Source organism: Amia ocellicauda, chromosome 2, assembly GCF_036373705.1.
Source record: "Amia ocellicauda isolate fAmiCal2 chromosome 2, fAmiCal2.hap1, whole genome shotgun sequence".
NCBI lineage: Eukaryota > Metazoa > Chordata > Actinopteri > Amiiformes > Amiidae > Amia > Amia ocellicauda.
The window spans coordinates 35881808-36167538 of record NC_089851.1 but is presented as its reverse complement, the minus strand read 5'-3'; the positions used below and the strand labels follow the sequence as shown (position 1 = coordinate 36167538).

The 285731-nt window shown below is 39.0% G+C and overlaps 5 protein-coding genes across 8 annotated transcripts; 3 read left to right on the top strand and 2 right to left on the bottom strand.

Annotated features, from left to right (window-relative positions):
- Positions 1-12217: 12217 nt before the first annotated feature.
- Positions 12218-22368, bottom strand: LOC136770206 (zinc finger protein 211). 3 transcript variants are annotated; one of them, XM_066723378.1, is made up of 2 exons: positions 22246-22368; positions 12218-13608 (listed from the first exon to the last, which is right to left on the bottom strand). In XM_066723378.1, the coding sequence occupies exon 2, from the start codon at positions 13375-13377 to the stop codon at positions 12328-12330; it is 1050 nt and encodes a 349-aa protein (XP_066579475.1). In that variant the 5' UTR covers positions 13378-13608; positions 22246-22368; the 3' UTR covers positions 12218-12327. The 3 variants fall into 3 exon arrangements, with proteins under 3 accessions (XP_066579475.1, XP_066579472.1, XP_066579473.1); XM_066723375.1 differs by lacking the exon at positions 22246-22368 and adding an exon at positions 22072-22238; XM_066723376.1 differs by lacking the exon at positions 22246-22368 and adding an exon at positions 21756-22061.
- A 56230-nt stretch (positions 22369-78598) lies between these two features.
- Positions 78599-209902, top strand: hecw1b (HECT, C2 and WW domain containing E3 ubiquitin protein ligase 1b). Its single transcript, XM_066723374.1, has 29 exons — positions 78599-78763; positions 110115-110172; positions 118851-119175; positions 120284-120391; positions 127854-127948; positions 139244-139319; positions 145786-145955; positions 162396-162538; positions 163509-163609; positions 164312-165682; positions 168673-168774; positions 174664-174814; positions 179553-179671; positions 179970-180091; positions 180304-180489; positions 182013-182147; positions 182797-182902; positions 184489-184585; positions 185081-185164; positions 186811-186920; positions 188549-188669; positions 190705-190818; positions 191446-191598; positions 196005-196103; positions 196801-196930; positions 197872-198018; positions 198775-198889; positions 201438-201636; positions 205818-209902. The coding sequence occupies exons 2-29, from the start codon at positions 110146-110148 to the stop codon at positions 205927-205929; spliced, it is 4818 nt and encodes a 1605-aa protein (XP_066579471.1). The 5' UTR covers positions 78599-78763; positions 110115-110145; the 3' UTR covers positions 205930-209902.
- Positions 209903-212955: 3053 nt separating this feature from the next.
- stk17a (serine/threonine kinase 17a) lies at positions 212956-249071 on the top strand. The gene is made up of 7 exons (XM_066723370.1): positions 212956-213341; positions 231373-231585; positions 242708-242852; positions 243951-244077; positions 244261-244309; positions 245849-246028; positions 246462-249071. Exons 1-7 carry the CDS (start codon positions 213181-213183, stop codon positions 246799-246801), a joined length of 1215 nt encoding a protein of 404 aa, XP_066579467.1. The 5' UTR covers positions 212956-213180; the 3' UTR covers positions 246802-249071.
- Positions 249072-249548: 477 nt separating this feature from the next.
- coa1 (cytochrome C oxidase assembly factor 1) lies at positions 249549-257720 on the bottom strand. 2 transcript variants are annotated; one of them, XM_066723373.1, is made up of 6 exons: positions 257697-257720; positions 255736-255782; positions 252810-252913; positions 252051-252202; positions 251525-251601; positions 249549-250154 (listed from the first exon to the last, which is right to left on the bottom strand). In XM_066723373.1, exons 3-6 carry the CDS (start codon positions 252901-252903, stop codon positions 250019-250021), a joined length of 459 nt encoding a protein of 152 aa, XP_066579470.1. In that variant the 5' UTR covers positions 252904-252913; positions 255736-255782; positions 257697-257720; the 3' UTR covers positions 249549-250018. The 2 variants fall into 2 exon arrangements, with proteins under 2 accessions (XP_066579470.1, XP_066579469.1); XM_066723372.1 differs by lacking the exon at positions 257697-257720 and adding an exon at positions 257242-257461.
- Positions 257487-278985, top strand: blvra (biliverdin reductase A). Its single transcript, XM_066723371.1, has 7 exons — positions 257487-257601; positions 265926-266050; positions 266602-266721; positions 267810-267907; positions 269217-269324; positions 273985-274153; positions 275127-278985. The coding sequence occupies exons 1-7, from the start codon at positions 257545-257547 to the stop codon at positions 275383-275385; spliced, it is 936 nt and encodes a 311-aa protein (XP_066579468.1). The 5' UTR covers positions 257487-257544; the 3' UTR covers positions 275386-278985.
- Positions 278986-285731: the final 6746 nt, after the last annotated feature.

Genomic DNA, 285731 nt, shown 5'->3' with positions numbered 1-285731 from the left:
TATCAGTTTCATTGTTAAAAGACCAACTCGGCTCCGTTATTGAGCACGCAGTCAAAACTACCATAGAGATAAAATAACCACAATGGTAATGCTTTGTAGGAAGCAAATTTGGTTGCAATCTGTACTATATTAACTTATTTTGTTAAACTGCAAAATGTAAGAAGTTGTACTTAAGCTGCTGTTTTTTCTTGTGAGTAAAAGTAAAGTATAACAATCATAGAACTCGACTGTTTCAAGTTAATAGGATTTATTGAGAATTATCGTATGATATTTCTATATTTGGATTTACAAAGTTCTTATTTAAACTTTAGATTAAGATTATTATATTTGTTTTACTTTAGATTACACAAGTCACCAGTAGGTCCTAATGTAGAATATTTTATTTGAGTTCAAACACTATGTCTACACTTAACCACCCAGCCAGGGACCCAACATTTACACAGAAGAGGCTATGCTGCAAAAGCTTTGAATCAAATAAAAACTATTAGTACTATTTCTTGTCTGTTTTATTCTTTCTTCATTGGCAGATGCTTTTGTTAATCCCAGTCCAAACTCCAGCTGGACAGTTTTTATAGAGAAGTGCGGTTGTGACCCAGACCCTCTAAGCCACACAAGCTTTGCTTCTAATGTTAACCCCCCCCCAAAAAAAAAAACAACAACGAATAGAACAAAACGATTATTCAGCAAGATCATGTGTGTCACCTTATGAATACAGACTATATATTCTAACACGTTTCTGATGGTTAACTTAAGTACATTTCTCAAAGCACAATTACAACATATTGAAATTGACTGTGCTGAAGCTGTACAGTTTAATAGTAAACAAAATTGTCCAGATTTGAAGAATTAAAACTAAAGATCAGTTGAAGAGCGCTTGTGATAACGAGTGCAAAACTATTTTAAAAACCCAGGTGGAAACTGAAATTGTGCACAATCTTAAAAGCAGAATACTGCATTCGGGAAGATAATCAGGACTGAAATACATGACTAAAGCTTAATTAATGGCAATGTGGATGCTCATGTTGTGGATAAATGGGAACTGGTGTGTGGAGATGCGGGGGACAAACTGGGACTTGTAGTGCACGACTATGACACCTACTGTTATGTGTGAATTTAGGGTTCCCACACAACTGAGAGAAGCCACTTATGTGTTAATATAAAATCAGTTTATTATAAAAGCACACTAAATTAAGGTCCAAGAGAATAGGCAGTCATTAAAAGTAATGCAGGTGAATTCAACAATGCAAAGTTGCATACATATCACACTTGTTTTTAAAATACACAATGGGATATCAATAAAGAAATGTACTAATGTAAATCAAATCTGTCAGTGATTATACAAAACCATTCTATATATCGAAACACCCCACATTTACTTAACACTAGATAGTACAGAACTATATAAAAAACAAGTTGGTTGTAATACTTTACGAAATATAATAAACTAAACAAATAATTCCTCTCTTCTATTTTTTTCACTCTCAAAATCACTATTTTGCATCACATTTTCATTGAAGTTCATACAATAAGTGTAAACTGAGCAGCACTCTTTACATTTTAAAGTCTTTATTCATTTTTACAAAGTTTGGACTACATGCAGGTTAATAAATTGGATTAATTGGAGCATGCCTTCTCTTGCATACAGGGAAGTTTATTCAATGTTGACCAATAACAAGTATTAAGCAGGTCTCAGGAATATACAATACATATATCAATGTGTGTTGTACGGACCTTGAAGAAGAAACCTTGGAGAAGGACTTAGGCATGATGTTCATTACTCATTGCCTTCTGTAAGAGCCTAAACAATGGATAAGTCATTTTAAAAAGGCTAGCAGCATGTTTGGATATAAAGTGAAACATGTAAACTATAAACATAGTGAAGAAGTCTTAAAATCATACACTATGCACTATTAAGACCTATGACCTATGACGACTTTATGTGTAATTTCGTTTTGTTGTGGTGCGATTATAAAACTCTTGAGAGACGTTGAGGCTTCAGTCAATGATTGCCTTTCTCTACATACAGTGAGAGTTTGAAGCTAAAGAAGGGGCAGGTAGGCAGAGCAGCTTAACCAACAATTAGTTAATGAAGTTAATGCTGGACGCTTAGTGTTATCTTGTTAGTCGAGGCGATTGTTAGCTCATCAAGCAGGCTCCGTTCTCTAGTCCAAGTATGGCAGGGGGCCCTTTTCATGCGTACAATTCATACCTCTTTATACAAGTGTGAGCGGTGGCACCTGTGGTAACAACCACTTATGACCCATCCTAACATGCAGCACATTTGTTCAGTTATAGCTCAGCGATTTCATGGATTTTATTCGCTCCATCTCTTCATCAAACCCAGTCCTTCAGGGCCACATGGCCTTCTAGATCGAACTCCTCTTGAGAAATTAGTCACTGAAACTAGTTACACAACTGAAATGACAGAACGCTCTTCCCAGGTCTAGAGGTGGTAGAGATTTAACTAGAGCTACTGTACAGTTGAGCTATATATTGCTTGCACTGCAATTACCTCCTAGCACCATCTAGTGGCGTTTGTGTCTCATGGCACTCTACTTTGCATCTCCTCTCGCCTTCTCTGCGCTACTTCCATTAGTCAGTCAGTCATACCTCAGGTGTCCAGCTGCCCAGGCTTGTTCCTCCTCTGCCACCTAGTGCAGGAATGCATTTCGAGGACTGAACATCATGTGGTACCGAGAACCACATTAGCACTGAACAGTGTCTTACTACCTTTCAATTCCTCCCTTGGGCACATCTGTTTACACCTGGAGCCCATGGGCTGATCTTCGACCTTAATGACCTCAACCATAGTAATGTTCAGTACATTATAGGTTAGTGTGTAAAAACACATACAACACCTTTCAAAAAGGCTTATACTGAATAATAAAATCCATCCATCCATCCATCTTCAAAACCACTTATCAAGGGTCACGGGGAAGCCGGAGCTGATACCGGCAGGCATAGGGCACGAAGCAGTAATACACCCAGGACGGGACGCTAGTCCATAGCTGGGCAACACACGCACACACGCACAGGGCAATTTAGAGAGACCAATCAACCTAACCCGCATGTCTTTGGACAGTGGGAGGAAACCGGAGTGCCCGGAGAAAACCCAATGCGGACACGAGGAAAACATGCAAACTCCACACAGACAGGCCCCCCGAGCAGGGACTCGAACCCAGGACGGATGATAAAATCAATAATAAAAATATGTATATTAATAAGTTGAATCATATAATATTATTTAAAAAACAACACTGACTTTCACGGCATTGATTTCAATTTATTACACATTGTAAAATAATGTGTTCTCATTCAGTCTCGGACAAATGTGTTCCCTGTCTGCTCTCTCTTATCTCTGAAAACTATTCTATTGGGTTGCTTCTGGTTATATAATGAAATAAGCTTCTAAAACCTATAACAGAACCTGTCTCAATAAAAATGTTTGCCAGTCTAGCCCTTATATTTGTATTAATCATATTATTAAACACCCTGCTCTGGCCTTCAGCATCACTGCTGACCTATAGCAAAAGGTTTAAAGCTTTTGTTTCTCATCTCATTACAAAGTGTGCTATGAGATCTTAGTCTTAATATTAATTGAATGTGTCTGCCACAGCTGACTGCAGAACAAAAACAATGAATACACAACACCACTGTGTATGTCCTTCCTTTCTACCATAGATAAAATGTATGGACAAACTGTCCACCCCAGACTGCATTACTTAGATGGACAGTTTGCCTTCAGTCTAAATCTCTGAGCTGCAGTCACTGTAACCCTGTCTTCTGTAGGGTTAACTGAAGTTGCCATTGATACCATTTGCTGGCTGTTTTGTACAACTCCCAGCTGGGTTCTTGATTGCTAGCTTCCTGCTGAAAGCCGAGTGTTAGATTAGTTTTACTGAACTCCCGTTTAATTACTGCTTTGATTAGTAGTTGTTATTAACTGAATTTAGTTAATAGGGTCCTGTGCACTCATTGCGATGTGTGTGTTTTTGGTAAAGAGAAAGACACACAATGCTTTCTGCGTTTGCTCTTTTACCTCTTCATGATCAGCTTCGGTGGAGGGTCTAGCTGGCTAACATGACTGGGCTGTTACTTTTAGCACAGATGAGTGCTGCTTGGGTGGCTGGAGTACACTGTGCCCTTGGATATCCTTTGGTGCTCTGGCACTTGGCTATCCAGCACATAAGACCCATTGGCACTCAGGAGCTTGTCACTTGGCACGTTATGCAGATACACCTTATGCACTGGGGCATTTAGAGCCCCAGTTCGAGTATCGCTGTAGAGCTGACGTTTCTGTGAATGAAGACGGCTTTTTTGGCTCTAGGTTCGGGAAAACACATTAGTGAGATGCATGCACTGTTGGTGCACCCCTCTTGCACTATCCTTGCTGGGGGCGACTCCAGAGCCCTCCTAAGACTGAAATCTATCCAGGGGGATATCGCCCTCCAGTGAATCAATCTGTCCAAATTACGGTCTTTCACCCCCCTGCTTTCTTCTCTGAAAAGAAGCGGAGACATATGCTTTCCCCATATGTGCACTGTGTAATTACACAACCGGACTACAGGTAGGCTATCTGCCACTTTGACCAGCTTTGTGTGTCATGAACACAGGGTAAAGACCTGTGCAACCAGCCTCCATGCCACTGAATTATCAACACGATATCTTTGGTTTACAAGCTTCTTACCAGAATTATTCTTACTAGGCTCCTTATACTGGAGGTGTGGCAACATCCTGGGGCTGGTTGCACTAAATAGGTCTTACCTTAACTTTTAGCCTTAGTCTAAGCCCTGTCAAATTGGACTTACTTAAGGCTTTGTGATAAGACTGTTGTACAAAACAAAACCTTGCAGGTCCTATTTCAGACATGTCTTAAGTATTGTTTCTATGCAACACATTTTGGTGTATGAAGAACTGTGTGTAAAGTTAAAAAATATACATATTTTACTGAAGATGAAAAACTTGCCATAGTTGAGCAGTTAACCATAAGAAAGCAGGTAATTTGGGGGAAGTTAGGGGTTTGACCTAAAAAAATGCCAACAAAAAAGCCATGGATGAAATCACAGATAATGTGAATGCCTTCAACCCTGCCACTGCACGAACTGTACCTCAAATAACAAAACATTAAAAAAAACAAATCCCGTGTGAGGCAAAGAATAGTTTTCGAAAAGGTGGTCCGAAAGAGGTGAGCCATTTCAAAACCTTTTTACCTTGTTTCTTTTTCAGACGTTCCAGCACTTCAATTCTAGATCACACGCTGACATTTAAAATACTACCTTATGGTAAGTCATCAACCCTGTGCTGCTACTAACAAAATGAATGCATATCAAAGCCAGTCTTTGTCTTTGATTCGCAATTCAGCTGAATATTGTTACGAGAACCTGTCTGCACTAGAATTATTTCAGTAAAGTCTGAGACGGATCTACACTTTCATCATCTGCTGATTGAATCCTGCAGTTCACTGGTCATCCCTTCAGTCACTCCAGCACTGTTCAATGGCAGCGGTTCCCAAACTTTCTGGCTGGCGCCCCTCTACATATCTGGGTCACAAAGTCGTTTCACAGAGAAACTAGACAGTATTTATGACTATGATAAATATATTTTTAAATTGAAAACCTACACTCTAAACATTTTCATTTAATTATCACTTACCTACAATATGCTCATTATGTGCGCCTGTGCATGATCGATTTGCCTTGCAAGCGTGCACTGATTCATCTCTCCAGCAGGAAACTCTTCTCCTCCGCGTCCACTGCACTGACGATGCAGAACTGCGCAGCCGGGGCTTAACCAGCGAGCGCTGGCGGCAACAATCGCTCTCACTCAGACAGAGATACACAACTTTTTACGTTACAAAACAGATATTATCTAGATGATGGTTTCCATATTCAAAACACAACACAAAGCACCACTACTAAGCCTTGGCCAGTCTCAGGTCAAGCAATATGTATGCTGAGCCATTTATAGGCATAAGCGATATAAGCAGCCACTTAGGGCCCCTGGCCGCTAGAGGGACCCCTAGCAAAAAATATTAATACATAAATTGAATATATGTTCAATGTTTTTTTTATAATTGACTTTTGTAAATGATCACAGTGATCAGTTTTTATGGAATTTACAGATTTTGCTGATGAGCGAGAATCATGAAACATCATAATTTATGGGCTGGAAACTTGTAATCGATCAGTGGGAATAGTGTATGTGTCCTAACAGTTTGGGTGTGACAGAAAAGATAACAAAATATATTTTAGGATTGCGAAGCAACCAAATTATAATATCAGAAAAAAGACCAAGAGCACACCAATCTGGCACTAAAACTTGTAAAAATGAAAAAAATCTGAAGAAGATTTAAAACCACAAAAGAAAGGTATTGTAATATTATTTGGCTAAAGTAACTAATGACGATGATGATATTAAATGTGTAGCTAAACCAGCTTACTGTCTGGCTGTGTGGGTTTTTTCTCGTTACTTTAACTGGACAGTTACCTTACCTGCCACCAAATAGCATTTTAATATATCAGGGTGGCTGTGTATTTGCATGTGTAGCAAGTTTTACCTTAAATATGAACTGCAAGAGCTTTGTTCAACACTCTCACCTAGTTCTGCAGCACCAATGATCAAGTTCACTAATTAGCTGGTAAGATAAAATCAGCAAATGAGATTTGGCAATTGTAGCTTGTTCTAGATAGAGCTATTTAAACCTGCAAAGTGTGTAATAAATATTAGTCAGGACCTTTGCTGACTGATGGACTTCAGACTACACATGACAGGGTGCTGCTGACTAGGACTAAGCCAGGGGCAAAAATGTTCAGGAAATGAAGGGCTACTTTATTATTTCACAAAATAATTGATTAATTTAGGCCAATGAACAGCGAGATTATTAGTCATGTGAGAACTACAGATACACCTAGTATGCAACCAACTGTGTTTGATACATCATAGGTGAAAAGCATTTCTAATTCACAACACGCTGTGTCCATGATGCTCTGCCTGTTCTTGTAGGTTATCATTGTTTGCACTTTGCACCTGCCTGATTTAAAGGCCATTTCCCTTAAATCAGGCAGGTGCTTTAACTTCATTGCTCAGTGGAAGTTCAAAGTTACAATCCATATTAAAAGTGCGTGCAGCACCCGCTCCTTTTTATTCTACCACTGCATCACTGGAGGTGAAACTGTAATTGCACGAAAGTAAAGCCCGTTGTTGTGGCATAATGATAATAAAGAAAAAAAAGAAAAGAAAAGAAAAAAACAGCTTTTCGCATTATTATTAACATTACATTATTAATTATTAACATTGCTAACAATGAAATGACCATCAGCAACTTACTTTACCTTGAAATGCAATTCTATAATGTGGTCATTTAAGAATATACAAGATTAATACTGTTTATATTTGGAATGGGCATGCTTTTTCGTTTTTTCTTCACCACATAACTGATGCCAAATGTGCCCTGTTTTAACTTCACAGTTAAAACCCCTGCATGTCAACTGCCCCTGTGATGCTCCTCGCAGCAGCTACTGCCTAATAAAGCAGAGCGGCTTGTGTTTTTGAAATGCAATGTACAACTAGTAGCCTAAACTACATGTAAGTAGTAAAGTGATTAGTAATAGTGGTATTGGATACATGTGAAGAACTTAAGAAACCATGTGGAATTGTAACGTTTGCATTAGAACAATACATTCAAAATGTCTGAAGACTCAAGCAATTATAGTTTGAAAAGTGAAATAATAGTAATACAAGTACTCCATTACATTTCATTTTAGGACTATGAGCTGATGCTTTTACAGCTCTATTTCACATTTACAGCATTTAAATACAAGTTGTTAATTAAAAAACTGTAGCAAACTGATTTTACAGTAATAATGGCAAATGCAAAATGCTGTTCAACCTACAACTAAAAACACTACATACGCATCTGCATCCGCATTCGACGGATTTAATGCTTTAAAATCCACATTCTGATATAAAGACTGGTGTAGGAATCACATGAACTGTGAGAGTTTTCAGAGCTGCTGTTCTCAGTGCTGCTCTCCTGTGTTGTCTCTCCCCCAGGAGCTGTAGTGGCCAGCGCTCTCCCTGACTCCCACTGAGCAGCAGCACCAGCTGTGAATACTTATGTACATGTGCTTTTTTGTTTTTTATTTTTAATACATTTGCAAAGATTTCAAACAAACTTCTTTCACATTGTCATGATAGGGTATTGTTTGTAGAATTTTGAGGAAAATAATGAATTTAATCCATTTTGGAATAAGGCTGTAACATAACAAAATGTGGAAAAAGTGAAACGCTGTGAATACTTTCCGGATGCACCGTATCCAAGCTGTATTCTATAGAAGTTGGGTTCAAGTGCTACTCGTCGAGAGCTTCCTTTCAGTCTATGAGCCCTATTCATCAAAGTATCGCTGTTTAGAACTGTTTAAGGATTGTTCCTTATTTACACCTTTTCCTGAAATCAGGAGCGATTCATTCATTCAAACTTGCAGTTGGAAAAAGCGACAGTTCTACAGCCATTTCTGTCGGAATTTCATGCATTAATTAAAATGGGGAGACTGGGTGAAACAGATATATAAACTCAATGATATGAATATACAAACTGAACCAACACCAAATCAAACCTGGCAGATGGTTGAGGAGGAGCTGGTTTCTTTATCTAATGATCAGGTTACGCTCTGCACTGAAAATGTTGGTGACCACAAAACACTGAAAGTTTATTGGCTGTGGTTGTATTTATTATTTTCATAGGAAGACAAGAAGTACAAACCTTGAAATATTAGTCAGAGAGTAAGACTGAATCAAATCAAAAACCTAAATATCCAGACAGCCCCGATTTACAACTGAAATACTGTGAAACACTCAGGCAATACAAAAACACTCAGACATAAAAAAACAAGCACACATCAAGAAACAACTCCGGGAAATTACGGAGTCAATAAATCTAAATACATTTTTAGATTAATAACCTGGAGCAACCTAAACTTAACAAAGAAGAACTGGCTATCCAAAATGGAAACCGGAAAAAACTTTTTAAACCCAGATTTTCGTGTGCTAAAAATGTATACAAATAGAATCCTGTATTAAAGACAATCAGAACCCCCTAGACACCCCGATCACAGCAGAGGAGCTGAACGGCAAACTCAAGGCCCTCAAATCAAAGAAAGACAGACAGCATCACCGCAGAGATGCTGAAACACAGCAGCTCTGACCTGCTCAATCTCATACCGAGAGCCAGGTATTTCCCCGAGACCTGGAACCAAAGGATTATAACACTCATATATAAGAGTGCAGGCAAATTCCACCCCAATAACTACCAGGGCGTCTGTGTGAGCAGTCTGTGTAAGTAGCAACCTGGAGAAGGTGTTCTGCAGTATCATTAATGCCCGAACACTGGCACATCTGATCATATTTACACCCTACACACCCTTCCTGATAGGTTGTTGAAGAAAAAGGACGAGCAAGACAAATCCTGGACATTTTCAGATATTTTAAAAATCAGTCAGGACAGAGATTGAAGGCCCTAAAAAGAGGACATGTCTGGTAAAAACTGGATGTATGGTGACCCTAAGCTAGTGTACCTTAGCTATCACCATTAATCAAATTAAAATCAGTACAGCAAGAGCATTTAAACGATTGATTTACCATAAACTGTCTTGTCTTGAAACTACCGTGCAGTCTGGCTGTGGCTGTGGAGAACTGCTCTCTCCTGGATTCTGGCCAGGTGGTATACACACAAAAAGGACAACTTTGGTAAAATAAATGAACGTACCCCATTGTCCACAATACAGACATAGTAAACTGACAATTAATATAATACGAAAATGTAGGAGTGGGGGGAAGCACTCAGGGCCCAATCAGATTTCTGCAGGGCAGTTTCCCCCATGGCCCACGCCCTGGCTCCACACCTGCCCCCAGGAGGTTACTTGTATATACACTCACCTAAAGGATTATTAGGAACACCATACTAATACTGTGTTTGACCCCCTTTCGCCTTCAGAACTGCCTTAATTCTACGTGGCATTGATTCAACAAGGTGCTGAAAGCATTCTTTAGAAATGTTGGCCCATATTGATAGGATAGCATCTTGCAGTTGATGGAGATTTGTGGGATGCACATCCAGGGCACGAAGCTCCTGTTCCACCACATCCCAAAGATGCTCTATTGGGTTGAGATCTGGTGACTGTGGGGGCCAGTTTAGTACAGTGAACTCATTGTCATGTTCAAGAAACCAATTTGAAATGATTCGACCTTTGTGACATGGTGCATTATCCTGCTGGAAGTAGCCATCAGAGGATGGGTACATGGTGGTCATAAAGGGATGGACATGGTCAGAAACAATGCTCAGGTAGGCCGTAGCATTTAAACGATGCCCAATTGGCACTAAGGGGCCTAAAGTGTGCCAAGAAAACATCCCCCACACCATTACACCACCACCACCAGCCTGCACAGTGGTAACAAGGCATGATGGATCCATGTTCTCATTCTGTTTACGCCAAATTCTGACTCTACCATCTGAATGTCTCAACAGAAATCGAGACTCATCAGACCAGGCAACATTTTTCCAGTCTTCAACTGTCCAATTTTGGTGAGCTTGTGCAAATTGTAGCCTCTTTTTCCTATTTGTAGTGGAGATGAGTGGTACCCGGTGGGGTCTTCTGCTGTTGTAGCCCATCCGCCTCAAGGTTGTACGTGTTGTGGCTTCACAAATGCTTTGCTGCATACCTCGGTTGTAACGAGTGGTTATTTCAGTCAAAGTTGCTCTTCTATCAGCTTGAATCAGTCGGCCCATTCTCCTCTGACCTCTAGCATCAACAAGGCATTTTCGCCCACAGGACTGCCGCATACTGGATGTTTTTCCCAATTTCACACCATTCTTTGTAAACCCTAGAAATGGTTGTGCGTGAAAATCCCAGTAACTGAGCAGATTGTGAAATACTCAGACCGGCCCGTCTGGCACCAACAACCATGCCACGCTCAAAATTGCTTAAATCACCTTTCTTTCCCATTCAGACATTCAGTTTGGAGTTCAGGAGATTGTCTTGACCAGGACCACACCCCTAAATGCATTGAAGCAACTGTCATGTGATTGGTTGGTTAGATAATTGCATTAATGAGAAATTGAACAGGTGTTCCTAATAATCCTTTAGGTGAGTGTATATATATATATATATATATATGTGAATTCCATGTAAGTCTATGTAATTCCTCCCTCCAATTAGAATAACAGCAACAGGGTCTTTGGGAAATGTAGTGAAGTAAAAAATACATTTTATTTATAATTGTAGTGGGGTAAAAGTAAAACTGTGAGTAGACATATTATCCACCATTTCCCAAAAGGTCCCATAATAAGGAGACTTATTAAGGTTACATTTGTGCAAGAAAACAAAGGATTTTCTCTGGTCTACAAATTATTCTGTGATTTGTGGGTATTTCAAATGCCTTAGAAGTCGCGATGGGGTTTACCAAGAAACGCAGATTTAAAACTCAGTCTGTATCCACTATAGTCTGTACAGAATTAACACAACAACAGAACCGCCTGGCAAAGAGAGACAGACAGACAGACTCTTCGGACTATGCGCTGCAGCTGGCAAGAACAAGCCACGTACAAGCAAGGCACTTCATCATCTGGATATCACTGAAATTTCTATTCATTAATTTGTATTTATAACTGTAATTATATGTGAGACAACGCAATTTAAATTAATTCTGTCCGTCACCTTGGGTACATTGTAATAATAACACATACCAATGATTTCAATCTCAAATGCTCACTGTATAGTTTCAGCTGAAGAACAAGGACACAGCAACAGTGCATGACAAACAGGCAAAGTAGCGACTTGTTTCTTCTGCCCCACTGCCCAGTCCTCTTCCCAGTCCTGTCCCGACTCCAAAACAGACGAGAGTCACTGGATGAGGACTGTGTCCATCTCGGCATTCTCTCTCAACAGAATGTGAGGGCAGCAAATTAAACTGGTTAGTGTCAGGTTTGTTTATAGTTTTTTAACTTTATAACATGTAAATACCAATATAATGAAATATGATTTAGTAGGAGTTATTTGGCAAAACGCTGATATGCTGTGTGTCCTTTGTTTACTTGACACAATCACTCATTGTGTGACTGTACGGTATGAAACTGAAGATTCTTATTCTTCCAAGAACCACCAAAACCAAATATTAAACTATAAGTTAATATTGAACTTGTGATTAAATTAAACAGCCAAAACTGTTTTAAAATGTATTTATAATAACAAAAATAACAATAATAACAGTAACAATAATGCCCATCCAAGACTGTGAAACTCAGTGAGGGTGTAGCTGTTCCCACACAAGTCTCTATCTTGAATGAGTGCGCTGGTGTGTGTTGAGGTGATTTGTCCGAGAGAAACTCTTCCCACACTGGGCACAGCAGTATGGTCTCTCTCCTGTGTGAATGCGCTGGTGTGTGTTGAGGTTATTTGCCCGAGAGAAACACTTCCCACACTGGGCACAGCAGTATGGTCTCTCCCCTGTGTGAATGCGCTGGTGTGCTTCGAGGGTATCTGCCCGAGAGAAGCTCTTCCCACACTGAGCACAGCAGTATGGTCTCTCTCCTGTGTGAGTGTGCTGGTGTGCGTTGAGACTACTTGACTGAGAGAATCTCTTCCCACACTGGGCACAGCCATACGGTCTGTCTCCTGTGTGAATGCGCTGGTGTGTGTTGTGACTACTTGCGTGAGAGAATCTCTTCCCACACTGGGCACAGCAGTATGGTCTCTCTCCTGTGTGAATGCGCTGGTGTTTCTTGAGGTTTGATGCAATAGAGAAGCACTTCCCACACTGGGCACAGGAATATGGTCTCTCTCCTGTGTGAATGCGCTGGTGGGTCTTTAGGTTTGATGCCTTAGGGAAGCTCTTCCCACACTGGGCACAGCAGTACGGTCGCTCTCCTGTGTGAATGCGCTGGTGTCTGTTAAGGCTAGCTGCCTGAGCGAAGCCCTTCCCACACTGGGCACAGGAGTACGGTCTCTCTCCCCTCACTGCAGTTTCACTCCCCCCACTGAACCCAGTCCTCAAGGCAGCAGACTGTGGGTCACACTGTCCAGCTACAGGGAGCTCAGGCCACAGGTCCCAGGCGCTGTCTGTAATATTGTCAATTTTGAGATGACTGAGTGCGTCTCTGAAGGGAGTCTGTGTTCTCGGCTCCACTGTGTAAACACACTCCAGTGTGTCGTCCTCTGTTTTGATGTGATCAGACAGCAGACTGGGTCCACACTGTGTTCTGGGAGAGCCCGGCTCTGCACCAGCCACACTGGGTCCACACTCAGATCCCAGAGACTGGATCCTGCAGAGATCCGCAGTGTGGGTGCAGTCCAGCTCAGGGTCGCTCTTTATGACCTTTGCCATGACCTTTGACCTGCGGTGTCAGATCCCAGTGCCCCAAGACCCTGTGTTGACCCCTCAGTGTATGGCTCCTCCTCACTCTGTCTGCTCCTGGGCTGCTCACTCAGCTGGTTGTCTTCAGTAGCTGTGGGCTATGTGTCCTGCCTCAGACTGGAGCCCCACCCTGCTCCCAGTGCTGCTGCTCAGTGGGAGCGCTTTCCCCAGAGTCAGGGAGAGCGCTGGCATCTACAGCTCCTGGGGGAGAGACAACACAGGAGAGCAGCACTGAGAACAGCAGCTCTGAAAATTCTCACAGTTCATGCAAATCCTACATGAATCAAAATATCATTCAGAAGTGCTAATAAGGTGTCCAGTCAGCATGGGAGCATGTATGAAGTCAGACAGAGAGAGCACAGCCTGGCGCTCGTATATGGAAAGCCACATTATGGAGAAGGCTAAAGCTACAGTAATGGACGGATTCTGATGTTGGTGTTTTTATGGCAAAGACTCTGGTTCCCCTCACCCGTCCCTCTCTCAGAGATGATTAACTCACCCTCTCCACTGCATAATAAGACGGCTGCGGCTGTCTCCGCACATATCTTTATCAATAGCTTTTGATGTAAGACTGGTAGTCAGAGTGTCTCCTCATTAACCTTTTGTTATGCTATTGATACTCAGCCAACTGTGTCCACTCTCTGTGAATCAACACACCACTCAAGAGCACTGAGGCAGAACTGACTTGTCCCAAACTGTGGCATATTACCAGGGTGGATTTTACCCAGTTTCAGACTGTTATATTCATAGCCAGATTACCACACAGGCAAGTGGGGCAACTGCCCAGGGGCGTCTGACTGCCAGAGGCCCCACGACCACACTGTTATAATGAATTTGTGCTGCGCAGCAATAAATTATGAGAAACTCAAGCGTCCAATGTTTAGGTATTCACTGGAATATCAACATGGTAGCTGTTAAAAAGCAAAAGCAATGGATAGATGGAGCGGATACAAGCAAAAATAAAAAAGAAGAAAGAGGCGAGAGGCAGCTCTTCTCCAAAGTGTACTCTGGTTATTTAATTTTTTAAAGGGGGTCACTAGCTGTTCGTCCGATGAGGCACCTGTTGCTAGTGCCGGCTTTGGTGCGTCTGCTAACGTTAGCCTTAGTTAAGAAAGTGATTATGTTGTGATTTTAGTTGTTCTTGTGATCATCACTCTGCATCCTGGAGGGTGTTGTGTTGTTCTGGCGCGTTGTCGTCTCTGCAGTTGTTCAGTGCTAATGTACTCTACAGTGCTGTTCTTTTTGCATCGGCTGCTGTAGACTATAGACCAGGGGTGCACAATTAGAATTTAAAGAGGTCCATTGACTCAAATGTTCTCCCCCCAAAGGTCCAAACCATTAAAATGTCTAACTTGCACTGTGATTCAGGGGCATATGTAGTTCTTGTATATGTATACATTTCAATAACATATCAACAATATTTATTGCACATTTGCAATGCAGACACATTAAACAGAGGTTTGCAGGGACTGCATCTTCACAAACAAATAACAAAAAAACTGCATGTTTCTGAAAAAAGTGCTTTGATTTTTTAACAAATAAGAAAACACAGGTTTAATATTTATCTCGCCTCCTCTCTCCCACTTCACTTCTCCATCTCTCTTCTTTAGGGAGAGAAATGGCTTTTGCTTGCCCTGCCAGGAACTTGAACCTGGGCTGGAAATATATCCTCTGTTAGCATTTCACTCTTTCTTGCTGTTGCTGTACGTGACATTGGAATTTGCTTGATCTTTTCACACAGCTCGTCTTTTTGTTCCGTTCTGTCAAGTAAAGTTTCAGCAACAGCATTCATGCACCCCATCACCACTCCCCGGTCAGTAAATGTATTTTGCTGTTGACCCAACATCCAAGCTAGTCTTAGTGAACATTTGTTTGCATGTTGTTGGGCAGTGAATGCATGGGAGAGGACTCTGGTGGACCGAGCATAATGGGTTTTGAGTTTATTTTGCATGCCCTCACCTCAACTGCTATACTGGATATGTTTGCTCAAAATATCTGTGTTTTGTCTCGTTGTGGCTCGTCACATTGGCACTTTTTATTAGAGCCACGGTCTCTGAACATATCGGACAGAGTGGTTTGGCACTGGCTGCGGGAAGGATAAAGGCATATTTGTCTGTCCACTCCTCTTTGAAAGCTTGATTTTCTGCATCATCTTTGCTGACTTTTGTGCATGCCATTCTATAATTTCTCCTCGCTGTCTCTCTCTCTCTAACAACATCAGTCTCCTAACATCCATTGTAAACATTCGCTTTGATTGGCTGAGTTTCGTGAAGTGATTTAAATAACGCATGTAATTGGACAACACACAGTAGTATGGGGTGCTGTCTGGGACCTTCCCAGCTGCACTGAGCCAGCGCAGAATGTGTACATTGAAAAAAAATCATCACTTTATCAATATTTAACAATTATTCATGAGAAATGTGTCGAGGTCCAGATAGAACCTTAACTCGGTCCGTACCCACACCGAGGTCCGCCAATTGTGCATCTGTGCTATAGGCAATCATTTTAATTTGATATATAGTTGCTTTAACTTATGTATAGCGGATCATTTATTTTAGGATGATGTGTACAGCAATGCGATTTGTTAGTATATGCTACATACATTTATTTTGCTTGTATATTTTACGTAAAGTGAGAGCCATAGTTAGTTTTTAATATATAAGCCTTGGGGGGTTTTCCCGTCAGTTGTAGAGGGACAGAGCCACGATCGCGAAGCAGTGGAAAGTAGGGCTGTCAAATTAAAATTCGAATTTCGAATATTTGTCATATAAAAAAAAAAAACTGCACATTAAAATGCAAAAACCTGGCATTCAAATTGTAGGTGCGTCAGGAGGCGTGCGAGACATGATGACGACGTAGCTGACATGGTTTGTTTTAGTTAGCCTATCCAGTTCAACCCATTAGATGCAGCACGGCTGCGTTGTTAATTTGAAAAATGGCAAAACCAATGTTATTTGTAAGTTGTGTAAGAAACCACTGCTATATCACTCCACATCATCTAACTTGAGAAGACACATGCAGTCTTCTCATCCCGAAGAGTTTTCTCGAGAATGTCATGACGAGGGGCCAGCATTAAAACAGTCCAGAGTAACCGTTTTAACCACGAATACCACACAGCCGCTACCTGCTGCAAAACAGGAAGAAATCACTCAAAAACTGACCAAATTCATTTGCAAAGATATGCTCCCGATAAGTATTGTGGATGGCGAAGGCTTTCAAAACTTTGTTCGAGCACTAAACCCACGGTATAATTTCCCTTCCCGGGGTACAGCCAGGGTAGCAATCGCATTGCTAAGCTTTATGATGACACTGCCAAGAGTGTGAAAGTCTCACTGAACAATCGATCTGTGGCCTTGACAACAGATGGATGGACTTCTCTACACACTGATGGCATATGTCACAGTTTATATCAGATGACTGGGAAATCAAAAACTATGTGCTGAAAACAGAAGAGCTGAGAGAAAGTCATACTGCCCAAAATGTGAGTGAATGCATTGTGCAGATACTTGGAAACTGGAGCCTGTGACATCAGTGACTACGGATAATGCGGGGAATTACGTGAAGGCATTTGAGAGCCATATGAGACGAGTGAACATTCCATGTTTGGCGCACACATTAAATCTGGCTGTATGTAAGGGGCTTTGTGGTGTTCGAGCAATCGAAATGGCGATTAGTAAACTAAAGTTGACCACTGCCCATTTCAGCAAGTCAGCTGTTGACAGCTACCTGCTCGAGAAGAAACAAAAACTACTCAAAGTGAAATCGGACAAGCTTATCAATGACTGCGCGACCCGATGGAACAGCACATAGGACATGATCGCTCGAGCCCTGGAGCAGCACCTGTGGCCGCTGTAATCTTTGAAAAGAAGCTGTGTCATCTGGAGTTGACTACAAGTGAATGGCTTCTGATGGAAATGGTAAGAATCAATGTTATTTTAGTATCACTGAGATACTATTTTATTTTTTTTAAATTTTACTGATATTTTGAATTATTTTTTATTTTTCATGCCCTGTTTTCATTTTAATTTTAGTTATAGTAATTTTGTTGTGTTTTTGTAATTTTTATTAGTTTTTGTTTTTACAAATTGTGTATATAGTTCTAGTTTTTTCAGTTTTAGTTAGTTTTTTTTATAACAAAGTTAAACTAAATGAAAATGATTAATTTTGCCATGGCAAGTAGGTGAAATAAAGTAATGTTTTTTAGTATTTTATTTTGGTTTACCTTCATTTTATTGCAAGTAAAAATAAAGTTGTTTATGTTTTTAGTTTTTAAATATAATAAACCTGGTAAGAATGAACATTAAGACAAGAATGTTAATGAAATAAGTAGTGGGTAATCAGACTGTATTTACAGGTTAAGAATCTTTCAAGATCACAAGAGGCGTTTTCAACAGATAAATACCCGACTGCGTCTGCTGTCATTCCTTTGCAACACATTCTTGTAAGGCAGCTCCAAACAAATGTTAATGACAGCCCGGCAGTGAAAGAAATGAAAACGAAAATCACAGCTGATCTCCAGAGCCGTTACTCTCATGAAAAGCAGGCCTTCATGCTACTTAACACAACAAGCTATTTAGACCTACGATTCCACCATCTAAACCATTTGTCAGAGGAACACAAAGCACAAGTATGGGCGAAAATATTGTCACAGTTGACGACTACAACGGAGGAGTCAAAAGCTGAGCGCGCTGATCTGATAAAACAACCAGACGCAAGAAAAAAGACTGCGCTGTCTGCCATGGGCAACCTGTTCGTCAGCGTGTACAGTCAGACCCAGAGCAGTGCAGAAGAAGGCATCTGGGCTTTGGAGCATGAGATGGATATGTATGAACGAGAAGCTACGCTACCCGCTGACGAAAACCCTCTCAGGTGGTGGCAAAAATCGTGTAGTATGTATCCACATATTGCGCAGCTGGCCAAGACATACTTGAGCATACGTGGCACATCGGTCAGAGCTGAGCGTGTGTTTTTATCAGCTGGAGACATTGTCAACAAAAAAAGCTCAGTGCTTGCTGCAGATCAAGTTGACCGTCTGGTGTTTTTGACAAACAATATTTAGATGTATGAGTGAGTGGATAGTTTCGGAATGACAATTTGCCATTTTGTGTTAACATAATACATTACACTGTCTGTTGAAGTGTGTTTTCTCATATTACTGACACACTTCCACTTATATGCACTTTTGTTACCTCAATTTCCTTGCGTGCACATTTAGGAAATTATATTTGATTTATGCATGATTGATTAAAACGTTATGCACTTTAAACAAAGTCATGTCCTTTAATTTCAATAAACAATGCGATGCTTGATTTGGTTTATATTTGCTCATTGTGCTCGCTTGCGCCCTTTTGTGGGCTTAGGAGACAATACAGTACTTTTTTGCTCTAACATAAAGTAATGTCTTTAGAATTCAAATATAATTTGAATTTTACTTAGATTTAAGTAAGAAATTTGAATTTAGTTTTGAATTGAGCTAAACTGAGTTATGTTGATTCACAGTTCTTTATTCATCACCCATGCTTACACACACCAGACCAAGTCAAATACCATTAGGCCTACATATTTGTATTTCTGTATTTTAATTACATCAAATACCATTTCAAATTTTGTATTTGAAAAATTACAAACTGTATCCTGTGACAACTATTCATTTACTGCAATTGAAAAAAGTCATATTGATATGCATTTGCAAATACTTTAATTATATATTTTCACTAGTATTTTATATTCTCCATTTTCAATCATTTGTATCTGAATCAATACATTGAAAATATAATATGATTTGTACATCACAACAACATAAATGTAGCACATCATAGGGCTGCACAATATTGGAAAAACTGACATTGCGATATTGTTTTTCTGCAATATATATTGCGATATGAAAAAATACAGGATGACTTCACCAGATGACTTGAATAGCTCTATTTGAGAAGAATTAATTATTCTAGGATGATTGGGGTGATCGAATCCGATCGAAACTGAGTGGTCTGTCTGAATGAGACCCCCCTCCCGGAGCAGAGTGTGCGTTTACCCCCCGGGCTCTGAATGACGGCGGGCGATACAAAAACTGTAAATTGGATGTGTTTGAGAATGAAACGCACTGGTAGCCAAGAGAAAAAGCTTTCAAACGATGTGCGCATTGTAGGAACACAGTGTAACTTCTATGCACAGGAGCTGCGCGTAACACTGCCAGATAATGCTTAAGAGGGTGTAGTAACACAGTATATAACTCTGAAATGTACATTATTTTTCAGTTTTTGTTAACCTAAACTTTTTTTTTTAACCTCTGGCAGTTTACTGCTTACCTTTGTACCATTTCAGGTTATTCACTGGACTTGAACTGCTTACATTTCAATAAAAACTGGAAAAATGGGGGTGTTCTAAAACTTTTGACCGGTAGTGTATATATATTTTTTGCAACAATCTGCAAGGTTAAATGCTGACGGTCACTGAACCACAAATATTATAGATATACGTTATTACTATATCCGTGTCTTTGAATAAGGTTTAAATGATTAATTTAAATTGGATGTTATTTCATCCCCGGTTTCTTGTTAAATTGGTGTGATATTTCATGAAGAAAAAAAAAAACCACTGGAATAACAAACATTTGTTTCCCGTTTGAAACTCTGGTGTACAGGTGTATACAGTAGTGGTCTCAACAAGTATGCACACACTATTTTCCAAAAGTAATTTACCATTTTATGAAGTGTAAGTTGTTCTCTGTTCAACTATACATGACAGTAACATGTCTTTTAAGTGTGTTGAACACTATTTTCCTAACATTGTTGCAAATAGAGCAGCGGTGGCCAACTGGCGGCTCTTTAATCCACCACATGTGGCTCTCCTGAAGAGGCATAATAGAACTTCACACAGAGAGGCGTCACAATCTGGAACAAACACCCCAGGGATGTGGTAGAAGCTGAAACTTTGGGCACATTTAAAGTCAAACTGGACAGGATCCTTGGATCACTTAGTTATTAATGGACACCAAACGAGCATGATGGGTCGAATGGCCTCCTCTGGTTTGTAAACTTTCTTATGTTCTTCTTTCTAACATACTGGGTCACGTTCTGGTATCATAAATACAATTCTGTACAGAATTTGCAATTGCACTGTATTATTGCACTTTGTATTGCTCTTATATTTTGTAAGTTGCCCCGGACAAGGGTGTCTGCTAAGAAAGAAATAATAATAATAAATCACTGTATTTGTGCAGATTCTAAACAGAATTACGCAAATTTGTGTAACAGAAAGTCACCCTTATCAGTGTCCTTTCTTTATCTAACGCAGTTATGCTAAAACCACACCTGGTTTCTACAAGGGCTGTGTGCTAGCCTAATAAACCCACACACTGGTCAACATCCTGAGAGCGCTGATTAGACTCGGGTGTGAGCCTGAGACTCACAGCACCGGGACTTGATCAGGGATTTTACTACAGTCCCCAGGGTGTGTGGTTAACCCTTCTGCTCTGGCAGAGCTGCAATTCCATCATTTATGAATGATGTGGATGGTGATAGTGTTCGCCTATGTCAAGCTTTTTTTGAACAACAGTCAGGATGGTTTTACTTTTATTTCATCGGGACATTAACAATTCCCCACATAAAAGTGGTGTGAGTGTGAGTGAGAAGGTGGGAAAGATGCGATTGTGGAGGGGAATCTTTAATGCACTGGATGATGTTTTACTTAATTTGGGGGTTGGACTTTTCTTCCGATGAAGAAAATTATTGAGCTCCCCAAAATCATCTTAGTCCTTTAGGTACTGTGCTGGGGAGCAATTTTTAGAACTGTACACATACACCCAAAATTGTTTACAATATTTGTCCATTTGGTTGATTAATAAGTCTTGTTAGCGTTGAGCTTCATGAGAACCTTCTCATCTAGTTTGTGGCCAGGGGGGTCCTCTGCATACTTGCATGGGTGTGTTACTTGAAACTACCTGGTAGATGTAGAGGCAGATGACCCCCAATGCAATTTAAGACACAAATTTAACTATTGTAGCATTATTGTACCTTAGTGCTACTATTACTTTTACTGTTCAGTTTAACAAACTGTAGAAAATATGTACTTTGTATTTATTGTTAATATGATTAAAGTTAATTACTAATCGGCTGGCTTTCTTTGTGATGCCCTATGTGTGACAGGATCTGAACACACCGACAAGCCAACCCTCCCGCTAGAAGTGCCGCAGCGCGGTGTAAACCAGATGTAAACCGGTGTCGTCTTCACATGTGCAGTCACACACACACACACAGATGCACTCACACGGTGTCTTCATCACATGTGCAGTCACACACACACACACACACAGATGCACTCACACACACACACACAGATGCACTCACACGGTGTGTCTTCATCACATGTGCAGTCACACACACACACACACACACAGATGCACTCACACGGTGTGTCTTCATCACATGTGCAGTGTCACACACACACACACACACACAGATGCACTCACACGGTGTGTCTTCATCACATGTGCAGTCACACACACACACACACACACACACACACACACACACACACACAGATGCACTCACACGGTGTGTCTTCATCACATGTGCAGTCACACACACACACACACACAGATGCACTCACACGGTGTCTTCATCACATGTGCAGTCACACACACACACACACAGATGCACTCACACGGTGTGTCTTCATCACATGTGCAGTCAGCCGCAGCTCAGCCTCTCCATATCAGAACCGGACTGTCCCGTCTGCTCTGAACCCGGAGTTTGTGCCACTCAACACACACATATAGGCGCTGTGCTACACACTCTGCTGTCCCTCCGCAATCATACCGACTCATAAGGTTCCTACCTAGACCTAGATCATTGTAGGCGACTTTTCTTTTGCTTGAGTGTTTTCTACTGTTGTGATAGGAAGTGTGTGTTTCCGCGAGTGCGACCAGCAGACTTCAGTCATTCTGCACCGACTCAGCGGAAAGTCTGCGCACTCGTTGTCTAAATGGTCATGTTCCGCGCAGATCCGTGCGGCGCAGGCCGAGTGGTGCATTCTGGGCATTGTAGTTTTCTGTAGCAAGTTACTTACAGACATGTAGCCGCAGTTATGGATAAAAAGCGGCGAGATTAAGAAGTTAAAAACGGACTACAGGTGCCGTGGGTCACTGTGGGATTTAATCAAAGGCTGTTCTGGAATCGTTGTAGGACATTAAGTATTGGACTTAAATGGAGAGAGACGGTAAGTGACCGGGTTTTATTTATGTAGCTACTGAATACTGTAGCAACCTGTTCTTATGATAGCTTAATAGCTCTATTGGGGTTTTATTTATGTCATTTGTAAGTTAATATGTACTTTATCTGTTATTTAGGTTTTATTATAGCGCTATTTATTTTTTATGCAACTTACTTTGTTTGTAAGTCGTCCTGGATAAAGGCGTCTGCTAAGAAACGCATTAAATAATAATAATAATAATAATAATAATAATAATAATAATAATAATAGATTGTCAGTGCTTAACAAATATAATGTACATATATGCTGCACAATAAAGCTGTAACTTAAATGATTGGCAATTCCAATTGTTTTAATAAAAACTGTAGAATAATATAAAAAATAGAATGCTAAAGTTCCTGGAGAAACTTTGTCTGCATGTGAAAGTATGTTCTGAGGATAGTAAGCAGTATGTTTCACTGTACATGATGCACTATTGTAGTAAGTACAAGATACTACAGTGTACTATAGTATAAAAGTGTAATACGGTATAAAACAGTGTATTACTATTTGTTGTACCGTAGTAATAACGGCAATACATCACAAGATAATACAGTATACTATAGTATACAACACTGTACTACAGTATTTGTTGTCTGTAACTGTAGTACTGCAGTACATTACAAGGTACAGTATTCAATAGTGTACTATAGTATTTCAAATGTTACTTACAGTATACTATAGTGTTAAAGTGTAACAGTATATCACAAGCTACTGCAGTATACAGTAGTATAATATTATGGTATAATAAAGTGCAACTTGTTGCAATTTGTTGTACTACTGTAGTAGGAACTGTATTGCATCAAAAGGGTATACAGTATACTGTAGAGAAAGTTATAGGGAATTAATTAAGGTATCTAGGTTGTAGTAGTGAATCATGGAAGAATAATAATAATAATAATAATAATAATAATAATCGGTACTAAAGCTCTGTATATACAATTTCAATGTACTGTAATTACGATTAGTAGTAGAAGTAGGATTGTATTGTATATACTACAGTATTAAATTCATATACTATACTATAATTATTATTAGCATAAGTGGAATAAGTTGTATTTTATACAGTAATATGCAAATTGAATGTAGTATAATTGTTATTAAACGGTATTAAACTAATGTAATGTAGTATAAATATTATAAGTAGTATAAGTGAAATAAGTATATGTAGGCTATATAATACAGTATTAAACAAATGTAATGTAGTATAATTATTATTAGTGGTAGATGCGGTATGAGTATTAGTATAATACAGTATCGTATGTTGATATCATATGGTAAAAGCTTCTTAAAAGCAAGATAAAATCATCAAAAAATTGCTATATTATAGGGAATTAACTGAGGTATACACCGATCAGCCATAGCATTATGACCACCTGCCTAATACTGTGTAGGTCCCCCTTTTGCCGCCAAAACAGCCCTGACCCGTCGAGGCATGGACTCCACTAGACCTCTGAAGGTGTGCTGTGGTATCTGGCACCAAGACGTCAGCAGCAGATCCTTTAAGTCCTGTAAGTTGTGAGGTGGGGCCTCCATGGATTGGACTTGTTTGTCCAGCACATCCCACAGATGCTCGATTGGATTGACCACTTTTGATAGGTACTGACCACTGCAGACCAGGAACAGCCCACAAGAGCTGCAGTTTTGGAGATGCTGTGACCCAGTGGTCTAGCCATCATAATTTGGCCCTTGTCAAAGTCGCTCAGATCCTTACACTTGCCCATTTTTGCTGCTTCTAACACAGGGGTGTCAAACTCAATTTTACCACGGGCCATATGATCATTTCAAGTTTCATTCGAGGGCCGCATAAATATTTGCTCATCCCTATTTATAATTCACTGTCAATTGAAAAAAAAATACTTAAAAAAAAAAGTATACTTTTTTAACATTTACTATTATTCAAATCACACATCTGACCTAATTGCTGCTCTGAGGGGGTTCATTTGTTCAAGAGACCGGACACCTTTTTCGTGAAGCTAGCTTGTCAATGTCCCGTGTAATGTGTTGTGCTGAAGCGATCTTCAGTATGGAGTGGAGATGCCAGTCGTGATGTTTGGGTGTATTTACGGAGCTTCATCAGTGACACAGCTGTTGGCAGAGGTCTGCACTTCAAACACTGAGCACTGGTGCAGTGTGCAGGCGCTCTGTGATACCGCCATTGGTAATAAGGGCTAAAACTTAGCCTTCAGTGTGTCATTGATGCAGGATTTGTACATAACTGTTTTTTTTTAAACAAGGATTATGTTGCATAATACAGCTTCAGAATTTATAGAAATGTGGCCAATGTAAAATAACCTTTAATCTATGAAATTAACCATAGTGATACATTTATATCGAGAAAATAATGTGGCGATTTCGAGCCTGGCTAAGAGGCCGGGGCCTTCAGTGACACGGGAGACCGGGGCCCGAACCTCTGGGTCATTACAATAACTTGGATGATTTTAATTAAACACGTTCACACCATTAGTTACATGTATTAAATATAATACGATTTTCTATGTCATTGCATGTATTACTGTACTTTATTAATCAAAAGGGAGGCAGGGTAGGGTGCGTTCATTTTAGATGTACAATTCATTTTTATGGCTACAGACAGGCATGTGTAAAGTATGGGTAGATTCTGTAATTTATTAATATTAAAGATCACACTTTATGCGCGTACATTCATATTTGCACTGACAAAACCTCAACAAATATCACACTTTTACACATCATACACACATCACATATAACTTTAAATTAGAGTATAAAACAACAAACCCGTTACATAAATAATCTAACATCAATGTGTATTGGTTTTACAAATACCAATAGTATAATATCTTATTTAATAATCACCATACACCATACCGTTGGGACATAATTATTCTACTTTAAAACAATAAGCGCAGTTTCCTTCCATTTGTATGCCGGGAGTTTTCGAGGACAATGCGCAGTGGCCGCTGGGAAATGCAGTTTGTTCAGATGAGTTTTCGTGTTTAAAAATGCGCATGTGCAACACTGTGTCGCACTCTCAGAGACGGAGCCGGAAAGGGAGGCGGGGAGGTTTGTTTGTCCGATAACAACCTGCCATCACCTCCACGGATTCTGACACGAAAATGGCGGCCATTACATGTACGAGTAGGTGGGTTGCACACGCATTTTCGATGCTTGTTTTGGGTCGGAAAACATTATAATGCCTCACAAAATCGGCGAATCTCTCAAGAAAATCCCTCGCAAATGGAGGTGAGTTGACTCGCTTTTTGCGATGCGAACCCCGACAAAATGTCCGCGGCGCCTATTTCCTGGCAAATCTTTTATTTTATTTTTAATTTAAGATCCCATAACTGGTGACATAAGATTTTGAAAGCGCTGTGTGCCTCTAGGTTGGTTTTATTTATTTATAGGTGGGGTACTTCATACACAAACACGGCACAGATCACAGTACTTAGGGGTGGGGGGTCGATTCTTAGATGCGTCGATTCACAAATGTCAAAAATCGATTTTCTAAATGTTAATTGATAACGATAGTGTTGACTGAACAAAAAAAGCCGACCTCGGGAGACGCACGATGCTGAGCGAGAAGTCGCTCCGTTTTCCTCTGCATTAAAGCTGCAGCATATCGAAGCACGTTGGGAAAATGACCTGGACAAGAGCCACACTATATGCAAGTTGTGTCAAACTAAACTAAAATATTTTGGAAACATGAGAAACCATTATACGTCTCCACCCGGAGGAGGAAGAAAAACTCCCGGTTGTAGTTAGGGCTGTGTGGTATGGCGATATATATCGTGTGACGATAGAAAAACGTCTATCGTTTCATATTATACTGTTTCTTTCATATCGTGGTGTCGCAAATCCCACTCTTTACGGCAGTATTTTCCGTCATTAGGACGTTTTACGTTCTTCCCGGTTCTTCCACACGTGTCGGATGCGGCAAGAAATGAGCATCAGAAACGCAGACAGACAAAAGATTTTAATGCGCAAGCGCACACGGTCCGCCCCGCTGTCGTCGCCGGGCTGAACTCGATCTGCAGGCACCCCCACCCCCACTAATTTAGACTGATAACATTTGCATAAAATGAATAATAACGTTTGTTTGCATTTTAATAAACTGGAAAGCAATGCAAACAGATGCAGAAAGTCTCGTTTTCTTTTTATTAAGATGGTGAAGTAGTACAACGGTTTTTATATTAATAATAATAATATTATTATCTATTTTGTATTAACAAGTGCTGTACAGGTAAGCAGAATCGAAACGCGACAGAGGAGAAATGTATGTCTAGCAGATCTTAATGCGCCACTATAAACCCAGATGTGGTGAATCTCCCTGAATCTGTACTTTTTACAGCGCATGTGTTGCGTGATTACTATTACTGGTGTTATTGTTGTTATGCGACAGTAAATCATACTGTGTGTATGTGTGTGTGTGTATATATCCCATAACAACATAACACACGTAATAGTGATCACACAACACTTACGCACACTTATTTGTTAGTTTTGCATATTTAATGATTAACGAAATACTTGTCTTTTGAATGTCTTTGGTCTTATTTTGTAGCTTGATTGGATAAAAACAAGAAATATCGATATATATTGTGTATCGCACAAACTTAGAAAAATATCGAGATATTATTTTTAAGTCATATCGCCCAGCCCTAGTTGTAGTTGCTGCCAACCAGAGGACCATCAAGCAAGCGCTGTCAAAGTTTCCACCCAACTCGGAAAGGGCGAAGCGAAGTACAAACTCTGGCAACTTTTATTGCCAAGGATTTGCGTCTGTATTCAATCGTTGAGAACCAGGGCTTTCGTGCTGTGTTGCGCACTTTGGAGCCGATACAACGTCCCATCTCGATATGTCTGACACAGCGACCCCCACACTATTTTTTGTGTGTGTGTGAGGGATTCTGTGCTCAGGATTGAGAAGTGAGAAGTCTTGGACTTTATTATTTATTTGTGAATAAGGGCAGCTTTTTATGTTGTTTTTCAGAATATGCTGAAGTCTACAAGCAATATTTTTGTATGAAAGCTGTGATTTTGGTACAGCAATTTGTTTTTTGTATGAAAGATTATATTGCTCATTGCACATAGCAGGATGATGTTGCTTAGAAATATATTATTTTATGCAGTATGTTAGTGATTCAGAATAGTTTTGTTAATAAAAGATATTGGAAGTAAATTCATTATGGATCATTACAAATTTTGTGTCTTTAAAAGTAACTAGTAGTCATACATTGAGAGAAAATAAATTCTGTTTAGAAAAAATAGATGCATCGATAATCGTTTTATAATCGCATCGCAGCCCTCTGAATCTTAATCGAATCGTGAGGTGCCTAGAGATTCCCACCCCTAGTACTTACCGATGTAAGGTGTCCGGTCTCTTGAACAAATGAACCCCATCAGAGCAGCAATTAGGTCAGATGTGTGATTTGAATAATAGTAAATGTTAAAAAAGTATACTTTTTTTTTTTTAAGTATTTTGTTTTTCAATTGACAGTGAATTATAAATAGGGATGAGCAAATATTTATGCGGCCCTCGAATGAAACTTGAAATGATCATATGGCCCGTGGTAAAATTGAGTTTGACACCCCTGTGTTAGAAGCAGCAAAGATGGACAAGTGTAAGGATCTGAGCGACTTTGACAAGGGCCAAATTGTGATGGCTAGGGTCACAGCATCTCCAAAACTGCAGCTATTGTGGGCTGTTCCTGGTCTGCAGTGGTCAGTACCTATCAAAAGTGGTCAATCCAATCGAGCATCTATGGGATGTGCTGGACAAACAAGTCCGATCCATGGAGGCCCCACCTTGCAACTTGCAGGACTTAAAGGATCTGCTGCTAACGTCTTGGTGCCAGATACCACAACACACCTTCAGAGGTCTAGTGGAGTCCATGCCTCGACGGGTCAAAGCTGTTTTGGCGGCAAAAGGGGGACCTACACAATATTAGGCAGGTGGTCATAATGTTATGGCTGATCGGTGTATATAATAGTATAGCCTTGTATTTATTCATATGCTTTTGTGCTTCTCTGCAGCTTCCTTATCAGTGGTTTCCCTGTTCTCATAATTTATGAGGAATCATGATGACCTGATATCAAATGTATACTGCAGCCTTATAATCCGTAGAGTCTTGGATAAACAGTGCTTAAAAGCAGCTGAATGATAAAGGTTCTTCTGAAATGCTTCTTTTCTGTATGTCTTAGAATTAAATTGAGTGAGCAGAGTGTTTTGAATGCTATGCATTGGATTGACTGAACTGGAAAGATACTTCTCAATTTCCATTCAGAGAGCAGGAAATCAAAGGGCAGTCAGTTAGAATTTAAACAATTTTTTAAATAATTTTTCAAGCTACCATCTTCAGTAGGAAATCTACCTTCCCCAGTCTTATGTATTTGAATTCTTGGACTTAATTCCTTTGAGAATAAACATTGTTTTTCCAGTAGTTGTCTGTAAAAGAAAGCATGTCTTAAAAATACTGGATTGTAACTTTCAGCAGTGGGGTGAATCAATTTTTCACTTTGTTCAGAGCCTTGAAGTGACAGTCTAATTCTGCACATCCACAAACTTCCTTTGAAATGCTCTGTGCACATGGAAGTACATGGACACCAAACGAGCGTGATGGGTCGAATGGCCTCCTTGCTTTTGTAAACTTGCTTATATATGTGATGAATGTTAACAATGTATGCAGCTAATCACAGGTCTTGTGAAAGGAAAAACTAAATTATGTGTGCAAAAGTACTCTAGTGGTTGCATTTATGAGTAGAAGGCAGTGTCTGATTTAAAAAAAAAAAAAAAAAAAAGGTCTGCCACATCAGTCAGTGTTTTGTCATAATTTGGCTCAGTGTTTGATTCCCTGAATCTGATCCAACTTCTGTTTTTATTCTACAAGTATAGATCACAGTAGAACCATGTCACTGTTGTCACTATTTGTCAAGGCTGTTTAGATGCAAGGCTCCACATTGTTTGTGAGGTGTTGCTGCTGACTTGGTGCCCTGTCTTCTCTGCCATGCATTGACCCAGGTACGGAGGCAACTCGATGGCTGAGTACAGAGAGAATCTCAATACATATTTCATCCAGCTGAAAAAGACACTTCTCCCAGAGTGTCTTGTCATATGGATCACGGCCATGCCTCTGGAGGAAGATTACTGGTGGCGTCCTTGTACTTGAGGTAGGTTGCCCCACAGCTGTCACACACAGCTTCCTAGTATTATGCTAAGCTAGGTCAGTGATGTGTAGGGCCCCCAACCCCTCCCTTCTGCTTCAATATACACTTTTCCAATGTATACGTAAGCAACTTGAAAGTCCCCTAGATCTGACAGACTCCAATACATGCAAATATCGGAACCACCTACAGTTTTGTTAAAGCTTTGATCAATGTGTCATAGTGTCAGGAACTGTCTGTAACTGATTGCACCACTTTACTTGGACACATTTGTAAACTGTTCCAGAAAATAACTTCTACACTGTGAGGTAACCTTTAAATGCTGTCTTTTTATTCAATATACTGTTTGAATAACAGGACATTAAATGCATAATGAGTGTTTTATTCTGAGGTTATGTAACTAATTAAATGTTTTGAAGAGCCGTGTGTCTGCAGTATGATAATAGATGCGTGCATTAAACGTGGTAGCGTATGATACCATTGCTTTTTAAAAGCTGATGTAATTTCTGGTTTGACAATAAGAAAGTAATTACTTAAAATTTCTGTTATTTCTGGTTAGGAAAAATTGCACACGTATAATACGCAGGATTAAAAAAAGTTTACGATCCTTGAATTGCTAAAGGAGGCATTTGAATCGATTACTGAAAATAACCCTGCTGTTGAAATTATGTTGCCAGTATGAATATTAACTTCCAAAAAGTATTTCTGCCTGACAAAAACAGAATATAAAGCACAAGGCATGGAAAGCTATTGCAAATATATTTTCTACCTTACCAGACTTCAAATACACCTACAATTGAATGTGCCAGGACTATCCAGGTTTTAATTAGAGTTTCTGGTATGTCAGTGTATTGCATAGGTTTTAAGTTACTTTACTTTACATTATGCATACATAATACAATAGATAAGCAGAAAACTACAGGAATTCAGTTTCTTTGTTTTGTTATCCTAGGTTCAAAATGTCAGCCGAATTAAGTACTACATAAGTCAAAACCAGCTGCGCAAGGACCTTATAGAAGCCAATTTCTCGTCACGGTTTTGATGTGCTAGACCTACACTACTACTTCCACTTCAGCCTACAGCACCGCGTGAAGGATGGTATACAATGGGACAGCGTGGCCCACCGGTGTGTCAGCTTCTTGCTGCTGGAGCACACTGCCGAGGCTTGGGGCGTGGTACTGCCCGACAGCCTCCTCCCCAACAGTGATCATGGGAAGGAGTCCAGGAGTAACAATGGTATCTTTGCAACTACTCCCCTCCAAAATATTTGTAATTCCTTCAATACACCATTGCAAGGAGTATCTTGTTAATGAATATGTTGCCAATAATGGCTCTTTGCTTGCTGCTTTGCTTGACTTGTCAGTAAGCTGCTAACCAGGGCTCCTGACTAACATTTGGCACTGGTGCCACTTACTTTTTTAGTTGGTGGCAGCTGCACCTGATTTTACCAAAAAACCTGAAAACACTGGATAAACATGCCCATGTCCGCCTGTAAACCTGCATTTAATGTGCAAATTCTACAGAGATAGTGGTATATCTAAATGACCACATTATAAAAGAGGAAGACTTAGAATTGTCATCACCTGACTTAGATTAAGGCCTAATGAGTATATTAAGTTCTGAAATCTTACAAAAATCAATATCAATAGTGCAGTCAATTTTCTAAATCAAAAATACTAAGGAACAAAGATATTAAATGCGTGTAATGTGTGTAGCGGGGGGAGGGGGGCGGCGGTGTTGGAGGTGTTCAGAGGACTGAAATGTTAACAATCTATATCGTGTTTATGAAAGAAATTGGATCATTTTTGCTTAAGGCATACATTTTAACCTTTTCTTTTTCCTCCAGTATTCACTCCAGTTTCTAGCCCGGAGAAGTGGTGCCAAAGGAACATGGAAAAGGAATTTACTGGCAGTAATTAAATATATTTTAGCCAGAGGGGGAGGAGCTGCCGTCCCCGTCCCCAGGGCCTCCCACAGCTGACCGGGAGGAGCTGGAGGTCCAACCCCCTGAAATTGTTGGGGGGGGGGTGAGGGACAGGTGTGTGCCCAGTTGCCCCGGCTGGAACCGTCTGAGTCCCCAGCGACAGGGGGACGTCCTGCTGCTGCTGCCTCTGGGAGGGTGCACCTAGAGCGGTCATTTTCAACCTTTCTTTGATTTTCCAGGGCCGCCTGGTCACTTAGCAGGAAATCTTCAGAAACAGTTTTTTAACATGGGAGTCTATGGGCGAAAATCTAAAAATCAAGGCCTCAGCAGGCAACCCCAACCCTAAATCTAACCCCCCCCCCCCCCCCCCCCCATACAACCTACTTACCCAAATCTTAATCCTATCCCTATTTTACAAACCCTTACTTACTCCCCGGACCTCAGCCTTCAATACTAACGGACCCTTCATCGCAACCCTAACCCTAAACTAACTTAGGCCCCAAAACCCTCATCCTCAATCCATAATTTTCAGACCCTAGAATTAAACTCCCTAGAAGAAAAATGAACCACAGGATCACAAGCAAAACACACAAACCAATCCTATTGTACACTCAGCTCTCTCTCTTTATTTATTACATCATTCATGGACAACCCCCAAACTCCAACCAATAGACAAAGATCAATAAAATATATATATATATTTATTTATTCAATCATTTTTACTATTTATTAGGTTTAAGTATTTTACATTTTACATAAATAAAAACAATTCAATTTTTTTAATACTTATGATTAAAATCTTTAAAATCAATCCTTAAAATCACTTAAAATTTTTTAAAATCTGTGATTTTAACAAAAACAAAAACAATTAACTTTAAAATAAACGTGCCCAAAACAACAAAACAAACGTGATAAAAGCAAAAGCTGCTCACCAACAAAAGGGTCAGATACATTGAAAATAACTGAAAATGCATTGAACAAAATAAAGAAACAATTAAAAAGGAAAAAAGAAAAAACAAACAAAAAAGGTCCAATGCATTTTAAATTAAACCCAAAACGGTCAATGTATTTGACAACAAAGTATAACAAAACTATGCCAAAAACCCTAAACAATGTGATTTAAAAGCAACTAAATCTTTAAAAACAATTAAGATTCGTTTTTAAAATCTTTTTAAAAACAATCATCCGTAAAATCTTTAAAGGATCTTGGACTCGGGCTCCAGCAGGGGGAACTGACCGTCCCCGGAGGTGGGTCCCATCATGGGATCCTGAGCTCCCCCAGATCTTGTATACGCCAGTTCTTGTAGGCTTCCTCCTTGCCCCTCTGATGGACCTCCAGATTGACATAGTCTCTTACAAACACCATGCCCCTCCGCGCGATGACGATCGGGTCCAGCTCCTGCTTGTTGAACAAACAGATGTTCCGTCCCTCCCACAGTGCCTGCTTCACTGCGCAGACGACACGCCACCAGCACCTCAGGGTGGATGTTGATATTCCCCTGGCCGGACCGTACAGGATCTGCTGGGCGGTCGCCCGCGCAGGAACGGCAAACCTGTGGAGGAACGGAGAAAACAGGAGCCAGACCCTGTGGGCGGAGGGGCACTCACTAAAGATGTGAGCCTCCGTCTCCTTCCCCAGGCAACCCTTATAGGGGCAGGTGTCATAAGGAGCTATGCCTCTTCTGTGCATGAACACTCGGGTGGGGAGACACCGACTCACAGCCATCCAGGAGACATCTTTCTGCGTGTTCGTGAGGCAAACGTGCGTAGCGTTAGCCCAGATAAACCGGCAGGTTTCGGGAGGGAAATCTTCTATCCGGCTGGTCTCCTGGGTAGATCTCATCTGACTACATATGGTCTTGTAATCCCAGGAGGCCAGCAGACTTTATGGAGGCCTACTTCGAGCGCAAAGGCTCGGAGCGCCCTGTAGAACGGCGGGGGATCCCACGAGTGCGGCCTGGTGTTATCCATGGCGCAGAGGCCGAATGGTCTCAGGCTGCTGGCAAAATAAAAGCGGTTCATAAAACTCACTTTCTTGCCAGCAGCCTGGATGTTCTTTACCACATAGGCCAGCCCCTGCGCCTTTATCAGCCGCACAACGTTCGGGACCCCCCTGCCTCCATCCAGGGTACCCTTCACCATCTGCACTCTTTTCAGCCTCTCCATTTTGCTCCCCCAGACAAACCGAAATATAATTCGGGTCACTAGTTTTGCGATGACCTTGTCTGGGGGGAAGATCATTCCTACGTAGAGGAGTATCGGGAAGAGGATGGCCTTTACGACCAGCACCTTACCAGCCATCGTCAAGGTCCTTGTGCTCCAGCCGTGGATCTTCCTTTGGACCTTCGCTATGGCCTCCTCCCAGCTCCGGGTGCCCGTGTTGGTCCCATCGATCGTGATCCCCAGAACCTTGATAGACGGCTTCACAGGGAACACGGTCGGCGGGCCCCGGCCGACAGGCCATGCCCTGGAGAGGTAGACCTCGCTCTTGGCCTTGTTCACAGCGGCCCCCGTCGCCCTGCAGAAGCCGTCCAGCAGTTCCTCGACCCTGGCCACGGACGGAGCGTCCGTGCAGACCACGGCCACGTCGTCCATATAGGCCAGGGCCTTCAGTTGCTCTCCGCCGGAACCCGGGAGATGGAAACCTGTCACCCGGACGTCCCGGCGGATCGCCTGCATGAACGGCTCCAAGCAGAGGACGTACAGCAGGGCCGACAGGGGACAACCCTGCCGGACCCCCGACCTGACCGGAAATGGTTCGGTCAGGTGGCGGTTCACAAGGACCCTGCTGCTTAGGCCGCTGTAGATGATCTTGACCCACTTCCTCAGGCCAAGAGCGAGACCCATCCTCTCCATGACAAGCTGCAGGTATTCGTGGCCCACTCTGTCGAAGGCTTTCTCCTGGTCCAAGCTGATTAGGACCAGGGGAAGCCCTCTCTCGTTCGAGTAGGCCACGACATCCCTGAGCAGCATGGCGTTGTCGGCCGCCGATCTCCCCCGGGCACCACAGACCTGGTCGGGACCCACGACTTGAGGGAGTGGCCGCTGCAGCCGGAGCGTCAGTGCTTTGGCCAGTATCTTGTAGTCGGTGCACAGGAGGCTGACTGGCCGCCAGTTCCTCAGATCTTTTGGGTCTCCCTTCTTGTGAAGAAGGGAGAGGATACTCTTCTTCATCGAAGGGGCCAATCTGCCCTCTCTGTACATCGACCCCAAGACCTGGCCCAGATCTTCCTTAAGCACCTCCCAAAAGATCTTATAGAACTCAGCAGGGATCCCGTCGGGACCCGGTGTCCTTCCAGAGTTAAGACTCTTTATCACCCGGGAGAGTTCAGTGGTGGTGATCTCTGGATCCTCCTCCTCCTCCTCGTCCCCCTCATTGCGGGACTCCAACAGGGACAGAAAGTGATGGATCAGATTTTGATCCACCACCTTCTGGTCGTACAACTCCCTGTAGAAATCCCGCACCACTGTCTCAACAGCCTCTCTGCCCTCCACCTCTTGCCCCGAGGAGTCGATCATGGAGGACATTGCAGGCCGCCTCTCCTTCGTTTTCTTGAAGAAGAAGCGGCTGCATTTCTCATCGTCCTCCATGATGCGGACCCTGGAAAGGACCTTGATCTTCTCTTGCTCTTCCCGATAGAGGGCGGAGAGACTCAGTTTGACCCGGGCCACCTCCTCAGCTAGGTCGAAGCCTCTGAGCTGTAAAAGACTCAGGCGCTGGAGGCGGGCGTTTAGATGGGAATATCTCGCCTGCCTCTCGCGAGCTTTCCGTTTCCCCAGCTGAATGAAGTAGCCCTTGGTTCTTTTCTTCACCATCTCCCACCACTCTATGGGAGAATCAAAAAGGTCCTTCAGGGTCCTCCACTCCTCGAGGCGTCTGCTAAAGGTCTTAATCACACGAGGGTCATCGAGCAGAGAGGTGTTGAGCTTCCAGACCCCAGGCCCCGACTCCCGTGTGCTTGGAATGAGCACCTCTGTCGTCAGGAGCCTGTGGTCTGAAAAGAAGACCGCCTCCGAGGACATGGCGGTCCTCTCCAGTGGCTTACTGAGGAGGACGAGATCTATCCTGGAGAAGGAGGAGCCAGAAGAACTCACCCAGGTGAACAAGGGGACCAGGTCCCGACCTGCGTCGCAGAGTTCAAAGTCCTCCACGAACGCAGCGAGGTCCCTGCTGGATCTATCGTTGCGGGGCTTACTCCGGTCTACATCCCTCAGAGCACAGTTGAAATCACCTGAAATGATAACTGGCAAGGTGCCGATCAGGAGCGGGCGTAGCTGAGGGAGAAAGAGGACTCTCTCTCTCTGGCTGGTGGGGGCATAGACATTGACCAGCCTCAATACAGCCCCCTTGTATTTAAAATCGAGGCTGGCCAGTCCGCCCGCCTCTATAACCTTAAATGTTTTTGCTATTATGAAGGGGTTTTTCAGGAGTACGGCAATCCCGTCCGCTCGGGACACATTGGACCCCGACCAGAAGGATTCTCCTAGGGTCCAAGTGTCCCGGAGATCTTTATATTCTTTTTGGAACGGGATGCCGCACTCCTGCAAACAAATAATATCTGCCTTCATTCCAGCCAGAGAGTTTAAAACATCGGTCCTCTTTTTCACCTCAGCAATGCTCCTCACATTTATTGAAATGATAGTTAATGCCATAATGGCTGTGAGGGCAATTACCCGCTCCGTAACAATCATGTAAAGAAACCTTTCTCTTCCCCACTCCTCTCTTCTCCCTCACCTAGCTTAGCGCTAGCACCCATCATTTCAATCATTTGCCTCACCGCTTGATCCTCTAGGAAGACTATGGGGGGGGCTCGGCTCCCGCCACCCGGTAAGGCTGGCAAAACTCCACTGGGCTCAGGGCCCGTGGTGCTGGAGGTTCTCCCTGGTTCCTTTGAGGCCGAGGCCCGACGAACAGATGGCAGGGCAGAGGCTTTATGTACAACTGGGGAGAAAACTGTGTAGACCCCGCTAGTTGTTCTTTTAACTAATGGTGGGGGAGGGGGTGGTCTCTCCCTTCCCGGCTGTCTGCTGCCGCAGGCCTCCTCCCCCAGCGCCAGTGACCTTACCATCACGTCCCTGATGTCTTTCTGGGAAAGGACACTGGCGCCAACTCTCATCTCCTGAGGACCTGCGGCTCTCCCACTACTGCCGGGAGGGCATACCTGACCCCTCCCCTGGGAGAGTCTCAGTTGTGGGGCAGGAGGAATGTTATTTCTAGGGGGCCTCTCATCCACCAGGCTGCCCACTCGGGGCAGTGGAGAAGGCCCACTACTTTCCTCTCCGGAGTCAGAGTTGGGCGTATAGAAATTAGAGGGAGAGGACTCTGCAGCGGGGGAGGAGCCGGCAGGGGGGGGAGAATCTGCAGAATGGATCCTTTTTTTCATCATACCCCCCCTACCCATGCTCCTCTTCTCTGCCCTCCTTCTCTTCCCCGCTACCACTGTCCACTCCCCCTCTGCCTCCACTTCTGACCCAGAGTCTTGGGGTATCACCTTTGGAGGAGCCTCCGCTTGATTTTCTCTCTCTCCACCACCCCCGAGGGCCCGTGCCCTATTTGCATAGGAGGAGGGACAATTCCTAAAGAGATGCCCTCCCCCACCGCACAGGTTGCAGGCCCTCTCCTGCTTGCAGGCCTTGGTCTGATGTTCTCCGCCGCAGACCTTGCACTTGACAACAGTACAGGCTGCGGCTAAATGACCCAGGGCCCCGCAGTTCCTACATAATTTGGGCATGCCATGGTAGAAGACAAGCCCCCTATTTGCTCCTAATACCACAGTGCTCGGCAGATGGCGTACTCCGCCGATGGCGGCCACTTCCACCTGCAGGCGCACCTGCCACCGCCTAGCACCGGTCCAGACCCCATCCTCATCATTAACTCTCCTGCTTTCAGACAGGATCTCACAGTGTCTCCTCAGCCATACTTCTACATCGTACTCTGCCACTGCTTCATTATAGAACTGGATAGTTACTATTTTAATCTCTCTATCTGTCAGGGCGTCGACCACAAAGTCACTCAGGGGCATACTGTCTTTTTTTTCCCTATACAAAATCCAAAAACTCTCCAGCACTTGAGGGTTCTTAAAGCTCACCTCAAACACGTCCCTAGGTCCAGGCAGTTTAACCACACAGTTCAGCTCAGAAGGGGCAAAGCCCAGGCCCCTCTGCAGCATGGACCTGCTGAACTCCAGCCGGGTGAGGGCCGCGGTCTCGGCTCCAGCCTCACGGCTGAAGCGCACCGCATTATGGCGCCTCACACCGGCGGTTCGCTGGGCCATGCTGCGCTTTCCTACCTGGGAGAAGGGTCGGGAGGCTCTCAATCCGGAGGTCGGGGCAAGTCCACCTGGCTGGGGAGCAGCTTCCACCTCCGGGGCTCTTGCAGGGAGCGGGCCTTGCGGGGAGAAGTCCGGGCCCTGGCTACAGGAGGCCTCCCTCAGGGACGTTGCCGATCGGCCTGGTCGGTCCCTGGAATCCGAGGCCTCTCCTGGATCCTGGCTGGTGACGTCAGCGGGGAGCAGTCCTGGTCAGGCCGGGCTCCGGGTAGATGGTCGGCCGGGCTTCTAGGTGGGACCCACTCCGTGAGGAGTCCTCCGACTCCTCTGGCTAGGTCCCCTGTCGCTCCCGGTCCGTCCCAATCTCCACTCGCCTCGGCCTCCGGACCGCTCCAAGGACCCAGGACTCTGCAGCTCTGTCAACCGGCACCTCCCCGTCTCGTCTGGTCTGGCCTGATGGATCAGCTCCCTGCAAGGAAAAAAGAAAGACTGTCAAATACAGCTCAAAAAGCCCCCTGCTGGACAAAGGTTTCTCTCACTATTGGAGGGAAACCCGAGTCCAATCATTTTATTAAAACAATTATTTATTTTTAAGGTTTTATTATACAAGGATGTATATCTTCAAAGGGACACAAGCATAGCCTCATGACCTGCCATTGCACTTAGGGGGGGAAATCGGAGGGATCAAATTTGATTAACACCAAAATCTTTCACTTAAACCTAACCAGCCAATGCCACAGGGTCAGGCTATATGATAAACCCACAATGTAAAAACTAATGAATATTTAAAGAATTGTATTAAAGAATATTTATGGACTATGTAAATGCAAAAATATCATTGTATACGGTTTACTTCTCAGATTTTAGTCAGACCAGAAGGTGCACTATACAAAAAAATTATAAAGAAAACTAAAGCATTATGGGTATGCCAATTATCAACTAAATGAGTGAATCCCATAATGCACTGTGAAGAAAGAATTCAAAAGGATTACAATTGATTCCATCAACAAAATGGGAATTACCAAACCGCACTTGAAAAAGCCTAAAAATAGGCGAAACGTAGTGTTTTTTTTTTTTTTTTTTTTTTTTGAAAATCTGAAAATGTAGATCAACGTCAACCCCGGATTTAGATCAGTGGCTGAAGCACTACAGCCACCAACCCAACAGTAACATTATTTTCTACGAAATCTACAACAGAAAGGAAGAGACCGCACCGAAGCTACACAATGAGACTACAAGGGTAGGACTTTGACACTCTCTCTGCACTGAATTACAGACCTGTTTTCACCCAGTGTAATGTGTAATGTTCTGATATATTTTGTATGATTTGTATTTTATTTGATTTTACTTATGGATTCCTTTCTCTAGAAAACACTGGTATTTTAGTCATTGAAATAGTCTGTTAAGATTGTCTTGATTTTAAATTGTTCTTTTCAACTAATGTTTTTAGGATTTTTCAAAACTATCCAAGTAAAATAGTCGTATCACAAACTGCCTCATTACACCTAAAATACTAATGGATAGAACACAAATTGTAAAAATAATTCTACAAAATTATACAAATCACTCACCACTTAGCAATCACAAATGATGCCATTTACCAAAAGAACGTACCTATAGGTTTTCAAAGATGGACCAAAGCACTGGGACAATTTTAAACCAGCCATTCCTACACTAAACACATTGGAACTGTTAACAGCAAATCCAATAAACTGGATGCACACAAACTTACAAACACTACGAAAGCACACTAAACACATTACAAGACGTTTTACAACATAAAGGAACAAACTGGAGGGATAAATTGGACCAGGCTATTTATATGGTTAAAACAAAATGTATGTATGGTTTCTTCTTTTAATCTATTTCCATAACACCAAACACCAACTTGAAACAGCCAACCAAACGCAAGCTACAATAACAGACACCCAAAACACAAACACATTACAAGGAAACTGATATTCCCTTCTAGCCACCCCTAAACCTAATCAACATACACAAATAGCCCAAACAACCACATTTTATAGCAATGTGGTAGTCCCAACTTCACAATGAATCCATTCATCCCAAGTAGAAGAGAACCTTACCCCCCAAAAGATTACCACATTCTAGTCCCCTACCTCCCTGAATTACACCTAAACCAAAACAAACCATAGTGACAGTTCAGATACACCAACTCGCAACAAACGGAACAACCCTAACTAACATCCCCACATCAGACTCGAGCAATTTAGACTCGGACGATGAAAACGCAGATGGAACAGACTCTCGGTTTGGAAATAATGACAGTCTCAACACAACACCAGTAGATGTAACCAGACAATTCAGTTCAAAGACACCCGAACACGGAAAGGAAATTAACACCTCATCCTCTCATTCGGGATCAACAATAGGGATCAAAAAGTTAAGGAAACTGCAATTAAATCACTTCAAAATTCACATCTCCATGATACATTTTTCAAGTCACCTCAAAGCTGACATTCATACATATCACCGCAGACTCAAACTACCCAACTTTTTCAAAGACGCATAACATTCACCCACACCCTCCATTCCCAAAACTATATGGGATCCCAAGAATAACCAATTGGACCCACACGTTATACAATTAATAGCAACACACAAAAAATATCTTTATAACCTACAATCCACCCAGGATGACAACAACACAACTTACCAAACACTGAAAGAAAAGCCCTACAACAGTTACAGAAAATCAAAAACAATTATTAAACCAGCAGACAAAGGGGGCAAAATAGTTATAATGGACAAAACACAATATTTAACAGAAGCACATAGACAATTACAAGAACCAATTTAATTACAAATCTAAATTTACATACGAGATATTTTACAGACACTCAGACAAACAGTACATTAACATCCAGCAAATGCAATATCTACTGGGCAGCAACGCACCCAGACCCACACAATTTTACTTATTTCCAAAAATCCACAAAAACCCAATGACATGGACAGTCCCACATGAAATCCCCATAGGCAGACCCATTGTTTCAGACTGCAACAGCGAAACATATCAAATAGCAAAATATATAGACAATTTTCTCAATCCCATTTCTCAGTAACACCTCAGCTGCATCAAGGACATGATTTCATCAACAAATTAAGAAACATAACGCTACCACGAGATGCCTGGCTTTTCACTCTGGACGTCACCAATCTTTATTCCAACATAGATACCACAACAGAACTACAAAGTTTCAAAATGGTTTAAAAAAACATCTGGACGACCAAATTATACAACTTACAGATTAGTTTAGAACACAATGACTGAATTTAATAGCGAACACTACCTTCAAATAAAAGGCACAGCAATGGGCAAGCGGTTTGCACTAGCCTATGTGAACATCTACATGGCTGATTGGGAACAAACCATTATAGAAAAATGTACTCTATTACCCACACATTACTACAGATATCTTAATGACATATGGGGAATCTGGACCCATACATCAGCTGAATTGAATACATTCATTCTCAAACTTAATCATCATCACCCTAACATTAAAATAACGAGCACTATTCACGAGACCCAAATTAATTTTTCAGACACCTACACCTATAAAGGCCCACAGTTCTTGAGCACCAACACAATAGACCCAGACACTCATGCAATATTACACAAACAGTTTACATCCCAAGCACACGTTCAGAGGTCTCATTAAATCACAGTTAAGATTACTTTGCATCTGCACTGAAAATATAGCATTAGAAAAAGCCACGACTACACTATTCAAGGCACTAACCCAGAGAGGCTACAACAGAACCTTTCTGAAGAACATCAAAAAAGCACAAAACCTAAAGGCAATAAAATCATTCCTCTGATCACCACTTACTCACAATACACAGTCAAAATCAATCACTCCATGAAAATAAATTTCCTAAAACAACAAACGGAAAACCAGATACTTCCAAATTACAAAATAATATCTGAATACCATAAGATTACAAGCTTACATAACTTACTAATACACAGCAAATGCCACAATAAGAAACAAACCCAAGCCCTAACCCACCTACCTCTACCAGCTGGCCTTCATCGCCAATACCATCAACAAAAATACATATAATATTCAGCCAGGCATCTCTCGCACAACTCAAAATGTCATATATCTCATCCAATGTAAAACCTGCAGCCAGATTTACATTGGAGAAACGAAAAACCAAATCACTACCAGAATCTCCCAACATATATGTAATATCAGAAATCAAAAGGACACACAGTCCAACACTTTATACAACACCACATACAACACATGACCGTCACGGGTCTAGAAACCAATCGTAATGGGAACACCACACAACATAAAACGAGAGACACTGGATCCACAAACTCAATACAATCTATCTGCAGAGCCTGAATGAAAGATTTAAAAAAACACTCCCATCATCTATCCCGAACACATTTAGTCTACACAATTCCAACCCCAAAGCCAAAGCCTTGGATCGGACTTCAACTCCAAATTTAATCCCAATACCTAGGCCCTATCCAACTCACTTACCCAAATTTTAATCCTACACGCTATTTCACTAACCCCAAGCAATCCCTGCATCCAAACCTTCAACTCGACCCTAAAACTTGACCCAAACCTTTCTAATCCAACATATTCCCTCACTCCAACTCCAATCCTAAACTCTTGCTTACGAACTCCAACCCCCAATTTAGGCCTCTCAATATCCCCTATTCCCAAATTTACTGTAGAAACCCAAACCTCCTAAAAAATCAAGGCCTCAGCAGGCAATCCTAAACTTACCCCCCCCCCAAAAAAAACTCAAACCCCATACAACCTGTTTACAAAAATATTATCCCTAACCCTATTTCACAAACTTTAACAGACTCCCTTTAACCAAACCCTTGCCTTACCCTTCAAAATGAACAGACCCCTTTATTTTAATACTAATCCTAAATTTTATTACACCCAAAAACCTTCAACCCCAATCCCCAATTATATTGGAGAACCCCCCCCCCCCCCAAAAAAGAAACCAAGGCTGTCTAATGGGTAACCCCAAACCTAACCTTAAAAACCCAGGCCCCAAACAACCTACTCACCCAAATGTTACCCTCACCAATAAATATTTATTTTTCAATAATGGAGATTTAGCATTTAATGATTTATTTAAAAAAATCAAAATATTTATAAATGTGGAAAAAAACACAAGATTTAAGTTAAATGTGTGAAAAAAGACATCGGAAAAAAAGTGTGCCGTTTTACATTTGGCACCCCATATTTATTACACTTAAAAACACTAATAATCACAACTAATTAAAAATAGGTAATAACCCTTTCATTTCCATCCTAAATTGCAATAGTATGTGTCATGGGCGGGGCGGGGCGGGGCGTGACGTGACGGGCCTTAAATCATTGCACTGGATTCTAGAGGCAGCAGCAGGGATTTTGAGGTTCATTGCAATTGAGATTTTGGTTGGGATTAAATAAAATTTAGCACAGCTCTCCCTATTTGAATTCCGCCAGCACAACATGAAACCCGTCTTTTCAACAAGGTTAACAGAAATGTAAATATGACATGTTTAATAAAATGTCAAGACAATACCTAGTGGAGTTAAAGTCTCTGCACTGAATCAGAGTCAATAACATTGGCCTGAAGCCCACCTGAGCGGGTTTGAATTGAAGGCTCTGGGTCCTGATCTGATTGGCTGCAGAGAGTTCAGGAGGTGTGGCCAATTCAAGTTGAATATATTGATTACCTACATTTAATAAATATATATGTATGTCACGGAAGTGAGGAGGCTATTGTAACCCTCGGTCACAAATGGCGTTTAGTTTTTGTTGTCTTCCTCCTTCATTAAGTTTCCTTTCATGTCGAGTGATGTTTTCGGGACTTGATTGCAGTTATTGTATAAGGGGTCGTGTAGAGGAGCCTGTCAATCATAATGAGAATAGAGTTTTCTGCTTCGCTCCCGATGGCTCAGTGAATTAAACACTGCTGTGAAATGGGATGTTATTGATGATGTTGGGTACACCTGGCAGATGAGAGAAGGTGAGGGAGGAGATTGTGTTCCTGGGATGTGGGAGGATAGGGAGAACTGGAGCAGCAAGTGAGGAGAAAGTCCCTACAGCCAGGACTTAGATGTGCTTCTCCTCCGTTAGTACTACAGCTTTTATTCTTCCCTGCAGTTTATATCAAGAGTAAAGTGCTTATTAAAGTAGTGGTTAATGACAGGAAGAGACTGTGCATGAGTGATGGCGCTATACTTTAATAAACAGATTGGGAAGGACTCTAAGGACCTGAAGAGGACTCGGGCTCTGTTTCCTCACTTATGGATTTACACAACCAAGTCCCGGGAGGGTTTCTGTCCCTGAGGATAAAGTGCCCAAATGGACCTCGCCTGCCCTGTCTCCTCTTCTGCTCTGGGATGCGTGAGTGGAAGAGCAGCTGCAAAACCAGCTTTGTGGCTACAGTTTGTGCACCACAGCTCTAGCATGCCAACGTTTAAGGACTCTCTCTTCATATTTCTTGTGTGTGTTTTCTGATTATATTATTGTCCTGTTTTAAGTCTTTACTTCGCCTGTAGTTTATATCGGGCTTTCATTTGTTCCCTCTTTATTTTTGCAAAGAGAAATAAGAATAATTTGAGTAATAAAATACATTGTGTTTTCACATGCTACTTTTGGATGAGCTTTTTTTTTTTTTTTTTTTTTAGAAGTGTTTGTTTTATTTACTTGTTACTAAATGTTTAGTGTACTGTATTGCTTTGTAGTAGTAACATGCTGCAGTATATTCCTGAATGTAAGTAGTGGAACCTGGGCTTTCTTATTTGTCTCAGTAGGATCTGACCTGTATGTTTGATTTAGGTGCATATTGAGTGGGGGCACATACACTCACCTAAAGGATTATTAGGAACACCTGTTCAATTTCTCATGAATGCAATTATCTAACCAACCAATCACATGGCAGTTGCTTCAATGCATTTAGGGGTGTGGTCCTGGTCAAGACAATCTCCTGAACTCCAAACTGAATGTCTGAATGGGAAAGAAAGGTGATTTAAGCAATTTTGAGCGTGGCATGGTTGTTGGTGCCAGACGGGCCGGTCTGAGTATTTCACAATCTGCTCAGTTACTGGGATTTTCATGCACAACCATTTCTAGGGTTTGCAAAGAATGGTGTGAAAAGGGAAAAACATCCAGTATGCGGCAGTCCTGTGGGCGAAAATGCCTTGTTGATGCTAGAGGTCAGAGGAGAATGGGCCGACTGATTCAAGCTGATAGAAGAGCAACTTTGACTGAAATAAGCACTCGTTACAACCGAGGTATGCAGCAAAGCATTTGTGAAGCCACAACACGTACAACCTTGAGGCGGATGGGCTACAATAGCAGAAGACCCCACCGGGTACCACTCATCTCCACTACAAATAGGAAAAAGAGGCTACAATTTGCACAAGCTCACCACAATTGGACAGTTGAAGACTGGAAAAATGTTGCCTGTCTGATGAGTCTCGATTTCTGTTGAGACATTCAGATGGTAGAGTCAGAATTTGGCGTAAACCGAATGAGAACATGGATCCATCATGCCTTGTTACCACTGTGCAGGCTGGTGGTGTTGGTGTAATGGTGTGGGGGATGTTTTCTTGGCACACTTTAGGCCCCTTAGTGCCAATTGGGCATCGTTTAAATGCCACGGCCTACCTGAGCATTGTTTCTGACCATGTCCATCCCTTTATGACCACCATGTACCCATCCTCTGATGGCTACTTCCAGCAGGATAATGCACCATGTCACAAAGGTCGAATCATTTCAAATTGGTTTCTTGTTGAATCAATGTTGTTGAATTGAGCTCAGGTGCATCCTGTTTCCACTGATCATCCTTGAGATGTTTCTACAACTTAATTGGAGTCCACCTGTGGTAAATTCAGTTGATTGGACATGATTTGGAAAGGCACACACCTGTCTATATAAGGTCCCACAGTTAACAGTGCATGTCAGAGCACAAACCAAGCCATGAAGTCCAAGGAATTGTCTGTAGACCTCCAAGACAGGATTGTATCGAGGCACAGATCTGTGGAAGGGTACAGAAAAATGTCTGCAGTATTTAAGGTCCCAATGAGCACAGTGGCCTCCATCATCCGTAAATGGAAGAAGTTTGGAGCCACCAGGACTCTTCCTAGAGCTGGCCGCCCGGCCAAACTGAGTGATCAGGGGAGAAGGGCCTTAGTCAGGGAGGTGACCGAGAACCCGATGGTCACTGTGACAGAGCTCCAGCCTGTCTCTGTGGAGAGAGGAGAATCTTCCAGAAGAACAACCATCTCTGCAGCACTCCACCAATCAGGCCTGTATGGTAGAGTGGCCAGACGGAAGCCACTCCTCAGTAAAAGGCACCTGAAGGACTCTCAGACCATGAGAAACAAAGATTGAACTCTTTGGCCTGAATGGCAAGCGTCATGTCTGGAGGAAACCAGGCACCGCTCATCACCTGGCCAATACCATCCCTATAGTGAAGCTGGTGGTGGCAGCATCATGCTGTGGGGATGTTTTTCAGCAGCAGGAACCGGGAGACTACTCAGGATCGAGGGAAAGATGAATGCAGCAATGTAGAGAGACATCCTTGATGAAAACCTGTTCCAGAGCGCTCTGGACCTCAGACTGGGGCGAAGGTTCATCTTCCAACAGGACAACGACCCTAAGCACACAGCCAAGATAACAAAGGAGTGGCTACAGGACAACTCTGTGAATGTCCTTGAGCGGCCCAGCCAGAGCCCAGACTTGAACCCAATTGAACATCTCTGGAGAGAGAAGTGCACCGACGCTCCCCATCCAACCTGATAGAGCTTGAGAGGTCCTGCAAAGAAGAATGGGAGAAACTGCCCAGAAATAGGTGTGCCAAGCTTGTAGCATCATACTCGAAAAGACTTGAGGCTGTAATTGGTGCCAAAGGTGCTTCAACAAAGTATTAAGCAAAGGCTGTGAATACTTATGTGCATGTGCTTTTTTTTTGTTTTTTATTTTTAATAAGTTTGCAAAGATTTCAAACAAACTTCTTTCATGTTGTCATTATGGGGTATTGTTTATAGAATTTTGAGGGAAATAATGAATTTAATCAATTTTGGAATAAGGCTGTAACATACACAAAAGTGAAGCCCTGTGAATACTTTCCGGATGCACTGTACGCTGAATCCGACCCTTCCTCACAAACTACTCGACTCAGCTGCTCGTCCAGTCACTGGTCCTCTCCCACCTGGACTACTGCAACTCCCTCCTGGACAGACTGCCTGCAACTACTACCCACCTGCTCCAGCTCATCCAGAACTCCCCTGGCCCCTAAGGGACCTTCCCACTGAAGTCCTTGACCTCCTTTCGGCGCTTACTCATCTTTTTAGACAGTACTTGTAATATTAGTCCTTTACTCTCCTATAAGATGGCACTTTATAACGCTTCATCATACTTCTTGTTTTACTAATACTTCCCCTAATAATTTCCCCTTTGCTCCCTTTCCCGTAGCCCTTGACTGTGACCTAACATCTTGACTGCACTTAGCTTTTACTTTCCAGGATGTAAGACCTCATTTATTGTATTCACTTGTGTAAACTGGAATTTGTACAATGTATTATGCTTTGAATTGCATAAGGTACACTTATAAATTTCAGTTAAAGAAGTGAATTTAAGTATCACCTTATCAAGAATCCTACAATCTTATAGAACTCAATCTGCAATAATTGGACACAGACACCAATTCCAAATTCTCAAATTTATTAAAAACAAAGATAAAATGTAGCACTACACTAGTCATACAAAAAGGGAAAAACTTATTAAAATTCACTCAAGATCAACAAATCAAAGACCATGGAATCGCATATGATGACACACTAAACTTGATTACTGTTCCATGATTAAGGATAGGGCCACCTTAAATCTAGTGTCTATTAACGTGTGTCAATTTCAGACTTAACAGTTAAACAGGAATGAGAAGATATTTCTCGGCGTTGACAGATTTTATTTCCAGAATTGTCAAACAAAACAGTTTAATGCACCGCACATTTATATTTAAGAAAATACTAAATGATATTACACATTCTAAAGTTTATGACTCACAGAAGAACATTTCTAATTGATTTCTCAAATGTCATGAATAATAAACTCCAAACTGTTAAACTTATCTGAACTTCGTCGCAGAGAGGCATCAGATAAAAACAAATGGCACGAGGTCCGTGTGGTTTGAAACAAAGGCAGTCCGGTTCGGCTTTGTCCAATAACTTCCACTCAGTCGATGCACCTGGAAGTTGGGGTTTCGTGAAACAGAGTCTTTTCCAAACAGATTTTCCACTGGTTTGAAGGCTCCAAGGTTGTGCACAAAATCTTCTTTGCAAGCAGGGTTTTTCCACTGTAGTTACTTGAAGACAAAGACTTTGAGGAAAGCAGGGCCCTGTTCGTTTCCAAGGGTCAAGTTTCTTAAGACTCAATAGCTATTTAAATGACTGAACACATTCATATTGCAGTCGACTTAGTCAATTGTCCAGCTGTAAAACTCCACTGATCAGGTGGGCACAGGCGGGCAGCGCAGTCTGTAAAGTTCTTTATTTAATAAAGTCCTTTAAAAGAATTCTTCGTACGGCTCAATCTCCTTCTCCCAGTTTAACTCTTCTGTTGCCGGCAATGACTTAGTTGGTTTCCGGTTTCGGTTCTGGCAACAGAGCTACAGGTTGAGCTGTGGCAGCGGGTTACTGGTTTGGGTGAGAAAAAGGAAAAGTGATGCCGCGCACTAGGTTTTATGCCCGTTAGATCAATAGACGATTGGTTCTTGTGTTTGTGAGATTGGATTTCAGTTTCAGCCCCCAGTGTCCTATTGGAGGAGGCTCGATCTATGACTGATGTCAATCCATGCCATCTTTTGGAAATGCCGGTTGGCCTGGGTTCGTAGCTCTGTTTCGGGATTTCAGCTCTCGTCCACTTCAAAGAGTTTTATGACCTCCACGCCATATTCCCCAGACATTTTCACAGCAGGGATTCCAAGCCATTTGGCCCATTCTCGGTGCCATCCTCCCAAGACTGCCACTTTGACGTAGAACAGTTCATGGGCCGATGAGCTCAGGAATTCTGTTAACTTTGGGGGAGAAGTCTTCTTTAGATCAGAGCTTCAGCTCAAAACTAGAATGCTCTATCAAAATACACAAGAAGTATTTAGAAGTTGCCACAGAGAGACACAGGAGAGTACAGGTGAGAGGCAGCCATCTTATTGTTTGACTAGTTTCAGACCAGTCTTAGCATTGCTCATTTTGTTTTAAGTTTGCCCTAATTTAAGTTAGCATTGTCTGTAGTTTGCTTAAATTTAAATAAAATCAGTTCAGCTGCTGAGTGGGTGAAAGTAAATAGACTGTAGAAAGGAGATTTAGTGAAGGACAAGCAGGAATTCTTTTGCAGGTGGGGCCAGTTAGGTGTGAATTGGGGCAGGTAGACAAAGGCTACTTAAAGCAACTGTTGAGAGAGCTGTGCTCTTTCTCAGACACAAAAGTTAAGCAGTTGACTAGGCAACAGGAATCAAGAGACTTAAAATAAATAAATAAATAAATCATTTAGAAGCATGTGGCCACTATAGTGTCAGGTTTGCCGAATGATTGCCTTCCTGGATTAACTCATCCAAGGTTTCATTTGTGAACGTTGTTGGCAGGTTGAAATCCTAGAGATCAAGGTTCATGATCTTGAGGCTCAGCTTGTCGATCTGCGCTGTATTAGGGATATAGAAGAATTGGTCAATCAGCCCATGAGAGAGATGGTGTGCAGCCAAAACCTATGAGAGTTGAGACCTTAGAGCAGAACAGCGTAGAGAACTGCTGAGTTACAGCAGGTTGTAACCGCAGAAAAGGGCGCGCACAACCCCTAGAGACACCCCAAGAGCTAGAATTGCCTTACGGGTTCCTACTGCTGGACACCGAGTTGGACAGTGACAGCTCAGAGGGTGATGGGAGGGCAGCTGAGTACCAGAGCACCATGGGGCCCACTCCCCCCCAGAACAGGGAGGTAGTTATAGTAGGAGATTCAATCCTTAGCGGTGTAGATCACACAGTGTGTTCTAGTGATCAGGAGACCTGCATGGTATCTTGCCTGCCTGGTGCTCAGGTTGCAGATCTCCCTAAACTATTAGACGGACTACTGGCCAAACCTGGGGGGAATCCACTGAGAGACAGGGACTACCAGAATTAAAAACAAACAAATCACCTGGGCCAGATGGTATATTCCCAACAGTACTTAAAGAAATAAGAAATTATTTATAGGCCACTAACTCAAATATTCCAAAAGATACTTAGAACAGGGGATGTGCCAACTGACTGGAAGACAGCAAATGTCATACCAATCCACAAGAAAGGGGACAAAACTGAGCCAGGAAATTACAGACCAATCAGTCTTGCCTGCATTACTTGTGAAATTTTGGAAAAAACGATTAGACAGAAAATAGAGGAGCATCTTAATGAAAGCCATATTCTTGGAGATAGTCAACATGGGTTTAGATGAGGCAGATCATGTCTTACTAATTTATTAGAATTTCTTGAACACGCAACTGCAGCTGTAGATCAGGTGAAAGCATATGATATGATGGTGTCAATTAGAAGAGTTCCTTCTAACTGGAGTGAGGTTGTGAGTGGAGTTCCACAGGGATCAGTACTAGGGCCTTTGCTTTTTCTAATCTATATTAATGATCTGGACTCTGGGATAGTTAGCAAACTTGTCAAATTTGCAGATGATATTAAAATAGGTGGCTCAGCAGATACAATCTCGACAGCACAGGCAGATGAAATTCAATGTGGACAAGTACAAGGTATTACATACAGGTAACAGAAATGTCCACTATAATTACACTATGGGAGGAAAGAACTAGATGAAGTAACGCCTGAGAAAGACCTAGGAGTCTACATGGACTCCTCACTTTCTCCATCCAAACAATGTGGGGAAGCAATAAAAAAGGCAAACAGAATGTTAGGGTATATTGTCAAAAGTGTAGAATTGAGAACAAGGGCAGTAATGTTCAGACTGTACAATGCACTAGTTAGAGCTCATCTGGATACTGTGTACAGTCCTGGGCTCCACACTTCAAGAAGGATATCGCTGCTCTAGAGGCAGTTCAGAGGAGAGCAACCAGACTTATTCCAGGTCTGAAGGGAATGTCCTACTGAGAGACTGAGGAACTGAACCTTTTCACCCTGGAACAGAGGAGACTACCTGGGGACTTGATTCAAGTCTTCAAAATCATGAAGGGCATAGACCACATCAAACCAGAGGAGCTTTTCCAGATCAGCAGGAGAGAGTAGTCACAATCTGAACAAACTCCCCTGCGATGTGGTTGAAGCTGAAAATTTGCCAACATTTAAAATCAGACTGGATAGGATCCTTGGATCACTTAGTTACTTATGGACACTAAACGAGCACGATGGGTCGAATGGCCTGTCTTATGTTCTTATGTATGCAGAGCTATTTCTAGGCATAAGCAATATAAGCGGCCAATAGAGGGACCCCTAACAAAAAATATTAATACATAAATTGAATATATGTTCAATGGTTTTCTATAATTTACTTTTGTGAATGATCACAGTGATCAGTTTTTATAGAATTTACAGATTTTGCTGATGAGCGAGTTGTGCATCATGGAATTATGAAACATCATAATTTATGGGCTTGAAACTTGTAATCGATCAGTGGGAATAGTGTATGTGTCCTAACAGTTTGGGTGTGACAGAAAAGAACACAAAATATATTTTAGGATTGCAAAGCAACCAAATTATAATGTCGGAAAAAAGACCAAGAGCACACCAGTGACCAATCTGGCACAAAAACTTGTTAAAATATTTTTTTTTTTGAAGAATAACAACCACAAGAGTATTGTAATATTATTTGGTTATGGTTCATTTTAATTGCTGTACAGTAGCTTGCTTACATACTGGATAAAGTAACTAATGACGATAATGATATTAAATGTGTAGCAAAAACCAGCTTGCTGTCTGGCTGTGTGGGTTTTTTTCTCGTTACTTTAACTGGACAGTCCAAGTTCCTCTTACCTGCCACCAAATAGCATTTTAATATATCAGGGTGGCTGTGTATTTGCATCTGTAGCAAGTTTGACCTTAAATATGACCTGCAAGAGGTTTGTTCAACGTATTTGTTATAACACTCTCACCTAGTTCTGCAGCATCAGTTCACTAATTAGCTAGGAAGATAAAATCAGCAAATGAGATTTGGCAATTGTAGCTTGGTCTAGATAGAGCTATTTAAACCTGCAAAGTGTGTAATAAATATTAGTCAGGACCTTTGTTGACTGATGGACTTCAGACTACACATGACAGGGTGCTGCTGACTAGGACTAAGCCAGGGGCAAAAATGTTCAGGAAATGAAGGGCTACTTTATTATTTCACAAAATAATTGATTAATTTAGGCCAATGAACAGTGAGATTATTAGTCATGTGAGAACTACAGATACACCTAGTATGCAAGCAACTGTGTTTGATACATCATAGGTGAAAAGCATTTCTAATTCACAACACGCTGTGTACATGATGCTCTGATGCCTGTATATCCTCCTCAGGAACACTGTAGAAGTACTTTGGAAAGCATCCTCAGCTCAACCAAGACCACCTGCCTTTTAAGCTGAACAACTCAAGAGAAACACCTTGCGCCACAGGGTAAGAAAAGGAGCTTCCAAAACTCAAAAGTCATGGCTTTCAAAGTTTACTGGAGTAAAATAATGCATTTGACTGAGTTTTTTGCTTCTTGTGCAAAAACAATTTTGAAACAAATGATTCAAAACCAAACCAACATTCATGTCTGCATTTCAGCCCTGGAGACGTGCATTGGGGCTTCATTACATGGCCATGCCCTGTCTCAAGGAAGCAGGACTGCAGTTCGCTTTTAATGCCAGACTAGACACAGGACGTATGAACCCAGGTGCAGAGAGACAAAGAGGAGTCAAAACAGGCGAGGGTCGAGAGCCGGCAAACAGGATCCGTAGGAATAGGCAAGAGTCGTCAAGGTGGACAGGCAGGAGGTCAGGTGATCGTTCAAACAAGGCAGAAGAGGGAATCCAAGAAATGGTAGTCAGGGCAGGCAATACATGATACTGCTGCTACTATTAGCAAAGGCTTTAATCGGTATCAGTAACACATAGACCTCAATCCCAAATTATGTTTTTCCAGTTTTAATTCTGAGACAGCATTTCAAAATTCCCCTGGGTGAGTCCCACAATCTCTGTCATGATGGCATTTAATACTCTGTGACGTCCTGAAGCAGTTAAGTGGCAGATTATCTTTACACTGTCGAATATGGAGTCCTAAGGGAACAAGCCCCTTGATCAGATCCTTCAAGTAAAGATTGCAGAAAGCAGACATAAAAAACATCACCATTGTCTTGGATAACCTGAAGCATTTTCTCCTGCAGATCAGCCTGTGCAAAAGGATTGTGCTTTGCTATGGGTTTATCTCCCTCTGGATCCCTAAAAAGAAGCTGGAGGCATACCTGGAGTGTGTACTTTTGCACAACATGGATGATTTCTTCACCTTTGAGGTAGACAACATACATCTTAAACAAGAGAAACAGTGTGACGGTCCAAACCTGCATGTTTCATTGCTTGTGACAACCTCCAGAGACTGACACTGAGTGCTCTTCCCCTCCAGGATCCTGAAGTCAGGGCGAGCGTCTGCTTCTGTCTGAGCCTCATGGCGCGGGCAGTCCGGGCCGCGGGAGTCACCTTCCCTTTAAAAGGGGAGATGCTTGATGTCATGATGGTCAGTGAGCTTTCCTTGTATACTCTCCTGTAATTCTCCATCTCCTACGAGCATCATAGCACTGCCCCCCTTTAAGATTGTTCTTGAGTAATGAAAGTCACAGCAGGGTGAGGCTGGTTAGAGAATCGCCGCCTGGAAAAGGCATCTTAAAACAGTGTTGTGAGGAATGTATTGTGGCTCAGTTTTCTGAATCATGATTTGAATCAAGACTTAAGCAAATTATAGATCCTGGTTTATGCAGAGTTACTGATCTCCTGAACAGTCGTTATCATGTTATAAAATATATTGTGCAGGAATGTAATCCTTCCACTAAACGTATGATACGTCAATGTGAAACTGGTCCCATGTGGTGTCAACATCCTACACCGCGTCTGATTTTGGTTAATCATTTGTAAACAAGCATCTTGAGCCTTGTTACTGCTTAACGTGATTCTGCAGGTGTGAAATTCAAATGTAGGCTGTTACCCTTTCATATCCTGTCACTCATCATTACTTTTTCCATAGATGGTTGTCTGTACATGTATGTTGTGTCTTCAGTCTTGAATGCTGTGATGTGAGAGTGACAGCCCCCACCCCCCCACCCCCCCCAAACTTTAATTTGAGATCAGCCCTCAGACGGGTCCAGCCCATCCATCTGCCAGCAGGTCCTGCACACCTGCTTCTTCCTCAGGTAAGTCTTCCTTAGAAAGCCACCCTTCATAGCCGCTGTTCGGCTCTCACTGTAGCTGCATGGCTGAGATGTGTTTTAACTCCTGATAGTTCAGTGCCTCTCACCTAAAACGCTGACAAAATGTGTACTGTTGTCAAATAAGCTTTTTAAAATTAATGAGTATAGAAAGGCTTGACCTGGATTTGTGTGGTTCCTCTATTATAACAATCTGATGGGTTGCATCAGCACAATGTTTTGGCTGAAATGATCAATTTAAAGCAACACGGATTGGATTTTTATGCTCTGCTGGGGTTCCTATAACCTGACAATCTCACTCCTGTTTCCCCAGCCAAGTGAGACCTCTGTTTAAGAGAAAGCTGATGGATGTGGCACAGCAGAGTATCTTGGAAGTCCTGACCCTCCCCAGTGTGGACTGCCAAGGGGCTTCACTCCAGGTGTGTATCCTACTGTTTGGACACAAGTTGTGGGTACCTGTGGGACAGTCATCATGAATACTTTATCCTGTGGAATTCCACTCATTCTGTTTCATTTCATAGTTAAACATTTCCAGAGCTGAGAATAACATTTCTGAGTTAAATAATTATTTAAATAATTAAATAATAATGCTAATATTGCTGACTTAACAATACTATGCAATCCTCTGTCCTGCATCTTCTAAGAGATACATTCAGCTAAACTTGGAGACCCGGGACGAGAGACTGGCCACAACACTCAGAGCTGTAACACTATGGTTTACTCACCGTCGTCTAGAAATTAAGACATTGATGTATAACGACATTAAATATGATTACAAGTGTTAAATTTAAGGACCTTCCCTAAACATCCGTAACACGAATACTGTGCCATTGTTGTATCTCATATATTGGGTTTGTCTTGTGTAGGAGCTGTACTCAGGCAATGCAGGGTGTCTCCTCGTCCTGCTGGAAGAGATTCTGTGGCAGGACTGCAGCCCCGACACTCTGCTGGCACTGCAAGAGGTCAGAGCTTTTACCTTGCCTTACAGTAGAGTGACCATCGCATTATAGGCTGATAGAGACTGGACAAGGCTCCATCATTTAGTCTGAACATCTCGCTGCTGTCCTCTATATAGATTACAACTGCAAATCTCAACTGATGCTGAGCAGCTCCCTGTGTGTGTAGGTGCCATTGGTTTGTGAGGGTCGGTGATATAGAAATTAATAGGGACTGCTGTGGATATTCTGATTGCTTCAGAGGGTACCAGTGGCACTGTCGTTTCTCCTGCCTTGTAGCACAGTGTAGACCAGTGTAACATCTCTATATATGTCATGTTTGCATCCCTCTGTTCCTTACAAGTCCTGACATTAACTGAAAGAAAGATGAATCTTGTGAGATTTAAAAATTGCTTATTCAATTCTAGTTCTACTTTGTTAACTTCCTTTCTTTCCCCCACTTGCTCTCTCCATTTCTGGCATCCCTCCCTCCTCAGCCTCTGCAGGCCCTGTGTTACTCTCTGCGGGAGACTCAGGGCCATGACTGTGTTGACCGCTCTCCTGCAGTTCTGCCGGACCCAGGTGAGCCCAGATCCAGGCCTCCCGGCATGGGACGCGAGTCTCACTGAACTGTCGTGAGGAGCTCGTGCTCTTGTCGTTGCACCGGGTGTCACACAGCGCGCAGTGAGGCTCGTGTGCACATGTTGATTTTCACAGGGTGGGCAGGTGTCTTTGAGGGTGGCAATAATGGCGCATGAAACTGGTTTTTGCATTGATCTCTGTGTGGCTGTTCTTCTCTACAGCTGGAGAGAAATGTCCCCGTCGGCCAACTGCTGGCATTCCTTGTCCTGCGCTGCCGTGACCCAGAGGAGGCGGTCATGAAGGAGGCAGTGAAGGGCATCCGAGCCCTTCTGGACTCATGGCTGTGTGGGGAAGGTAATGGATCAACTGTAGACTGTATTTAGTATGCACTTCACATTGCAGACAGCGCAGAGTGTGTGTGTGTGTGTGTGGGTGTGTGTCTGACAGTGTCAAAGCCTGATCTTTTGGTTAACTGTATTTTGTTTTTAAAGATGGTGACTTGGACTGGTGCAAGGAGGTGAAAAGCATGATCCAATGCATCGATGAGCACTCCTCTGTCTCGGCCACCTGCTCTGCTCTCACTAAAGGTAAAGCTTGGGTCCAGAGTTGTGTGCTGAGGGACGTGTGTAACACGCTTGTATTGTTGCTGCAACCCAAGGCTATATTTAGTACTTTTGAGCTGTAGAACCTGATTATTTAACAGTGACTTTAAGAGTGTCTGCGCTCTCTATGACTAAGGGGTGAGTGTGTCTCTGTGTTTCAGGTGGTCACTCAATTCAGAAAACCAAGGTTGCATCTGCAACCCAACGTTATTTGTACATCACAACAGCTTAAATGTAGCACAACATTAACACAACATCAGAAGATTAAAGACATAATGTGAGACTCCTAACTTCTCGGCTACCTGCATTAGCCATGCAGAGATGCTGCAGAATTAACAAAGAAGTTGAGTTTCTCTCCACACCTCATCTTCCACCATCTTCTGACCCTCTTCAGTCCTGAAGACAAAAGCTGGGCTGTGTCCAACTCTCTGTTCAGCATCTTCTGCAGCTGTGGAGCTGCTTCTCAGTCCAGGTGTGCATGTCTTCAGGCCATGTGTAATAAACATTCACATGAAAAAAATCACTGGAGTGAAAATGTTGCTATTTTATCTGAATATTATTCAGACCTATTGTTGTGTAGGTTTGTAATTCAACATTATGGCCATAACATGACAGAGAAGGTAGAGACTTATGCTACTCAACATTTACTTTGAATTGGAGTCTTGTTGTGTTGGTAATTGTAGACCATCTTTGCTGTTGTGCTGAGTTTTTGTGCATTTTCAAATACAACCCATACATTTAAATAAAACTAATTGAAAATGCAGAATATGACGTACTTGTGGAGATACATATTAAGTATTTACAAATTACATGCCAATAAAGTATTTTCAAATTCATTCAACTAGTAATTGTGAAATAATAATAATAATAATAATAATAATAATATAATAATAATAATAATAATAATAATAATAATAATAATAAAGGATACAATAATACATCCATAAACCAAATAATCAATTGACCCTAATGCAGGCCGTCATCAGCCTTGGTGACACTTGTAGAGTTCCTGGTGTGATGGCGGTGCATCGAGGCTGTGCCCTACGCTTCACCAAGAGCGGCTCCCTGAACTCAGATCGATTGATTGGAGTCTGACCTCACCACCATCCTTGTGTGAAATCACTGCTCAGTCTGGGGTCTTTATTATTTCCCCTCCGTTTGCAGGTGTTCTTTAACAGCGCTGGTCAAGATTAACATCATTTTGTTGTTCTGTTAATAAAATAATGAGAACTACATCCTCCTCGTGACTGATTTTTTATATTGTAAGTCATGCGATGTCAGAATGGCACTCGAAAGTGTTCTAGCAAATTAAGCTTATTGAGGTTGTTTCTCTCAGAAATTTTAATCGAAACAAATTATACATTTGGTCAGTTTTTATTCAAATAAAATGTATCGTAATACTCTTAACAAGGTCTCTAACCATTGTTTATAGATTTAAAGCAAAATCTTGCAAAATATTTTTAACATAAATCATAAATCATACTATTTAAGCCAGTAGCTGATCAACTGAATGTTTTGTATTAAAGTTATATAGTTCCTTAATCAGTGACTTAACAATAACCATCATGTGTCAAACCTGGTTGTAATGAAGTCATGAATATTTAGCCACAATCGTAGTGTGTGAGAAATCATCTGGAAGGGCAGTAGTGCTTCCTTCTGAAAAGTGAATACTGTAACCCAAACCCATGTTTTCAACCAGCTGACAACTTTCTGATAGCAGTAAGGACATCCCACCCACATCTAGATGTTGTTTGGGTCTGGAAGCCTGTGATGTAAATCAGACATTGACTAATGCCTATACTGTATGCCAAAGAAAACGACATTGGAATGGCTGACCAATATTGGGATTAAAGCAGAATATTTATTTCTAAGTCTAATGTGAAAACAAAAGGTTAATTCCACCTATGCCGATAGAAGTGTTTCTGCAGATGGCAATGTTTTCACAGAACAAACTGATTGTAGGAAAACTAAATGTTACATATGTTTAAATGTAATTTGCCAAAAATGTTCTAATCTAGAGAAAAGCTTTCAAGACCAAATCAAGCAAAGTGTGTAAATCTCATCAGAATGCATGGCAAAGACCAGTTGTCTAGAAGACACAGGACCAAATTCCCAGAAAGTCAAGGGAAATAATTGGGTTCTCTTTCTGCCCTGTATTGCTACTCACCCCAGATTACAGTACGACACTTGGAATAGTGTTCTGCAGAACAGTGTCACAGTTCCACGCATGGACAGTGGATGCGTGCCAGGGCAGCGAAATCCCCACAGCAAGAGCAAAGAGCTTGCCTGTTACAATTGCTATAAAAAATTGTCTCTGATCCATTACAAAACATTTAAGTTGAACAATGCAGCTTCAGGAAATATTTTGCACCAGACCTCCCTGGGTTAAAAACCTTGATTTGAATGCTGGCTATCAAGAGACCTACCACTACTATAGCCATGGACATTACGGACAGAATGACTGCTTAGTAAATCTCCTGGTTTCTATAATATATTAGTCAGATTCTGTAAATAGCTACATCAACTAGACAATGAAATGATTATAATAACACAGATATAATTGAACCTCATTGTTACAAGGCAACTGTCACTCTTACCCTGAGCAAGGAGAGTTAGTGTCCAGAGGAGAAGTCCCAGTGAAGCCATGTGCTCTGTGCATCTTAGGGTCTTAGTTGTCAGCAGTTTCCGTTTCTACTTGCCTTCAGTCTTGTGCCCCAATGCCTGACTTAGATCCCTCCGTTCCTGTGTAACTACTCCACTCAGTGTCTGCTCTTCCCGGATATAGTAATGCATCCTAGCAGGTGTGTACTACAGCTGGCCCTGCTGTACCTTCATAGTAGTGGCAACAAATGTCTCAAAATTCAAAATTCCTTTTCACGTGTAAGGGGTTGGTGAGAGTATAGTCATTACTTGATGTTTTAAACTTGCTCTATTTTTGGTCTTTTGCTTAAACTGTACTGATCTCCAAGGTGCCAATAAATAAATGTTCCTTTATGCAGGGAGCTGACCTTGGTGCTGTAATGCCATTAGCTTCTGCAGTGTACAAGTATCGCCAGCAGGTGGAGGCAGCGCCTGTCCTTTCTGTCGCTTCTTTCTTTGCAGATACACTTGCTCAGTGAAAACCCACTGGGAGAGAATCGCTGCAGTGGTCCGCCTGTACGATGCTCTCTGAGTGGAAACAGATAGAAGCTGTAAACAGACTTGTTGTTTCAGTTCTACAGAATATCTCTGAACCCACTGAAAGTCAAAACTGAAAGCATGAAAGGAATAATGCATGTGCTTTAGAACAAGAATGAAGGGTGGGGGAGTGGAATACAGTTTTCTGTAACTGAACTTCAGTAAATCATTAAAATAAGGCAATCATTAGGTCTAGGCCGTTAGCCGTGAAGGCCCAGAGATTTATCTTCTCCTATAACAACCTGCCATCTGTAGGAGTTTTTGTTTTCCTCTCGTCTCCGCCTGATGGCTTATTTTAGATGATTTCATGAATTGTTTATGGTTTATTTATTTATTTAGTTTTCTGTTAATCAATCTGTAAAGCACTGTGTGGCTACCCTGTGAAGGGTGCTATGCAAATCAAAATGTATTGATTGATTATATCTCAGTAGTGCTGACAGACAATCAAAATGCTCATCAATCTAATAGTGCTGCTGTAATCTAAGCACTGCTGTTCATATAAAGTGTGGAACTGCTTTGTGTGGAACCATGTCTGACCACAACAGGACGCCATGAGCTGCGAAGCCATTTGAATTCCCATCCCTTTTCTGTGCAGAACTGGGGCATTCCCTGTTTATGAAAAGTCAGTCTGCAGGAGGCATCTGTGATCTCATGTCGTTCGCAGGGCAGTTTTTAATTGCCACCTTTCCTGACATGCTGACTCCTCCTTTCCAGACCCCCCCCCCTCCATTGTGGGCCTGTGAGTTTTTAAAGTACAGAGTCTCGTTCAAGATGTCAGCTTGCATTAGTGCTGGATATGTTTCCTTGATGCTTCTGCCTAGCTGAAACCTCTTCCAGGATTCCCTGCCTTTCTCCAGACTGTGATGTGAAGATAGGTTTGGGTACTTGGCATTTCTCTAGCATCTGTAAACATTTTTGGAGACCTCTTGCATGAATGCAAGTGCACACATGTAAGATTATCGCATTTGTACTTTTAAAACTCAACAGGATATGGCAATGAGAAAATACAATTAAAAAAACACACCAACACAGGTGTATAATCCTAGCATGTCCAGAATTGCACATTCAGCCATTTGTTCAGCAGTGATATCATCTCCAGTCTCATTTCCTCACATTCAGAAGGCAAAAATGCTTGACCTTAGGGCTGTACTTTCCTGAAGCCCAATATGACCCCTATAGTTTTCTCACAATAAGCATGTTTTTCACCCTGTACTTTGGTGACCCCTGCAAAGATTACTTTTTAGCTCCTGACTAGATCTGTCAAACTATTTAAATTGATTTTAAATAGATTAGTGGACTTTATATAGTTGTCCCATTGTTGATTTTATTTACGGATGTATTTGACCTTAAACAGCGTGACTCAGTTCACACAAGGTACACATTTCAAGGCACATAGTATGAGAGTAAGAGCTCATGTGTGCTGCTTTTCACCAAATACATTAAATCAGTCACCATTTCCAGGTATTTTACAACACCACGCTTCCTCCCTTGCACAACTGAACCATAAACATGACACATCATGATAGTAAAGCATTAAGGAGTGCTGAGCTGTGACTAGGTTTTATGGAGAGTTCACAACTATTGCACAATTATGCATATTTATCGAGAATGGTCCATTATGCAGTCTGTTATCAGTCAGGGATGGAGTTTTATGGAATTTTGATGTTACATTTCCAGCAAACTATATTTAAAGAAGATTCCCAGAAGACCTTGCTGCCACGCTTTGTTTTCTTGGAGTAAGTAATGGAGGTGTGGTGAACCTGAAGGCCAAGGCCATAGTACCATCACAACAGCGCTCTGCCCAGTGCTGAAATAATGAATTTGCCAGAAGCTTTTATGTCTGGGGTAGTTTGTGCAGATTCACCAAGAATGGTACAAGCAGATCCAGTCCCTGTATTGCACTTAGCATGAGTGACACCAGAGGCAAGCTATTATGTTCAAAGTTTATTTATTCTCTAAAGGGTATCTTACGTTATTGTATTGCCTGCTTATTTGTATACACATAGGCTTATATCTATACCCATTAACATGAGCAAAATCATCTACACTTGCCCTGCCTGCCCAGAGAAGCCCCCTTGCGCCCTACCAGCCCTGCCCCACTGGTTACACATGTATGTGGGTGTCAATACTATGAGCCTTTGTTATTCAATACTTTCCAGGGTTTTCTACTGTGATTCCACAAAGTAGTACCTTTAATTTAAAGTTAAATCCACATACAGTAATTGTTTTTGTTTGCTTGTTAATATATAGCCTACATAACATGTAAACATGTAAACATGGATGGATATTTATTCAATTTTGTTTTATGAAATATAGGGCCAAACAATATACTCAAATAAAAGTAGGCCTATAATCATCAAATTTTAAAATTTCACAATTACAATGTTATATTTCAACACACAACTACGCTACTTGAAATACTATTTGTGACTATTTCCTCAAAAACACACAAAAAACACACAAAATTGTAAAGACAAATTGAAGGTCAGTTCGTATGACTCTGCACATGACGCTGGCAAACAAAAATGCTAATTAAAACCTTACATATAAAAATCAACTACAACACCGAAAAACAACTTATACTTATATACTTATACTCTAATACTTATACCCACAGACGTATTAGAAAAATCACAAAGGTATTTCCTCAAGTACTGTTAGAAACTATTAATGTACATAAAAAATAAAAAACACAAAGTCTGCCCTATGGCCAGGTTGAGGTGTTTTTTCTATTTAATCACTGATAATAAAAATAACAAAAATAATGTATTCTTAAAAAAACAATCTGCGATGTTCCCAACGTCTTCACGTCACAAAATGGCCTCCAGGGACGTGTGGCAGCAGTGGCATAGGCAGCTTGAGAGTGTGGTGCATCAGAAGCAGAAAGTAGTTCCTTTGTTAATTCTACTTATGTTTATTTTTGTAATGTTTGCTTACATTATATGTGGCACACACACACATATATCTGCATATATATATATATATATATATATATATATATATATATATATATATATATATATATATATATATGTATATATAAACACTCCCGTTCAAAAGTTTGGGGTCACTTAGAAAATGTCCTTGTTTTTGAAAGAAATTCATTAACATCAAATTGATGAGAAAGACATTTTAGAGTTTTACAGTTTAGACATTGTTAATATTTTACATGACTTTTGTAGGTGGAAACGACTGATTTGTAATGGAATATCTACACAGGACAGTACAGAGGCCCATTATCAGAAACCATCAGTCCTGTGTTCCAATGGCACGATGTGTTTGCTAATCCAAGTTTATCATTTTAAAAGGCTAATTGATCATTAGAAAACCCTTTTGTAGAAAGTTATGCTCACTAAAATACACATTGTCTTTGTTTCGAATTCAAGCACTAATAAAAGTCATTCTAATTTTAATTTTGTCATCTCGTTCTGGTATTTTTATTATAATCGACTACGTCACCCAGCCAGGGCATGTCGTTTAATAACGGTCTTGGACACCAAACGAGCACAATGGGTCCAATGGCCTCCTCTCGTTTGTTAACTTTCTTATGCTCTTATGTCTATATAAGAACCCATTTTGCCCCCTAAACTATTTCAGCTTGTATTGGCAAACCACGCAATACTGAACTTTTCTGTGTTTCATTCACAATCCTGCTGTCTGCCTTCTCTGCAGACTCAATCCGGATCACACTGCCACAGGACCTGGTACAGGATAATGACCTGGAAGACGACTACGACTACAAAACATGCCCCCAAACCACCTGGACTTCCACCACGAGATGCCCAATGATCTTGACCCTGAAGCCAGTGCAACTTTTTAGTTTTTTGAAATGCGTCCTATAGGTCCTACAGTTTTGTTTGTGTTGTGGCACTTCCCCTTTGTGATGGTAAATATCTGGTAAATACAGCAAATGGAGGAAGAGTTTTCCTTTCTCTCTTCTAAACTCTATATCCTGGCACTGCTTTATTACTATTGTTATTCATAATATTATTATTAAGAAGATGAATAAGAGAGTCAAACAATGGCCAATAATTCAAGACAGAAAATTAGTCTGTGTTTCCTGCCATGATGTACAGCACCTGCACAGCAGACACCCAGAGCCCCCCCACAGAGCAAACCAGCGGACCCCCCCGAGCGCCCCAAGGCCAGCCAGCAGCCTGCCAGCACAGGGGCCATCCCCCAGCTGGTGGGCTACGCCAGGGCCGTCACAGGGGCAGCACACGGCAGTGGCTCAGAGCTCAGTGACATCGCCCCCTGCTGAGCACCATCTGCTCCAGACTCATGATGGCATGAGGACACAGCGCACAACCCGCACCCTTAACAACAACAACAACAGAAAGCTATTGAAGTCTTTATTTTCACATAAAACAGTATATTTTAAAGAGACAGGTGCTTCCAGTAACAATGATCACATTCATGTAGATACAATCATTACAATACAGAGAAGAGACCAACAATTAAAATAATATTTTCTATACTTACAGTCAGACACAAGTGGAGTGCAGGAGAGAAGAGGAAAATAAATTACTAGCACACTGTACTAAATCCTAATTATCCAATTATCAGTCAATTAAAATGTTTGCTAGTTAGAACAGAATGGGAATGGAGTTCACCTAATGAAATAACATTAAACACAAAAGTGAATAAATATATAACTAAAAAACTGAAACTATGCAAACAAAGAAAAACAACTAATTATAACCCTGTTACACTTGCCTTTGCAATACGGAACGCTCCAGCTCCTCTGGCCAGTGCACTGTCAGGCGTTGCGCTGCCTGGAGAGGAAATCCTCCGTAGATGGGGCCTCCTCTTCAAAGAGCGGGTCAATGATGGCGGGGCTCTCAAAACGAAATACACAGGACACATCAAATGAAACCAGTAGAAAATTACTAATATAAACACTAATGCATATTAAATTAGTTTAGATAACACAGTACATTTGTAGACATGAAGAATACAATAGATTCAAAAAAGGGTTTCAAATAAAATTCTTCACTTAGCCATTTGAGAGGAAATCATATTTAGATATTTCAGCATAACAACAATTTGTTAATATCACATCCTGTTGATATCTTCAGACATTAAATACATTTTAAAGATGCAATAGTATGTTTAGCCTGTAGAAACTGTAATGCCACTGGATTCAATAAATCACATCTATGGCTATTACTTCTGTGTTCACTAATCCTGGTCTTAAGACTCTTTTGGTTTTATCAATGTATGCTAAACCGTAAGGACATTTCATCATGTAAGTTACATTCCGCATAGAGGCACTAATACCCTTTGTCATGATTTTGTTTTATAAAAGAAGCCAACATACTGTGCTGGTTCTTCATGAAATCCATGAACTTCGCCATCTGACCTGTTAGGGCTGAAATGGCATGAGGGAGTCATCCCTGCGTGGACAGGGTTGAAATGCAGAGCAGGAGAAGGAAGACTGTCTGTGCACATGTGGAGAGCAGCCATGGGTGTGAGCTGCAGAGGGAGAGCGCTCAGCGCCAGCAGGGGAGATGCGGGCAGCCAGGGGCAACAGGGGCCCGAACTCCGACACCCGGTCATAGCAGGCCATTGCCCTAGCCCTTTCCAGCTTGTTATGCCGAGACTGCTCCTTAAATGCGCAGATCCTACAGGAGGCAGGGTTAAGTAGAGCCTCCTCTGCATGCACTGGCCCCAAGCATGCCACGCAGAACTCGTGAGGGTCCCACGCAGGCAGCCTGACCAACGTCTCTGAAGACCAACGGTTACGGAAACTGTCAGCGTCGAGGGCCTCCACAGTCTGGGCACTTCCATGATGCTGAGCAGCCATTTGATGAGAAATTTCGAGATTACCCAGATTTGGACTGAGCGCTAAACAAGTTTGGGGCATCTGTGTGGTCACACATCAAACCGTGCTCAAGTCACAGCACACCTACACAGAAACAAAGGCCTGAAAGGAGACCAGTAGAGCCCTACCAGTATATACACGCACTCACTAAATTGTGACCGTAAGAAGTGCACAGGCCACAGGTGAAGTAAAGAATCCAGCCCAACTCTTACGCCACCCAACCGCGGAAAATAATCCAGAGCCTTGAATTCACTTACTGCCGAGCCTGGCCCTGACAAAACAGCCACTTGTGGTAAATTAAAGGTAAGTTAATGAGGTAAATTCACTTAATTTATTTAATATTCCAAAGCCTAAAACAGAATTAAATGTAATTAAAACTGTAAATTAAATGTATGCAGGTTTTAGGTCAATATGACGAAATTAAATATCATGACTAAAATGTGATTAAAACTAATGTCATTCTAGTTGACTAAAACCAATAAATGTTTTAGTACATTTTTAGTAGACTGAAAATAATTAAAAGTACGGGACTAAAATGTGACTATATCTCATAGATATTTTAGTCAACCTGACTAGGGCTACGACTAAATCATAAACTGATGGCTAAATTAACATGTAATAATGACATAATTCCCACTATGCCTGTTTGATTCAAGTGCTCAGAAAATGACTTTCGATTAGGCAGAAGTCATTCTATTTACACTTCTGTAACAATGATGCAATCTTGAAAATCCAGGAGATGGCATTGCAGTACCATGTAGTTTATTTCAAATGAAAATAATGGAAATAAATCAAGTTGTTATATTTAATCCTTCCAACAGAGGGCAGTTTTGCAGCACATTATTTCTTCTATATCCACTTAAAGCTGACAAAGTAATAACAAAGGATTTAATTTAATTTGTGAACATTGAATCTATCAATTTATATTAGTCTTTGTCAATCTGCTGGGTGAAAGCCTCCCTCTACGCTTTTTACTCCAGCAAAGCTTCTAATCTCCTCCTCTCAACTTCTGTGTGGTCTTTTTAGTAGTTGTTTTTTGGGATCCACTCCAGAACTTCTTTATTGCCTAGTGACCCATCTGTGATCCATTCTTTTTACAATGTATCTGGCCCATTGCCATTTTACCATCCTCACAGTTTCAATGATTTCCACATCTTTGTGTTTTCTCAGATGCCCTTGATTTTCAATCTCTTCTGGCTGTTCAAAGTATGAGCATATTCCATGCCTCTTAATGTTGTTTGGAGATTTCGTATCAGTTTGGGATTTAATTACTGGGGTTGGGGGCAAAAGTTGAGTGCTGGTAGTGTGCCAAATGGTCAAATCATTTTCTTCTGAGGCAAACAGACAGACTTCCTTTGAGCAATGTACTGTTTATTCCAAATGAACTGCATCCCATTTTTACTCTGCTTTTGCTTTCTTCTGAAAGATCTCCATCTGTGCTGAAATGTTGGCCAAGACAAACATAACTGTTGCCTTTTTCAATTTTTCAATTAATCTTTTGATCAACTTCAATTTCCTTACAAAGCTGTTGAACATGACTTTGGTTTCCCTTGTTTTAAATTTTAGGCCAGGCGAATTGCTGGTGCGGCACACACATGCCCGATGGCCAGTCCGCCTATGCCCTTGATATCCCTTTATATGGACTTTTGAAATTGTATGTTCCAGCACAGACAGAGGGAGAGGGAAGAGGCTTTTGCTGGCACTTGGTAGCACAGCTAAAGTAGAGAAATGTAAACATAGTAAGAAGGCAGCACAGAACGGCAACTACAAACCATTGACACACTCAGAGATGATATACAAAGGCGCTATGCCACTAGCTGCCCAGTCCAGGAGGCTGCTCGCATCCCTTGCACCTCGGGAATGACAGTTTCCACCACTGCAGCTCCTACAACTGGCACTACAATATTCAGGCATAGACCAAAACTATTTAAGATTCACCATCCATATCCACTTTAATATATCATGACAGAAGACAGTGCCTCTACCATCATACTGACTAATTTATGTATTTCTTTGTCAAATGGGGTTGATTCATGGAGACTTGCATATATCAAAAAGTTTGCCACGTGGTTAGAAAACACCGTTCGATGTTCTCTTTTATGTGTTCCTGGTGTGAATGTTTCTGCCAGCCCTGCCCTCAGCTCTGCAGCTGTAGCTTTGTCTTGTCCTACCTCTAGAGGGAATCCTGACCAGCCTCCACGCTTGTTGTACATCCAGTTCATGTTATTCGTGGACAGAAAATCTCTCTTCAATTCTCTTTGTTTGTAACATCAGGGGCACTGGCTAAACCTCCTGAAACACACAAAGGAGTGTGGTAAATAGATTGATTGTTACATACTCATCTGTAGGTGAAGTACAAGGCTAAGCTACCAGACACAGTATTTGTTTGTATCTGCTGCTGCTGAATGGTGCTTTGTTGCAGTGTATTATTTCTGTGTTAAGACATTATAGGGATACCTACAGTTACTGGAATATGGAAATAGCTGTGGGTTAGCTAGAGTAAAAACAAAAGAGAAACTGTAAACTGTAAGTCCTGCCATGAAATAAATAATAATAATGATGACACTTACAATTAAGGTGTTAATCTAGAAATGTCCCAACCAGGGCTACATAGTTAGCTTCCAGAGGATTCAATGAAGTTTCCCCTTGGATTCAGTAGCTTTTGTGTATAGCTCCTTTATTTCCACACATTACATTAATAAAGTCTCTGTCAGGCCTGTTCATAATCAAATGGACCTGCATATTTCCTTGTTCAGCAGGGGAAATAACAAGCTAAGCAAAAGGCATGACAGGGAATATAAAAGAAAAACAATAATACATCATGTTGGGCATACAGTCAACTGCAAATGTAATTAACTGTTTTTTAATCATTCATTCCAAAGGAACAGACTCAGTTTGGTTAGTAATTACGTAAGACATGTCTGTGTTAAAACATGCTGAGCCTTTCACATTATCGTATTTAGGGCTTCAGTGGCAGGGTTCTCATACTTGTTTGGCCAATTAACAATGGATCTTTATCATAATGTGATCATAGTAATTGTATCACCATGTATAAGATGAACACTTCAGGGGACAGATCATTTTTTATTAGATGTATTCTTTTCCTGGAATGTAGGCCGAAGAGGCCGCTCTCCCTACATTCCAGGAAGGGAACGTTTTGAATTAAAATGTTAAAACACCAGTACTTAGTTTAATTTCATTATTCTCAATATAAATTACATTTGATTAGATTTGTCTTTGTACAAACCCATATGTAATCATGGGTCTTCCTTCATCTGCTGAAAAATACTTGTATTTGTACACTGGCTTGTTCAGTATGCTTGTTTTGTGTTACGTAAATACAGAATTACAGTAAAAAAAGGTAAAGAATTCATCTTACAAAACAGAACACAATAACATGAGCACACAAACAGTAGACACCTACACACATTCAAATGAATCGACATACAATAAGTATCTTGAACTGGTTTATTACAATATGGATGAAATACAGTGTTATATTACTGTTTCAGGAATGGGAATGTTTTAAAGTGTAATGTCTTAAAGTTTTTGTAATTGAGTCAAGCATCTCTGTGCCTTTAGCATTACTTAATGCACATTATATTGTCTTAAATAATTTATTTTTATCCCGGGATGCATCATATATTTATTTTCTCCTATTAGTTTTTTAATAGCAAAGCCTCAGAATATTTTCTTTGGTATGAAATCCCAAAATATCTTTCAAACAAAGGATTTATTTCTGTTTTCTATTGTTTGTTTGTCTGTGTTCTACTGGACTAGATAAAGAATAAAAGTATGTTTTTTTTTTTTTTCTCCAAATCTTCTGTTTAATTATCATTAGGGAAAAGCTATACATTAGCTCCAAAATTTGCTTTAATTACTGTACATGAAGATGAATAGTGCAATACATTTGGCAAAGCATTCAAGAAGGATTTTGCATTATAAACAGAAAAGTGCTGGAGGACACCTGTTCTGTGTTGATTTGGGTTTTGTTCTTATTTTGTTTAATTTCCTTAGTTTCAGTTATGAAAAATCAACCCCACATGTTGTTGTTTTTTGTTTTAATTTGTGTCTTGTCAGTACAAGTCCCACAAATGTAAAGTGTGTCTGTTTTAAAGGGCACAACAACTTCTTTAACATAAATGTAGACTCTTCAGTGTTGATATTAAACAGAAGAAAAGGAGAAACATGCAACATATACAATTTCATTATTTGGACCATAGATAGAAAATTACAATTACCTTGAAAGCATCAGTCAGGGAACTGTGATTGACATCCTTTTCTGCTTCTTTGTGGGAAAAAGCAACCTGGATGACCTTCTGCACAGATTGAATTTATCTCACAAAAAGTCAGCATTGCTGTCTTACTTCTTCAATAGCGACCCAAGCAATTTACTCTGTTTGGGAAAAGGAAGATGCAGGGAGCAGAGAGAAGAAGATCCAATAACTCTTTGCTCTCTCATACTGTTTGTGCTGTCAAACTTTGACCTGCAGTGCAGACATATGAAGAATGTTTAATTAAGGATTACCCAATAAACTAGAAGGTACAATTGCTGAAAACATTCAAGATTGGGTGCCCAGGGATAGGGCACAACACTGTAACCAGCAACCTCATCTCCAGTGTGGACTGGAGCCAAGCTCATCAGGTGTGAATGAGAGACAACCTTCTCGGGGAACCGACTCCCGGGAAGCCCTGTCTTTAATAGAAACATTTCTCTCATTCAGCCATTACCAGCTGCCTCTGCTGAGGCACTGAAAAGTCACTGTCATCGCCCCATGCATGTATTATGAATGAGCAAGTTGTGTGCACAGCCCAGCAGCTCTTAATGAATTGAATTGCCTCCATTGATTACTGTATCAACAAGACTCCAGCTTACATTATTAGGGGAAGATACAGTGGCAATTGTCATTTAAATTCTTTCCTGGTGGATAGCTCTTAAGTGCCGCTGTTCTTCTGCACGCTTGTTGTTTAGATTGCCACCTGCCTTCTCAAATCAATCTTTTATAGCCTGACATGTTAAATTAAATGAAATGTATAAAACTGAACAGCACAGATTTACAGAATTAGATCATAGCCCTCAAAAGTGAAGTTATGACTAGCAGATAAAAGCTTTGTCCTCGAGTCCAATGCTACACTCGATCCAGGGAGTCGTCAGCCCATTATCCAATCGATGGTGAATGTTTTTAATGAAGACTTTGGAAAATTGGGGTGCTCAGAAAAACATTAGAGCCAGCTGCTTAATAATGTAACTAGCAGGGAATCTAAACTGTGCTTCGTGGTGTTGTACTGTAATATGGAGCAGCTACAGGAAATATGGAAATAAATGCGTCACCATGAACTTAATGTGTATTGTAATGTGAAGCCCAAAATTAGAAAGTTAATGTGCTTATCGTTCCAGGAATGCTGGGAAGCGAGGAACTGTCTGAAGCTGGATCACTGTAAGAATATAACTCAAGAAGGGTTATGTTTCATTTCACTGCCTACTCAACACAAACTCATGACAGGGTGAAATAATATTGCAGAACAGAACTGTTTTTTTTTTCTTTCTTCCAATCAGCCAATTCCTGACAAGGAATTTAAGGAACAATGTGAGCGTTTTAACATGCTCTTCGTCATTCGAAATTAAGTTCCACCTACGCACATTTATTCAGGCAGTTAAAAAACAGAAATATTGTATTGGTCTTGCTCCTCAACCAGAGGAAAATGAATTAAACATAGCCGGGCTCTGTGACCTACCCATGCCTTATGTAACGTGTTCTGAGAAGACACAAATTATTCATCATCACAATGGTAGGCTGAATTTGACTTCAGATGCAGATGGTGCTTACATCTCAAAACTACTTTGAAAGAGGATAATAGAGGCCTATTCTATGAAAGTAAAATTACCTGTGTAAGGAGAGCACAGCGCCACTCTTGGAGGGCCACAGGAGGGCCACAGCTTCATGTTTTCCTACCACCTGAGCTCTTAACTTTTTTTTCCATAATTAGTCCCAAAATTCTAGCCCTTATAGTTCTGCTGATTCCAAGAGACTGATAAGATATGATAGTTTGAGGCCTTGAAGGAACACAGTTATGAAACCCTGAACGCTAGTATTGCTGCAGGTTTGAAATTGACATGGGCTGCTTGATCAGAAATGTTACTTATTTCAGAGACTGGCCAATGAAAGTGCTGATGACTCCAACTTAGTGTAGTGTAGACAGTGATCAGAAGGTAAATTAATCTTGCCAATTATGCAGAATTCATCATTTCAGCAACAACATCATCATTGTTCCCATAAAGGTACATTTTGAAATGGAATTTGAGTAGCTAAACGGATCTCCATATAAGCATTTATGAGCTGTATTACGGTGAGCGGGGTAATGTGAGCTTGTTGCTAAAAGCTTTTGCAAAGCACAGGGGGTAGCATCTTTGTAAAGTGGATCATATGCAAAACAAAAACGGCAACAATCTGAACTGTGAAAAGAAGACATCACCTTCACATTTCTGATGATGCATTTGTTCTCAGACCTTCCCTTGGCACTACAAGGGTCATAGTGTTGAACTGACCCGATTGACATTTGGTGACTCCGAAGTGAGAGAATAATATACATATTGGCAGTTCCAATATCTCCAATAAAATGAATTACATAAAGATACACTTAAAAATTCATGGGAAGATGGCAGGATTTCCCCTTCGTTTTCTTATAGGTTTTGAGGAAATAATGCCTCTTATGTGACATCCTGAATTGGCAGACTGTGGAGAGGTGACATTTAATTCTCCACAGTGACAAGTTAATTAGCAGTAAAGAAACAGTCAACCCATTCCTTTATTGTCAACATTAAATTAATGGACCAAGTCATCAAAACAAACTTTACAGTAGCAGATTAAAATCAACAGTTTTATTTTGTTTATATCCCTGTCAATATTGTTATATGTAAATTATTATGACTTTTGGTATTTTAAAAATAATTGTAAAAAAGTAAGAAGAAATCATACACATTTTGCATTGTCTAATGTTATCACACATAATTTACATATTTTATGCAATGTAATGTTTAATATTACAGTGCATACGTTCTAAATATTATTCCATCTCATTGAAACTGAGGTATCTTTGATCAGATACTTTATATATCATGAGAAGAAAAGCAGTCATGCTCTGAATGTGTTCTGTTTAGTCTTACAAACAAAGATATAATGCCAATTCCCCCCTGTTTTCCATCCATATATAAGTTGATGCTGGTTATTCATAATGATGTAATATCCCCAAAAAAGAGACAAAGTAAATCAAATCATTTCCCAACCCACTAATATAAAACTATAAACCTGTACTCAGTGATAATGTCCTTTTTTGCAAGATGCAAGTTTTCCTTTACCTAACAATATAACTACTTTGATGTACAGGCTTATAAATTATGATTGCATGGTTCAAAGTATTGATTAAATCTTGCGAAAATGAAATATATCAGGCACAGCACTAATATGAACCTATTTAAAACAGCTATTTTTAGAGAGAAAATATTAAATAAAAACAATTGAGAGAGCCTGAAAAAATTGCTTTCTTCTGGAAATATCACGTGAGCATTTGTTGAGCAGTTAAATAACAAATATGGATGACTATGTTTAACCCAATATTTACTCTTGAAGACTTAAAGCTGTCCATACACAAGGGACTTATGGATTATGAATAGTGAATGAGTAGATATGGCCTTACTTCCTAAAATAAGCAAATAAAGTTGATTTTAATGGGGGGTTGAGGGGGAGTCTCTTCCTATTTTGTAGTAGGTATTAGGATGTTTTTTTTTAATTATAATTGTCTCTGCTGTGTCTTTGAATATTATTTATTGTATTTTGTAAGTCGCCCTGGATAAGGGTGTCTGCTAATAAATACATAAATAACTACTACTACTAATAATAATAATATCATGATTGACAATTTTGCTGTAATTTTTTTCATTGTTTTTTGTTTATTTCCATTATTCTGCACAAAATAGTTATTTGCAATGATGATAAATGTTGACAGCTATGTGAGGTCATAGTAACATTTCCACTGTGTGTACGGTTTGTAACCTCTATGTAAGCAATGTTTGAAACTGCAGTATTTAAGTAAAAGTCAACAAATCAAGAAAAAATAGACGCATACCCTGAGGCCTTTAGTCTGTAGGATTTCTGCACTGTTCTGCTTTCAGATTTAAACCCTCAAAGCAGAGAAACCACTAAAGAAATCGCTGTGCATATTCTGTCTGATATTAAGCTGCTTTAGGAACAGTCACTTAACACCTCTTGAAGGTGTACCTATCATTACGTTTGGCAAGGGAGACCATTTGTATGATCTTTGCAGTTTATTACATGCAGATCCAATACAATTTAAGTGTGACCAGAACTCCATGGGAGTGTGTTGTAAATATCAGGTATTTAGATTAGTCTCTGCTGGAAACCTACTTTTGCTTTTTAGCTTATTGCATGTGAGGAAATATTCTTCACAATACACAAACAGTGTGCAAATGGTCTTTGATTATCTTTACTCCAGACATTTAGAGCTTTGTAATACCCCAATTGAAGCAACTGGGGTTTCTGTTCACTGTCTGTAGTATATGTGTAATAATTAAATATATGCCTAAGAGTTTAATGTGTAATATATATACACACACATAAACACAGTGGCTATAGGAAGTATTCACCGCCCTTGGACATTTTCACATGTTGTTATGTTATATCCTTATTGTATCTTGATTAATCTCCTTTTGATTTACTCAACAGTTTGGAGAGGCAAGATTTTATTGTGAAACAACAGTTCATGAAAAATACAGAAACTGACATGGTTAGTGAAGTATTCACCCCCCTGAGTCGCTACTTGGTAGAACCACCTTTGGCAGCAATTACAGCTGTGAGCCTTTTGTGGTAGGTCTCTACCAGGTTTGCACATCTGGATTGAGGATTATTTGCCCATTCTTAATGGCAAAATTGTTCAAGCTCTGTAAAGTTGGATTGGGATCATTGGTGGACAGCAATCTTCAAGTCTTGTCACAGATTCTCAATGTGTGGTCTGGTCTTTGACTGGGCCACTCTAGGACATTCACTTTCTTGTTTTGAATCCAATCCAGTGTTGCTTTGGCTGTGTGCCTGGTGTCATTGTCCTGCTAAAAGGTGAATTTCTCAGTCTTATGCACAGTGAAGCAGGTTTTTTCTCAAAGATCATTTGTATTTAGCTCTACCCGTTTTGCACTCTACCCTGATAAGCTTCCCAGTCCCACAAAATCTTTTCCACATCTTTTTGCTAATTTACATGGGCTTTTTTCAGAAAAAGCTGAATTCTTGCCACTATTACATACAGGACAGGTTTGTGGAGTACCTGAGCTATTGTTGACACATGGACAGTTTCTCCCATCTCAGCCATGGAAAGCTGTTGGTCTTTTAGAGTTGATATTGGTCTCTTGGTGGCTTCTCTGACAAATGCTTTTCTTACTCGGCTGCTCAGTTTGGAAGGACTGCCTGCTCTAAGCATATTCTGGGTGGTGCTGTACACCTTGCACTTCTTCATGATTGATTAAACTGTACTCCAAGGGATATTTAGTGCCTTTGAAATCTTTGTATACAGCTACCCTGATCTATGTCTTTCCACAAACTTATCCCAGAGTTGTTTTGAAAGCTTGGTTTTATGGTAATATATTTGCTTTAAATGCATTACAACTGTGGGACACTTTGTATTTAATCTGAAATCATGTACACCGCTTTTATTGTACACAGATAGACTCCATTCATTTATTGTGTGAATTCTGAAGGCAATTGGTTGCACCTGAGCATGTTTAGGAGTGTCAGAAAATGGGGTGAATACTTATGTAATGAAGATTTGTTCAGGTTTTAATTTTATTTAGTTTTAATTTGTTGTTTAATTTGTCTTAAAGTAAAGCATAAGTAAAGGCAGTTCTGTGAGTTGGAGACTGAGAGTTAACCATTGCTGAGACAGTACCCTCCAAGTTGCAGGTGTCAAAATCTGAGGATCTGCACAAGACAATAAATATTCGATTCAGCATAACAAAGAAATAATACTGTGGAAGAACTGATTAAGATTTTGATTTTGAAAATAGCAAATATACACAGAAATACCTGTTAGTTTATAGGTTTTGTTTGGACTACGCTCCCTGAGAGATTTTTGTATAAACTTTCCCACCCTAATTATATCACTAATTGTAAAAATATATTGTTGTTGTCAAGGCTTAGGTTAATTAATCCAAATGCCTATTGTCTATGTATTTGATATAGATAAATATGTGTGTGTGGGTGTGGGTGTGTGTGTTAAATAATGTTTTAGTAACAGATTTGCAAGAAAAGCAGTGCATAATACACCTCAGGATGTAACAGATCTGAACGGAAAACATATTCTCAAATCTAATTTCCTTGGATTTAATACCCAAAATATGTGACCTATAACACTGCTGAATAGTGAAATGCTGAACACTGCAAAGCAATAATGTGGCAGAGAACAGTGTTAGAGTCGGTGTCCTCTTGTTGTCTTTGATTAAATGTGTATTTTACACCAATGGAAAGATTTTAAACACCAGATTTGAATATGGGACGTTTTGCTATATATTTTCATTTTTAAAACAGAGTACTTAACATAGATAGATGAGGTGAGATTATATTACCAACTATTTAATGTATTGATGCTCTATACATTATCCATTAGACCTAAGTAAAGCAGTAAACAAAATTATCTATACAGTTCTTAAATTTGATAGTTAATGTTGTTACATTAAATCTAGTTTACAGCATGGAACAAAAGGAGAAAAGCCAATAAAACCAATAATTGAACCATGATTCAATTTCAGGCTTGATTAACACTTAGGGTACTGAATCTAGTTAACCATTATTTCTGTTAAAACACCAGGATACAATCACCAAGAAAGAAATTCCTTTCCCTGGATATATGTTGAGATATGTAGACTTGGATCATCTTGCAGAGTACAAAGACAACAATTAGATTAAACGAAATGCAAATCAGATTTAGAGATGTTTGGGCTTCAAAGAAATACTAGTCTTTGTTGTTCATTAACCTTGCACTCTTGCTTCAGATTATGTATTATGTGATTTTCCTTTACTGATTTACTAATTCACTTGTTTCATTTACATTTGTTTTGCTCTCTGCAGACTAACACCCCACTAAACATTGCTTTCATTTATTTCTGTCCTTATTTATGCTTCCTTCATCCCATCTTGTCTGCCCGTCATTGTTTTTCCTAGACTAAAGACTGGAACTTGGTTGCAGTTGTGAGGTACTGATAAAGCTCTTCTAGCTTCAGGGCACTGAGAGGAAAATATGATGAATCGAATGTTTCTTTATTTTGCGCTGTCCAAACACACAAATGCATATATTTATTAATTGAGAAAAACCCTTTATAGAGACAGATATACACATCTACTTTATCGTTTTTACTAATTTAAGATTTGCTTAAATAATAATAATAATAATAAATATTTAAAAGTGGTGTTCTCAATGATGATTCCTATAAAATGAAATCCAATATAATGTAATAAACCTATACAAATGTGTGTAAAGCATTTCATAAACATTTAGCCAGACAGGGCTGTGAATGAGCAACAGTCTCTACCTTATTGTATTTCCTTTTTTCTATGAAAATACTTCCATTCGCGAACTCCCAGCGGGAATGGTTGAGAAATCATGTTGACGTTTGTGGACAGTATTGCTGCCATGCTAAGAAATTTCTCTTTTATGTGCAGGGGAAAATGGCTTTTACATCTGCATCAGTAGCAGAGTTACATAACGTGTTGCATGCTGACAGAAGAAAAAAAAGATAAGAAAACTATCACAGGACAACTCTTCTGCTCTAAAACAAATGTTAAAACAACAAGCTAAAATTATTGCATAAGTGGCTTTATGTAAGAGGGATTTAAAAAAAATAATAATACTAGATTCATACTATTAGAACTCTGCACTTTAAGTGGAGGGGTGTCTGAAATTACATCTGTGGCTGTTTCTGCTCACATTTAAAAGATTGTGTTGCAAAAATTACAAACCAAAAAAATGGCAGCACTAGAAACAGTCCAATCAAGGGTAACCAGAATGATGCCAGGGTTGCAAAGCATGCCATATGTTGTTGATAGATTAAAATAACAATCTTAGTTTTGGGCTTGGAATAAAGAAGACTGCTGGCTGCAGGGGGATTTGACCGTGGTGTCCAAATTGTAAGCTAAAAGCTAGATCTTCACTTTACAAATTCAGAGATAAGCATCAGTGGGCATCAACTGAAATGACGTACTGAGCCAAAACAGTTTTGTACACAAAGGATTCTGGGTTTATGAAACAAACCTCCAACTTATGCAGTATATGCTGAGTCACTGGGCAGCTAAAGACTACTGAGACACCTACTTTTATTGCCAGAATGAATTTCATGACATTTAGAGCTCACCACATTGGTATGGATAGGGCACGGTCGATTTACAAGGAACTGAAATAAGGGATTGGTAACAGAAGTCAGTAACTTGACAAAGTAGCAAGTCTCCCCCTCAGTTCCTGTCATTGCCCTAAACTAGATTGCGGATGCTTTCCTAAGTTACAGTAGTATTAACAATCTCATTTGCTGTATCTCAATTTCTCTCACTGTGCCTTACTGGAATCTTTAGAAGCTTTAATAGAATTTGACACATACAAAACAGTGCATATGCATGTGTAACATAATTAGAACACCCCAAACAAATCTTGATTGCTTTACTTTTCTTATTTGCCACTGAGCTTTCTTTCATCATGCATGCTTTTATCATTTGCTTATGCATGGCACACACCTTTATACGCCTCTGCATGCACACTGATGCACAGAAAGGAAAACAGAGAAAAACAACCCGAAAGGTCTTTTGCACAGGTATCTCCTGAGCTCTTAGGAGGGCTGCACAGATCGGAGGGGAGGGGATCGGAGGAGGAAACGTCCCAGTTTCAGTGCGATAGTACAAGAGACGGAGCACGGAGGCGGGACTGCAGGAGTCAATATGCAAAGACGCGGCTCCCCATTGGCTGGAGCCGCCTGGTACCCAGAGAGAGGCAGGAGGACGGGAAGGGGGATGTAGTAGCTGCCGCTGCACGGTCTCACTGTGCGCTGTCTGTGCTGGGATATTCCTGGTGAATATGGGCTTTGTGAAAACCTCACTCCCCCTGGGCAGGAACAGCACGTTTGGGATGTAAGCGTCTTCCTTTGGAGGATGATTCACACACAGGTGATTTTATCCCAGGTAAGCCGTGCCCTGTGCACCCCGAGAGATGAACGTGTTAGTGTGTGTGAGCGCCCGCCGTGCAGTGCGGCACAGCGATGGCATCAGGGAATGCATGTCTGTTGCGGCAAACGGCTTTATTTGCGATTAAAATGAGTACTTGTTTGTGTGAAAAGATCTATGATAGAAACATATTAACAGTCCACGTCCCATGCAGGCAGCTGGCTTGTCAGTAACCCCCCCCCCCCCCCCCCACCCATGACTGGGAAGAGGGTGCCTGCCAGTATTTATTTCTTTGTGTTGGGGTTTTGCGAGAGCTGTAATCCTGTTGCAGAAATGGCCCCCTCCAGTACATGCAATATCGGCAGTGGTCCATATAGAAACTGCACCGGTGATCGGGACTGACAGGGATCAAACCAGTTGTTCCCGACACAATCCACGGGATGAAAAGATGCCTGGAAGCTGCCGCACTGACCGCTGCATCTTACTGGAGCAAGCACGTCGTCTTCTCGGCGCAAAACTGAAAGTTTGACGAGGTCGTTGTGAACGCATGGATGTGATTCTCCGAAGAATCGGGTGCATGTCAGATTGCATGTTTCGGAGCATGCATCTTGTGTTTTTGGATATATAGCGCGTGTTTAGGATATCGGTGGACATGCAGCGCCATACAGACGGCACGACAACTGGATTAACATGACGCTGCAGCATCCAGAGCCTGCATCTTCGTCCGTGTGACAGTGATCCCCTGTGCTGCTCACATCTGCAGCACGCCTATTTTGCTGGCTTCAGCATTGACTGTCCCCACAACGAACAATTGGACTCCCAGCAGCCCAACCCCCCACCCCTTTTCCCCAGGAGCACCTTCTTTTATTGTTCGCCCCTGGTAATTCCCAAAACAAGGATAGGGAGACAATTACCAAGACCTAAATTGCAGCCCCTCAGATGTCCCAGAAGATGCAACCTGGATATGCCATGACAATCCATATGATTGCAGTGCTTACTCTTAAATGTTTCCACTGACACGTTTTTCAAATATATATCAACCAATATATGATATGGCTGAGGTAGGGTTAAGACAGGATAATGTCACTGATTTTTTTTTTATTAATACAGCACTGTTACACTGTATTGCTCTGCACATTGGTATAAGGTGTGGGATATATAACTAGGGCAAGTGTCAGGTTGTGTCTGGTTAATTGAGTGAATTATATGATTAGGCTTCCTATTTTCTATTTTGCTTGAATATGCTGGCTTCATTTAAAAACCCTGAGTCATTGTGCTCTACCAAGAGATGCAGAGAGATGTGATAAAAACACCTTACACTCCATTACGGTTAATACAATGGAACAAACAACAAGTGTGAAACTATAGATGTAAATGTGTATTGGTGTGAGTGAATTTGGTATGATTATTATTATTATTTTTTTGGTACAGAATAGTGTTTAGGCCTGTGGTACATAAATAATGCCACAGGGAAGTAAAGTACTGCTATAGGGGCCAAAAAGGCAATGTTGTGTTTCTATTCAATAAGTAGTAGAACATAGTGCAGCTCTATCTGTCGGCAGCGCAGTCATGTTTGTATTGGGCATCTCTCTGTATGTATCAGTCTGTCTGTGTTCAGTAAACCATTAACAGTTTAGGCACACAGTAACACTGCCTTCCTACTTTAAGTATACAAAGGACTGTAATTCCAATATATGCCATACGTCTCTCATTGTGCTTCTCATGTAGTCCTGCAGTACTCACTCATGCTGTAATTAAATGTCATTTCTGATATCACAAGAACGTCCGTGTAGCTGATTATTGAATGGAATTTGCTTTTTCTTTAGAATTTTCCCATTATAACAAAAGGGGTGGATTGAGTCTTTACGTGCAGCTTCAGATATTTCGACCAGAGTTTATTGTCAGAGAGGATGTGCGCAGGATCAATTGACAACATTGTATTTTTATAGTTTATTCACCCCCCCCCCCCATATTTTATAGATTTAAAAACGAACAAAACCAATGTGCTTTAATAAAGGAATTCCTACTTCAGCTTGTGCCAATTCACTGTGAAAATATTTTTGCATTGTATACGATAATACTTTTCTATACATTGTTTTAAGCTGGTGACTATTTTTACCCCTTACTGCCTTTCCAACAGTTACAATTCAGCAGATCTGGCAGCAGTTACAATTTCAGTGGCTTAATTTATAATTACAGTTTTCTGCCAGTGCCATCAAGTACAATCACAGTTACGATACAGTTACATTTTCATTGTTGTTGAAAGATGGCCCGCATTCATAAGTGTACTTGTGCCATATCATTTAGTAATCGATCAATTGTAATTCAGATGTTTTTGGTTATGATCTGATATGGGTGCCTGCTAAGAAATGCAATAAAGCCAACCTTCTGCGCATTGTGTATATGAGCTTGTCACTGTGATATCTCACCCACAGAGAGCACAAACCCGCTGGGGAGTTGTCTTTCGGTGTAGTAGGTTTGTCAGTCATTTGTGGATCAGGGGCTCAGCTGTGTGACTGGGACAGCCAGCTGAATCTGAAGTCTGACTGCTGACATAGCATCTGCATATCATGACGATTGAACTGAATGACAATTACACCTGCATGGGTATCTCTCCTCAAATCACATCTGATTGCACACAGCAAACAGAAAACAAGGAAACACCTTGATTAGAAGACAGCAGATTCACTATTAATAATAATAAGATACAAGTGCACACCTTACCACGCTTAAACGTTCACCGTTCCAGATTGTGTTTTAGACTGAGCACAACTGATGAGATTAATGTCCATATTTAACATAAGCTGAGATCTTCTTTGGCCATTCCAAAATGTTGTAGACCCACCAGCTCTGTGGCTGCAACATTATTTAATTTTTTTTCATGATTCATTAATCAGATTTCAGTTTTCCACTAGTGGTGTGATTGTTCAGACACGGCTGTTAAATGAGCAGAATCTGTTCTTTAAATGTTGACCTTCTAGACTGATAACATGTCAGCCGCATGCACAGTACAAGTTTGTCTCTTTCCAGAGTGCACTGTTTCAAATTCATCTTCCTCATATAAAGTTGATTTAAAGTAACTTTTCAATTACCTAAAGAGGTTGACTCACAGGAAGACAGAAAATATGACAAACTCAGCAGATTTGATCAATGTTAAAATAGTGCATCTTCGTCTGAGCTCTTTTTTTCTGACCTGAATAATGTATTAAAATGGGAAATGATTGGAAATTTGGTCATGGCCTTGATTATTGATCAAAGTGGCTGGTTATCAGATGATAAAAGGATTATGAAAGACCTAAAAGCATTTGAACTTTCATGTGTTGAGCTGGTTAATCACAGTGGCAGTTAAATTAATTAACTCACATCTCAGTTGGTTCAATGTTTACAGTGAGGTAAAAAAAGAAAAAAAAACAATTACATGAAAATTACATTTTCTTACAAGACTGAGCTTCATTTTGAAAAAGAAAAAAATATTTGTGTTGCTTTTTGCTTTGCAGCCACTTAGTAACAGAAAGGGTAAAAGTGTTGCCTAAAAAAACAGGTTTTACCAGGCACTTATTGAAAGCAATATTTTTTAATACTCTGATGCATCTGAAAATGAATACTTCAAGTCACCGCCACATTGTATTAAACACGGTCATGATCTTCCCCTTAGATGGCCCGTACATAAAATATATAACACTTACAGTGAAAATAGCAGGATTCTGACAGAAATAGCACTATACTTCCCTATGTGTTGCTAATGCAACGTTAATAAAATATGGATAGCATATTCCTTTTCCTAACTTAATATAACAGATTTTCTGGTATATCTTTACCGCTGAAATTCTTTTTTAGAGCAATAATGACCCTTTAAGGTCAAATAGAAAAGAAAACCCAAACAACTTGTTTTTTTAGTATACTTGGAATGGTCAGAGAAAACAAGAAGATATTTTATAAATGCAGTCAAATGAGATAAGTTAAGTATAGAAATTAAAAATATTAGGTATTGTACTGAAACACATCTATCTACTTCCTTTATCGTACTGGTAATGGTGTTTAATGTGATGCAGTTTGTTTAGGTGATCTATAATATTACCCCAGTAGTACCCCAAAGTATGCAGAGAATAAGCACATGTTTTTTCTGCCTATTTTTTAAGTTAGCACATTGGATATGCTGAATATTATGTATAGATGACTGAGGCATTCTGGGACCATATTGCAGAAAGGTCTAAATCAAGGAGTTTAATTTCCATGTGTATTTGAAATCTCCTTGATAAAGTTAGTTCCATTACAATTAAAATGTCCTGGTTCCTGTTTTCTCTTCCATGTGCTCAATGTGTTTTACAAAATAAAACACTCGACCTCATGCAAATGAAGGGGAATGGCAGGGGTTTGATATGCAAATTAGTGGTTTAATGCAGTTCTGTGCTAGAACCCTTCCACATATGTTCCAAAGCTGTCTGGATTCTGAACAGTGCACCTCTGAGCATCCTATGAAAGAGCTCATTAGCATCGTCCCTTGAAATGTGAGTTTCTGTATCAAAGTGGACCATTTTATGCTTTTCTTCTTTTTACATCTCATTTGTTTACATTTCCCCCCCTATCATTTATTCTATCCTTCTCTGTGACTGTTTCATTCTTCTGCTGTTCCTCCTTTATCACACACTTCATCACTCCATGTGTTAATAACCAGCCCAAGGCCAAAACCCACCATTCTTACAGAGTGGCAGAAACTGGCTTGTGTAGAATCAGTGACAAGAAAAAGGGTCTGTCATCACTGACGTCTAACTTGGAGTTAGTCCAGTGTGTGAATTTATACTTCAAGATACATCCTTGTCTTGTGTTAATAGGACAGGTTACTTACTGCAAGAATAATACGTAAATACGGTCTGTAGCTGTAACCTTGGGTCTTCCATTCCGTTGCAGGACTTGCAGTAATCCAATCATTACTTTATGTATTTAATTGGAGCTGCAGCAGAAGACCGCTTTTTTTGTGTGCTGTGGTTAAAGAATAGGAGTATCACATTTGCCTTGGCCTACTACAAATAATTCATTATTTATGTGGAGTACTAAACAGTATACTTAATGTATTGCAAGGAGGGGAATATCTTGAAAGAAGATCTTGCCAAATTATTGATAAAAGTACTGGCTGCAGCTGCTAATAATATCAGCTACCTGTGAAATTATGAAATCTAAAAATCTTGTGCTTAGTTTCCTCAAACCTGTGATGTCTGAAAATCTGCTATACCTATCAGAATTATTCTAGCCATAATTTATAGGGTGTCTCACATTTTTCAAGGGGGACATTCCTGTTCAGAATCCTCAAAGGGGGAGTATAGGACATTCAGGCTACACAACCAATATCTGTCCAATTTGAAAACACAGTAGTGGAGTCCATACAAGCCCGTCTTGGATACTCAGTTTGCATTAAGGATTCTGATTGGCCGGTTGGAAAAGGCAATCCTTCATGGCTCTCCTGTGACAAATATTATTCCCATTCCCATTTATGCTTTACAGCATCCCAGTATCCCATTTTGGCTGTCATCAAATAATTGTATCCAAATGGGAAATATAATAATATATGATATAAGCACTATAATAATAATAATAATAATAATAATAATAATAATAATGTTCATGCTGCAGTGCATGGCAAAGTCATTCTGGTAATATTGTTGTGCAAATTCAGAATGCAAAGCTTGACATTAGAAGGTAAATAAACATTAACATTTACAGCTTTCAACTTTGACTCAAGATTCAAGTGTAATTTCCATTAGAGGCTGATTAATGGTCAGGGTTGTTTTTCCTTTAAGTAGCAAGCCACAATAGGATTCGCCACACTAAAGACTGGCATTTAATTGTGCCTCCTATGGCTAGTAAAGACATGGACATTTTTTGCTTTAACTTGCAGGTAGCTTTTTTTATGAGCATGTCACCAAAATAAATGGCTTCAATTAAATAGGAGCTCTCTTCCAGCTGTCCTTAATTAGAAGGCTGCAGAGATGTCTCCTAGGGAGTGATCGACTGGCTGAGTGACTGATTGATTCATTGACAGTTTGTCTAGGGGTCAGTTTCATAGCAGAGTTCCTCAGCTCACTTTTAGTTTTAGGTTTCAGTTTGAATGCAGTTAAACCATCCTGCACCTTTTCTGTTCAGTTTTATTGATCAGAGTTCTGTTGCTTGAAAGCCACTGTGCTTAATTTGTATGCTGTTTGTATCTCTTTTATTTGTTTTATAGCTGGGTCCATTATTTTTTATTTTTACCATACATTCATCAGCCTGTGGAAAGTTCTGGACTTTCGCTCTCCCTCTGAACTTTCCCTGTCATTTGTACATAGGCTACGTGCAAATGCTATTTTACCATTTTACCATTTCATTTGTAACTATGGCCTGTCCAGTGTGTTTATCAATATTTTATTGTTTAAGGTAATGATACAGATAAGTAAACAGTCGTTGTACCAACTTTCTGTATTCATTTTTTTTCCTGTATGTTTAGAGACCCTTGAATGAGACATTTGCACATCTTACCATTATTTATTATTTATTTCCAATTATTTGTATTTTACTTTTAAGAAGAAACGTTCTCCTACATTTTTATAGGCACACATTCAATTATTATAGTAATAACACAGTATACACCGATCAGCCATAACATCATGACCACCTGCCTAATATTGTGTAGGTCCCCCTTTTGCCACCAAAACAGCCCTGACCCGTCGAGGCATGGACTCCACTAGACCTCTGAAGGTGTGCTGTAGTATCTGGCACCAAGATGTTAGCAGCAGATCCTTTAAGTCCTGTAAGTTGCGAGGTGGGGCCTCCATGGATCGGATTTGTTTGTCCAGCACATCCCACAGATGCTCGATTGGATTGACACCTTGAACTCGTGATTCATCAGACCAGGTCACCTTCTTCCATTGCTCCGTGGTCCAGTTCTGATGCTCACGTGCCCATTGTAGGTGTTTTCGGCAGTGGACAGGGGTCAGCATGGGCACCCTGACTGGTCTGCGGCTACGCAGCCCCATACGCAACAAACTGCGATGCACTGTGTGTTCTGACACCTTTCTATCAGAACCAGCATTCACTTTTTCAGCAATCTGAGCTGAAGTAGCTCGTCTGTTGGATCGGACCACACGGGCCAGCCTTCGCTCCCCACGTGCATCAATGAGCCTTGGCCGCCCATGACCCTGTCGCCGGTTCACCGCTTTTCCTTCCTTGGACCACTTTTGATAGGTAATGACCACTGCAGACCGCGAACACCCCACAAGAGCTGCAGTTTTGGAGATGCTCTGACCCAGTCGTCTAGCCATCACAATTTGGCCCTTGTCAAAGTCACTCAGATCCTTATGCTTGCCCATTTTTCCTGCTTCTAACACATCAACTTTGAGGACAAAATGTTCACTTGCTGAATAAAATATCCCACCCACTGACAGGTACCATGATTATCAGTGTTATTCACTTCACCTGTCAGTGGTCATAATGTTATGTCTGATAGGTGTATGTCATGGATGTTTTCAATTAGGGACAGAGGTATGTGTATGCCACTTACATAGGTTAGGCAAAGTATCTTGATAACAGTTGATGACAGTCACCTGTGAGATCATCATTGATCTGCAAACTAACAGGAGTTATATTGAACGGGTATCAAATCCCACCCATGTTTTATATAGTTTTTGCTGAACAGAAATGCATGTGTTACGCATTTTGCCCCAAAGAGTGTCTAATTTGTGGGAATGGTTTACCAAATTATCTTGAATTTGAAATTAATAATCTGTGCCCAGGAATTTATTTCATAATTCATTTTATTTCCATTGTTGGTCATTTCTGGGGCTCCATACTAACACAATACATTACCAGTCATCAGATAGTATCATGCTAGAGTCAGTTGCTTTCTCATAGCTAGCATATATTCCTGCTGAGCTGTTGTAGAGGCTGTATTAAAAGAGCAGCGATATGTTTTATTGTAAGAGACAGAGGAATTGCTGGATATTTATGCGACTTGATTTAGTTAGTTGAGTTATGTGACTTGATTATGCGCTGAGAGATTAATTTACAAAGTGCTCAATGTTGGCATAATCAAATAGCATTTTATTTCCCAGAGAACACCATCTCAAAGTTGTTGATGAGCATGAGAGCTGGTATTATACTGTATTGCTAACATATAATGAAGGAGCATTACAGAAACATTTGAAATAATTATGTGTTTGAAACAAGAATGTTAAGCATGTCAATAGATGCAGGACTCAAAGCAGTTTCATTGTATTGACATTAGGGAATCATTGAATTCAAGAAAGTCTGTCAGCGCACCACAATTACAAAGTTTTGGGCCAAAATATTCTGATGGGTTATGTACCAAGATCCCGAAAGGCAGATGTATGAGGAAACATGTCCATCAATACTTTTACAAATATACAGGGCAAAGGGAAAATCTTTAAAAGCTTTTATAAAACATGAATGGATCAAAATCCAATATAATACATCTTATCAGTTTCCCGGAAAAGGTTCAATACTTCAGCCTATGAATGACATATCTTTGCTGTCTTGAGAATAATCTCATTGTTACCTTTCTCTGTTATTAGCACCTTCTTTTCTGTAATAGTTTATAGCCCCTCTGATCGACTACTGTTGACTTTCAAACATATTTCTTTTAGTTATACCCTTTCGTAGTAACCCTATTTGAATGCCCTTTCCAGTATCAGAATAAAACGTTCACTTTAAATATTACTTTAAAAATAAATAATGCAAAGATCTATGGATACAAAACACAGAGCAGTTTCACATTTGAAAATAATGAATCAACTCGTTGAAAGAAACCCAAAACATTTCCTTTATTTGAAAGAGGTAGTTACAGGGCAAAAATACATGAAGACCTCGGTGACATAGTGTTCGACACGGTGGGATTAAGCCACCACAGTGCAGTTTACAGAGCTAATTGTCTCCAGTCCAGTACTGCACCGCAAAAGAGCCTTGAGCCACAGACAGACACAGCTCAGTGCCATGAGCCAAGGTTTATGGGGCTAAGTGTTATGAACCGTGGTCAGTAATGGTTAGAGTGGAGGACAGCAACCATCATGTGATCTAACACAATTACAATTGACAATGGATTGACGGCAAAACAGTACTTCAAAACCTCTTGCTCGAAGCGAGAAAGCACAATGTTCACATGTATCTCTTTATGTAATAGTGGAGTCGCAGCCTTTCTGGGACATTAGCAGTATCAGTCAGTCTGTGTTGGGGAAAAATGTATAGTGCTTGTCAATAAATGAACAGTTATAGGTGAAGAATAGCAGGGTTTAAGGGCTGTCTGTCATAGTAACGTACTACTAAATTGAAGGTCATGACACAAGTTAGCAGCAAAACAAAGCTTTAAAATAAAATCTACAGGCATTTAATTTATATACACCTTTACCAACATGTGGCCAGTTTTGTGGCATTTAAATTATGTGTTATCAGTTTTAATATATATGCTTTTCTGTATATGCATTTCTGTATTTTGTTTGGGATTCTACTTGTTGATCTGTAGGATGTGCAGTAGCATAGAGATGTTACTTTAGAAAAATTATTGTATTTTTAAAAGTTTCTGCAGGCTATACAGACTTGTGGTTTCAATGAATAGCCAAGGCTTTGATGTATGTTTCAAGGTATGTGAAATGTAACCTCTGGAATGAATGTGTTATAGGTTTGTACTATTCTTCATTTAGACAGTATTAAAACACATACAAGTAAATTCCACAGGAAAGCCACCTACATTACTAGAGTGAAGCTGTGGATCACTGTTCTTTATTCCCAAAGGCAGCAAGGTTGTAAAAGTGAATACAGTTTTTATTAATATACAAACCAGGAGACATGACATGCTGGGTTAGTGACCCTGTACTGGTTGAAGCGGTTATTGAAAATAGATGAACATTTACTCGAATATAAAATGGTTTCTATAGATTTAGAATTCTGTGTGAGTGTTGGTGTGTGTTTGCGTGTGTGTTGGGGACAATCACATTGGTAGCTGACGACCAATTAACAATTACACAAGAAACAATCAGGACGAAAGAATGCAGATACTCTTGAGATTATGTTTGAAGTTTTGGGAATGTTGCATTATTTATAACTGTGTCCTGCTGAGCCAGGTTTACATTGTTTGCAAAGCTCGCATGTTTTCTCTTCGTCGTGTGTAAGACAGTTCAAGAGCTTGTTGAGAAGTTCACAGTTTTGTCTATAAATAAAAAAGGGCTGAGCATGGCGGTTCTGTTTTTATATTTTGTAACCAATCCAATAATATATTTTACTAAATGAAGTGAGTATGGCATAATATAGAATACGATTGCAAAACATAGTTTCATATAAGTTCAGTAAACCTTAGGTGTATAAGGACATCCAGTATGGTTTTTGTTTAGAATGGGGAGAAAATGCTTAAATAAAATATGTATTTATTTATGAATTGGACGAGTTACAGCTTACACAAGCATTACAAAAGTGCATCAACACAGTACAATATTTTAATTGAGCATACATACAAATGATAATTTATTAGGAATTACAAAAGTGCAGACGTCCAGATAATAAAGAATACAAGACATACATCCTAGATCAAAGAGCTGATGGTGGCCAAATTAATCAATTAATTAAACCCATCCATACAGGTGGTAGATTTCCTGTAAACTGGAAAGAGAACCCTTTGAGAGTTTAAATTCAATAAGCATGAATTGTATGGTATTACACAGATAAATATGTCTGTAAATTAAAACTGGTTTGTCGTCTCCTGGATTTACATTTTGATTTATAGAACTCAAGACTTGGGGGGAAGAACAAGGGGAATTCATAAACTACAACAGACTCTTTCAGGTTTGGCTAATTTCTCACTGTGCTTTTCTGCATCTACCTACATCTCATGGCAGAAGACTGGATTGTATCAGCAACCTGTGTATGCAGTCACAATGTGAGCAGTGAGGTAGAGGAAAGTTTAGACACTTACACTTAAAGAAAAGAAAGAAATCAGTATCTGACATTACCATCCAAATGATAGCCATCATGCATATGTGTTTGATATTGTTTCATAATCTGTCTCCTATCAAGTCTTTCTCTTGAATTTTACAGACAGAATATCAGAAAGTTAAAAGCCATCATGTAAAAACATCAGATCTTGAGATTTGCAATTTGTTGTATTATCACACTTCCCCACACAGTTTAAATAAAATTAAAATTAAATCAGCTTATGTTCCTTCTTTATAAAAATCCTCTTTTCCTATGTCACCTATATAATTTTTCAATTTAATTACAGATTATAGTAAGCGCAGGATTTACATTTGGTTAAATGACACATCCTTCAGCAGTAATTGTACATGTCAGCGTCACAATAAAGCTCACACCTGTAACTCTAACCGAATAGAGGAAGGCGGTCTCTCCCACATTTGTACTGCTTGATGTAGGAATTGCGCCCCACATTCATGTTACAGGTTGCAGTTGGATCTTTTAGCACCATTCATTTGAAACAATGTTATTTGGTGATTAATTTACTAGAATACATATTGTGTATTATCAAACTAAACTCGATTATCAGTTGGCATCTTTTCAGAGTTTGTTGTCACTACTTCCGCTTAGAGAAACCTGAAGAATCCAGTTGATAACACTGATTTGAAACAGGGGTCTCTACATTTGTGACTGCCGCTTCACTGATTAAAAATGTATTCAAGTAACAAAATCACCAACTGAAAGATATTCAAAGGGAGGGTGTGAAAGAAAGCTGTCGACTACACATGTACACGCCAGTGCTGTAAGAAGGCAGGAGAATAAAGATATAAGCTTTAAGCATGTCAGGGCTTGCAAAATTTCAAAATCTCTTGTAGCCCTTTGGGCAGGCACTCTTCAGATTTTGGTAGGCCGAAATGATTTTTTTTTTTTTTTAATGTAGAAAATTGGTTAGGAGTCCAAACATCAATCAGAAACTTTTTCAAAACACAAATATCAACAATCCGATATAAAATAATCAAATTAGAATCATCAATACAAATGTGCATCTGGTTCTAACTGAACTGAAATGTCTATTAATCTCTCATGTAAGTGTCTGCTTGGTGCTGAGTGATTTGCCTTTTGAAAACATGAGGTAAAGGGAATTAATGTGATTTATTTGTATTTCTACTGAACCGTTTATCTAGCACCAACACACCCGTTTTGGTGAAACCCTCTACTTTCCTGCTGTGGTACCATGGGGTCTCCCATGTCAATGTAACTTTTTTCATGGTACCAGTGCAGGGTTAAATTGAGTGGCAGTGTATGGGTCCAATCACAGTTGGTTCACGGAGACTTTTGCCTTAAAGAAGTGGAGTGACCGACATTTTCGGTGCCGCCTGGCGGAACAAATGTCTCCTGCAGCGCAATGCCGGACACATGAGCGTCAGCGCGGCGTGTTTACGTTACCGGTAGAAGGGGCAGAAAAACAAGGGAGAACAAGATAATGTTTGACATGAGGTCTTAACTAGAAGTATTTTACATACATTGGGGATATTGATGTTTGGTCATGTACGATTGATTTAATAGTGAGTTATAATCGTGAGAGACAGTGATATTAACGCTGCACTCGGGTTTGGTCTCCCGTTGAGATCGAATGTTCCGCGCTCAGAGTCGCGACATAAACCCAAGCGCGCAGCTCTGCACAAATATCCATTAAGCATGAATAAAAGCCTGACAACGCTAAATGTGTTCATTTTCTGATGGAATAATTCACATATTAAAGTGTGGCAATAAAGTCAATATAATAATAATAATACCAGAGTTTTGTGAGGCAAGTAAATGGTGCTCTAATTGTGATGCTGTTTATATAGCAGAATATATGGTAGTGTGTGTGTCGCACATGGATTCAGACATTCTGACACGCAAAGTGACGCATTCACGTGAAAGTGGGGCTTCGGTTTTTATTGATCATGTATTTCTCTTAAAACAAGAGCTCCGGCACGGAGATTCAGGACAAATTGCACTGCGTATCCCCCCCCCCGCCGCCGCCGCTCTTACCGGAGAAAACAGCGTCCGCCACCCTCTCCCCCTCTTGCTTTGATGGAGAAATGAATAACGCAGTAGGAACTCTGGGACTTAATCTGTAATACGGGTACTAGATTGCAACCCAGTTATAATGATATATAAATAGTGCTTTTAACATCTTCCCCCACTCCTATGCTCACTCACGCCTTCACTCCTTGACACACACACACACACACATACATGAATTGCCCGGTTTCAGAAATATGTATGTCACTATGGCCAACATACTATTTACCCTTTGAAAATGCATTCAGTTCTGACACCTAGAGGGAACAAGGTAGTTACAATATCTATTCAAAACTATTATACCCCATCCTTTGATCTAAAAATCTTTGCTTGACCTTTCAATTGATGTTTTTTAAATGTCTTGTGGCAACAAACACACCACAAGCAATGAAACTGCAGTGTTAATTCTGTTTGTGTACAGTTCCTTAACTGTAACTGTAACCTGTACACAATACCATTGTTTAATTTAATTGGAGCTGATTGTGGTTGTCATGAACCTAAATTAACCATTTCTAACTGGGAACACCATGTAAGTTATTCATTAATTATACATGTCACTTCCATTCAATTCAGAAATCTAGTTCTTGCAGGCTGAAGTGTATTCAGGTGTTCAGGTGGGTTTGTTGCCAATTATGTCTACATTTCTGAATTTACTAGAACCAGCACAATTGATTTAGAATTCAGTATTTCAAATTATTAATTTATTACTTAACAGTGGCCTATTAAACCTGTTGGATTGGGAATATCATGGGCTAGGGTTGAACTTTCATACACTAGCAGCAACTATTGTGCTTAAATATTCGAGGAACTTCCTTTTCCTTGTTTAATGAACATTTTTTGTTCCCTTGAACTTCTTATCCTTTTACGTATTCAGCAGAAGGGCACGTTTTCAGTTAAATGTCTACATATAGAAGCACCAGTGGATTATAACTTGTTACACTAATTGTGTGTTTCAAAAATCAGTTTCTGTTAGTGTATTAGCATGGAAGCATTGCTAAAAGGCCAGGTGTAATGTTTTTCAAGGTTTCAGGATTGTGTGACTTTTATTTGAATGCGTCTTTATCCTTACCACTCTAGAAGCCAAACAGGACTTCAGAACAGCCTGACTGAAAACAGGTGATTAAAATGTGAAGGACAAAGCAGCTGCACAAAACTGACAGGGCAACAAAACAGGCTGAAAGTTTTATATTCTGACGGCAGCTTTTCTGGATAACATATATTGATGGCATATTTGAACTCCCCACCTTTTGTAGAGTATTTGAGCAGCCATGACAAATATGAGATGTGATCTGTGAGGAACAGGCAGTGCTGATGCTGGAGGCCTGGAAGTGATTTTATTAATATTAAGAGAATGTTTCTTCAGAAGTAGCGGCCTCACAAAGGACTCTACAAGAATGCTTTTACTTATGTTAGTATTGAATTCGATTAAGTAGGATTGCATCAAAACGAGAGAAAACAAGTGCTTTTGTTTTGCCCTTTGTTTTGGTTGTAATCTCACTGTGTTTTTCCCCTTTCCACAGTTATTAAGGACAGGTTTCTTTTCTTGTCCATTCTAGTTCCTCCCGCATGATTTTCAAAACAGTTTATTCCCGTCAACGCAGACAACGTGACTGGCTTGTGTATTTGGCTGGTAAGTTGTCTTTTGTTGTTTTGTTGTTGTCTTGAGTTGTCTGCTTTCTCATCAGGCACATCTGTATTGTATTTGTTCATGGAGGCAATCTAAGATTAATGTGTCAAGCTTGGTACTTTTATCAAACTCTTCTGCTGTACATTTGCTGTGCCCTTTTGTAGCATTACTTCACTCCTTCGAAACCGTGTTCACCCTGAGAAGGAGCTCTGAGCAATACCTACCATCATATAATTGTGCCACGGTGTCAAAAATGAATCCACGTCTTTACCACAGTATTGCCATGGAAACAAGTGTGCCGTACAAACTGCAAAGAAATCCTGAGCAATGCATTATTCATAATGTGAAGTTTCTTCAGAACATCTAATTCTTAGCAAATTACTGGAAATGACATTTGCTGAGTTTTTAATTTTTAATTTGCCTATGATGTCATTAGTCTGGATTATTTAAGCCTTTACATAGAACAGCCAGATTGCTTTGAGAGCATATCACGTTGAAACATCTGAGCGGTATCAGAGTCATGAGTCTGTGATGGAATCTATTTATATTTCTGAAAACATCAGACAATACGAGCTAATGCAAAGCTAACAAGAACATCAGAAAAATATTATGCAACATAACTGGAGCTGCCTCCTTTCAAAGTTTATTTCTGCTGTCACCACCTGCCTTTCAAGCTGTAATTAGCTTTGTTAATCCTTGTTTGCTTCTCAGATAAATCATAGAGACCTCATGACTAATCACACATTTATTAATAACTGATTTCCATTAAAATGGCACGCACGGAATTGCAATGGTAATGCACTTGTTATGAATTATGGACCAGCCAATGTGCCATTGCCTAATTCTTCAAGTGAAATGATGCCTACTTTCAGTGGACATTTTCTAAGTTGAGTTGTTTTTAAAGATATTAAAGTATCTGAAGCGATGAGATTTGCACCCGATTTACCCCACGGCAGGTGCATTATCTCCTGATTGCAATTTAAAGAGTGTCATGTTAGTTTCTCTGCATCATCTCAATACAAATGATTCAGTTCCTTTAATCTGTCTGAGTGTGATGTTCCTTTCACACCTGGAATTAGTGTGGGTGCTCTCCTTTAATCATTGTATGTGCACTAACAGCTTTAGAGATTAGTATTAGTTTAGCAAAGACACCATGAGGGGGTGAGGGACCAGCTGTTTAATGATTGGGTCTAAAATTTGGAGGAACACAGAAAGCTCATTTAAGCTCAATAAGTGATAAGACTTCAAATAGAGATTTCCCCTGGTAGTAGGGATGTGGATATGAATATGAATAGCACTGATCTTGGTCTGGATTTATGAAAGTACTGCCTAATTGCCTGCCACACAAACAATACACAAGTGAAAGGTCAGGCAGAGCCAGTCACGATTCATGTTTTTGGTGGGGTCCGCAGCCTTTATTTGAATTTATTAGAACATCTCATCATTTTGGTAGTTTTTGATTCTGTAGTTTTGGTTGTGCATTAGAAATGAGATCTACTAATCTTTCAGGATTGGCAGTTTCTGTGTCTTGATTTAGCACCAATGTGAACATTATTTCCCACATGCATTAATGCAAATTCGAGAAAAGGAATACATGGCCATGAATGGTAAAATGCATGGACATTTTTATAAATATATCCAACTAAACCTTTCAAGAAAAATAGAATCGATTACATTTAGAGATTCTAAGAAAGTAATTAAAGACAGTTTGTGCTGGTCCACAAGATGTGTCCAGCCTTTTATGTTTCACTGTTATCTGACAAACCTTTGTTTGTTTGTTGTTTGTTTAAATGCTGTTAAAAAGCCATCCAAAGTTCTGGTTTCGAAATATTCCTGAAGAATGTAATTTGTTTCGGAAAGAAATACATTCAGTTGCACACTAATATTACAGTATGTCTTTGAAATGGTTGATTATAATGGTTAGCTTCTGCACTTTCCCTTCTGGACCTGTCAGCACTCATGGAAGCTGTAACCTGAAGATCAAAGGCAGTGTTTTATTACAATGTATCTATAAATTACACCCTCCCTTCAGTCTGAGCAAATGCAAATAGATACAACTGGGAAATGGATGATTATTTAATGTGATCCATCCAGTATGTTTGCCGATGGAGATGTCGACTGGAAACTCTCACCGTTCAGGGCAAATTAGCACCCAGAGGGGAAGAACAACCCAATTTCTGGGGATCGGTAACCAAGACACGCCACCTCAAAATGATGCTTCTCTTCCGTGCGTGCATACTGTTTCATATGGATGGATTTTTTCGCCCCGCTCCTTTTTGTCAACGTAATTGTTATTTCAAAAAAGAGAAGACAGGAATGAAACAAAGGAAATGTTCTTCAGGATGGAAATAAAATGAATGTGAATGAAATTTTGTGAAATATTTGATCATGGATCATGACATTAATACAATTGTTCCATGTATTTTTTAACTCCTACTCAGTATTTGTATTTAGTAGTAACCATATGTGGGCATTACAGCAGATTCAACAAGCGAACACATTAGACCACATAGCAGCGACTGAGTTTTGTGGTCCTGTATAGAAAAAGAAAGATACCGGGCAGACGATGCTGTACTAAATATAATGATCTTGTTGCAGCGAGCAGAGCAGAACTACTCTACCAATTATTTGCTTAGTCATGTAGTTGCAGATATTTTTGAGATGCAAATGCTACATGTTAGCTAATGCTAGCTAAGTCATTTAACAGACTCTTTTAGGGAAAACGATTTACAGAGAGTGAGGGGTTGAGCGATGAATCCACTGCCGCTGTCGCAGAGTCAGATCAGATCTGAAGGACAGAACATGAACACATTAAGTGATTTGCTGCAGGATAACAAGCAGTAATACAGAACTATCAACCCCTGTCCTTCCTCATTTTCCATTTTCTTCTACATGTTTATCAGTAATATTTATTATTTGAAATATTATCACACTGTAAAGACTTTACATGTTTTTTTAAGATATATATGCTCTCTTTATAAACATCTACGGCTCTTGTTTAAAAAAAGAAAGGTAATAGAGTAATATAGTAGGCATATGAGAAAGTATCTCATCAAGGGAATGACAGTTTGTCAATAGGATTTTATGAATGGCCATCCCAGTCTGCAGCACTGCAACTTTTTCCATTTAGAGTTTAGATTCTTATGACATTTAAGGATAACATTAATCTGCCACCTTTACTTATGTTTAAAAATATCAACAATTAACACGAGATCAACAAAAGTGCTTTTTACAACCATTTACACATTTACAACCACTTATTTGTCTTCTTGAGCTCATTCTGCACTCTAAATGTCCATTTAAATCCTTTCTATGGATATCAATAAAATTAAGTAGGTGCATTTTAACCGCTTTAACAGCACATCTTCCAGTTAGCAGGGAAAAACAGCCTAGCTCATTTCTTTGATTGATTTTGCACATAAACTTGTTCTTCAGAGTAGCTTTTGGTGGTTTGACACAATGTTCTGTAGTGTTTTATTTTATGGGAGACAATGGGGAATGTGTGCTTACATCAACTCTGGGATGAGATTTGTCTCTCTCTTCCCCCCATAAACAAGGCTGAATGACAAAGTAATAGTATTGCAATCTTGACTAGCTTTTGTTTTATGGTGAACTGAATCATAAAAAGAGCAAGTAAAAAAACTTGATTAATGGTTGCTTCTGTGGTGGTTGTAAACCTTTTATAATTGTGTATTGTTCCAGAGTCATTGGTGCAGTTTCCATGTATTAAATCTGCTCCAGACATTTCAATTGATTTATGTCACATAACCTACTTTTCTTTCCAACCCTGAGAATGTGCCCACCTGACTTCATGCAAATGAGGAAAAAAGGTTATGGTTCATATGCAACTTAGCCACGTGTACAGTTCTCCTGCTGTTTTTGCAGAAAGCTTACGATATGTTCAGATATTTAATTGAGAGAGTCAAGAAACCATTGCTGGTGGTCATGTTACATGTTTTTTGAGTGAAACTGTTTATAGAGTGGTAATGTATTATAATGTTTTTATTTTTAATCGTCTTGTAGATGTTTGTATAGCAATGCAGGATTTGGACGAGGCACGGGAGCGCAAGTATTGCTTGAGCAGCTACAGCCACAGCTGCCCGGAGATCCCCCAGTCCCTCTCACTTCCTGGCCTTGAGAATCTAATCTAATTGAGAACAATAATGTTGCTGTATAATTCACTCTCACAGTCTTGCTACTACTTGGCCCAGCCACCCCTTTGTCTGTATTGATTAGCCACAGTTTGTTCTCCTGCCATTTCTATATTTGTAGGAGTGGAAAATACATAGCTGTTCATAGTGAATGGGAGGGGAAAGCTCTCATGTTCTTATTTCATTTGGGTTCCTTGTATTTGTTTGTGAAGGATGTGTTCTGCTATTAAAAGCACTTTAGTAGAGGGCTTTGTGATGGATTCCTTGAAATAATTTCCTTGAAAAGACACTGAACTAAAATTATGCTGGCTGATTATATCCACATTGGATATACTTCTTCTATGATTGAGGAGATGAAAAATAGACCTAACTGAATGTTTTTAATCAGCTGAGTTGTTTGACTGACATATCTTCCAATTTTCATATTAATTGATAGATACAAATATAAATACCGATACTGTATTTATCTAAACATTCTATAGGAATTGTTTCTTTGGCTAATATTATTTATATTTTTTACTTACTTCCAGAAATGTCAAATTTTCCTATTAGAATCTGACATTTGTTACCATAGAATAGAACATCAAGAGTGATTTAATGAAGATGGATCTGAAGAACCTGACACACTTTCGTGATAGTACACAACTACAGCCTGTAGGCTAGCAATATAAAACTATATCTGGATTGCTCCAGTAAAAAACATAAAAAAAAAAAAAAAACAGTATAAATGGATAATTGTATGTAAAAATAATGTGATATATTGTGTCTGCTAAGATATTATAAAATTGTTAATTATTTATTAAGCTAATAATACAATAGCTTGAAATCTCCAAAAAATATAACAAAAAAGGCATATATTCCATATATTGAGTTTTATTTACTATTTATTTCTTGGCAGACATCAAGTCATATTGCTGAGTCACATTGTGCCATTTAAGATCATCTTCAGTGTGTTAATGTTTTAAATATTTCAACACTTAACTAAAGAATATACCCCAGGGAGAAAGATAAAATGTTTAATCATATGGCACTGTTAAGCATTTAAAATTATATGAATCAATATTTATATAACAAATTGTATCTACATAAGTTAAAAATATTTTATTTGGATTCATTGGCTTACTACCAAAGCCATAATTATAACTTCCTGAAAGGAATCTGAACAATAATTGCAGTTTAGTGTCTGCGCCATTCGTAAATCTCTACTCCCTCTCCCCTGTCTAGGGGTCTAATTGTAAATGTTAATGTGCTTCTTTGGCATGTGGCATTTAAACATTGTGAAAGGCAATCATAATTACTCCCTGGGAATTCAGGTATGAGAAAACAAATCCAAAAAGGCCTGCTTTGATGTTGATTGCGAAAATACTTCCTGTTTTTGGGAATATATATATAGCCTATATATATAAACACACACACAGTGCCCATAGCAAGTCTACAACCTCCTTACCCTGGGAGACTTTGTTTTTATAAGAAACATTTTGAAAACATTACAAAGTGCAGGGAATACAGTCAGTAATAAAACGATAAATAAAGACCAGAGTGGTGTGGAGGGAGCATAAGAAGAGATGAGTCTGCAGGTAACTGTCTGCTTGAGACAACAGTAGATGAAAACGAAGGTCTTCAACTCATCTAAATGCAGCTTTTTTATTTCTATTTTCTCAATTGGTGCTCAGCTTCCATTATAGATTTCTCAGTCCCAAATACATCTTAAAAAGATGCCTTATGCTGTACACTTCATCTAGCAGTACCATCTACACTGAGCAGTAGAGAAAGAAAATTGCTGAAGCTTCATTCGAGAGTAGGCTGCCAGATTTGTGTTTCAACCAAATAAAGGTACTTGGACAGAAATCAACCGATTTGGAAAAAATGTGAGAAAAGGAGCTTGCTTTGTAATGCAGTTGTTGTTCTTTTAATTATTTTACAGCAGAGCTGTCAGTTTGGCTTTGCATGCTTCGTTTAAAAATTTGGCTTGATTTTGTCCTCATGACTAATAACATGCAAAAAGCAAGATGTTTGTAAAGGACTGTACTGAGATGGAGTAAATGCATAAAACATTTTTCACACTTAATGCTCAGCAGAGGGAATGTACAATCTTGTCTAAAACTGAAGATGTTATATTTGAATGTGCTGCATTTTCTAGTCAGATTGTTTCAGTAAGTGTGCTACTTTATGAGAAATCCTTCAAACTATTTTTATTCCTCTATTGGGTTTCAGGGCTGAGAGGTGGGGGGTGGGCGGGTGAGAGGGGGTTTGTGCATAATTGTAGAGGCTATTCACTGGTGTATTAATATCTATTGCTTTAAAGTGCATCCTAATCCCATTTGCCTTTTTTAACAAGTGGGAATTAGATTACCTACATTTTAAATCATGAATTAGTTGCCAAATTAATTAAAAAACTAATTTGAAAAAATATATAATAAAATCAGATTGTGCCCACGGGTAAGCATTTTAAACTTAACCAATTTAGATTTTTTGCATCATATTGTTAAGACATATAACAATGATGAACATATAGAATAAGCCACATTTTCTATTTAAATGCAATTTACGTGTTAGGGCGGTTTTTTTTTTTGGTCCGTTTTCTCAGACTGTGATCTGGGTTACGGTAGTGAAATATCAGCTCCCAGTGGGATCAGTGTGTTGCAGTAGTAATTTCACCTAATTAGTGTAATGCACTGAAGAGATGAGCTGAACAAATTAAAATATCATGGTCTTTTCCACATTGTTGTGTGCAGCTCTTAAATATTGAATTGACTGATGATGTATTTTTATTTCATTGTATTTTTTGCAGCCAAAGTGATTTTTTTAGGTTTTGTGTCAGATGTTTAGCGTGAACTAGTTCACTTGCCACATTTTTCTAAAGCTTGCTATAAGAAAAACTGTATTCATACCACTAAAGTGAAAAGTGAAAACAAGCCTCTGTAAGCTACCTGAATGTAGGGAAGGATATTTCCTCAAAGCTCGTTCACACTCCGAAAGGGGTCGTTCATTTATCTGCTGTAAATTGAATTTACATGCTGTGCATTCTGTTTCTTGTGTACTGTATAATGTTATTATTGCAGTGTGGATAATTAGCCACTAAACCAGAAGTGTCACTGATAAGACTCTGAGTCGCCTGTGATGTGTGAAGCGAGGAAACTGATATTTCACAGAAACAATAATGGAGAACCGTTTAGATTACACAGAAATGGAGGAAGAAATAATGATGAGTTTCTATTACTGGACACAATTATTGATATGATTTCTGTTGAACAATGACACTCATCCCAGCAAGCACTGCTTCACTACACTTTATAGTCCAATAACATAACTGCAGGTCTTTAAAAGCAATTTCAACATGGAAAAAAGCTTACAGAAAGGATTCATTGTTCCATACAGTAATGTGATGCATTTGTATTGCTTAAGATTATTATTCACAATATATCTTATAGCAGGAGCGAAGTACGATTTTATCTGGACACCCCTGACTTTTGAAGAAAGGAAACAGAAACACAGTCAATGCAAAGCCATTAAGCCTGATTTTCTCAGAAACCTTGTGTAATTGTCTTTAAAAAAAAATCAGTGACAAGCAACATTATGTCGTACAATTAATTGAGTGTAGCTATCAGTTATTTGTCTTCAGTACCTGAGGAACAGGGAACACATTGTTTATAAAGAAAATCATCAGATTTGTTAACCTACTGTGAAATGTATTATATACTGAACAAATTATGAGTTCTCCCCTTTTCCCTGAGGAAGGAGTTAGCGAATTATAATACAAATGACAGATGTGCAAAAATTAATCCTTATCCTTTCTGGAGATATTGTGCATCGAAAGCCAGATATGCAACTTTGTTAATTTGTTTGTTCTACTTACTGAGTGCAGCAGTGTTTTTAGCTAGGAATAATAGAACCATTCACTTTTCCAGGGTAGTACATATTGCCCTAAATGCATTTTAAAGTTTGTATGCGTATGAAATGGTAGCCATTCATCTGGTAGACCTTGCTGGATATAAGAATATAACAATTTATCCAAATATAAGTATAACAAAAAAACATGTATACTTTTGATAGCAGAAGAATGGGCCTAAATTTCCTGAAATATTTGTGGTAAGATAAGGGAATTTTAGGACAGTCTGAAGTTCATTAGCTCTGGCTATAAGTCTGTTTACACAATTGTCATCTTTTTGGCTCTGTACGCCACCACAATGGATTTGAAAGGAAGCAATCAAGATGTGCAGTGTAGACTTTCATCTTTAATTTGAGGGTAGTTACATCCACATTGGATGTAGGAATTACACCCATTTTTATATGTGGTCCCCACAATATTAGAGGCTCAAAAGTATTTGAACAGGCTAACATAATCGTGAATTAAATTGTGTTTCAATACTTGGTTGCAAATCCTTAGCAGTCAATTACTGCCTGAAGTCTGGAACCCATAGACATCAGCAGATGCTGGGTTTCTTCCCTGGTGATGCTCTGCCAGGCCTGCACTGCAGCTGTCTATAGTTCCTGCTTGTTCTTGGGGCGTTTTGCCTTACAAACCAATCAGAGAGATAGCAAAAACGTTAGGTGTGGCCAAATCAACTATTTGGTACATTCTTAAAAAGAAAGAATGCTCTGGTGATCTCAGGAACAGCAAAAGGCCGGGGAGACCATGGAAAACAACTGTGGTGGATGACAGAAGAATTATCTCCCTGGTGAAGAAAAACCCCTTCACAACAATTGGCCAGATCGAGAACACCCTCCAGGAGGTAGGCGTATCTGTGTCAAAGTCAACAATCAAGAGAAGACTTCACCAGGGTTTACCACAAGATGTACACAGGAAACAGGAAGACCAGATTAGTTTGCCAAAAAACATGTAAAGAACCCTGTACAGTTCTGGAACAACATCCTATGGACAGATGAGAAAAGATCAACTTGTACCAGAATGATGGGAAGAGAAGAGTATGGAGAAGGGAAGGAACTGCTCATGATCCGAAGCATACCACCTCATCTGTGATGCATGTTATGGCATGGGCGTGCATGGCTGACAAGGGAACTGGTTCTCTTGTATTTACTGATGATGTGACTGCTGACAAAAGCAGCAGGATAAATTCAGAAGTGTTTAGGGCTATATTATCTGCTCTGATTCAGCCAAATGCTTCACAACTCATTGGACGACACTTCACACTGCAGATGTTCAATGACCCGAAGCGTACTGTGAAAGCAACCCAAGATTTGTGGAATGTTCTGCAATGGCCAAGTCAATCACCTGACCTGAATCCAATTGAGCAGCATTTCACTTGCTGAAAGTCTACACTTAAGGCACATCTTGATTGTTTCCTTTCAAATCCATTGTGGTGGCGTACAGAGCCAATATGATGACAATTGTGTCACTGTCCAAATATTTATGTACCTTACTGTATGTTTCATCTTGTGGAATATGGCTTCCTTTGGGGAATTGATTATTGGATCCCTGTTTTATGTAATGAAGGCTTAGAGCAAACTCCAGTGCTACTCTATGTGCTATGTGCTTCATGTCTAAAATAAAAAAATAAAAAACAGCTGGCAGTTTCAGGGCTTTTCCCCTGCCGAATCCTCCCTACAGTCATCATGAATTCCCACATACACAGGTCCAGTGAATCAAAATGATCAGAGCTATAAATACTCCCTCTGATTAAATCATTAAAACCAAGCCCTGTGGAATATGGTTCATCCTTTTAAAAGACAGAAAATGATGCAAATGTATATAATATATATATATATATATATATATATATATATATATATACTCTGAAATCTCATGTCCTCATCCCTGAAATACTAAAACATATTGGAAATCTGCTTTTCCTACTTTTACTCTGATTAATTAGTTGCGGGCTTGACTGAGAGATAAACTTACAGACTAGTGATGCTGTTCATTTAACAAAAAATAAAAAATGGTAAAGGACTTAAACACATGTACCATTTTTTCTGTTCCCATAGCTGAAGCTTATTGTATAGAAAAGTATACCTGTATAGTGTCAATGCTAATTCTGGTCAGTGAAAGGGTGATTGTAATTGAATCAGGGTTGATGGTATTACATTTTCATTTTTTAAAATATGATTCAAATCTTTTATCTACAGGATAGTACAATGCAGGTTATATTTCATTGCCTTGCAGTGTTAAGTGTTAAGTTTGGAAATGCAATTGCCATTGTTTCAGGCTGTTACATAAACCCCAAAGTAATGTTCATCCTGCCACATCAATTCAGTGCACTGTGGTCCCCATCCAGTCCCCTATTTGAAACAAAGTGGTATCTATCCTCTTTCCTTGGCAGCTCTCGCCAGAGATAACTGCTGACATCTCCTTTCGTTTTATGTGTGCACTGCCTGAGAGATGCATTTTCTTTCCGAAGGGAAAGGCACTCAGTACCAAAGTGTGTCTAATTCCAATGAGATGTGCTTCTCCGAGCCTTTTGCAACATGTGAGCTGGTGGTCTGGCTGGGTACAAAACGGAAGAAAGCATTTTCTTTGATTATGTTCATGGGAGGCAGTGTGGTGGCTGCAATAGATGCTTGATTGTTTTATCGTTTCTAATCCAATTAAATCTATAAATCTATAATTCCTGCTGGTGATGGAATACACCACTCACCAAAAAAGTAGACTGATCAAAAGAGCAAAGGAAAATCTGAGCATGGTTAATCTGGTTTATTTCCTGTTTTATGATATTCATGACTTTCCAGCCAATTAGTTGCACTGGGCCACTCGGAAAGCACAGAAATAGTTGCAAGATGATTTCAACTGTATGGTTTCACAAGTCTCGCTACAACTCTGCTGCAGTAACAGCCAGAGACCTCTGACTTGAATGTTAAACAACAGGCCGAATGTGTTCAGTACAAAGCCTTGTGTTCTGTTGCGCGCCGGGAAATTGAAACGGTTGGTGTGCAGCTTCACTGAACCCTGCACAGTCGTAAAAAAAGAAAGGATTCTTGATTTTTTCCTCTCTTGATGGATGCCCGCTCATGTTTACGACCCAAGTAAGAAGCCACATCAAAGCTTACAAAACAGCTTGGCTCGAACTGCCATTGTTAGCTGTACGTTCAACCAGTCTGATTCATGGGAGCACCTCCAGGACTGAATATAGTTAATTAACTGTGAACATCTCTGAATCCTCTCCAGCATCTGATTACTTTTATTTACTTTTTTATATCTCCCAATCTTATCCCGGCTGGTGATTATGAAGTTTCTGCTGCATTTGTTCAGCCTACTGAGGTTAGCCTTGACGTTCCCTGGTGATTGTGAGATTGCAGTAAAATGCAACATACGATCGAGTGTGTGCACCTCCTTTGTGAAGGCTAAGACCAAATCACAGCTTTGATCTACCCATGCATCGCAAATTATAATTAATTTAAAGTATCATCAGATGCCACTTTGTACTGCTTTTAATACTGATGTGATAGGGTACAGGTTTGTAATTCAGTTCACAGGTAGGGACACATTTTTGGTCGAGGCCATAGTAGTGATGTCAGCACAATATGTTATCACACACTTGGGGTGTTGAAAGAGGGAGTATTTCACCCTTTCTATCACACATGATGTCACACTGTTACAAATACAGTTGCAATCTTATGATACTGAATACTGAATCTATTCTAGGACAGTTAACTGTTAACTATGTTCTTACTATGGGCTTCCACAGTCTGAAAGTGTCTGAAGGTACATAATAATGTTCCCAGGTTGTGATGTACACTTTAGGGGCCTACGTTTCTCAACAGAACTGATAGATACATTGTATGCTCAGCCTCACTGAGGCAAGCATCCCTGTTGAATAATACAGTTGTCATAATTATTAATTACACCTCTGATCAGAAACACTTACTTCCCATTAATGATAATCTTCTGGTCTGGCTGCCTACCCTCATTTATTTGACCAAAAAAGTATTTCACATTTGAAACCTGCCTATTGCATTGTGATAAAGTATGCAGAAAGTTACATTATTAAAGATTGCTCATAGCATTTTTAACTAGTTTATTATTTAAAAAATCTGTTCATTAATCTGTTATTTCATTTTGTTCAAATAGCCTTTGTATTGTCAAAAATAAATAAATTGGCTAAAATTGTTATTCTGCCTAATGCCAGACAATTATACAGCTGCCCTGAGAACAGTGGCTTTTCCTCTACAGGGTTGTGGCTTTTATAATAGCTTTTTGAGTGATTGGATTGCTTCTTAGAAGTTTCTCTTTGATTAACACATGGGTCTCTTCGGCAGCCTATGGATTTAGGCCTGATCACACTGCCCTTGAGCTAGCGGTGTTGTCACATGTAATGAAAACCTTTAATATACAGCTTATGTAATACAATCAACACTACTGTTCCATCACAGACTAAAATGGAAAATAGTTGCTTTTTGATTATTCAATGCGAGGCACAAAAATAAACTTTACTGACTAATGTAAAATACGATGGGAGAACAATCTGATGTAATCAAACAAACAATCTGTGTAAAAGAAACAATAAACACTCCTGTATTATTATTATTATTATTATTATTATTATTTTAAATTCAGCCCATTGAGCATTCCTCAGTCAGAAATATGCGTAATCGAATGTAAATGTATCTTGGCAAAACGCCCCCTTGGAAGGAGTCTTAGAACTCTCAATATAGTTGATTTTATGCACTTGTAAATTATTTATTTTCATGGCGTTGCTTTAGTCTAGGCAAAAGTGTAGCATCTGAACTATTACGTTTAGCCTTAATAATTCAGATTTCAGATAATGTACAATATTTCATGTAGGTGGACAGAAAGAACTGTCCAGGATGAAGGGCAGTTTGAATTTGTAGACATGCAATATTAACAAAAGTAGATGCTGTTTGTCCTGCCTTCAAGTAATCTTGTGGTAATTTGTCCTGTTGGCCCCAATGAACCACAAAATGTTCAGAAACACATTAGGCACATCTTGCAAACAATATATTTTCTCAGAGGCTGCTTGCTTTTAGCGGCCCTTTTGAAGATGGAACGTTACATAAGCTTTGTCAGTTTAAATTAAATGAACATGATTAACTTTAGAAGCATTCATAAATAAAACATTTTATAAATGCTTTCAAGGTTTCTTTGGCAAAGCTAGAGAATGGAAAACAATCCTGTACGGCTGATCGTTTAAGCTATTTTGAAGGTCTGTTTTTAGGTTATTAGATTGTATTAGAGACTGAAGGAAAAATGTTTACTAATTTCTTTTTGGAAATGTGGACTATACTTTTATAGGGTTGTATTAGAGAGGAAGAAAAAAATTAATGTCAAAGTAGTGCCCAGGTTTTGGATCATGTTTTATTGTAATGTATTATTATTATTTATCTTATAATCAATCATTTAGAATAAACACAATGTTACTACCCACAGTATCATAATTCGAATTTTACACTACCTAGGTTTCGGTGGTAGGGTGTAGTGGTCCAATACAAACCCAGCTGCAAATGTATTTAGACCAGAGTATCTGCACAATAAATTAATAATTACATATGAAACTAGTGTTACCATAGTGTGCACATTGTATGTATGACATTCTAACATGGATGTCATGTTATTATCCTTGCACAAGGCTGTAACACTGCTCCATATAACTTGGTGAATGCGTAGGACACCGTATGCCAGTCCTGCTCAGTACCGCACCATTGTTGTGTGAGAAAAGCTTTGGACAGGTGTGAGATATAAGTCTGCCATTTGACAGCTCACTTATCAACGTTTTATCTGGAGTAATCTTTAGAGGCCTAATACAAACAGATTGAGTTTGTTTGCTGGTAAAACAAACGACAGTACTGCGGTGATGCACTTCCTTAAAAATAAGCCAATTTGTTCATGTCGTAGTCTCTGCATACATCTGGTTTTGATGCTTTTCATTTACAGTTGGCTATATATTCAAAGTTCAGAGTTTAATTAGTGAGGTGAAAATCAAAATAATCTTAATCTGAGAGATCCAAGTATTTTTTTGTAGTGGAGATTAGTTTTACAAGCCTAGTATCATTGTGTGCTTCCATGTTTACTTACATATTAAGGCCAGAGATATATGCAGTAGGTGTACATGTCAAAATGTCTTTTCTAGATTAGTTTCAATAGTGGTTGACTAGTATTCATTGGAAAGTGTCTGTTTGAATTGTCAGGTATGTGAGATGTGCGTCTTTCCATTAACAATAAATGAGTGAATAGTGAGTCATATTATAAATACACAATATCACAATAACATTATATCAGTAACGCAGCAGCCAGCTGTATGTACATTTTAACCCCAATTTAGACACAGCACACGTATGTAATGTCTTTGCGTTTATTGAAGCACTTATATTTGCCTCAGTTTGGCAATCTATTATTCTTTCTTTGTTAAAGGTATTGTACATATATTTTCACATTTCATATAAGAATGTTTGTTATTGACGTATTTAGATTTTGTTGGTGGTTCTTGGTGATTTTGTTTTGCTGCATTAGTACCCTCAACCTCCCCCCCAAAAAAAACTACTGGATGTGTTTAGAGTGCAGCTCCTGTTAAAACTTGGCAATTGAATCTACCAACATTCTCAATATTAGCAGTATTTTCAAGTTCTATATGTTTAGATAGTACTTTATAAAATATAACTGTTATATAAAATTGTAAAACCACATTAAAATGCAGGCTAGCAGAAGCCATAGTAAATAATGATTTGATTAATGGAAAACCATGTCAAATGCGTGGTATAAGCCAAACCATGGGGAAACTGCTATGCTATGTTTCCTTTCAGTATGCTCCAAATGAATGTATTGTTTCATTGTGAAAGCAATTTAATATTTGTATAAAGAGAGCTTTGAAAGGCATTTCGAAGGTTAATACATACACCGATCAGCCATAACATTATGACCACTGACAGGTGAAGTGAATAACACTGATAATCTCCTTATCATGGCACCTGTCAGTGGGTGGGATATATTAGGCAGCAAGTGAACATTTTATCCTCAAAGTCCGAAAGTGCCTACAATGGGCACGTGAGCATCAGAACTGGACCACGGAGCAATGGAAGAAGGTGGCCTGGTCTGATGAATCACAAGTTCAAGGTGTTGACTTGGCCTCCAAATTCCCCAGATCTCAATCCAATCGAGCATCTGTGGGATGTGCTGGACAAACAAGTCCGATCCATGGAGTCCCCACCTCGCAACTTACAGGACTTAAAGGATCTGCTGCTAACGTCTTGGTGCCAGATACCACAGCACACCTTCAGAGGTCTAGTGGAGTCCATGCCACAATGGGTCAGGGCTGTTTTGGCAGCAAAAGGGGGACCTACACAATATTAGGCAGGTGGTCATAATGTTATGGCTGATTGGTGTATATATATATATATATATATATATATATATATATATATATATACATTCATACATACATACATAGAAAAATGGTTATCCTCACCCCTTATAATGTGTTAAGCATTGGTATTTAAGATGTTTTTAGTATTGTAAATTATTAATGTTATGTCCTTTCATGTTAGAATTGTAATCATGCAAATCACAATTTCCATACATAAAGCATTCTTGGGGAATTTGTAATTTCATAGACTTGAACCTGAAGTGTCAGATTGAAAACAAGCTGTTCTTTAGCATGCATAAGATGTTAAACCTGATTAGCTTTGAGTCTCATATGCCACTTAATTAAAGTTAACTAATATGTACAGAAAGCAATAAGTGGAGTAGGGATAATGATCTGTGGGTATTCCCATCTCTTTGCCTCACTTTCATTAAGGTTTTAAATTGCTACAGAATAACAACAACAACAAAACTTGTGCCCACATAATGACAAATATACTATTTTAAGACTGTAGCTCATTACTCTTCTTGGGTTACATTTAATATTATCTTAGCTCAGCTAGCTCCAACCAATATATTGAAATACAATATATGCCTTATTTGAATTCAAACTTTTTTACTTTAGCTTCAGCTTTGGACTGTGTTTGGTAAATTAATACTTTTATAAGTGTGCCATGAGCAATGCAGACATTATTTTCTTCCTCCCCCTTTGCCTTTGGGACATGCATTTGTTTCTACCTTTCACTTTATATGTGTCTTTTCCTCGTAATTAGTGTGAGTGACAAAATCTGTGTTTCTATGGTCTAACATTCCTTTCCAGGGTCTTATCTTTTGTGCAAACAATTGTACATTGAATGATGTAAATATAGTGGTTTCCTGTTATTGGGTGTCTTATATATATTGTCTCTCTGTATAACAATACATGCAAAGAAAATGTTACAATAACATTACACTGACAAGAGTTTAATTTAATAATGCATGTAATACCAAAACAGTTTAAACAGCACTTGTTGTTGTCTGCATAGTAGTTTGAACTTTAAAATTAAATGTGTGTGTGTGTGTGTGTGTGTGTGTGTGTGTGTGTGTGTGTGTGTATGTGTGTGTATATATATATATATATATATATATATAGCACACAATAGCCTTAATGGGATTATGTATCAACAATCTGTAATCTATTACATTTTTAACATTGAAGATGCATTTGATGTCCCACACAAAGCTGTAGGACTAGTTACATTGTTTTAAGTAACATTGTGAACACTCTCTCTAAGATCTGTTGGAGTAATTTCATTAACTCTTCCTCAGGAATTGATGTGCTTTCAATTGGCGGGTCATTATGCTGCTGCACCTGTGTAGTGTTAAGGTCAGTGTCCTTCTTCTGAATTCTCCAAGATAAATCACCCATCTCATTCCATTAGAGAGTCATAGTCATTCATGGAATGGAATGAATGATATCGGTCCAGACTTGCCTTTTTTTACGTGACTTTTGTGCAATCTTTACCCTTCTCACAGTGCTTTCAGAAGTCTGCTTGCTCTGCATACTCTGTTCATTGTCATTCATTTTGGGCTTGTTTCCAGTTAACCTTTTGTACCGTGTATTGAACTGAACTACACACATTATAAAAAACAAAAAACACTAAAGGATGTCCAAAAAGTAAGGAAGTGCTCTCTCTCTCTCTCTCTCTCTCTCTCTCTCTCTCTCTCTCTCTCTCTCTTTCTCTCTTTCTATCTCACACACACACACACACACACACACACACACACACACACACACACACACACATTGTCCAATTATTTTCCCCATTTTATTCCCCTTCAGTTTGAAATCAGCAAACTGAGCCAATTTCCCTCCAGAGGAAAGAGACAAAGCCCATGCATTCTGACCCGCTTGCTGTCTAAGCCCACCACTGTTATTTGCACTATAAGCCCAAAATGCCAACTGCCACCTTTCACATCAATCTGGGGATTTGCTGTAGGCAGAAAAGCTTGACACCCCGGACCTGCAGGATCCCAAGAAGCCATGGTAGTTGCTCAACTACTGATGGTCAAGTTGTCCATTAGATGGCTTTCACCCTGTCTTTGTTCGCTGTGTTTGGTCCATTGTGAGCCTCCCTCTGGGAACCCCAGGCCAAATTTGCTCCTTCTCAGCTGTACTGGCATAACATGCACTCCTGGTAAAGGCTTTGACCACTACACTATATGGCATCCCTCATACTTATATATATTAATATATTTTTGCGGGGTGTTTATAAGTTTGTGCAGATGTATATTACCATAAGCTCTCAATACACATATCAAAAGCTTTGTTTCAGACCAGACCATGACTTCACAGTGAAGATAACACAGCTCCACTGAACCATGGTCTAGCTGGCATTGACAGAACACTATTCTCAACATCTTGTGAGGTACTCTGTCTACAAGTGGACTTGAACAATAGACAACATATAAATGCTGCCAATATCCTGTGGTAAAGCAAAATCCCCAGTGTCCGTTACAAGGTCCTCACGAATGACTGCAGTGGTCATCTAATTGATTCACTGCTTACAGTATGTAGGGACTTCTTCATACTGGTTATCTCTTACTGGGAATAGCAGGAATACGCTCAACATCTGTGGAGATTTCCAGTTTCTGTGGAATGCTACACAAGCCTTTGGAACTGAGCCAGTGATAACATGATAGATATGTTTCCTTGTGAAATGCCGAATGTCAATGCATTAAACTTCTCAGCCCGCTGTGTCATTCAGCAAATTATAATGCATGCCTAGTTAATGAATGTTACACAATTTCCTTGTGTATCCAAAAGTCCCTCAACTGAAAAACAGCACATAATTTGACAGTCTATTCTAACAGAAAAGCTGGGACATATTAGGTTATATTTAGTGTGCAAATAGGAAACTCAGACTCTTGTAAATACCTCAACAACTGTCAGAGTTTTCTTTGGGCTCAATGAACATATATTACTGTTTAATATGTATAGTTGAACAATATTCATCTAAACCACGGATTCCCAAAGTTCTAGTGATGCAGGGCCAATTTCCGGAGGTTGCATGGGATGGGGGGCTGCACAAGAAAATATAATACTAATAAAACTGATATATGTCCCAAATCATACCTTTTTTTATATACTGTACAATTTTACATTTGTATTTTTTATGCAATTACAGTCGATCGCTATGTAACACCCTACTAGCTACTATACACTAGTCTATAGTCTTATTCAGACACATTGTACAAAAAAATAATGTAACAAACAATTTTCAACTGTATCCAGGTACTGTTACTACAGTAGTACTATCTTTAACAATATATTAAAGTTGAACACCAAAACTACTGTACAAAGAGCTCTTAAAATAATAAAATCAAATCTACAGCAGATAACGTGCCTGTATATTGAACTGTAAAGTTACTTGAAGTTCTTCTGTTAACTATAGGTACCGTTATTAAGAGCATTAGAAAGACATTGCATTTTGTTCCAGGTAACGTTTTATCAACCCCGAATAAAGCTTTTCTTTCTTTAGAAAGGGATTTACTCTTGTTTTATCACCTACAAAATGTTGTGGAAGCAGTAAAGAGGCTTGTGTAACACAGGATTTAGAAAACAGAAGGATTCAGAATTAGGATGCTTAAACCATCACAGTGAAAAAGGAAATTGAGTTACTGCGAGTAACTGACACTCAATTCTGCATCAACGTCACTATGTTGTTTTCATACCTGCAACATCAAAAACAACAACAGGCACAATTTGAAAGCTCACATATTTCTCTTCAATGCAATTTACTTACCGTTCATCCACAAGTTACATCTCTCCTTTTAGGTTACACTATGGGTGTGAATTTACACTTGTGAGTAAATTAATTAGGAACTCCCCCAGTGTAATGAGCAAATTGAACAAAACTAGATATTAAAGTGGCATACCGAGAGTACACAGTAAGATGCATAGACACATTCTTATCTGTGTAACATGATCCAATCGCTTTTCTTAAAAATTGATGGATTTTATTCTTCAGAGCTCTATGTTGAAAATCATTTCCCTGACATACAGTGATTTAGGTTTTCACCTGAAAGCCTTTCAGTCTGTTGTCTTTAGGGATATACACTCACCTAAAGGATTATTAGGAACACCTGTTCAATTTCTCATTAATGCAATTATCTAACCAACCAATCACATGGCAGTTGCTTCAATGCATTTAGGGGTCTGGTCCTGGTCAAGACAATCTCCTGAACTCCAAACTGAATGTCTGAATGGGAAAGAAAGGTGATTTAAGCAATTTTGAGCGTGGCATGGTTGTTGGTGCCACACAATGCCTTGTTGATGCTAGAGGTCAGAGGAGAATGGGCCGACTGATTCAAGCTGATAGAAGAGCAACTTTGACTGAAATAAGCACTCGTTACAACCGAGGTATGCAGCAAAGCAATTGTGAAGCCACAACATGTACAACCTTGAGGCGGATGGGCTACAACAGCAGAAGACCCCACCGGGTACCACTCATCTCCACTACAAATAGGAAAAAGAGGCTGCAATTTGCACAAGCTCACCAAAATGGGACAGTTGAAGACTGGAAAAATGTTGCCTGGTCTGATGAGTCTCGATTTCTGTTGAGACATTCAGATGGTAGAGTCAGAATTTGGCGTAAACAGAATGAGAACATGGATCCATCATGCCTTGTTACCACTGTGCAGGCTGGTGGTGGTGGTGTAATGGTGTGGGGGATGTTTTCTTGGCACACTTTAGGCCCCTTAGTGCCAATTGGGCATCGTTTAAATGCCACGGCCTACCTGAGCATTGTTTCTGACCATGTCCATCCCTTTATGACCACCATGTACCCATCCTCTGATGGCTACTTCCAGCAGGATAATGCACCATGTCACAAAGGTCGAATCATTTCAAATTGGTTTCTTGAACATGACAATGAGTTCACTGTACTAAACTGGCCCCCACAGTCACCAGATCTCAACCCAATAGAGCATCTTTGGGATGTGGTGGAACGGGAGCTTCGTGCCCTGGATGTGCATCCCAAAAATCTCCATCAACTGCAAGATGCTATCCTATCAATATGGGCCAACATTTCTAAAGAATGCTTTCAGCACCTTGTTGAATCAATGCCACATAGAATTAAGGCAGTTCTGAAGGCGAAAGGGGGTCAAACACAGTATTAGTATGGTGTTCCATAGTATGGAAGTCACCATAGAAACAGTAATATAAACAATAAATCCACTGGGGATGAGATCTTCCCTTGCCATCTATTGTGGCTTTAAATCCAGCTACAAAATACATATAAATACTGAAATCGCACACTACTGCGGACCATAAATCATTAATACAACTACATGTCATTTAGTACAAATAAATATGCATAACAGCATATGTGAATGCAGTTTTCTGTTTTCAGGATAATATAGTTTATAATATAGTCCACTTTGCACTGACACATTTTATAACACAAAATAAAGAAAACTGACTGAATCTCACTGAAATGCACACGTATTAATAATTACACTTCTTGGAAACTACACCTTATTTTTTTAAGAGTTATTGAGGAGGTTTAGCATTTTAGTTAATATTAATATTATGTTTGTTTTGTCTTTTTATGTCATTTCAAATGTCCCAGTATTTTTGCTTGCTTGAAATGCATTCCATAGATTTTGTTTCCCCGTAGTATTTTCACATACATATTAGAGTAAAACATCTCGTCACTTTCTTGATTGTGAGAACTCTGCATGATATCTGTACCAAGTTATTGAGTGTTTTACGTGCACTTCACAAAACATAGGAGAATGTTTGAACCAAAAGTTGTCATTAGTGACTTATTGTGTGTTAACACATTTGAGGTAATGTGCAACATTATTCTGCTGGTGTGCTGAAAAAAATCTCTCATTTGAAGAAAGGGGAGGTGGATAGTTATACAGATAGATTGATTGATAGATAGATACCAGCAGACTGATAGTTAGATAACAGTTTTGTTTTCTAGTAACAAGATTTAGAGACAGGTGTCCAACCTGAGACATCTTAATACAGCACATTTATATTGGCTATGTGTGAGAAAACCTTTTCCCATATTGATACTTTAAAGAACGCTATCCTCAAAGCTAGCAGACCCTTGCATGTAATCCAGTGATTCGAGGCTTTGGTTACCAGAGTGCATGCCATGCATAAGTACAATACATTTTCAATGCACTACGTCCAGTCATGCACCAAATCATGCATAGTTAATCCCTAAGGCAGCTGTCTGAATTAGTCGATACACATACAAATAATGTAAAAATATGCAGATTTATAAAGCCTGCCATATAAAAAGCGATCACCCAAAACATAGCAGATTGCTCCGTCTACAGTTTACACTCTGTACAAGTATAGGCTTCTAGCCTTAGTGTCAGACCATGCCTGAGGCACGAGGCCAGGCTTCCACATCCAGCTGTCCTTGCATATGCTCTGTGTTGTGCTTGGTGTTGTACCACATTTAAATAATCTGTGTCTCTTCGCAGCTCATTTAAATAAGGCACAACTGTATAATTTAAAATTCTGTGGATATATTATACAGCACACAAATGTAGGCGTGTGCCCAGGGCATATGTCCTATACAAACAACTTGTTTTTTTCTTGTTTTCATTCTATGAGTTGCACATTCACAATCCCTGGTGAATTCTTGAATCTGTTGTGCACCTACTCAGAGTGTTGAAAAGACATAAGGCTTTGGTGTAAAGAAAAAAAAATGTTATTTTGCAGCTTGCGATGAAAATACTGTCATCATATTCAATAAAGTGTTGAAGATTTGGAGGGGATTACATAACAGGAATTCAGATTCACTCCACACTTTTTTTAAATACATAAAACCCTTGGATCAGCATTCAGCTAGTGAGAAAGTGAAAATAATTACCAAACTGTCCACGTTTGTACTGGTGAATCACCGCTTGTAACTTTATGTGGCGGAAACATTTATTTTATGCCTTAAGAATGACTTTCCCACACTCTTCGATATTCTTTAAATTATACTACATAAATATAATCCATGTAATATAATGTCTTAACACTGACATTACATTGAGAATGTGAAAGTGAAAAACAGCAATTTTAAAGTAAAATAGTATGTGCAATAAAGTTATTTTGAAACTTTCTGATTGTATTTCCAGTTGGATTGCTGAACTGTAAACCTGTCCCGGTGGATGTATAGCAATGTCAATAAAAGCACCTTTAATGTTATTTGTGGACTTTGACCTTTGGCCCATTGGCATACATTCATTTAGACCAATCAACAGTGACTAAACACGCTTTGTCCCTCTTTGTCAAATCTAAAATAACAATTATAAACAGTAGGTTGAGTACTAAGTGAAACAAAGATATTTACCTTTATGTTTAACTTGACTTTATTATTTTTCAATTTCAAATTGATCCAAACCAGATCAGGATCAAAGCAGACAAAAGTTCAAATTGTAGGTGCTATGCGATTGTCCTTTTGCGATGCTGCAAGTAGCTTTGTGAAGTCAGTGAGGACTAAAAATTGTAGACCGAGTTTATGAGTGATTGTTTAGAATGGGGTTTTGCAGCCAACTTATACACAGACTGGACATTTCCAGAAATCATCTCCTGCGGCAGGACGTGCTTTGCACATCCCATAGAGACATTGGGACAGTCGGGCACCTGTGCTGGCAGTAACTGTCTGAGAGCGAGTGCCTTCATCACTTCATGACACCCGGAGCTGTATATCTCTCATGAAAGAGCGTATCTGCTGACTCTTTATTGCAAAATTCTGTCAAGCGCAGACAGCATTTTTTCCCAGAGAATTTGATTTGTTCTTCTGCAAAAGCAAAGAGCAAACAGAAAATGCGAAGTAGTTCAATTCTAATTTGTTTTTACTGTTTTTCATTTTGTCCCCCCAATGTATCTGGAAGGACTCGGGTCATATTTGTTAGGGAACCCTTGGAAGAATGTGGACAATTAACAATCAGTGAGAGCCCTGTTAAGCCAGAAGATTATGCCAAGCTGTTCAACCCAGTAGGAACTGTGCTGCTGACTTTGCTGATGCTCTGCTCTTGGGAATTAGACCTGAAGCTGGAAGACCAATCATTGCCACACACTTTCTTCCCATCTGAGATATTGAATGCACCAGTGCATGGCTCCCCGTGGGTCCCCAGCCAGCTACTGTTACTTAAGCTGATGTGACTGAGTGAGCCAACAAGCCTCTTAGGATAATGCAAGCCATGCCACCCCAAGCGTTTCCAAAGCTTCTTGAAATAATAACAAAAACATGGTGGTAATTATATTGACAACTTTTCAGGATTAAAACAAAGGACATGCTTTCATTTATTTTGAAAGGCCAGGATTGACAATACGGTCTCCTCAGGTTTATACAGGTAATATTATAGCATACAGAAAGCATGTTAGGTTCAGTTGCACATATCTAGCAGGACCGCTGGATTTCACAGCCAAGTTCTTCAATACATATCAAGAGTTGTTGTCAAAATAATGAACTGATTATATTACAAAGGCCGTTAAGCTCTTATAGACACTAAATAAAACTTTAAATAGCATCACTATCTCATCACTTGTCTTATAAGGTTGTTGTGTGTATTTTAGCATGCATGTATCTGAATATATGTCTAATTTGTTTTCATATCCAGTGTGTTGTTCATTACAGTGTTGAGAGATTTAAGACATTTCAATGTGTTGGTTTTGAAAAACGACATTTCGTGCTGCGACACGAGAGAGACATCTTTAGCACCCTTGAGGTCACTACTTCCGTGTCGTCGCTCCAGAGTGAGGCTGATTTTGGAGATGTTCCATAAATTGATGCAGTCTCTCTGTAGTTATGCCGCTCACAATATTTTGATACATTTCTACCCTTTGGTTAATTATCCCAGAAGACATACTGTGTCTGTTGCTGAGGGAGATTGTGGTCAAGCTTTGAAGCACTGAACAGGCTAGAAGAAAAAGAGTACCGCATCTCCTGTCTACAGTCCACAACCACAATCACCTCTAATGGAAAACAAAACACATTTTATCGATACAGTCACAGATGTGTTGATGCATATGCGTTTCAACCGATACGTCTTCCTGCGAGCAGAAAAATACTCAACTCTCCGGGGCTTAGTGACCTGCTTAGTGGGTGCAGTGAACTTGTATTTAAGAGCATGTCTTATACCCCTTACATCAACCACACACTTCAGAGCTGGATTTCCTTGTGGCTGTGTGGTAAATGTACTTTTAATGCCTTTGTGTAATCATTTTGAATACAGGCGGCCAGGGGCAATACCGCTCGTTTTAAGTGACGTTCATTCCCCTGTATTAATATGTTTAATTGTTTTAATTTAGGCAGATGCGGGGTCTGACAAGCAGTGGCATGTATTACCAATGTTCTGCAGTGCTTATTTGTTCATTTACAGCCATCCTATCCAATTGCCAATTAGGTCCTGCCGAACGACAGATGCTTCAGCAAATTGCTTTGAACGTGGATGAACTTTACAAAGGTTATTTGCTCAAGTTGATCTGAATATTTTAAGTTAAAGGCTGTCTTTCCGCCCCCCTCAAATTAGGTTTATTTCAATGATTTTAGAATGAAAGCAAACACAGAAAATAATAAAGTATGAACATAAATAAAAAGGTCAGAAGTTCAGTAAAGCCCCCCTCATAATACCAAACCTAGGAGCAACATTGAGATGGCAGTAAGCTGGGTTATTATTGTAAAGGTATAGATAGAGACAACTATACATTGGTGCAAATCCATTGCAAAGGAAAACTGTCTGTAAGCCAGGTAGGCGTTATAAAGGAGGTTGGTATCAAGAGGAACAATGGTAATTAGTATATGAATTTCTTTGGCTTCATCACCATATTAACTTGCCAAGAACATTATCCTGTGTATTTCTTTTGTTCTATTCATGGAGACCGCAAGCACTTCATCCTGTAATATCATTGGATGCTACTGCTATTCCCTCTTTATTTCTTGGGTGGTGTGGATGCTCTCCCTCCTAATTGAAGTCATTGCTGCTGATCATCAGAAGTAGGTGGTCGTCTTCTTGTTTGACTTTTTGGTTTCTTCTTGGTTCCAGAACTTGTACCAGAACAGGTTTCTAGGCCTGGCAGCGATGGCCTCCCCATCCCGGAGCTCCCAGAACAGGCGACGATGTAAAGAACCAATGCGCTACAGCTACAACCCGGAGCAGTTCCACAATGTCGACATTCGCAATGGTACTCATGAAGCCATCACCATCCCGAGGTCCAACAGCGACACAGACCTGGTTACCTCTGACAGCCGCTCAACGCTCATGGTCAGCAACTCGTTTTATGCCATCGGGCAGTCTCAGGACTTGGTCATATGCTGGGATATCAAGGAGGAAGTGGATGCTGGGGACTGGATTGGAATGTACCTTATAGGTAAGTAAATGTGGCTCAGTTGCAACGCAGGACAAGAGCTTGGAAACTAATCATATTTTTACAGAATGACTGCAGGAGGGATGACTCATATCTTTCTGCATCTGAAGAGATAAGTGAGCTCTCTTTACAAATGCAATGTACGCACTGCTGAGCTAACTGTCCTAGAAGTGTAATGGCAGCCCAGTGTGTTTGCTTTTTATGAGGAAAAGCTGGGCACTGAGGGATGGTGTGTGTCCCACCTAATAAAGTAACCCAGGGGGCTCGAGTCTGACCTGTCTTGGTTTCTCTGAACAGACTTGAAATTACATTTCCTTTCAATCATCCATGTAGAACACACAAAACAACAAATGTAGTTGATATCTGAATTACACCTGAATGAGGGTCTAGATGCATAGATCGTGTTACTCCCCAATCACTCACCATTCCTCTGATCGCTCTGGGCTCTGAGGTTCAAAAGTGCTTTTAAAGTTTAATGCCGTCAGACATTTCTGTCTTCGTCTCAGCATCACGGTGGTAGAACTGGTGCGGAAATATGTTTAGGAAACGGACATCTTCAGGTTATAAACCACTGTTTATGCACTGTTGTGCATCAGATTTTGATGGTTAATGTTGTGTCAGTGCAGTCTTTTGTACATTTCCCATTACATTATCTAGTGTTCAGTTCTTTGGAAATCTTCTGGTTCTTTATTGGAGTACATCTGAATTATGTGAAATGTTCTGTCAAAAGTTCTGTCATTGTCAGTGTAAAAAGCAGGCAGCTAAAAGAGAAGTCTACTGTCTAGAAGTTTCTAAATTATTTGGGGGTGGTCTAGTTATTTTTATCCGCATGATAAATAGACCTTCCTATCTCTATCCTGGTGGTATTTTGTATATTTTGTACATATCAGCAATTTGGATCAATTCTTGTGTATGTCACTGTTGAAGAAAGTGATTTTTAGGATTTTTTAAATCCTGTGTGTGATAAATTATTTTTACAGTATACAATCACCTCTCCTTTTGTTTACATAGCCATTTCTAAGTGAATCTGGGTTTCTTGATTCAGAACCTTGAGATGATACACCGAAAAAGTGACGTAATATATGTTTTTTTTTTAACATTTTATTTTTAGATGAGGTGCTTTCCGAGAATTTTCTGGACTATAAGAACCGAGGAGTCAACGGATCTCATAAGGGCCAGATTGTGTGGAAAATCGAAGCAAGCTCCTACTTTGTGGAACGTAAGTGCGCCTCTTTAAATATTTACAGCTTCTCTGCAGACACAGAGGAGGATCGCCTGATGAACTGCACAGCAGGCCAGAAAATAATTAGGGCTTCTCTTGCATTTATTTTAAGGCAGCGGGGATGATGCTGTTAACCAATATGTAGACAGTGGTATAGCTAGTATATTGTCCTCTCTACACCGTGCAATATTTATAAGTCACCAAATACCACAAAATCCAGGAAACTATATGTACAGAGAAGAGTTTGTCACTGAAGCAATGCCATGATGAAACTGTGGAAAAAATCCACCTGCCACTGTTCCTGCTGTAATTTGGCTTTGTATGTCTAGGATAAAATTGGCACATCTGACAGAGGGGGAGTATTCATTAGACTTTGTTGTAGTGGACCAGGGGATTTGATATTTCAGTGGCACGTATCTGCCTGCGTTCTGAAGGGACCCGAATGATTCTCAATTAACATCTAGTGATGTGGGTTGTAATTGGTATTAAGTCTAGATTTGCTCTGCTAATCTTGTTGCACTTGATTTAGAGGGCAAATGTTGCTTATTGAAGGCCTCTTAACCAGGGGCTTTCGGTCTTTCTCGCGCTTTAATTACATTACAAATTGAAAACTAATATATTTCATCCATGATAAATCAAGATCCTTGTTGGGTGTTAATTTCCTTTTCATGAATCCCGAATCATTATGTCAGTGTTTATACTTTCGGTAATGGATGGCGACTCTGTCATTTATTAGCTGGTACAGGTCATATTGCTTCATCTCTTTTAATTTGTGTAATTAAGCAGAACAGTGGGGTACACTTTTCTTGGGAGACAGGCCAAACACTCACTATTATTTTATCAATATGTTATTAATTTGCATGAAATGTGTGATAATCTAAACGGTAGGTAAGCAAATCACATCCAATCAACAGAACACTTTGCTCAAGTATTGGAGAGACTTGAATGGCTTCATGGTTCATTTTGGATAGATTTTAAAATACAGACTTCTAATATTATTAATAGAAAAAAGTGCCTTTTCTGAAATGATTTTTGAATCGTTGTGATCATTGGGTTCCCCTTTCTATTGATTCTGGTCTCTTAAACATTTTTAAAATGTCTAAACATTTTACGGCAAAAACTTAATTATGTATTTGTGGAATTCCTTGTCAATGTTTTTAATCTCTCAACACTTTCTAAATCCCATTTAACAATATATCTGTTTAAAAAAGCTTCTAAGTACTATATATTGTTTTGAGGCATTCTCTGTGTAAAGTGCTGAAGAAATATCTATATTATTGTATAATGTCCCTTGATTTATATTATTCAATGCAAGAATGTTTAATTTCAGGAAATCAGCAAGATCTGATCCCACGTAATGTAGAGCATTACAATTCTAATTGGATGAATTTCTAGAGGCATGTCAAATTCAATTTAATTTGATACTTTATAGAAATACAGAAAAACAGAGTCACATCATACACGTTCAGAAATAGTTTTAATCCTCACTGGAGACAAAGGAATAATAAGGATGAGAATAACTTTTGTGCATTCATAATTACATATTCATCTAACTTCCATGCCTTGGGGTGGATTGTTGTTTGATTATTTTATTAAGATGCAAAAATGACTAAATAGATCTCTGCCTTTTGTGAAGTAATTCTCACTGGTAACACACTATTCCCTTCATTTGTTTGTTTTAATAAAAACAATTGTGACGTAAATGTGTACTACCTTCAAAGATTAAACATAATTGACCTCACCTTGCTGTTGCACATGTATTATGAAGTTATTTTATAATTCCCCAGGCATGCCAAATTGTACAATTATTATATGCTCCAACACATCTGCAATGTCCTGAATTAGACTTTTCCGTCAGTGGACTCTCCTCTGTCAGGAAGGCCTGTTACCTACTCATTTACCAGCATATGCCCAGTGTAGCAGCATGGAAGCCCCTTAAGCAAATGGCCTTCCTTTTCTATGGGCTCAGTTGAACAGTATTGTGCACAAGTGCCATCTCTCTGTATGTCTGTTTTTTGTGTGCATCTGTGCTGTAGTGAGATTTATTTTTCCTGCCTGAAGGTTTTAGGTTTCGTATTCAGTTACAAATTCCAGCTGTCTACTGTTCATTTGAGTGAATATGCAACATGCTTTTCACAACATTTGATTTTTTTTAAATGCTTTTTTGTTTGTTTAAATAATCACTACTTTTACATAATTTAACAAATTAGGATTTATTCAAAATTTAGTGTTACACCAAATAAAAAAAATGTTTCTATTTATGGCATCGCAAATGTTTATAGTAGGTAAAAACCTGTTCCCTAATTAAAAAAAATGGAATTTATTGTCAGAAGCCTCTTTAGAATACAGTACAAGTGTGTGATTTACGATTCCCGAGTAGAATATAAAATACATCTTAACATATTTTGTGATAAATATAGGTATAATACAGGTGCACCTGTTTATTTAACTGAAATAGCATTATGTATTGCTTCTTTCTTTATACTTTTCAAAAGGAAATATATTACAGCAGATTTATTTTACTTGTTTGTTGCCTCATTTTCATAATGAAACTGTTACCCCTGGTAACATGCTTAGAAAGCCACAGAAACCTTTTGAAACGTAAACTTCTTGAGACAACACAGCCATGTGATTGACAGACTGGAAGAGGGCACAGGATCAGTGTTTGCTGACAGAATGTAATGATCATATATCATTATATTGACCTTGCAAATGAAGGATATGCTACAAGGGAATTTGCCAGAAATATCAGTCTTGTGCTTAATTCATTATAGTCATCGAAAATAAAATGTACAGAAAAAATGGTAAATATACAAATAAAATAGGGAAATAACAAACAGAGGTGTACATGTTATGGAAACGATGAAAGAGAGTTCAAGTATATGAGCAGAACAGGAGAGCGTCTTAAAATGTTGTTATTGTACCTATTACCTATAATAAAACATGCTGGTCATGGTAATGGTTGAAATTGTTCTGCTGTCATGTAGGAAAAATAGAAGGTCAATTTAAAGAGGAACGACACCATTTCACTCCAGTGTTATAATGTACCCTTTAAAAGCCTACATGTACAACCTTAAACCTACATTTCTAAAATTAACCTCATTAGTAATTATTAGTTTACTAATATATCTAACAGACAACATTTATATCTCTAGTAATTGATTCATGTCTGTTGTATTTCAGCAACATTAAATAGTTACTTATGAATGCATATAATCAGTAATTGTGTTTAAAAATATATAAACAGTTTATCTTGGAAATTGCTAATGAGAAGAAACTCTGTGAACAGTGATGGATGTCTAACTCGGTAACTAGGGAAAAAAACTAATAAGAGCTTTCCGCCAGGAGCTGCTGTGCTTCTTCCTGATCTTTTATTTATATTATGTGTAGAGCCTTTCTGTCTGACAACCAAAGCTGTTGAGCAGTATATAGGACAGAACTAGAACATATTCCAAGAAAATCATTACGACAGTTGCTTTCAACCAAACTGTAGCTCTCTACAGGCAAGACACTGTAGGTTCAGACTGGTACCATAGATGTGTGCTTATTGGATTTTGTGGTCATGTTTGTCAGGATATGACATTAGCAGCTAAGTGCTAATAAGGTCAAACAGGATGTAGGAGGGGCTGGAGAAATAAGATGGTATAGTATGTCTGAGGTCTAGATGCCCTGTGCTCTTGAGTACACTAAATTAATACAAGTTCTTCAAGTTTAAACCCGACTCATCATTGAAAGTCATAAAAGATAACAATATTTTGAGCCAGCTGTTCTTTTGTTGTCAATTGGACAGTGAAGGAACATCCTACGAATGAGTTAAGAACTGTTGTTGGACATTAGATAAGACATGGACCAGGAATTTTGAATGAAGAAAATCCATCCGAAGGTGATCTTCTGGTTGTGCTTGGCTGTGTGCTGATGAGCAGTCCAGTCCAGTCCAGTCCAGACACTAACAAGTAGAGCACGGTGGATACTACTTTATATTCTGTGTCTTCCATTCAGTGATGGATTCACATTGCAACATATACAGAGACAACACAGTATGGGTATTACATCTTCGTTTGACCCTGAGCTGATACTTGTGTAGCAAAGTCACCGAAAGGTTGCTTCACTCCCAGCTGAGACTACGAGACAGATAAGTTTCAGTTTTCACTTTCTTAACAGTTTCTGAATATGCTTTACACCGATCAGCCATAACATTATGACCACCTGCCTAATATTGTGTAGGTCTCTTTTGCCGCCAAAACAGCCCTGACCCATTGAGGCATGGACTCCACTAGACCTCTGAAGGTGAGCTGTGGTATCTGGCACCAAGACGTTAGCAGCAGATCCTTTAAGTCCTGTAAGTTGCGAGGTGGGGCCTCCATGGATCGGACTTGTTTGTCCAGCACATGCCACAGAAACTCGATTGGATTGAGATCTGGGGAATTTGGAGGCCAAGTCAACACCTTGAACTCGTTGTTGTGTTCCTCAAACCATTCCTGAACCATTTTTGCTTTGTGGCAGGGTGCATTATCCTGCTGAAAGAGGGCAATGCCATCAGGGAATACCATTTCTATGAAACTGTGTACATAATCTGGAACAATTCTTAGGTAGGTTGTACGTGTCAATGTAACATCCACATGAATGGCAGGACCCAGGTTTTCCCAGCAGAACATTGCCCAAAGCATCACACTGCCTCTGAGGGCTTGCCTTTTTCCCATAGTGCATCCTGGTCTGCAGCTAAGCGACGCACATGCACCCGGCCATCCATGTGATGTGAAAGAAAACGTGATTCATCAGACCAGGCCACCTTCCTCCATTGCTCCGTGGCCCAGTTCTGATGCTCACGTGCCCATTGTAGGTGCTTTTGGCAGTGGACAGGGGTCAGCATGGGCACCCTGACTGGTCTGTAGCTACGCAGCTCCATACGCAACAAACTGTGATGCACTGTGTGTTCTGACACTATCAGAACCAGCATTAACTTTTTCAGCAATTTTAGCTACGGTAGCTCGTCTGTTGGATCGGACCACACGGGCCAGCCTTCGCTCCCCACATGCATCAATGCCGGTTCACCGCCGGTTCACCGCTTTTCCTTCCTTGGACCACTTTTGATAGGTACTGACCACTGCAGACTGGGAACACCCCACAAGAGCTGCAGTTTTGGAGATGCTCTGACCCAGTCGTCTAGCCATCACAATTTGGCCCTTGTCAAAGTCGCTCAGATCCTTACGCTTGCCCATTTTTCCTGCTTCTAACACATCAACCTTGAGGACAAAATGTTCACTTGCTGCCTAATATATCCCACCCACTGACAGGTGCCATGATAACGAGATTATCAGTGTTATTCACTTCACCTGTCAGTAGTCATAATGTTATGGCTGATCGGTGTATATTACTATCGCCTTGTGATTGTAATAGTTCTTATTACGCTTGTACAACGGGGCAAAGAACTGCCTGCTTCCCTCGCAGACCATCACCTATCTTGCGACAAGATAGGTTCCCCACCTGTCTCCTTGGAGTCTGCCTCGGCCTCCTCTCATGGTGGAGACATCTGCCCAATATTCATATGGGCGAGTCCTGGGTCATCTGTGCTATGAGAGCTGCTCACCACAGATGCCTCCCTTCAAGGTTGGGGCACTCTGTGGGAGAGCTGTCATGCCAGTGGAACATGGGAGTCTTAGGTCTCCAATTTTTCCTTCCTGTACTTTAAGGACGACAAATTAATTAATAATAAAAAAATCCTGTTGTCCTTATTTATAACACTACATTTATGTGGTGTGACCAGGGACATTACAACTGTTTAAGCAAATACTGTGAATGTAAGGACACTATTTTTCAGAGCAAGGCGGTGTCTGCAGTTTGGAAAGGAATCAACAGTACAAATTGCATCTGTCCTCAACTGAAATTTGGGCCCATTAGTTATGTCATTGTATCAGTTGAATATGGCCCAGGTGTGTACTATTCTGAGAGCTGTTAAAAAGAAAAGATTGTGCTATTTCTTTCATCCATAGTTTTGTTCCGGTGTTATTTAATTGCATAGGGAGTGAGGTTTGTTTAGCTTGGTAAATTCACATGGGTTTGTTCTACTGATAATACCAATCTCCTTCTAATTTGGATTTATTCAGTAACCTAGAATGAACACTCTTTGTGTTTTCATCACATTTTATCTTTTGCTTCTGTTTTAACCAGCATAAACAACCTGCATACAAATGAAATATCTGGCATTTTTACAATTAATGTTAGACTATCAGTTTTTTAATTGCGGACACTAGGTGTATGTATCTAAATCTATTTTAAGTGACATGCATGGAGAGATTTCCTTTGTTCAAATAGAAAATTAAAGTAACTTTACACCTTGGCAGTGCTGGTTTTGGTCACAACTTTTAATAGTTTGCATCATGATGGTCCACAAAGTTGTTTTTAGAAACTGACATATTCCATCCAAATGCAAATAGACCAATATTAAGATACAAAAGGGTTTATGTCTGGATAAGGGCATCTGCCAAGAAAATAATAATAATAATAATAATAATAATAATAATAATAATAATAATAATAATAATAATAATTAAAAAAAAAATAGTAATAATAGTACAATAATATTTTGTATTATTTCACTACTAAAGCTTTATATTTTGTATTTGTTTGTTGGTCAAGTTCCTTGGTGCTTTAGTCTCCCCCTGAAGCTTTTCAGATATATGGAATAGGTTTTTGAATTTGCACAAAACTTGTAGTGAGAGAATGCACTTTACCCTTGTTTGTGTATAATGTACAGACACACATGCTATGTGCTTTTCATAATTGTACAATAATTTGTAGTTTCTGTACTGCATATAAACCCTTCTATAATATGACAGCAGTTACTCCCAGCACGTTACTCTTGCTCCACTCCTTTATTTTGTTGCTAGATTAATGTCAAATGGCATATAATAATAATATTTATAAATGACTTATGTTCGTCCTGATCTGGAAATTTTAAAATTTTAAATTAGGTTGATATATTATTAATAAACTAAGGACTAATTTTCAAGCCTGGTTAATTGTAAAAAAAGTGTGTGTGTGTGTGTATGTGTGTGTGTATATGTATATATTATTAATATTATATTATTATGACAATACAAATATTCATTGTCCATTATATTTTTTAATTTCATCCTGCCTTATTAGTAATTAAACAGCAATATCAATTTAGTAAAGGTTTAACACCCCATTTACACATTAATTTAACACATTTTGCAGGGAACTTGGAAGCTATCCTGGCTCCCAGTGTCTTGGGGATTATGAAGTTGGACGCTTTAATTTAGGATGCATAATGTGTCTTTGTGGGAGCCAGCCATTGTTTGCCCAGAAATGTAATTAAGTGCCTTTGCAATGGAGGACAGTAAGTCATATGTCTGTTGTAATTCTACGAGAGACTAGGACTTAACCTTAATTCTTGGTCTCTCTCTGATCTCTCTCTCTGCTCTCTCTCTGTCTCTAGCTGAAACGAAAATCTGCTTTAAGTATTATCATGGAGTAAGCGGAGCTCTACGCGCCACAACCCCCAGCGTCACAGTGAAGAATCCTTCTGCCCCGGTGAGTCAGTCTGCTGTTTGATGTCTAGTGAGCTCATTGGTTACCAAAAAAAAGAGAGAAAACACTATTGCAACTATATAAATTTGTATTGCTTCACAGAGGAAATTATATATATATATATGTAAGAACTGAACACAACTGAAGGACAACGTGCCATATGTGTTAAAAAGGCACTGAAAACTGCACCAAGTTGACTGAATAGCATATTTATCAATTGCAGAGGTTTGACTATATGCACTGAAGGATGATAATAAGCAAGTTCCCACAAGAACCGTTACACAAATTTGTTACACAAATGTGTGTAATACCAAGTTAATTATGTATGAAACACATTATACATGGCTTTTTTCTTGCAGTTTAAGAATTATCAATAAAAGTTGATTGATTTATAAGGTGTTCTTAAGTCTGCAGTCAGTAAAGATTGGGCTTTCATGTCGAGATGCAATCATATTTTGAGAAGACTGATCTTCATTTAAACTTAGATACATTATAAACAAAGCATAAACTGAACTTGTTGGGCAGCTAAAATAACGAAAAGGAATTTCAGAATATCAACTTAAACTCAATTTCCTCTCAAGCTCTGCAGTGAATCCAGGACCGAATGTCAAAGGTGGAAATCAATTACTGGTGCATTAAGGACTGAAACGAGATAGCTCTTATTTACACAGGGAGTTGTGGGTATTGTGGAGAAAAATAACACCAGAACCTATCCAGCAGTGTTTTTGCTGCTGCTGGTTCCCTGGGATCTTTCAAGCATCGCCAGAATGAAGTTGGATCATTAGGTTGCTGGGCTGAAGGATTTAATTTTGCTTCAAGCCTTTCTTTAGTTATGTTAAGTTAAGGCACCACAGCTTCTCATTATTAATACTAATAAAATGTTGAAAAAGGTGTAGGATAGGTTCGGGTCTATTCATGTGTGTTTACCAAGGGAATAGTTGTGCACTGGGCTGTAGGAGAAAAGAGAGGCAATGTAGTCATTAACTGATTTCATGGGGAAGGTACAAAAATAAAAATAGATCCAAGCAATATCGTCCTTTGTAGAGTATGCCAGTGTGAGAACTTGATATCTCTTGTGGGATGTGTGCATTAAATTCACTTGTTTCGGGTGTCTCATAAGCAGACATATTGAATTTACACAGCAGGAACAGGCATGATAATGTGATATGCAGTTCTGGTGAAGTAGCCTACAACATTACAATCTGAGAGGTTACAAATGAGTAAAATTAAATTTCGGCTGTGCTGCTCATTCGGTAGAGCATTGATTCAATCTGAGGCACTCGTAAAGCCAGGCTCTCCTTACTGTGATTTCTATGCATCCCTTGAAATAATCCATCTCTTGTATGTTTTTCTGTGGCATTAGGGCCATATGCACCAGATGCAAAGAACACAAATACGAGGCAACCTTTTTTTCTTTAAAGAGGGTGGTGGCACTTTCTTGTAGTCATGTCAACCAAGCTCTTGAGAGGAGAGGTGAGAGGAAGGAAGAGAGGTAGTATGTTGTTGTTTACCTGCATTTAAATAAATGAGTGTCATTCTTTGCGTTTAAGGAAAGTAATTGTATTAAAAAGGTATAGTTATTATAAATGTATTTTAAAAAGTTTTAATGATTTGCAGTTTGTGTGCATGGCATTATTAGTATTACTAAAACAGGACCGATTTTACAGAAATACAACAAAATTGTGTGGTGCTTCCTGAACTGAACCATCAATTCTGCGTTGGTCTGCAAATTATCTCTTTCTTTTTATTACCTTTGTAACAATCTACATTCAGATCATATAACGTGTATTTATGGGTGTTTATGTGACAGGTGGATAGCCATTGGTCCATTGCAAGAAGTCGCCCGACTGCAGATGAAACCGTTTGAATTCTGTATTCGCTCACTTCATTCTCACTGCTCTCTCACTGGCAGGCTGCATCATGCCATTTAAATCAACCGGTTGAATTATTTTGTATGTGTGTTTGTGTCTGGTGTGCGTGATCCCTTAGTGTTGGTTGAAAGCACTCACACACAGAAAGAACGTGCCTTTTCGATATGTATGTGTAAGTATGTGTTGTAAAACTTCTCAGGAGAAGCCATTAACAAAGAATGAGCTGGACTATGGCACAAGGGCCATAGTAAGTCAATGTTTTTATATGTGTATCCTTATAGCAGAATCTGATCATATTACAAGGGGTTAATTTAAGTGTCAGATTGTCCAACACCTGAAAATATAATTTAAAATAATTGTAATAGCCATATAAATCAATGGAGTAGAAGTCAAAGGTTTATATACCCCAGGCTTGGACCAAAGTAAAGATCTGAGCAAGCTGCTGATTACAAATTAAAAATGCAGTATTTGATGAAGGGTTTGAGTTTGGTAGAAGGGAGTATCTCCAGTCAAACAAAAGGCCTTCATCAAAAATGGCAATTTGTCATTGACTGTGAGCTCAGTGGTTTGATTTGATCTGAATCTAAATATATGATGGAGATGTTAATTGCATACACAGACAGACTGCAAATATATGTCCAAATATTAGAGACCTGTGTTTTTGGAGAATATATTTCAGAGAAGGGAGTATGTTTTGATTAGCTAGTGTTGTATTTTTACTTTTCTCTAAATAATTGCGTTTTATGTTTGGAAAGCCTTAAATTAGTGTTCCTTTTCATTTACTCAATATGGTTTGCATGTAAATATTAGTACATGTTGAATTGTTAAATATGCATATCTTAATTGCTGCTTATTTTTTCTGATTTAATATTAAAATATGCATTTCTATGAAACGTATATTTTATGCATAAATAACATCTGCTCCCGTTTTAGTTTTTAACAATTAATTAGTTTATTAATATTGTATTTTTATTTCGATAATACATTTTATATTACAAAAACACAACTTTAGATTAAAAAGACATGGAATGTCCTTATAAACATGAAACATTATAAAATGGGTCACATTTTATAGCAAATTCACATTTTGCTTGTGTGTGAACAATGTATACGTACAAATCCATATGTGTAAGTGAAACATAATACAGACAGCTTTCCTAGTGAGTTCTAAAGGAACTGTGGCAAGGGTTTGAAAACAAAGGCTTATACGACTAGTCTGTCATCTATTATTCACCCTGCATCTCATACAAAACAGACTGTATTCAAATTTGTATGCAGTTCTGCACAATTTCCCATCTGGCTACTGACTACTTGGCAGCATGGATTTAGGCTCGTAGACAGAGGCAGATTACTTCAGTCCTATTAATAACCTCTCTTAGGCGGTCGCTTGAGGTTCTCATTTAGAATTGTGAAAAATCCTTCTTACCTTAAGTTGCTTTTCATCCAACCTCCTGATATGCACTATCACTAACCTGCTCCTGACTGACACCACCCATCTCTCTCACCTGCCCCCGTGGGTCAGAATGGCGAGAACATTAAAAAGTAAAAGTGACTCTAGATTTTGGCCATGTGTAAGTATCTGTCAGATGAAGGCTGTAGACCATATGGACTGTCTACTGTGGGAGTAACCTCACCAGCTAGAAACAATACAAGATAAAAGCCATGATTAGTCTCCCCACTTAAAACAGAAATGTTCCTCTGTCATGCACGTTATTAATTTTGTATGTTTTGCCGCTAAAATGCAAACCAATCTAGTCCTATAGTCAGAGATGAGTGGCCTTATATTTCATATTTAATGACAAAGTTCTGAATCTTAAATAAAGAAAGAATGTATGTTTAAATTTTCATCACGCTGCTTGAAAACTGAACTCTTGAAGTGAAATCACAAAGAGAACCAGCACCATGAAGTCTTCTTTTCAGTGGTGGACTGGTTTCGGCTAAGAACAACATGCTTTTACGTCTATGACTAATATACTGGTATTTTGTTGTTTTCCATTACTCTAACCAGAGCATACATTTTTTTTATTCTTCAGAACTACATTAATACTCACTTTGGAGAAAACAGTGTAATATGCTGGTAGCTGAGAATTTAAAACAAATAAAGTTTTGCCTAAAGGAATCTAAGGATTTTCCTTTGTCTAGGCTTTACTGTTATGTAGCCAGTGGAGTGTGATGTTCTGGTTCTGATAATATACTGCAAATGTCTTCAGATCACATCCAGGGCCTAATGTTGTGCACTAAATCCAGTGTATGCTGACCTGGGTTGACATTTCTTGACATTGTGAGTCACATCTGCAGCTTTAGCTCCTCATATCAGGGGGTTATAAATGCCCATGCCACATACCTCCTGTTAAAGCAGAAGAAGGCAGATTTAAAGTGAAATTCATAAGTACACAATATACAGACAGGTGACAAATTAAAGGAAAATCCAACATAAAATGTCTCAGTAAGGTGTTGGGCACTACGAGCTCCAATGCTCTTTGCACAGATTCTACGAGTGTCTGAACTCTACTGGAGGGATGGACACCATTCTTCCAAAAGATATTCCCTCATTTGGTGTTTTGATGATGGTGGTGGAGAACTCTGTCTAACATGTCGGTCCAAAATCTCCCATAGGTGTTCAGCTGGGTTGAGATCTGGTGACTGCGAAGGCCATAGCATATGATTCACATAATTTTCATACTCATCACACCATTCAGTGAGCCCCCGTGCCCTGTGGATGGGGGCATTGTCATCCTGGAAAAGACCACTCCCATCAGGATAGAAATGTGTCACCATAGGATAAAGGTAAATCACTCAGAATAACGATCTGCAGTGACCCTTCCCTCTAAGGGGACAAGTGGACCCAAACCATGCCAGGAAAACGTCCCCCACAGCATAACAGAGTATATTCTCCTTGTGTTGTTAGGGGTTTCTTCTGTTCATGGAGTCCAACCCAGTTAGCCAAATGAAAAGCCAATTTTAACATTTCACTTTTGCCTGTTTGGATTATAGAAGTTTCCACTTTTGACAGCAGAGGAATATTGATCTTTGAATGGGCAGCACACATTTGGAAGAATATTACAGCAACACACATTCGGCACTCAAAACTTTTCCATAGTGCTGCTATCAGCCCACATAGGAGAGGAGAAGGACAGCTCTGGGGAAAGAACCATGTATTCCACTGATGTTCTTTCTGGGTTAGTTGAACTAGGAACCAGGGCCGTATTCAAAGTTCTTCTCATGTAGGAATGCAACAGGATACTCGCCAGCATTCATACAGACAGCCATGTGATAAATCGGGCGACAGTGTTGGCGACATCCAACTCGGTATCGATTTGTGAAAAATGCTCCTTGTACATTCGATCACCGCTGATCAACATTTGTCATGCCATTAATTTGAATTTTGTTAGTCAATACTTTTATACTGCCATGCATTATTAAAGCTTAGAGACATACAGCGTGAGTATATTACACATATGGAGCAGATTTGTTTATTGGAATGTTAAACTACAGATGTAGATACAGTAAAGGAAATTAACTGCTTCTACAACTGTTGGTTGTTTAGGGTTTCATAAATAATGCCTTAGAAATGAATGAATACAGCTATTAATTGTGACATATTACAGACAGAGTCAACTAAGCAAGGAAACATCACCTACTACATTAGCACATTAGCAGAAATTGGCTAAAATGGAAATTTCAGCATTAAGCAGCCTTCAATGTTTGGATTTTTTCCAAATCAAATTAATTCAAATGCAAATAGTATTCAACACAACAAGCATTAGAAGACAACAAAAAACTGTTTCAACATAAATGCATATTTTGCCCTGGGATATCAGGAATAATATTTTAGAGATTTTATATATCTCACAAAGAAACAGACTGCCTGTAAAGTCTGGATATGCAGTCTGGGTGTGGAGAGAATATATATATCATGCCACATATATTCATCATGCCACATATACACTCACCTAAAGGATTATTAGGAACACCTGTTCAATTTCTCATTAATGCAATTATCTAACCAAACAATCACATGGCAGTTGCTTCAATGCATTTAGGGGTGTGGTCCTGGTCAAGACAATCTCCTGAACTCCAAACTGAATGTCTGAATGGGAAAGAAAGGTGATTTAAGCAATTTTGAGCGTGGCATGGTTGTTGGTGCCAGACGGGCCGGTCTGAGTATTTCACAATCTGCTCAGTTACTGGGATTTTCACGCACAACCATTTCTAGGGTTTACAAAGAATGGTGTGAAAAGGGAAAAACATCCAGTATGCGGCAGTCCTGTGGGCGGAAATGCCTTGTTGATGCTAGAGGTCAGAGGAGAATGGGCCGACTGATTCAAGCTGATAGAAGAGCAACTTTGACTGAAATAAGCACTCGTTACAACCGAGGTATGCAGCAAAGCATTTGTGAAGCCACAACACGTACAACCTTGAGGCGGATGGGCTACAACAGCAGAAGACCCCACCGGGTACCACTCATCTCCACTACAAATAGGAAAAAGAGGCTACAATTTGCACAAGCTCACCACAATTGGACAGTTGAAGACTGGAAAAATGTTGCCTGGTCTGATGAGTCTCGATTTCTGTTGAGACATTCAGATGGTAGAGTCAGAATTTGGTGTGAACAGAATGAGAACATGGATCCATCATGCCTTGTTATCACTGTGCAGGCTGGTGGTGGTGGTGTAATGGGTTGGGGGATGTTTTCTTGTCACACTTTAGGCCCCTTAGTGCCAATTGGGCATCGTTTAAATGCCACGGCCTACCTGAGCATTGTTTCTGACCATGTCCATCCCTTTATGACCACCATGTACCCATCCTCTGATGGCTACTTCCAGCAGGATAATGCACCATGTCACAAAGGTCGAATCATTTCAAATTGGTTTCTTGAACATGACAATGAGTTCACTGTACTAAACTGGCCCCCACAGTCACCAGATCTCAACCCAATAGAGCATCTTTGGGATGTGGTGGAACGGGAGCTTCGTGCCCTGGATGTGCATCCCACAAATCTCCATCAACTGCAAGATGCTATCCTATCAATATGGGCCAACATTTGTAAAGAATGCTTTCAGCACCTTGTTGAATCAATGCCACGTAGAATTAAGGCAGTTCTGAAGGCGAAAGGGGGTCAAACACAGTATTAGTATGGTGTTCCTAATAATCCTTTAGGTGAGTGTAGATAGATATGTATGATTTTGTATATGTAAACGGTATCTTCAAAACAACACAAGCTAGCCTTTGATATATACTACTTTTGCAAACTGAAGGGGATAATATTTGTAATGTTTCAAAGTATAATAAACAAGTTTAACTGTGTAACTGCTCTCTTCATGGCTGACAACCAAGGACATGTTCTTTAAAGAAAGTCCATGAAAGAATCTGAAGTACAATGCATATTTTCTAGTGTAATGCAATGTTTATTGGTCCACATTTTGTATGTTCCAATAGTTCAGTAATTGTGAATTAGTATCTTTTGCATTGCCAGGCAGGAGGGGATTTTTTTAAGCAATGCCTATTCTGTAGATCATCCCTCATTCGCTGACCTAGTTGAAACACATGCCCAACCTTATTAGAAGTATTAGAATAACTTTTTAAAATTGATAAAACTACATTCCAGAAATAACATTTCAATTGACTTGAAAATTGAAGTGTTGTTTTTTTCCGCATAATAGTAGCCTGAAATACACTGCACACCAAAACCTACTGTACTTACAATATATTTAAATGTAGACTAATAGGTTTTCATATCTGGTGGCCTGACCTTAACCCCAGTGAAGTGAACACTATGGGATGAGCTTGAGAAAAGAATGAGGTAGAATATTGCTCCCAGCATTTGTTCTAGATGATACTGAATGAGCCAAAGCAAGCATTTGCAAGCTTCTAAAGTTGTGCCCAGAAATTATGCAGCTTGGATTGTAAACACACAATATATGTACTTGAGAGTAAGTTGCCAGACTCTCTATAAATTAAGCTTTTACATTTTGTCTGTCATATGGATGGTAATGTCTGCAAGCAAGTAGCAGCACTTATTTTGGTTTAGAGAATGTAAACCCTTCATCTTATTCAAATGATACTGAAATGTGTTGTTAATCTACAAGAATATCACATTGCCACCTATGATGAGGAATAACAATGGATAAGGAGTTGCTCACATATATATATATATATATATATATATATATATATATATATATATATATATATATATATGCATTTTACTTCATTTTATTTTATTACTGTGATGCAGAAAAGGTAAGGGTGACAAATCTTAAGTCAAATAGATACAGGGCTGATATTGTTGATGCTGACTCCACTACTGATAGTATTGGATCCACAAATCTCATCTGTCCATTTCCTGAAGCATGCTAGGGAGTCGACTACATCATAGAGGCTGGATAATTTGATATCCGTGATTAAAAAAAACGTCATGCATGTACGCCTCTTTCAGCCCAGGTACTGATTTGCTACTTATATCTGAGTTTTATTGTGGAGCTTAAAGTAGTTTTTTTGGTTGACTTTGTCAGTACCTTTCAGGATTGTGAATACTTGCATCAAATCCACACATAATCCCCTCTGTTACAGGCTTAATACGTTCAGTTAAACTAACCTGTGTAAGTGTGATAACAAGGAAACAGATGACAGCACTCCAGATAAGCTATGCACTAGGTGTTGTTTCATTTATGTGAAAAGCAGGAATTGGAAATGCTCTTTGCGTCTGTGTAGCTGTTTTGTTTCGCAGACTGACGTCACATATTGTCAGGCTTCTAGTTTTTCTCTCTGTGTCTTCATGGTTAAGTTTGATACTGCATGTGAAAGCTGGATGTCATGTATGTTAAACCAGCATAGCTGTCTTGAAAGGTGTCATTTACAGTAGCACATACGTTTTTCAATAAATATTTTGTATGGTCAAAGGTATAACCTGCACTGTGTGTTTATGGATCGCAAATGTTTTATTGACCGTGTGTTAGTGCTTCTGTAGTTCACTCACCATCCAACTACATTATTTACAGTTACAGTTACGAGTCTGTAATAAATATTTGATTCTGTGTTTGTCGATAGGCTGTATACATAGCTATGAAAGTAATAATTAGCTATGGGCAATGAGTATAACTAATCCAATGTTATTATTGTTGCAGTTTAAGTCAGTGCAGTTAGGTTGCAGTTACCAAATCTCTATCTTTTCCAAATGTGAGAATATAGTATCGCACAGATTATTGGGAACACTATTAGGAAGAAGAATAACTGGTCTGGTCTGACTATTTGTGAGCATGGCTATTGTATCTGATGTTTTCCAATCGGGTGATCCTTTGCAAAACCCTTTAGTCTGTTGGGAGAGCCTAGTTAAAGGTCTGCTAATGTTGTGTGTCTAATTTATTTGAGGCCATCATCTTTTGACAATTTGTTTGTTATTTGCAAACCGACCCTGCGGCGCTGTGTGCTGTAAATAAATGTGCCTCCAGGAACGGTCTCTGGTGATGTGTGAGGGTTTCCTCTCTGGGAGGTGGTTTCTCTGCTGCTGTGTAAGCCTTTCTGACAGCCAGCAGCAGCAGTGAGCATCCGCACTGCAGTCACACACCTTCCTACCATTGCGTGTGAAAGTATTCACACCCTTAATTTGCAGCAGTGCTATTCTGTCAGTCAGAGACATCAGTGGAGTGGCGGTCAAAAGGCGTACAAAGGCCCCTGTCCTGACTGTCCTGTCAGTCAGCCGGGATGTGTGGTTTGTTCGAGGCTGAACCAGTGCTCAACAAACCCTGGAAATGTCATTGATAATTAAGAATAGTAAGAATTGTTAATCATGTTGTTTTTTGTTGGTGTGCTTGTTTGGTTTTTGTGTAGTTGTTGCTGTAGGTGCAAACCATAACTCTCACATTCAGAATCGTTTATTAAACTATTTCTTCTAGCTAACAATTCACCGTATCTCTGAAACGGATATAAACTAAAGGAAGAAAACAACATTAGAAAAGCACTATGCAGGAATATTTTCACCAGTACATGTGTAAAAAAAATGTCAGGTAAAAGTGGTAGTTGCAGTCTCTCCATACAGTACAGTTTAATTATCTGCGTTATGCTTACTTTTACATGGAGCAAAAAAACAACAACAACAACCACAATATTGTTAATATTGTGAAGGTATATATCTATACCATATTGTGTTTTTCTCTATGGATGTGGAATGAGTATGATGCATTATTGATGCCTGGTGTTTTTAGTTTTTAGTAATCAGTGTACATAATGTTTATGAACAGTACACAGAGTATTGATCTGTCACCATAGCTTCTAATGGAACAAGGCCTTTGGACCAAGATGATCCTAAAGTTTAAACATACAAGACTTAATTCTAAGGACGATGTTAGTACGTTATCTGAGCTATTTTGTAAAAAAAGCAGCTGACATTTACAAGGGAATACCTGAGACATTTTTAAATTTACCTAACAAAAATGTAAAATAAATTCATCTTTATCACCCGTGTTTCATAGAGTAGGCACCTCCAATGTACTGCTCACATATTTGTATTGTATGGTATATTAAAATTGTATTATGTGTATAACAGCTTTTCAGAATGGCTGTGCTTTGAAGACTTTGGAAGTAAATGATACATCAGTAGCTTTTGAAAGCAAGGCCCTGTCATTGATTGTTACTCTTATAGCATGCTGAGCTCCAGGAATGCATATCCTCTGCTCTCGTAGAACAAAACCTGACTGGATCTGACAGATAAATGTCTCGAAAGGTGCGTTTTTCATTTTAAATTCAAATCGTTTTATAAACACTCTCCTGAATTCTCTTTCTTGTGATGAAATGTGTCAAGCCTCATATGAGCCAAATAAGAGAATTCCCTGTGGAAACAAATCTATCTGCACAGCCCATTTTAACACTTCACACTTGCCCTGTCCAAAAGAGATGTTCATCTGCCAGCATTCGCTAATGAGATTTCGCTTTCACTGTCTTGTTTCTGCAAAGTCACCCAGAAAGTGGAAATTGGGAGTCGGATCGCTTTTGTAATTTCTCGTCAGGCAAACGACGGGCTCCTCACTTCAGGGACGCTCTCACTGTGCATGACAACACTGTTTGGTTTGATTGGCCTGGGTGACAGAAAGCTCATTTGGTTTCGGAATGGATTCGATACCTCATTCGCCAACTCGAAGCATCGCGATTCTCCGCTGTGTTGCACAGTGTTGGTCACGAGAAGAGCAGATTGAGTTTCCCTTTCTGAGAAAACTGCGGCCTCCCCTCCTGCACCCCCCCGTGGGAATCCTGATCTTCAGCAGGACCATTTCCTGTACGTTCTGATCAATACTGCTCTAATGAACGCCTGCTATTGATTCAGTTGTTTTTCCTGTATGAGCATAATGGGCTAGAAGCGCAGCACTTGTTTGGAAGGAGGTGCGTCTTTGCTGTCTGGGCTGACGTCTCTCCCGGTTGTTTTCCCATGCAGGTGTTCAAGCCGGCCGCCAGTGAAGAAGTCACCCAGAACCAAGGCAGCCGCAGACTGATCAGCTTCTCCCTGTCAGGTGAGCACGCTTAGCCATGTCTAATCTGTGTTAGCATGTCGCTTACTGTTTATTAGAGATGCTTAAGAGATTGTCATGCACAATGTGTCAGAATCCTTTAAGTCTGGAGAGGAGGCCGCCCGTCCGTGCTCCTATCAACAGATCAGACCTGGGCTAGTGGAAGTGGAAGTAGTTTGGAGATTAGGTTCAAATCTATGTGATACAGTTTGTATGCTTCGACAGTTTTGGTTGTACATGTATTGCGGTACTCAAATACATTAATATTTGTTCAGAGTTCAGGATGTTTTGACGTTGTGAACACAAGTAAAGGAAAAATATATATTTAAAACGAAAAATGGTACTTTCGGATTCGTGAATTTAGGATTATGTTGTTGCTTTTATGTTATAATTTGTTAATTTTGTACTATATGAGAATCATTTGAAGGCACTTTCCTTAACATTAATTGTTGGTTTAGGATGGTCTGTGTTTATGGTTAGTTTATTAACCAGATGAATTGTTCATTTTGTGCTTTGAGATGCAAATGAGAAAGCTTTACTTTGTTATTATTATTACTATTATTATTATTATTATTATTATTATTATTATTATTATTATTATTATTTCTAAGCAGATGATTTATCTGACATAAAATACACATATTGCAAGACATATACCACAGTAAGAGCAAGAAATTACAATAAACATCTTCATGGATGTATTTGGAGTACAATATACTTTAGTAGGACTAAAATGAATAACACACCCGTTTAGAAAGGTATGATTATATGTTATGCACAATGGAAAATCTCCCATCTGAGTTTTATAACATTTACACATCAGATGTGCTAGCAAAAATAACTATGAAAGAAGTAAAATCTTAGTAACCATTTTTAGTTTTGTGCCCCAAAACCATTTTTGGTATTAGGCTGTGCATCTTCCTCAAGTTGCTAGGACAACAACAATGATACAAAGACATCAGATATCAGAGGATCAGTTGCAGACCTATAATTCCCTTTACCTCTTCCTGTTGCTGCTAAACAATGCTAGTAGATTGAGTCAGGCCTCTCAAAATGGATCTGTGAAACTTCCCAGATTTCCCCTCTTTCTCAATTTTCAATTTTCTGGCATATCACTGTACTTCACTGTATTTTTGCACTTATGTTATAAGTCGCCCTGGATAAGGGCGTCTGCCAAGGAATAAAAATAATAATAATAATATCTTTTTATTACATATTATGCCAATCAACAATTATTAAGGGCTTTTAAACTGCCATTTCTGATCTGGATCTAATGCATCGGTTCATTTGATCAGTATCAAATGTCAGCAGCCCCAGGGGTCTTCACATGCGCACTAGCATTTAAGTCCAAACTTAATTATATGTTCACATATTAAATTAGTAATTTAGAACAGAGAGCTAATCAAAAACTGTCATTTTATCTCATTACAAATTCTTCTAACAAGTAAAACAAATGCACTTGCATATTTTTTAAATACAAATACAATAATTATTTAGGTTTTTGCTAACATAAAATAACAAACCATTTACTATACAGCTCTGGAAACAATTAAGAGACCACTTAACATTGATTTCTGAACTTGGAGTGGTCTCTTAATTTTTTCCAGAGCTGTATATCTTAATATTATATTTATAAAGTAGGGAAGTGTTCTCTTATCTGCTCCACTGATGTGAAGGCTGTTTGTCTGCCCTGTCTCTAAAACACACACCGCTGCAGTGCATGCCCGAACTTGAGCCGCTCGAGTGTTTATACTGCCAGGATCAAATGCTAAAGAAGCATTTGATCCGGATCTGTACCATCTCCCTGAGAGGAACATTTGATCCGATAACCGAGCGATTACACTGCAATTTCTGAGCAGGATCAAATGCTACCGATGCATTTGATCCAGCTCAGAAATGGCAGTGTAAACACACCTATTGTGTACTGCTGATTGGGCTAGCAAATATTTTACGATGTAGACCATACAGGTACTGTCATGACTTATTTAATGTGTTTGTGCCTGGTTAGTTTTAAATAGACAATTGAATATACAGGTTCAAAGCACAAATTGCTTATATGAACACAGTATTAACCAAAATGCTTGTAACCCAGACTAACCATCTTAAACGGTGTCATAATTCTACCTCTGCTGTCATGACTTTTGACCAACAATGAAAAAAAATTACATAACACAACATCTTAGGATACATTTTTTTAAATCTATACAATTAACTAATCATTTCTGAGGGGTGAACAACACCATTTGTGAGTAAAATATTAAGCATCATTTCATCATTATAAGTAGAATACAGTGTCAGTCCATTAAACACTGTCAGACGTAATCTCCTTGAACCACTGTGTTACACTTTCAGTTTTGAGACATGTTGTTGGCTGTTAAATGGACCTTGAGATTCTGGCAATGCTGGCAGTACACTGTGGCTTGACATGCTGGTGATTTGAGGTGTCTTTTCAAAGGCCCTGCTTAGCAGTTACTTCTGGCTCAGTCCATTGCTGCTAGGGGGAATCTCGTCCCATTACTTTTGACAGCAAGAAAAATAGTACCTACAAATAATGATGTCATATCATAGGTTCAGAAGTGTTAGCACAATTACATTAAACTCAAAGGATAACCATGTATTGATCTAATATAGTACAACAGCTGTAGCATAACATTTTAACCCCTTATTATATGATTGGACCACAAATAGCCAACTCCTATTCAATGTATGTTTTCAAATCTACTGATCAAATACATTTAGACGCCAGCTTTGAAATGCCGGGGGATTTGGCGAGTTAACAATGGGTTGCTTTCTTGGCCATGGTGGTGGGGGTCAGTCACTGAATCTGGAAAACACAGCACCTATCCTCTCACAACAGGCTCACCCTTGGGGGAAGCCTCTCTTGTGTTAGTTTTTTTGATGCATTTAACTGACTCGGTTGCCTAGATCCGTTTTCCCTTGTTTAATGGACTGGAATGCTTAAACGCCACCAACAGAATGATTCCAGTCAGCAATATCTCGCTTTACATGATTGCTCCCTGTTCCCTTCATCACTCCTAATAAGACGCCAACCTTCATGGTGGATGTTATGGTGTGTGCCAGAGCCAACATGCTAGGTTTTTAAGTGCAGCAGTAAAATTCTCCCACACATCACTGAGCTCACTGGGCTAATTTGTCCCCTTCACTGTAACACAGCAGCTCCCGTATGCTGACTGTCAGCGATTTAATGCCCTGTATGCGTGGGGGACATGCTTTAGTCAACCAGGAAGGCAATTCTTCTTACGGTGGCCCTGTCTAATAAACTGAGCAACTCACAAGCTATGGCTGTATTTTATAAGGCTGCATTTAAAATCCCTTTTCATCTCGTGTGTTTAAATTGCCGTGCCGTCACGTGAAGTCGCTTGGACCTTTCAAGATTGACCATTTCATGCCATTAGGTATTTTTGGTTTCAGTTATCTTGCTTTCCTGCTAAATTATAGAATGAATGCCGTTCCTGATTGCTATAGGTAAGCTTGATAGATTTTATGCTTTTGAATCAGGCTAATTCAACCCCATTTAGCATGGTAACTGAGCTGCCACCCCAGAGGCTGAGCAAGGATTGGTTGAGAGTGAAAGCCCTCCCCAGCTCCACCAACACAGACAGCTTCTGCAATATCAAGTTAGTGCAAAATTGTAAACATCTCCAAACTCCATCAGTAATTAATAATGTATAAATGCAGCAAAGAATAAAGAGGCTGTTTCTTGAAACTGGACCATTTTAGTAATCAAGGCCTTCTTTGTGGGATTTGTTGTTGTTGTTATTATTCAGAAAGGTTTTATTTTATTTTCATGTTTTAACTTCATTCCATTTGGGGCACACATGCATTATTTATAACAGATATTCTTCTTCAGAAAACTTTTTTGATAGATACATTTTCTCTTTTGATTCTTCCATTAAGTGTATTTAGTTCACAATAAATGGTCAAATCATTTAATTTATCTGCCCCTATTATTTCAAGCATACATATTATCCTACACCCAGTACCGTACAAAGGATATAGAAAGTACTTTATAGCCAATATGGACCCTCAGAAGGCTTCCTAATGCAGATTTAAATCACTTATTGAATCTTAAATGGCTGCTTTAACGTTATTTCTATAGAAGCTAGAAGATGATTCTTTATGGTGACGTGTTTGTCAGTAATGCATGCATCTGTACACCAATGAGAGAGAAGAGATGAGTGGGAAGGGATGTCAAAGGATTTTCTCTGTACAATCACAGACTGCCTGTTTTCTGTCACTGTGTATTTTACTTGCATCATGAAACAGGTTTCCTGTACTTTCTCTGACTATTCTTATTGTTCTCTTTCAAGAATATTCCATATGGGCAGCTGAATCTGTTGAAGGGGGAAAGTTGGCTTTGCCCATAATGTATACCACATGTTATGTTCTTGTTTTCTAAGAAGTATTTGTAATGAAGTGCAAAGCATACCAGCCATGGAAGAGAAACCTTGACAAAGAAGCAGTAGGCATAAGTAGGAAAACGGCAGATGGTATTTAATGTTACAATCAACAATAACATCTCATGTCTATAACCAGAAATTTTGACTCTACAGCTGTTCGTTCCACATTTCATTTTGAGTTCATAATATTATAAATCTGAACTTTTAAAAAACACAGTGCATATCGTCTTAAAACAAAACATACAAAACCACGACTGAAGTAAAATAAAATCAATTGTAACTTAAAGAGCATGAGGAAAGAGTTCAGCATATTCTCAGCAATCATACTTGTTGTCAGCCTACACACAAACATCCTCACACGTGATATTGCTGCTGCAAACATAAGCTGAATATTAGTATCATAAAGGGCAAAAGACTAATAAAATAATATAGAAATCACAGGACCATATCTGTGTATTGGAGGTGAATGCTTTCAAGTAGTCTAATTTCTAATTTCTGCTACATGAATGTGCAGGTCACTGTCCTCTGACATGTATGTCATTGTTTTTGATAAATGAAGAGTCATCTGTTTCAGCTCTCTCCTTGGCAATTAAATGATACATCTCCCACTACGGTTAAACATTGACACACGATACAAATCAGTGGTGTTTTTAGCATTAAGTATTTTATAAAGGAATACACAATTCTGTTCAGCCGTGGGAGGTTGGCTATTGAAGGAGATAATAGGTTCTTGTGGGATTCGTAGTCTACATTTCACCCTGGGTAGTGGGTACCTCTGTTGCTGCTGGCTTTTTTTAGTAGTTTTTTGCCAATTTGTCAATCTAAACCTGTCTGATAGGAAAATCACCCACCCAGACCTAGAAAACACATCTTCTTACATTTTCTTCTTGTATAATTCTGCATTATAAAACAGCATGAACCCTGTACCAAGTGCTAGGTTCTATAATTTCTTTATCCTCCTGTAGGTGAGCTCTTTTAATGGCCATGTGACTATAATGTAACTATCTGAGCCCATGCACTATTAATCTTGTTTGTTTTTGCTGTGATTGAAGCGTAGCTGACAACTGTACAGAGAACAATAGGAAAACAACCCACCCCGACACTCTTCTTATTTTAACCCAAGGACTGAGTGCTACAAAAAGCTATACATTAAGCTAATTAGAAGACTAGATTAATTCAGGGGCAGGGCTCAGTAACTCCAGTCGATATGTAATTAAGCATGTACTTGGATTGAAAAGCACAAGACCCAGTTGTTTGTGAAACACTGCTGTAGATCTTGCCTGATTTGACTTGCCTTACTTCAGTGGTTCCAACCCTGGACCTAGAGGACCCCCTACCCTGGTGGTTTTTGTTCCATCCGAGCTCTCAATGACTAAATTAAACCCTTAATTTAACAAATATTTTCCTTTTAATTATTTTAAACATTAGGGCTTATTAGTATAAAGTTGTATAAGGAACATACCTTATTAAGGAACTAACTTTGTATCAGTTACACAATTTAAAAAGTCAAATGTAAGCAAATTTGTTAAATAAAGGTTCAATTAAGTAATTTAGAGCTCGGTTGGAACAAAATACAGCAGAGTAGGGGGTCCTCTTTATTTGCCAAATATTAATGTATATTTAAAGTGTAAACATATGTATGTTAAAAAACATATTTATGAAATGGTGAAACAGTTGATTTGATTTGGCATTTTGAAAACATCTATTTACAATCTATATGCATTACTATGATTGAATCTGACTCACATTAAATGTTCTCATAGATTGAAGATTACCAACTGAGTTGTAGTGTTATCTTGTCACAGGCTTCATCTTCTACCCAATCAGCCTGCAGGTACTGTGAAATGTGCAAATGATGGGTTTAAAATCTAGATTTAAACTCATCCTTAGTTTACAGATGCAGAATCCAACATCCTTAATATGATGTTTTGCAAGCATTACTGAGGGTGATATGATCGACCAGTGTGTGTCCAGTTTGTACAGTTCAGCAACCCGAACCCCCTACGTTTCACTACTTGCTACACTCAGCTCCTCTTTGTTTCCTGTAGATTTCCAAGCCGTGGGACTGAAGAAGGGCATGTTCTTCAACCCTGACCCCTACCTGAAGATTGCTATCCAGCCAGGGAAGCACAGCATTTTCCCCGCCTTGCCTCACCACGGCCAGGAGAAGAGGTCTGGTATCGTCTGCAACACCATCAACCCTGTCTGGCAGAGAGAGGTAAATGAGCAGCTGAAATTTATTAATTGAATACATGAATTTAAGAACAATTTTGCTATTGATTTGTTAATTTTCTTTTTACTTTTCTTATGTTAAACATTCAGTCTCAATAGTTTGATCCAAGCAAACTGTTTACTCAGAGTACAACAAAAGCACTTGAACGTAGCAAGCATGGCAACTAAGCAGGTGTTTTGGACCTCAAGGGTTTTATATAATGAACGAATACAGTTGGAAAAGAAAGGGAGCATGGTTTATGTTTATTTTGTGACGTATCTAGACCTACCCTTTAAACTGTTCTGTGCCTAAAACATTAATTTATGAACAGTACTGAAAAAACAAATCCTTCAGCTTCTCTTTGAACCCAACTTTGAAGTTATATTTCTGTTGCTCACTAGACTCCTGTCTGATGCATTCATACTGGAGGCTTAGCTCAAGACTGGAAAAACTTGCCATCTTCAAATCAAATAGCATAAGAAAGGCGGCAAACAACAGGGGGCCGTCTGGGCTGTTGTGGTTGTGCAGATAATAATTAGATCCTTATCGATCCTGCAGTCTCTTTCAAGCTATTTCTTTGCATATTCTAGTCAGCTTCCATTTGCAACATAGCTTTTTTGTCTTTGCTTTTTCCACTGGATTAAAAAAAGGAGTATCTGTAAGCTTACACAACTGTAGTAGCAATCGGGCTAACACTATGTTGAGTTGCTTTTCTACTGTTCAACACGTCAGCATTCAGGGATTCCATTCAGTTTTATTCAGCTGGGCTTTTAACATGTTGATACTCTATACCAGGGCTGGCTAACCCTGGTCCTGTAGAACACACTGTGTATCCTGTTTTTTGTTATATCCAAACCATGAACTACTTAAAATATTATCGTGAATTTAAGGTATTATGTTACTGATGATTAGCTATAAATCCTACAGGTTGTGCATTTTGGCCTTTGGGACATATAATGAGGAACATTGTACTATTCCTTTCCCTGTGCTATTGATATATAAAACTAGAAAGCAGGGAGGTTATTGTTCTACTTCCCTGAGAAACTCCATTTGAGAATGTGGATTCCTATCACATTGCAGAGAAATCTTGCGGATATATTTATATTGACCACTGTAACTGCATCAAAAAAGAAAGTGCTTTACATAAACTATTCTAGACTACATGCAACCCAATTATGTCTTTAGATAGATTTAAATTATACTGCTGTATGGGTACACGTCCTTTACCTTGTAGTACAGCGAGCAGTCTTTACAATGCACTGAGCTTTTGGTATTTTTTTAACTTATGTTTATTAGGTTGCCTTCCCTTCTTCTACTGCAAGATTATCTCAACTTTTTGTCAATGTTAAAGTGCTCTAATTTTATTGTTACTGTTATGAAGAGAGAAGTATCGATTCATTATTAGACACATAAAACTACCTTCAATATTCCAAGGCATACATGTCATTTGGATTAAATCCTATAGCGAAGGGTTTTTAAATAGTTAATAATACATTATATTCCCATGCTAGGCGGTGAAAGCACTCATGCAGACACATTCAAGAGAACTGTTCTAAAAAATGCAGGCATTTACATTACATTTCCTTACAATCTATAGATCAATAATACACCTTCTCATGGCATTACTTTAGTTCTTTATTCATTGTAACCTAATTATAGCCAAAGATGGCTAATAATATATAATATTCTCTGTATTTGTAATATCATTTCTTCTGCACCAAAAATAGAACTCAGCTCCTTCATTAGCAATTATGGCTGTTTCAAAGTGGGGGCAAATACCCCTACATACCAGTGGCTTTCAGCTCTTTTTCTTTGATTGTGTTTTTCTTTTAATGCACAGTAAATTGTATTTCTTCCCACTGAAGGAATGCACTATTCCTTCAGTGGGAAGAAATACAATTTACTGTGCATTAAAAGAAAAACACAAATCCCGGTCCAGGTTTGTTGTGTACTGTAATGGATTTTTGTTCTAATACGTGGAGTTCATTACTGTCCCGAATGCATTATTCAGTGTCTTTGGTGATTTATGTGGACTAGTAGGTAGAAGGGAGCAGTTCTTCCTTTGGGGTTTTAGTAGCACTAGGTCAAACGCTGATGCCTTTAAGTGAGGCTTGGAGTGAGTTTTACAACACATGATTGGAGGAGCATTGGAATTAAAATTAAAATTAATGTCCATGAAATGCATATTTAAAGCAGTCCTGTGGATCCAGCCTCAAAGGTGGGTCCATTAAAACACTGGGCACTTAATTAATTACTGCACATGGTAATCAATGTATACTTGCACTGCATATAGAGGATATAGTCCTTACTCATGGAATCCATTTTGCTTACTATTGTCATGTGATGAATATACATTTTAAAAAGCTTGTTTTTATGTCATTTGTACATTTCCGATTGCTAAAAGACACTTAACAGCTTTATTGCTGAAGATTTCCCATGCAGAGAGCTTCATGTCTGAGGTGTTCAAGTATTGTTGGTGTGTTGGTTTTGATATGTGGTCTAAAGTCTTCTGGGGTTTAAGCTGAGCTACTAACCCACATCTGTCAGATGATCCAAGCTGAATTTGAACTTAGTCCGGCAGTGGGAAAGGCTCAACAACTCTAACAGGTTCTGTCTCTTACAGTATCCTCCCATATAGAAATTATGGGCCTCATATGAGGAAGTGTTAAATGATCTATGTCTTGTCACAGCGACAGTGTCTCTCTTATTAAACGGCCCACAATTCATGCCATGCAGGTGACTGCACTGATGAAAAGGAGACGATAATAGATATAACTGAGAAAATCATTCAGGGCAATTGGGAGCTAATGGATAGAGAGGAAAGAGGGATAATTTCCACTTAATCTTTTTCATGTTGGATCTGTTCTACAGTTTGGGGTGACAGTATATTTTCAGAGGGTGGCTTTTCTGCTGCTTCCTGCCCCCTCAGTTTCATGTTTTCCTGCTGTTGTATTGTTACCAAGCCAGTCTCGCTGTCCGTGGGAGTATCACTGGCATGACAGTGCCACTGCTGCAGACAACAGCTATTTACACTCTGAAACTGTGTTTGCTCGGTTCCACATTCTGAGCTCCATGTGCCCTAAGAAATGGGGCAATGTGTGTCTGCGCCAATCTGAGATGAGTCCCATGGGCCTCTAAGTGTCTATACCCAACCGTATCCTGATAGGGATGGAAATTGACATGCATAGACCATCTTTGCTGATCAAGGCCTGCAGTAGGTGGGACTCTGACTCTCACTAGAGACATAGTCTTCAGTGATGCCCATTCCCTACTGAAATCCAAGGGAGAGAATAAATACATATGGCTCTCCTGCAGCCCATTCTTCAGCCTAGTTAAAGGTTTAATGTATTGCTTTTTGATCATAAATCTTAATTTCAAACAAAAAGTTTGTGTGTAGTCCTTGGCAAAATATAATTAAAAAAAAAAATATATATATATATATATAAATACTTGTTGCATAATCATATACCTACTAAATGTTGTCTATCCAAAACCAGGATACCAACACCAACAGGTTGGCATTAAGCAATTATGCTAACCCATGGTAAAAAATCCATACTGATCGTGATTATTGCTGTCCTTGGGTATGTCAACTTCATATGTATTTCTGCATGAAATATGTAAATGTGATGATTATGTGAGAGGAATCAAATGGTAAATAGGCTACATGTAGACTATACAGTTCATAAAGACAGAGAAAGTTCATACAGTTGAACAACATGTTTCAAGGTTTAAAATATAACATCAGACAGGCACTGATGACTCATTTTTGAAACAATCTCTACATTTGAAATGACAATACTGTGGGCTGTTATTCTGAGCATCGAATGTTACAACGGAGTGATATCAAGTTTCAAATACTTTAAATAATACAATAGTGGCCTATGTGTCTGTACATCACTGTTGCATATGTTTTCTATCTCTCCATATTCATATATCTGTGTGTTATTTTTGTTAGTAACATACTGTAGAAAATGATCAATGTCCCGTGTTAATTAAGGACATGTCTTAATACAAAGGTGACTCAGATCAGATCATGTTTCTCTTCTTGTAAATATTTATGGAGGACTATACAGGTCATGGTTATTACGCAGTTGTAGGTTTCCTGCTGGAGCACCCGGTTTACTGTGAGTCTAAGGCGTAGGACATAATGACGTCAAGAATGAGTACCTTCTTTATTTTATCTACATTAGTAGGGGCTTAAACAAAGCATTGTACAGTACGGTGCAAAAGATTTAGGCGGGTGTGAAAAAATGCTGTAAAGTACGACTGCTTTCAAAAATAGACATGTTAATAGATGATATTTGTCAATTAACTGAATTGCAAAGTGAGTGAACAGAAGAAAAATCCATATTTGGTGTGACCACCCTTTGCCTTCAAAACAGCATCAATTCTTCTAGGTACACTTGCACAAAGTCAGGGATTTTGTAGGCATATAGTCAGGTGTATGATTAAACAATTATACCAAACAGGTGCTAATGATCATCAATTCAATATGTAGGTTGAAACACAATCATTAACTGAAACAGAAACCGCTGTGTAGGAGGAATAAAACTGGGTGAGGAACAGCCAAACTCAGCTAACAAGGTGAGGCTGCTGAAGACAGTTTACTGTCAAAAGTCAAAATGAAAACACAGGAACTGGGGTGCAGAAAAATGTCAACAGGTGCTCTGGACTGATGAGTCAGCAGAAGGCAGTTTGTTCGCCGAAGGGCTGGAGAGCGGTACACGAATGAGTGTCTACAGGCAACAGTGAAGCATGGTGGAGGTTCCTTGCAAGTTTGGGGCTGCATTTCTGCAAATGGAGTTGGGGATTTGGTCAGAATGAATGGTCTCCTCAATGCTGAGAAGTACAGGCAGATACTTATCCATCATGCAATACCATCAGGGAGGCATCTGATTGGCCCCAAATTTATTCTGCAGCATGACAACGACCCCAAACATACAGCGACAGTCATTAAGAACTATATTCAGTGTAAAGAACAAACAAGAATAAACAAAGAGTCCTGGAAGTGATGGTATGGCCCCCACAGAGCCCTGATCTCAACATCACCAAGTCTGTCTGGGATTACATGAAGAGAGAGAAGCAGCTGAGGCTGCCTAAATCCACAGAAGAGCTGTGGTTAGTTCTCCAAGATGTTTGGGCCAACCTACCTGCCGAGTTCCTTCAAAAACTGTGTGCAAGTGAACCTAGAAGAATTGATGCTGTTTTGAAGGCAAAGGGTGGTCACACCAAATATGGATTTGATGTAGATTTTTCTTCTGTTCACTCACTTTGCATTTAGTTATTTGATAAATATAATCTATTAACATGTCTATTTTTGAAAGCATTCTTACTTTACAGCATTGTTTCACACCTGCCTAAAACTTTAACACAGAACTGTATGTGGTATATTAAGATCTATACCTCAGGGTATGTTTCCATATGTAATTCGATATTACAATACAATTTTACCTTTAACGACAGGGATTCCCCTCACCCCCCCCCCCCATGAACTCCTGGCTGCCACCAATATCCAGAAAGGAGAAAGAGCAGAAAGGCATGTTTTGCTCAGTTATTGATTACTTATGTAAGCCACTTCTTCAGTGAATGGAAATCTGGTCTTTGACCACTGAAAGATTTTCAGCCATTTGTTGCAATCAATGCATCAGAATGAACTGCTTCCAGGTTATAAATATGTCGATTATAAATTCATATTAGCTGCTGGATTTTGACTCTCCAGGAGATAGATGACTATAGACATTTCAGTGTGATTATTTATAAAAGTGGTTAAATGCTCAGCAATACGGGTGGCACAAATAACGGTTTTAATTGTAACAGATAACGGTTGAATTGTGCCTGCTGCAAGGAGCAGAGATCTGTGTGTCTGTAGCACAGAATTCTTAATTATTTAAAAGACTGCCTTGATTCTGGAAGACTATCCCACATATTGGAAACTCCAGAGAAAGGGAATAGGCATTCAAGGATTCAGGAAAGGAGTGTTCAATTACAAATATTCATCTCACAGTCTTCCTAAGCAGTTGCTCCATGACTGCATCATCTTCTATTTTTAGTGTCAGCAACATATTTGAATAATACATTTCCCTTTGGGTGTCAGGCTCTCACTGATTTTGCTTTTTCACGGATCCCTTCCTGGCTTATTTGATTTTGCCTTCCTTACAAGCACCTTTGCATTTAAAGCCTACATCTATAAAACTATACAGCACCAGATTGTAGACATGTGTCACATATGCATATAAAGTGGGAATCTCAAATGAAGAAGCATATCAGAAACCCCCCATCTGTGCAGAACATGTCAGAAGGAACACTGAGAGCTTCATGTTGCTCTGCTTGGAGGGGATCTTAATCTTGTGGTTGCCTTGGTAACAGAGCAAATGTTTGCTATGGTGCCATATATATTTTGCTAGTTTATCTTTTCTTTCGAAAGCTACACCAGAGGAGTGTGCACATTGTAATTTATATAGCTGGTGTACGGTTGAGTGCTACAGAGTGCAACAAAGGGGAGAAGTAAAAGTCACTTCCTTTTATTTAATTGAATCATGTTTTTGTATTTTTGGTAAGTATTTTTAACACTACTGTCATCATTATTAAAATCAACCATGGGGTCTTCAGTCAAGAAATTGGTCAAAAATCTTATGTAGGAAAATTGATTGTTCTGGAATACTAGGAGCTCATTGTACAAAACATATATGAGAGACATGATGGTATTAAATAAAGATCTCAACTCAGATCTTTATTCAAGAATCTCAATAACAAGATACTTGTTTTGCTTCATGTCTTGCTTTCGTAATTATTATTATCTCTATGTACACTCACCTAAAGGATTATTAGGAACACCTGTTCAATTTCTCATTAATGCAATTATCTAACCAACCAATCACATGGCAGTTGCTTCAATGCATTTAGGGGTGTGGTCCTGGTCAAGACAATCTCCTGAACTCCAAACTGAATGTCTGAATGGGAAAGAGGTGATTTAAGCAATTTTGAGCGTGGCATGGTTGTTGGTGCCAGACGGGCCGGTCTGAGTATTTCACAATCTGCTCAGTTACTGGGATTTTCACGCACAACCATTTCTAGGGTTTACAAAGAATGGTGTGAAAAGGGAAAAACATCCAGTATGCGGCAGTCCTGTGGGCGAAAATGCCTTGTTGATGCTAGAGGTCAGAGGAGAATGGGCCGACTGATTCAAGCTGATAGAAGAGCAACTTTGACTGAAATAACCACTCGTTACAACCGAGGTATGCAGCAAAGCATTTGTGAAGCCACAACACGTACAACCTTGAGGCGGATGGGCTACAACAGCAGAGGACCCCACCGGGTACCACTCATCTCCACTACAAATAGGAAAAAGAGGCTACAATTTGCACAAGCTCACCAAAATTGGACAGTTGAAGACAGGAAAAATGTTGCCTGGTCTGATGAGTCTCGATTTCTGTTGAGACATTCAGATGGTAGAGTCAGAATTTGGCGTAAACAGAATGAGAACATGGATCCATCATGCCTTGTTACCACTGTGCAGGCTGGTGGTGGTGGTGTAATGGTGTGGGGGATGTTTTCTTGGCACACTTTAGGCCCCTTAGTGCCAATTGGGCATCGTTTAAATGCCACGGCCTACCTGAGCATTGTTTCTGACCATGTCCATCCCTTTATGACCACCATGTACCCATCCTCTGATGGCTACTTCCAGCAGGATAATGCACCATGTCACAAAGGTCGAATCATTTCAAATTGGTTTCTTGAACATGACAATGAGTTCACTGTACTAAACTGGCCCCCACAGTCACCAGATCTCAACCCAATAGAGCATCTTTGGGATGTGGTGGAACGGGAGCTTCGTGCCCTGGATGTGCATCCCACAAATCTCCATCAACTGCAAGATGCTATCCTATCAATATGGGCCAACATTTCTAAAGAATGCTTTCAGCACCTTGTTGAATCAATGCCACGTAGAATTAAGGCAGTTCTGAAGGCAAAAGGGGGTCAAACACAGTATTAGTATGGTGTTCCTAATAATCCTTTAGGTGAGTGTATATGCTTTTTGATTATTTATTGAAATATTTATTTTTAAAACTGAGATGTGCAAGAGATAAGTTTGCACAGAGGTAATTTGTGGATTGTGGAAGGGTACATCACCATAGTGCTAGCCTGTTAGTGCGGAGGAATGGAAATTGGAAGTGCACTGAGCTGTACAAGCTTGAAAATCTGAGGAAACAGAGTGATACCCAGTCATGCTTAAATCCATTTGTGAAATGTCTTTCATTGCAGGTGTTATAATGGCCTGAGTAGTGTCTGCAGCCGCACTTTCACATTTTCCCAGTGGCCTTTGAGCCCCTTTGAGTCAGGAGTGCAATACCACTCGATAGTTGATTGCTGTCATACGGACAGCTTGTGACAACAAAATATGACCTCTTGGATTCTTGTGAGGCCTTCTCTGCAATTTGCAGGAATAATTTGTGTTCCTGCTTGTCAAGCTGTTTAAATACAATGCAAGGTGAGCATAAAGCTGATCCTGTTGTATTGTCTGTATTGTTCAAATGGTGTGTGCTAATATGGGGCTTCGGGAAAGCAAGGTAATGCATCATTAGGTGGTGACTGTATGCCATAAATTGAAATTTAGAGTTAAGATCCTATTCAGCTTAGAGTCTCCACTCCTCCAAGCCCCTAGCTACTTCATGACAAGAAACATTTTATATCCCTGCAAGCTGTGCAGGTTCCATTGGTATATCAGCAGCCAACATTGAACACTCATTTAAGAACTAGTTTTTACGTTTTCTATCAATTCCCTTAAGAAATAGAGGCACTTATATCAGTAGATGGATTGTAATATTCTGTAAAGCTCAGATGTTTCAAGAAAGGATGTAAGTCTTGATGAAATATGCAATTTATAATGACCTTCAGACCTGATGACAAGTGCTGGCTCAAGGACACTTCAGTTTATAGTAATACAAAGTAAAAGATGTGGTGGAAGATACTGTGTAATTCTGACACTTTGTAAGGTCCTGTAATTACATATAGTTAAAGTTTGGTCATAGTTTTTAACTTGAGACTATGAATTTGTTTTGCAACCTGGCAAAGAGATGTTACACCTCTAGTGAAAACAGTAAAGCGGTTAATACTGTGGAATTTTGACAAAATTAAAAATATACGTTCAGCAAATAAATGTTGTCTTGTTTGTTTTCATGCTTTGAGGCTTAACCCCCACTGGAAAAATCCTACATGTTAAGCCTAACACAAAACTGAACTTTTAGTTGAATTTTGATTGCATAACAACCTTCAAAATCTCCAAATCAATTCTCCTTAACTAATATTTGCTGTCTTTTAATACTTTTTTCATAAATTCATCCCCATGATCACTTGATGTGGTTTAAAATGTGAAATGTATTTAAAAAAAATGATAATCTTTGCCTGCAGTCACGATTTTGCCAGAAAACTTCAGATGTGCGGCTACAACAGCCTTTAGAAGTAATCCTCCTCGGCAACATTCAAGTGACTCCTGCACTGTTCATGGAGAACCTCTCCACAGCCATTGCCGCAATGCATTATTCATTGGTAGATTAGAATTGGGAACAGGGGCCGCAGTGTGTAGTAAATCGTTCTTTCCTCCCAGTTGCATCTGTAAGAAGCAATTGTCCTCTATGTTTAAATATGAGAATCAGTAAAAGATGGTGTCTTTGAAAGTAAATATTTTTAACAGTGCTTGAAACACACAAGACTTAGTAATGGGTGCTTCCTCTCTCAACTCTCTCAGATGTTTTTTTAATGGAATCGCAAGACCCGGAGCCCCTAATCCTAGTTCTGGAGATCATTAATCCAGCAGTTTCCCAGCTCTTTTTTATTCACCAACACTCAAGCTAGGAAGTAGTTGCATTCCAAGAGAGTTGTTTGTCTTTTAAAAGCCAACTGAAGCACAGTGGGTTCAGGTATAGTGATGCATAATGTTCCCCACCATTCTTTATCACATTATAATTTGTGGTTGCACCCTATTTCTAACTTCCCACTTTCCCTCCCACTACTTTCTTAGTATCTTTGATCAGTTTCAATGCCTAGTTTCCAAGAACATTGTCGTGCTTTTGATTTCATCACTTTATTGTCTCCCCAACAATGCGGGAAAAAGTCTGCGCCAACACAATGGCTAGGCCCTTTTTCCAGTGAAAAGACACACTGTCGCAAAAACAATATGGTGTTCTGTAATACATGTAAACAAACAAATAACAAGCAGGAACTAAAGACAGCTGCAGTGCAGGCCTGGCAGAGCATCACCAGGGAAGAAACCCAGCATCTGCTGATGTCTATGGGTTCCAGACTTCAGGCAGTCATTGACTGCAAAGGATTTGCAACCAAGTATTGAAACTCACAATTTAATTAATGATTATGTTAGTTTGTCCAAATACTCTTGAGCCCCTAAAATTGATAGGACCACATATAAAAATGGGTGTAATTCCTACACCATTCACCCAATTTGGATGTAACTACCCTCAAATTAAAGATGAAAGTCTTTCAAATCCATTGTAGAGGCAAAATTATGACAATTGTGTCACTGTCTAAATATTTATGGACCTAACTCTACATATTTATAGGAGACAGAATATTTTCTATATATAAGCAATGTATGACAAAACGGGAAGGTCTAGGATTGGTGAACTGCTATGATAACTAGGGACTTCAGACTAAGTGCCATAGAGGAATATCAGAAACCCTTGGGAACAATACAGTTATCAAACACTGATAATCTGACAGATAGCTGTCTGAAATACTTGAAACATACATTCATGTACTAGCAGATGTATTAGCACATCCTTTAAAAGGTACATCTATTATACATCAAGAGGAAAACATAGACCATCCTACCTTGTTGTCCCAACCATTGTGGATCATAACATGAAAGCATTATGGTCCAAAACACCATACCTGCCTACTGCCACGTTTCCAGTGTTCAAAGAATGAGTCTCACCAGGTGCTAGCAAAGTTGAATTTGTTGTTCCAATGTGATGTATCTCCACTGAGTTAAAATTCTGCGTGGAGGCAATTGGTGACAATAGGTACATAATATCAGCATGGTGTTATTGGTGTATTAGAAATGTGTAAATGCAATATCTTGTGTCAAAATAAAAATTAAATAGATATGTACCTTTCACTTTTTACTCAAAGTCGATCACACTCTTGTACACTTCTGTACTGTGCATAGGGAGAGAGATACAGAGAGTGATAAGGTGTTGTTTCAGGTGCACAGGGTCAAAATGTGATGCTACGCTTCTTTGTGTGTGACGTATTATAAGCAGATGTCATGTCATTTTAATGCTAAGAGTTTTTTAATAATCATTAGTTCATAAGTGTAATATAACTGCTCCGCTGACCTTCAAGTCTCTGGCCATTGTATTTCCATACATTTCCATACACTTATTAAATTATGAAATACATTTGCATACTTCTCAGTTTCCCCAAATGATTGAATATGAGTTGATTTTGTTACAAAAGATTTTTAAATGATTTATAAATATAAACGTGCGGTGGCCTTTTTGGGTGTTTTATCTGCATTTGCACTTCCTGAAAGTATCGAACCAGTCACAGGAAATAGCCTTGTAAGCAAAGGTATTTCATATTTAAGACCTCAGCAGCTGAAGCAACAGATATTCATGTATAATACTTTATATTAAGGCACATTGTTTGTAAAAACTCTCCAAGTGCTGGATATTGCAACAGTTGTTTTCTCTTTCTTCTACAATGTATCACCTTCTTGTCATGTCTCGATTTGACTTTCTATTTGGTTTTTCTGCCCCTTGTGAGGCTGATGCCAGTTTAGGCTGAGCATATTTCCCTTGCTCAGTGAATTCAGAACACCCTGTAAGCCCGGGGAAAGATGGCTTCATTAAACAAAGATCAGGATAATCACTGAGCCTCTGGGTACGTCTCAGTTAATATGAAACGCTAATATGAACCATTGTTTTCAGGGCCTGTTTTTCACAGAGATGTTTGCAGGCTACCCTTATGCTACATCTCTCTTGCTAATTTCTATTTCCATCGCTACTGATTCTAAACCCCAACTCATTGCCTTGTATTTGCTGTTTAATGTCAATATTTATTGCTGCTTTTTCACAGAACACACCTTCACAATTTGAAGTCTTATGCAGACTCAGTAAACAACACTTCTCTTTGAGGAAATGTATGTTTCTACTGAGATATGCAATGTTGCCTAGATTGCTCCAGTAAAAACCCAGCTGTATAAATGGCTAATTTTATGTAAAGATAATGTGATATATTGTAACAATTGTAAGTCGCCCTGGATAAGGGTGTCTGCTAAGTAATTTAATAATAATTACAGTTTTTTTCTTTAAATATTTATAGTGTCCATTTATAATATGGACATTTATAGTGTCTTATTTTAATTAAACTTTAAATTCTATCATTAAATATACAACTTAATGGAGGAACATCCTTGTTGCTGAAAGCCTCTGTAACCCATCTACCCATCCCAATCAGACACCTGCAGCGTTGGGTATTGTTCAGTTTCCAGTATCATATCAGAGAGCTTTACTCAGAAGCCAGGGGGAAGCAAAATAATATTTTCTCATCAATGCCAAAAGGAGGGGAATGGACCACAAAGAGAAAAAGAGAAAAATAAAGAAAAGCCTATGTTCTTGATTGCCAGGAAACACCACATGTTTTTTAAGTAATCTATTTTTAGGTAAAATACTGTGTGGGTTAAATCCCTAAATGGGTTCCCTTCCTATAGAATATACTCATATAAACTGGGTATGTATTCACAACAGCAGATAATGGTGCTGCTGGCGGTTTCTACACATTTCTTGCCCCTCTGACAGAACTTCAAAGCCGTGGATTAAACATTACTAACAGGTTGTAATTACAAATGTATTTTTCCATGCTATCTGGACTACAGTATATGTAAAGGACATACACGCTCTTGCTGACAACCCACTGTTTATCAGGTCTAGGACTTCTAATGTCGAACTTGCCAGTGGAGACCCTCCGCAGGCCGTGATTCTGAGGGACAGTATCAGAAAGCAATCTTTGATTCGAAAGCTTGATCAATTATTCAGTGCTGCAAGTGCCTGCATTTTAATGTATGCCTTTTCTTCGTGGCCCCAGCTCATTACTTGCTGATCTTATGAATCTGTATATTTATACACTGTGTATATGCTTGTAGTTTAATAGTAAGGTCTCCGTGGAATTGATTTTTGTTTTATTTTTGGAGATGATGCCAGAGGTTGAGGCTGGATGTTATTCGTAAAACTGGCATGTCCTGGAAAGCCTCCAATTTAAGTGACACTGCAGATCATTATTATTAATATCAGTCTTATTTGTAGTGATTTAGTGTAATTTTTAAACAACTGGTTGCAGATATACATTATTTTTAATTGCAGATTATTTTTATAACCAGTCCATAGTTTCCACTGTGTTTTCACCGTCTGTTCTACTTTTTGAGTGCTCTCCTACTTTAGGATTGTGAAACTTCTCCTGTAGACTGAATGTGAGCAAATGACATGGCGTATTGGTCCTTTTCCAGCTTCTGTGAACAATGCTTCGCTAATAGGCTTTAGTGCATTATGTAGGGCTAATTTGCTTCCTCGCCCAGCTCTCTCAGAATCAGCTTTGGGAAGCCTTTTTAGTACAGCCCGGGTTAATTAGTACCACAAATAACAGTCTAATCAGAAACAGTGTTGGAGAATCACGTAGAACAGGCATAGTACGATAGGCAAGGCAGAAGAAAAGAAAGTGCCCTCCTAAAATAACTTTTTAAATGCGATGCTGGTCAATGAAGAAAAGGAAGTGTAATCTCCCAAATTCTCACAGAATAATCCCTTTCTATTGATAGTGTTTGAGGTCAGACCAAGGGACTTAATCCTGTGATGTAAATATGGAAGTTTTCCAATTCCCATCTTATGTATCTGGGACAGTCAAATAAGGTTAGATGGTAACACAAAAGGGAGGTTTGTCTCATTTGAATTCATTAAAATTCTAAATAATGGTCTACATTCACCACAACATTAGAACTTCTTTGATATAAATATCCTGATTTGGATCCCTGCCTAAGCTCCACATAGTCCTGATATCCCTAATAATATGACATATATAATTTGTAAACAGGTGTACTCCCCTGTTAATTATTTTCTACAGCTTTTACAGATTCATTGTAATTAACCAGCGTTGCCCATTAACTCAAATGGCCAAAGCAGTAGCCCTCAACCTGTTTCCTGCAAGGCAATAATCCAACAGTAATGGTTTCTAAGTAACCATTCAATTTTAATTTTATAAAGACTTTGATAACATTTTTTTTTATTAATCAAACAGAATTTTTTATAAATTTAAGTGATTTAGAGATCAGCTGGAACAATTACCTGAATACTGTCCTTCCCACAGGGACTAGAGTTTCCTTAGATGAACAGGATGCTTAAATGACTCAAAGAGCAAGTGTGCAAAACAGGCAAGCTCTAAAAATAAATTGCTAGTAATTAAAAAATAAAATGAAACTTGCACCGTTTTTTCTGTTGTGAAAAAATAACCTTAAACTCAAATTAAATGCTACCACCATGGGTTCATTCAACTCACAGTGCTGAGGGTTTTAAAGTAAAAGTGTAATTTTGGGAAAGTTGCCACATGATGAGTGACAAGGTTTTGTTTTTTCCTTCAGTCTAACCCATTTCCCTGTGGGGGATATAGGGAAGAAAATGTTAGCATTACTGTAACAGCCTTAGAGACCAGTCTTCCACATTTTGTGAAATGGGTCATTAACTTCCCCCTGAAATCTGAATTTTTATATTATTACCAAGTTTAGGCCAAAATAAATCTAGTGGAGACAGTCCAAAAATCACAATATCAAAGGTAGGTTTGGAAACTCCAATATTTCATCCTCAAAATGGGTCACTCAAATCAGTAGCACATATTTAAAAGCTCTTTCTGAAAAAAAATGGGGGGGCAGAAGCAGAAGTAGGTAGCTCATATTTTGTACTCATAGATGAATTGGTGCTGATTTTGCACTTATCGGTTGTTTTCAATTAAAATTGGCAGGTTGAGATGGAAGAGCTGCAGGGGATAAAACGGCAGCTGCTGAGTTACAGCTGCAGAGCTGGGAAGGAGGGGAAAAGTGGGCTTGTAAAAAGTCAACTTAATGAAAGAAGAAAACTTTAAGAACTAGCACATATTTCATGCCGCCTCTTCACCTTATAATCACAGTGTGGAAATCATGCTGTGGCCTAGAGCAGTCAGTTGTAAGTCATTGGTTTTCTTGGTGCTCAAAGCCATGATTTCACAGCTGTTGATGGAAAAGGTATTGCATTCGGAAATACAAGGTTTCAAAGTAGATTTGAACATACTGGATTCTGACAGGTCGGCACCCCTAGCACTATTGTACACCAAAAATGCTTGAATACGTAAATTAAAAAAGCGAAATCCCATGTCAAATATTATGTTAAATTTTCTATCACGTTAGAGAAAGTCAGATGCTGCCCTGGAAAGTATGACCAAGAGGAATTCTCAAAGGAATGACACACTCAATCTTTAGCCTTGAACGGGGGAGTATACCAAGGGAATTGAGTAGAGTTTCAACAACCTCATAGTTACTGTCAAAGGCAACACAATAGACCACTTCAAACTCATCAAGGACCACTTCTATCTACTGCTGAAGAATGCACAAGGATTCTGCGTCTGTCTTCGTCCGAGTCGCCACTTCAGTCTAATTTTGGCTTCTCCTCATCTCTACCTTGATGACCCTTATGAAGGTTTACCACAGTAAATATGTACAATTCCCATATTAGTTTCACCAGGGATATTCCATGAATGTATTTTGCCCAACTTTGAAGTGGTTTTGTAGAGCCCGTTCACTTGAACGCTACACAGTATGTCATGCATTTTTGTTTTCCTGGATTCATAGTGAAAAACTTGAGCAAGAATGTGTGCCGATCATCACACTCTGATTAACGCCAGACTTGTATATGAAACTCGCACCAAAACAGGTCTGCTGAATAGATTTGAAAAATATTAACATAAAAATACTTTAATCAGTCTTCCACATTAAATATTTACACGTCGTTTTGATTATTGAACTCAACTACTGTTATTGCAAGTTTTCTTTCCTTTTAAAAAAAATGAAGTATCCAAAAAGTAATTTAAAAGTAATCTTTTGGAGTATTGTATCAGATTACATTAAAGATTAATTTATAAACAAGGTAATTAGTCTTCTGTAATGGTATACTGTATATATATGTGTGTGTGTGTGTGTGAGTGTGTATATAATGAATTCCCAGATGGGAATTATTACATTCAAAAACGAAAAAAAATAATAGCGTTTAGACACACATACTGATACGATAGTGATAGCTACAAATCAACATTACTTTACCATGGGAAAACGATAATGTGTTTATTTTGTGATATTTTAGCCTGAATATAGCAGCCCTAAAGAATGACTCCCGTTTCTTTCTGCTTTTTCAGCAATTCAACTTTGTTTCCCTGCCCACGGATGTGCTGGAGATAGAGGTCAAGGATAAGTTTGCCAAGAGCAGGCCGATCATCAAGCGCTTCCTGGGAAAACTCTCCATGCCAGTTCAGAGGCTGCTGGAGAGACACGCGATAGGGTATGTATGAGACACACACTCATCGCAGCTGTTACAAGGAGGGCGATTTTTACAGTCTTGTTTTAATCCCTTCCATATATCTTATCTATAAAATCCCTACCTTTAATTGGACATAAGTGAAGGCAGCAAATCTGTCATTTCTATAGTGTTTCAAATTTCATAATGGTCTCAGAATTAAAGAATACATGGTAGCCTTAAGTAAAAGAAGTAGAAAAATGTCTGTCTGTCGATGATCTGACCCCAACAGTGTAGAATTCTTGCCTTGCTTTAGTAAGTCACACAAAGCATGATTTTTTTTTTTGAAGAATTCCTTTCTCTCATCAGGAAAATTGGTTTTCCTATGTATTCCCCCACAGTGCAGAATAATCAATATCACCCCCTGCAGCTGTTCTTTGTCCACTTAAGTGTCCATCATTTCAGTGTCATAGAAAACACTGAAGCATACACCTCAATAATTGACCAATAATTTTGTAAAGCACTATACTACAGTCAACCTTTATAAGATCATCTATAGAATAATAACGAAGTCCTATGAAATTAAATGAAGAATTATTCTTCGCTCAGTACAACTCCCAACGTGTCTGATCTGGTCATGTGTCGTCCCCTGTGGTTCTGTCTCCAGCCTCAAGCTCAATCCCTGGTTGGCAGCATTGTCTTCTGGGTTTTGCTTTAACCAGATTTCTTATTTACTTAATGAATCAGACATATATATTATTGTCTTAAGGTCATTTAACAGATTAAAATAGCAAAAGATGGTTTTGATCTAAATTGCAATACCTGTAACGTAATATGCAGCCTGGAGAGAAGTATAATAGTTTCCTAGTTATTCAGCTAATTAGTCCAATTAAAGAACAGGGAGCTTGCATGGCACAAAAGCCGGAAGACACCGCAGCCCCTATGGGTATTGAGATCAAGACCCCCTGGTCTACCGGCACTGTGTAATGAGCCTGGCATTGCTGTCTCTCTGCAGGGACAGGGTGGTGAGCTACACTCTGGGGAGAAGACTGCCTACCGACCATGTCAGTGGACAACTGCAGTTCCGATTCGAGATAACAGCGTCCATTCATCAAGGTGCCTTTAAATCTAATTTCCGATCCCTAATTTCTACTAATAGTTTGTATAATTGAATTCGAGGCTTATTGGAGTGTGTATACAAGCTGAGATTTAAAAAGAACAATTCTCTCTCTCTCTCTCTCTCTCTCTCTCTCTCTCTTCATAGAAACAGTTGTAGTCGAGAGTATTCACATCCTTCATCTGAATCTATGCTATCCAGTCATTCATTTAGTTTAATAAATACATCATTCATGAAACATTACTTATTTCTCAGTGATACCTTTTCAGAGTTTGTCGAACACCGATCCAGCCTAGAGAAAATGGAAAAGATTCCAGTTGATTAGTTAAGACTGGGCTTGTGCAATCTTTTGACTGCTACTCCATTGATTTCACATTTAAACACTTCATACAAATAAGGCATGTGCATATGCCAAGGACAGAAATCATTTACACATCTGATAGAAGTAATCAAAATCTGATTAAATGCATGGTTTCTCAGCCAAGTTTATTCTGCATGTGTGTATTATAATGTGCTCCATACCCTTGGCTGATTCACAGGTCAATATAGTTAAGCTTTCGGTTAAAACGCTCAATGAGATGAAACAATCTCCTGCGCACTCTCTGTACCGTGACAATATTCTCGATGACTCACTGCAGTCAAAATGTCTGTGGCAATGAGAAAAAGCTGTCGGGAAAATAAAATTGTTCCTCTCCTGACAGATGACGAGGAAATCTCCATCAGCACTGAGCCAGAGTGTGCTGCTGCCCAGGAAGATCAGGTCGAGGACTTGGCTGAAGATCCTAGCGTTGAGCCCCCGGCCCTCAACGACGTGAGTATGGAGCCTGATGCCCCGGAGCAGACAAACCAGGACGACGGGGCCTCTCTGGAAACGGGTTCTTGCAGTCCTGCGGCTGCGACATCCATAACTGAAATCAGCCAGCTGGCGGTGAGTGAAGTCCAGCCTGGAGAAGAGATGGAGCTCACGGCCGAGGAGGCAGCTGTCCCTGCGAAGGACAAGCCAAACAAAGCACAGGCACCCACACCTCCCCCGGCAGTGGCAGGAGACCAGTCGGGGTGTGTGGGCGACCAGGTGGAGATGGATGAGACAAGCGTTCAGGGGGAGGATTGTGATGAGGCCCCTGCAGAAACACAAGCTGAAGCAGAAGTGCAGTCAGAAGGCGAGGCAGCTGCAGAGGAAACCACGCTTACGGATCCTGGGGGAGATACTTCGGAGCAGCAACAGGAGCCGCAGCAAGAGGAGGAAGAGGAGGGCGAGGGGTGTTCCCTGCGGATGAGGACGGTGATGAAACGCAAAAACAGGCCTTGCTCCCTGCCGGTCTCGGAACTGGAGACGGTCATCGCGTCGGCCTGCGGGGAACCCGAAACGCCCCGCACTCACTACATCCGCATCCACCACCTGCTCCACAGCTTGCCTTCGGCCCAGTTGAGTGATGAAGCAGAGGAGGACGGCGGAAACCCAGATTCGGAGGAGCTGACACTGAAACCCCTGGAAGACAAGGACGGAACAGAAGACAGCTCCTCCGAGACCCAGTCACACAGCATCACCCTGGACTCAGACAACTGCGGCCGGAGGACTTTACCCCGCAGCCTGTCCATTGAGCGCCTCTCCGACCTCAACCAGCTCCTGGAGAGCGAGCAGCCACGACTGGAGAGCGAGAGTGAGTCCAACCAGAGGCCCTCGGGGGAGAACGACTGCGACCTGTGTGACACCTCCTGTTACAGCACCTCTTGTTACAGCACGTCCTGCTATAGCACCTCCTGCTACAGCAACTCGGGCTATGAGGGCGGCAACCGCTTCTCCAGCCACACGCGCTTCTCTTCCGTGGACAGCACCCGCATCTCGGAGAGTACGGTCTTCTCCTCACAGGAGGAGGAGGAGGAGGAGAACAGTGCTTTCGAGTCGGTGCCGGATTCGGTGCAGAGTCCCGAGAACAATGAGCGGGAGCCGGGCGACGGGACGGCGCAGTGGCAGGAGGGGCAGGACGAGCAGGCGGCTCCGGAGGGGAGTCCACAGAGCAACACAGAGAGCGGGGAGTCCCCGGTTGCTGGGCCCAGCACCAGAAACCCAGGTGAGATGCTGGTATTTGTTACATATATATCGTAACACAATCTATTTCTTATCGACTTTCAGTGGTGCATTTTAACTTCATGACAACCACCGCTTGATCTGACTTTGACATTAAAAGCTGTTAAAAGTTCTTCCATCTTTGTTTTTTGTGTTTATTTTTTCATCAGCAATGTTGTACCCATATACATTTATTTACATCAACTAGTGTTTCAACATAGATTGTATAAAAAGTGGGATTCAGTACATGATTTATACATTCATACATATTGGGAGAGCCTTAGGAATATGTCTAAGTGTGCCATTACATAGGGGTTTTAGAGTATAAGCTTGATAAGATCATTTAGTGTTTGGTTTGGTTTCATTTTGTAATAATTTGTATTATTTCAGCAGTGGTTCTTGTGCATAATTAACATTTTTGTTGTATCACCCAGATGCGTATTTGTCCCCCTTTTTAAAAAAAAATAGTTTCCTCTGAAACTTTTTTTTCCATAATTGTTTCACAGCTTCTTTTTCTTCCAGTTTATTGGTGTTTTGGGGGATTCTTTCTCTCCCAGTGAATTATCTTGTAAAAGTAATTGGATTGTTTCAAACAAGGTCATGTATAGGAATGTGCAGAAGAAAATCTTGTTATTTAACTTTTTGCAGTTGTAGCTGCTTCTAAAAATGTATGTTCATTACCAGTACAATATAATGGATTTAATTAAATCAATATTATTATTATGTTACATCATTATTTCTGTATCCATTGCTTAGCTCACTCTATTACCTTTGTATCGTTTATGGCTAGAGATACCTGTTGAACTCAGCATCAACGGTAATTAGTTTGGGTGCCAGTTTATAAGAACTGTCAAGGCATATTTATTGCTATGGGTTTCTGTTTGTTTCTGTTCAATGGCAGTGTGTTCATTAATTCAATCCTGTTGAATCCATTTATCAAACCCAAGCAAAGAAAAGGTTTGAACAGACTTTCATGCCTGTGAATGACAATGCTTTCTAGTACCTCTTTACTTGTTCCTTATTCAAAACATGTTTGAATCCAGATAACCAGCTAGAGTTGACATCTCAGGTGTTATCAAAAGGAAGACTGATTCTGATGGGAGCAGTGATAGGTGAGGTGCTTAGATCGGTTCCTCATACAAGCTCATTATGATCAGACAGGCAGTGCATTAAGTCTCATTAAGAGGAGACAGAGTTGAGCTTTCTTTGCTCCCATTCCTTATTTGGGTTGCTGGTGTGTTAACCATGCACTGCACTGCTGCTTTAAAACACTATAATAATAATAAATACATTTTAAAAACTGTGGGATAAGCAAGGGCAGCAACAGATTAGATTAAATAAAAACTTGTGTCCTATCGTCAAAACACAATAGCTAGGTCAAAGTTTTGATTAGCTCTAGCCCCTAGTTGGCAGGATTATTAATTAAAGAATCAAACTCTCAATAGTATCAAATTTAGTCTGGTTTGTGTACATCTTAGAAGAAACTGCTTGATACTCAACAGGGTTGGTGGCAGCACTTTTATAAAGTAAACTTGTGTGGAGTCAACCAGATAGATCAAACCTGAGGAGAAACTTTAAATTGATTTATTTGAATCAGTTAAGAGGTTCTGACCACTCCGTTACACAGGGTGTTGGTGTTACTTTTTTATTTCAAAGGAGTCTGCACATTAAAAGTGGAATGATTTTGCATCATTTCTGCTAGGAACACTAAGAGATCCTTGCAAACACAAAAATTGTTTTCAAGTTCTGGGTTTCTTACCTGTTCTCTGCTCTGCTGCATTGACATTATGGTAAGCCTTCAGTTTGTTACCAGACAACATGGTAATACTGACTGGTGTCTCCACCCAGCCATACACCTTTTCTTAAACCCCATAGTAATGTACGATATCTTAACCATAACACTAATTAAAACTGATTACTGACAACTATAGCAAGAAAAACGAACTTGCTGAAACAAATATAATTACAGATTCTGTGTGGGGAATGATATATTGTTGGATGAATTGTTGCTGTTTTTAATGGATCCAGATTTTCACCGCCTTTTTCTACCCCAGGTTTTAAGATGTACATTTCCATTACCATTCCTTTGCGGCAGCCCAAGAGCCATTAGTAATGGTTTGCCATATTTATACCTTTGCCAGCTTCCCCTCCATGCAGACACTTTGATCAGGTGATAGAGGTAAACTAATTTCCCCAGGACGAAACGGTGGTGCGAGGCTCTTGCCAAGTTTATTTGGTTGAGGGTGCAGTGAAGATGATGAAAACTAGTCACCATTAAATATTTTCGATTAAAATTTCCCCCCCCTCAGAAAAGCTCTTTCCAGCGGACATAAGGAACATATCTAGCCTGGAAGCCTCATGAGTCAGTTATGGCACATACTTCAAATGGTGCAGTATAAACCACTGAAGCAAACCTCTTAAGCATGAAAGCATAATCAGCATTCATCGTGATGATGTGAACCCTCTCTACCTGGCATTTAATAACATAGTCACTTTTAATGGCCATATTTCCAGTCCTGAGATGTAAAATTAGCAAGATGCAACAATCTTAAGCTTGTTAGCAGCCAGTCCACTGTAAAAATAAGAGGCAAAAGATACATTCATAAATCTTCGCAATTTCTTTTGTCACCGCATAAGAGAGCCGAAAATAACTTTCTTCATGCTTTGACGAAAAATAATTAAGCACTCTTATTACATTTTACTCCGTCCGTTCGTTTAACATCTCCCCTGTAGCAGTAATGACTTCTCAGTTTGTTCCTTTGCCTTCTTTTTATTATGGGTAGTTATTACCCGTTGCAAAAGAAGTGGAAGAAGAAGGGTCTTTTTCAACCCTGTGCTCAGGCAGATAAATTCCCAGCCAACCAAATGCACAGATTGGCACCCTCTTCTAGCTCTTTTGATTTTTTTTTCAAATGGATCCAGAGCAATTCACAGACCTCCATTTTTCTTTTCTTTTTTGCTTACCAACTCATTCTTTTTTTCCCATCTTTGTAGGCGAATGTCCCTTGCCATGCAGTCATCCTCCAGTCAGCCAGCTTCCTGCTTTGCGACCTGATCCCCACCATTACCCAACTATTGATGAACCGTTGCCGCCAAGTAAGCTTCTCCCGAGTCCCACTTCCATTTAGGTCTCATTCGCCCCTTCTCTTTCAGAAACTCGGGTCGATATACTCGCTTCGCAATCTAAACTTGACCGTCATTGATGTTCATTTCCAATATTAATCTACAAATACATTGACGTTTGTCAGGGTCTGTAAGTAAAGGATCTTATGTGTTATTATATTTTGTTGTACTAGGGCAGGGATTCCCAAACCGGTCCTGGAGGACCCCCTACCCTGCTGTTTTTTGTTCCAACCAAGTTCATAATTACATAATTGATCCTTATATTCAGATACCCAGCAGAACAGGGGGTCCTCTGGGACCGGTTTGGCAATCCCTGTACTAGGAGGATAATGATGGTAGGGAATGTGTATGGTTTCTTGGAGTTTGTCTTGGATAGCTTGGTGCATCATGCATGATATACATTTCATCAACTAAAGATTGAATGATAATATGGATTTTGTGGTGCATTCATTGTAAATATATAATGATAGCAATATGTCTTTAATTGACAAGATGATGTGAGAAATGCTATAAAAAGCATATACTAATATATTTTAAATGCATACATACATAGCTGTATTCAAGTACAATGATATAAATCGTCCTCAGCCATTTGTATTTGGACTCAAGTACATTTATTTGTTCTCGACCATAGAACATACATGGCCATTCATCCTCAGTGATGTGAACACTTTCATATTTGTTTAATTATTTCAGATTTCTTGTTAAATGTGTTGGATTGTAATTAAGTCTAATTGATGACTATGGTGATTTGTTTCTGTATTTCTGAGTGGGTACACAGCAAAGTATGACTTTAAATAAGCTGTAGATTTTGTTTTTGTCCTTATTTTAAAATTATATTATTGCAAGATGATTTTTGGTCCCTCAAAAATGTAGACTCATCAAACAAGATTGAGTAGCCGAATGGACTAGTAACATCAAGGTTTTTTAAGCATAATCCGAAGTATCGTGTTAAAATAAGGCTATGCTACACTAGTTTAGATTCATCGTACGCAGATGGATATACAGTGGCTCTCAAAAGTATTCACCCCCTTGGACATTTCCACATTTCATTGTGTTACAACGTGAAATCAGAATGGATTTAATCAGGGTTTTTTGCCACTGATCAATACAGAAATTGTCCATAATGTCAAAGTGAAAAAAATAATCTGCAAATTGTTCTAAATTAATTACAAATACAAAACAGAAAATACTTGAATGCATAAGTAATCACCCCTTCAGTCAATATTTGGTAGAGGCACCTTTGGCAGCAATTACAGCCATGAGTCTATGTGGATAAGTCTCTACCAGCTTTGCACATCTGGACACAGCAATTTTTGCCCATTCTTCTTTGGAAAATTGCTCAAGCTCCATCAAATTGGATGGGGATCTTTGGCAAATAGCAATTTTCAACTCTTTCCACATATTCTCAGTTGGATTGAGGTCTGGACCAGGTCTTGACAGGGCCACTCCAGCACATTGACCTTTTTGTTTTTAAGCCACTCTAGTTTGGCTTTGGCTGTATGTTTGGGGTCATTGTCCTGCTGGAAGATTAATCTTCTCCCAAGTCCCAGGTATCTTGCAGACTTCAGCAGGTTTTCTTCCAGGATTTCTTCGTACTTTGCTGCATCTATTTGCCCTCTATCTTTACAAATTTTCCAGGCCCTGATGCAGAGAAGCATCCCCATAGCATGATGCTGCCTTCATGGTAGGAATGGTAATCTCAGGATGATGTGTGGTGTTAGACTTGTTAGACGTGTGAAATGTAGCGCTTAGCGTTCAGGCCAAAAAACTCTATTTTGGTCTCTTCAGACCTCCACTTGGTCTCAGAGTCTCCCACATGCCTTCTGGCAAACTCTAGCTGTGATTTGATGTGAGTTTTTTCTCTCCCATAAAGGCCACTTTTTTGAAGCTCCCGGGGTATTGTTGCATTATGCACAGTGTCTCCCAGCTCAGCCGTGGAAGACTGTAACTCCTTTAAAGTTGCCATAGGCCTCCTGGTGGCCTCCCTGACTAGTGCCCTTCTTGCCCGGATACTCAGTTTTTGAGGACGGTCTGATCTAGGCAGATTCACAGCTGTGCCATATTCTCTCCAGTTCTTAATAGTGGACTTTACTGTGCTCCAGGAGATATTCAATGTAGTGGAAATGTTCTTATATCCTACCCTTGATTGGTGTTTTTGAAGAAACTTATTCCGTATTTGATTTGAATGTTCCTTTGTCTTCATGATGTAGTTTTTGTTAGGAATTGTACTAACCAGCTGTGTAACCTCCCAGAGACAGGTGTATTTAACCTGGAATCATGTGACACACCTTAATTGCACAGAGGTGGACTCCATTCAACTAATTACGTGACTTCTAAAGACAATTGGTTTCACCACAGCTCAGTCGAGTGTGTCATAGCAAAGGGAGTGATTACTCTTATGCATTGAATTATTTTCTGTTTTGTATTTGTAATTAATTTAGAACAATTTGCAGATTCATATTTTTCACTTTGACATTATGGACATTTTCTGTGTTGATCAGTGGCAAAAACTCCTGATTAAATCCATTCTGATGTCATGTTGTAACACAATGAAATGTGGAAAAGTCCAAGGGGGGTGAATACTTTTGACTAATACTGATTAATGTTTTAGCTTTTATGTTATGTTAAGTTAAAAATAGGTCTCAGTGGCTACAATGCTTTAGTTTCTGTTCAGATTCCTCTGCAGCACGTGCCATTGTTTATATTACCAAACCCCATGTACTCCTGTAGTCCCAATCTGTGAGTAACACAGACCTGGGCTCTCAGTTTCCATGGTTACCAGCAGTTGAGAGGCAGAAAATGGATTGCAGTCTAAATTTAAAACAAAACCTCTCAGAATTTACCACAGTGCGATGCCAGTATGACACGTTGTTTGCTAGCTGCTGTGCAATCATCTTGGCTGCTGAAACACAGTCCTGATGTCTTCTAGTGGTAGTGCAGACCTTCAGAAAGGTGAGCAATGCTTTTTAATAGTGTGCTGTAAGTTTGGTTGAATGTCATTTATAAAAAAAAAAGTATTTGACTATTTATGTAAAATTACACAGTAGATGTGAAGATATGTGATGACTCTTAATATTATACGCTCAGTGCATAATTGGTGACTTCTGGATCCGTGAATAGCTAATATTTTCCTCAAGGGCACTTTCCAGAGATGCTGTCCGAGGTAAATCATTCAGGTGTTTTTTTGTTTTGTTTTTTTAGTTCCCAGTACTCTAACTTCAAATTTAATTATTGTACATCTGCATTTTCTGCATTAAATTCATATTCTTTTCCTTTTTCTAATTCATAGCTCAATCCAGATTCTATCACTTCTAAGAACTTACGTCCCTGAAAAACACTCAACCATATCACTTGATCTATTTACTTTTTCTCCTCCCAGGATAGTTATGACTAACAGCTCCACTTGCTGTTATGTTTGTCAGCATAAATTCATAGAGTAGTTTGGTGCAATATCACACTCTTGTCTTGCTGAGCTTTGGTATTTTACTACGAAAAACTGGGCATCCATTCAAGAAGCTAAAGATAGACTTTTCAATTCAAAGGGGGAATTTCCTGCTGGTAATATGACGCAAGCTTTTAGAAGATTTATTTTTAATACACCACCGCAGAATAAAAAAATGCTGTCAAGCTCTGATACTTATTAGTATAAAGGCTATTTGTTAATTTATTTTTGTTTGTTTTGGGGGGGTTTATTAATCAACTTGTGCAGCTGTAAAAGGGAATCCCACATTTCTGGTGTTTTTACCCTATTCCTATGGAAAATTGGCCGGCATCCTTTGTTGCTCATGGATTCTTCCAAAGGTAGACTTGAATGGGGCCTTTGGCAGTAATGGTAACTGCACATTAGTAATCCAATCAATTGAGAAAAGTAATGTAAAAGATGGCCCAGAATATAATGAGTGGTTGGCTCCAATGCGTGAAAAGAGGACAACCACTTCCATATAGGAAAAACATGATGATCATGGCTGCATATCAGTAATACCCCTCATACACTTTTATTACTTCCTCATGTTCTCTATAATAACATCCCTTTTTACCTTAATACTCTTGTGCCCACAGGCTTATCTCAATTTCAGGGCTTTTTAACAACCTTTTATTGGAAGGCTCAGAATGAGAACTGCCCCTGACCTTCACAGTGGTAGTACAGCTAACTACCCTTGGTTCCTTGTGGCTAAACGCAGTTGGTGGCACTGAACTTGTCTGGAACTCTGCTCTGTGAAAGTTACAGGCTATCTAATGATAATTCAAGATAATTTCTTCAAGTTTTATTTATCATTGACAGAGATAGACATATGGTCTGCAGGGGGGTGGGCGATAGTGCCCAAAAAATATATGTCGGTGTAACAGACGATATATGGTATATATCATGATATTGTGATATCATGATAATTGATGTGTTGCCTCCTTTTGCTGCCTCAGCTTTCAAAGAAAATTTACAAAAGATGGTAGGCCTACAACTAATTTATAGAACTGAAAAGGCTCCTTTCTTAGCTTTCAGCTCATATCGAGACTGGGATGAAGTGTCACCACTTTGCTCTTTCCACTTTCACTCACAGCTGCCATTACTACAAGTTTCTTCAGAGTAAGAAACAGTCACAGTGTGAATATCCAAACTTGTTAATGGGGGAGGGTACGTCAGTGCTAATGAGGTTGGATGTGACATGTTCGATTTGAATGGTTTAATGAGAAGGAGGGCTGACTCGTTCACCATCCATGTGGAGGAAAACAAAAGGATGGGTTAGTAAAGTGTGCCATAGGTGTGGGGAATACAGCATAGGTTAACATGCAGCATGTTCAGAAACATCGGCAGCATAAAGCATGTAAAGACTATGGAGGGAATGATAGACTAAACTCTGAGGCAAAAGGGGCATCTCTAACATTGGCAAAATGCTCTACCTACTAGTCAGAAGTAAGTTGGGAATTAAGTAAAGGTTTGCTTTTACTTCCTTGTGTTTCATTTGACACCTAATTCTGCAACTGGTTAAAAGTATGTTTTTGAAATGAATAATATTAAACGAAGAGTGTAGATTTCAACAGCACCATGGTTTATTTGCTTGATTAGATATTTTATGATCTCTTTTCAGGTCTTCAAAGGTTAAAATTGTTAGACAGTATATATAGACCCAGGGAGCACTAGAAATGCTAGTTTTAATGGTGTTTGTTGATCCCTGCTGTGTCTATATACTCGTCAAGGATTGCAGTAAAATAAACTGACACATGAGGCAAAGGAACTCTTGTAGTAAAATCAAACACCTCTAGTGACCACTGATGAAAATGTATCATAGTAAACTTAGAAACCCAAACCCATAAAAGTAAATAAGTTATAGTAGTTACTGTCCCAGCAGCTATTCCATCAACTATTTATACAATCTGAATCAGCCCCCAGAAAAGTTCTTCAGTTCTGTCCCACCCACATGTCCAAAGTGATTTCTGGCTTATTCTCATTTAAGTAAAGAAAATCCCACATACTGAATATAAAATGGCTCTAGAAAGTTCTATTATCGAAAGCTACTGCAGAAATAAAGTCAAAGTTACCTAACGTTATCCAGAGAGAAATTAAAGAACAAATCAATAGACTTTGGTGAAAAGCAATATTCCCCATACACCATGGTGACCAGTTATGAACTCAGTTGGAGGTTATACTGAAGCTTGTTTTTTTCTTTTGCCTTGTTTTTTGTAACTGAAAGACTGGAGTACAGGAAACAGATCAAATACAAAGGGTAAGATTACACTGGGGAAAAAAACAACAAGACACAGTGGACCAGGATTAAGAAACCCAGCTTTGTGATTTTAGTTGATGAGCAAGACAATGTTTGGGTTTAACTGAGCAGTGTGTCGTCTGTGCTTGCTGTGTTTTAGACTGGGAGGCCAGAATCGACAGCCATGGCCGAGTGTTTTACGTGGATCATATCAACAGGACAACCACCTGGCAGAGACCGACCACAGCAGCCACCCCCGATGGGCTTCAGCGCTCCGGATCTGTGCAGCAAATGGAGCAGCTCAACAGGAGGTGAGGGGCCTGTAGGAGCCCAACTGCAAACAAAAGGGGCATCCTTATGCATTTTTACCCTGGTACATTTACCATAGGGCTTCTGCCTTTGTTTAAATGGTTTTACTATAGTTGTACCATTGTTTTCCAGTGTTTTTTTTAGAACTAACTTAAGACTCAAAGAAAGGGGAGTGTGCCGTAGTCTCCTTTCTCTTCCCGTTATGAGTAAACTGTGACTTATTAGGTTTTCAGGCCCAAAATGTTGATTTTATGTTCTTTGGAGAGAAGCTACAGTAAGCAGTTGTGGAGGATGCATGATGAATAACAGCTCATGGTCAAATGTCAAAATCACTGCACTTCACTGCCGGAAATATCCACAGTGCTGTGAATGAGGTGAAAATAAAGGCCTATTTTTATTCACTCTGACAAAGGTTATTCACACCAGAGGTTGTCTGCTGTGTTTGTGATTAAATATAGCACTGTTCTTTTCATGTTAAAGTATTTCATACTGTGGACATAGTAGGCCTGATTGTTTGCTAATTGATTTATTGTTTTTGAAGAACAGCAAATTCTGCTGTGTCTCAAACATATCGAAACATACACAGTATGTTCCCTAACTTTTGAGATAAATGGACAAAATAAAAAATATGTCAGTGATTATTTAATAGGTTGCAGACCCACCCTTTGCTTTAAGGACGAGGGCAATTTGATAGATGGCCAGGTCAATAGACTATTCACGTGAGTGCCATTTTAGTTTGCAAATGAGGCTTAGAAAGCAAACAAACATTCTGTCAGTCAGTTTTGCCAAGACAGACATTGTAATTTGGTCCACAAATCTTTACCAGACTATTTACCAGAATTGACACAGGTGGTAATAGATAAGTGGGCAGATGAAGAAGTGATAATTCCAAGGTCAGAGCCGGAGAAGGGGTACAGTGATTGGATTAGGGGTTATGTGTATGATATTGAAGGTTTGCAAAGGGTGGTCTCTGCTATCTGTCTCCAAGCCAGACAGAGAATAAAAAGATTTTTAAAAGCATATGTGAAGTTTAAAAATGTGTTTTGCAAAATAAATTGATACACCAAGCAATAAGAGCAAAACCACCCCATAAATGCACATGCCGAGCCTCGTTTTCAAACTAAGATGGCACTCACATTAACAAAGTCTGTACTGAGCCATTATTCTTTATATTTTCAGCACTATACTTCAGCTATTGTGTTACATTTCCTGTTGTGTTAAATCATTGGTATAACCACTAGTCATCATCATAAAGTTTAAACACTGCTAGCAGGACATAGCTAAATGTTGTTTCAAATGGCAAGTGTAAATATTTTCAACAGTTGTACATACATATATACTGAACAAAAATATAAACACAAAATGCAACAAGATTTTACTGAGTTACAGTTAATATAAGAAAATCAGTCAATTGAAATAAAATCATTAGGCCCTAATCTATGGATTTCAAGTCTCAAGTTTTTAGTTAATATTTTTGTTCAGTATATATCAACACATCTGCGCTTAAACATATATAAAATGGATTGCCATACATGTTCAGGGTTTAGGCTCTCTCACCAGGTGAATCTTGCAGCTGTTCTTCAGTTTTAAATGAAAATCACCTATTCAGTGTAATTTTCTCTCCTGTCTAGTGAACACCATCTGTTGAGCACTAATACTATCTTCTTTCTAAGAATTGCGTTTCATGTCATTGTCACCTATATCAGCGGTTCCCAAACCGGTCCTGGAGGACCCCCTGTCCTGCTGTTTTTTGTTTCAACCAAAATCTTAATTGCATAATTGAAGTAACAATGCAATATGAGTCTCAGTTATATAATAAAGAGCTCCTTTGGAACAAAAACTAGCAGGGCAGGGGGTCCTCCAGGACTGGTTTGGGAACCCCATACCTATATAATTACAACCTTAAACCAATGCAGTGTGATTATGAATGGACTTTTCTTGAAACAGTGGACAACATCATCTCCATTAGGCACCAATAATCATGACCAAGACTGCAGAGTGCCTCAGTAATGAACGCTGCTCACCAAAACCAACTTGTACTTTACTGCCACCCAGGGGATATTACAATTTTTACAGAAGCTTGTTCTTGTTTGTAGGCACATGCAATCATAAACCAACATAGCAAGACAAAAACAATAGTGAATGTGTTAAAATTCAAACCCCCCTGCTCTAGTTAATTGACAGATTCCCTGTATCAGTCAAGGAGAATAGAATAAGCCTTTGTAACACAGAGACAGTCAATGGCACATGCACTCTCCATGGGAGCATTTACTAAAATTCCACATTTCAATCAAGACAAAGTGCAGAGCTGTAAGTCAAACTCCTTTTACACCAACCATATTTGATGAGCTGAAAACAACATTAAAAATGCTTCCTATATTCTTGGTTCACAGTCAAAATATTTGTATAGTGTTTTTTTTTAAAGTTTTGTGATAGTAATGTAGATAATGATAGTAACATTGTTTACTATACAAATATATTCGAGCTGTGTGGGTAGTATCTTTTAACTGGGATCTATTCTCATTTCCTTAGCCTAAATGCCTCTAAGCATGAACTAAAACCAATGCGTTCTATTAAAAACATCACCACCACACAGGAAAACACTGTAGCCACTTCTAAAAACACTGATGGCTGTTTCTGTAGCAACCAGCCGCTCCAAAAAAATGTGCTCTCAAAACAAGGACTGATGTATGTCTGTTTTCTCTCCCTAAAACAGGCATGTCTGGGGTTTTCTTAACTTACTCAAATCTCAACAGTATCTGCCACTATTTCTAATCTCACAATATTTTCACAAGTATAATAATGTAATTAAATGTTAGTGAAGATTTATAGAGGGAAAAACTGACTGGATAAGACCTCCCTTATAATATATAATATAATATAAGGATATCAGCCCTCTCACTACAACATCTAATATTGACTGGCATCCTATAGGTGTGGACCTGAATGTCTTCGCCGTCTCTGTATTGTGCTTCCCAGTCTATTCATCTGCACCCAACTGTAGCTTCAGTGCTTGTACCTTGAGGCAAAGAAAGAAAACTAGTTTGTTCAATCAAACCTAATTACATACCACTGGGGACTCATCTTCCAAAAAAAGGAGAAATTGGGCTCAGGAGGAACTAAAGAGATTTTATACTAAGTACAACATCTCTCTGTTTTATTCACTGGGGCACATTAGACTGTATTCACATTGTCTTTCTCCTGCTGAGGAAAAAGTAAAACAAGAAAAACAGTCGGCCACTTAGTTCTTTAATCTCGGACATCATTAAGGCTGATCCCTCTGTAGAAATTCTCCTTCCTGGATCCTTGCCTTCACTTACAGATATGCTTTTGTGTAGTTTTTGAACATTTCAATTTATTTGCAGTCTCTTAATGGTGTAAACAATTGGAGTAACCTCTTATTGTAAATATTTATCAGTAATTAACCCTTATAAACACTTGAAACACAGAAAATGCCTATAATTACATTGAGGAATCTAAACCAATCATTACAGCCCATTGTAGTTGCCATTGTCCATGGTGGCGATGCCTGTGAGTAGTATTTGCTACTAGGATAAGATTGTTTAACTAATTAACCCTGGATAAGGGTGTCTGCCAAGAAATAAAAATAAAATTAATAATAATAATTAGCCAGTAATTGTGGCAAATTGAAACTATGTCTGATTTCAGACATGATTTCAGTCATGTAGTCGCTTTGTATATGTGTGTTGTTTTAATATTTTTCAACAGCTCAGTGCTAATAAAAACCTCCCAGTCTAAAGGCCTGCGTTATGTCAGATGCTTTCTGTACATTATGTTTCTCTCAGCCAGAATGGCGATGACAACAGCAATTCTCTGGATTCAATGGAGCAGAGGTGATAAGAATCATCCACAAATGTCAGTTGCTGATGATAACACTTGTCAGAAGAAACTATTTCTGGGACATTAGCCATGACATTTGTGGCTTTAGATAATATGGTGGAGACGGGGAGTCTCTAGATAGCTTCAGGCAATCATCGGAATACAAGCAATCCACAAATAATACAAACATCTTAAAATAATAAATAATTGAGTTTACTAATGTATTTTGCCATAGCTTCCTTCAGAGTATTCCATAACATTATAACATAACAGCTTAGAACCCATTTAACTGTCATTGACCAACAAATAAACAAATTAATTCATAACATTTACAACAATTTTATGAAAACACCATGAGATCTGTGAAGAAATGAGAATGGTAACGAGTCAATAGGCAATGTCTTCTGACCTGTGTGCCTGACTGAATATTGTGCAGGTGTTACATTACCCTACCCATCTTGTAAATCTGCTTTATTTATTTCTTGCTCACGTAAACTTTCTGAAACTGTCGAACAGTTAAACATGGGAAATAAACATTTAAGCAAACAAACGCTGAGCACTGTAACATAGTTCAAATGTTTACTCTTCAAACTTACTGGACAAACATGGATAACCTTTTCCTTCGTAACACATTGCATTTTAATTGACTACTGCTTTCATTATTGTAATCTCTGGATATGATTTTCAGGGCCGGGAGAATACACTTTCTGACATTTCAGCATCCGTGGGCATCCTGTGAATATCATTTCTACTCGGTTCTCAAAACAGTTTTTGTTTATATTCAAAGAAAAGATAGTGACACAAATCGAATGCATTTCCTTAACCGTGTTACCGTTCAGGCAATGATCTTGTACTGTAAAGGAATGCACTGTAAAGGAAATCTATGCCGTGCAACCACAGGTACCAGAACATTCAGAGGACCATTGCCACAGACAGGACGGAGGAAGAGACTAGCAGCCGGAGGATGGAAAGAGCAAGCAGCACAGACAATGAGACGGACTCTCCCCCACAAACCTCGGGTAAACATCCCGCTTCAGTCACGGATGTGTTGACAGAACAATTTATATTATGAAAAAGAGGCTGTGTTATTAGTACCCAATGTAACAAAAACTATAGCTCCTGCATGAAGAATATACTGTTGCTTCAGTCAAAAAACTCTGTTGGAAGTCTTCTTTTTGAATGTTCTTGTCTCCTCCGATAAAGCTGTAATGATGTTTGTGATCCCATAAGGAGTGAAAAAAACTACTATTTTTGCCTATCCAAGACTGCAGTGAAAACGCATTGAGCCTCACCTCCGTTTACCTTTGTGTGCCGTAGAATCGAGGAGAGAAAGTCCCTCTTCCCCAGTGAACAGTCAGAAGATCACACTCCTCCTGCAGTCGCCAGCTGTGAAGTTCATCACCCATCCCGAGTTCTTCACCATTCTTCACGCAAATTATGTGAGTCATGTGTGCCCAGTGAGTTTTTGTTATTGTTCTCTTTTCGCTGGCGGGTCATAAACTGTTTTTTCTCATTGAGGACGATGATATGAAGCACGCATCTGAAGTCTACCACGAAATAAAGTAGAAAATCATTGTTCTTGGTTTGGCACAATATCCGAGACTGCCAGACTTCACGTTTGCGTTCTCTCGTTTGTTTTCCTTCTATGTAGGGTGCGTACCGGATGTTCACGAATAGCACCTGTCTAAAGCACATGATCCTAAAGATCCGCCGAGATGCCCGCAACTTTGAGCGATATCAGCACAACAGGGACCTGGTGACGTTCCTCAATAAATTCGCTGACACTCAGCTGGAGCTGCCTAGGGGTTGGGAGATCAAAACTGACCAAGTAGGGAAGGTAGGTGAAGAGTCGCAGAAATCCAGAGGGAGATGTTTCCAATCAAAAGGTTTTTTACAAGCAGCTGAATGGAAGAGGTTCAAGAGGCGATCTCAGGAAATTAGAGAAGTTACAAAGTACAGGCACTTTTATGCAGACCAGACAGGAGAGAAAGATAACAGGCCCACATGATGAGTGGAATTTCGGTTTCTGCCTGACACCTGCTCAGGAAGACCCATATATAGTCAAACCTGGGAGAATTAAGGCATACGTAATGTTTAATATAAGGGGGGTTTGTATGATGTATCAAGCCCAAATTGCTGCTGAAAACTGGTTCTTATCAGACCCTGTTCTTCTAGGTATCAGGGTTGCACTATAGCACAGTACCGTAGCATAGTGAGACAGTGAGACAGTGACCTTGTTTACACAGGGAAAGAAATGCAGTTCTTCAGTAGGCAACACCAAATAAAATATATTGTTTCAACGATCGCTAGCAGACCATAATTGTAGAACACAGTACCTACACCTCAGTTTCTTACAGCTATATGTTCTATTGTCTTAGTGTCACATTCTTCATTTACGGTAAATTTTGCACACAAAAAAAGAAAGTCAGTTACAGTTTTCCACACGTCTATTATTGGAAATGACAACTGTGAACACTTAAATACTGTGCATTGTCACTAAAGTATGTCAAATGCGGATTAGGCAAAATAATCTTAGTTGAAGCAGTCTAGGTACAACATGCTGTACAGATCGTACATACTGTGTCCTAAGAAATGAAGGTAGAAGGTAAGTGCTTTATGTATAATTGTAGTCACTGGTTGTGCATGTTTAAAAGTATTCAGATGATTATAAATGTTTTCCTTTTACTCATTCAGATGAATTTTAAATGATGGGAAATTTACACTATAAAGATCATTTATGCTATAGTAGTAACCAGCTGCTGTCACCACCACTTTGTTGAAAATGTAAAGTACTGTTATAGGTTTCTTCTATACTCTGTAAATGACATTGGATAAAGGTGTCAATCCAATTAATCAATTATAGTAAATATAATGATATTAATTATAAAAAGTATTATATATAAAGAGTATTATATCTGTGTATATATATATATATATATATATATATATATATATATATATATATATATATATATATATATATATGTTTATTTACAGTGCTAGGAGTAAGGACTTGAAAGTGGGTTTCCATATGCAGAAACAAGAAGCCTTCTGTAAAAAGATCATGCCACAGTTTCAGCAAGTTATAAATAGATTCTAGGTACTAATTCATAATAAGTGATTGATAACAGGAAAACATATATGTTTTTAAAACATTTGTAAGTCTACTGCTTACCTTGACCAAAATGTTTCTAGTTTCAATCCTGTTTCAGCTATGCTTTTAACTAACAAGAACTGGAATTCTTTGGTGTTAAACTTTTTGTTACTTTTGAACACAGAATTGTGACAATGCCAATGTTTTCCTAACACCGACAGGCCTGTTTTCCCTTCCTTTTAAAATCTCTTTGTTGTTCTTTTTAGTCTTTCTTCGTTGACCATAACAGTCGAGCCACCACATTCATTGACCCCAGGATTCCTCTCCAGAACGGCCGCTTGCCGAACCACCTGACGCACAGACAGCACCTCCAGCGGCTGCGCAGCTACAGCGCCGGAGAGGTGAGAGTCGGCTGGAATCGTCCGGTCACAAGAGACGCAACAGGCAGCGCACACACAACACCGGTGTATCATTCAGCTGAGGCAGCAGTGACTTTGAACATCATTCTATATATAGGAGTCTCAGATAACGTGTGTGACCCCATAGTGATGTTTTGCTTTTCTTTACAGTTTTCACCAACCAGCTAAAAGCAGTCTTTTAAATCACCTCATCTAACCTATCTTCTTGAACATCCTGCTAGGTGTCTATCATTTTTCTATGCTTTGTGTGTTTATTTTTAGTGTGATAGCCAATAATAATTAATATTATTTAAGTCCTTCACCCAGCTATCCTGCCCTTGGTCCCTGCCAACCAACAGTAAGCATGCACAGAGTGTTAACTATTGACCCACACTCACAAATGTGTATCTGTCAGTTATACGTCTGAAATGACAGGCTTGTGTTTACATGTATAAGGCATCAGAAATTGCCTTCCAGAATGCACATTTTTGCGAAACAAGTGAATCATTTTAGGTCATTTGGGGATCCTGACAGGTTAAGACAGGTTTTTAATATTAATAGTTAGAGGTTCATATGAACCCTTTAATGCTGGTTAGACTGTCTTACTGGTTTGTCAACAGTATGTGATGTGATTTGCCTCTGTTATTGACAGGCTTCAGAAGTGTCCAGAAGTCGAGGAGCATCTTTGCTGGCCAGGCCTGGTAACAGCCTGGTTGCAGCCATAAGGAACCAGTACCACCAGGATTCAGTACCACTAGGTTTGTAAAAAAAAAAAAAAAAAAAAAAAAAAATCTAAAGAAAATGCCAGAATAATTAATATTCAAATTTCACTGCTTTGTAATAAGCCTAGTAGAATATCTCCATTTATTTGTAGCCTTTCTTATGTTCTTACGTATGTAAATAAATGTGGTCTATAATGCCATGTTCTGAAATCTTTTGATGTCTATAATACCATATAATGTGATATCTTATAATCATTTGATATAGCAAGTAAAGTGGCTGCAGGTTCTACACAGGTAAATGCTACTGCTTTAACTAGAAATACATGTTTTTGAACACAATCCTAGTCATCTGTGCTGGTATATTTTATACTTTGTGTATTGTTTTGGGTATGTAAAGGAATTGTACGGCATTGGTTGCTTCATTGTGCAAGTACTTTCGCTGTCACGTGTGAGTTTTTTAGTTCCTCTACCAGCTGTCTGTGGAATTCCCTTCTCAAGGACATTCGTGACTCAGACTCCTTTTCAGTACTTAGAATGAAACCCAAGATATATATTTTTTATGGTAACTAATAATTAAGCTGACAACTGAGCAAAGGGTCTAAAGTGGTTAGCTATGAAATGCCTATTAGCAATATAATCTGCATTGTACCTCAATTGTAGGCTTCTACTGAGGAATTCAGCTTCACGCAGTAAACAGTCCTTATAAAAGTGGTTAGACAGCAAGGTATAATTACAAACCTCAGCAAACACACACCATTCTCTTCAAATTTCACTTGCTTCTTATTATTGATTTTACAGGTTTTAGCCAAACATGCAGTTTATGTCATTCACTTTTATATTTGAGGGGGGAAATATTATCTCTCTCTGCTAGGATGTTTTCTTGTTACATGTATAGATGTAGGATTTGGTGTGCTGTGTATAGTTGACTCCAGTGACTCCATAATTGCATAGGCTTGGGTCTGTTGTGACATTGTGCACTTAACTGGAGTATGTATTAATCCTGGCAAGTTATTATAAGAAAATAACGTTTGTAGCTAGTAAACTTTCTATAGATTGTTTCTTCTTCTACTAAGTATGAAAAAAGTATTTGTCAAAGTCACAATTTTACTGTAGTGGACAGCACGTTGCAATTATCAGGTGACAAAATGCATTGTGAAATTATGAACGGGACCAAGTAACTTTATGCACTAATCCGAAGCATGTTTCCATTAAAAACAATGCAATTTAAAATTGGACCAGCTGTTTGCTATGCAATAAAACTGAGTATGCAATTTTCTGATATGCAATTTTGCCACTGTGCCATAGAGCCGTTACAAAGAACCTGTCATGGTGGAAATCTTCTCTTCATCTTCTTCGTAACTTTTTACAGACTAACAGTTGTTCCGCTATCACAGCACAGTGTTGTCAAGTATATCATAGGCATTTCTATGGATATTCCTTATTTCTTAAAGCAAATATACGAGGGCAACAGCTTTTTTCTTTGACTGAGGCTCAACCAAATAAGCATCCATGGCTTCTTTACAGTATGGTGGAGTTGTCATACCATGCTTGTGTAAACTTAACTAACTACTGCTCAGCTGACAGAATCACATGATGTTTTTTCCTTTGTTTTCTAATTCCAGCCTATAATGACAAGATCGTTGCATTCCTTCGCCAGCCCAATATTTTGGAGTTGCTTCAGGAACGACAGCCAAGCCTGGCCAGGAACCATGCTCTGAGGTACCTGGTTAGCTAACTCCTTTGCTTCTTCACTCACAAACCATTTAACGATGTCATGAAGCATACCATACCCTTTGTGGAATACATGGAGTATCACAGTTGTGATATACAGGTTAGGGCAAAAGATAGTTAAAATGATGATGTGCAGATTGATCTATTTGGTTAAGAGCCCTTTGAATGCTTTTGTTTGGACCATCTCAACATTCACCCATGCCCGTAATGTGATGCTGGGTTTCCTTTACTTTAAATTGGACTCTCATCTAAAATCACGTTGATGGCACTAAGAGAACATCACCGTCAGCATCAACATCATGAGTTCACTGGGGTTCATAATTATCAGAAAGCAGAAGGACTCCTATTAGTACAAGCTACAGTCACCATAACGTTAAAGACAAATGGGAACACCGTTTGTTTGCGACAGAGCTTGCAATATTTCATGACACCAAAAGAAAGTGAGCAATATAATAAGGAATGATCTCCTGCCACCGCTTGCAGGGAGAAGATTCATTACATCCGAACAGAAGGCACTCATGGGGTTGAGAAGTTGTCTTGTGACGCAGACCTGGTTATATTGTTAAGGTAAGCCTCTCTCCCTTACCATCCACTTGTCAGTTTTCAACATACAAGTCCGGGTTTGAATTCGATTTTCTGGTGAGAAGGTTTTGATAACGTTTTGCACCCTGACATGTCTGCATGTTTGACTAATGACCAATCCTTAATTGTTCCTTGTTCAGTGTAACTATGGCCACTATTGTACAAAGTGAAAAATGTTGAGCGAATGTTGAGTCCTCTCGACATCGCTGATTCCAGTTTATGTTTTAACTGACAATGACCAAGATTTCTCATGAGAGGGTTTGCAATAAGCCAAACTCTGCTGGGGTTAGATAGGCTCAAAGTCAGGCCATATTGGATCCAAACGAGCAGCCCTATCAATTGTGTCACCGGGAAACGTCTCCTGGATTACAAAGGCTTGGGAGACTTGATGAAACCCTTGTCCACCTCTACAGCTTCACTCACTCCCCTGTAAATTGTTTTCCAGTGGATTATGCATTCTGTGACCCGGGGTATTCAATCCTTCATAACAGCTGCCTCTAATGTCATTTTCTCCTACTTCTAAAATAAGTCGCCGCCGTTCAGGCCAAGTCAATTCTGCTTCTAAACTGGGTCTGTAGATGTTTGTGATGGAACACGATGAGCTAGTGTCACATGTGTTCAACTGAACCATGGGTCTCCAACTCTCCAACAATCATAGAGTTGCTTTGGTGAATTCAGTCATTTGGATTTGATCTGAGAAAACACCTCTTTAAAGCCCTCTCGAACCAGACTTCCCCTTTTTGTATCAGACAAATGCAAACATAAATCACATTTTCACAATTACAGTGGCCACTTATATCATATTAGTCAGGAAGCACATTTATCATTGTTATACCTGTAAGCTGAAGGCTACACGATTTTTTATTATTACAGATCTCTTTTCTAATATTATATCCTGATGTGTTTGCCATCCAAGGACTCCCATAATGGAAGCTTTCATTTGAATAGACAGGCCTGCTGTAGCTTAATGTCATTTCCCCGCCAAGACACGATGGTGAAATATCATTTTCATCTTCTGTTATCAGAGATGTGGCGGTTGTGTCTAAAATTAGTCTGTTTATTGCAGAACAGACATGATTTAACAATGTTTATAACTGCTTTTAAAGGCAGGTAGGCACAGAAGGAATAAACTTAAAATGTAAGCAGACGTACATACAGTATATGTAACAGAGCAATGCACCAGAATTGTTTATCAAGACTATAATGTTGTACTTAATTGTTTATCTCTCTGCACTTAAAGACTTTGAATATCTGCCTTTACATATAGTCACAGACAAAAGTACATGTTACCCCAGTCTGAACTCCAGTCATTTACCTGGAGCCTCACTTACCTTGAACATCACAATCAAACGTAAAAATATTAATCAATATTAAATGAAAGTGTAGATAAATAAGTTAGATCTTAATAAACCTCAATTGAATAGAATTAATACATGACTATTGCTGAAAGCTAACAAAAGGTGGGGGACATGTTTTACTTTAATTATGCCACAGCTGTATCTGCTATGATATTAATTGATTCATTTGATTATTTCTTTGTTTGGATGTTGCAAAGGCTAATGCCTCCAAGGTGTTGTGATCTGTGTAATGTCTGCATGACTGACATGTTTGATTTCTCTGCTCCCCTCCAGCCTCTTCGAAGAGGACATCATGTCATACGTCCCCCCCCATTCCTCATTCCACCCGGGCTACAGCTTCTCCCCGCGTTGCTCCCCTGCCTCCTCACCGCAGAACTCCCCAGGTGACTGTCCCCTCCGTTCAGCCGTGGCAATGACTCTCCGACTGTGACTGGCACAAGCGCCTCTTTAGCCGTAGTAAACGAGTAAGGAGCGCTTGTCCCAAAGGGTGAAACACACACAGCAGCCTGAGAGTAAATACAGCAACCAAAATAACAGCTACAAGCCAGTTGCGTCTCCTGAAAAGAATATTATATTGTTGCCCTGACAGTTTGTACAGTTTGACGCCAATGACTAGATGTAAGGATAATTGCACACAGCAATATTATGCAAATTGTAGCTTTTTTTTTTTTTTTTTTTTTACAATTTCAGAAAATGGAGAGCAGAATTTTCACTAGAGAAAATCCCATAGTAATTGTATTACCAACACAATTTGTCAGGAAAAATAAGAGAAGTAACACTACACGTTTTCATTTATTCTAAATCAGACTGAACATAATCCAGTCTCTTCATAAAAGGTTCTTTGATATTACTCCCCATACATGGTGTATAGTAGCAAAATCCATGGCTTGCTGAAATGTGCCTTATTATTACAATGCATGTGGAACTGGCATTATTACCGACTTAAGCTACTTCCAGTGGCTTTCAGCAAAGCAATTAATCTTTATGCTTTATGGCAAAAAGTATTTTTTTGCATTATGTTCCAATATAAAATGTAGCAATCCTGTTTGTGGGGTTTCCTATTGTGAGCCTCCTAAGTAATTAAAACCTCACCCCTGCTGTTTGTCCTGGTGTGTGCGGTCATCTTTATACTGGCTTTCACAGTGCTTAGTAACTTAAGTGATGTGAACATAAAAAAAGCCATGATTTTATTCCCCATTGTTCTCCAAAGAGCATCCTAATTCTGCTTAATGAGTCGATAAGCTTGCTAAAAGGCTTTTGTGAATTTTTAAATGAGAAAATGTAAGAGACTTAAAAGGATTCTCATCGGAGGACTGGTATTGTCCTACATTTTTGTCCTACTTTTCAGACATGACCTAAAAATATCTAACATATATTTATTATATAAGAACACAGTTATGTTTATTTATAATCATTTCATGGATTTTTTGTTTTTGTTGAGATTTGATTCTCCTAAGAGGTCACTAGCAGTTTTATTTTTTTATCTCCAACTTTGAACTTCTTTGAATTGACAACCTATATGCTAAAATCTTAACTCTTGGCTTTTGTGAAGTCAGATTTACTTATATAACTGCATCCCTAAAATGTATTTTATTGTGTGAACAATTTGTAAAAATCATATTCTTTGATACAGTAGGACCCCCTGTGTACTGGTTAGCATTGTACTAAATTGTAACATCCTGCCTATTTATTCAAAATGAATTTCAATCTATTCATGACATGTAAAGGCATGTTTTGTTACTTGTTTATAACAAAGACAGGTGCCTTTCAGTCTAATTTCTGTTGAAATATGTGGAGTAATCTACATTTTGTATCTTTTATATTGGTTCCTTTTTGTCCTAACACTGTGTAGAGACTCTGCAAAAATATATGATTATATTTTACATATGAAATATTACAAATATAATACTGACACCTCCCACATGACCGATGTGCCATTAGCTTGGCTTGAGAAAGTACTGTTGCATTATGGACATCTGGGGCACTAAAAATGCTTTGCTTGTCTTGGCAGGTTTGCAGAGGGCCAGTGCCAGAGCCCCCGCACCGTACCGCAGAGACTTTGAGGCCAAGCTCCGCAACTTCTATAGAAAGTTGGAGGCGAAGGGCTATGGACAGGGGCCAGGAAAAATCAAGTAAGTCTGCATTACAGGTGTGTGATCAACCATCGCCCGACTGAGGGGGCGGCACTGATTACACCGAATAATTGCACAGATCTGTCACATTATGAGGCAGATTTTTAAATGAATAAAGTAGCTGATTTACCAAAAAAGTTAGAAAACATTGTGTAGACCACACAATCTGTCTGTGCAATCAAGGCGATCTGTACATCTGGTGTGACTTTTTTATTAAACTACATTGCTTGGTGTGAATTATGAAAACAGTATTGAGTAAATACAGTACTCCCAGTAGAAATGTATTTAATTAAAGACTATTGGGGAATAAAGTGTGCCTAAATGAAAAAGGCTAATGGAGATGAAAAAGGAATCGTGACATTATTAATCAATAAGCGGTTTCATTAAGCAGACTGCATGGCCACCTTGTGAGGGGGAGGAATGTATAATAGCCTTAGAAAACATGGAGCATAAAACACAGGGCCCTTGTTATATGGTATATAACAGGGATAGTCAATAGGTGGCCCGCGGGCCAAATCTGGACCGCCAGACGCTTTTGACTGTACCGTGAGAATAATTTTAATTAACTTTTTATCATATTTTATCATAAGTAATGTTATGGAGGTGTGTTGCACTCAAGTGCTTGTTATAGTGTTATAGTGTGGAACCTAGTCGCAGTAATTCCTGGTTATGAGCCAATAGGATGTGATGTATTAATATGGATGTCCTGTATAGAGCTGGTGTTAGTTAGTGAGTGAGTTGGTTGCTCGCAGATTCCCTGTTCAGCGTCTCTGTACACACCCTGGACTGGGGCAAGAGTGGCAGTTTGTACTTGTCAAAAAAACAAAACAAAAATTCAGTTCAGTTTAGGTATTCAGTTTTCCTGATTCCTATAAATAAGCAGCTAAAATGTGCATCGTTTGTTGTTTGGACATACGTCAACCTCGCCTCTAAAGTATAAAAGTGCATTGACACGATCGGGGGGTTCACAGTGCCATTGCTTGTGTTCACCTAGAAACTCCTACGTCAGGGGTGGAAACAAATGATTTCCAATGCAGACGCATATTTCTAGCAGCGCACACATCGAGACTTGTGCGTCCTCACCTGTTTCAATTAAAGAGACCCACCGACATAGATCTGTGATTGACAAGCACCAGAAACTATTTTGCCTGTATAATGTTGGTTGATGTGTGATTTTTGTACTTTGTCAAATGAATGTACTAAATATAAGCAATGGGGTATATTACTAATTCACAGAATTGTGTGTGTGTGTTGTATAGGGTCATTTGAAGGTGTGAACCCCCCCCCCCCGATGTCTGGACCTTGACTATACCTTGACCAAGAAATTTGGACCCTGACACAAAATAATTGACTACCCCTGGTATATAATAATAACAACGTATAGAACTAGATCAAATAGAACAAGTTACATTTACCTTTATATCGGTCAAAATTATATTAAAAACATTTACGTGGAAATTAGACTTATTTTTTGTTTGTGGACCCGTTTAAAATGACCCAAGTAACCCTTTAACACATGAAGGGCTGAAGAATTTTGAGAAATTTCATAGATTTCCAAGGATATCTTTGGCAACACTTTAAAAACGTATTCCTCATTATGAAGCCAATGTCTAGCAGCTGCTAAATCCTTCCTGCAGCTGTGTTTAATAGCCTGTTACTCTGACGTCATTCCCCCAAGACTCTGTGAAGTGTTTAAACCCCTTGCGTCAGGAGACTGGCCTGTGTGGATCAGGCCCTCAGTGGCTTATTTTCTCACTGGTTGAAATCCAAGTCTTACTGTACACTAACACTAGGACTGTGTAAGGTGAACTGAAAACTGCCCCCAGCTGCTTCCAAACCAGGCTGGGGCAGCACCTTTCAGGGTAGAAGTTCTGGCTTCCTTGGATGCCTAGAAAGAATAATCTTTTCCACGTGGCTATGTAGTCTTGCTTCTCTTCTGTCTTGGGAATCTGCAGTCTCAGTGTGTGCTGGTTTCTGGGGTGGTGGGTGGCTTTGCCTCTGTCTCAGGCTGGGTCTCAGCAGTGCTGTGTTGCAGGTTGATTATCCGGAGAGACCACCTGCTGGAGGGCACCTTCAATCAGGTGATGGCCTACTCCCGGAAGGAGCTCCAGCGCAACAAGCTCTACGTCACCTTCGTCGGAGAGGAGGGGTACAGCCTTGCACTTCATCACTTAATTAGTTCATATATGTTTAGTTCATTTTATAGTTCAGCTTACAAGACAGAACACATTGTCTTATTTTGAGAAAAGTCGTGAAGTTTTTTATCACTAACTTCATCAGAAAAATGTATTACTTGTATATAAACCAAAGAATTCCTATCAAACTCAAAGGATGTACACAAGATGGAAATTGCTAGTCCACAGCAATTAAAAGCTTTGAAATATCCCATTGAAAAAAAACACCTACCCTATGATAATACCCTAACAGTTCCTAATGCAATCTATGCCACGCACTGTTGTGATTACAACCATTATCACCCAGAAGTATTTTTGGTTGTTTTAAGTGCAAGACGAAGTTTTCCTGCATTTATTTCAACATCTGCATTGTGGTGCCTTCAAAAAACTGAACAACACTCATAGCACTCGATTTTCAATAATACTGCTCAAGAGCCTACCTTCACAGACTGTTCAGCGTAGCAGCATTCACAGCTACAATAGGGTGCTATTGAATACTCCTTGTGTATTGCTATACAAAAACATGTGAACTACTGATTACTTTCTTACCTAGAGGGGCACCTTCGCTAATGCAGTCTGTTTGACCATTCTCGTCCACGCAGTCTAGACTACAGCGGCCCCTCCAGGGAGTTCTTCTTCCTGCTTTCCCAAGAACTCTTCAACCCTTACTACGGCCTGTTTGAGTACTCGGCCAACGACACGTACACCGTGCAGATCAGTCCCATGTCTGCATTTGTGGAGAATCATCTGGAATGGTAAAGTGTACACGGCTTTCCTTCTCTCAATTGATTTTTTTTCTATTATTTTTCTCCACCCAACAAGAACAACACCCAACTCATATATCAGACTTTTTTTTTTTTTTAACAGAGGCTCTGGTGATTCTGTGAGTCAGTCCACTATCAACTCCCCTCAGGGTCTGTTCCTAATCCTCTAGCAACCCTATTCTAGACTGAGGACCCAAGGGTTATCTTCACTTACTGCTGCCCAACAGTTGTGTAACCAATGCTTCTGTTTCATATCTTATTTTTTCATGATATATAAGTGAGATGATACTTGTCCTTTAGATAATGCCAAGGCATTACTAGGGGTTAACCATATCATTACAGTGCATTTTTGTAGTACAATTTCCCCTCCTCCCATATCTCATAGCACAGGAGCAATGACCTCTCAGGTTACAGGGGGCATCCTAAGAATCCAGGCCACAGCTTCTGAAACACAGACTTATAATAAGTGTCTGAACTGCCTAGAAAAATATATAAATATATAATCACCCTTCTCCAAACCCAGCCTCTTGGGGTCGTGTTTATAGCTTCTCTGTCACTCACCAGACATTCTTGAGAGACGTCGACAAACCAAATTGTTGCTGTAAATGAACTCTCCTAATCCCTGCGAGTTAGCTAAAGTACAGTGCAGAGTCAAGGTTAATATCATCTGCACTCTATGGTCTCTTTCCAAAAGATATGAGGTATCATCCATGTGGAAAACTCATATAATTATAATCTGCATAAATATGTATAGTGTGTTTTAAATATGTGACACATATATTATCTAATAAATATAGTATACTTGTAAATATGAGTCTTGATATGGGCCGTATGTTTCACTTAATTAAAATGAAATAGCAGTAAAACTGAAAATTGCAAATGTATGATTTTTTTTTTTTTAATAAGGTGTTTGAGGTTTAATTTCACTTCTTTGTAGTTAAATCTATGTAAATGTTAAACAATATGAACCTTAACTAAAAAGAACAACTAATCTTGAGAAACTGCAATCATTTTTCTCCTGCAGATTTCTGCCATCTTGACAGTCAGCAAACATCTGACTTGTGGCTCATTATTCAGGGCCAGAAAAAATGCAAAAAAAAAAAACTTTTCTGACATGAAATAGTAACCATGGCACCACAATTAGTCTGAGTCTTCAGGCTCAACTCTAAACAATGAGGTTACGGCTTAAGGCTTAGCCACCCTGTCAAGTCATTAATTAGCAGGCTACGGAAAGAAAACAAATGAATTGCCAATTGTGTTTTGTGTTTTCACAGCCTAGTGAATTGATAGCTGCTGTCAGAAACAGTATTTTTCCTTCGTCAATCAAATTTCCCCTTGAAAAGAAAGCTTTTTTCAGTCTGTTGTTGTTAGTTTTCAGACATGCAAACACTGACTCATTTGGAATAGGTTGTCAAACAAAAAAATGTTACAGAAGACCTTATTCATATACATTTTACGGTCACAGCACTAATATTATTTTACTACACTGTTTGACTGATTGTATTTCTGGTTTAAACTGCTTTTCATATGTTGATATTTTATATATATATATATATGCTGTTGACATACCATTCTGTTTTGTGATTTCATACATTAAAGTGATATCAGAAGCTAATTCTTCAAATCAGTTAGCATTCAGACTAAATTATATTATATTCCCACATTTTTTTTAATGCATTTTGCATTGATCAAAGTCAAATTACAGACATTCATATCTGGTATGCATTATAGATTATAGATTATAGATATCATAAATAGTATAATGAATGCCTTCAAATTGTCTCGGATGTGAGTCTCCTGTAATAAGCATTATTTCCCTGTAAACCTACATCAATAAACCCTAAAACACACATACATAGCTTATACAGTCCAGAGGTTTCCCAAATCATCTTAATATCATCACATTTCTTTCACTGGCCTGGGTTTTCATCATATTGAAAGCCATTAATCAAAACATGTTTAGTGCAAAACTGTAAAATCTGTAAAACTAGAAGTAAATCTCAGGAATTACTTTTTCTAAGATGCTCTTTTGACTTTTTTCCACATTAATTTACCGCTGGTGGTCATCAACTGTTATTACTTGTCTTACCTCTCTCAGAAAATATGGTGGAAACTTCACTGTGGGCCATGAATGAGACCCAAGTGCTGTTTGGTTTTTGTCAGTATTTATTTTGACGTGGTCTGTAAATACTGAATCCTCTCCTTTGAAACCTCTAATTCGGAAAATAGAACCCTCAACATTTTCACCTCAGTCATGGGATTCATACAGAGCTATAAGTCAGCCCCCTCTCCCTCCTCTGTGTATGGTAATTGGAAGTACACTGAGCTGCTGTGAAGGGAGATTTCCAACTGCCTCATGTCCTGCTCACAGGACGTATTGCCTGGATGGAAACACCTGTAAGACCTGCACAAGAAGTTGACTGTTGCCCTCTAGTAGCAGCCCTTGGTGGCCTATTCTAAATATACCAATATATCTGTGAACGTAAACGAATAAATCTACATGTACACACACACAGACACATACTGTTATAAGAACCTAAGAACATTCGAAAGTTTACAAACAAGAGGCCATTCGCCCCATTGTACTCGTTTGGTGTCCATTCATAACTAAGTGATCCAAGGATCCTATCCAGTTTATTTTTTCAGCTTCAGCCACATCGCTGAGGAGTTTGTTCCAGATTGTGGCAACTCTCTGTGTGAAGAAGCGTCTCCTGTTTTGAATGCCTTGTCTCCCAATTTCCGTTTGTGTCCCCTGGTCCATGTGTCCCTGCTGATCTGGAAAAGCTCCTCTGGTTTGATGTTGTCAATGCCTTTCATATATTTTGAAGACTTGAATCAAGTCCCCATATAGTAAACGTTACGTTTCAGTTTTACTTTTCACAATCTTCCCATTATCTCCCAATCTGTACCATCTCCAGCCTCGGTATGCAGATTGGCAGAGCTATTTTTAACGTTTGATCTTTAATGCAATATCAAGATGCATCGATAAAGGTTGTGATGGCAGATTACTTCCTTTCGTGTATCTCTTAACAAAGGCCCGAATGGACAGAACTGTGGCATTATTCCTCATCATCTGGGCTTTAGTCCATATGTGCATGAAATCTTTCCTGGCATTTCCTCCTTATGCACACTTTGGAACAAATGTGAAATGAACAGGGCTGCATAATTCATTAGTTCACCTCAGTCACACCCAAAGTGTGGACTGTAAAAAACTTATTCAGAAAAGAAAACAAAAGTCTGCCTCATTATTTGAATAGTATTTTCTTTGGGGGTAATTTACATTGATGTAATTTGTAAATTAGCCTCTCTGAACACAGCATCATATAGTGATTTTTGGAATAATTGCCTACATAGCTTTATATTATTGTTTTTATTTTAGAAAATATTTTTCAAGTTGACTTTTGTGTGTGCGTGTGTATGTGTGTGTTTTGTTTTTGACAAGTTAACATGTACGAGCAATTCTGAGTATATTCAGTCCCGGGATTTTGTAGTCACTTCCATGCTCCCAAGAGTGACCCCGTGGATCAGCGGAGTGAGAGTCTCGCTCTGACATGCCATGTGTTCTTGGGAGCTCCCAGTGATGGAGGGCAATCCCCCTGCTGACAGCATTAGCAGGAAAGGGATTGAATCCACAGCTCTCCCAGTCTGGCAGGGATTTTGAGTTTAGCTCAAAGCTCTGACAGACTGGGTGAGGCTGACCACAAAAGCAAGGTTTTCCCTACCTTGCCTCTTCCTCTACTGCAGAGAATACAGTTTCTCTGGTGGGACACACTGTTGCACGGTCTGGCAGATTGTTGGAGATGGAAGTTTTTGAGCGCTTGTCTCTGATCACCTCATAACAAAAAAATAAACTCTCTTCCAAATAGACTTCCTTTTCTAGGGCTGGTAAAAGTTTCTTCGATCACCATGGTGGAGAACACCATGTCAATGCTCCCTGAAATGAATGCTGTTTCGCAGCTGTATTACATTTTATTTATATTCGTTATACTTGCATCATCAGCTTGGTTTCATTCAATAGCTAGTGCCTGGGAGTATTCAAACCCTGCATGGTGCAAATCCCACAGTAGTAATGTCCTTCTTTACACATGATGAATTTACAGACAAACCCCATGAGAAAAACTAGATTATACTTCATGACTTCAAAAAGGTCACAGTTAGTATTAAAACTCTAGACCTCTATGTTTCATTCATTACATTCAGCCAGTTACATCTTGATTTGATTCATATGACTAATAACGCTAAAAACGGACAACTTCCAAGAACTGTATGTATCTGAGAATAACTACTTAAGATCTCCTATAGTTTCCAGGGCACCCATTGTCGTAAATCTGGACTCATGCTGGCTTCTCTGCACATAGCCAGTAGGCGTGACCTCGGCTCTGTGGTTTGTTTTCAAGGTTCCGGTTCAGTGGGCGAATCCTTGGGCTGGCGTTGATCCACCAGTACCTCCTGGATGCTTTCTTCACAAGACCCTTCTACAAAGCCCTTCTCAGGCTGTGAGTACAGGTTCTCCCTCACTTCTCTTCAGAAAGGAACTATTATTAGACACTCGGCTCAGACCAGACCCCTTCCAGGCATAAATGTCACTTGTCAGGGGCCGAGCACACAGCTTATTTATATTTAATATGAGCACAACATCAGTATAGGGCTGGTTTTCACAGACCCAGGTGAGCACTAATGTTGGCCTACCGAATGTTTATTTTTTCTTAGATAGTCCAAGACTAGTCCACTTCCTGTGTCTCAAGCCAGAGTGTCTTCTGGCTTTGGTTCCAGCTGAGCTCCCAATAACTGAATTCGTCTATCAAATTGATGTACTGGAAAAATGTAGTACTTTTTACAAGTTGTGCTCTGTTTTAGAAGTAGTGTGTCTTCAATCAAAAGAGTAGTTTTGTTAAAGAACATGAAACAGTTTTATGTATTTCTAATTTATACAATAAGTAGGTTAATGAGGTACTTTTGAGCGTGAGTTGATTGAAAATCAGAAGGCACTGTGTCAGGAATGGAGACCCCTGCTGGTAGATCTTTATTTGTCAACAATGTTGTTAACCATGGATTTCAAATATTGTGTATATCTGTAAGTGAATTTCTTCAGTGTGTCGTGTGAGAGTGCAGTCCATATTAGGCTGATCCCAAGTGTGTTCTTTTCAACAAGCGTAAAAATGGGTGACGTATTTTGTATTCTCTGTCTTGTAGACCGTGTGACCTGAGTGATCTTGAGTACCTAGACGAGGAGTTCCACCAGAGTTTACAATGGATGAAGGACAATGACATTACTGACATCCTAGACTTAACATTCACTGTAAATGAAGAGGTCTTTGGACAAGTAAGGTTACATAGCATAAGGGTGTATAAACAGCACATTTTTCAAGAAGGTGTGTGTGTTTTATTCTGCAGTTTTTTCATGTCCAGTGAACCCATTCAACTCACTGTAACATGCATTATACAGCTAGCCCTCTGTAATGACCAAAGTACAAAAGTATGGGCTTTTTTCATCCATGGTACTTGCTTTGCAGTGGCATGCATGTATTTTGATTATACCCACTAGGTACAAACTAAAAGTGACCTTTTAATTTCACAGGTGAATGCAACATACAAGTACAATGTAACAGATTCAATGCATGAAATGGAGTCTCCTCGAATTCCTCAATTTGAAGAAGGAACGTATTTTAATTAATTGTATTCAAGTTTGAAAGATTAGGTCTCTGCTTACACTTTAGTTACACAGGTTGAGTTCAAAATCGGGAGGTGTTTACATTAATTTGATATACATACATTACATTCAGTCTCTGCCTAATGGAAGTCTGATACAGAGTGCCATGGTATAATGAGAGGATGTAGGACGGCAAAGGCAAAGCAGGAAGAGCTATAGGAAACCATAAGGAAAACAATCGAAAAGTAAAGTGCATGGATTGCAGAACCAATTATTGTGCATATTTACTGTGGTGAGGTTTAAGGGCTATTATAGTTTATAAAAAGAAAACATAGGAGATTTTATTGTATGTGGTGTTCTACCCTAATAACAACTGGCAGAGATATTTCTTTCATGTAAAGCTTTCAAAAAGACATAAAACCTCACTCAGCCATTTGCACCCAAAACTCATGTATTCTCAGAAACTCGCTTTCCGTGGTGCTCTTATTTTGGGCCATTCGGAGATGAAAACAAAACTTGACATTAGGAGACGTGTTATAACGCCTCAGCCTAGAGAGCCACTTCTTTGAATCCACTGTTTTTCATTTGCAAATTCATGTTGCTTGCCTTCACAGGTAACGGAACGGGAGCTGAAATCTGGTGGTGCCAATCTGCAGGTGTCGGAAAAAAACAAAAAAGAGTACATTGAGCGAATGGTGAAGTGGAGAGTGGAACGGGGAGTAGTGCAGCAGACAGAAGCTTTGGTCCGGGGGTTTTATGAGGTACGGCCTGTTAAAATGTCAGTGGACAGATTTTATCATTCCAGTTACTTATTCTCTGAGGGTCTCAGGTTTTGGACGAGCATTGATATGAAACTATTAGAATTGTATTTCGACCTCTAAATATCCAACTGCCATTATACAGATTATATTGGCTACTGAACAATCAACAATATAGATAATGAGTAAATATGATGCCCCTTAGTCAGGCCCATTTAGTATAATTCCACCACTCCACTTCTGTGACCTTGCGGACGACACATACAAACAACAGGAAGGTTTGTTATCGATTTAACTGTGTTTACCTCATCCCCTGAAAGTGTCAAGGCAAGGAAAATTAAACGTTTTGGGAACTGAGTGTATCTGTCCGCTACAGACATCTCAAGTCACAGAAAGAAAGGCAAATGCACACTGTAAATTCCAATTCAAATGATTTGGATAAGTTCAATATAGTTGCTGATCAATACTAGCAATTCTCATTTTTACTTCTATTCCCATTCAGAAATCATACACATAAAAAACAACACTATATGTACATCAAGAACAATATCAGAGTGACAGGTGTCTGCTAAATGTATACTATTCAATAATCGTATAGACTTGAGTTCACTTGTGGAATAAAATAGATGATTTCTTCTACGATTTCATTCCTTGCTTTAGCTCACAGTCTGTGCTGGTGTGCTGTGTCTTCTGCCTAGTTTAAAGAAAAAAAAATCTTCTTTGACACATTCTGACAAATGCCGTCTTCATTGGTCGCAGGTAGTGGATTCAAGGCTGGTGTCAGTGTTTGATGCCAGGGAGCTGGAGCTGGTAATTGCTGGAACTGCGGAGATCGACCTGAACGACTGGAGGAATAACACCGAATACAGAGGGGGTGGGTTACAGCAGAGGTTTTGACACGGCCAAGTATAATTGCATTGTTCTTTTTTAGTGCTCAGTGCTCAGCATCTATAACTGATATATAACTGTACATAATATTTAAATAACTAGTAGAGATTATGATGTAAAAATCTTGAAAACAGATTCACCTCCACAAAATAAAATAAAACATTATGATACTTTCTACACACAGGTCACACACCAACTTGTTATCATTCACAGCTGCACACATACCATGTTGCGTGGTTATTTATTTTACATACAGCTTTAATCCTCTTCTCAAGCACATTTGTGCTGGTAAAACCCTTCTGTTTTACTCTTCTGTCAAGCCGGATAACCCTGGCATTTGCCTCCAAAAAATGGGGGAAGGGGATTAGAATGTCCTATATTATAACACTCTCCCATGTCTATAACGTGCAAATACAGAACCATCCAAGGGCATTCCAGTTTTTATAATAAAGTACTGGAGAATCAACCAGTTTGGACACATTACCTTTACTAATGCCTTGGGCCTCTTTCTCCACATGGCTTTCCAAGCACGCTCTTTGGCTTCAACTCCATCCCTTCTCATTTTACAGATTTAGTAGGATAACTCATTATTTTTAATCCAAAGTCATTATCAGAGACTGGAAAAGAAAATGTGGATCGGTAATTTGCTGAACATTCTGTTACAATTAGGGCTGGGCGATATGGCCAAAAATGTTATCATGATAAAAAATAAATCATATCAGTCGATATCGATAATTATCACGATAAATGTCCAATCATTATTTATTTCAAGTTTTTGCTCCTGAGTGAAAGTTGAAGAAACCAGATGGTTAATTGTGGTTTTAAACTATTCTTTATGGTCAGAACATGACAAACACTTGCCAAACAGTGGATTATTATTCCAGTCTGAGGTAGAACATTCAAAACAATTATAATAATACAAACTTTTTTCAACATAAAAATATGCATGAGTAAAATTAAGTAAAATCCCTTTTCAGTCCTTTTTCCTCAACAAAATAAATATCTGCAGTCTGATGTATAACAGCCCCGCAGAGACAATCAGCATGAAGGCGAAGACGATTTAGTTAACATGTGCCCATTTACAAGTTAAATGAATGAATGAATGAATAAATACATACAGCAGATCTGCGTTTCCCTCTAAAATAATAAGGACTGGTTTATAAATGCGTCCATAAACACCATGACTGAAACGTGCACACTTTAGTTAAATTAATCCTGCTATATTGTAGATGCTGTTACTGTGCGATTAATCGTGAAACGTGTGTATTTTGTTTCAACTGTAACTTGTCCTGGTTAAGGGCGTCTCCTAAGTAAATTAAAAATAATACGGTCAAAAGTGTCGTTTGCAGTTACAAATCTGTAGTAAGAGTAATAAGTTAAGGGAGTCAAGTTGTGCAGTGGCCTGGGGTGCCAGTGGTCCACGTCTGAGGGAGTGATGTCACTGTAACATCCTCATGGGCTCAGCGAGGTCTTTTTCACTCTCCCTTCAACAGCAACCTGATAAGCATCCAGATCAATATAGCCAGGTCACAGCAGCCCTGATTCCCCAGGGAATGGAAACTGTCAACGGTTTAAAGCTGCTCAACTGAATTATTTGCAGCAGACCTCAGGAAACTCCTGTTTCTCAATCGTGATCCTCTCACTCCTGTGTTTCTGAGGTATCAGTCTAGGCAGCTGCACTGACTGATTGGTCTCCAAGACAGGAGTGATAGGTATTAGCTTTTTGTTACGGAGGATCAGACTCCTATCTGTAGAGAACACATTACACCTGTAGTTAATTCTGGCAGCATCGATTTGTTTCCAGGATAAAGGGGAATTACTAGTTACAGCCTTGAAGCAGTGTAGAATGGCAGTTGGCAAATCCATTATTCTGCAGTGAAGAAGGATCCTATTGTCATCTTGATTGTTTCATACAATAAACTTAATCCCAGCATCTTCAAAGGCATTGTGCACATTGCTGTATAAAGTATTTATGTCCGTAATTTTTCAATTTCCAAGAAGATAAGCTTAAAAAATTCAGTCAGAAAATAAGTACATGCATAAATATTTCAGCAGTTCTAAAACATTTCAGTACTGGGGTGTGAAACCACCATCATGTTTCAGCCCACAAGCCTTCATCGGTGTGTCATTCAACAAATTGACACCCAGGGATTAAACAGATAACAAATAACTTAATTTCAAATAACTTCAACTTCAAATTTGCTTTCAACTTCAAATAATGTCTATTAAATAATATCATGAATTAATCAATATGTAAGACATTCCAGTTTAATTAACTTAGATGTTAATAAACATTGCCGGTTAAGAAAGTGTCATTGTTATCAAATATATTTATTTAATATTCATGAATAATGGGAAAAAAAGGGGGTTTCCTCTCTCTAAAAATTACTTATAGCTTATTCACTCACACAAAGCCCTGATGAATTGTATTACATCTGCTGGTGTAACTTACAGTGCAGTGGTACTGTAATGTCCTTATTAAGATTGTACACTGTTGCCGTGGGCTGCCGAGTGACGCTGAGCTGCTGTTTCAGGCTACCACGATGGGCACATTGTGATCCGGTGGTTCTGGGTTGCGGTGGAGCGCTTCAACAACGAACAGAGACTGCGTCTGCTGCAGTTCGTGACTGGCACCTCCAGCGTACCGTACGAGGGTTTCGCCGCCCTCCGGGGAAGTAACGGTCTCCGGAGATTCTGCATCGAGAAGTGGGGCAAAATCACCTCTCTTCCACGGTAGGTGGCTTCCCAGCGTACTTTCATTACAGCTAGGGGTTTTAAAACATGTATAATAGTTTTTTGATTGTTTATGTAATTTTTTATCCAGGGTGACTTCTAGTTTATGTAAGAAACATTTCAAAGCATTACAAAGTGCAATAAAACAATCAGTAGAAAATACAATAAGCAGACATCCTGGTACAATGAGCCAACAAGTGCAGACATTATACAGGTAAGTCCTAGATAGGTGCTAATGGGAGAGGTAGGCATTCAGGTTGCAGTAAAAAGCCAACCCTGCTTACTGCCAGTTTCAATACCTGTCCCCAACTTGATGGAAAAATAAGGGAGGACAACAAATTGTGTGTGGGAAGTCAAGACATTGCTGTACATGATATATAGTGCTGCCGGCCACAATATTATCCCAGACTTAAACACATTATTTCCCTTAATCGTTCCTTTCATCGTAAAATCAATGCATCATAAAATATCTTGCAGGAAGTATTCACACCATAAAACCACAATGCGGGAGGCAGTCTCTGTCAAAGAACTGCATCTTCCCCGCTCCAGGAATGGCACTAAGATGCTCTGAAGTGCGAAAAAGGCCAATTATAATGATCCAACATGCCAAAGCACATAATGTTTAATGCTCCAGTGCAGCATCAATGACTTAAATTACACTTATAAACAAAGGTACCTTATCAAACAGACTTCGGATTTTTTTTCTTTAATCAAAGAACAATGTTATGGAACAAAGATGAGGACTTGGCTGTACTAAAATAAAACAAAAATTCATTGTAGCCTCTAATATATAGTTTGCAAAGTGGCCAATTAAAGATCTCCTGACCACAAAACTAGGCCTGGAGCTCAGTTATGTGATGATGTGGTTTCTGTGTAAACAGTTTTGAGAACACTAAACATTTTCAAACACATGAAGGAAAATGTATATTCGGAATGATGCATCATGTGTTTCCAACTGATAAAACTAAATGTACGAGAATGCATAAGATAAAAATCACTATTATGTTACACAAGGACAAATGACGTCTGTGATATCATTATGTAAAACAAGCTCAAAACTACGAAATTACGACATGACTTTTCTCAGGATCTCGAAATTTCAAGATCCTGAGAAAATGGGTTTGGGAGCTCTTGATTCTGACTTGTCATCTTGAGATTATGCCACGCTAAAAATGGAAATAACGAAAAAATGTGTAACATAGAAATCGTAACATTTGCACCATTTTCAAAAGAATGTAAGCCAAGCTCTGAAAGGGTACCAGGTGTGAGACTCTCTGTGTGTTTTTGCTTGTAGTCTCAACTCCCCAACATTTGAATGGCCTTGGTTTAAAAAAAAGTTATTTTAAGACATTGTTCAATGAAAACACGTCCTGAAATACTCTTTTAAAAAAGTTTGATGTATTTTCTTTCATGGCCTCCATAATCCCTTTGCCTTTTTGTCCCATGTAACTGAAAGGCGTGAAATTATTTTTGCTTAGGCTTTACCTGTTAGCCGGGGGGGCTTTCAGATATAACTCACATTTGTATTCTCATTGATGGGTGTTACAGAGTTCAGGGCTTATCCCAGGCCTCAGCAGGAATGTTGCAGGCTTAATTACCTCCATGTGTTGTTTTCTGCTCAAGTCTGCCAAAGAGGTGGGTTGGGCATACAAAGCTGTCATTAAACTCCTATCTTTTCTTCGGCCAACAGCCTAGCATTGATTTCAGCTGACCTACCAGTTTTGCTTTCTCCATATTGTAGAGCAGCATAATTGAAATTAAACTCCTGACTCGTTCCGAATTGTCAGAGAGCGAATTGCTTGCGTTGTTTTTAATCTTTTCTTTCCTCTGCACTTTCTCAGTTCCTGCTGGGTTCTTACACTACAGTCAATATATGATGTAACTAAAAATCAGTTGTTTTTGCACTGTTTTGCACTGTCAGGGAAATTTTTAAAAGGAACAACTTAATTAACTCCTTTCAAACAGTATATATAAAATGCATTCTGCTTTCTGTGTCTTGGAATGACATCCATGCAGTTTTTCAGTTACACAAACCAGACTCCTTTGAACATCAGGGTTTATATGTTTACAGGTCCATTTGTATTACACATCAAAGCACTTATTCTGTAAGTATCCCCATTCTTATATACTGTCCTAACTATCATGTATGACTGTAATTAACTTTGGCCTGTTTTTAAGATAAAGTCACAGCAGATCAACGTTGATGTTTTCACTAGTATGGAAACCATGGGCATTTGTCAGCCATCAAATGTGTATGTGATAATTATTATTACCCGATTTCTTAGCAGACTTACAATTCTTACAACATATCACATTCTTTTTACATTTGAACCCATTTATACAGCTGGGCAAATACTGGAGCAATCTAGGTAAAGGTCCTTGCTCAAGGATACAACAGCAGTGCCCCCACCTGAACCCATAACCCTCAACTCACACAGTCCAGATCCCTAACCACTACTCCACACTGCCGCCACGCTGTTAGAAGCCATACAGACCAGTCTGTGCCATGGCATGACAGATGATGTTTACATGGTTGGCTAGGAATTAATCGCTGCCAAGTTGGTTGACAAGTATAGCCGGGGAAGCAATGACAAGTTGTGTTGCTGTAGGTACTCATGCAGGTATTCCTTACTACTTTACTACTATTGTTTTTGTGTTCGAAGGTGCACAGGGAAAGAAGATTGGGTTATAATTCAAGCTTTGTGTTAGATTGATTTTAGTCATTAAAAGAAAGTATTAAACTCATAATAAATGGTGCATCTCTGATCGAAATAGACAAATATATGGGTTTATGTCAATGATTTGACAGATTTCTTCTAAAATGTGTTTCTTAGTTATTCTGGGTTATTTAACTAACATTCAAATTATTTAGAATATCAATCTGAAATGAGTAACTAAATTCTGGGAAATATACAGAAACAAATTCAATCATTTCAAACAAAAGCCTTTTCCTTTTCCATTATGTTTGAGTCATCCGTTTGAAGGTATGGATTTGAAGAAATTTAAGATATTCAAGGAGCAATATTCAAAGCAGCTGTATTTCTCTTGAGCGCAAGAGCAATTACTGATTTTGCTCTTGGATCCCTGTAAAGTAGTACTGATGTTCTGAACAGAAGAACACTGAGAATTCATTTTTTATAGTTCTTCGTACACGAGTATCAGTCAGTGCTAATCTCAAAGTATTCATTTGTATAAAGTTGTCTGGTAGTGATGACCCACAACAAAAATATATATATGGTGGAGGTTGGTTTCCCTGATTTGAGCTGTGTTCACCCATATCAACTCTGGAGTGTTTTCAAAGCAGTAACGAGGGTAGTCACATTTGCAGATGATGAATTTATCCTGTGACATCCAGGCTGACTTTGGATCTACTAGAGTAGGAACATATCTTGAACATATCATATATAACATCTCATATATCCAGGTGAACCTGGGTTCAGATGCAGATGCAAATCATTTCAAAGACTGTATTCATCCCTGGTAATCAACGTCAGCCTCTTATCATACCTCCGCACATACAAACTCATCTGATCATGATCTTCTCAACCTTGGAATATGACGGTTTCACAGTGCATGAAAGGACTAAGGACAGGTGCATCGGTGGAGGTCACTGCATGGTGGTAGAGCTGTGATTTGAATTAATAGGGATGCGTACAGGAGGACAAACAACTGCTGCTGTTATGAGCTCGCAGTGGGATGGTAATATGTAGTGGAAAGGGATCATGTCAAACCCGGGGGTGAAATCCCACTGCGGCGTTCGTACAGCAGGGCGAAGTTGAAAATGTGCCTTGGTGAACTGTGATTTATGTCACCCTGGAGCCACCCTCGGGCGACTTCCCACTGGGATGTAAGGCTGTGGCAGTCTGATTCAGATTAGGGTCTTTTTAGCATGTTAAATTGACCACATCTGTGGTTCATCAATGGAAGCAGATGAAATATAGGTGTCATGTTCATTTAATCCTCTGCATCTTTCTCTCTTTCGACACACTGCACTGAGGGAGAAACCCATGTTCTATTCCTTTTCTCTGCTTGTTTTTGCATTTTTATTATTTTCTGTACTTTGCTGCCCCTTCGTTAATAAACCCAATTTCCAGATCTGGTATAAGTCTGGTTGTCATAGCCATAGCCCAAGCATCAGTTTATGAAAAAGTAACCCACTTTCATTATCCTGTCTTTTCCAGGGCTCACACGTGTTTCAACCGCCTTGATCTCCCCCCTTACCCCTCCTACACAATGCTCTATGAGAAGTTGTTGATTGCGGTGGAGGAAACCAGCACCTTTGGGCTAGAGTGAAGAACAGAGACTTCAAAATGTTCCCATCGTTGGAAATAACAGATCGGGTTTTTTTTTCATACTATTTTGATTTTCAAGAGACCGTACCATTGTTGTTGGGTTTTATTTTTGTGTGTGTGTGTGTTTCTTTTTTAAATATGTATATCAGGACTGAAAATAACCTCTGCATGTCTAACTCACCTGATGTAATGTACCTTTTCAAGGGGCTTGCACAAACCAAGATGTATGCAATAGCAAATACCTGACTCCAGCCTACTCTACACCTAGACGTCACCCACAGGCCCACCAACACTCTCATCCGTCGAGCTACGGGTCAGCGGTTCTGTATCATAACACACTTTGATCTACACCTCGCCTGGCCTCGCCACTTGAGCAGGAGGAGCACGAAGAGAGACACGTCAGCATCCATTTCAGGTACATTTCGGGACAACACCAGAATCTGTGCCACAGCTGACACAGACGGAGGAAGAATGTTTTGTGACTACAAACCAAACAAACAAACAAACAAGAAAGGAACGTTCTTTTTTGTGTAATTTCTTTGTACAGAAGTCTTTTGCTAAGAAAACAACAAAAAACTAAAAAAAGTTTTGTTTTGCTTATGTTTTTGTTTCGAAATGTTTTTTTTTTTTTTTTTTTTTACATTTTAACAATGGCTTTACTCAATGACTTTGATTAATATATGTAGTGGAAGTGAAGCCGGCCAGCGTCCATCTCACAAGACCTAAGAAGATATCCTTGTGCTTAATGCAATACATCATGTCAGTGTCCTTCTGGGGAATGGCTCTCATTTTAAAGCATGATTGATGTTTGTTTCCTTCAAATACACAGTGTTTAATGGAAGGCTAGGAAGACTAATTGTGTTACTTAAGACCTTTTTTTTAAATTCCTCACACATTCATAGAGGTATGTTGAGTTGGAGTTGTTCATTCGTTTCAGGCTTCTTTGAGGAAAAGACAACCTCATTTTTGGAAATCTCTCATCATTGAGTCCATGTGAAGGTCAGATCTTAGAGAAATGTAAAACCGTAACCATCCTTTTCGAAGGGCTGCCTTTACGTTGCACTGAAATTGCTGCAGAGTATGTGTAGGCTGGTCACCGATACGAACGCTTTGTATCAATCGAAAGACTAACCACCTCACCTGGAGAATAAAAGCTATGCATGATTCTCAAGCAAAAGTTATTCCTGCTCAACTTTTGCTACGGATCAAAATGTATTGTCAAATTCAAACCAGTGTGCTAGTTTACTCACAGATGATGACACTTATTAGCCAACAAGTTTCGTGGTGCATATTGTGGGCAGGGTTTGGGTTTAAGTGGAGTGACGCAGCCTTTTGACTTTTGAAAGCAGAGGTCAGGTTATATATGAGAGTGTGTGGCTGAAAAGGAAAAGTAAAGCGCCAAACCTATAGTGTAAAAAACAACAGAGTAGTGGGGGTGCAGAAGAGAGACAGCTTCACAGGAACATCACCATATGTTGATAGATTAGGCCCAGAAGAGCATTAATCTAAGGAAGCAATTGAGGTTACACAAGGGTCTTCTGGCCTGAAACCTCTTGAGTACCAACAGGGGAGGCAACAAAAATGTGTGATTTTTGTATTGAAAGGATCACACACAAACATAAAAAGTCAGTGGTGTTATCAGAGTCTGATTATTTTTCCAAGGGTTGAGCTCTATACTAACATAATCTGTCTGACACCTCCAGTTTTGATCTCTAGTAAAACTTGAGTCTTATATTTAGTCTAGAAAAGCTTTTGAGTGATATCAGAATTCCTTGTTTTTCTTTCTCTGAGGAAACAGCCTTTTTCACCCATATCATAGGATTAAGTCTGAGATTACTCTAGATCAGGAGTTAATTCAAGAAAAAAAATTGTAAATTACTAATGATGAGAATAAACAGTCGGAAAACTGTGAAAAGTGAAGTTGAGGGTTTTCAGGAGATGAATATACTGCAGTCCTTCTCTACAATGCAGACCTGGCCTATGGTATAGAGTGGTGTGACCTCAGAGAGAGGATGTGTAGGAGTCATGTTGGAGATGCACTACCCTGTGACCTCCTAAGATTTGGAAAAGAAAATAATAAAAACAAAAATACCCAGAGTGCCCGCACCGTATTTAAAGTATGGATACATGCCATTCTTGCTGTTGTACATAGTATGTATTGGGCTGCATTTTTATTCTCTAACCACACTCTCATTCCCCTCATTGGGTTTGTTTGTTTATTTATGTATGTTACTCAGATGTATTGGTTATTTATTTGTGTTTCTTTCTGTTGTAAATCATCTGCATTTTGTGTGTTGGTGCCAGATTCTAATTGTGGCCAGCCAGTCTCCGGGCCCAAGGTTGAAACTGTACTGTGTTCAGGATATCGTCATTGGAGTTAGTATTTTGTACATTACCTGTATTATGTAAGTGAAAAGGAAGAGATGTGAAGGGCCTGTGTAGATCACAAAACCGTGCTGAATGTGTCATGTTGCTGTTTAATAGAAGGGTGTCATTTAGCAAATCCAGTCATTTGATTGTTTTAAACACGTAGTTGGCCCCACGTAGGTGCTGTTTGTTTTTGTTTTGATGAATATTTGTGTTACAGACATAAAACACTGTTCACTTATATTGAATACAATACAATTTAATACAACACAATATTGAAACAGAACAGTTTAATTCTGAGTAGAAGTGTGTTTGTTGGCTTTCATGATATATCACTATATCACACAATCAGTCACAGACTAAAGTTTGGACACCTTTAATATAATATGGATTGAGTACGGACATAAGATACCAATATTTATGTTTGTTTTGGCAGTCCCTGTCTTAACTCGGTTCAGTCACCTGGAATATATTATGATTATTCCCTATGATGATGATTTTTTTTTTTTTTATGAACCTTGAAAATGTGTCATTACTAAAATAAAACGTTAGATAAACTATCTATTGAAGGGAAAGAATTGTTAGGTAACCACAATCGAGAGCGAGACTGTGAACAGTTCTGGTCTTCAGCGTCTTCAGGGTAAATGTGATGAACGATTCATTCGGTTGGACATGTGTAGTTGTTTTGAAGGGAATGCAGATATAAAATTAATTAAGTGCAATTGTGTGTTTTGATCTAAGCGAAAGTAGTTATGTTTGGAAAATAAATCTGTCGATGTGTGAATGGAGTACTAAGGGGGAAAAAATCTGAATTGAATGACTGAAACTACATTGAAGCTGGTTATGAGATTAGAGATTCATTGAAGTTCAGAACTTTCACAAAACTGTCCCCTGGTAATTAATGCGTCAAAAGGACCAATCAAATGACATATTTTATTCAGTAGAATTATTGGCTGTAATGCCATTATTTATATATTTATTTATTTATTTATTGGTGTATTTATTTATTGGTGTGTTTGTTTAAATTGTTTTAATATCCGTTTAATATTTATTTATATACATTACGTATCTCTGAATAAAAGCCCACTTGTGTAAATAATAATATTTTGTTGATGTCTAATCAATGTCCTAAAGACCATTACATAATGAATTGTCCAAGTATTTTTATTACAGTTGTCTAAAAATGTGAAAACTTGACCACAAGTTTATAAAGTTGTCACCCCCCCCCACCCTGCCTTTTTTTTAATGGTATGCAAACCATGTCTTTAAAGTGTACCGTCTTCAAAAGGAATGTGAGGAACTGGACTGAATAGTCTGAGTGTTGGAATTCATTGTTACTGTAACCATTCACCCGTACCTTTTAGAAAGCTGATCTTGAAGGGATTAGTCTACTTGTCATTCTGCAGCTTTCATACTGACCTGCACATGTTCATCTATTTTAGTTATTTTTTACTTTTTTGTCCCAAAAGACTCGTGTCAAGGATGTGCTCAATAAATGGCTGATTTGCTTTGTTTTTAATAACAGGTCACTTAATTCTCAGGCTGCGCTTTCTATTTAATCATATCACTGTAGACGAATGTCAATAAACAATCACTTTGTAATGCAATGCTTTGTCTGTATTTCTTATTATCCAATCATGTCATAAAAAATATATATTAGAAAGGCATGGGTTAGTATATAGATTATTCAAATCAGTGGTATTAAAAAACTCCATGAAAAATATGACGTGAGTGGAAGAGAGTGCTTATATCAATTTAACTATGTGTAGGAGAGGATGAAGAACATTTTTCATGTTTTCTCAGCAGAGGGGCATTTGTCTGACAATGGCAGCGCACTGGTAAAGAGGAAACATCCCGAGAAAGGAGAGGAAGGCGGTTGTTTGTGCTACCCAGAGACCTTTGTTTTAAATATGACCCTTTTTATGAGAGGACACGGGCGAGGACGACCAGTCTGTGACTTAAGCCTGCTAGAGTGACCTACAATAACAAGAGTATTGGTGCAGTCTGGTTGTTTCAGAGTGTAAAGCCAGTCTTATTTGGAAAAAGAGAAAAAGCAACAGCTGTTGTTGGTGATACGGCATGGGTACTGGCTCTTGTGTAATCCTGATAAGACTATTCCTTTATTTTTACATTTGTACATTTTTTCAGTTGTTAGGATTTGTTATTTATTTATTTACTGTTATTACTGATTTGACTCCTGTCCTGGACTCTGAAGCAGGGGGTTGTGGGTTCAATCCCGGGGCGGGGGTCACTGCTGTTGTACCCTTGATCAAGGTACTTTACCTGCATTTCTCTAGTAAGAACTCAGCTGTATAAATGGGTAGTTGTATGTCAAAATAATGTGATATATTGTAACAATTATACGTTGCCCTGGATAATTGTGACCTGCTTAAATATAATAATATTTTCAATTGTTCCTATTCTACCTTAGTATTTATACATTCAGGGCTGAAGTTATTGATGTTATGCTGTCAATCCACAGCTTTTCTAGAAGGCATGGAGAAGCCTACATTTTTGCTGAACTGATTAAAAATAAATAATATGGAAAGGAAGTTTAATAGACGAACAGTGTTTTACAGAGGGTCCTAGGGTAGAGCCAGTATGCTGGGGAATGCAACCATTTAAACCTTGAAATTCCTCACTATCAATCACGTCCCTCGGTCACAGCCCATCTTACACATTTTAACAGATGTTCACATATTGTGAAATAATACCAAGTGTATTCCACACAGAGATACCATTAATATACCTTAAAAACAAAATATGTTTCTTTTGAAGGTTATTTGCTTAGGATTCCAGGATCGTATGAGGTGCAGCTAATATCTTCCAGAAACATCTGACATCAATTAAAAGTTTAACATAACATATTTGGTAGCATAACTTGTGAAAGGGAACCTCATTACACATTAGAGAATAATGTAAAAAATAACATTACAGCCTGAGTAAAGTTAGTTTATTAAAGGATTTGTTTTCAAAGCTTAATACCAAAATGGGCATTCTATCAAATGTTATGTCCAGTAATGGCATTTGTATTATTTATTCATCTGATATTTACATTCAAGGGGAAAAAATATGGAAAAATGTTCAGACACTCCAGTTATGCTGTTGTTAATGTAGATGTGTATGAATGCATGTTCATGCCTTCGAACACCTAAGGCTTGTTTTTCACTGTTCGTGGGCAAACTGTGGACAAATTGATAGTTTGAGTTACACAACAACTATTGTGCAAAGAAAGTGAGCCTATCTATTGTTAAAGGAAGACATTCAATAGTTGTAAAACATAAACAAAAAAGCAGGAAATCACAGTTAGTAATGTGATCTCAAAACCACATTTTACATTTATGCTTTATTTTGTGATTTTTAATTTGAGTAATTCATGTTTTGCAGTTGCACACCAGTTTACTCACACATGGGGCTTCAGCAGCAGTATCATTTTTTTACCCATTCGAGGAACCATGAATCAATTCCTTTATCTTCCACCCAATAATCAGGCTAGAGGCCACAAAAAGAGGCATCACTTCTGTATCGTGCCATTGGATTTTCTGTATTCTGTGGCTAAGCAGGATATTCATATGAATTTCTAAACTGTCACATGAAAATTAACTGCTCAAAGCATTAGCATTTTAATGCAACAACAACAATAATAATAATAATAATAATAATAATAATAATAATAATAATTTTGTATTGGACTGGGTTTCAAGAATGAGTTCCTAAAATATATTCAATTCCAGCTTGTTTAGCATGTATATTGTATGTCTGTATTCTCCACTTCAGCCAGCAGAGGGCAGAGTGAGTTCTCTATCAATCATTATAAGCCATTTAATTTGCTACCCTCTCAAACAATCTTATTATTATTATTATTATTATTATTATTATTATTATTATTATTATTATTATTATTATTGCAGCAAGGATGTATCACTCATAGTCTATGATTACCAGTGAATGATTGTTTTTGTGTTTATTTATACAGCACTTGTTTAAATATAAAATATGTACAGGAGACAAAAGACTAAGTATGGCAGATAATGCAAATAAAAGTACTGTAGTGCTATGTAGCAATCTGGAAGCAGTGTCAAAGCACGGACCCCCTAAAACACAGACTGATCTTCTGTATAAAGTGAACAGAACATCAACCCGGATGATCCCAGTACAGGTGAGCGATGAAGACCAGCTTCGAGAGACCTCTGTGACTTCCGCCTAGACGTGTGCTTGTGGGTTTCAGATCATGCTGGAGATAAGTGACTAACTGAAGGCACAGCGTGGCTGGGGGCTCTGATGGGAGTCATGGGCATGTGTTGGTCTGTGTAACTGCCTTCAGTGCTCCCATGGCTTCCTGCATGTGTGTTACAGTCGACAGTGGTCCCATGGCACACACATGTGGCAAGAGCATCAGTGTGGCAGCACTGTTTTGACTAGGCCTTACAAACTGGCATCAGTCCCAACGAGCACGAAGGGTGTCCTCAAAGGGTCTACCCCGCCACCCCTATTGTAGCAAGAGGTAAAACAAGCAAAACATGTGTGCACGTATGTGCAGTCTGGACATCAATGCACTTGGCATGGCCTGCATGCAGTGACACTGGTCGTACAGTGTAGCAGCCCCGGAGCTCCTCCCCTTTTGGCAGAGGGGGCTGTCAATCAGACGCGGTGTGAGGCGGCTCAGTCAGTCAGTCCGTCCGCCGCTGCCGGAGGAGAGGCTTCAGTCCCGGCACACTGAGCCCCGCAGACGCCCGTGATCGCAGCGGCGTCTTCCAGCTGCGCGACGGGACCCCGAGCACTGCGAGTCGGCGTTGCGTGTGAGCTGCCGTCCGCGTCTGCGCAGCCTCGGCGCGGGTGTAGTGTGTAGTGCGCCGTCCCGAGCGGCCCCGAGCGGACCCGAGGCATGATCCCCGACTGCCCCCGCAGCGCCGAGCCCAGGAGCCGGCCGCGATGCCCCGGCCAGACCCCCAGCCGGCCGGGGCTGCTGTGCGAAATCCAGACCGCCGTCCGGACCGAGCCGCTGGCCGAGCACTACTGCCTCATCCCCGGCAAGGAGCTGGGCAGGTGAGAGACCCCAGCTTCAGTTCAGCCGGAGCTGCTCTGCATGTGAAGATTTAAAAAAGCGCTTGTTATGTTTTACGATGGACATTGAATTGGTATTACTGTATTACTATATACGCCCAGCAATGATACTTAATGAGCTAACAGTAATAGAAAACAGTAACTTTGTCTACTTAAGGAGCAACTGCCAAAAATGACTGTTGAAATGGAAGAGGTTAGGGGTTGAAGGCTACCATTGGATTCAAGCCCTTATCTGTTTTCTTGCATATTCCTGTGCAGGGTTTTAGTGAGATGTCATTTAAGCCTGATTTAAACCATTTCTTGAGTGATTGTCATCCAAATAGTACTCCATTTGGTATCTATTTGTCCTGGTGAGTTCATGCATGCTTCACACATTGATTGAGCCTACATGTGAGGTAGAAGGTCAATAGAAACAAAAAGTCTGTTACAGTATTATACAGTCTAGTATTATATTAAGTTTGGTTTGTGCAAATGCATGCACAGTTAGATTTGAGTTTAAATAATGTCAAACAGATGCAAGTGCATTGGTAAGACTACAACAAACATTGTGTTGCATGGACCTATTTTCAGTGTAGTATGGATCCGTCTTTTTACAACCATTGGCAACACCTCTCACCTTCAAGGTTGAAATTTAAAATAAAGGCGTATGTACTTCCTGCTGTAATACAGAAGACATTTAATATGTCATTCTTTTAATACTGTAAGAGATTAGGCTGTCTCAGTGATTTCTGGATGATGGAATACCATCATTTATAAAAGCCTGGGACAGCTCTCTACTTTTAAAATATGATTCATATGCCAGGAGATTCTGCAAACATTCCCATGCGGAGATTTAGGATTGATGTCCGAACTTCCTGCCAAGTGTAAAGCAGCTCCTGCCGCAGACTGTGCAGTAGTTGCCAAACCCAGCTTCTTAATACAGCGCTTGGAAAGTCTGCAGATTTTTGTGGCGGCCCTCGCTTGGTCATTTTTATTTAGTGTAGACTGTATCAGATGTGGAATTCAGCCTTCCAGTGCTTTTATGTTTTCTCAGTCTGCCTATCTCGACACCAACCTCGCTGACTTGAGCAACTTTATTCAAAAGCGCGGGGTGGAGACCTCACATGCCTATCAGGGTTTGTCAGTTTGTGGATTAAAAAGTCTTTTGAGAGACATTTTCCTAATAGGGAAAAAGATCCCCCTCGTATGAGGAACTCTGAAGTAACAGGGATTGGCTCGTGATATTAACAAGGAATTGATTTCACCCTGCGTTCTTGCCTCGGCTCCCATCGACGGCGTTGAGCTATGGCCAGAATACTTAACATGCACCCACTAACAATCAGTATGCAGACCACATGACATTCAGATGTTTAAAGAAACCGCGAGAAGCAGGGTAATGCAAGGACGAGGGATTGCTTTTTTATTGACAACTGATATATTTAACTAAGATGTGGTGGGAGGTATATTCTATATGGGCAATTTGCTAATAAGTAGACTTTTGTACATTGCTTTCCTGGTGGTGTATTTCACAGTGCAAATGAAGGTTGTTTGCATGTTATAGGCCTGCATTTGAATAATTTTTTCCACCTTGTATTCTGCACAGTAAACAATTTTATACTAGTTGTATACCACAGATCGCACAATTTACCCCTGTCCCCAAACTGGAGTTTTGACTTTTTGTTGTACGATATGTGTATCGATATATCAATTAAAACAATTTGGATGCCAAACTTTAAAGTCCGCTCAGTAGGAGAATGTTTCTAAAAGTACAAAATAAACATACAAACTTCTATAATAACTTCAAGGTTATTGGAAGTTTATTGAAATGAAAAGGATGATAATCAGCCATTAACCTGCACCTCTCCAGTTATAAGTGGATAAACAGTGATGAAGGAGATAAAGCTAAAGCCATGTTCCGTAATTGGATTACACCTATTGTAATCTGTAGTTATGTATTTTAGTTTCTGTTATTGTTGCATTTAAATTATATTGCTTAAAAGGTATAGTGATATAAGAATAAGATGATAATTATACATGTGGCAGAATATTACCTGCTGTGACATGGTGTGCTATTAGTTACAAAGAATGTTAATTACATTATTAAAAATTATATTTTGAAATATAAGGTTTACTGGATTATAATCTCTCTTCCTTTGTGTACACATTGTCTTTGTTCAGTGTCAATTTTGATTACAAATATGGAATACAAATTTCTAACATTTTTACTTGTCACTTGAACGATGTCAAACAAAGATCAATGATTAACATTCCTAAATAGGTGGACCGTGAACTGAAGAAAATGTAAATCTCGTGAAGCCTAAGGGTATAACCACTACAAAAGGAATAGGCTATGTCTTATGGTCGGTTGACAAGTCACTGCCTTGAGGCATTAGAAATATCGCTCAGTCAATATGCAATTCTCCTTATAGACCTTTGTGCTTCTCTTCCAAACAACTGAAGACTATGTATACCTGCATGCTGACCTTTTAGATGCATGGCAACATTAAAACAAAACACAATATTTCTATGATCTAGTCTAGGCAATGCACAAATATCAAAATCCCTGGGGATTCACTTGGCTGACTTCCTGCATAATGTGTTTCTCAGTTCGGGGCCTTCACTACATTTAGTGTAGGGGAGTATGCATTGAGCTCAGGGACAGAAGAATGTTTCAATTTTATAATCAGAAAATGAACAAATCTAAACAAACCTATCTTAAAAAAGGCAAAAGCATTTATTTAAGCATCATATTAAATCTGCAAACCGTAAGAGTACTTTAGTAAATCATTGAAATATAAAATAATATAAATGTCCAGAATTACTTGCTTACATTGTTTGGTATCATCAGATTGAAACATATTTTGCTATAATTATTCGTTTTCTCATATCGTATTCTGCTTTTATTTGTTTTTTAAGACATGAATTATTGGAAATTATCTTGCAGTTTTTTTGTTCTTACTATTACATTAACTGAATTGATACTCCTTTGATTCCTCGTCTCTTAGTTGTTGTTCTTGTTACAGTATATCGTTCTTTCCCATTGTTAATAACTATTTCTGCAAAACGAACTACCAAAAAAAAAAAAAAAAACCTGAAGGAAAAGATTAATCCTTGCTCAGTATAGGGACAAGGCAACTAATTATACTGGTTTGCACACCTTTTTTGCATCATGCTGTACTGTATTAATTAGCTGTACATAACTTTACAGCAAATATTTCCTTCCTCAGAATAGTTGATCTCATTATCTTTTAGACATAGTAGGCTATACTATCCTAGTGTTTATTGTTTAGTCTTATATTATGTTAAGATTTTGACATGCTTATAATGGCAGGACCCAGTCAGGATATGCTGTGAAACATGTTTCAGCATTCCATGGTGTTCTCTTTCCCAAACACAGTGACCTCAAATGGACATTTCTACTGTGATGCTAAACAATTTAACTGTAAAATGCTTGGCAGAGCACCCTTAGACATGGACTGATAGTGATTGGCAGGCACACTTTTGGCCGTAAACCCATGAATGTAGTTGCAATTATCCCATAAGAAGTACATGTTCAATGAGCTACACTCCAGATGTTTTAAAACTGGGGAGGAAACTCGCTTGATAGTAATTAATGTTCACTGAATAAGCATGAGCATGACCAACACCTGCCGTGTAAAACTGAAAGTGTACTTACACAGCTGGGTTAGGAATGAAGGGGCTGCTTACAGTAGGTTTCTGCATACACACATCAATCTGTTTGAACTCAGTAGAATAGTTTGAAGTCCTTTTTTTAATGAACACAACATTGACCTGTCTCTGCAAAGAAACATTTTTGAACTGCTCCACTTCAGCTGCACTCCGGCCCGATAGTGGCTGATCCAGCTCGGCTCCACTTTCTGGCTCAAATGAAATAATGAACCGTGTGATCATCATTTGAAAGAAAGGGATATCACTGATTTGCAAAAAATGAATAATTTTTATCTTAAACTTAATTCTGACTTTTTTTTCCACAAAATCCATCCAGTGTTTGAACGCCATGAAGAATGACAAAAAGTCTGAAAGGGCCAATCAGTCATAAACTTAAACTTAACTCATATTTTGTAATATAAACTCAAATTTTCAGGTCCCTGAAGGATTCTGTTAGAACTTAGAAATGGGCCATCTTTGAGATCAAATGTATAATAATGCAGACGGGTCAAATTCTATAAAACCAGAAAATTTGCTTCCAAACATTCCCATCTCATTTGAGGCTTTTAACATGACATTTGTTTTAAAAAGTTGGAGCGCAGAGCAAGCAAAATTTTCCTGGCTCCAGCTCCAGGCCAAAACTGTCTGCTCCACTCTCCAGCTCCGCTCTGCTCCAAAGCCCTGAATATAATACAGTTCGGACAATGGGAATGTAGCACTTTGACCTTTTTCAACACCATTCCATAATCAGGAAATACTTTATTGCCGATGCCAAGCTGATACAGATGAGTTCCCTTGATTGTGTGCAGGCTACGCATTGCATGCAGAACAGCTGCCTACAATAGTGTTTAACTAGAGCAAATAATAGGTTTCAGGAATTAAAACCTTGCCACTTCAGTCATGCCCAACTGGGACTGTTTTGTTGTTGGATAAAATTGCAGCTAGAAAATCTGTTTTAGTTTCTTCAGCACATTTTGGTTCAGTTTTATCCTCCAAATGGGCAGAGGTGGCTTTTATTTTAATATTGAAAATGGAATTGATATCTGAAAGTATCAATGTATTGATGATCAAGAAAGTTGTAATCATGAAGATGCTAAAACCAAAAGTGAAGTATGACATCTTTAAATTGTTGGCAGGTCAGTATGAAGGCAATTTGCTGCAGTGTGTGAGTTAAATTAAAAATCAGAATGCATGGCAGAGGGCTATCGTTTCAAAACTACAGATTTATCTGCAATACTGGTCCCATTGTTCATTGTGCCTCTAGACTTCCTTCAGTTATTGGAACAGATTCCCACACTGCGTCAAATGCTATTATTAAGGGCAATTGAAGTAGCTTTGGTGAATTGCTTATTGTAAAAGCAGTTTAAGAATCTATGCTATTATTAGTGACAAAAGAGAATGGGACCTAAACGGAACAGTTCAGTTGCCAAAAGATTTGAATAAGCTCTTCATATTTTCAAGTTTTTCGGTATAGAAACTGATAACTGCACGTATAACTTTAAAACTTACACGGGGTAGGGAAAAGTAAATAGCGCTTTTCTTCCACAAGGGAAAATCCCAGAAATTATATTGTTAAGAGGAAGGAAAAACAAGCCTTCTATGAGAGAACCTGGAGCCAGGCCCTATAGATGCTGCGGTGCTTGACCCTCACAGATTGTGACATGAGAGGTTTTGAACTTCCTCCGAATCAAGGCCTGGAAGAGTGTCCGCACATATTCTCTATTGAATGGGCACTTCCTGAATAAACTGGCTGGTCTGATAATTAACCCTTTGTACTTTTTAAGGAGAAATGCCTCAGTATTGAGTGAAAAACTAAATACATATAATTTTATCAACCAGACTTTATTTTCTGGCATTTTGTGTTCTTGTTTTCTTTATTCATTCATGAAATTCCATTATCAGTGATCTGTGTACCAGATTTCATAACTAAGAATATTCAGATAGTACTTTGTATCTTCTTTTTTTGGTATTACTCTTTATAAGTAATTCATAATCCTTGTTGTGTGAGGCCTTAACTGATGATTACAATATAGTTCAGGTTCCTGAATGGCCTAAATTGTGCGTGAGTGTGGGGTGGGGGGGGTTGTGCTAGAAAAATAATGGAAAGTGACGAGAACATGTGTATCAACAACCTGACTGAGAGAGTTAAGCTGTACTGTTTTGAATCATGAAAGCTGTTAACACTTACAATGAACATCAATTATAATGCGTGTTAAATTGAAAGCACTCAAAGGGTATCTTAAACAGCTTTTTTCAATTGTAAAAGCAGATGACACAATAATAACACCATTAAGATAAGTGTTAATAAGAGAATGTGTGACTGATATTAAAATTAAATGTATACTTATTTATATTAATTCTGGAAAATAGTAAAGGATGAATTTGTGTGTAAATTTAAATATAGATAACTAATGTGTGTGCAGCAAAATTAAATGGTGAATATCATTGTTTCAAATGAAGGTTGGCATTTTTTTCCCCCACTAGGTTATATAACCTAATCAACCTGTTTTTCTTCAAAAGAAAAAGAAACAAAGCAAGGGATAAACTTGGAGAGATTATTGCAGCCTGTCTGGATTAGTCTTTAAAGTTAATTTCTCTAAATGCAATAAATCAGTAATTTGCTCACTTGAATACTGCAGTAATCCCATTTTAGGATTGATACACTGGTAATTAGTCTACAAAGCTGTCTGAGTTTCAGGGCCAGTATGGTCTAATCTGAAATCAGGCTAAAGCCAGACATCCCCCGCTTTAAAATAATAGATTTGGTTGTTAATTCCTGTGTTTTACTGTTGTATACCATTTAACAGGTAGTGAATTTCCTGTCAGCTTTAATGTACAGTCTCCGTTTTGTTATGTGCGTTTGTCTAGCCTACAAGTACTGTTATCTTTTCCCCTTCTGAATATCTTTGACCTTCAATCTATTATGTTCTTCATGTTGTAGTATGTATTACTTTTAATATTTTCCATTTAAGTGTAGTTGTTTTAAGTCAGCATAGGTTTGTTTGCAGATGGTTGTGTAACTGCTTTCGGCCTTTGCTTGGTAACCAAAGCTATGAGCAGAATGCAGTGCCAAAACAAATGAGTCCTCATAAACACCTGCAAAACTAAGGTAAAGCTGAAATTATATTACTTCCAAGGTTATTTAGTTTCAGTTGCATTCCAGTTACTTTGGGAACAGCCAGTATGCTAGAGTGTGCTGTTCACAGAGGAGAAACTTTAAAGCAAGAACAGACTTTGTTCTTCCCCAGCTTCCAGCAGAAACCCCACTGCTCTGATACTTCGTGTCATTCGAAACCAATGGAGTAAATCATTTAACATGAGTTGTGCATGGGATTATATGGTCCAGTGCTGGTGGTTCATGAACTGAACTTTTGTGGTAATAAAGTACATTTAAAAAAAGTGTCCATATCAAGAGTTAAAGGCCTGCTTGAAAATATCTCCGAAAGACACCTCGTAATTCCACGCTTTATTCAAGTGTGATCACTTCCTTTAAAGCAGTGCCATGTTCACCCCTTTTCTTGCAAGCAGAGAAATTGTAATTCAGCGTCGATGACGTGATGTTTTGGTCTTTCCGAACAGTTAGAGATGTGCCAGATTTTCTCCTTCTCTTCAAAAACTCAGCACGTACAAAAACAAGCCAGCAATCAAACAATAAAATGGTTCTTTCAAGCATCAATTATACAGATATAAGCCTCATTACCATATTTTAACTGCAAGCAAACTTTTTTGATTGATGCAGATTTAATCTTTTATTAGGACAGTTTGTTCGCTGCCTGAATTACAGTGTATTTTAATATGCAGTCTGATACCAAAGCACATGTACTGAGCAGTGAACAGAGCTTGTAGGACAGTCTCCAGGGTCATATAAGGGTAAACTGTATAACCCTTACTAATCCTTCCTTTAGTCAACCCCATACTGTCCATAAATCAGATGCCCAAATAATACTGCTAGACTTCTGTCTCCTTTATGGAGTTTGAAAGTTTTTTCTCTCCCAAATAGACTTCTGTGTTCCTTTCTCCCCACAGTCACTGTTGTGCAGCATATAATGACATCACTGCTCTACTTTTCACGCTTTCTGTCTCGCTCTGCCAGTGACAGCATCTGCTACTCAGTGCCAAAGTGGTCGGCTGAGAGGAAAAACAAGGGAGATTTTTGAAAGCCCCCACTTATTATTGAGCACATCTTTAAATCCTGGTGTGCAGTCTGTTCGTAAAGCTTTGCAAATCTCTGGTTTTGGCCGAGACTGAAGCTGGGGGCATGCACTGCATAGACTGGGGCAATCCGGTATAGTTCCTAGTTAAATGCCGTTTTAAAATTGAGTGCTATGCTACTTTAACCTTGGTCTCATTATTTGGTGTTAATGGTACGGTCTGATTTATCCAATGCCATGTCAGCTCTGAATTTCCTTAACAAGTATCTCTTGAAACCTTAATAGTGAAGCTTTTAAAGGTGTGAAATGGTTGCTCTGTTTTAAAACAGGGTAGTATAAAATAATGGAGCAGCTTTAAATATTATTCCTAAGCACAACTTGTTCCAAATTAGACAGTTTTTTTGTGATTTTGATATAATTTAAGATTAAATTAACCAGTTGTGTAAAACATATAATTAAAAATATCTCAATATAGGCCTACTTATTTTTTTCTTATCTCTGCCGTATTGTCGTTCTCATAACCTTGACCGATCAAAACATTTACCTACCTAGAAATTGCTTATTAGAAAAGTGTATTCTATGGAATATGCCTATATATTTTTACATAGCAGAAAGTTGCTTCTTTCAATAGATTATAATCCTGTACCCTATCAATTTTCTTTTTTTTTTTTTTCAGTAGTATAATAAAGTAGCCTCTGCCCTCTGAATAAAGTAACAATTACATTTTGTAATGTAGTTTAGATCAGGATTTTGTTATTCTTTTAAATGTGATCTATATGACTGCTTAGTTATGTTCTGTAAAGTCATCCAAAATGCAAACTTAAGCCCAAAGAATGTGAGCCCCTTTGAACAGTCCTCGTTACAGCACCGTGCCTTATTTATTACATTTTTTGTCATGTGCCAGAGCTGTTTAAATTATGGCACTTTTCTGAGGTATTCAAAAAATGCTCTCTGTCCTGGATCTGAATGGATGACCTTTTGCTTTCTCGGGTCACATGTCAGAGCTTATTATTCCCCAATGTCACGGGCATGCAGTGTAAACAAGCTTCCAGTTACAGTTCAGGGGTTTTTAAAGAACTGGCTGCTTTTGTCCTCAAAATCAAGTGAAAAGACCTGGTGTGCCTGCAGCTCTAGATGATCTCCTCCAGTTGTTCTTGTTCATTGGCTAAGATAGTGTCAGTCTTGTCAAAGCTATTCCTGCTTTTTAGTGAACAGCTTTACTCTTTTTCTTTCCCTGCCCAGGGGCTGTGGAATTTGCAGGGGCACGGGGGAATAGCCCTGCCACATTCTGGAAATTATGTGGACTGTTTCCTTTTTTTTTCCTCGCCTTTAAGCTATGAATAATAAATTGCATATATTTATCACTCCTACATAGTTTGACTATCCTTTATTTAGTTTATTCTTCTTACAATCTTCATAAATTGTTACGTTTCATTGAGTTAATTGAAAGACTGCACAGAAACACTGTTCTCCTTATCAAGAACTAAAATGAAGACGTTAAACTTTCATTGACAAAAGGGGCGAAAAAAGAGGGTAGTTGTCAATTTATTTATACTCAAACCAATCGTTCTCAACATGACTTTGTTGGCTGGCAGTGAGCAATCTAAATGATTATTACATTTCCATAGATGCTTACAAATTCCTTCATGGACAAGGCCCTTCTTATCTTGGAGAACAAATAGTTCCAATACATTAAAGGGGTTTATTTAAAATATATGATGTATCCACTTTTTACACTTTTATCAATATTTTTTAACTAACTTTGCGAATCTATTTTAAAAGTCGGAATATCCCAATTGACTGTACTTGCATGCTCATTCTGTTGACATTATTTAGAACAGTTTTTGATGTAGGTCTGATTTACAGTTCTTCTAACACTACAAAGGTTTTAATGATTAGTCCCCAAGGCTCATTTAGGAAATGCTCGATGACTTCATGAGATCAGTATTCAACAATGTTAAAACAGTTTTGTTTAGAAGAATCTTCATGGTTCAGTCTCCATCATGTTTTAATCTCTAAAATGGGCTGTTCCAGATATTACTAAAGCTGTAAAACTACATTTCATTAACTAGGCCTACATGTGTAAAACACGTTTAAGTTGATATTTTAACCCATTTTATGATCTTAAGTGCTTATCACATTAAATATGGTCAAACACACTCATTCCGCAGTGTAATTTCAGTATTAATATTCTGCCCATAAAATAAGCCCTTATGCATCTTTACTTTCATTTACATAAGTGCATTTTTACTGGGATTTCTAACGAGGTGCATATTCCTTATTTAACAAGCTTTAGGGGGCTTTAAAATAAACAGTTGTGGTTGCAGAATGGACAGTCTGGCTGAGTATCACTTGATACTTCTTATCCCCTTCCAATATTGAAACATTTTGATATCCGCTGGCTCTGCTTCAGTCTAGTTCTGCTAGTGTTGCTGAAAGTCATTTCACTTACTACCTTTGGACTGGATCCTTCTGGGAAAGGAAGTAAACCAATGTTACCCTTTTGTATTTGTATTTATTTTTTGCTAATAATTTCTAAATAGATGGCTACACGCACAGTCCATTTGCTCAGAATAATCTAAACCTAAAATAGTTAAGCAAACAGTACAACAAGCAGTAGACCCTGCAGTGCAAATCTTAAAGGGGAAAACCAGAGATAGCCAGAATAATCTGGGATTTACAGGGGGGAAAAATGAAATGTATGCTAAAAAATGAAGTGTTTGTACAATAAAATGTTTTCCACAACGAGGTGCTTATTTTTGGAATAAGGTATGTGGTGTTTAAATTAGCTGTTCATGATTGTGAAGGATCTAAAGGAGTGAGCTTCCACACTCTGCTACTAATATCTACTTTAGCACGTAAGTTGGAGACTCTTTTAAATATATATCACCATTATATTAACATACATATATAATAGCATTTCTTAACAGAAATATTTGTAACCGCATTTACCACTGAAACATTTAAATGCTCTTGCAGCCCTAGATTTTAGAGCCAGTGGAGCTCCAGATAATTACAGAATTCAAATCCCTCCTGTCAAAAGACACCATCAGCATCTGCTTTTATTCTTCACAGACAGCTGGAAATAAAACCAGCCCTGCCAGACCATTCTCCTGTTGTTTCGAGTGTCATCAGTGTGAAAGAATGTGCTTCCCAGCTCAGCACCAAAGTCATTGTGTCAAAACTGTATTTCAGGACACTTGCTCTTCCACTGGCCTGTGGAAGATGACCTCTGAGATTCTACAGGAAGGGTTGCATTTACATTTAAAGAGCTTGGATTAAAACATTTTCTTAAGAACCCAGCTGGGTGCAGTACTCCTTCCTTCATGCTAATTCTATGTGCTTAGGACTGAAGGGTGAATGTGGTTCTTGGTCTTGGGTTATATTACAGCAGATGAGCACCAACACACAATACTGTGTTAGCTTCCCTTCAGATCTGATTAGCAAGACTGTGTGAGAAATGACTGAAGGCAAACAGAATGTCACGCAGGTCTGAAGCACATTATGTGGGGGTGAAGCCTTGTACGAAATTGTTTTGTTTTCCTTCGACATCTGAGATTGAATGCAGGCTTCAGTCTGACACACACAGTGCTGTTTTTTTTTTTTTTTTTTTTAAGTTGGTATCCAACTGACCCACATTTTCTTCCATCACTTCAGACTACTTTCTAAGAAGTTCACAGACCGAATAAATGAAAAACACTTTAAAGAAATAAATCCTGTGACTGTATTGAAGAAGGAAATACACACAGAAGAAAATGTTTTTAAGTTTTGGTCATGTTTTGGTCATAAAAAGAACATAATTGCTTATTCCTGTAAGCATTTTATTACATCATTCATTCCATACAGTGCATGACGACTTAACCAGGGCAGCTGCTGTACTGGATAACATTGTGCACTGTAGTCTATTGCATTTCTGTTGAAATTAGTTTACAGTAGATCAACCCAAGCAGAACTGTTCTGCATGTCAAAATGCATCATACTTTCTTTCACAGGTTTCAGAATTATCCATAGCACATCCTGGATTTAGTCATTATATACAATTCCAATATTTATGTATTTGTTTATTTGTCTAAATACAGTACTAGTGAAAAAAGCATTTTTGATACCATTCATGAGTGATTTGGACTAAGTACTGTGAAGAAACTGTGCATACAGAAAGTCATAAAGTAATACAGGACAGAGGCTGTTGATAGTTTTAGGAACAATCTGCCAAATTGCCCACCTGAGGAAAAACTGAAGAAATATTGCCCGTACAGTGAATTCAAACTAGGAAAGCATTTAAAAGATTTTTGTCTTGAAATGCCATTCATTAGTTGATATTTGTTTAAGTTTTTTTCTGGTCATTAGCATGGTAGTGCTGCATTATGTTGTTCTTTATAAGTATGAAAAGAGAAGGCCAAGAAATCCTACTGTAAGCTTTTGGCAACAGAGTGACACTGGGCCGAAGCCAGTCCGTCCCTATTAAATTAAATGGATTTTCAGCATGGATGGCTGCCACTGCAGAAATGAGTATTCAAATAAAGATGCCCATTACTTTGACTATAAAAGGGACAGGAAGTCTCTAGCATGACTGGTCTTCTTTATAGGAAATTGTAGTAGATAATACATGCCAGGGACCCAGTTATTTCAATAGTTTCATGCTGGTGAACAATGCAGTACTGATAGTTGTTAATCTAATGCAGTTTGCTTAGATTTAGTAAGAGGTTAACAATTGGAAAGCTTATGGCCGTCAGTCTGAAATGCGCTGCTAAGTCACATTACAATCTTTAACACATAATGGCAAACCAAAAAAAGGAGCTATTATCAAACTTCTTTTAGAAGATTATGTCATTGCAGACTTCTGAATTAACAGTACCAAGTTCAAAAGCTCCAGCCCTATTTGAAAACATATAAACCCGGCTTCGGTATGCCTGTTATTGTAGCGGAGGAGAGCTGACTGATATGGCTTGACCAACTTCACGCAGAATTAGAGCCGAGGCATTCTGAACATTCACCTCAAAGCCCAATTACTTCTCGCTCATGAACGCCCGACATGACGGGCCCGGCGTTTCCATTTCATTCTGCAGCTATATCCAGCATCTCCCTTTGGAATTTCACTTTTTGCATAAAGCGATTATTTGCATTCTTGGACCTTTCATATGTGTCATATTGTAAGCATTCAGCCCTGTGACAACATGGGCAAGTCAATAAGTTATTAATAGGGTACAGTGTGATAGAAACCATTGCTCAAGTCAACTATTGTTAAGGCGCTCTGTGGCAATTTATTGAGAGAGGGTCCTATTCCAAGTGAAACTGAATGGATTGCTAATAACATTTGAGCTCCAGAATATGACTAAGCAATCCCCTATCTCTGTTCTCCATGTCACACGCACAAGTGAATGAAAAAGGTGTTCCCTTGTTGGTTCAATAGGGCTCGTGCAAAGATAATAAGTGTGCTATCTAGCTAACTCAGATGTTAGGACTGTTGCGAATCAATTTTGCACATTAAAATTGCACTGTCATAGGAGGTGGTGGCAGAGTTTCTATTGATCTTATTCTTATTTATCCAGGGCATTGTCATATTACTTAAATTAGCAGCAGCATGTAGTACTTTTGTATACTGTATCATAGCTGTGGTAAATCTACATTGCATGATTTGTACCACAATCACTTATGACTACTTGTGTTACTCCAAAACATTTCTGATTTCCAGAGGGCAAATAATATAATATACTTTTTTAATTTGATAGATTTTTTTTTTTTTTAAGAAACAATTTTTAAGCTTCAGGAGTACTTTATTATGTAATGTGAGGGACGTTTCTTTTGCAGAGCACACAAATAATACAGGATGCCAGCAATGTTCCTCTTTTCAAAGAGGCCAAAGTACACCATTCAATAAAGCACAATCTGAATTACTGATTGACTTTATGGATTTTGGGCACTACAATATAGGCTAGAAAATGTGTAATATAGTATATATTTATTCTTATTTAGTATTTCAATGCAAATAATATTTATTTGTCTTCATTAGAATATCAGAAATGGAACAAATGCACAAAAGTAGCATCGTTTTTATTACTCAAATACGTCAAAACAACAAACAAAAAAAACATGATGTTCCACTAAAGTCCTTATGTGGGTATTGCCTTAACTATTTGAGTGACATCCCATGTTATCGTACAAAGCATCATTTTTGTGACCTGAAAAACGTCTGGCTTGCATTCTCCCTAATATGTTGGCTAATAATGTTTCCCCCTCAAAATTAAAAAATTAAGGAATTGCATCTTTGGTGCTTTTCTGTTTGGGAAGAACAGTTTGCAGGTATTATGGTAGCCTGTTTCTTGTAGTGTAGCTTTACTCACCATACGCCCTCTAATCACTTTCACACACACTTGGAAACGCACCTGGCCACAACCCAGTGCTTTGTAATGACTTAACTGGATTTACAGTAATATGAGTTAGCTTTCCTAAAGGCAGGAGGTGTGGTCTCTGTGATTAATGCTTTAATCAGATTGCAATGTCAACGTCACTGACCTTGCGTGGAGCGACGCACCTCTTCTGGACTGCCTTTCCTGGGGGTTGACTCGTCTGAGAAGGCAAATTTTAAAAAGTTGAAATGTCTTGAGTTACAGTTAAGCATGTATCCATTCTCATTGTCGCAGTATATGTTACTAAGGGTTAAAGAGAAACAAAAAGGTTAATTCAATGAAAGTTCAAGTGATCTGCATTATCCCCCTGCCAGTCAAATCGGCTGCTGCTCAGAGATTGAATTGAAGTTGCTATAATGAGTTCCCAGGGGACAAGCCTAATTGATCAGTCTCATTGATGAATTTGATAACCCTTGTTGACTTGAAGTTTGACTGGGAATCACAGATATGCGTACATTTGTAGTGTTCCACTAAGTAATTTTGGACACTCCTCAAATCCACACATGAGTGACAAAAAGAAAAAGGAAAAGAAAACAGTCCCTTGCACACAATCAGCCCTGTTATAAAAGGCTTTCTGTGTTGATGATCGCCTTATCCTCATCTAAATAAAACATTCTCTCCAACCTTGTGGCAACAAAAGTAGGAGCTATCCTTTTAAAGCACAGAGTTGTATTTATAGTATGGCTAATAATAATAAGGTTCGAGCAGCAGCCTTTTCAAATATATTGATACTGGCCTCTTTCTAGAGAGCAAAAAATGAATATTTCTGTTTTTACTAGGGCCTCAATTATAACGGTTATAATCAGTGTCAGATAAACGGTCATTAGTTCAGCAGAGGCAGTGGAAATGGTTTAAAAGAGCCCATTCAATGTTTTTTAAATAAAGGTATTAAAGAGAATTAGGCCTTTGAAGGCAGTTTTCCGGACGCCATGAAAGCCAGGATCAAATCCTAATCAATTAACATTACGATTGACTTAATCTCCGACTCCAGCTGCTGGATGTAAATTGATCAGAGCCATACTGAACGGTGTCGTCTACAGAGGTGAAGAGCCCAGCGGTGTAACCCAGACGGAGAGGATGATTCATTGTGAAGGGTTCTCAAGGGAGCAAGACGGTCTCTGATGTGGCATGCGTCTGTGTCTGATATAATGATTCAAGGCTTGACCCATGGACTGTCTTCATGAAACCAAGTATACTGCATTCATAATACAGCTTAAGATCAGAATGTTTACTTTGATTAATACTGAATGGGGGAATGACAACTCTTGTGCCATGGTCTTGATTTGTACGTTGTATATTGTGTTTGAATTGATAATGTAAGTAGCACCACATGGGGATTTGATTTGAATTGTTGGCCATTAACTTTGTATCACTTTTCAATTTGATGAATAAGATGCATGATAACCGAATCTGTCCTATGCTCCCACTTAATCCATTCTGGTTCTTCTTAGGCCTTAAGCTGTGGACCCTCAGAGATTTTTCATTTACAACAATCTGTCATCCTGTAGGAGTTTTTGTTTTTTTCTTCCGTGGCCAGTGGTTTATTTTTTACATTTTGTATGAATTCTCATGCTATATTCTTCCATGGTGTGAAGCACTCTATGGCAACCTTGCAAAGGCCTCTATGCCAAATAAAATGTGATTCAATTTACATTGTTCATTAAATTCTGCAGTAAGATTGATTTAAGATCGCCTTCTGTACATTAATCCCAACTTTACCCTCTATTCTTGCATTAAGTTTGCAGCCTTCACTTACCTGGGGAAGAATATATATTGTATATTATCCCTATGGGGTGACTTACCCATTATATCAACTTCAATCCACTTTTTTTCCTGCAGCTCTACTCTAAATGGCTGTTGACTCATTGTTGGTTTAAGGGCACTATCCATCCCTCAGCTTGTGAACTTCATTTACTACATTCCAGTGTTACTATAACTGCAGTTGCTGTACTTTAGTATTATTCTTGGCAACTCTGTGATTTTCATTGCTTAAAGGCAGCAGCCAAATGACAAAATAGTAATAATAATTTCAGAGCCTTTATTTATTAATTGAGTGGACTCTGTTGTCATGTACAGTAAATGAAAAAAGTCTGTTTTACTAGCCCAGGCACAGCTCTCTGTGTGTGCATACGTGGCAGTATGTTCACCCAATCTGTCTTGTTTCTCTTTTTTGTTTTTCTTTTGGCACAGTGTTTATGCAGGTCTCCCCAATCTGGGTCCAGACAAGGGAACCTTAATACATTTTTTGTAATAAAAGCCTATATAGTGGTGTTCTCTTAGTTGTTGGATTGTTTCCCAGGACTCTAGAGATATGGGGACTCGGTTACTGTATAGGGAATTTATTCTTGTCTGGTTCAGTTAATGCCCTGAAGCTTAATGATTGCATTACCCTGTATCAACTGGATACTATTTACAGAACTGTTTTGTTCTGCTACTAACATATTTTTTATTTTTACTTAAATTTGAATGTTGCTCTCAGGACTCCTTCTAAACCACGTTTACATGCATCTTTTTGTCAGTCTCAAACTGTCTCCTTTTCTCTTGTTATGAGATGCCTCAGACCAAAAAGCTGAATTAAAATAATTTCATGGAGTCATTTCAAGTAAGCTTTTTTTTTTTTTCTTCTTTTCTGGGCAGTGGACTGGACAACCATAGTCACCATAGGCAAACAGCCCATTAAGAGGATCAAGCCATCAATAGAAATAAGCAAAGTTGACAAAATTGGAAATATTATGCCTCTTCCAATATTTACTCTTGTTTTCAGTTCTAGTCAAATGTTCTTGTAGACTACAGGCCTTGCAGACCAATTGGTTACAAAAGAGACATTGTGGTGGACTAACTTTTAATTCAAGTAAGTTACAGAATTTGGTTTCATACATCACTCATCAGTTAAGTGTTTCCAGGGAGGAACAATACCTAGAAACAGGAGGAAGAAAAGAAAAACTATTTAATGCATCGCTTTATCGCCGCAAGCCATCACGGCACTGTGTACAAAATGTGTTTTTCACACTCGTCTGGGTTGTGTACCTTAGCTGCACAGAAGTGGGTCAACATACAAAGCAGATGGTTGTATGGACAGAAAGGGCAACTTGGTTTGGAGATGACTTCATCCATCGGCAATTCAGGGAGACAAAAGGATGTTCAGCTCCCTTAATAACGAGTGTGCCAGGACCCGAGTTCAAGTCTTTTCCTTTGCTGTGGATGAAAGAGCTCTCTGAAACTCACTGTCTATGTCTGAAGAAGTGGGTGGGGGCCTGTGTCTTGGCAGTCGATTCTCTCTTGTTATTTCAAAGCTGAGGGTTCAACTGCTTTACCTGATGAAGTGCTTTGATATTTTTTAAGTTTTATAGCAGGACAAAACATTTGGTGTTTCTATTTTATTCATTATTCCATTATTTGATAGTTTCTATTGGAGCTTTACTCTAAAAATGAAACAATCCTATAAGTATGTATTACCTTCTTTGGATTAGAACCATAAAGACAGTCACTTTTCTAAGAAACATATCATTTTCTGCGTAGCCACAGTTTTTATTTGGATTTCATCATTTGATGTCAATAATTTATTAACTGCTTCTTATTCATTGAAACATGAGGTGAGCACAGATTTAGCAAAACAAATAAGCAGTGGTATTTATACCGATATGATGTACAGTTCTGTATATCTATAAAGGGAGACTTTTACATCTACAATTGGGTTATATTTTGAGTGTTTACTGGGAACAGGATGGTTCACCTTACCATATAGACATGGTGCTATGCAGGGAATTGTTTGTTTGTTTTTTTGATAATTTATTTCCTGTTTTTCAGAGGGAAATTTGCAGTAGTGAAGAAGTATGTGAAAAAAAGCACGGGAAAGGAGTATGCTGCTAAGTTCATGAGGAAGAGGCGAAAGGGACAGGACTGCCGCATGGAGATCATACATGAGATCGCTGTCCTGGAGCTTGCCAGGGCCAGCCCCTGGGTCATCGACCTGCACGAGGTGTACGAGACTTCCACAGAGATGATCCTGGTCCTGGAATAGTAAGTCATTCAGATATTGTCATCCATTTTACACATACTGTACATGGCAGTGTTATTCAATTCCAGTCCTCAATGGTCATACTCCAGCAGGGGTTGGAGGTCTCTTGAAATCATCACCAGCATTAGACATAGAAAAGAGCTTTGGTTGTGTTTAAGTGAATAATTAGTTCAAATAACAATAACAGAACTCGGGTAGAATGAAAACCAGATGCACTCTGGCCCTGAGGACCGGATTTGAAAAACATTTAACATATAGCTGCAGGCCTAGGGCAAATAGAAACCCTACATTCTGATATTCAATTTTCTATTTTGTGGATCCCAAATTATTTTTTTCTAAGTGGTCTTAGGTGAAAAAACATAACTTATTCACTTATACACAGGTTTGACAAGGTGGGAGTCAAGCAGGTCTAATGATATTCCCTCGTGGTGTTAATAGTTTAAAATGGAAATGTTTGCACAAGCGTCTGGCTCCAGTCTTGGATTGTTTACCAGCTTGCCCTATCAGGAATGTCATTTGAGAGGTGTTTGTATCGCCACATGCTATGGAAATACAGGCAACTATTTTCTTGAGAAATGACTTTGCATAAAATTCACATGCATTGTCCTGTTTTTAGTAGCAGCGTAAGTCAGGCTCATATTTCTGATTGCTTCTGTTAATGAAGGGCAGGGATCCCATTTAATATTACAGAGATGTTGGCAACACAGAGCACATCATTGATTTTTCACTCAGCTCAGCTCAGTCACTATTAAAGTTCTGCTGAACACCTCACCCCGACTCTATAGCTTCCTTCTGAGACTTTCAAAAATAATCCTGTTTGTCATCTGAAAAATAATACTATGCATAATCACCTTTCTGCTTTGTTAAAAACTAAAGAATTGCATCATGCATATTCCAACACCTTCTTGTCATCAGAGTATGGAGTTTCCTAGTTTTAGCCCCTCTGTGACATACAATGTCATGTGCTTCAGCAGACAGTAAATATCTCGGCACCTTAACAGTCAGATAACAGGAGGGGATGTAAATATGTAGGCTAGAATGCACATATCAAGTGTCAGAAACAGTCATAGGCTGACATTGAAATGTTTACCAGGTTTCAGCTGCACTGGGAGCTCATTGACATTTTATACAGTGGTACTGTTGTGCTGATCACAAATACTGTATAGCTGTTGCCTGCTTTGATAGTCCATGTTTTGTTCAGATCAGATTAGGCTGTTGTGTGCTATGCCTTTTGTTTTAAGGTCAGGACAATTGCTTCCATGTGTGCACTGTGACATCTTATCATATTCTGCTCTCATGCTTCCTGTGCTGTGTTTGACTTGGAGGTGGACCAGAATAACGTTGCCATTGTGAAGATTTTTGTGTTTATCTTTGTAATGTGTGTAATTACAGAGCCAAGCCAGTGACAGATCTAATATGTTAATGTAACTGATAGTTTAGACATCCATCAGATTTGATTTAGGAGAAGCATCTGCTTATATTTTCATGCTTGATTAGAAAGGTGATACAAAACTATTTTAAATACGGCTACAAAATGCCTCAAAGCATTATTAAAGTAGATCGCTAAATGCACCTTTACATCTGAACAACCAATGATGGCCTGCAAAATAAGTCTCGAGGAACAAGTCAGCTCTGTGGCCAGAGACTGTGGACTAGTGTGAAAGCCTTGAAAGGCCAGTCGGGGTAAAGGTCAGTTGTGGTATTTTAATCTGTAGCAACAATGCATACAACCACCCTGGCCATGGAAACAGTTTAACTGCCTTTGTTTGGGGAAGCTCTTGAGAGGAGCAGCCTGCGTGTCTGAGGATTGTTTGGTCATGGGAAAGGAAGATGTCAAGCCATTTTCCCTGTGGCCCCCAATACATTCAAGCCAGGCCAAACCTAAAGGTACAGCAGCCCTCTGTGAGGTGAGCTTGTCTCGTGGTTTCAGGAATCCTTTTGCGTGTGGCTCCTTAGCCCTTTCTCAGGGCTCCGTTCCTAAGCAATCCTAACAAGGTTCATTGGGGAAACCACACTTCACAGTGGATAGGCCGCTTCATTTGCTTTTCACATATGACTGAAAGCAAATGAATGGCATTTTGTATGGGAGTGAATTCAAGTTCATCAATAGATTCACAGTCCCTACCCCCCAAGGGGTTGTCTCTCTCTCCGTCTCTGCTGATCGCTCTCTCTCTCTTCCCCCCCTCTATTTGTTAATGATCGATGTTGAGAACATTTTGTAGAATGTTGTAGAAAACATTTTCAGCTAAAACAGAAAGGATAATACATTTTTAAATCCCCCAGTGAGAAAGTGGGGTTATGAGGTTTGGTCATCTCAGCAACTGTTTGCATTGTTACATTTGCTACAGTTTCACTGTCATCTGGACAACAGGAGATTTGTTCAACTTCTGCAAAACTTATTTTTTTATAAACCTATCCCTGAGTGTAATTAACAATGGAGATATGCCCAAATAAAAAAAAAAAAACTTTCTTTTAAATCTGGAATCCTGTAGTGCTGAGTTACTCTGTGCTGCAGTACAGTGTTACAGTATTAAATCTCCAGCTGAAAATGGCAGCAATATCAATGGAAATACAGTTAGGTCCATAAATATTTGGACAGTGACACAATTGTCATCATTTTGGCTCTGTATGCCACCACAATGGATTTGAAAGGAATCAATCAAGATGTGCTTTAAGTGTAGACTTTCATCTTTAATTTGAGGGTAGTTACATCCACATTGGGTGTAGGAATTACACCCATTTTTATATGTGGTCCCCCCAATTTTAAGGGCTCAAAAGTATTTGGACAAACTAACATAATCTTGAATTAAACTGTGAGTTTCAATACTTGGTTGCAAATCCTTTGCAGTCAATGACTGCCTGAAGTCTGGAACCCATAGACATCACCAGATGCTGGGTTTCTTCCCTGGTGACACTCTGCCAGGCCTGCACTGCAGCTGTCTTTAGATCCTGCTTGTTCTTGGGGCGTTTTGCCTTCAGTTTTGCCTTAGAAATAAAAACAAACCAATCAGAGAGATGGCAAAAACAGTTGGCCAGATCAAGAACACCCTCCAGGAGGTAGGCGTATCTGTGTCAAAGTCAACAATCAAGAGAAGACTTCACCAGAGTAAATACAGAGGGTTTACCACAAGATGTACACAGGAAACAGGAAGACCAGATTAGTTTGCCAAAAAACATGTAAAGAACCCTCTACAGTTCTGGAACAACATCCTATGGACAGATGAGACAAAGATCAACTTGTACCAGAATGATGGGAAGAGAAGAGTATGGAGAAGGGAAGGAACTGCTCATGATCCGAAGCATACCACCTCATCTGTGACGCATGTTATGGCATGGGCGTGTATGGCTGACAAGGGAACTGGTTCTCTTGTATTTACTGATGATGTGACTGCTGACAAAAGCAGCAGGATGAATTCAGAAGTGTTTAGGGCTATATTATCTGCTCAGATTCAGCCAAATGCTTCACAACTCATTGGACGACGCTTCACAGTGCAGATGGACAATGACCCGAAGCGTACTGTGAAAGCAACCCAAGATTTGTCGAATGTTCTGCAATGGCCAAGTCAATCACCTGACCTGAATCCAATTGAGCAGCATTTCACTTGCTGAAGGCAAAACTGAAGGCAAAACACCAAGAACAAGCAGGAACTAAAGACAGCTGCAGTGCAGGCCTGGCAGAGCATCACCAGGGAAGAAACCCAGCATCTGCTGATGTCTATGGGTTCCAGACTTCAGGCAGTCATTGACTGAAAAGAATTTGCAACCAAGTATTGAAACTCACAATTTTATTCATGATTTTGTTAGTTTGTCCAAATACTTTTGAGCCCCTAAAATCTTTACCAGCTGGGCAGATTTAGACCAGATGAAAATGTTGACCTACCTGCAAAACGTAAACTTCATTGCATTCTGATTTATAAGTAGTAGAAAATGGATTTCTGACAGTAGAATAAAACTCTATAGGATATAGGTTTGTACTTTGGGATTCGTGGGTAGGCCAAACTTTTGATTTGCTCTAACCCTTAGAAGAAATAAGCTATTGGGATCACCTGCAAGCTTAAAAGCACAAAGTGGAACATCTCAGTTGTTACAGTTCATTGCGTTACTGATGCCATTTTTTTTAGTTTCAGCTACTCACATAGGACACAAAGCAAAATGAATGGCATGTTTCAAGGCTTTTAATTTGTATGGCCTTGATGGTATTGGACTTGTGCATGGTTTCAATGCTACAGTAAACTTGCATTTAATTAAAACATAATATTGCCTCAGGCTGGGAGCATTATTAGACATAATTGATTGCTGCAATAGATTAACATCCTAAATCAAATGCAAAGGCACTTTACTAGAACGGTAGTAAAGCCACTTATCTGAATGAAGGTATAGAGCTTTAAACTGCATCGTGCTTAAATACAATACAGATTTTACATTTAAATAAAGGAAGAAAACAAGTTATATATTCTATAGAGTTTAGATATTGCAGTATGAGATTTGGATGCTGAATGTAACTCCATAGCAAAGTGGTGAAGAGTTAATGCAATCATAAAGTGCACACACAGGAGACACTTGTTTTTGTGAAGATGTTTCAAGTATTTACTTTCTTGTATTGCTGTAATGGGTTCCCAGTTAAAACTAAAACTTTCTAGAGAACTTCAGTTCTCTGACATAGCCATAAAATGAAGCTTTGTTAACACAATCATTACGCTGTTTCCCTGAGCCGGTTTTTGATCAAGACTGATGGTGTTATATTTTAATCTGTACATTTGAAAACTGCTGCTGCCCGGCTCAGTCTGCATTTGTAATATGGTCCCATTACGATCCAGACAAATGGGAGTGTAGTCCACGGCAAAGAGGAGGCCTCTGAATGTGAACTTGCATTAAAAAATGAAATTTAATAAAAAAGGACTTAGCCCTGGATTGAAATGATCCTCTGCGAATGGCTTTGTCAGCAGTACACAGCACAGATAATAGAGTGCTTTTGTACTGGGGGGAGGTGGGGGGGGAAGTAGAGCGGAATACATTTTGCTTTTATGATGATCTAGCACGTGAAATTGAGGGGAGGGGGGAATGATTGTAATAGACTTGCAGTCAAGTTTATAGTTGCTGTTTGTTTGTTTTTTGTTTGTTTTTTGCTTTTGAGGGGGAGCTCCGGGGGGGTGAGGTGGGGTGATAGGAATTAAGAGAGCACATTCATTCAATTAACTGAGTGCCAGCAGATCTAAAGCGCTTTTCCAGGCTGCACAGAAGCGTGGCCTCATTGCTGTGCGGATTCCAGCTGGGAGTTCATTATGTCACTGTGCTCTCGGTCGGCACGTGAAGGCAGGGCCAGCCGGGGCTCCGAGCTGATTTGGCCGGAGGGGGAGAGAGAGGTCTGCTGTTCCATCACATTAATCACATCTCCCTCCACTGCAAAAAAAACCCCAAAAAGCTACAGGAATTGCCTTCACTAGTAACGTGACTTGGTTTTCCTGATTCTTAGCCATTTAAAAAAATACTACATCCATTACCAGTGACCTGTGGCGTAAACTATTCTGCCCCTTTGTGTTTAATACATGACAGATTTTGACATCATAAAGTTGGCATCTTGGTGATGTTTGACTTTATTTACAGGGTGCGATTTCTTAACACATTGACTTTATCCAGCTGCATAAAGCAAGGGTGATGTTCACAGTAAACCTGTATACATGTACCACATGCTTGTTCTTAAGTTAATATATTTCAGATTTTCTCAGTCTTTTAATGTAAATAACACTTAATTCTTTAAAACTCTTAAGTTGTTCCACACACTTTCTTGTTTCTGACTCCCTACAAGACAAACATGGGCATCAGTAGGTGTGTGGCTCTCCGCTGTGAGTGTATTTTTGTGTCAGATCCCAGGCACCTTTTTAATCTCTCCTCAGTCTGGTAAACACGAAGGCCAAACATTGCAGACTAGAATCTAACTCTGACCTCAGGACAGGCTGTGGGCATAGAAACAACACATGAAAAGGCATCGGTCACAGGAAGACACAGTACAAATCTCTGACATCAGGATTTTAGAACAACAGCTTGCTCAAGAAATTGCGTGTGGGATGTTGTGTATCCTGGCTTCCTGCAGCCTGAAGGTAATATAGGCTACAGCATGATTTTACAAAGGGACAAAACAAGTATGTTGCAAAGTCATTTTTTAAAGCTCTTTCAGTCATAGTCAGAGTAGTTAATGGCCAAAAAAATGCTTTCAAAAAGTTTATATTTCAAATGACCTGACGACAATAGTTACAGTGCAGTGTTTCTTTTAAGACTGATGTTAAAACAGTAGGTTATTTCCCATCTTTCATTCCCAAGGCCTGATTAGAAACTGGGGGAAAAAACAGCAACACAGTGTTTCATTTAATGTAGCCTATTCCTTCCTGGCAGCCAACTTACTTATGAAACCATAAGCATTAATGGTGTGATTTAAAAAAAACAAAATCTAGAGCCTCATCACTTAATAATTTCCTTTCCAAGTGTTGTTATAAAATATATCCAGTATACATGTTATGCAGCTATAAAAATATAATTGAAATTATTTGGTTAAGTAAACTGGGCTTTAAGAATCACTGTGAAATGTATTTTTCTCGTTTTGAAGCTCTTGCTGTATGTTGTGACTAAAAGTGCAGTACAATGCTGTGCAATTCTGTCTCTGTAAAGGAAGATGGCAAGTATGTTTTTACAAGCGATGGAAGAAAAAGTAAAATAAAAAAATAAAATAAAAAAAAAACAGTAAAAACTCAAAACTTATGTTCAAAACCGCCTGGTCAAAGGAACACCAGCGATATTTTCTGTAGGAATGGCTTGGATTATCAGCATGTTTCAGGTTATTGCTATTTTGCTCTACTCGGCAAGAGGTAGGAAATTTGAGTTTTGAATTGGGGATAGAGTTCTGAAAGATTTAATCTGAACTGTTTATCCAAGGAATTCAGATGACTTTAAAAATAGCTATGTATTAAAATGTTTATATTCATACCCATAACAAAACCTTCTAAGACAACAATTTTGGATGTGCGGTGCGAGGGTGAAGTCTTCAATCGTGAACTAAGGCTGGTTAGATCTACACAATATGTTACCTCAAGCTGTTCAGCATGCGTGTTGTCATTTAATTGGATTCAATACTGTTGGGTCTTTTGCATCTGGTTGAGAAATGGCTTCTCTGTAGTACATGACCAGTCCCTTCGCCCAGGGCATTAGACTAGCCACTTGACTGATATGATTTAAGTTTAAATAATGTATATTATATTACAAATGTAATATTGAATTTAGGTAATAAGCAAGCAAGTAAATAAATACGGAAAGATATGAATTCTATACTTAAAATATTGCCAATCTAATTTTGATTACATCAGCTGTAATTGCAGTAATCATCTGTGTTCCAGTATTTTTATTGAATCCCATTAAACAGAATTGATCAGGTTGCAGATAATTGACCTCTATGTAGGACAAATTTTTAGGTTGCACTAGGTCTCCTCCAGGTCCTAGGTTCATGCCACTAAGCCTCTCTTAAGGTTTCAGTGCATCGTTATTAGTATAAAATGGTAAGATACACTTTTGAAGTGTTTTAGAGTGCATTTTCAGATATTCTTCTTCTCCTCTCAAAGCTCTAGAAGGATTTTAAATTGTTCATCCTGTATTTGGCCACCTGGACTTTCAAAACACAACAAAACTGCAACAGATGACTTTTGCACGTTTTTCATATCATCATATCAAGTATAATCTTAAAATAGGACTCCACCTTCAAACGCTCCTTTCTTTTCCTGAAATCCAGCCAAGCTGTGATTTTCAAGCCATGCTGGAATACTTAAGTTAAAAAGTAAAAAAAAAAAGGTCCCTTTTATGATTAGAGAACATATGTCCTTCTCAAAAGCTGGTGCAGTTGATGTTGTGGAAGCTTAATCTTATCTGAGTTCTTGAAAGACCCCCGGGCGGCGATTCTCATGACTGAATTGCTTTTCTCCTATTGGTACAGCCCACCATGCTGCGATGCCATTTTCACGCTCAGTTATGGACACAGTGCTGCGAGTGAGAAGGAGCTGATGTTGTTTTCCGTTTGGAGAACTCGTGGGGTTGACGCTATTGAGACTGAAGACTACGCATTTGCACGGCTGTATAAACAAGACTTGAGACCTGGTCCTATGAATGGCCCTTTTTGGCACTGGTTTGACACAGGTTTGCCAATTGATTTAACTCATCCGTGTGATACATGCCTCGGATTTTATAAGTGCCTACAGCGATACGTTCAGCACTGTACATGTCTGTAGGCAGAGGATCACATACCAAAAGTGTTTGACTGGCATGATGTCTCTCTACGTAATGTCAGTTATTCAGAAACTGACTTGCTGATCAGCAACAATTTATTCATTTTTGTTCCATTTTACTTTTATTATTATTATGTTGTTGCTGTTTTCAATAATATGATGATAGCGTTTCTTCTTTTAGTATCAAAGAATTCAAAGTTAATGGACACTATTCAAAAATGCAGAAGATCGAGCCGATTTTATATTTACTGAGCAGTGTAAGGAGTGACTTAGTTATGAATTTTCTGTGAGGTTTTTTTCTTTTTTCTTTTTTTCCTTCAAAGGATTCATGTTTAGATTGTAAGAGGCTGGCAACATATTATTATAATTATAGCCTTCCAGCATAAAGGGAAACAGCTGCAGTCTTCTGTACCTTGGAGAGTGTGGAGCGGGAGACTGGCTCTGGAAACAGTGACACAGATCCAGGGGAACCACTGCATATGCGTTTTCTGCTGTTTAGCAGCAGTTTAAAATTCATATTCTGCTGTCCAAGTGTGGTCTTTTATTCTGCTGTGAACTGGTACAAGGCTGCTCTCTCCTCAGTTGACTGGCTTGATCCAGTCCAGGCAAGAATATGGGTCTATTTACTGAAGCTAACTGCAGAACAGAACAACAGAAAGTACAGATGGGTCATAATTGTGTTTCTGTAATGTGGGCTATTTACTCTTAATTAATTTAATTAAATACAAATTAATTTGTACCAAAAGAAAGTGTAAATGTTCACTGTTGTATTCTGTGTACAAAGGCTACTGTACGTAGCGTTTCATGCCATGTCCATTGCAAACCAGGAGAAAAGCATTTTTGTAGAAAACACAACATTCAGTATTGACATGGATTGGCATTTACATTTTTTTTAAGTTTCCTACTAATTCCTTGATGTGCTTTATTTTAAATCTACCCTTCCTAATTGACAACAGACTGCAGCAGTACTACTGGAGTCATAGCATGCAGGGATTTCCTCAAAGGCAATCCCGGTCATTTTCCCAACATTTGCTGTTTAGTGACATCTGTTGTCCATTTAGGAAAGCTGCAGTCGTTTCAGGGCCTGCCAGTGCACTACTAGCATTATTGATTGCATCAAAAGAGGATAGGTGTGTTTTTTACTTCCCAAATGCTGTAAGTCTTAAAATGCAGAATTTAAAAACGGGAGACTGCGTTTTGAGATTAAGTCAACATCTTGCCTGTTCAGACAAGCAGGATGATTCTCTTCAGTTTCTGTCTTTTTTTGGATGGCATAGGACCACATTGTAGATCTGTTTTAGTATAACAGATGAAAGGTTTTGCCCTAGTGGTTAAGAGCTCAGATCAAGGGTTTATTAATCTGTCATGAAATGCATTCCAATCTGTTGGCTTGTTTAAATCTAAAGATAGATTTTATATGCCACTGCCTAAAGAGACGAGGCTTTTTTTCATTTACAACAGCAGAGGTGAAATTCCTAAAATACTCTGTGAAGATTTTAAAGTACAATAATTTAAACATGCAGCCATTCCACTTCTCTCAGGCAATGGACAGACTCATTGAACCATTAAATAATTGCTGCATTGATCAACATCCAGTTTCATGTCAAATGATGGAACAACTTTTGCCATCAGTGAAAGACTAATAGTTGAGAGTGCGGAGTTTAATATTTTAGCAGAGTCTTAGCAGATATGTGTCATCTAAGACACACTGTTAGGATCTGCACTAGAGTTTCACAGGGTCAGTGCTGAATGTCATTGTTACAAATCCTAGCACTTTTGTCCAAAGAGATTGCCGTAGTTTTTGGCTATTGTGTTGCTATCTAAGCTCTTCCGTTGACAGGTTCCTCGTAATGATAACAATGGGACATACTTCAAGCGCAGTGATTAAAAATTACAACACCACGTAAAACTAAGCCGCACAAACATATGCACAATGACCCAAAAGGAAACGGAAGAAATATTGTCATCATATATTAGTGGCATTATGCATCTTTTCATTTTTTCCCCGAATGTGATTATTGTGAAAATAAATACTGTCCAAAGCATGTCAGACGTACTTTTTCCCACTGCCTTATTCAGAGCAGTATGGAAAGACCATCTGGACAAAAATGTATTTTAATGAGATACTGAGGAAACCACACATCTTCAGCCCGTCAAGAGAGAACTTATTTCAGCAAAACTGAAAATCTTATGTGATCGCAGATAGTGTTCACAAATTCTGTACTTGCTGGAAAATCTTTTTTTTTCCACTAACATCCAGCATCCAATGGTGGAAAATGCTGATAAAAAAACTTGGCACCAATTAATGTCCTTGGACGACCTTTTGTTTTTAAAACCGGGCTTCATGGGCCTGCTTACCAACTAGGAATCTTTTTTCATAAATATTCAAGTTAGACTAGTTATTTAACTGTTTTAGTTAGACTATTGGTTTGTCCCTATATAGAGATATAGATATACATTTTAAACATGTTTTCTTTATATAATAAAAGGCTGTATCCACAACACTGCTGATGTAGCCACATTTGTGGTTTGTGAATAACAGTTGTTACACAACATTTATTTTATGTTGGTAATTTGGTGGATCATTAATACAACATCCCAATAATTAATGTTTTTCAAAACCTAAACATTCAGACTACTCCTTTCATCTGAAACGTTCTGGTCACATTATCAAACAATGAATAAATACAAGAAGTGGAAGTAAAAACGATTTTTCTTTTAGCTCAGGACTATAAACAATGTAGATATTTGGCAATTGTTTGGATTTCTGTTAATAATGAGGATTGCCATTGGATTTGTTTTATGAGGTTCTTTTGAAGGCCTTTAATCTTAATCTTTTCTTGTTTGTGTTCGTTAACAGTGCTGCCGGAGGTGAAATATTTAACCAGTGTGTGGCTGACCGAGACGAGGCCTTCAAGGAGGAGGACGTGAAACGATTGATGAGGCAGATCCTGGAAGGTGTGTCTTTCTTGCACAAGAACAATGTGGTCCACTTGGACCTGAAGGTAAGATGGCGTGGGTGTACATTGTGTTTATATAGAGGTTCGACATAAAAATAAAAATAAAAGATTGGAAAAAAATAACACCTGTTCATTCTGGAACTGTATTTCACTCTGATCTACGTATGCTTTGTACTTTGTGGATCCTGATTCAGAGCTCTACATGATCACAAGATCATTCTTCTCAGGATCTCTTCAAACCTGTTTTGCACATATCACCAGAGAATTTATCTCAGGATTTCTGGATTTCATTTTTGTTTTCTTGAGATCAGGAAGTCATTTTAACAGTTGGTAACCTCAAGATCCTGATCAATTATCTTGTCATAACGGAAAACAAATCATTTTTTAATTTGTTTTTGGCTTGTGTAAAGAGAAACATTTCACATGACTCTTAGTTTGTTCTGTTTTTAATTAGTCTAATCAGATCTGACCATTATCTCTATCTGGGTTTATGTTTAGCAGGGAAACAATGGGAAATCCTTTAGCAGGGAAGGGATGCTTGCAGGGCATTCACTTCTTCCTTCAGTGTGGTCGTAATAGTGCTGTTTAGGTAGACCAAAGCCTTTTCAATGTAATTTTAGTTGGGAATACATTCTTATGAACAGCTATAAAGATACCTAGAAGAACAGAAAATAATCTCTCACTTTTTATTTTATCTTTATAAACACAAAAACATTGAGATAGCTACAGATGTCTGGCATCTTTAATTTCTGCACACAAACTTACCAAAGTAGTAGATGGACTAAGATTGTTACTGTATCTGAAGAGTTTCCAATATTTGTATTGCTGTACTGAGTAAATTAGCAACCAAACCCCATGATGCCATGGTGTAGTTTAATGCTTGATACTATATATATATATATATATATATATATATTAGTATTTGTATTTGTAGTATTTGTTTAACATAATGTATACTGACCTTCCTCTTAATCAAAACCTACAAAATCTTTGTAGAGTTAATAAGGAAAAACAAATCTAAAAATGGTTTAAATGGTGTGATCAAACCCATTCTTGAATGACATTCTGCATTTACATGAATACAGCCTACAAGCTTTTCCCTGTGAGGTGACCGACATCTGCTTCTGTGCCACTGCTTTTCAGCCCCAGAATATTTTGCTGACCAGCGAGTCGCCCCTGGGAGACATAAAGATCGTGGACTTTGGCCTGTCTAGAATAGTAAGCAGTAATCAAGAATTGAGAGAAATCATGGGGACGCCCGAGTATGTGGGTGAGTTGACATTACAACATGGAATACTTGTCAAACACACTGATTATGTTTCACCCAATACAGGATCTTAGGCAACAGAAAATGTACAATGTATCTGTGCTCGAAACTGCAGCTGACATGGAGTAACAATAGCTTTTCAATTTTAACATAAGTGTATTTTGCTTTTGTGTGTCTTGATTGCAGCTCCTGAGGTTCTGAATTATGAGCCGATAAGCACAGCTACTGACATGTGGTAAGAAACGCTTTCCTTGACTTTCGTGATATATAATTTAAGTTTTGACTGTAATTAAACCTCAGTTAATAATACAATTTCTTTCTTGGTATATTATTTTAAAATTCTAACTTGTCTAGTTTTGCCTGATATATGGTTGATATATGGCATACATCAAACTCCCTGTCCAGGTTATATACAGAGAAAAAGCATTTTGTTTACTAGTCATGGGTGCTTTGCATCGGCCAGCTTCCCTCATTACCACCATTGGCCAGCTTCTTACTAGGGGTTTAGACTTTCTCTTCCTCTTTGCTGTTGTCTCTCAGGCAAGTAGGTCTCACCCAAAGATCGTCTTTAAACAATTACACTTTCCTGCCAGCATATACCAGGCTGCACAGCACTGATGGGTGTGCTCTGAATCTGCTACATCAGATGTATCTAAGTTTATTCAGATTGTCTTGATTGTATGGAATTAAATATACTGGTATTTAATGAATGTTTGCAGTATCGGATGTCATGAGCAAGCAACATTTGTTTAGTTAAAAAAGAATTCCCTCTTAATGTGTTAAATGTAGCATTTCAAGATAATGAAACTACGCAATAATTGCAAGTCAGTTTGAGTACTGTTGTTTTTTTACCATTGTGTGGTTAAAAGAGTAGGGCTAACACCTGCTTTCCTGTAGCTGGCCAGTAGTTGAATGATTTGGGAATCACACGTCATTGTTAGCATACTTAAGTCCTCCCAGCTAGAGGTGAAACATTAACCAAACGTAAGTACAAATAATGGGGCTGAATCTCTATAGTAAGCTACCTGTACTAGTATTGGACACACAAAGCACGGAAAGTGGCTAAATACGTCATACCTTTTACTGCAAGCTCTGAGAGATGAATACTAGTATAGAAAGAAACAAACATTAAAGAGGGATGCATTGTGAAATATCCTTGAAACCAAAATGTATTTGTTTTAACTTTTCCTAAGAAATGTGTTTCTGATTTGCTGTTTCAGTTTTACTGGCCACCTTTTGCCCTTGTTGTGTTGATTCACATTGGCAAATAAATCAGCATTAGTTGAACTTTGGTCTGGATTGTTTTATTAAATAAGCTGAAACCGCGAATTGTAAGATCTACCAAGTAAATATCTCACTCAAAATATTTAAAGTGCTCAGCATGGGAAAGCAGAGTGGCGGACATTTATTATGAATGGAAATGCAGCACAGACATTAAGGTTTGCTGCTTGATTGCCTTCCCTTGCTATCCACATGAGTGGTTACTAAGGTGCACTTCTGGGTGTGTTACTTTTACCTGTAAAAGCTAAATATATCATCAGCTGATGAGCTTAAATAATCACCCAAAGCCTGATCCAACAATGTCTTTACTACACTCACCAGATACACACACTTACTACTGCATTGAATATATTTGCTACATTTAATCTCAGAATGGGCATATAAATTGATGCATCTTTACTAAAAACTGATCATTTAAAACCCAGCCAGCCTCTGAGTAATATATTGTATTTCCATTGACGGCTTATTTTGAATGTTCTTTTCCTCCCTGCAGGAGTATTGGAGTGCTGGCCTATGTGATGCTCACAGGGACCTCTCCTTTCCTGGGAGATGACAAACAGGAGACCTTCCTGAACATTTCCCAGATCAACATCAGCTACAGCGAGGAGGAGTTTGAAGGGACCGATAAATTGGCGATTGACTTCATGAAGTCGCTTCTCATCAAAGAACCAGAGTAAATTAACTTTTGTTTAGCACTATTTCATCATATTTTTCTTAAGGTTTGATGGCAGTAGAGAATTCTCACAAAGAATACTGAACCACTTATTTGATGTTGAGAGGACCAGATTGATAATTTAGAAAGATGCCAACTGACAGTTTGTGTTGATCTGCTCTGGCCATTAATGCATATTCAAGGAAACATGTTTCTAAATAAGCATATCGGGAAACAATTTGTACATTATTGTTTACGCTTTGATTTGATGATGTAATGCTGTAGAAGTTATTCTGTAGAATTCCTGCCATGTTCCACTCAGTCTTCCCTGATTGGTCAAATACATGTTTCTCAAAGTAGAAGCCAGGTCTGTTCCAAGAAAAACACTGTTTGTATCTGGGACTTGTTTCTGCAAAGTCCAAGTCAGGTTGATTAAGAGGTTTTTCCATTATAGGGCCAGAGCTGAGGCCGGGCAGTGCCTGCAGCACCAGTGGCTGTGTCAGGAGCAGCGGCAGGAGATGGCCGTGCCGGAGGCGCTCCAGGAGACGGTGCAGGAGGCGCCGAGTCCCAGCCAGAGCAGCCCCGAGGAGGCCAGCCCGTCTCCCTCAGAGGAGTGCGAGCCGCAGGACCAGGTGACTGAGGAGCTCATCGTGGTGGCCGCCTACACGCTGGGGCAGTGCCGGCAGTCGGAGAAGGAGAGCATGACCCCGGACCAAAAGGCCATCTCCAAGCGCTTCAAATTTGAGGAGCCGTTCAGTGCACTGCAGGAGATCCCCGGAGATTTCATATACTGAACACTGCACAACAAGCAAACAGGGAATTTCTACTACAGTTTGTTGAAGGGGGGGGTGTATATGTTTTGTCTTCGTTTTTTGGTTTTGTTTATGATTTACACGCACCTCAAGATTTGACGACACCTTTCAGCCAAACTTTTTGTTTTTTTAAATCTAATCTAATTTAATTTAATTTTGTATTTTGTATGTTTGTGCTGCTTTGTTTTCAATTGGTAAATTACGAAAGACTGAGCCTTGCTGTGACGTTTTGTTTTGTGCCATGCCTGAGATGAAATGAGGTGGGCCACACCTGGAGCCCACTGAGGGGGGTTTTGTGTGTGTGTTTTTTTCAGCCTCCTACTAAATTTAAATGTTATTTACAAGAATAGTATGAATCAGTTTATGTATATAAAACAAAAGCTAATATTGGTGAAATAGTATTTTTAAAAGAAACTGTCCGATTAAGCCCCAAACTGTTCAGGATTTGCTGACATTTGCTGACCGGCTTTAGTTTTTTGGGAGCAATACTTGCATTTGCCATGTAGCCGTATCATAGCTTTTTTTGTCTTCGTTGTGGAATTAGTTGGTTCATGGTAGCAATAGTTGAACAGGAAACATTGGCACTGTAAATGAATATTTAACTATTTTAACTTGAGTGCCCAAGCTCTTAAAGTAAGATTATTAGCTGAAATGCTGTAACACTTTTTTGGTCAAAATTATATTTAAAACATTCCTTAAACAAACCTTTATATACAATTTTTAATTTTTTATACATATATTAAATGTTTGGTAGATTATTACATATGCTATGTTAACATTATAATAAATATTGTATTTCTTAGCCTGCGAAGGGCAGTCTATTGTACAGAAAGCCCTTCTTATTAGAACCTCTGATGTTTTCCAAATTGAGGATTAGGTCCTTTAATTGTGCCTTAAAAGGTAACTCTTCTGTCACGTTTCGAGATCTTTTACCGTATATACACATGAGTGTTGATGCCGATACATTGGAAATGTATTTAACTCTGCTTCTCCGTGAATTAAAGAAAACCTACAAGTAATGTTGCTGCAAAGTTAATGTGCACGAGACCAGGAGAAAAAAGTGTTTTATTCTCCATGAGGTGCATTTAAAATTCATCATAAAAAAGAGGGTGCCAATGAATGACTTTAAAACTGGTAAAATCCATCACATAACAACCCATTTGCATCAAAGAAAAAATAATTTGTGACAGCAGAGTTATGATGGAAAGTTGCATATATTGTGTATGCTGTATGTCTGAAATAAAGACCTCAATTGGTCACAATGTCATCCCATTAGCGAGCCTGGAGCTGCTAGTAATGACTCGTGTAGGGCAGTGTTGTTTCACTGGTCCTTGGGGACTGGTGTGTCTTCTGGTTTTTGTTCCATCTTTCTCAGTTACTTAAAATAATTTTGTGATTTAAAGTCTTTGCGTCATTAGGCCTCTCTTGTGCCTGGATCTAATAACTCAAACTGCAGTCCATAAGTCCCCATGCTTATTATAGGAGTGTGAGATCAATCCTCACTGTGTCTGTGCATTATGAATAGGTATTGTATCAATAGCAACAATGTATTCAACCATCTGCGAGGACAGTAGTATTCTGTTTGCTAAATAGCCTGATCTTGAGTATCTGTGAGAACAAGGACTTAGAATGATGATAAGATTAACAAGACAGTTTAATAAACCTACGTAATTATACATTCAGTTGGAACTAAAATCTGAAGCCACAGCAGTCGTCCATTGCTGGTTCTGAAAGTATCTGGGAGATACAAGAGACCCTTCAATAGCAGCACTTATGACCCAACAAAAACACATTGCTGTGGAAACAGCGTTACCCCCAACTCTCACCTCCAGAACTGGAACAAACTCTGATAACATGGACTTCATCCCCGAACCATCCAGGAGTTGTAGACCAAGCGGATTGAATCGGGGAGAACTGTCAGGACTGTGACATGGGGACTGCTATTCCCCCGTTGCTTTGCACCGACCAATCAAAAGTCCGTTCAGATGGCAGGCTCACTTGGGCAACACGTTGTGTGAATTTGCTGGAATTAATACAAATTAAATTTGGAGGATGACATGCTGCAATCCATTTCATTGGCTCTCCAAGAGCATGCATCACTATGTAGTCTGTGTTCCTTCTCTCTGTAATTTTTCCAGATGATTTCAATATATTTTAATTTCAGATGTTTATTTGACATGTTGGGGTTGAGTAAAGAAATCAGTATTTTACACTATGCAATAAAAATCACACTGTAGTGTTAATGAGTTGTATATATGGCACTGCTTGAATTCCTCCATCCTTCATGCACACTTTACTATTCCAACCTTGATACTTCTTGTATCAACAACAGCTCAGCTTGATTTAGTTAGGGCTATGCTTCAGAATTTGATTAAAACTGTATGATCGTGCAGTTCCAAACTTAACAAAGGACACCGTTTCTCCTCTTTCAAATCCAACAAAGCAAAATCCATGAACACACTTTGTTAAAACTCAACAGATGTAGACAAAATGTAGACAAAACACTGATGGTCAACTGTATTAGCTATGAAAATGTTACCAAATCTGTTATGGGGGAAAAAACAAGCTCCTGCCTCTTAGAACTACATTGTTCTAGAATCTAGGTGAACTGTGTTCTTCCTGTTGGGTACAATGCTTTTTTCATCAAAAGGCAACTTACATGAAGAGAGCTGCTGATAGGACACAATACAAGCAAATATGTGATAAAATAAAGCACAGTGAAATACAAATTACTCACCAGGCTGTTTATTTTAGTTCTGCACAAAGTCCTTCACTGTCTCCACTACAATTGGAAATACATATTAAGATGGGAAGTACTTCATTTTCGAATGTTTGAAAATTGGCAACACTGTTCTTTTCACATAAGTTTTCTCTTCATCCAAAATCTTTCTGGGACTGCAGTTAATACTCATTATGTCTGAAAGGATAATCTGTTACAGTCAAGGCTGGACTGAATATAAACTTTCTCTAATGTACTTGTGTTCATTTATGGTGCTTTTTACCCTCTGTACCTCTGTTGTACTCTTAATAGCAGCAATCTATGTAAACATTTAAAAAGGTGGTACATAATTCAATAAATAAAACATATCAAGTATTCCTTAATCAGAAACCGTATTCATTAATTTGCCCACCTATAAAATTGTGACCTTTGCAGTCCACTGGAAAAGTGCTGTGAGGTGGCAGTACAGCAATTCTCAATCTAAAAAGAGGTGCCCATTGTTTGTTCCCCAAAATCCAGTTCCTCCAGAGTCCCATCTTTGGTGGCCAAGTCGGCCTCAAACACCGTGATCCTCTGGCCATCTCTCAGCTGGAGGACAGCTTCCTGCAGACGCCACCTGGATCACAAACAGGACACGATACAGGGTCTAGTCTCCACCATATTCATCGTACCGTGAGAAGCAATTATGTTATGAAGGTACAAACATTATTTTATTGATGACTTCAGACAAATGCCTTTGTGCTGGTGACTGACATTTTCCTCCTCATGCAATGTGAGAGCAACACACTGCTCTCCAAAAAAGGCTTCATCTGAATTTGAATTGAAAAATATGTTACCCTGCTGTCTGTCTAGGTTCTATGTACCAGACCTCAGTGCTAATGATGCCCGAACACAGAAATAATAATAGAAGCAACAAGCGTGTGACGTTGCCTACCCTACCGTCTGCATTATCCACCGGCAGCGTCAACAGTCGTCTGGATACGAGCCGCTTCTGACAGCCGTCCTGTCACACTAACATCTGTCTGTGGGTTGAGGAGGCTTCTGCCTAAATCAGATCTCGGGGTGGGAGATCTCAGCTGCTTCGACTTAAAAAACGGTCTTTCCTTGATAAGACCTTGCCTAAGTGTTAGCCACCCTTAAACGGGTCAGGTTAGAAATGACACCTGGTCACCGAGACAGCTTACCTAAATAAGTAAATGCTCTTCTAATATCAAATTATATTTTTAAGAACTGTTATTGTATCTTTTCCACAAATATTCTCAGCAGGGATCAGGCAATAAGCATTCTGACACAATGCTTGTTAGTGCAGTGTTCGGTTAAAGGGTTTGATTAGCCTTCGAGAGTTCAAGATCAAGAGCTCGGCTGGAACTGAAATGAGACGACGCTGGTCTTATCGAGGCTGGGCTCCTGCTAGTGTGCCAGCATGTGTTACTGTGATTCTCCAGTGATGGCTGTTGGCATAGCCTGCCCCCGGCTTAAGCCGTTCCTCCGTGGTCCCAGCCTGTGTCTAAGCCTGCCCACACGGCAGCTTTCAGAGCAGCTCTCTGGCAGATGTCGAGTTCAATCAGCTTACAACTCAGGAGGTGGACTCTAACGAGGAGGCAGAAGGACACGCAGACGAGCAGGGGAGTCTGCAGGGAGGTTTGACGACTGACACCAAATGTGTATTCAGTGTTCTCCCAAAATATTCACTCGTCCTGTTCACTCTTCATTTAGTTTGCTACCTAATAATGAACTGGCTCCAGTCATCAATATGGGATCCTTACCTGAGAGTAATGGTCTTACTTTTGTTGACTTTCATTCCTTTTTTTAAAGTCTGCATCCATTGGGATTGTCATGTTTTACCAGTACTGTACAGATGGTAGTTATACAGTTGTTATTTCTGGACACACCCCTGATTTTTGTCTCATGCAGCTTTTGTGTGAAATACTGTTTTTGTTTTAAGGGTGGTAATCCTTTTTAATATTTGGAAATAATGTAACCGACCTGTTCAGGAGGGTGTCTTTAGTTGAGGTAGTGTACAGATAGCCTGCAGACTTTGTCCCAGACACTGGAATCTTGATCTGGCGGACGAATAGGCAAAACAACATTTTGACACAATACAAAACATATAACAGCATTCTGTGTTCTGTGCCTTAAAACATTTAAACAGGATTTCAGAATTATAAAATTGTTAAGGAAGATATCTACTTATGTCCAAAAGTATGAACAATCTGTTAAATTAGCATCAGAAAGATCCAGTTTAGTATTGTCTGAAGGATCAATTAAAGATATTGAATAATCAGCATCTCAAAAGCAAAACCATGTGCATGTAAGATCACTTTAATAAAAAGAATAATTTGTCATTCATGATATTCTGACAACCAAAGAATTATTGAGACAAGACGCACTTTGAATCTTCCACCGAAATGCTGCGTAACACCTACAAAAACAGAGCCCTCAGTCCCAGCACGGCACTGGCCTGGTTAGGTAAGGGTGAGTGGCTGGTTAAGATGTAATCACGTCCACTGACCTTTGCGCTCAGGTGCTCGACGCAGTTGTGTCTGTCAGTGAGTCGGATGTTGTGGGCCTGGAGAGGAGGAGCGCCAAGCGAATCCATGGCCCCCTCATGAGCCCTGAGCTGCTCCAGTGCGAGCCGATAGTAATCAGCCTTGGCAAAATTTTCTTTAAAAAAAGCGCAAGAGACAAACATTATTGTAACACTGGACAGGGAATAGTAATTTGAGACTCGTGCTGAAGTACAAGTATGATCCAATATGTGAAAACATGAGTCTTACAGCTACATGTTAACAACACTGTGAGTATCAGCAACAAGTGTAGGAAAAATAAAATACATTCTCAACACCATTTTGTGCTTTCTGAACCCCAACCCACAATGGAGACCAGAATGTGTTATGTATTGTGAAATGAAACAGATACTGGAATCATCAAATGATACAAGCCATGCTTCCAGACATTATTTGCTGTCCCTTGTTGGAGGATTTATTATTATTAATAGCAGTACTACATTTTATTCATGTTTGCTTAATTCTTATTTTACCTTATAATACTGAAGAACATATTTATTTACTTACTTTAAGGCACTGGTTAGATATAACATGTTTGTGTTGACATGGGGAAATGGGAGGTTGGAAAAAGAAAGGGAAGAGCGCTATACATTTAAAAACGCACAGTCACTAACATACTAACAGGTCATCATTTTTGATATTCCAGCATGTTATCCTTGAAGTGAGTTGGTACCATTATGGTGGGAAGAGAGCATTGGTCTTACTTTGCATCAAGTGATACATCATGGCACAGCTGCCTCCAGTAAACACCGTCATGAAGATTGCCATCTGCTGAAGACTCTTTACTGAAGCCCGCATCGTTCTGCTTCTAAAAAACCAGTTATTGAACATATAGGATAATGTGGAAGTGTTGAGCTGACCTCATATGAAATCCCCTATCATCTACAGAATTAGATTGAAATGTTAATCTATCATTAAGGTTTTTTCCCACCTTAAGGTTTTTGAATTCAATCATCTTAAAACTTAAAAATACAATGATTCAAGAATGAATTACTATTGCTTGTGTTCCAACAAGACATTTTATATTGTTACATAATTTATCAAAATACAGAGCCCAGTCATACTTAAATAAATCGCTTTGTTATATATAATACAAAGGAACATGCATTAAATGGACCAGACACCATCAATTCCATATCTGTAAGCTGCCTGATGTAGGGCTGTAATTAATAATAAAGGTAAGGAAGTACTGTGGTAAAAATGGTCTATTGCAAATATTGTGAGGTGTTTTCATTTTAGAAAAGGCAGGGCCCTAAATCTGAATGTGGGGTATATATTGTCTTTCGCCTTGCCATTTAAGACAACAGCATAATCACCCTATGGCGCTATTATGCGTTTATAATCATGATGAAACAGGTTAATGCTAGTCAGTTTTGTGTATTTTTGGATATAGTAGTACTACATGTTTTATTCACGTTTACTCATGTTTGTTTAGCCCTTTTTTACCTAATAATACCAAAGCACATAGTTATTTACTTACTTTGTTAAGGCAGTGTTTAGCTACTCTGTTTTGTGTATTTGTGGTTTGGGTTGGACTATGTCAGATTAAACCTCCACATTTGCTTTCTTTTGTACCAGTATTCCCTGTCAAACAGCCCAGCTGTAGATAAGCAGACTGTCCTCAGGTCACACTCTCAATGCTGTGTCCAGGCTTGTAATCCTTCAACAGGAACAACAGGATCGCTTATGGTTGCACAACAAGTCAATATTCCACAAACACTGCTGGGTCACAATGTAGACACTGGTGTCCTTAAAACACTGTCTGTAAATCCATAAATAACAGATTTGGATTCCAGTTAGAGAGTTTTTTTCATCAAAAGGGGTATTCCCAATTACAACTTGAATATTAAAGCGGTGCTAAAAACACCTTTTCCACGTAAACTGATGTAAATCACGAAAATCTGCCTCTACCACAAGTCACAACACCCATCTAATTCAGTATTAGCACACAGATCTGATGCTTGAGTGTTTAAATTATAGGTGATAGCTCACTTTACTTTCTGCAGCATGCAATGCTAAATAAATGATGGATGTTACTACTATATTTATAATAATTATTCCAAAGTGCATTGAACAAACCAAGCAGGAAAATGTCTGTCGTTGATCATCATATAACCTTTCAAAGGTTTTGCAGTACAACACCCTTGTCTTATTTTCTTATTAGACTGTATTTATCCACCACTATGTTAAGTGAAGTATAAAGTAGGCCTAAATCACGATGGAAAGCATGAGCAATTTTGACTATTTTGGACCACAATTCCTACCACAGCTCTAACACAAAGTCAGTAAGAAATGACTACAGTAAAGAATATCTGAACAAAACCAATGTTTAAAATTTAAATGCAGTAGAGTTTAGATGTTTTGTTTTTGTCATTATTTAACGCTTTATTTACTTCTTGGCTTCGCCTTGTGACTTACAGTACAATTGCATCACTAACCCACAGCATGTCATGTGTTACTTCTTGCTTAATCCAGGGATTTTTATATTTTATTAATAACTAACATCTTTGTCTTGCCTTCTTCTACAGTAACACAGTCTGTGGTTATGTGGTTGCTGTTATATGAGAATAATACAAAGGGAAGGCTCATATGTCACATGTTGGACCAACACAAACTAAAATGATAACATTGTATTCCTTGGAGTTCATGTATTAAGGGCAAATTAATAAAAGCTGATGTACAGAGGCTCCAACACGGCTTGAGTACAGCTTCTTATTGGAGGCGAAGAGGAACAAAATAATTTGGGGGGGGGGGGGGGGGAGTAATACTGCATTTCCAAATCCACACAAGAGAAAGCACAACGGACCAAGAGAATTTGGTATTTTGTGACTCTTACAAGTAACACACAAACTACAATAATGGCTCTAATACATATATTTTTACACCTGGCTTAGACGTAGTGGAGGATCTAATGAGTCAGTCTGCATCATATAGGTGAAACAGTGGGTGAAAGATCAGGCACCACCACCTTACTAATGTAAGATAAGAAATGGTCTGTGGCAATTTTCTTACTCATATGTAGGCGAACATATTTAAGATAAAGGACACTTGCATGTACCTGATAGTTAAGGTACAATAAAAAGGAAATATTTATAAAATTGCCATTCATTTATATGTGTAAACAGATGTTATGAACCCTGAGAGAGAGAGAAAAAAACCTGTAAATGTTCCAAATGATGTATTACATACTTTTAAGGGCACAAGTGTATTCTCTCCTTAAAGTACGATAAGTAGCTAAGAGCAGACTGAAATCCCGAATGAATGTTTTGGGCATTGATAACACCTTCTCAGAGTTTCTTGCCAAGAGAATTAGTTGCTCATGAAAAGCATGTGGACAGTAGCCTGCTTTCCTACAGCTGGTAAAAGTGGGTTTGAAGCCAACACCTGACCTGACTTTAAATATAGAAGAGAGAGGGATCTGGAAAGTGTTCATTCAAAACAAAAAGATGTCCAGGTACTTGGCTCTAGACAGTGATTGTTAAAATGTCTACTCATGCTAATGTTTCATTTATTTTTAGTAGTGGAAAAAGAACAACCTGCCAAATGCCCCTGCCATTTACTTTATTGGACAACATTCTGGGTTTAATTTTAGAAGCACAAAGACATTTCAAAGACATTAGTTTTGATTACCTGTTGATTGTTAGCTGTCGATCAATTAAAACTCAGTCGTCGTATCCCTAAAATGAGAGATAACAATTGATAACAATTGAGAATGAAAACGTTTGTAAAGTAGTTACTGTGCCTTTGTACCTCATTAACAGTGTTGAAGAGCAATAGATAAAGCACAATGCAGGACTTTCCTCTTTTAAAGAGAACATAGTCATCTAGTGGCCGAAGTGTAGTGGTGTTACTGTCGATGGCAATATAAACAGAAATCATTTTAAACTGATATTTAGATAATAATAATAAGTTGTAGTAGTAATAGTAGTTCTTAGTGATGTTGTTGAAGCAATTATTTTGATTATGAATTATACATTTTATTATTAGCTAGACCTATATGTAGTATTATTGTTACTAGATCTGTTATTCAGTTTAGAGCAAGGGTCCCCTACCCTGCTGGTTTTTGTTCCAACCGAGCTTTAAGTTACTTAATTGAACCCTTAATTGAACAAATCATTTCCCAAATCAGAGCCCTTAAATTATTTTAAACAGCATGGGGTTTAAGTTTAGAATTGTATAAATAACTTATTAAAGAAACAACTCTTTCATTACACAATTAAAAAAGTCAAATCTAAGCAGATTGTTACTTCAATTAAGGTTCAATTAAGTAACTGAGAGCTCAGTTGGAATAAAAACCAGCAGGGTATGGGGTCCTCCAGGACTAGGGTTGATTTAGACAAATACTTAACTGTATTTTATTTTATTATTGTATTCACACCTTGTATAATAATTACAAATATATTGAGAAATAACACTAAACCAAATATTCGGAGGTAATAAAAATACCTAATAAACTAATACCTTAGTTTGATAGCAGCACATTATATTTGTATTGCTATTCAATATATGTCTTTAATTGAAACAACACCATCGTTAAATATACACGTTGGCAACAAGGGGGGAAAGTAATGTTATACGTTACGAGATAACAAGAGCAAAATGTGCTTTACCAATGACAGATCCAGCAAAATATATGGGCACGTTTTGTTAAGACACTTCAGTGGTTAACATCCTATACACAACAGCAACAATATACACATTATTACAATTATTATTATGGCAAAACGCCTTAAACATGAACAGAATTGCCATAGTTTTTCACTTCTGAATTCAAATTAATTAATGTTCCAAATTGATATATATGATTCGCATTCATACTTATTAATAATCAGATTAATATGCAATCCAAGGGTACACTGTGGTTTAATGTTGTTATCTATACGTATCCACTTTCTCATAATCCATAAAACGCGCGTTTTGCAGAATCGCTATTGACAGATCGGTGAACTGCATTTTAATTTACACGACATAACCAGGTGCACATGCATGTTAATTCAAAGCAGCCTAGATTAGGAAATATGCGGAATATATATATAATATAAGGTATATATAATTAATTAAATATCGGCATGTTTGTTTCACTTCGCCGCAACCTGCAAAGCGAAAGCCATCCAAACGTAACTGTGCCTGACTTACATAATTGTGCTTTAAACGTCTTCCAAGGAGGCAGCCATGTTGCATTTGAATACCAAATCTTTATCAACACAACGGGAATTACATAAACATGGAGGGGGAAACACACACACACACACACACACACTCACTCACTCACTCACTCACACACTCACACAAATGTATATCGTCCATATACACCAGGACGCACAATAAAAGGAAACTATATGTGACGCTTTTCCCACAGCGTGTCAGCGAAAGCGCGCCTGCGCCGTGGCTGCGTGACGTCACGGGGAAGCGCTGCCCTGCCGGGCGGCTGACACGCTTATGAAAGTTGAGTTATACGGGTGTCAGCCGAGCGGGGTCCAGCAGCACACCACACAGGTAAGCCTTTACGACCGTGAAGGGTCATAAAGATTCAGTGATGTAATAATAAAATGATCTACCCGGGCAGTGAGATGCAGTACTATTATAGTTACCTATTGCAACTCATACCGGGTCAGCCATAATCAGCGGTGCGGACCATCCATCCAGCTCACTTGGTTGCCTCAGTGGTGATTTCTAGTGCACTGTAGTAGCGACCCACTGATGTCCGATCAGCGACGTTTTTATTTTGAATGCTGATAGATTTGATCCTGTTGTAGTATGCACTTCTTTTTGATATTGAAGATGGGTGCATTCGTATACATCTAAGGATTCAAAGTAGATGCTGGTTTCTTGTCTGTGCATCGTTGTGTCATACCTGATTACACAATCAAGGAAGTCTATGTAAACAGTCTTTATTTATTCTGTGATTTGTATTGTTGTGCAAGGCTTTTGACTTTTTCTGTAGATACATATGCACTACTCCTTATCAGTCAATGCATACACACAGGATTATTAGTATGAAGGCCATAATGGTGATCATTTTGCGAATTCAGTCTGAGCTGCTGAATTCTTTCCCCCCTTTTAATCTTATTTTTATTTCTTAGCATAATTGTGTGTTTAACAGCTGTGTACGTGAGTCACAGCTTTCACCTCCAATCTGGGTGAAATTTGAAACCTTGACTCAACTCAGTGATTTGTTCTGCCTATGTGATATCCTGGAATATCTAGTTTTAATCTTGTTAAAAAGTGATTCGTGGTGGAATCCAGGAAACTGTTCCAGAACTGGATTTGCATGATTATGAGGAAGTGTGACAGGACCACACCATTGATGTACATGTTCAGGGGCTTCAGGTCACATGACACTGATTTACATGGTGAGACAATGTGGTCATCCAGGAACTTTCTCTGACATAGGACTGTGGTAGCAGTTTATTTTGAAGAGAACAAAGCAGACCCAATATACTGGCTGTCAAAATTATAGTATCATATAGTCTAACTCAAATATAACTAAGAAAGAATCAATCATAATTCAAAATAATTATTTCAAAAGAAAATGCTACAGGGCATATTTTTTGCAACCCTTTCTGATCTTGGTTGTTACCCAACAGTGAACTTCTGTTTATTTTACCATATATATATATATATATATATATATATATATATATATATATATATATGCATGTTCTTCTTTTCTGTTTCACATCAGTTTTTGTTTAGGTTGGTGGCCTGTTTAGGGTCATTTTAATAATAAGTTGGATCGTTATCAGCAAATGAACTCTTCATCTGCGGGTAATACATGACATTGACAAATTTAATCCTCTCGTCTTGACAAAACAATCTTCTGTTTAATGCTCTTGTTGATTTCCCTCTACTCATTTTCTGCATTTCCCTTCAATTTCAATGAAACGTTGGGCCTGTTTTGGTTGTGCTAAACGCTTTGCTGCTGACCCTCAGAAAATGCTATAGGTTATTACCCTGGCTTAGTTTTGATGAATGACAAACCCCTTTTATACTTACTCAGTTACTTTATTGAAATTTATATCCTTCTTTACTTCAGAGAATAAGACTACATTTCATTAAGGGCAAAACTGGATATGATTATTGTCACTTAAAACATTTCTAACCCACAAACAAAGGACAAACTACAAGAAAAAGTAACTTCCCCTTATGCAGGAGAAGTAGAATAGGAGCCTAACAAACATCATGATGGCTGTTGTACTTGGATGCTATTAGTTTTGTTTTACTGTATTAAAGTAATGAAGTTAATCTGGAATGTGCTATAAACCCCTATGCTCATTGCTATATAAAGTCATGTTTGTTTTGTCTTTCTAGTAAATAATTAGCCATACCAAATAAATGTGGTCTTTAGATATTTCTGTCTGTGTGCCATCACTTATCAGCTATACTCATTGGGTTGGGTGCAAGATGACTCTGCCCTTCCTGATAAGCACAGATCTGGCATGGGCTTATCAATAATGCACACTCAAGAGATGACTGTAAATACATGAAATACTGATCCACAGCAGCATGTGTAGAGTTGTGCGTCACGTTCAGGTTAGTAGAGAGGGTCGCTGCGTACTTCACGCTACACAGAAGCCGAGCTGCGCTGCTAAAGTTAGCTCTTCCATTTAACCTCCCAAGTCACTTAACCACAGTCGTGATATGTGGAAGCTTCAGGCTCAATATGAGTGTGTGTGAGACGGATGAATGAAAAAGGCAGTCTCCAGTAAAGTTAAGCAAGAGGAACTTTTATTCCATAGTTATATATAGAAATAAAAACGGACTCATGAACCAGTGTACAAATAGTAACTTTCAAAGTGTAAATACTGCTTGTTGCAATATTTATCGTCTGCTAGCCCAGGTATTACTGCTGCTTCCATTTCCTGTTGTCTTAAAAGTCCTAATTTCCTTGATATAATGCAGTTCTATGGGACTTCGATTGCAGAATCTTAAAAATAGGCCTATATATTTTTTGACCTAGTAGTAAAATACACTAACAACCCATGTAAAAAAGAACTACAGAACAATCTAGATTGAACAAACTATTACGGAGATAATAAGGTTGTAGAATTCCAAGATCTTAATATTGTTAAAAGAAAACTAAAAAAGTATAGACTACATGTGCACCAAAATATTACCAGCTAGCCTAATGCATATTCCATCTTTCGGAAGAGGTTATAATTTGGGAGATTTTGACTTCCAAGTGAAAAGTTTTACCAACCCAGTCTTCTTTTAGGATTATAAAATACACTCACCTAAAGGATTATTAGGAACACCTGTTCAATTTCTCATTAATGCAATTATCTAACCAAACAATCACATGGCAGTTGCTTCAATGCATTTAGGGGTGTGGTCCTGGTCAAGACAATCTCCTGAACTCCAAACTGAATGTCTGAATGGGAAAGAAAGGTGATTTAAGCAATTTTGAGCGTGGCATGGTTGTTGGTGCCAGACGGGCCGGTCTGAGTATTTCACAATCTGCTCAGTTACTGGGATTTTCACGCACAACCATTTCTAGGGTTTACAAAGAATGGTGTGAAAAGGGAAAAACATCCAGTATGCGGCAGTCCTGTGGGCGAAAATGCCTTGTTGATGCTAGAGGTCAGAGGAGAATGGGCCGACTGATTCAAGCTGATAGAAGAGCAACTTTGACTGAAATAACCACTCGTTACAACCGAGGTATGCAGCAAAGCATTTGTGAAGCCACAACACGTACAACCTTGAGGCGGATGGGCTACAACAGCAGAAGACCCCACCGGGTACCACTCATCTCCACTACAAATAGGAAAAAGAGGCTACAATTTGCACAAGCTCACCAAAATTGGACAGTTGAAGACTGGAAAAATGTTGCCTGGTCTGATGAGTCTCGATTTCTGTTGAGACATTCAGATGGTAGAGTCAGAATTTGGCGTAAACAGAATGAGAACATGGATCCATCATGCCTTGTTACCACTGTGCAGGCTGGTGGTGGTGGTGTAATGGTGTGGGGGATGTTTTCTTGGCACACTTTAGGCCCCTTAGTGCCAATTGGGCATCGTTTAAATGCCACGGCCTACCTGAGCATTGTTTCTGACCATGTCCGTCCCTTTATGACCACCATGTACCCATCCTCTGATGGCTACTTCCAGCAGGATAATGCACCATGTCACACAGGTCGAATCATTTCAAATTGGTTTCTTGAACATGACAATGAGTTCACTGTACTAAACTGGCCCCCACAGTCACCAGATCTCAACCCAATAGAGCATCTTTGGGATGTGGTGGAACGGGAGCTTCGTGCCCTGGATGTGCATCCCACAAATCTCCATCAACTGCAAGATGCTATCCTATCAATATGGGCCAACATTTCTAAAGAATGCTTTCAGCACCTTGTTGAATCAATGCCACGTAGAATTAAGGCAGTTCTGAAGGCGAAAGGGGGTCAAACACAGTATTAGTATGGTGTTCCTAATAATCCTTTAGGTGAGTGTATATTTTTGAGTTTACCAATCATGACCGTTTTTGTCTTATTTTTATGTAATAATAATTCATGGCAATAAAAAGATACACATTGACATTTACTTACTGTGAATCAATGACCTTCAGCCTGGCACTAAACCTAGCCTTGACCTCTACACTTCAGATTCATTGTATGATAATGATGATGCCGATACCCATGGGTTTTCATTCAACTCTCCCCTATAGACCACTGTTTCAGCAACCTTTAAATCCTAAAACACCTATTTAATATATAATTGTGTGTGGCACAGCAACCAACCCCATTTTAAACTTTGACACAAAACTTAAATTGGGGCTACAGATAAATGTAGGACTTCAGAGAGTCATATTTTGAGTTATTCAGTAAAATCATGCGGTAAAGTTCAGTGATCGATTTGGTCTGGTTGAAGTCCCCAGTAAATGCAGGATTCATCAAGGTTTTAATACAGTTGTTTATAGTATCAGGTTTTATTTTTCGACACTGAAATGCATAATCACAGCTCACAATAAATATCCTATTAATGCGTTAGGTTCATTAATTTTTATCCCTGTATGAAGTGAACAATTCAATTTAGGTAGGTAGCCTATAAATATAAATATTAACAATAAGACACACCTATTGAACTGTTTTGCAGCACATCAATCTTTCTTTAGTTCTGTCAGGAGCGTTATTACTTTTAATAAGCATATTTCATTTAAATAATAGGTTATTCACATTTATTTCTTAATGAAGTTTTCTCATGTGTGACAAATTCTGTGGCCCACCTGTTCATGCCTAATGACACCCCAATGTGCCACTGCAGGCAAGTTAGGAAACACGGATAAATATGACAGTGTTTTGCTGACCTAAAGGAGAAATTCCCATTATAGTCAAATAATTTAACACCGATTTGAAAACTAGATTAATGGAGAAAAAATATATAAATATAGTTTTAATGTTTGTTGAACCAGTTGAAACCGGTAAAAGCAACAAGGCTGCAGACCAGCAGGGTGTTTTGTCTGTCATTTCATTGACAATGGTTGTGTAGGGGTACACAGTCCTATTATATTATACTGTACAAAGTATTAGGTTGGCTTAGTATTTGGCTGTGTTTAGAAATAATTCAATAGATATTTGTTTCAAATTAGTTTAATGACTCTTTGAAGAAAGTAAAGAAATATTGTCCTGCATTATTCTTAATGACTGCCTATTCTTGTGTACATTGATTTAGAGTGCTTTTATAATAAACTGATTTTACACTAATGTATGACTAGCTTCTCTCAGGTGACCTGTGTGGGAACCATTAATTGAGCTGGAGATCCTTGTCCTCATATAACACAAGGTGGTGTAGCCCTGCACTATTGTAGTGTAAACACCTGCTACACCTGTCTGTCCCCCATTTCCACACACCAGTTCACATTGATCCACAATGTCATCAATTAAGCCTGGGTTTAAGGTTGGTCAGTGAACCTCAACCATTACAATCCATGTTCATGTTCTGTTAACTGTAGTCGTGTGTTTCGGTTCCTGAATGCAGTATGCTGCTTTTAAGATTTTGCACAATTTCAGTTTCGACCTGGATTTTGAAAACAGTTTTGCACTCGTTATCACAAGCACTTTTTTATTTTTTCAAATCCGGATGATTTTGTTTAGCATTAAAATGTATAGTTCTGTATTCAATTTCAATATGTTTTAATTGTGCTTTCAGAGATGTGTACTTACATTACCCATTAGAAACATGTTTGAATATATTCTATATTCATAAGGCGACACACACACTAATGAAACAGACAAGGATCAGTACTTCAAGGGCTTGGAATACTTTTTATTTGATCCAACATTTTTGCAGCATGTGGTGTAATGGTTTAACTGTTAGGTCCCTGGCTGGGTGGTTAAGGAGGCATCTGTGCAAATCCTATAGGTCCCTTGATATAGGTCCTATATAAAAAAAAAATAGGAATTGCATTAGTATCAAAAATACATACATAAATAGATAAAAACAACAATGAGTTGAGGAAAGAAGGCTTATTAAGTCATTGGGTGGTTAAAGAAATCAATTGAGTGGGGGCTTTTATAGTTTAAAAAAAATAAATATATTTATATACACTCACCTAAAGGATTATTAGGAACACCATACTAATACTGTGTTTGACCCCCTTTCGCCTTCAGAACTGCCTTAATTCTACGTGGCATTGATTCAACAAGGTGCTGAAAGCATTCTTTTGAAATGTTGGCCCATATTGATAGGATAGCATCTTGCAGTTGATGGAGATTTGTGGGATGCACATCCAGGGCACGAAGCTCCCGTTCCACCACATCCCAAAGATGCTCTATTGGGTTGAGATCTGGTGACTGTGGGGGCCAGTTTAGTACAGTGAACTCATTGTCATGTTCAAGAAACCAATTTGAAATGATTCGACCTTTGTGACATAGTGCATTATCCTGCTGGAAGTAGCCATCAGAGGATGGGTACATGGTGGTCATAAAGGGATGGACATGGTCAGAAACAATGCTCAGGTAGGCCGTGGCATTTAAACGATGCCCAATTGGCACTAAGGGGCCTAAAGTGTGCCAAGAAAACATCCCCCACACCATTACACCACCACCACCAGCTGCACAGTGGTAACAAGGCATGATGGATCCATGTTCTCATTCTGTTTACGCCAAATTCTGACTCTACCATCTGAATGTCTCAACAGAAATCGAGACTCATCAGACCAGGCAACATTTTTCCAGTCTTCAACTGTCCAATTTTGGTGAGCTTGTGCAAATTGTAGCCTCTTTTTCCTATTTGTAGTGGAGATGAGTGGTACCCGGTGGGGTCTTCTGCTGTTGTAGCCCATCCGCCTCAAGGTTGTACGTGTTGTGGCTTCACAAATGCTTTGCTGCATACCTCGGTTGTAAAGAGTGGTTATTTCAGTCAAAGTTGCTCTTCTATCAGCTTGAATCAGTCGGCCCATTCTCCTCTGACCTCTAGCATCAACAAGGCATTTTCGCCCACAGGACTGCCGCATACTGGATGTTTTTCCCTTTTCACACCATTCTTTGTAAACCCTAGAAATGGTTGTGCGTGAAAATCCCAGTAACTGAGCAGATTGTGAAATACTCAGACCGGCCCGTCTGGCACCAACAACCATGCCACGCTCAAAATTGCTTAAATCACCTTTCTTTCCCATTCAGACATTCAGTTTGGAGTTCAGGAGATTGTCTTGACCAGGACCACACCCCTAAATGCATTGAAGCAACTGCCATGTGATTGTTTGGTTAGATAATTGCATTAATGAGAAATTGAACAGGTGTTCCTAATAATCCTTTAGGTGAGTGTAGTTTATATATAGCAAGAACAATACTTTCCAGGCACATGGTGTGCGAACTCAAATAAAATATTCTAAATTAGGACCCACTTGTGTAATCTAAAGTCACTTTAAATCAACAGCGATACATCTCAAATAATAAACCCTAAACAGTAGAGATGTCTATTGTTGTTCTACTGGCAGCGTTACTCACACTGCAGACAGTGGATGGACTCCTATGGGCTCCTCTTCTCTCTGCCCGTCGGTTGGTCCAGACTGGGCATGATCTCTAATCTGCAGAGACCCAGAGTGTCCAGCAGATCAATGTCCGGGTCCAGCAGAGCAGCATCAATGCCTGTGTCGAATTGTTCTTCCACCACCTGGACTTTTGTGCAACAGCACATTAGATCCCACAGGTACCTGAGGAAAGTGAACTTGAGCTTCATGGCGTATAATTAGAAACAGTAAATCCAGCAAGGTCTGTCCGCTGTTGAAGTGAGTCCAATATGAGCATTTAATTCCCAATCTTCTTCATAGGTGCGATGCGAGTAGAACGATATACCGATGGCATCACAAACACCTTCTTGCGACGCTTCCCCAGCGAAAGTGGACGTCATTACAAAAGGGTTGTCATGGCATAACTGGTTGTTGTTTAAAATGTTTAAATGTATACAAATATGAAAGAAAAATGTAGAACATATTAGTTCTACTTTGGAAACGAATAAGAAAACAATACTATGACGTCCATCTTCTCTACACATTTAGACCATTATTTCAAGGTTTAAATTGTCCCTGGCCTTGTTTGTGTGACGCCCGACCCAGTGTCCTAAATAATAATAGTGGACTACACCACGCTGGGTTGTATAAGGGAAATTGATAATTGAATTGAATTGAACATTGAAACCACCCCACACAGATTCCCTTCAAATCCAATGAAAGATTGGATTTTGTTTACTCTTACTAAAGTTATCCTTAAATATATTGATTTCTCAGAGGCGTTCTTTAACTTCAAACTTGTATTGTCCAAATGCAAAACCACTAGGGAATGGGTGCTGTGTGTTATTACAAAAACATCTGTTTTTACCCCACAGGCAAATATGTTTGGCATAGTGGTTGTGGGTATTGGAACTGCAGGCAGAGTGAGGATCAGGGACCTCCTCTCTCCTCTGCCATCCACTGCCACTGAGAAGATGAATATCAAAGGATTTGTATCCAGGTGGGCTGCCGGTTCCCTGCAAATAAAATAAATAAGGACATTCTCCAATATGTCACGTGCTGTCAGATTATTTTGATTCCTGACCTCTTGTTGGTTATTTCTTAACTGTCCAATTCTCTGATATGGTCGATGTACAGTGCGTGTTTTTGTGTGTTCTTTAAATATATATATATATATATATATATATATATATATATATATATATATATATAGAAAAAAGTTTTGACCATGGGTAGCTGCTGCTAATAAAAAAAAAAAAAAAAAAAAATTGAACAAAACAAAAATGTCTCCCTTTGTCACATTGGTTTATTGCATGCTGCACTAAACAACGTGCCATGAGGACAGGAAAAAACAATTGTGTACTCTTTAAACCTTAAAATAGGTATATTATGTCAGACAAATTTGGGTTTGGCAACACAAAACACAATTTTTTGTTTTATTGGTTTAGCTCTGGTCATGTGAAAGTAATTAGATGGCCTCGGATTATACCCGTGCATGACACTAGAGACTTTGTTCCTCTTGCATACAGTGTGTTGTTTTGTACTGTCTAGGAGGACGCTGGAAAACCAACAGGATGTTAAGCAGATTTCTCTAGATGAGGCCCTGAACAGAGAGGACATTCATGCAGCCATTATATGTACAGAAAACCTGTCCCATGAGGAGCATATCAGGTATGTTCAGACACTTTCTTGCTCTGCCCGATCAAGTGATATACACTGTTCCAGTCAATGTTTGTTTGTTGATATATATATATATTTACAGATATGCTATTAAAACAATGCATACAATATTGATACTCCTACATTTTGTTTTAACATTTTGATTAATTCGTAACCAAAAATAGGGAATTAATCTATTCAGAGGCTACTATATTTATCCGACTTGAGCCAACAAGCTAAGTCCACACTACACAAGATACTTTTTCACCAATAGATGGCAGCAATGTAACACATTTAGTATTTCACTTGGACTCTGTGTAGTTCTTTGCTGCAACCACTTGGTCCTTTACAATTACTGCTGAGCATTTCCATTAGAAGAATCGTTAATGAGGTGGTTGTGGCAAAATCATGAATCAGAATGGATTGTGAAGTCTGGTATGGCGTATCCCTAGACTAGGAGGTTGAATCCAAGTATTTATTTCCTTTATTCCAGTGCAGTTTAGAAGTGACCTGAGGTAATCGCAGAATTATCTTTTATAAAAGTAATTGCATATCAACATGTAGCTACAAGGCACTGATCTTATTCACAACATCTTTTGTTATGATTTGTGGTCATTTAAACACTAGTTCCCATCTACACTTTAACTGAGTGCAACTCGCATGTGAGCTGAACATTAGCAAATGTAATTTAAGAAACTGTATTTTCACATCGTCAGGATCTGATGGTTTTTGTTGTTCAATTTCTGAAGTCTATGTTTATTAGCCATTCCAAAAGTTCAATTGTAGGTTGACTAAATTTTGTCTCCTTGTAAAAGTCCATGCTGCAAGAATCTCACAAACCACTCCAGTCATGAAGCATAGTGGTGTCCAGACCTAAAACACACTCAAAAATTAACTATTCTATGATTGTATTGTTGTCCCAAGTCATTTTCTTATTTTGAGTACTAAACTAAAAGTACTAAACAAATACTCAAGGTTTCAACTATAGTGCCTTCCCTTAAGATTCTTCTATATCGCATCCTTGTGAAAGTGAAGTAAATGTGGTGTGGCATTTGTTTGAAATAATATTATTTGCCTCTTCTCTTTCGTGCCGTGCACAGAAATTTCCTCGAGGCCGGAAAGCATGTGTGTGTGGAATATCCCATGGCCTTGTCTATTGCCTCGGCCAGACAGCTCTGGAATCTATCTGATGAAAAGGGTGAGTTTTTCTGAGATTGGGGATGGGTGAGAAATCCCATTCCTTGACTTTTCTTTTCCAATTATTCTTAATTTTAAAATCGTACTATTCAGTCCCCAGGGAAAACTGAATGTCTTGGGGAAGGTGCAACAAATTTGTAGGATATGACAAAATACAGGCATGAAAAGAACAGCAATTTACTATATTCCACATGCATATCAAATCCATAGCGTTGTTAGTATTTTTCACACACACTGTGTTTACGCCTAAAACATAATATTAGAACAATTAATAAACCATTATAAATTGATAATAAACAACTAATAAGCCACTATAAATTGAACCTGCAAATATTATAGTATCACTTTTTTAAAGCCAGTTCAGATGATAAGACAACTATTGTACTTCCACATCCAGGACTGAAAATAAGACTTTAGACTTATGTCCTGCCAGCTGTTTGATATTGGTCAATGACAAGTGCTTGGAATTTCACATGTGTTCCCTTAACTTGACTAAATCGATGTGTCTCGAAGATGCCAGGGAAATGTCTTTCTCCAACCTAGCGTTTCGTGTTTATTCAAGGACAAAAGAAAGATCACAAACAGACAGTGGCTTTGGGGGTATTTCTCTTACAGAATGCAGACTGACATCCTGAAGGAATCTGCATTGGACTTAAACGTATATATTGTGTAAATAAGGTGTAAACAGAAAAAGTACAGCTTTGTTTCTGAAACAGTCAAAGCAACACATAGTATTTTAGAGAGCTGTATTTGTACTTGAAGGCTATAACTAACACAGTTCAATCAATCAGTCAATTTTTATTTGTATAGCGCCCTGCGCAGGGTAGCCACAGAGTGCTTTACAGAGTGGTAAACATACAACAAATGTGCAGCAAAATAAAATAATACATAAATAATACAATAAATTAAATATAGACCTTTAAACAGTTTACATGATCTAAAATAAAGTAAATGAACATTTAAATAAATAAACCATTTAGACACGGAGGAGAGAAATTTCCAAAAAATTTGAATTCAGTATACTGCTGAAAAGAAAATTGTAGTGGCATATTTACACAAAACAATTGTCAAACAAAGTGAATGGCAGAGTTAACACTGTAAAGTATTGTTTGAAATGTTGACTCTTCTCTTGTATAGCAGTTGCCATGTCATTATAAAATTACCAGCATTTGGAAGGTGAACTAATCACAGGAGAACAACAAAGATGAGCTACTGGCCTTCAAAACAACATGGACAGGGCCTGGTGTTTAGTAAAATATTTTCAGTGCCATTGCTTTTAATGATGCACTTCTCTCCTGTCTGGTGCCCAGGAAAGGTCCTGCATGAAGAGCACATTGAGTTGCTGACCCCAGACTTCAGGCAGCTGAAGAAGGATGTGTCGGGGAAGACTCTTCTAGAGGGGAGCCTGCACTTCACAGGTCAGAGCCTGGCCATTTTGTTGATCATTCGGATCTCGCACGTCCCTCCACTTACTTTCACAGTCTGTTTGAAATGGCAACTTACTGCAGACCCAGAAATGACCAAGTTGTTTATATATACCACATCACATCACCATCAGCCTATATTGATAAAGACCTCCCCAAGATCTTTCCATGCTTTGATCTATAGCTTCCCTGTTCCATGTCACGGCTGCAAAGTTTAATCTTGTGTGTGGTCGTCTTCTAGGTGAAATACAGCTTTGTTCAAGAACTATAAAACACCTGATTAACAAATCTGTTTAAAGAGATTCACAAGCCTGTGTGGCCAACATGGTGAGTCATGGTTAACATTTGTAGCATGATTTAAAATGGGGGCAACAATATGTTGATCTTTTATGGGAAAATAAGGGATACTTCTAATCAAATTATTAGTATTAATAATTCCCCCAAAAAATCTTGTATAGAAAACCTAAATTCACAACATAGGCTAATTACAAAATATTTGAAGGACATCCCATATATTATGTAAAATAACATAAATGTAAAAGCAAATTTCTGAGCTCTGTAGATGTGTTTTCTTAACTATAACATTAGTGTTGGTTTCAAAGAGAAAATCTGTTCAACCTCAGCCTTCAATAAGTCACGGCACTTGAGCCGAATGTGAGAGACTCTGCACGTCTTCAATTATTGGTTAATTCTCTCGCAGGACATTTTCAAAGTAATCATGTTCAGTCAGCATACGGTCGGCTCATTACTGATGGAGCCAAATCTGTTCAGTTGTAGGTCATTTCAGAGTCAATGCATACAAATGTGCTTTCCCAGAGATACAGTGAGGGAAAAAAGTATTTGATCCCCTGCTGATTTTGTACGTTTGCCCACTGACAAAGAAATTATCAGTCTATCATTTTAATGGTAGGTGTATTTTAACAGTGAGAGACAGAATAACAACAAAAAAATCCAGAAAAACGCATTTCAAAAAAGTTATAAATTGAATGTATGAAGACCATTATTATCTAAATGCACTGCTGTGATTAATTGTTCTGATGGACTATTGGACACTGAGACATTTTGTGGTTGTTTTGAATGGTACACTGCAACGCCGCAGGGCTTACAAGCTATGTTACTTTCATCACAGTAGCATCACTACCCATTGCTTTGTCATTTGCAGCGTAACTCTGAGCCTGCGTTGACTGAATATTGATTTGAAATGCAAGGAACCAACTTTCCATCTAGAAGTCAACCTGAGATCTTCACTGCCAGTGGTCATACAATATATCCACGGCACCTTTGGAAAGAGTTGACATGCTATCCCCACTGCCCTGACTGAAGTCCTTAAATCGTCTTCTGTGAGAACTACTGTATTGATATTCACTTTCCAAACCCAGTGCTGATGTCACAACATCGGTTTTGCAGTGCTGTTCATGTGGAATCGTCTCAATCTAAACGTTAAACTCGTATTGTTAGATTGAGAAACATACACGTCCCCCCTTATTTTGTTCCTTGTTTCTTACTGTGTGTACATACACTTCTCGGCAGGGATTGTTGTTTAGATTATTCGCCTTAGTTAGCAGAAACTCAATCTATCTGAGTATGTTCCTCACGGCTAGGTGTGAAGACACCTGTTTATTCTTGGAGCGCTGTGTGCCACTGATTTGCTTTGCTCCCCCCAGCTGTTCAGACGTTTGCAATCTATAATGTTGGCTTTGTGTGTCAGTTGGCACTCTACAGTACACATAAACAAAAACATACTACACTGAACATACAAAACTGCACAAAGAAATGTAATTAATTCTTGTACAAATGATAAACGCATAAACTTCTTTCCATATTATTAAAAGATATTGTTGTCTGAACACAGATTACTTCCAATATGGACAGAGACACTATTTTGGCTCCACTAGGTCCCTGTACACCTTTACAACCAAAAGAGGTCAATCAAGAATGTGAGTGAGAGATGTGTGACTGTAAATGGAGCTAGAAATTGTAGATTTATTATTCTCATTAAGTGAGAAGGATTAAGAAATGAAGCAGAAGTGAAATCATATAATAAATTACGTAGACCCTGGACAGAATGAAAAGTCACAGAGGAGCAATTTGTGAGATCTCAAAAATGTGGAAAGGCTTGATTAGCAGAGTTGACCATGTGTGCTCATTTGATACACTTAGCCCCTAACACATGGCAACAACCATCGCAAATCTGTATTGAGCCAAAAAATACTTTTTAAAAATCAAGTTATAGAATGAAAACAAAACAAATTTAGGAATACAATCTGTGGTGATAATTTGTCAGTGTTTCAGGGAAGATAGATTTAAGAACATAAGTTCATCTATGTACAATTATTGTTTGATTATAATTATCCTGACATTTATGTATACCTTTAGGGACTTTATTAGTTAAGAATTTGGTCTTTGGTCTACAGAAAGTGCTGTACTATCTCCTGTGGGTGGAAGGAGAGATACGTACCCTGGTGTTTTAATTGCAGTGAAGCCAAGCCCAGTAGTTCAGTGATCAAGGTTTGATGTGGAGGAAAACTGGATCTAATTGAAACAAGACTGCATAACTTTGAAGCTCAGCTGTGTTGGGGTCCCGGCAGAGGAGGCGTGTCAGAATTCAAATTAAACAGGAGAGTCTGGGGAGAGACTGGTTTAATGAACTGGTTTAATGAACACTGAATGTTTGCTTTCTAATTGACCTGTTAGTAACTCTGAAGTGTAACCTATGAGTTGTAATGTTGCCACCAGGGTTTAGTGGCCAGTTAAAATGATCTCCTGGCACTTGGCCTGCTGAACTTAACGCTTCATTCATTCTTTTAACATAGATTGGGCAACAAAACAAGCTTGTCAGAAGTTAAATTGATTACTGGTAAGGAATTATTAATGTAACAAGATGAAGGGGATTTTTCTTCTTCTTTAGTTCTAATGGCATATGTTTGAGAATTAATACCAGTAAAACTCATTTGGGCTCATTAGTATTGCACTTGTAAGCCTGAGGTTTTTATGTGTGGGGGGTTAACCACCATGTCTTCCTCCCTTTTGATTTTACAGAGGCATTCTACAGTTTGTGTTTAGTTATACAGTTTTTATTGTCAAGTGTATATCATTGTACTTTCATCCGCTATTAGAAGTCAATGGTTAGCATGTCAGATAGGCAATTAAGGATTTTTCTTCAGTGAGGTTTTGAAAAGCCACACTTTGACCATTGTATTTGTGGCCCCAGTTTATTGCAAACACCCTACTGAACGCAGCTTGATCCAACTCCATGGATATAGTCCAGGACTCCAGGGTTGCAAAATGCTATCTTAACTCCATAGTGTGAGAACCCTATGTCTACACAAGAGTGCGTCCTGAATCATTGTAAGGGAATGTTCACCAATTATTACTAAATTTCAACCTCTGTTGAGGATTTTGATATAATTGTGCCTTTGTCAGTTTCACACCTCAGGATCTAAGAATAATAAAGGTCTTGTTCGTTTTCTGTATACTGTCTGCACAATTCTAGAAAAATGTCAACTTAGACATTTAGACAACGTTGAACTTTTCATCACAAGAATGTATTACTTTTTCAGAATATTGTCGCAGCTCTCGTTCCTAATTGTGTCCACATTCCTGTCGCTTAAGAGTGTCTGGATAACCTGAAACCCTCTTATTTTGATATAAGTGTGACATAATACAAGAGTAGACTCAGTGATCTTCTCCCTTTCCTCTCTCACTACAAAACTCTTCCTGACCTCTTTCTATTAGAACTAAACCAAACTTTGCCAGTCTGCATGGGTACCTGTCAGTCACTTATTTGAAACTTATTTGTTTAAAAAGAAAACATAGATGGCTCCTTTTTCTTTGTTGTGGTATTTGTTTTTGTTTTTAGGAGTGGAGTTTGTATGTTTATTAAGTTGTATTATGCCATACTGCCTTAAAATGTACATTGTAAACAGAATTATTTGTTTGCTCTTAACATGATGATGTAAAGTGGTAGGATTATACATGTATCAGTCCCGTTTTAAGACTTGCAAAAGCTGGGCTAAACTGTCTGATCGTCATACTTCGGCAGATGTGTTTTGCTAACTTGAGTAGGCGAGGTTAAATCTTTGTTAGCATAAAATACAACAGCATCAGCATGTGGACTCTGTTAGCTTGATAGTATAGAAGTAAATTAACAAATGTATTTGTCTACCTAACATATTATTGTTTCAGTTGATAAAATATATATATTTTTTAATGGGTCCGATTAAAGATTTTCAAGATTTAAATTCTTACCAAACAGTTTGAATTAGTTCATTTACAACCTTAAAACCACTGTGAATGTGGTTAATAATAAAGAAACAGCATTTTACTGCACTTGAACTGGATGTACTATTTACCCTGCAGTGTAAACAAGGCTTCAACCTGTATTCTACTGGTTTAAAGAGTGGGTGGAGAATGGCTATATCAATACATGCTGTTTCCTTTATACATTGTGGCCTCTGAAAGATACCTGGGGCCTACAAAAATATCAATCCAAAAACCAGCAGCACGCTTTTTTCACAGAACTCAACAGAATAACTCAGTTGAAGGGGAGTGAGATAAAAAATACCTGTGTAAGTTATTCTGTGTTCTTTTTATATCGGACACAAAGAATCTGAACTTCGCCTGGCGTGTTGGTTTTCTTTATGACTGTCTGCAGGAGGGCCTTCTCAGGCTGGGTCGGGATTTGCGGCTTTCAGCGGGATCGCTCGGCTGACCTGGCTCGTGGACCTGTTTGGAGAGCTGACTGTCACCTCTGCGACAATGGAGGAAGAGAAAGAAAACAAATACATGAAGCTCACCGCACACTTCCAGACGAAAGAAAAGAGGTAACCTTGGATTTGGATTGCTAGCAAAGAGTGTTCATTTACAGAAAACAAAATTAATTGATTATAACAGTTTTCTTATAGGATTTACACATTTTAATACATTTTAACATTTTATTTAAAAAAAAAAAAAACATAAAAAGCGCTGGAGCACTAAGAAGCACATATCAGGAACTTTCTTCATATAAACATGCATATTGTGTATTTCCGAACTGATACAAAGTGTTCTGCTTCATTTAAAAGCCTCCACACAACGCAGTGCAGGTTTTATCCTATAGCGGGGATCTCATACCTAGTTCCTGGTGGGGCTGCAGTGTCTTCTGGGATTTGATTCAACTGGAGCTCTCGGTTACTTAATAAACCCAGTCAATTTGGTCAATTAAAGGAATATAACTGCATTTAAAGGTCTTTTACAGTTGGTGCTTTTACAGATTGTTGTGAGGTATGCACATCTGTAACATAGTAAGGAGCCTGTATAGTAGTATCTAATTCATGCCGTTAATCCTGTTAAATGATCAAATTCTGTTACTGGGAGCGTGGTTGGAATAAAAGTCTATACCCCGGAGTTCCTAGCAGTTGTGTTGCAACTGGAGTTCAAACGGGGTGGGAAATAGAAGTCAGCTGCGATGTCCTCAGTTCTCCCAAATACCAGGAACCCCTGTGGCTTCTCCGACGCCTGCAGGAACAGCTTATTAGCAGTTCCAGCAGCTGTAAGAATTGAGCTGTGGGCTGCCAGTGCAGAAAACGGCACAGTGTGATTTTGACAGTGTGTGCTTCTCTCCTCTTCCTGCCCAAGATGTCACGATGCCCTGGGTTGACCTTTTCCTTTTCCCGAGAGGAAAAGGAAAAATAAGAGATTCGAATTGTTCCGTTCAGAATGGGGGTGCTTGTTCACCCTGACTCGGTTTATACTGAAATGTGTGCTGGGTTGTTGGGGTTTGGGGATTAATTTAAGTCATTTTTGTTTATTTTGCAGTCCTCTGACCTGGATTGAAGAGCGGGGCCCGGGTCTGGGCCGGATAAAGAACATCAACTTCCGCTTCGACTCCGGCACCATGGACCGCCTGCCCGACGCTCCCAGGGAACCAGTTGGACTCTTCATGCAGGACCTCGACTTCTTCGGGCAAAAACTCCTGGGATTGGTCCCCCCGGAGCAGCTGCAGGCTGAACGCAGACGCATCCTGCACTGCCTGGAACTGGCCGAGCGCATCAAGGAGCTGAGCCTGGGGTCCTAGCAAGAGACAGGTGACGTTGGGCATTCATTGCCACCAGCGCACAAGCTACCCTGCTGTAGCCATCGACGCTGCATGTGTGTCGTCTCCGTGTAACTGCACTGACATGTAAAAATGCCTTCATGGTTTTGTTTTGTTTGCTTAGTTTGTTTCCGATTACGGCAGATAGATTGTAATTTAAATTACACCCAAAACCCGACCTCTCTCCTTACCCGTTAATCTTGGTTATTGTGAAGGATTTCTGAAAAAAGACACTGCAGCCGTTGAACAAAATCATGTTTCTGAGGGGGAATTTGTGAAGGACAGGTGATCAAGTTTTGGCACAATAGAAAGCGAGGTTCCACTTAAGTAATACCAAGAAACAAACAAAATGTACATGATTCTCCGGAGAGAGCCTTGAAGTTCTAAACTATATTTTACACTCCCGCTGCAGCGAGCAGTAAACTTGTAAACTTTCTCGAGAGACTAGTGTAATTTGTCAAGCTGCAACAATACAATCAAAAAATAAAAACAAAATCGTAAATCATGCGTAAATCGTTGCAGTTAGAATAATGTAATGTAATGATTTCTATAAGGTAATATGTCTCTTTCCACTGGCTTTATTCCATTTGTTTCTGCAAACAAACCTGAAAACCTCCCACATAAAAGACATCCTACATACAGCTCTGGAAAAAAATAAGAGACCACTTAACATTGATTTCTGAACTTGGAGTGGTTTCTTAACTTTTTCCAGAGCTGTAGGATTCCTTGCAGTTTTTTGTAAATCGATCTCTTATCTCGAATAAGGAAAGAGGATTTTCAAATACCTGTATGTACAACACCTATAACTTACCAAACAGGGCCATAAACATCTCATCCAAACCATCTGTCTCTCAACAAGGATTTGAACAGCTTGCTCTACAGTGTCACAAATAAATTGCTTTTGAACGTGTGCATCTTAATGAATTGTTCATATCTTGTCGTTTCGTATTTCTCTCATTGTTCAGATTGTTTTGTATTCTCTTACACTTGAGTCTGTCTCAATTTGTGTTTGTTGTGAGAAAACTACTGCTTATTGGAGGGGTGAGGGGGACTCCTCACAGATGAGAGATCAAATGGTGATATGTGGGATCTTGTGTGATGCTTTTCTTGTGTCCCGTCTTGGCAATCAGCAGTAAGAAACTTTTTCAAAGGCTATTTGTTTTCTGGAAAACATTGTTCAAATGGGGGAAAGTCTAAGCAGAGAACAAAGCTGGAAATGAGTCGCTCCTTTTCGGTACTGATTTGGTTTAGGTTTTCTTCAGAACGCCTTATAGAAACGTTCTTGGCGATTAGTGTATAAATCCGAATCTTGGCGTGTTGAGTTTTCCCTTTGGACTGTGAAGATGGGAGCCATAAAAACCATCTTGAAGCACACAGTATTGAATGTTATTGTTTTTCTTTACTGCTAGTTTAAAACCTTGTTCTAAATGATTCCTGGCTTTTAAAACATCACAAAGGGTGTTGTGTAGGTTTAGGGATTCTGCAGCCAGGGTCGTAGATCCTCTCTTGTAAGGTAATCTCCATTGATTACAACATTTAAAGAAAACCAAACAAGGTGCATGAAAGCAGGTCACCATGATGCAAAGGCAGGTCAATTGCCTTAACGAGCATTAAAGTCATTGATTTTATTCAGTCATGTTATTCACTTGATTTGACATTTGCGGGTCAGCAGCCTAGCAGGGGGCGGCTATCTCCTGCGGCCGTTCCCTGTTGCCTGTGGGCTCGTAATGTGTCATCTTACCTAGGCCTTATGTGTAGGAAGGACCCTGTTCACACCAACCAGTTGCCCAGATTGGAGACCGCTGTTTTTCAAGTTTGAAGTGTTCAAGTTTTAAACCTCTGACGTTGGTCTTGCTTCTGATGTGCCAAATTCATAGACTACTGCTACATATCACAACAGAAGGCACTGACTGAAGAGAGAACCTAGAGAGCACAGATATGTCCAAACAGTCAGATAGGAATGGACATGCTTTCTATCTAATCAATATTGTGAAGCTGAAAATGTTTATGTAAGCCTATGAGTATCATATGAATTGCCTTAGCTTGTATATCAGGATCCCCAAATTAATCAATATTAACTGATCATTCCCAACACCAGTGATATAACGAGGGTTTGGTATAATTACTTCAACCTGCAGATTCGATTTTAAGGCTGTGACAGAGGCCCCAGACCAAATCAAAATATTGAGCCACTCTTAGTTGCAAAATTGCATTGCCAATACTTGTGGCAACTCTTTGTTTAACAGCGGTTTCTCCTTTGACCTAGCACACACTTGCAAACCATCAAGTATTGCTTTTCATTTGCAATGGGGTTGAAATTTTGATATGATCCAGGCCAAAGTCACTTACAGAGTGTTATAAAAAGTAGAATAGAGATACAACTGACGTGCCGGTACCTTCGAATGACAGTACAGTCTGCTTCAGGTTGCACAAATTAAACCTGCAGTTTTCAGCCCTGGTCTTGGGGACACACTGTACTGTTTGGTTTTATATCGGCTAAGCTCTCAATTACTTAATCGAACCCTTAACTGAAGTAATAATTTGGCTAATAGGAGTTTGATTATTTTAAACCATTGGGGAAATATAAAATCATATGAGGCACTTTTATTATTTTTGGAAACCCCCCAAAAAATTTAATTAAGCAAATTATTAGTTCTCTTAAGGCTAAATTTTAAGTAACTTAATTGGAACAAATGATGGCAGGACATTGAAAACCACTGAATGAGCTGTTGTTGATGACAGAGTTTGCAATATAAAGCAGTTTAAGTTCAAATCTGAGTTCTAGTGCCTACCTTTTGCCTTTGTGTATGGATGTATTGTGGCTAGACGAATGGAGGATTTTAACCCTGGATTGGACTCTCTCAGCCTTTTCCTCTTATCACACCTTGTGCTCAGCAGCTTTCACGGAGTACCTATAAAGCGGTTTCTAGATTTCCGTGCTCACGCATTGATCCATAGAAAGCTAAATCTGCGGTACGTGACTGAGAAGTGCTGTTGCAAAGGCATTCACGAATCCAGCTTCTTCGTGTTTGTGAAACTACTATGGAAGAGCGTGAAGGGTGGTGGATTTCAAGAAGTGTTTAATCTGTTTGGTAGTGCTTTTTCCTGCAGTTGGTGACATATGCTTGGCCTGTTATATTAGACTGTGTGTAATTGGTTGGTGTTCTTGCACAGGTTCTCAGTGTTGACTTGTGTTGAGTGTTGAGTTCTATAGTTTGGAATTGCATAGGTTCCTAATCCAGGTTACATTATGCACAGTAAAGACAGCGGTATTCACTTGCACGCTGCTGGTGATACATTTAATATAATTCGGTACGAATAAAGGGCCAGGTCTGGAACATAAGAGATCAGAAATTAATGAAACAGTAGATATTATTGATAAGGGATTTATTTTTTCATCTCTTTTTTTTTATTGTTTTTTAACTTCATACTTGAAATGTGGAAAAGGGAAAAGGAAATCAAATGACTCAAATGTTTACATCTGAGCGTGATTCTTTTATTCTTTGTTCTGTGTCATGTTTGGAATCGAATACTGCTTTCTTTGACTGTAAAATAAATGTATGCCCTTCAGGGGAAACTGTTTTCTTGATTTTGTGTTTATTTAATCGCATCCTATTTACACAACACTCTATATCCTATTCATTCAGGAGTCCACACAAAATGCATGGAAGAGATTAATCAAAAGAAGGTTCTGGGCACCGAGAGAATTCCTCCAAAAGGAAACTGGGGGGGAAAAAAAATGGAAACGCTCTACCTTCACTGGTATGCATTTGAATGGGGGTGGGATGTGGGACCTTGGATACAAGATGCACAAACATTACAATAAGAGGTTCGGGTTTTGCCTTTGTGACTCGGCCAATTCGTCAGCCCCTTCAGATTAAAGTAGAGAAAGCTCACACTTTGGAGATCTGGAAGTATTTTTTTTTTCAATGCAGGGTTCTGGCCTTGTAACCAGTAGGGGGCAACAAAGGGCAACTGAAGCCAACTTCCCAAAGATGTCTTCTCATCAGTTAGAGGGCAACCATCTTTGGGAAGGGCAGAATGAGGATATGAAGGAGAACTGTAGTGATGGCCCACTCAGATCCACCGATGACTGTAAAAGGGGGTCGTGGGACCAGCTGCACCTGTAAATAAGGAGGTGAAGGTGAATAAGGTGAAAACATTAGGATAAAGGAGCCCCTGCTAACATAACTTCCACTTCAACAAAATAATTCTAGTTTTACTTTTGTAGAAGGACTGAAACATATGCTCTTAAGAATAGGGGACACTAGACTGAACTTGCCCAGGAGTTGCTCACCTCATTTCCTGCTTTTTATACATTTGTCTTTATTATGTACCATCTTGTGGCCATAGTCATCATAGCTGAACCCGGGTTTATGTTCGTTCCTGTCCATAAGCATGCTCTAAAAGATGACTAATGAAATGCTTTAAATAAAATGGGCGTGCCTCCTGAAGAGGCATTGCTTCGCTGTTATTGAATACAGCTGGGAAACCTATCAGAGGAGATTGAAAGCACCCTGCAAATTCAAACCCAGCATCACTTTGTGTGGAGGAGGCAGTGGTGATGCCTGATCTCTACTGAATTGCTGAAGGATGATACAGAGCCATCGCTCAAGATACAGCAGTCCCAGCACAAGTGAAAGTGCTGTGTTATCTGCCTTACTTAGCTTTTTCTCAGTGCCGCCTGTGGACCATCCAGAGATATATCATAATCCATCTTCTGATTGCAAACTAAATGTCTAAATATGCTAAATATGTGCATGTGATGTGTAGGTGGTGGTGGTTTTAAAGAGACCTAAAAACATCTGGATTACCCAGTTTACCTTTTTGTGTGAAATTTGTTAGCAAAACTTACCAATATTTTAATGCATTTTCTGTTTATTGAGCATGCAGTGAAAGTGTAATCCCTGTAATATGTACTTGCCTTGCCCCTGAGCCACAAACAAATGGTACAAGAAGAGGGTAGGATATTATTTATTTCCAGAGGGTTTGAGATAAAGTTTCCCATTAAAAGTTATATTCTGAAATTGAAAACTTTAGGAGTCCAATTGAAGCAATGCATTTGGTTTGAGAACTGGTGGTTACAAATAAGGGAGAGACTTCGAACCCTGGGTGAGGCGATCAGGGGATTCACATACAGACATGTTTAGACCCACTGCAATGCAGGATTCATATACATCATTTACAATCTGTGCAAGTCAGGGGACTTATTTAATTTGAATGGAAATATAAAAACATTTTGACATAATTCAGGACTCAAATGGGGGTAAATAAAGGTAGGTAACAAACATGTTTATGTAGGCAATAGATTTATGTAGTCCAGTTGACAATATGAGGAAATATAAAGGACAACAAAATCATGGTAGTGGCAGGAAAAATAAAGCTATAATATACAAAATAATTCCTGGTCTCATAGGAATGACAAACAGGAAAAATAAATGGCATTTTGTTAATCCTGAAAAGATGAGATTGCAGAAGAAATAAAGCATTGAACATTACTATTATTATCATTATATTTCTCATCAGATGCCATTATCTAGCACAACTTACAGTTTTCACCAGCATTACAAAAGTGTAATACAAATCAATACAAATTTCAATTTAAGCATTACAATCACTTGAGCAAAGTACTTTACCTAGATTGCTCCACTAAAATCCCAGCTGTATAAATGGGTAATTGTTTTGAAAAATAATGTGATATATTGTAAGTCGCCCTGGATAAGGCTGTCTGACAAGAAATAAATAGTAATAATACAAACTTCAAATATTGTGTATGAACTGTGTGCTGATGAGACAGTAGATTGTTTTTAAAACTCATATGAACGCTTGCAATCCAATCAGGATAAAACAGTACTTATTAAGTCTGGTTTTTAACAGACTTATCGATGCTTCAAAAAGTACAGTATTGTCTTGTTCAAGTCGGGTTGATATGAATGATAAAGAATAAAATCTGTGATGACATTAGACACTTAAATGATTATTTGGGCAATAATATTATAGTTGACACTTATTTTGGTAAACACATAAAGCACAATAGATGGTATTTAAAAAAAAAAACAGTATTTAGGTGTCTTGAAAGTTGCAATGAAATGAATAATGATTATTGTTATCGTTGCTCTTTTACTTATATACAAAATATATGCCAGACATTGGAAAACCCAGGAAGGAAAAGCATGGGCTAGAATCAAACGAAACTGGTAAGTTTCCATTGTTACTTATTTGTGATGCCTCTTAAGCACATTTAAATGTACTGTACAGTTTATTTTCATTGTCGTTTTGAAAAAAGTAAATATTTATTGTGGAATAGCAATCAGTATTACATAAACATAGTTTGAATGTCATTAAAAAAAATCGCTGGCGGGCAAATTCTTAAATGATGGAAAATAGGATAAGATCTGCGCTTCACTGTTGGTTGACCCCTGCAGTCCTCAATGGAGTTGTTTTGACGAGTCCCGCCACAGAGCCGCTCTCCTCCACTGGGAGTCTCTTCTTGGCCCAGAGCATGCGTTTCTCAGCGTTACTCCTCGCCTGGACACTTCTTCACCGAAAGCTGTGAACACAGTAATCACCACAGCAACATCCTCATTACTTTCAACACGCCTGCCCTCAGACTCACACTTCTATTTCAGAAGAGATCTGCAGATCAAATGGAAAGCAAACCCTGACACCACTGGCATTAGCAGAGCAGCAGGATAATTGTTCTCTGTTAGACATACTTTGGTAACCTTGATGCACCAGACTGAATTATTCACAACATGTCGTGCATGTCCCCTTCCCACAAACAACAAATATGCCACAACAAAACACTATAATATTCATAGTCTTTCCTCCCTGAGCTCACTGGCTCTTGTGAACAGTAAGACGGCAGGCCCTCCTCCAACACCTCTGGCTGGTGTCTGGAGTCTTTTCCCCTCTGGGCTGTTGATATCACTGAAGCGAGCTGGGGCTGTTAAAGGTTGCCAGGTCATCCCGGCGGGAAGAGAAAAGTGCTGGAATAGAAGGAAGCCTCCAGGATAGACAGTTTTCTTTTTATTGTGTTGTGTAGTGAGATGGGTGTTGGGAGGACTGAGTCAGTCACAGTTTCCCGGTTTTGTTTGATATATTCAAGGGTTAATGGAATAACCACTGTACACTTCATAACATCTGAATAACTGTTTATTGTTACATCCGGTTCTTCATAAAACACACACATGAACTACAAGCACTGCCGTCGCACAACAATACTTATTTACTCCAAAACAGCTACCTTTCCATTGTCCCAGCAGACAGGCTGCTTGTCTATTCTTAAATATATAAAAGCGCAGTAGCATCTGCAAGGTTGACGTCTGTTCTGGATACAGAATTATTTCCTGACCCAATAATCAATTTTTCTGTTCAAATCTGGACTGCGAGGCCTCCCAGTAGGGGCTACACCCTGCTCAGTGTTAGACAGGAAGTTGTTGAATGCATTCTACTCACTGTCCTGCTCCTTCCTCACCTTCTTGATCCTTTCCTGGCTTTAAATCCTGAGATGAAACACCCACAATGCATTCTGATTCATACAAGAGTCTGTCCAGGGCTTCGATTAACTTATCAGCGTAATCCACTGGGAGTTCTGGTCTTGCTGTTCTCTTACCCAGGCTTGTAAACCTAAACTGCCATTGTGTGATCCCCCTTCAGTTTCTCTCTTTTTCTCTCTCAGCCTACGTGTTAAAAATATCACTATGAATGATTTGACTGAGAAATTGAAGTGAATTCTAACTGAGCAGAATAAACAATGATACTGACAAGATACCTGTTCGTGACCTTTTCCTATTAACACTAATGTCATGTGAAAGCTATTCCACTGTAATACAAAACATGTAGGCGATACGAACAGTTCATAATGGCCTTTTGTATTTGAAATATACATCTAATTAAAATTCCTTGTGGCCGCGTTCGAGTGTAATTAAGCAGGGAGCCCTAGTAATATATGTTTAATATTCACATGGGTGCAATTTAGAGAATGCCGTGGCACCTGCTACCACCCAACTTAATTTGCCACTGCTACAGAAATATGGTTTCAATAGACGCGAATGCTAAATCTGTGTAGAGCAGGAAAAGGTAAAGGAAAATATGAAGCATGGACTCCTTTGATTGATTCAGACGTGTCAAGCATACTCCACTGTCACTCATAGGGATTGATTAGTCACTTGATCGCTAGCTGACCGTCCCTTGGAGAGAAAACAGCGGGCAGAAAGGCACTTTAACTGAAAGCAGCAGGCATAATCCACTCATGGCGGAGAAACTGAAGTGTCCGGAGATGAAATGTAAGTACACTTCATGAAAGTCTTCAGTTCATTATCAGCTTATAAAATCCACACAACAATGGACAAAAGCTATTGTAAACCAAATGTGTTGTAGCAAACAGAATTTTCACCATTTCCCCCCTCTGATTTGACATATAATTTGCAAATTTCCTGTCATATATCCTGCAACTACATCACACACCATTTTCTCTGGCTGAAAAATGCTAATCCTCTGCTCTTTTGACCAGACTTCACGGTTCAGTGCCATTCCCAGCCTTTTTAAACTTGATGTAATTACTACGATGTCCCCGTGAATATACCCAGGTACAGGACTGATGGAATAACTGCTCAAGATGAATAGAAAGCACAGAGGTACTGAAGTGATTCTGTGGTGTGCTCTTACAAAATAAAGGACTCAGTTCAGAGGGTCACCCTTGGATCGCCCCAGGCCACAGTGCAGCTGGTTTATTATTAGCAGGACACAAATCACAACGGACAGCAAGAGTAATCTGAGCAGCATATTACAAGCGCTCTCTGTCAAAGTGATCCCTATAGTTGGTCTCAATGATCTTGATTATCAGTCAGACATCAAACTGCACATACAGCCCTAATCCTATATGATGAATGACTGTAATAATGTTCCACTACCATGCGGATATCCCAATATCCATAAACGTTGTAATTAACACCTATTTCACTGCAGCGCTGAATGAGTTAGATCAAGTGTTGCATTAGCTGTTGGTAGGTAGGGGTGCTCAAATTGTTTAACAAGCTCTTTATTTCAAGGGTTCTCTTTTGCGTGCTTGTAAAAATAATGAAACCCAAATAGTCAATAATGAAAGCTGCTGAGTCCAGTGCTTAATGATGAGGGCTTCTCACAGCAGGTTGTGGGTTCAAGCCCAAGCTCTTACACTGACTCGACATGTGCTCTCCTGAGCCAGTTACCTAACACTAGTTCTCGATCACCTAGTTTTAGAGAGTTAACGATGTTCTGGAAAGATAGAAGAGGTGTGGGAATAACCAATCAAATCAAAAATGGCCTTCAAGCACGAGAATGTAAAAACACTAAAGCTGAGAAGTCTGCAGAAGAACCCAGAAGACACGTAATTGCACATTACAGTAAATCAATGCATGTAGGGAGAGAAAAGAGATCATAACAACTGGGGACTTCTGATTCCTTTAGTTAGATCCAGCAAGCCTGACAGGGAATTCAGAAGCTGAAAGGGAAATGGTTAATGGCCTGCTTTCTAACTCAAGCTTTCAAAGCATCCAGAAGAGGCAGAGTGTATTGATCTCATCGTTTAAAATAACCAAGACTAAGGCAGACGAAGGTGAGAGATCCAGTGGGGAATTCTGACCTCACCGTTGTTTTAAAGTGTGTCAAAGCAATGCTCGGATTATAAAGGGTGTTTACTTATGAAGAGAAGTAGACGGGGGTTACCTAGATACAGAAAATGTTAGTGACTGATCAAATAAAAATATACAGCTATTTGCACACAGTTAATTTATCCCAAAATAGCACACACAATGGTTAATCAAGAAAAATATCAGGGGACAGAAAACACCTAAAAGGGCATGACAAAATTGGGCCAAAAATAAATACATAAATAAATGAAGTTTATGTAAGAAATATATATTGCAATGTAATCCAAAAAGCTATTATTATATCTCTTAGAAGACACCATTATCCAAGGTGACTCACATTATTTGTTACATGCAGTTACCCATTTATACATGTGCTGGGATTTTACTGGAGAAATCTAGGTACAGTATCTTGCTCAAGGGTACAACAGCTGTGTCCCCCACCTGAGACTGAACCCACAATCCTCTACTTCAGAATCCAAAGCCTTGACCTACTCCACACGGCTGCTATATATTGACATTTTAAAAATAAGTACAGTGAACAAACATTTCACAACACTCTACAGCTCTGGAAAAAAATAAGAGACCACTCCAAGTTCAGAAATCAATGTTAAGTGGTGTCTTATTGTTTTCCAAAGCCGTATACCAGGTAAAAAGCTAGTAGTGTGTACTGTATCAGGTTAAAGAAAGACCCTGTGT

Coding starts and splice junctions, on each gene's coding strand:
- LOC136770206 (XM_066723378.1), bottom strand. CDS start 13,377: ATGGCAAAGGTCATAAAGAGCGACCCTGAGCTGGACTGCACCCACACT.
- hecw1b (XM_066723374.1), top strand. CDS start 110,146: ATGCTGCTGCACCTGTGTAGTGTTAAG. Junction 184,586..185,080: donor GCCAGGAACCATGCTCTGAG/GTACCTGGTTAG, acceptor CACCGCTTGCAG/GGAGAAGATTCATTACATCC. Junction 201,637..205,817: donor AAAATCACCTCTCTTCCACG/GTAGGTGGCTTC, acceptor TGTCTTTTCCAG/GGCTCACACGTGTTTCAACC.
- stk17a (XM_066723370.1), top strand. CDS start 213,181: ATGATCCCCGACTGCCCCCGCAGCGCCGAGCCCAGGAGCCGGCCGCGA. Junction 244,078..244,260: donor GGGGACGCCCGAGTATGTGG/GTGAGTTGACAT, acceptor TCTTGATTGCAG/CTCCTGAGGTTCTGAATTAT. Junction 244,310..245,848: donor AGCACAGCTACTGACATGTG/GTAAGAAACGCT, acceptor TCCTCCCTGCAG/GAGTATTGGAGTGCTGGCCT.
- coa1 (XM_066723373.1), bottom strand. CDS start 252,903: ATGCGGGCTTCAGTAAAGAGTCTTCAGCAGATGGCAATCTTCATGACG. Junction 252,203..252,809: donor GATGTATCACTTGATGCAAA/GTAAGACCAATG, acceptor CTTTTTTTAAAG/AAAATTTTGCCAAGGCTGAT. Junction 251,602..252,050: donor TCGAGCACCTGAGCGCAAAG/GTCAGTGGACGT, acceptor TTCGTCCGCCAG/ATCAAGATTCCAGTGTCTGG.
- blvra (XM_066723371.1), top strand. CDS start 257,545: ATGAAAGTTGAGTTATACGGGTGTCAGCCGAGCGGGGTCCAGCAGCAC. Junction 266,051..266,601: donor ATCAAAGGATTTGTATCCAG/GTGGGCTGCCGG, acceptor TGTACTGTCTAG/GAGGACGCTGGAAAACCAAC. Junction 267,908..269,216: donor GAATCTATCTGATGAAAAGG/GTGAGTTTTTCT, acceptor TCTGGTGCCCAG/GAAAGGTCCTGCATGAAGAG.